Source organism: Pyrgilauda ruficollis, unplaced genomic scaffold (assembly GCF_017590135.1).
Source record: "Pyrgilauda ruficollis isolate IOZ18807 unplaced genomic scaffold, ASM1759013v1 scaffold9, whole genome shotgun sequence".
Taxonomy (NCBI): domain Eukaryota; kingdom Metazoa; phylum Chordata; class Aves; order Passeriformes; family Passeridae; genus Pyrgilauda; species Pyrgilauda ruficollis.
Genome location: NW_024531043.1, coordinates 1,153,673 through 1,424,672, shown reverse-complemented (window position 1 = coordinate 1,424,672; position 271,000 = coordinate 1,153,673). Strand labels below are relative to the sequence as shown.

At 53.2% G+C, this 271,000-nt stretch overlaps 20 protein-coding genes across 47 annotated transcripts in view; 10 read left to right on the top strand and 10 right to left on the bottom strand.

Moving 5' to 3' along the window:
- Positions 1-21,531, bottom strand: part of ASCC2 (activating signal cointegrator 1 complex subunit 2) — a 24,838-nt gene extending 3,307 nt beyond the window's left edge. Inside the window, exons 1-17 of one of the 3 annotated variants that reach the window (XM_041488951.1) lie at positions 21,103-21,531; positions 18,830-18,925; positions 17,135-17,293; positions 16,626-16,796; positions 14,589-14,718; positions 12,709-12,776; positions 12,171-12,281; positions 11,120-11,232; positions 10,006-10,080; positions 9,363-9,470; positions 8,376-8,519; positions 8,232-8,300; positions 7,545-7,619; positions 6,954-7,131; positions 6,175-6,389; positions 4,550-4,669; positions 744-965 (exon numbers count right to left, since the gene is read on the bottom strand). In XM_041488951.1, coding sequence (XP_041344885.1) covers positions 744-965; positions 4,550-4,669; positions 6,175-6,389; positions 6,954-7,131; positions 7,545-7,619; positions 8,232-8,300; positions 8,376-8,519; positions 9,363-9,470; positions 10,006-10,080; positions 11,120-11,232; positions 12,171-12,281; positions 12,709-12,776; positions 14,589-14,718; positions 16,626-16,796; positions 17,135-17,293; positions 18,830-18,910 — 2,039 coding nt within the window. In that variant the 5' untranslated portion in view covers positions 18,911-18,925; positions 21,103-21,531. The remainder of the gene's footprint in view (positions 1-743; positions 966-4,549; positions 4,670-6,174; positions 6,390-6,953; positions 7,132-7,544; positions 7,620-8,231; positions 8,301-8,375; positions 8,520-9,362; positions 9,471-10,005; positions 10,081-11,119; positions 11,233-12,170; positions 12,282-12,708; positions 12,777-14,588; positions 14,719-16,625; positions 16,797-17,134; positions 17,294-18,829; positions 18,926-21,102) is intronic. The other 2 variants (XM_041488950.1, XM_041488952.1) reach the window with 2 other exon arrangements.
- A 9,374-nt stretch (positions 21,532-30,905) lies between these two features.
- On the top strand, positions 30,906-102,955 carry MTMR3 (myotubularin related protein 3). 10 transcript variants are annotated; one of them, XM_041488939.1, is made up of 23 exons: positions 30,906-31,046; positions 31,657-31,700; positions 38,990-39,084; positions 60,559-60,636; positions 64,490-64,563; positions 64,940-65,029; positions 66,238-66,354; positions 71,887-71,969; positions 74,331-74,497; positions 77,376-77,472; positions 78,281-78,394; positions 84,157-84,362; positions 84,551-84,682; positions 86,545-86,656; positions 87,405-87,600; positions 89,135-89,320; positions 90,697-90,867; positions 93,036-93,181; positions 93,835-95,230; positions 96,863-96,973; positions 97,218-97,306; positions 98,488-98,514; positions 100,720-102,955. In XM_041488939.1, the coding sequence occupies exons 5-23, from the start codon at positions 64,561-64,563 to the stop codon at positions 100,889-100,891; spliced, it is 3,615 nt and encodes a 1,204-aa protein (XP_041344873.1). In that variant the 5' UTR covers positions 30,906-31,046; positions 31,657-31,700; positions 38,990-39,084; positions 60,559-60,636; positions 64,490-64,560; the 3' UTR covers positions 100,892-102,955. The 10 variants fall into 10 exon arrangements, with proteins under 10 accessions (XP_041344873.1, XP_041344876.1, XP_041344872.1 ...); XM_041488942.1 differs by lacking the exon at positions 38,990-39,084 and having other exon boundaries at positions 87,408-87,600; XM_041488938.1 differs by lacking the exon at positions 38,990-39,084.
- On the bottom strand, positions 102,735-122,788 carry LOC121365068 (acyl-CoA dehydrogenase family member 11-like). Of its 4 annotated transcripts, none has more exons than XM_041488966.1 (15): positions 122,402-122,788; positions 118,845-119,077; positions 118,138-118,237; positions 117,008-117,125; positions 116,485-116,618; positions 116,228-116,386; positions 115,431-115,525; positions 115,077-115,176; positions 114,012-114,152; positions 113,605-113,697; positions 113,134-113,241; positions 107,651-107,822; positions 107,285-107,351; positions 106,866-107,005; positions 102,735-103,243 (listed from the first exon to the last, which is right to left on the bottom strand). In XM_041488966.1, exons 1-14 carry the CDS (start codon positions 122,693-122,695, stop codon positions 106,894-106,896), a joined length of 1,926 nt encoding a protein of 641 aa, XP_041344900.1. In that variant the 5' UTR covers positions 122,696-122,788; the 3' UTR covers positions 102,735-103,243; positions 106,866-106,893. The 4 variants fall into 4 exon arrangements, with proteins under 4 accessions (XP_041344900.1, XP_041344899.1, XP_041344898.1 ...); XM_041488965.1 differs by lacking the exon at positions 102,735-103,243 and adding an exon at positions 103,250-104,446; XM_041488964.1 differs by lacking the exon at positions 102,735-103,243 and adding an exon at positions 105,827-106,528.
- Positions 122,789-123,615: 827 nt separating this feature from the next.
- Positions 123,616-147,756, top strand: HORMAD2 (HORMA domain containing 2). Of its 3 annotated transcripts, XM_041488993.1 has the most exons (14): positions 123,616-123,730; positions 124,364-124,449; positions 125,813-125,897; positions 126,666-126,810; positions 128,403-128,466; positions 129,445-129,481; positions 130,736-130,756; positions 131,438-131,455; positions 132,739-132,806; positions 135,757-135,908; positions 136,560-136,813; positions 136,963-137,071; positions 138,404-138,468; positions 147,336-147,756. In XM_041488993.1, exons 3-14 carry the CDS (start codon positions 125,853-125,855, stop codon positions 147,450-147,452), a joined length of 1,095 nt encoding a protein of 364 aa, XP_041344927.1. In that variant the 5' UTR covers positions 123,616-123,730; positions 124,364-124,449; positions 125,813-125,852; the 3' UTR covers positions 147,453-147,756. The 3 variants fall into 3 exon arrangements, with proteins under 3 accessions (XP_041344927.1, XP_041344928.1, XP_041344929.1); XM_041488994.1 differs by lacking the exon at positions 131,438-131,455; XM_041488995.1 differs by lacking the exons at positions 123,616-123,730; positions 124,364-124,449; positions 125,813-125,897 and adding an exon at positions 129,904-129,970 and having other exon boundaries at positions 126,733-126,810.
- Positions 147,757-166,319: 18,563 nt separating this feature from the next.
- Positions 166,320-169,871, bottom strand: LIF (LIF interleukin 6 family cytokine). Of its 2 annotated transcripts, XM_041489001.1 has the most exons (3): positions 169,835-169,871; positions 167,937-168,115; positions 166,320-167,793 (listed from the first exon to the last, which is right to left on the bottom strand). In XM_041489001.1, the coding sequence occupies exons 1-3, from the start codon at positions 169,851-169,853 to the stop codon at positions 167,356-167,358; spliced, it is 636 nt and encodes a 211-aa protein (XP_041344935.1). In that variant the 5' UTR covers positions 169,854-169,871; the 3' UTR covers positions 166,320-167,355. The 2 variants fall into 2 exon arrangements, with proteins under 2 accessions (XP_041344935.1, XP_041344934.1); XM_041489000.1 differs by lacking the exon at positions 169,835-169,871 and having other exon boundaries at positions 167,937-169,233.
- A 3,989-nt stretch (positions 169,872-173,860) lies between these two features.
- On the bottom strand, positions 173,861-178,615 carry LOC121365076. 3 transcript variants are annotated; one of them, XM_041488980.1, is made up of 3 exons: positions 175,490-178,615; positions 175,160-175,375; positions 173,861-175,051 (listed from the first exon to the last, which is right to left on the bottom strand). In XM_041488980.1, exons 1-3 carry the CDS (start codon positions 176,324-176,326, stop codon positions 174,911-174,913), a joined length of 1,194 nt encoding a protein of 397 aa, XP_041344914.1. In that variant the 5' UTR covers positions 176,327-178,615; the 3' UTR covers positions 173,861-174,910. The 3 variants fall into 3 exon arrangements, with proteins under 3 accessions (XP_041344914.1, XP_041344915.1, XP_041344913.1); XM_041488981.1 differs by having other exon boundaries at positions 173,861-175,375; positions 175,490-175,626; positions 176,290-178,615; XM_041488979.1 differs by having other exon boundaries at positions 173,861-175,375.
- An 82-nt stretch (positions 178,616-178,697) lies between these two features.
- On the bottom strand, positions 178,698-184,350 carry CASTOR1 (cytosolic arginine sensor for mTORC1 subunit 1). Of its 5 annotated transcripts, none has more exons than XM_041488992.1 (9): positions 183,990-184,270; positions 183,804-183,874; positions 181,376-181,569; positions 181,167-181,299; positions 180,482-180,605; positions 179,835-179,948; positions 179,665-179,747; positions 179,450-179,544; positions 178,698-179,372 (listed from the first exon to the last, which is right to left on the bottom strand). In XM_041488992.1, exons 1-9 carry the CDS (start codon positions 184,211-184,213, stop codon positions 179,307-179,309), a joined length of 1,104 nt encoding a protein of 367 aa, XP_041344926.1. In that variant the 5' UTR covers positions 184,214-184,270; the 3' UTR covers positions 178,698-179,306. The 5 variants fall into 5 exon arrangements, 2 of the variants coding, with proteins under 2 accessions (XP_041344926.1, XP_041344925.1); XM_041488991.1 differs by having other exon boundaries at positions 179,835-179,951; positions 183,990-184,269; XR_005956945.1 differs by lacking the exon at positions 178,698-179,372 and having other exon boundaries at positions 179,835-180,050; positions 180,482-180,633; positions 183,990-184,350.
- A 1,104-nt stretch (positions 184,351-185,454) lies between these two features.
- Positions 185,455-196,512, bottom strand: TBC1D10A (TBC1 domain family member 10A). Its single transcript, XM_041488975.1, has 9 exons — positions 196,256-196,512; positions 192,998-193,097; positions 189,755-189,862; positions 189,505-189,611; positions 188,827-188,941; positions 188,549-188,614; positions 187,382-187,571; positions 186,950-187,104; positions 185,455-186,757 (listed from the first exon to the last, which is right to left on the bottom strand). Exons 1-9 carry the CDS (start codon positions 196,453-196,455, stop codon positions 186,365-186,367), a joined length of 1,434 nt encoding a protein of 477 aa, XP_041344909.1. The 5' UTR covers positions 196,456-196,512; the 3' UTR covers positions 185,455-186,364.
- A 2,109-nt stretch (positions 196,513-198,621) lies between these two features.
- Positions 198,622-211,679, bottom strand: SF3A1 (splicing factor 3a subunit 1). The gene is made up of 16 exons (XM_041488953.1): positions 211,487-211,679; positions 209,681-209,793; positions 208,373-208,577; positions 206,898-207,155; positions 206,412-206,486; positions 205,701-205,851; positions 205,094-205,287; positions 204,374-204,491; positions 204,093-204,278; positions 203,654-203,775; positions 203,231-203,473; positions 202,410-202,620; positions 201,565-201,719; positions 200,505-200,606; positions 200,283-200,354; positions 198,622-199,279 (listed from the first exon to the last, which is right to left on the bottom strand). Exons 1-16 carry the CDS (start codon positions 211,550-211,552, stop codon positions 199,178-199,180), a joined length of 2,373 nt encoding a protein of 790 aa, XP_041344887.1. The 5' UTR covers positions 211,553-211,679; the 3' UTR covers positions 198,622-199,177.
- A 138-nt stretch (positions 211,680-211,817) lies between these two features.
- LOC121365091 (coiled-coil domain-containing protein 157-like) lies at positions 211,818-212,366 on the top strand. The gene has a single exon (XM_041489012.1). The coding sequence runs from the start codon at positions 212,115-212,117 to the stop codon at positions 212,364-212,366; it is 252 nt and encodes an 83-aa protein (XP_041344946.1). The 5' UTR covers positions 211,818-212,114.
- Positions 212,367-214,041: 1,675 nt separating this feature from the next.
- On the top strand, positions 214,042-216,569 carry LOC121365083 (coiled-coil domain-containing protein 157-like). The gene has a single exon (XM_041488997.1). The coding sequence runs from the start codon at positions 214,254-214,256 to the stop codon at positions 215,043-215,045; it is 792 nt and encodes a 263-aa protein (XP_041344931.1). The 5' UTR covers positions 214,042-214,253; the 3' UTR covers positions 215,046-216,569.
- On the top strand, positions 215,089-216,711 carry LOC121365138 (coiled-coil domain-containing protein 157-like). Its single transcript, XM_041489111.1, has 4 exons — positions 215,089-215,092; positions 215,328-215,405; positions 216,134-216,324; positions 216,427-216,711. The coding sequence occupies exons 1-4, from the start codon at positions 215,089-215,091 to the stop codon at positions 216,709-216,711; spliced, it is 558 nt and encodes a 185-aa protein (XP_041345045.1).
- Positions 216,712-217,035: 324 nt separating this feature from the next.
- Positions 217,036-218,728, top strand: LOC121365086 (coiled-coil domain-containing protein 157-like). Its single transcript, XM_041489002.1, has 4 exons — positions 217,036-217,224; positions 217,590-217,729; positions 218,003-218,064; positions 218,142-218,728. Exons 1-4 carry the CDS (start codon positions 217,050-217,052, stop codon positions 218,341-218,343), a joined length of 579 nt encoding a protein of 192 aa, XP_041344936.1. The 5' UTR covers positions 217,036-217,049; the 3' UTR covers positions 218,344-218,728.
- Positions 218,729-218,846: 118 nt separating this feature from the next.
- RNF215 (ring finger protein 215) lies at positions 218,847-225,756 on the bottom strand. The gene is made up of 12 exons (XM_041489110.1): positions 225,714-225,756; positions 224,505-224,654; positions 222,620-222,843; positions 221,840-221,971; positions 221,463-221,534; positions 221,304-221,389; positions 220,592-220,646; positions 220,257-220,361; positions 220,062-220,178; positions 219,845-219,982; positions 219,613-219,715; positions 218,847-219,500 (listed from the first exon to the last, which is right to left on the bottom strand). The coding sequence occupies exons 1-12, from the start codon at positions 225,754-225,756 to the stop codon at positions 219,478-219,480; spliced, it is 1,248 nt and encodes a 415-aa protein (XP_041345044.1). The 3' UTR covers positions 218,847-219,477.
- A 459-nt stretch (positions 225,757-226,215) lies between these two features.
- SEC14L2 (SEC14 like lipid binding 2) lies at positions 226,216-231,491 on the top strand. Of its 4 annotated transcripts, XM_041488985.1 has the most exons (12): positions 226,216-226,279; positions 228,311-228,386; positions 228,467-228,510; positions 228,669-228,728; positions 228,828-229,016; positions 229,752-229,847; positions 230,011-230,071; positions 230,146-230,229; positions 230,353-230,459; positions 230,535-230,674; positions 230,758-230,927; positions 231,011-231,491. In XM_041488985.1, the coding sequence occupies exons 1-12, from the start codon at positions 226,226-226,228 to the stop codon at positions 231,139-231,141; spliced, it is 1,212 nt and encodes a 403-aa protein (XP_041344919.1). In that variant the 5' UTR covers positions 226,216-226,225; the 3' UTR covers positions 231,142-231,491. The 4 variants fall into 4 exon arrangements, with proteins under 4 accessions (XP_041344919.1, XP_041344918.1, XP_041344917.1 ...); XM_041488984.1 differs by having other exon boundaries at positions 230,758-231,491; XM_041488983.1 differs by having other exon boundaries at positions 230,353-230,674.
- A 279-nt stretch (positions 231,492-231,770) lies between these two features.
- On the top strand, positions 231,771-234,064 carry MTFP1 (mitochondrial fission process 1). Its single transcript, XM_041489010.1, has 4 exons — positions 231,771-231,896; positions 233,076-233,203; positions 233,275-233,498; positions 233,858-234,064. The coding sequence occupies exons 1-4, from the start codon at positions 231,845-231,847 to the stop codon at positions 233,931-233,933; spliced, it is 480 nt and encodes a 159-aa protein (XP_041344944.1). The 5' UTR covers positions 231,771-231,844; the 3' UTR covers positions 233,934-234,064.
- Positions 234,065-238,558: 4,494 nt separating this feature from the next.
- Positions 238,559-244,907, bottom strand: GAL3ST1 (galactose-3-O-sulfotransferase 1). Its single transcript, XM_041488996.1, has 3 exons — positions 244,728-244,907; positions 241,921-242,054; positions 238,559-240,745 (listed from the first exon to the last, which is right to left on the bottom strand). Exons 2-3 carry the CDS (start codon positions 242,043-242,045, stop codon positions 239,596-239,598), a joined length of 1,275 nt encoding a protein of 424 aa, XP_041344930.1. The 5' UTR covers positions 242,046-242,054; positions 244,728-244,907; the 3' UTR covers positions 238,559-239,595.
- Positions 244,908-247,632: 2,725 nt separating this feature from the next.
- On the bottom strand, positions 247,633-254,541 carry PES1 (pescadillo ribosomal biogenesis factor 1). The gene is made up of 15 exons (XM_041488973.1): positions 254,282-254,541; positions 253,830-253,909; positions 253,180-253,333; positions 252,994-253,103; positions 252,257-252,428; positions 252,007-252,096; positions 250,662-250,778; positions 250,449-250,526; positions 250,005-250,094; positions 249,732-249,862; positions 249,462-249,587; positions 249,183-249,367; positions 248,934-249,097; positions 248,393-248,560; positions 247,633-248,105 (listed from the first exon to the last, which is right to left on the bottom strand). Exons 1-15 carry the CDS (start codon positions 254,303-254,305, stop codon positions 248,019-248,021), a joined length of 1,776 nt encoding a protein of 591 aa, XP_041344907.1. The 5' UTR covers positions 254,306-254,541; the 3' UTR covers positions 247,633-248,018.
- An 815-nt stretch (positions 254,542-255,356) lies between these two features.
- Positions 255,357-258,307, top strand: TCN2 (transcobalamin 2). Of its 2 annotated transcripts, XM_041488977.1 has the most exons (10): positions 255,357-255,596; positions 256,111-256,297; positions 256,371-256,412; positions 256,493-256,626; positions 256,723-256,881; positions 256,958-257,133; positions 257,366-257,540; positions 257,630-257,822; positions 257,986-258,107; positions 258,201-258,307. In XM_041488977.1, exons 1-10 carry the CDS (start codon positions 255,536-255,538, stop codon positions 258,260-258,262), a joined length of 1,311 nt encoding a protein of 436 aa, XP_041344911.1. In that variant the 5' UTR covers positions 255,357-255,535; the 3' UTR covers positions 258,263-258,307. The 2 variants fall into 2 exon arrangements, with proteins under 2 accessions (XP_041344911.1, XP_041344912.1); XM_041488978.1 differs by lacking the exon at positions 256,371-256,412.
- Positions 258,308-258,455: 148 nt separating this feature from the next.
- On the top strand, positions 258,456-263,058 carry SLC35E4 (solute carrier family 35 member E4). Its single transcript, XM_041488974.1, has 2 exons — positions 258,456-259,782; positions 261,066-263,058. Exons 1-2 carry the CDS (start codon positions 258,747-258,749, stop codon positions 261,491-261,493), a joined length of 1,464 nt encoding a protein of 487 aa, XP_041344908.1. The 5' UTR covers positions 258,456-258,746; the 3' UTR covers positions 261,494-263,058.
- The last annotated feature ends 7,942 nt before the right edge of the window (positions 263,059-271,000 follow it).

Below are 271,000 nucleotides of genomic sequence, written 5' to 3'. Positions count from 1 at the left end.
TTAAAGCAGCTTTTAAACCACATGTTTTCTAAAATAAATATTCTCCAGCCTTGATCCCCATTAACCCTTTGCTTCCCAAAAGCTAATTGTGTGCAGCTGTCAGTCATGGTGCAGAGTGCTGTGCAGCCCATCAGGGACTCAATTCCAGCTGTCAGTATTCAGAGGGGACTGGCAGGGAAAAGTCTGTTGTAAAATTCCCCAAATTTTGAAGCTTTCCTTTGCTAACCAGCCATTTTAGGTTGCCCAGCTCCACTGATTTTCCAAGACGTTTTTCCCTGCTGCAGGGTAGTTTCTCCAAGGAGAGGCACTGCTGAGTACAAGTTTCCACACATGGCAAATTCCCCTCTTGGATTTGCTGACTAGTTGAGGCAATGGCCAAGTGGAAGCTGGAGAACATCCTGGGCACACTCTGTGTTCATTTGCAACACATTCCTGAAGTTTAGGAATGATCTGGCTGGAATTTAGTTTGTATTTATGTACAGCCACTTCTCATTGAGGTTCTTTGCCTCAAGAGTGCCATCACTTTCTGTTCAAGGAATAGCCTGCCATGGAAACACTCCCTTATCCACAGAAGAAGGCAGACCCAAACCTTCCTCCTCGCACATCACAGTGAAAACAGAGCAAGGGCTGGTTTGAAGCCCTCGTGGAGGAACAGAGCCCAGAGCAGCGTTTCCCAGGTTTGCAGGAGCCAGAGAATTCCGTGGTGATTCTCCCGTGGCTCCCTCCCTCCCCTCAGCACTCACCTCCTGGAGATGAGCTCGTCATCCGAGTCAGCGTCGTTAGCGCCCACTTGGTTCCCATCGTAGGTGTCGTCGTACTCGTCCTCGTAGTCCTCGTAGGGCTGGGCGGCTGCCGGCGGCAGGGGCAGCTCCTCCAGCACCACGCTGTACTGGCTGTAGCGCTGCCGCTGCTCCGCCACCAGCCGCTTGTCATTCACCAAGCTCCGCGTCGTGTCCTTCTCCCTCCTGCGCGGGGACGGGAGGAAGGGACAAGGGTTAAAACCTGCTCTTGGAGCTGCTTTTCCCCCTGTTAGTCAGTGGAATGTGAGGCAGTGCCAGTCTCATCCCCAATGCCACAGGCTCTCCTTACCCCACCTATTGGCCTGATGGTTTACGGAAACATGGGATGGTTTGGGCAGGAAAGGATCTTAAAGCTCATCTTATTCCACCCTCACACCTTCCACTGTCCCAGGCTGCTCCAAGCCCCAATGTCCAGCCTGGCCTTGGGCACTGCCAGGGATCCAGGGGCAGCCACAGCTGCTCTGGGCACCCTGTGCCAGGGCCTGCCCACCCTCCCAGAGAACAATTCCTTCCCAATATTCCCTCTGTCCCTGCCCTTTGGCAGTGGGAAGCCATCCCCCCTTTTCCTGTCACTCCAAGTCCTTGTAAACAGTCTCTCTTCCATCTTTCTTGTCAGCCCCTTGAGGTCCTGGAAGGCCACAATTAGGTCATCTCAGAGCTTTCTCTTCAGGCTGAACAATCCTAATTCTCCCAGCCTTCCCACACAGCAGAGCCGCTCCATCCCTCTGATCATCCTGGTGCCTCCTCTGGTCTCACTCCAGCAGCTCCAGGTCCTTCCTGTGCTGGCCCCAGGGCTGGATGGAGTGATCCAGGGTGGGTGATTTGTACCAGGGCTGTTTGGCCACTAAAAAAGAGCAGGAATTGGAGACCACCACTAGCACTTCAGACAGAGAGGAAGCTTTCACAGGAGGCCAAATGCAATCCTATTCCAGGTGAAACTTGGCCAAGGTGCATGGAGCACATATGTGAGGGGAAAAGGACAAATATAGACAGGGAGATTCAAAAAATAACTAGGTGAGAATGAGAATAAACACAACTCCCAAGGCAAATAACAAAACAGTAGAGAGTGACTGTGATTCAACCTCTCGGAGCTTGTTTTTTAAATTTAGAAGGCAAGTAAATGATAGTCATTTTATAGAAGGGAAGACCAAGAAACAGAGGGATCAAAAAGCAGCTGCTGAGTGTCTCAAGCTGCACAAGCATAAGCTCTGAAGTCCCATTTTTCAGACCAGCCAAGTACATATTTACAGCAAAGCAACAGGGGATTCCACTGGCCAGCATTCCCAGGACAACCTGCAGTCCCCAGAGCCCAGGAGGACCCAGCATCAGTGGATTTTATCAGAGAAAGGACCTGTCCAAGGCAGTGGCAGTGACTCAGGAAGGGTCAGACTGAGGGGATGTGATCCAGCAGCCTGGATTTCATCTGGAATCTCAAAACAAAGGAAGTTTGCAGCTGGAGGTGGCTCCCTCTCTGCCATGACTCACTGCCTGCACTGGTGGCACAATGCTCTCCCAAGCACGTGGTGAGCTCACCCACCCCGGGATCCCTGGGATAACACCTCCTGTGGGAATTCAGCTGAGCCTGAACCCAGCACCTGGTAATTGCTTCCTGTCGAGCTGGTCTGATGACTGCAGAGGAGCTGCATGAAACGGTCTGGGCACCAATCCCAGGAAAAACAGTGGGATAGCTCCTCTAGTCCTGTGGAGCTCAGGGCATGCTCTGGCTCCAGGAGACAGACTCAGCTGACAACCAGGGCTGCACAGGCACAGACAAGTGCCATCACTTTTCAGGATCAGCAGAGTCTATGCTGGCACATTCATTTCCTTGTGTTTGATTGCCTCCTCATCCTGGCTGGATTTCTCCTTCTCAAGGACAGTCCCTGCCCCAAACTGCTGATGCTGAGAGTGGCCAGGACAACCTGCTATGGCTCTTTAGTGCTATGGTGACACCAGGCTTAGCAAGAGCACCCCGAACACAAGAGAATTTGGTGGGCAAAAGGTATTTAGAAGGAGAAAAAAAATTTAAACATTTGATACAATTCAAATCCAAAGCAGATCTCAGACTAAGCTTGGAGAGCCCTGTTACCCCAAAACTGGGGTGAACCATCAGTGCTGAATATTAAATCCTGGAGACCAGGCACTGCAGCTTTTCCTTGGATTCAGCTGGATATGGTCATCTTTGGGCATTGCTGATCTCCAGCTTTTAAACTACCCAAACTACAATTAATATGTCTGGAGTCCTGCAGACTTTTCCCAAATGTTTTGAAATGAAGGGAGGCAAATGACAAGAGGAAGTGCAGCAGCAAGAGGATAATGCCAGGAGGTCACATAACTACAGCAGGAGAGAGGAGAACTTCTCCAAGAGCGCTGGTACCCCTGGGGGGCAGTGCCATGGCAGCAGATCCCAGAGCCCAGCTCAGCGATGATTTACAGCTTCCAAAGCTCCCAAGTGATCTGCAGAGGGAGCTCCGAGCAGGATATTCCAGCCACTGGATGCTCTGTGCTGAACTCAGTGCTCTCTGGCCTTGGCCAGCTGCTGCTGCAAGGCTTTGGGAATCAGGGATAATCAGCAAGGCTCTGGGAATCAGGGATAATTCAGCACCTGTACAATGCACCTGTCTCACAGAGCAAGGCACCACCATGAGGAGAAAGGTTCTGTCTCTGAATTCTCACTATGGACACAACAAAAGTCATGGCCTTGGCCAGAGAGAAAAGAAATTCCTTTCTTGCTCAGCCAAGACAGGATCAGCACTGTGGCACTGCTCTGAGAAGCTGAGCCACTGGACTTGAGAACAAAAGTGGTTTTCTCCTAGAGTTTGATGCAACTTTGCAACCAAAACCTTAACTGGGTGCTCTCAGGTCACATGGCTCCAACTCCAGCCAGACTTTTAGTTATCTGCTGTCTAAATACATCCCAACATTAAGATCACCCTTGGCTGGTTAAAGGAGGTGTTTGAAGTCCAGTGGAAGGTGTCCCTGCCCATGGCACGGGGTGGAACAAGATGAGCTTTGATGTTCCTTCCAACCCAAACCATTCCATGATTCTGTGATATGTTTTAAAAGAATCTGGAACAAGGGAACCAGATATAGAGTTGACATCAGTGGGAGCCAGCACCACACACCCAGTCAGACAGAAAGCAAAGTGAAAACTGGTGGGGTTTTGTGGAAATCTCTGCTCATGGCAGGGGGATCCCTGCTCATTGCAGGCAGATTGACTAAATGACCTTTAAAGGTCCCTCCCAACCCAAACTACTCCACGAGTCCAAGTGCCCTTCTGCAGGAAGCTTTACAGCAGCAGGGACAACACAAGTAGTCTAAGGCACTGAATGTTATCAGATGTTGAAGTAGATGGATATTGAATCTTCCCTTGGCTCCAGATCAAATCATTAGTTATTCTCAGCTCTGAGTCACAATCCCAGGCTCAGGGATGGTGCTTTTCAAGGTTTGTTGTTCAGTGCAAGTTTAACATTAAGCCCAAGGAGGAAGAGCCTGACATTACAAATGAGCTCGGCAGAGCAATCTCCAGCAGCAGACACAGGAAAGCCAATTAGGAAAAACACTAAGTGAAACCAACCCCCTCATAATATTTCATTTTACTTTCCCAGACAAACAGGTGGGAAACATTTTTGATAAGCCTTCCCCCCTGCCATAACATTCCTGCAGGAGGTTTTTAGGAGAGATAAATGTGCAGGTTCCCAGGTGTTTGTTCCTCCTGACAGGCAGAGTTAATGACTGGTGCCAACACTCACCTCTTGCCTTTCTGGATCCGAGACACATCCACTGCATCCCTACTGAAAACATCAAACTCATCATTCTGGAAAACGTTACAGCGAGAGCTGACTAGAGGGGTAGGGTCTGGCTTCAGCTGTCTGTTAAAAAACAAGGAGAGAGAATGAAAACAAAAGGGAAGTGAGGAAGAGAAATGCTCTCCCTTCCCTAAGCCCTTGCCTTATCTTTCATCAGTTCCAAAACTATCCCAAGCACACCAAGAGGTGCTGCCTGAGTCACAGGGCACAACCCCTTCCCTTCCCAGCCACACTCTGGCACAAGCATGGCACTTCCCAAAGCTTGGATTTGAGGGGAAACTAAAGCAACTCACAGAAAGCCAAGAGAAAATTCTTCTGTTCATTTCAGAGTCTATCAAACCATGCAGGACAACAGAATATTCAACAGACTGCCTGGTCTCAACACAGTGACTCAGTGAAGACAAACACTAAGTGTGATGAATTACAGGCTAGAAAAAATTCCAATAATTTGTTGCTGCTGATTTCAAGATATTTATCTCCCTTGTTAAATCTTTCTCAGGGTTCCAGGTTTATGTTTGTTCAACTTGAAAGTCAAAAGACTGTACTTTTGACATTCATTTTGGTGGTGCAGACTGCTCAGCTGGGCAGTTGCAATGCTGCTATGCTCCCCTATAAATCAGCAGGGGTCAGAATTTGACATTTCCTATTGAACCAGCAGCTTTGTTTCAAGATGCAAAAGGCAGGAAGAAAAAAAATGCAGCTCTATCTTGTGGAACTGCTGGCTTTGCAGAAAAACCAATCCTTCCTAAAGCCCATCCTGCACCAGTTGTGCCAAAGTCAGCAGATCTGATTGTGGGAACACAAAGATTGTTGCAAAACTAAGATTTTTTTACATCATTTTTCCGATAAAGATGCTTTCCTTTAATGCAACAGTGAGACAGTCTGCCCATAACTCCATGAAATGTGAGCAAACAGCACATTCACATCCTGATGCTCTGTCAGGAACTGCTGGTGCAGCACAAACACACACTCACAGCTGCAGACAAACTCCAACAGCTCAATCCTGCCAGGAGCTATAAACCCTCCACATCCCCAGTCCAATCCAGGAAAGTAGGACAAGCCTGGCAAGTTTGTCAGAGGGAACATAAAAATGGATCAGAATTGTCCTATCTTCACTCAAAAAGCAGAAGCCTGTTAAATAACCATATTTGACCCTGTGGGTTGAGTTCCAGCTGAATTGGCTCCTCTGAAGATGCCCTTTCCTGCAGGACAGCTGGGATTCTCACAGCTGTAACAAACGCTGCAGCAAAATAACTTTTGAAGGCAACGTATTCTATTGCCCAGCATTCTATTCTGTTATATTCTAGTCTAGTCTAGCATTTCATGTACAGGTGGTTTTGTCCCCTGTCACAAAACACAGCCCAGTACCTGCTCTACTCTAACACTGAGCAGCAAAGGTTTCACTCCTCTGCAGGGACACGAGGGCAGAAATCTGGTGACAAGTGACAATGAGAAGTCTTCACTGCAGTTCTCTACCCCAGATATGCAAATTCTCAGAGCTCTGCAAGTGTTAAGCCTCCACTGAGAACAACTAAGTGAGACAGAAACAACCAGAGGTTGTCCCACACCTTTGCATCCTTCGGTCCAGCTTATCCAGGTACGGCACCAACTTCTCTTCCAGGATGTTGTTGATCACCTGCTCTGTGTCATATCCATACTCCTCCAGGCAGGCCAGGATGAATCCCTCTCCAAGATCTGGCAGCAGATCCTTCACTTGGGAGATCAGGGAGTCCAGCTCCACGCCGGACACGCATGCGACGGGCGCGGCCGCAGCGCCGGCACACTGCAGACACCAAACACACCTGGTGGGCACTGGGCAGGGCAGAGCTGAGGGCAGGCAGTGTGCACAGAAATACAGGGAAAGCAGCACTCTGGGCTGTCAGGATTTGAGCACACAAGTCCAAGACTGGAGCCAAAAGAGAAATCAGCTGTTTAAACTACACGAGGTTTCCCACACAGATTTGGGCACACAGCTACTTTTGCCAGTCCCTGAATCAGCAAGGACACCCTGGAGAATCCCTTCCTCAAATAACAGCTCTGCATTTCAAAAATATGCACATGAACTGCAGAGATGAAACAGAGTATTTGAATAATCTCCAGCAAGGGAAAATCCAAGCCATGAGAGCTGGAAGCAATTTGCTCAGAGATAACTCAGGATTCAGGTGTAGCTTCATGTCTCATTTCCCAAGGCAGCATGGAGATCCAGAAAAGGTCAGAAATTGCACCAAATCTCATGCTGTCCCCAAAGCTGAGCAAACCAAGCCTGTCCTCACTGATAGAGGAAGGCCAGGAAGAGCGGAGCCCCCAGGAAGAGCAGAGCCCTGTCCCACCACAGAGCTGTACCCACCTCATCCTCCAGAGCACACGCAGCCCCTGGATCCTCCCTGTCCTCAGGGGTGCTCTCCACTATGGCTGAAGCTCTGTTGGATGCTGCTGGATCTTTAACAGCTTGTCCTTTTTTCCTGTTTACTCCTTCCCAGGCACTTTCCACTGCTTGGAGGATGTAGGCTGTCCTGGTCTCATCTCTAAGAGCACAGCATTAAGGACATTTCTGGATGCACATGTTCAGGGATCACCCTGAAGTAACTACGGGATTGTCAATGATGTCCAAATTTGTGCCTGCATCAACAGTCACAAAACCACGGAATGGTTTGGGTGGGAAGGGACCTTAAAGCTCATCTTGTGCCACCCCCTGCCATGGGCAAGGACAACTTCCATTAGACCAGGCTGCTCCAAGCCCCATCCAGCCTGGCCTTGGACACTTCCAGGGATGGGGCAGCCTCAGCTTCTCTGGGCAACAACTCCCCCCTATCCTTTTTTTTCTGTTAAGGGAAAACTTTCCAGTACTCCTTGCCAGTCATGCAGCTTAACCAGAGGCAGAAATGTCGCTGGTGTGAAGGAATCCAAGAGCAGCCAGGAGTGCAAAGCCCAAGGATACAGTGCAGAGGATGCCTGCTGCAGCAGACTCACGTCATCCTCAACAGGGAACAGCTCATCGTAGTCACGGAGAAATCTGAAAACACAGGAGCAAGTTTAATCAGTGGAGCTCAATTAATTACCACTACTGTGCCTCTCTGACTGCCTCAGTGCTCAGGTAGGAGCAGAGAACCTCTCACCCAATGCTGGATTCCAGCCATGCCTGATTTTGGTCCCACTACACCACAGCAACACTCCTGAGGTGTGAGGGCTGGAACCCAGTGCTGCATTACAGGGAAAATCTGCTTTACCACGTGAACGTGCTTAGAATGCCAGCATGGGCAGGAGGACAAGATGGAATTCCCAGTTCTGCCACTTCCTTTGCATCTCCAGCATTCATGTTTAATATTTTTCTGGTCAGCCCAGCTGGAAAGCACAGACCAGTAATAACAGCCAAACTTGTCAAGGCAGCTAATGGCTAAATTGCTCTTCTCTTCTTTGAGAGGCTGGATTAAAGGGAGTGAAGAATAGCATTTCTCAGCGCCAGGGCTGTGCTGCAGGCTGAAATCCTCTCACTGCACTTCTCTCAACTACTTACAACGATTTCTGACTCCCAAATGCCTCGTAATGCTGCCTCAGGCAATTCTGCTGTAAAGAATGGCAGAGGAAGGAGCTGAGCCCCCTCGGGCCTCTTGCCAGTCAGACTCACCTCCTTTCCTGAAGCACCGAGGTGAAGATCTGCAGAAATTCCTCAATATATGGCTGAATATTCTCACAGCTGCAGGAGACACAGCACAGTGAACACTCAGAGACACATCTGCCAACGTTTGGTCCCACCAGCCAAACCACTCACATTGACACAGCAAGGGAGAGCCCCATTTGAAGAGAGATTTCAGGCCACATTTGGCTTTCACAGGAGCAAAGAGTCAAATGGAAGCAAGTGGTTTTTAAGGCTTCAGCAAACATTTCAGCACTTCGATCTAAAGCTGTATCACACCTAGAATTACAAGTTTTCAGACAGACTTTATAAATAGTTTGATGCCTCAGACTTGCAGTGAGCAGAAAATGCTGTGCAGAGCTTTTGTAATTGTGCCTTTATGATGCCTTGGGATTACACCAGTGAACTTTCCAGAAAGTTTGTGCTCACCTGTGCAAGAACACCTGCCAAGCAAACTCCCATTGCAGCCTCAGTGCCCAACTCCCTGGGTACTGCTGAGGCTCCAAGCCTTGTTCCAAGGCACCTCTGAATGGGAAGGGACCTGAAAGCCCATCCAGTTCCACCCCCTGCCATGGGCAGGGATACCTTCTACTAGCCCAGGTCGCTCCAAGCCCCATCCAACCTGGCCTTGAACACTGCCAGGGATGCCCAGCTGCTCTGGGCACCCTGTGCCAGGGCCTGCCCACCCTCCCAGGGAACAATTCCTTCCCAATATCCCATCTATCCCTGCCCTCTGGCAGTGGGAAGCCATTCCCTGTGTCCTGTCACTCCAAGCCCCTGTAAAACAGTCTCTCTCCATCTGTGTTGTTGGACCTCCAGGTCCTGGAAGGTCACAATCAGGTCTCAAGGTGTTACACATGATCACACTTTGCAGAAGCCACACACTGAGGTCAGAAAGCTCATTGGACCCAGCTCACCACAGAGGTTCTGGGCCAATCAGCTCCATCTGAACATTCCTGATACACAGACAACAGAATTTGACCTTAGCCAAGTCTTTGGCTACAATCCCAACACAAATAGCAGTTTCTGTTCATTTTCTCCAGTAAATTTGTAAATGAGAAACAATTTCTCCCACACAGCAATCAAGTAATTGGCGAGTAGCACAGAGCCAAGTGCCAATACCTGCTCTCTAGGATGGGCTGCAGACAGACTTGGTTTACCAGGATGTGAAAAACCTCTATCATCTTCTTTCTGGAGTGCGAAATCCTCCTCCACAAATCAGCAAAAACACTTCAGAGAGAGCAAAAGACACTGTTGGTGTCAGCACAAGAACCTGTAACACACCTTTATGCCAGAGTTAATCCTCTAGCAGAAGAATTTCATTAGGATGATCATCTCCTTGCTGCAAAGACCAGATATTAGACACATTTCATGGTCATTAAGGAAAATCCATGCTCCAAATAAAGCTGGTTTCAATCCCAATTGTTCTGGCAGCTCCCCACACGAGACCCCCACTGTACCAGCACAGCCTGTGCCTTACAGTGAGACTGAGCTACACAGAGATATCAGTCATGTTCTCACACTTTGTTACAATTTGAATGCACCTCCCATCAAATTCCTTCTTACACAGCACTAAAAATGATTCGTCACCCCACTGCCCAGGAAAATTTGCTATTACAGAAGTCATCTCTTCAGAGCCCTTTGAAGCAGCATAAAAAAAAGCCAGGCTCCTCAGGGATGGGTAAAGCAGCATGAAGTGAATTTTTAACTAAGCCCTGGGAAGTCTCACTGAAGATCCAAAGGAAGCCTTTGCAGGAATTCTCACCTGTTATCTTCATAATGCCTCTTCTTGATTGCAGATTCCAGCTCAGGAATTGCCAGCTCATAAAATGAAGCTAATCTGTACAAAGGGGAACAAACCTGTACCTGTCAGCTGAGGTTCCAAAAGTCATTTGCTAAAAGGCAGAACAAATGGCTGATTTCATTAAACCCTCCTCACCAGCAGTACCCATGAGCATCACCTCATTTTGGTATTTTTGCCCCAGAACACAAGCAAACACACCACAGAAAAAGAGCAGCACTCTAAAGAAATCACAAATAGGTCTTTGAAGAGGTAGAAAAGCGTTTGAGAAGCATCCTGGTGCTGATCAGAACCATCTGCTCAACCCAGAAAAACCCCCAACACAGATCTGCAGCCTGCAATGACCCAACACTCTCAGAATCACAGAAACCTTCATGTTGGAAAAGCCCCCCGAGAGCATCGAGTCCAACCATTCCCCAGCACTGCCAAGGCCACTACAGACCATGTCCCTAAGTGCCACATCCAGCTGGCTGTTAAATCCCTCCAGGGATGGGGACTCCACTGCCCTGGGCAGCTGTGCCAGGGCTGGACAGCCCTTTCCAGGCAGAAATGTTCCCCAACACCCAGCCTGAACCTCCCCTGGCACAGCTTGACGCCGTTCCCTCTCATACCTTGTCACCCTCTCCCAGCCACTCAGCTTTTGCTAAACCTCATTGAGCTTTCTAGCATTCTCTAGCATAAAACTTGGGCATAACAGCAAAGGCATTTGTTTTTAGACCTTGAAGAACTATTTCTCTGAAATACTTTCTGCTTCCCTTGCTTTGGGTCCTACAGCAGGAAGTTCCTTTTGTCCATAACTGGTCCCTCTCCACCCTTCCCAGAGCACACCCAGTACTGTTCAGCTGACTGGAAATTCTCATGGATGCCTGGCTCTAGGATCATTCCTAGACAACAACAGACATAGAACAGAAAATCCACACATCCCTTTATCCATGTATTTATTATGCTGCATTCCTGTCACAGAGAACCCAGCAGCCTCTGCATCAAATCTGTCTCCTCATCTAACAATGGGACAGGACACAGTGGCACATTCAGTATTTTTACATGGCCAGGACAAACTCTGCACTGCAAGACGTACCTGTAACAAAACTCATGTTTTTGGAAAGTCTGGCAAGCCAAGGGAAAGACATCAAGAAAGGCCCAGAGAGTTGTGCAGGTGTCACATAAATACAGCACAATGTCTTTCAGCTCCTGAGAGGGAAAGAGCAGTTACCCAGGGAAGAGCCAGGCAAGTTTTCCCAGCAGGGACACAAAATATTGGGGCCAGGCCTCTTCCTGACTGCACAGTGTGTATCAACCATAAACCTGTTACAGGGTCTGGGGGCAGAAACAACATTTCTCCCAGAACTCCTAATGTTTGTTTAAAGATCTATAATGCAATCCCAACTGTCTGCTTTCATTAAAGATCCTGGGAGATTTCACCAGATCCTGCTCTGGACAGTGGCTTTGCCCTCAAAACATCCTCCACACATTGAATTCTTCCCCATGCAGCACTTTTCATGAAGCACTGCACAGCAGAAACATGGGAATCAAAGGGAACACAGGAAACATGGGAATCAAAGGGAACACGGGAAACATGGGAATCAAAGGGATGTTTTCAGCAGTTTGGTCCAGGGCAAGCTGCATTTCCAAGGCAGCTGAAACAAACTGAATGACACATAAACGACAGTTTCAAACTATCACTTATCCATAAATCATAGTAAAACTGATAGTTTGGTCCCACAAAAACTGAAAAATTAAGGTTTTGCAGAGGACCCTTTCACTGTCTTTGTACAGCCCCCAGCACATAAACTCCTCTTAATTAACTGCAGTTAAATTACACTGTTGTTAAAACACACATTTCTGAAGGAAAAAAATCAGCTCTTACGACCTCCAGTGTTAGGTGGAGACTTCTGTCAGATATTCTGTTACATTATTTATAAGCTGGTAAAGCAAAAAAGGTTTAAAACTATCCATGTTCCAAAGGATATGGTTGAAATGAATCAGCTCATGGTGGAAAGGTTTTATCATCATGTGCCAGGACAAAGAGTGCAACAATGGCACAGAACCACGAGCTGTAGGAGCTTTGGGAACAGAATGATCCTCTGTGGTCTGTTCAGCATGCAGGAGTACAGAGAGTTCACTCCTACCTGGAGGGGCATGTTCCCTGCAGTCACACTGACTTTCTCTTCCAGTTTCTGGGGCTCAGCAGAGGCCCCTTCACACTGCAAACCACACTTGTGCAAAATATTGTTGAACACCTAAATCAGGAGAACAGGGCAGCGTTAACAGACAAGAGCCAGCAGTGGGACACAGCAGAGAAGGCCAGAACATGAAGGAGGGTGGGAGGGAAGAGTAATCAAGTAATTTTAGATAAAGGTTCAAAACCTCCCTGACACACATTAACAAACCAGGGAAAGGGAGAAACAGTGAAGTCAGGGGAGGTTTAGGCTGGATATTAGGGAAAGTTCTTCCCCCAGAGGGTGGTCAGAGCTCAAGGAGTGTTTGGATAATGAGTGGGATTGTTGGGGGGCCTGTGCAGGGCCAGGGGTTTGGCTTGACGATTCTTGTGGGTCCCTTCCAATTGAGGATATTCCATGATTGCATTAAACACATTCTGCCCACCTACAATGTTCCCTTTCCAAGCTATGCCACAATTCCAATGAAATCCCAGCAGGAAAGCAGTACCTGGAGGACAGTGGGCAGAGTTTCTTCAAGATCACTGAAGTAACTGGGCTGCTGAGTGAAGATATTCCCTGAAAAGCGAAAAGAGAGCCTTTCCATCAGTTCAGACATTGATGCTAACGAGCAAATTTGCTGCAGAAAATGGTACTTGTGTTATTGCTGACACCCCCAGACACTTACTGACCATGTGGGACACAGCCCACCCTCACTCCTGAGCTCATGCACAGCCCTGCTCCCAAAAAGCTGATCCACCAGCTCTTCAACGCCACTGGAGATCCAGCAATGGGAATATGCTCATCAGAGCAGAACAGATGAGATGTCAGATGATTCATGCTCCAGGGGCTGAATCAATGAATAATGCAAATACTATCACTGAACAACCCCAGTTCCTTTATTTGACAACTGGAGTTGACTTTTAATTACTGATAACAGTTCAGCACATACCAGGAGATGTGCTGCCGAATATTTCTTAAAGGTAATGAGGCTTTAGTAACACCTGCTATTATATTACTAGGACTCCATTATCTGTACAAAATACTCCACTGAGTAATGCCATACCATAAATCCTCACCAAGCAAGCACCGAGGCTCCTATTTTCCTGGGAATTACAGTTCAGATTATGAAAATTAAGAGTTCTCCAGCAAGGACAGAGCTATGAGACAAGTTTCAGATAAATTTGCACCCTGAGAAGAACCTCAAGTTTCTGAAGTTATGAATTACACACCAGAACTGCTCACGCCATTACTGTCATGACATAGTGAAATAATCAGGTGAGCAAATCTTTGGTGACCTGCATGCAGCATGATTGTGTGGCACTCCAGAGCATAATTCAAAGGAGGTTTCATTACTTAGGTCTCTTTTGGAATATTTTAAGACCCAGATAATCTAAACTTCGCATCTGAAAGTGAAGCATCTATCTTGCCACGCCTGCTTTCCATCTCTGAGGCTCAACAGAGGAATTTAGAGCAGAAGCTACTGAAAAAGGATAAAAAGATTAAAAATGCAAAGGTTTATCTAAGATTTTCTGGCTGGAAATCTGTCTGCACCACATGATCTCTAACACTTCTCATGTGAGTGAACTTGGAAATGAGACAAAAAAATACTACCAAAGAAATGGAAAACCTTCGTCCCATGAGCTGCAGACAAAGTGGGTTAGAATTCAGGAAGAGCTCACTTAATCCAAGGGTAGATATTCGTCCACTCAGGTGATGTTAAAGATCACAGGACTGGGAAGGGAGCACAGGATAAACAGAGAAGCTAAATCAATATGCTCCATCTCCACCCCGTAGCATCCATGTTCCTCCCTGTGTACTCACCACTAAGGCCGTGTGTACAGACACAGAAATCCAGGGATAAGCACAGCTTGAGCAAGGCTCTGAAGTGTTTGTGGTTTGGAAGCTCTGGATACATCAATGCCTGCACTGAAGTTTCAGGTTCTCCCACTTCCCATAGCAGTGATTACCTCACACTGAATGTTTCACTTGGCTCCCAGCTCTTGGAACAACAGCACTCACAGCTGGACTGTGCCCGTCTCCCAACCCTCCTCACCCTTTCCCATCTCTACCAGGGTTTTACAGAGCCCCACATTCCTCTTACAGGGGCTGTGCACACATTCAATTGGTCCAGGAAACAACTGAGCCTAGGTTTACATCTAACAACATGAGCCTAGCTCAGGGCAGCAAAGCAGGACATGAAGCTTTCCTTGGAACAAGCAAAGTGTCCATGGAAAAAAGAAAATCACAATCTGGTCTAGAAATGACAGATCTTAGGTGCTACTGAACAATTAATTTTCAGAGCAGTTCCACTGGTATAAAACCTAGTAAGTCACTTGTCATATAAGCAAAAGCCTAAATATAGCAAGTTGTTCCTTGTCTTTTACTGACCAATCATCTTCTGGAGCAGGAGTCCATTTCCTTTCCCAAAAAGGACACAGAGATCCAGAATCTTGGGGATATCGAACAGGAAGTTATTGTAAATAATTTTTCCAAAGACAGAGGGAGTGATAAAATGATCCTACAAAGACAGAAAAAAAAAAAAAAAAAAGGAATTGAAAGGATAATCCATATCTTACTCTGCAGTAACTCCACATTATAATGGCACCTGTAAAAAACATCTCTCAGAGGTGTATTAAGGAATTTATTTCACAGAAGGCAGCAACTCTGCTTGAAACAGCTTCTGTGAAGCCATCTATTCCCACAATCCCGGGGGATTGTCCCTGCCACACCAGGCACCCCACTGATCCCTTCACCAGCAGGTGAATTAATCTACCTAAAAGTTTTACAAAAAATCTCCCTACAGGTCGCCAGTTCCCAGCCTGATGCCAAAACAGCTCAGGAGCAGGAATGAGTAACCAGGCACAGGGACAGCCTGAGGTTCTTGCACCCTGGGAGAGCAGAACCCAGCACCAGAGACCACAGAATCAGGGACAGGCAGGGAGAAACCCCAGAGCTGCAGCTCTACATGCTGACTGCTGAACACTGCCAAAAACTCATCACACTGAAGGCATTTCTTACAAAATTCTGGATGAGAAAAATTCCATTGTCTGACAATGAGAAACAGGCAGTTGAAATGTGATTTTGGATTTTCAGAAGCCCGGTTTGCCGGTGACAGCAAATGTTTTCAATCCCAGTGAAAGGCAGGGCACATTCTCCCTACTGAAGCAGAGGGATGGGGCTCAGTGCTGGCCAGGTTCCCTTTCCAGAACTCCTGCTGACTCCTGCATGACAATGGACTATTCATTCCCTGCAGATCACTCAACTAGAAAATGGTTTCAAATGCTGGCCTGCCTCTCCGAGTGGTGAGGTTTAATCAGATCCTGCAATGAAAGACACCACAGAGGTGTCGGGTACTTCTGCTGAAGTGGTGCCAGCAGCAGGCTCCAGCATTCCTTCATCCTGCTGTCCCAGTCCTCCACTCCCAGGCCTTTCCCTCAAAACATCCTGAACGTCACCACTGTGATAAGCAAGAGAATTGACACAGTCCTAACACATGATGAACCAATGAGGAGATCCAGTGATTGCTGAAACACAAGGTGCCTTACTCATCCTGCCCAAAGGCCGAGTGAAAATCCCATAGCTCCAGATAGGAGTTGCACTAGTTGCACTCACACAATTAATGATGAGGATGTCTTTTAATTATAGAATCTCAGAATGGTTTGGGTGGGAAGGGGCCTTAAAGCCCATCCAGTACCACTCCCTGCCATGGGCAGGGACACCTTCCACTAGCCTAGGTTGCTCCAAGCCCCCTCCAACCTGGCCTTCAATACTTCCAGGGATCCAGGGGCAGCCACAGCTACTCTGTGCCACCCTCATAGGGAACAATTCCTCCCCAATATCCCATCTGACCCTCTTCTCTGGCAAGGTAAAGCCATTCCCCCTTGTCTCGTCCCACGTCCCTCTCCAGATCTCCTGGAGCCCCTTTAGGCCCTGGAAGGGGCTGTAAGATCTCCCTGGAGCCTTCTCTTCTCCAGGCTGAATGCTTGATGATGCCAAGATAACAGTAATTTAGAGAGAACTGTATGTCCAAAACTTGAGGCAAGTCTATGGAGACACAAATATTAGCAGGAATTTTGTGGCACCACGTGGCCCTGAGGGAGTGAACACTCGGGAACTGGTGGCCTGAAGAGCCTGGTCCATGTGGCCACACAAAGGCCAACGTGCTCTCTCTCCTCTTACCATGACATATCCAACCACTACACATTGATAACCTGCTATTACTCAGGAAGGAGATGGAAGCAATCAACCAAGGAATCACTGCATAGTTTGGATACTTCGGCTCTGAGTGTTATCATCTCCACTCTGAGAACCCAGCCGATAAAATCATCCCAGAGAGGAATGTCGTGCCAGAAGGAAAATCATTAATTTCTCCTTTTTTCCTAAATCACACAGCCTGGAGCACCTGCAAGGCATGGGAATATTTACCTTGGACTCCTTGTGGGTGGACATCCTGAGAAAGGTGAGGAAGACACTGCGATGGAGGCATTTCTGCAGCTCATGCACCTCCGGGTGGCAATCCCACAGCACATCGAACTTGCGAGGGGCGGAGCGCAGGTAGGAATCCAAACACTTCTGCAGGCTCTCATCAAATATCACCTGGCACAAGGAAAGGCAGGAAAACGGGAAGGAGGGAATGTCACACCTTCAAAGGCTGTGCTCCTGAGCAGCCCAGTTAAATTTAAAGCAATCTAAAACACTCAGGCCCATGAAAAGGACTCCCATATCCATCAAATACAAGCCAACTCTTAAAATTCCCAATGGAAAATCCTTAGGGAAATACTTTCTTTGCATTCTAAGGTGCAGTAATGGAAATTAAATGTTTGCTGCATGACATAATAAGCATAAACAAATCTTTATGAAAATGATGTAAGGCTCATGGCTTTTACATCACCTAGATGTTTACACTGTATCTTCAGAAAAAAGGCAATGATTACCTGGCACCAGAATTTGTCATGGGGCAAAGCCAGAAGCCAGTTCAGGTCATCTGCAATGAATTTTGCTCGCTCCAGGAATTCCTCCACCAGAGCAGGGTCCCTGATGGCAGGAGGGGGTTTGTACAGCACGAACGACCGATCTGCTTTAATTTCTGGGTGCTGCAGAAAGTCAAAAAAACACTGTTTTAGAACTCCAGACCAAGTGACAGGAATGCCCAGTTACCACCTGCTTAGGATTGAGCAGATTCCAGGAAAATTCCAGGAAACACAAAGCTACCTTTTAATACAACTTGACATTATAGAATCACAGAATGGTTTGTGTGGGAAGGGACCCTAAAGCTCATCCAGTTCCACTCCTGTCACGCGCAGGGACACCTTCCACTGTCCCCAAGCTCCATCCAGCCTGGCCTTGGGCACTGCCAGGGATCCAGGGGCAGCCACAGCTGCTCTGGGCACCCTGTGCCAGGACCTCCCCACCTTCACAGGGAACAATTCCTTCCCAATATCTAACCTAAATTTCAGTTTGAACCAATTACTCCTTGTCTTGTCACTGTAGTTCTAATAGCTGGAACATTCTGTTCCCTGGTAACTTCCCATTTTCTAGCCTTTCAAGGCAGTGGGTTTGTATCTTTCTTTATGAGCAACATTTTCAGACCTTGATAATTTGGCAGTTGTTGCTCCTTACTTTCTCTTAACCAAAGCCTGACAAAGCAATCCTCCCACACCATCAAAACAAAGAGCACGAGCTTCCTGGCATGCCTTTGAACTCTCTCTTTTTCCTCTGAACTGGTTCTTGCACAATACTCCATGAACTCAAACTGACACAACCATCAAAGACACAAACACTTTGCTACCTTTCCCAAAGGTAACTGAACAGGCTTTGCCCAAATACACCCACCCTAAAGGAGAATTCAATGAGCAGCAGGTTTGGGCTCTGCCTTATCCCACACGTGTGCTCAGGGTAAAGCTCCTCAGGAGTGAGCAGCACTGACAGTCCCACTCCTGCAACACACCCAAAAGGCTCTCTTCAGGCCTTATTTATGGGAGAAATGGGTTTCTGTGGGTTACATTTCTGGTTTCATCAAGCTGAAGGCACAAGGGATGAATCCCAGTGCCACAGCTCAGAGCTAAACTTGAGGCAGAGCTTGCAAAAACTCCCTGAGCATCCCTCCACTGCAGCAGAGGTTACAGACTCAAGAGAGGGAGTTGTGCTGGGAAAACACAGTTTACTCCAGATGTTGAACACAGTAAGTTTGGTTCTCACGTTTTGGGTTTTTCTTATGGTGGGTAAATGAAAACTCAACTATGTGAACATGTTAAAAAATCCTTTAACAAGCAGGCTGAACAAATTTCACAGGCTCACCGAATATCCTGAGCTGGAAGGCACCCACAGGATCATCCAGCCCAGCTCCTGTCCCTGCCCAGACCCCCAACAACCCCACCCTGTCCATCCCTGGCAGTGCTGTCCAAAGGCTCCTGGAGCTCTGGCAGCCTCGGGCCGTGCCCATTCCCTGGGGAGCCTGGGCAGTGCCAGCACCCTCTGGGGGAAGAGCCTTTCCCTGAGCTCCATCTAAACCACCCAACATAGCTCCAGCCATTCCTGTCACAGACAGGAATCTAATCCCAGACCAAGCCTCAATATAAGACAATGATTTATTGAAGGCTGTTTGGCTTTCAGAAAAAAACAGAGCTCACCAGTGCTGGTAGAGTTCTCAGCTTCCCTGTCTTGGGATCCCTTTCTGTCAGCTGGAGCTCGTCCAGAGGCAACGCTGGCATCCTGGTGGCTTGTTCCTGTCCTCAGCAAACAAAAGCAGCACAGGATGCACTTTACAAGGTCAGTCAGGCAACAGCAGAACAAAAGAGACTGCAGCCCTGCTGTAACACACACACACTGGCTGGGAATACATTTATGCCCAACAATTTATACCCCACCAAAATGCCAAATTCTGAGGGATCCTGGACACATATCAGAGGAAATCTGGAATGTGGTGCTAAACTTTCATCCCTGTTCCTCACTGAAAGGCCACAGATATCTTCCAGGACAACAAAACACATTTGGGGACTACGTTTAATACGGAAATTAGATATTTAAATGGGGTTGCTGAAGAGCTGTGCTGCACTCTGGCCTTTGCAGCCTCTTTCAACACTTGCAGTGTCTCTCCGGAGACCACAGACTGCAGGGACCTTGCCTATGCTTTACAAGAGTATTTTTGGTGCCTGTGTGTAGAATCCCACATCACTCAGCCAGACAAGGGACACAGGCTGAGCCTACAAAAGCCTTCCCCACTCCTGCCAATTCCCATGTGCTCACAAAACCAGAGCTTCATCTTCAACAGCGTTTGTGGGCTCAGAAATGTTTCAATTAACTTTCTGAAATTAACTATAAGTTAACTATAAATATTAGAGAACTCAATAGAAAGAATGTTATGGGCCCTCTTAAAAAGTTCAGACTTACAAAAAATGAAAGTTGGCGGTTAAAAGTGCTTTTGAATTCTTTAGGGGGTTATGAGCTCTGCAAAATGGTACTAAAAAGTTCAGCTCTTATTAAGAAAGTCACACATCTCCTCAGATCCATGTTTAATTGCAGTCACATCACCTGGGCTGAATAACAATTAAAGCAAGAGCAGTGTCTCTAAAGCTGAACAACTCTGATTCAGGAGTGGGGTCATGGTTTAGACAGCAAGTGAAAAAATAACATTTTTCATTCCATAAATCTGGCACCTACGGATTTAGGCAAAAATTCTGTAATCTAACATTTTAGAGCTCAATTAAAATAATACAGCAGAGCAACAGCAAGACCCACATCTTAGAAAACTAAAATTAATTCTGTCTTTCCGAGGATTTTAAAAATTAGAATGTTGACAGGAGCAACTATTACTTTATGAGGAACAATTTCTTTGGGAAAAAAAAACCCCAAAACCCAAAGCTTTTTAGCAGAATAAGCCAAGCTGGCTTTCAGTTCAGTTTCATCATATATTTAATTTGGTTCTTAAAATTTTTAGTCATTCTGAAAGCTACACATAGAAATGTGTGTTTGCAACACAGTGTCTCATTTCAAGCCTGGAAGGCACCAAAATCTCCAGTCCAAGTCAAAAACATCCTGAAAGAGACAGAAGCCCTGCCCAAAAGCTTGTTCAGCCAGAGAAGAGAACAAACCTGAGTATGGGATAACTTCAACAGAGAATTATTCCTGATCACTCTCAGAAGGTTTTCTCCCCATAAAGAACTTTGGTCTAAACCACAAGCCCACGATTAATCTGTCGTGCCTGGTGATTTCAGGTACAGTGGAAGAGCAAGACAAAGAACACGACGAACCAGGGAAACTTGTTTTCCCACGGAAATTTATTTTCTCAGCGCCAGAAATGATCCCTGCCTTGCAATTCCCACTGTTGTGCACATCCACGGAGACATCCAGGGTGAGGTGATGCTGCTGAGGATGAGGCAGCCACCCCAGCACAGCTGGCACAGGGAATGCTGCAGCATGGATTCATGGAATGGTTTAGGTTGAAAGGGATCTTAAAGCTCATCCCATTCCACCGCTCACCATGGGCAGAGACTATCCCAGGCTGCTCCAAGCCCTGTCCAGCCTGGCCTTGGGCACTGCCAGGGATCCAGGGGCAGCCACAGCTGCTCTGGGCACCCTGTGCCAGGGCCTGCCCACCCTCCCAGGGAGCAATCCCTTCCCAATATCCCATCCATCCCTGCCCTGTGGCAGTGGGAAGCCATTCCCTGTGCCCTCGTCCCAAGTGCCTCTCCAGCTCTCCTGGAGCCTCTTCAGGCCCTGCAAGGGGCTCTGAGCTCTCCCTGGAGCCTTCTCCTCTCCAGGTGAACATGCCCAGCTCTGTCTGGCTCTGTCAGCCCTACCCCATGGCCAGACACCCCCAGTTAACCCAACACCTCCGGTTAACCCGGGCCCCGCCGCTCCCGCCGCCCCCTCGGCCACGTCCCCTGCCCGGTCCCTGTCGCACCGGGCCCTGCCCAGCCGCTGCCGCTCAGCGCCCCCAACCCCGCCGCAGCTGCCCGAGCCCGGTACCGGCACTCGCGTCCCACCAGCCCCGCGACGCTTCCGTGGCCAGGCGCTGCTTCCGGCCCCGAGCGGAACTACCGGGCTGGGCGGGGCCCGGGCCGGCTCCGCCCCGGCGGCGGGACCGGCCCGGCTCCCGGTCTGGCTGTGGGTCGGAGGGGCGGCACCGGGGTCCGGTCCGGTCCGGTTCGGGTGGGGACTGGGGGGCGGGCGCTGGGCTCGGGCCGTGCTGCAGGGACCAAACGGGCGGGTGTAGCCCCAAAGCCCCGCCCGCCCTCCGGACCGGCCGCAACCGCGGGGCCGGGGCAGTTACAGTCCGTGCGTTGTCTTGGGAGAGGAAGGAGCCTGCAGCTGTTTTTCCTTTGAAGGAAAACCAGCTGGTTCAATAAATCACCTTTTATGAAGGAGACCTTTTTAACTTAACTGCGCTGCCCCATCCAGTGTTACAGGCCGGGCAGGGAAGGGGTTCTGCGGGGACAGGGACCTGTCACAGCCGGCGACCCTCACAGCCCCACACTGCTTCCCTTGGCTGGGGCTTCTCCTTGCTCCCCGGGGACGTGTGTGTGCATTACAGTCGGACAGCGCACGAAAAGGGCAATTCCTGTCAATTCGTACGAGCACCGATAGTGAGAACAGATTACATCAGTCACATTTACACCGCACCGAAAGCCCTTTGCTCCGGGAACCGGGCGCTTCCCAGCCTGCAGGGTGACACGGGCACATCCAGCCGTCACCAATCTCTGCTCCGAAGGGTCTCGGTTCTCCTCCTTGACCACAGGGAACTCCTCCTGAGCTTAGCGCAGAGTCCGGCTTTAGATGGCAAAGTGGCCTAAAATAGAAAGCACGCCATGCGCTGTGTCGTGTGGCTCCTTCGGGACGGGCTGGACCGAGTCCCGCTCGCGGTGCCCTCCATGCCCGCGCCCCCCGGACAGCCGGGGTTCTCGCTGCCGTCTGTCCGGGTGTGCTGGCACCGGGGTGCCCGTGACCCCGCGGGGGGAGTGAGCAGAGGGCCGCACACCCCCGGGCCAGCAGCACAGCCGGGCTCTGTTCCCGTCACACAGAGCTGGGTGCTAGGGATTCACACTGCAAATGTCACGACGGGCTGTCTGGAACCTGCCATCTCCCCCATTCTGTTGAATTAGTAATTTTTAAATGAAATATTCATTGTTTCTATTTCTCAAACATCACTGCACCTGTCAGAGCTTGGCACTGGAGCCCCAGCACCAACACGCTCTGCAGAACAACCTACCAGAACCAAACCCCAGTGATGATGTTGGTCCAAGGTTTGCTCCAATTCTTTTTCCTGGAGGAGAACACTTGGCAACTGAAATATGATTCCCTCGCAAAGGCATCTGTTTATGTCCCCTCCTGTGCCAACCCTCCTCAGAGCAGTGCTGGTGAGATGCCAGGTGACTCAGTGGGCTTTGAATGTGTCATCGAGCTCTTTTGAGTCACTATTCCTCTTTTTGGGGTGTTTTTTGTAACCTTACCAACTGTGTATACCCTATTTGATTTCCTAAAGCACTGTGAGCTGTTGGAGCCTCTGCCCAAAATTGGGGACATTAACTCCCATGTATAACCTAGTTAAATAATTATATGCAGACACACTATTTGTCTAGATTTATCTGGCAAAAAGAACCCTGCATCACCTGTGACAATGTGCCAGAGACCTTCAAGACTTCACAACGGTAAAAGTTAAATCTGAAATCTTAATGGAAATCACAGCTTTCTGATCGCAGTGTGTAGGGAAACTGCCAACGTGTCTTGCACAGATAAGGCAAAGCATTAAAGTCAGCTGGCTGCTGGTTCTGCTGAAAATCCATTTTTCAAGGTTCAGTCCAGAGCCACCTGAAGGTACAGGGCAAGCAGGCTTCAGATCAGGTGTGGAAGAGGAGAATTTCTCCACAAAAAAAAGCTTTGGAAAATGAGCTTTTATTGAAAGGCTCTTTCCCTGGTGTGATCCATGGCCGGGAGGAAGTTGCTCAGCACTGAATGTAAGGGTGAGGATGATCAGATGTCACAAGGCAAGGCCTGGGACGAGTGCCCTGTTCCGGCAGCGCTGTCCCGGTGCTGTGACAGCTCCGCAGGGATCACCTCCTGACTCTGGCTGTGTGGGGAGGCTGCTCCCTGCTCGGAAGAAGACAAGACACAAAAGCAGCTTTTTCATGTTGAGCCACACAAAAAGCACCAGGAGAAGAACAGGAAGGCTGGAGCAACCCCAGGGATGTGCTGCTGGAGGTCAGTGTGTTTTCCTTGCCAGGCTGTCATGGACGCTGCAGTCGAGCTTCCCGAACAGCACCAAGGCTTCCACAGCTTCTGGCTTTGCTCAAATCCCACCTCAAAGTCCCAAATGACAGCCTGGGGCTGGGGAGAGGATCTGCTTTGCTGTTCTCCTACTCACACAGGAGTCTCAGCCCACACCCAAACCAGGTGAGGACCCTGTTGCCCCCCCTGCTTCTCCAAGGGACATCAAAGAGGGTTTAATGCCACTCACACACAGGTCAGAGGGGCCAGGGAAACCTGAAGGACCAGCACTCTTAAACATACTTAAAAAATAGAATAAAATGAAAGAGTAATAAAATGGCTGAGGAAAATGTCAGCGTAATCAAAAAAAAAGGAGAGCTGCAGTACTAAATTGCAAAGTTGTAGAAATTGGCCATTAAATGTTCAAAGTAGCTGAAATGCAATTACAGTAATAGGCATGAATCAGGATAACCCTGGGCTTTGCAATATTTCAATCCAGCTCTACTTTTCCCTTTTTTTTTTTTTTTCATTTTATCTTAATGATATATACATTATCTGAATGATATATACATAATGATATATTCCATTATCAAGGACTAATGGAAGTTACAAACCTTGGAATCACAGAATCACAGAATCATGTAGATTGGAAAAGCCCTCCAAGTCTGACCAGTTATCACTTTGGCAACTAGACCAGCCACTAAGTGCACACCCATGCATTTTCTGAACACTTCCAGAGATGGAAACCCCACCACTGCCCTGGGCAGCCTGGTCCAGGGCTTTACAACCCTTTAATAAAGAAATTTTCTCAATATCCAACCTGAGCCTCCCCTGGCCCAGCCTGAGGCCGTTCCCTCTCCTCCTGTCCCTGTTCCCTGGAGCACAGCCCGACCCCCCCGGCTGTCCCCTCCTGTCAGGAGCTGTGCAGAGCCACAAGGTCCCCCCTGAGGCTCCTTTTCTCCAGGCTGAGCCCCTTTCCAGCTTCCTCAGCCTCTCCTGGGGCTCCAGCCCCCCTCAATGACAATGACACTTTCCACAGCATGTCCTTGAAAGCCAGAGCCAAAGGTGTTGGTGTTAAACTGTTGACCTGATAGATCCCACAGTAATTTATTATTTATGTCTTCAATTTTCCATCAGGCTCCAATTAACCTCCTCTAAGTTTATTGTTAGCCTAAAGTCTTATTGTAGGATAATTTTTATTTTGGTCACTAATGAAAGTCACCAGAGGTGATCCAAGATGCTTCTTAACTGACCCTCTGGTGGCACTGCAGCGGTGCAGGGGCAGGAATGCCAGTTCCCATTGCTCCAGGAGGCTGCAGCTACAGTGTCCACCTGGCCAGAGGAACCAAGAACTGCTCAGCTTTGGAGTTGCAATGGTGCAAGTTCCTGTGGGTGGGAATACCCAGCAGGCACAGCCCTGAGCAGGTTACCAGGCTGTGTCTACAGGAAGGAATTATCACTGAAGATATTCAGCTAAAATATAATTTTCTAATGATACTTCAAACAGCTCCTCCGATCCAACAGCTTCTTGCCCTCTCTTTGCCTGCTGTTTCTCTAATTATCCAACCTCAGAAGGAAGGTGATTAAGTGCTTATTAAGGAAAATAGATATGGTTTATTATGAAAAGCATGTTTTTTCAGGCAGCTTTGTTGTAGCAACACAGCACATGACACAGGTTAGACTTGTGCCAGTTTGCTTTTCCAGAGAAAAGACAGGTTCAGCAGAAAATGCTTTCAAACTTTTACTTTTTAGCTCATGAAGCAAACAATGTCATGGGATGGTTTGAGTGGGAAGGGATCTTAAAGTTCATCCCATTCCCACCCCCTGCCATGGGCAGGGATACCTTCCACTGTCCCAGGCTGCTCCAAGCCCTGTCCAGCCTGGCCTTGGGCACTGCCAGGGATCCAGGGGCAGCCACAGCTGCTCTGGAGCTGAACAGACCCAGCTCTCCCAGCATGGATCCATAGGAGAAAATTGTGAGTCTAACATGAAGCTGTATTAATCTAATAATAATCTCATATGAATTATTTGTCTATTAAAGAAAATAATATAAGCATCCATAAGCCAAGATTTCTGGACATTCTGCCCACACTGAGCTTCTGGCACATCCTCAATACCAATGGCTTCAGCTTTGACTTCCAGGTGGCATCCTTGCAGAGCCAGGCTCAGACAGCTGCGCTCCTACCTGGAAACATGGTCCCCAAAGCCACTGCCAGTGTCTGCTCAAAAACATTGTCTCTGTTCCATGAATTTGAAGTTCTGAGTCCCCCAAGTGTTCCTATTTGAGTAGTCCTGTGATAATCTTCTTGATGGGCAGCCAAGGCGTGCTGCTTCCCTGCAGCGAAGCGTCACTAATGGCACATCTTGTTGTAAAATGGGGTTATTACAAGACAAAAAAGTCCTAAAATGAGGCTCTTGCAAAATATTCTGACCAAAATGATATGTATGTAATAAAAATCTCATTATTTTCAAATTATTCATCTACTTTGCAAGGGAATGAGTCAGAGCATCTGTTTTGGGGCCCCATCAGGATGACTGGCAGTGCCTCTGTCCTGGCACATTTGAATCAGGGGTGGCCCTCACGCTGTGCTGACCCCAATGTCACCTGCTGCCACTTGGATTGAATGAACAATGAAATAGCACTTGTCGGGTGGGAGCAGGAAGAATGGAAACACCTACACATGGAGGAACACAGTGTAAATACTGTGGTCAGGGTCAGCATTCTTTTCAGGCATTCATCAAAAACCCAGGAAAGTAAAATGAGTAAAACATTTAAATAGGGTAAAAGATGGAAACAAAATAGGAGAGATGGGACGAGGAGAGCTGGTTTTGGGTAAAAAACTGAGCAAGGGAGCCAGTTTGGAGCCCTGAGAAAGCAAAGTGCCCTGTGTTCCATGGTCTGACTGTTCTTACTGAAGCAGGACTTGGTGTGCTGTTTTTTTAAGACATATCTAACCCTGCCATCAGTTTTTCATCATAACAGAAACAGCCTGTAAATGCCGAGGTGGCTGTTGGGGCCACAGGAGGGAAGTGTATTACAGGGCCCTGGGTGGTACCAGGGGCAGGAAAGGACCTGGCACATCTTTGGTTTTGCTGTTTCTCCCTGTTCCAGGTGGGGATGACTCCAGGACTGCAGCTCCTGTACACCATGGGCACGAGAGCAGCCCCTGCAAAGGTGATCTGAGGGACCAGGGTGGGGTGACCCAGGACAGGATGCTCTCACCTCACCACCACCATGTGCAGATTTTAACACAGCCAATCACTCAAGTGGGCAACTGCAGCCCAAGGAATACCTTCTCACACCAGGCACCTCTTTTCTTTCCATAAGAAGCCAGTTGGTAACTCCGTGGCTGTGCCTCAAATGGTAAGAACAGTTTGGAAAGGACTCACTGGGCTTTTAGGGTCAGCTGCTGATGGCAATGGCATCAGGGGACAGCAGCTCTGGGAAGGATGACCCAGAGCCTCGGGACTTGAGCTGCTGGAAGCTCTGGTGTGTTCTCATGTTTCAGCCCAGACTTCTCATGGCCATCGGATACTTGTTTTCTCGTACAGGAACATCACCCTTGCTCTTAAGGGAGATGTGTTTACTGCTGTGTTTACTCCCTAAGTTTCACAAAGAACTGTATCTTTTCTCAGCACTCAGGTTTTCTGGCTAAACAAATTATCTCAAGATCCTTGTATAAGAAAAAAATCAGGATTAGCCTATAATTACTTTCCAGTCACATTTTAAGTTTGTGTCCCCTGATTAAAAGTGACCAGAGCTGCATGCATAATTCCAGAGAAGGTTGCAGCAGAGGCTTCTATAATGGCATTAACATTCCCCTTCTCCTGGAAATACCTCTGTGTGTGTGCTTTTTGTCAGATCTGCTTCAGATTGGGAGTTTGTCGTCATCTCGAGATCAACAAATACACCCAGATTTTTCCCTTCTTCTGTCATTTCCAACTGATGAGCTCCCAGCTTGCGGCAGAGATTCTTGTTAGCAATTCCCAAGGGCATGACCTTGTACTTTCCACTATTAAATTTCATCCCATTTCCAGTGTGCCAGCACTCCATGTTATCCAGCTCTTCCAGCAATACAGCTATTCCTGCTGCACAGCCAGTGCCTCCCAGCTTTGTGCCATCAGCAAATGCCATCAGCTCCCTCCTACCTTTTGTTCCAAGGCCTGTCTGAAAAATATTGTGCAAGAGCAAAAGCACACACGGGCCAGGCTGTGGTCCTGGGATCCAGGGAGGTGAGGCTACCTGAGGGGAACATGGCAATCCAGGCACTTTCTGCCCACTCTTCCCTTTGTAATCCCACAAATTCCCTTGGTGCAACCACAGCTGGTGCGTGTTTGAGGTGACTTCCCTACCTTTTCCACCTAGCTATCTTTTTTATGGACCTGCTTTCCACTAATTTACTGAATAAATTAATGCATCTATTATATATCCATGTCTAGGAAACAACTATCAAGGGTATAATCTTAGTTAATCTTAGTTTAAAGCAATCAGTCTTTATGTATGTATATGTGTAAAGTCACATCACATTCTTATTTTACAGTTTTAAACTTACTTGCCTGTCCCCAACTTTTTCCTTTTTATTTTATATTTTAAGCTTTGAGTGCTCTTAAGGTCACACTAACAGGTGTCTAAATGGTTGGATTGCTTTACTTCCTCCTGCTTAAAACCAGCCAGTGCTTCAGGAGGTCCTCCATAATTCATTACCACCCTCCACCTCCCAAATTAAAACCCCTCTACTGGATGAGTGAGGATACACTCCAGTTCCTTCAGGACTCTGGGTTTGGGAACACCTCATTCCCTGAGCTGTATGTCAGGTTCTCAGAGGCCTTGCTCTCCCTTTGGGTCCAGTAATTTCCATTTCCATAAAATAATTCTTATCCTTTGCCCTGATCATCATGGAAAATAGAAGCAAAAGTCATTTAACACTGGGCCATGAATTAAAAAATAGACTGGAACACAAGATACAGAGAGGTTTGGGACACAAGATATGGAATGTCTCCATGCACTGTGTGTGACTAGATTGGTAAAGATAAAATGTACAAATATAACAGGCAGCTGGAAGTGCCAGCATTTCCTGTCACAGGGATGGCACTGCAGGATTCCCCCTCTTTAAGGACCAGAAGGAGCACCCAGCAGGTTCTGCTGTACAGGAGCCCCAGGTCTCCAGGATCCAGCTTCCCAAAGTAGGTCACATTTGATCTCCCTCCAGGCACACTGCAAAAGGCAACATTTAACAGGGACTTCTCAAAATTCATATTTTGCTTGCTGATGCTGTCAACACACATCCTTTTCAGCTACAGCTCTACTGGCTCTACATATTTTCATTCCTTTTGGGTGTAAACAGGCCAGGAATCCTGTTTTTCCCTTCAGTTACCTGTATTTCTTCCAAAGTTCCTCTGAAAGTACATATTGACATTCAGATCACATTTGCATTCAGATGATGGCTTGTTGTTGGAAAAAATCCTTTCAGAGGGGCTGATTAACTCCCTTTCAAATGTTTGCTGTCCCTGACCAAGGGAGCCAAACCAGAACACAGCTCACTGCGTGGCTCATATCTGAGTGAGAAGACACAGGCTTCTGTATTTTGCATTGCTCCCTCTGAACACTTATGCTCCTTCCAGCACAGACATGACCTAATGACAGACTGAAGTCCATCTGTTACAATGACTAGCCTTGGACTCAGAGGGAGAGTCCTGGGGATAATTTAGGAGTGCATTTTATAGCTACTTGCAAGCATTTCATTTCAGATCAAGGCAAACATGAGGAGCAGGTGGAAATCTCCTGCAAAAGTACAACCTGACCTACATATGGTATTGTAAATTAAAGCTATGTATAAAAATAAAACATTAACAATCCATCACAGTTGCAGCAAAATCCAGATATAAATCTTGCTTCTGGAAAGGAGCTCCATAGCACAAGGCTCAGCTAGAGCTTCATTTTGGAACCAGCAATGTTCCTGCCACCTCCAACACTGCTGCCACTCTCCAGCTTTCCTGTGTTTTCTGTAGCTTAACGCTCACAGGCCTTTTGCTTTATCACTTGTCTCTCAGTTTCCATGTGGTTTTTGGCAGTCCTGACTCGTGCTGGCTCCCAGCTCCCCATTACCTCATGCCTTAGGAGCCGCGGGCTGCGCAGGGTGGCTTGGACAGCGCGTGGCCTGGTGGCGTGGGGCCACACATGTTCCTACAGCTGAGCTGAATGTCACCAAAGCAACGCAGGAAACAGCGGCCAGAAGACCTTGCACACCAGAACAGCTTCTGTAGATCACAGAATATTCTGAGTCCAAAGGGACCCATGAGGATCATCAAGTCCAAACCTTAAATGAATGGCCCTTACGGGGATTGAACCCACAGCCTTTGTGTTAGCGGCACCGCCCTGACCAACTGAACTAATCTCAGGTTATAGTGGAACAGGATGTTTCTCCAGGGATTTTTGAGGATCCTGAGATGGATGGATGGCAGTGAGGTATGGGAACACACACCCAGCTCACCTCAGCACACACTTCCACTGTTACCTGACTCACAGATTGGCCGAGATGGCTGCCAAACCTCTGCTGAGACCCTGCTTGTTCCACAGCCTTGCTCAGCCAGTGCCAGGATCATGAACCTCACAGGGGGATAATAGGCAAGGTGGCTTCACAGAATTCCAGAACCACAGAATAGCTAGGAGTGGGAGGCACCTCTGGAGATCACCCAGTCCAGCCCCCTGGAGATGGTTACCTTGAGCAGGTGACACAGGGTTTGGATTATTCCAGAGAGGGAGTCTCCATGCCCTCCCTGGGCAGCTGGTCCAATGCTCTGCTCAATGGATTCTACCTCATGTTGAGGAAGAATTTCTTTTGTTTTAGTTTATGGCCATTGCTCCTTGTTTTGTCTCTAGGCACCACTGAAAACAATCTGGTACTATCCTCTGACACCCCCTGGAGATATTTGCACGGATTGATGAGATCCCCTCTCAGTTTTCTCTTCTCCAGACTAGCCAGGCCCGGCTCCTGCAGTGTCTCCTCCTCAGGGAGATGCTCAGTCCCTTACTCATCCCTGCCGGCCCTGCCTTCCACGCTCTGAGGGGCCGAGGGATGGCAGCCGCCTCCTGAGGGCACGGCAAGCGCGGGAGCGAGCGGGGCCGCGACGCTACAGATTAGAAAAAACTTTTCACCGTCCAGGCGGTCAGACCTCGGAAGGGGCTGCCCAGGGAGCTGGTGGAGTCCCCTCTCTGGGGCCTTCAAGAGGCGTCTGCATCTGTCGCCGGGTGATGTGGGGTGGTTTAGGGGTTACGGTGACGGTGCTGGGCTGACGGTTGGAAGAGACGATCTTAAACCAGTAGATGATCTCAAACCAGCAGATGATCTTCCAACCTTGATGGCGCCGCGATTCTGTGATTCCCTGATTCCGTGACCCCACGGTCCCTCAGCGCGGGCCGGGGGCCGCCCCCTCCCCCCTTCCTCCCCTCCCCTCAGGGCGGAGGGCGGGAGCGGCTCGCGCCCGGCTCCGCCCCGCGGGGGGAGGAGGGAGGAGGCCGCGCGGCCGCCATGTTGTTGTGTCCGTGAGGCGGCGACGGCGGCCCCGAGCCCGCAGCGACCCCGGCCTCGGCAGGACGCCGCGCCCCGGCACGGGCGGGGGCTCCGCGCCATGCCCTGCCCAGCGGTAAGGACCCGCCGGGGTGCCCCTTGTCCTGCAGCGGGGAGGGCCGGCCCGCCGCGCCGGGGCCTGGCGGAGCGCGGCCGCGCTGTCACTGAGGGCCGCACACGCCCCCTCGGCTGCGGGTGAGGGGCGGCGGCGGGGCCGGCACGGCGCCCTCCGCTCGGCTCCGCTCGGCACGGGCGGCAGGAGGAGGAGGAGGAGGCGGCCCGGCTCCGCGGCCGCGGTGCGGCGGCCTCTCATCCCCGGGCGAGCGGCGATGCCGGGCGGGCCGGGGCCGGGCCCTGCGCTGCCGGGTTCGGGCGGCCGGGGCAGGGTGGGCTCCCCGGGGCAGAGGAGCTCCTACTGCCCGTGGGCCTCGCCCGACGCTGCCGCCCCCTGCCCGGCCCGTGGGGATGGCCGGTCCTCGGCGAGCCCGGCCGGGGATCGTCCCATGCCGCTGGCAGCCCCTGCTCGGCTGCTCCGGCCGCTGGGGCTGTGGTGTCAGCAGTGTTCAGCTGCCCTTGTGCGTGCGGCCGAAATTCCTGTTCCTTTTCTAAGTGGGACTTTTTAAGACTTTTTATTTATATGGTTTTGGGGCTTTAATTACGCCTCTTTCCCTTGTTCCTTTTAACAGTCCTGTTCTTTTGCTGGGATATGAGCAGATGTTGCCCTTCCCTGGTAAGTGCCTTGCCCCCCAACGTGGAGTTTAAGTTTGTGCATTGAAGTTGTTCCTGCACTTGCTCTTTTAGAGGCTGTTTTCTTGATCAGCAGATGAGACCTGGTGTTTCTTCACAACTTTATACAGGAAACTGATTTCTTTCCTTTCTGTGCACACTTCCCTTACTGTGGGAAGGTTGGGTGTGAGCTTGTAACTCTTGCAGACTTCAGGTCTTGTAGGCACTTTTCTGTGTGCTTCACCTGTTTGTTTTCTTGTGTGATGTAGCCATGTGCAATAAGGCTTTCTTTTAGAAGAAAAGAACTTGGCTAGTGAATCATGTCAGGTAGTGCTGAGTGGAAGCACAGCTTGGCTTTCTGATGAATATAAAAGCATATTTATATTATTTATATTATAAAGGTGAGTCTACTGGGAAGGGGTGGCAGCATGACGGAAGGAGCTATGACAGGTTTGTTGTAGTACCTGTCATGCTCTGAGCTTCAGATAAAGAACTGAGATGCCTTTTGTCTGCTACTAAAGCATGTGGTATTTGGAAATGAACTCTTTTGGTGGAGATGAAGGAGGTTTTATGAAGGAGTGCTTGTAAACTGGAGGGGAGGAGGTTGACATCTGATACCTGCTTTGCTTCAGCTGTTACTGATTACAGTGGGCTTGGGAGATAGAAGTGTGCTTTCTTTCCTTGCACAGGAAATACTGGGCTGCAAGTGTTGAAACTTTGTGCAGATAAGTGAAGGCGGGGCATGAGGTTCTAAAGTGCTTCAGTGACAAGTGGTTCTGTGCCTGCTCTGGAGCTTGGAGAAGGGCAAAGGTGCACCAACAGTGATACATCTCTGCACTGAAAGCTGCTCCTGTCCCACTTCAGGTTGTAGGAATGATAAATGGAGAGCCAAGCTGAATCCTCTCACTGGCAGTGCTATAGGTGCCTGTCTGGGGTACTGTTAGCGTCTATTGCATGAACTGTCTGCACTAGCAATTATTAAAATATCATTGTTAACCTGCTCAAGGAACAAGCCATGCAACCCACAAATGATACCACAAAAGTGGAATAGGTCAGCTTGATAAGCTCTCATTTCATTTTATTTATTTATTGTCCATAAAAATGGCCATCTGCAGCTGGAGGAGACAGAAATGGAGCCTGCCCAGGCTTCTGAAATAGAGGATACAATATTTTATCTCAGATCTCATTCCACCTACATGCAAGCCAAGATGATGGAGAGAAGTATGTTGTCAGCTTGCAGGAGTAGGAGGAACATGGCTGTGCAGTACTTTGCTGGCAAGTAACCTGGAAAAAAAGGAGTAACTTAGGAGAAGGGGATCTTTGGGCTGCTGGAGTAACAGGCAGGAGCCTGGCAGGTCTGATGGGACAGGGAAGAGGAATTGTCTCTGTGGAGGAAGTGGCTTGGCATCCAGCATGGAGTTTGAGATAATTTCACCAGCACAGCTCAAAGGGCTGTGAAGGCTGTTCCTGCTCTGGTGGTTTCCTACTGGGAATTGTAACTGGATACAAGAGGATAGGACTCTTCCAGTTGGTGTGGATGGTGTCTTCAGAGCTCGTGACTCCAAACAGCCAAATTAGTGCTTGTCAGATCCTGTGAACCGGAATGAAACATCCAGATACTTAAACATGCATATGTTTCATAGTAGCTTTCACTGGCTGAATCAAAGTAATGTCATGTTTCTCTCAAAATAACCTGTTAGATACTGAATTGCCCCAGAAATAAAGTGCAACTGTTCTGCATTTGTCTGCAGCCTGAGTAGCTGGTGGTGTAAAGATCTGCCTGTGAGGTCCAATGTGGGTTTTAAACTCTGGGAAATGAGCTTCATGTCTTGTAACTTCAGCCCTCTTCTAGATATTGGTGCCGTAACTTCCCAGTGCTGTCAGGAAAACTCTAGGGATTTGCTTAGGGCTTAGTTTGTGCTGTAATTCTTGTGAAAACTGGATTGTTAAAAGGCAAGTACTTCTTTCTTCGTGACGCTTCAAAATTTCAGGGTGACTGAGTGGTTTGCATGAAAAACCTCAAAGGGAAGTTAGTGACAAAGGGAAGACCTCAAAGTGAAGTCAGTGGCAATTCAGGAATTGGAAATGCTGACATTTTACTGCTACTGTTTACTATGCCCAGCAAAGAGCTGGAGCCCTCAGCTCCTGCTGCTTTTCAGCTTCTACCTTGGATGCCTTAGCCCCGAATGGGTGCAGGATTGCTGTGTGCATTGCAAACGTGTCAGCTGCTTGTAGGATGGGCAGAGGTCACAAACCACAGCCTCCTTTGGTGTCAGCTGGCCTTATTTGGAGGGCAGCTTTAGCAAAACAACCCCAACTTTGTCCCTTTGCTTTGAGCAGTTGAGAAGCACTGACGGAATGGACTTGATACCACAGAAGGGTAAACTGGAGCGTGAGTTGCCCCAACCTGTTCTTCCCCTCACCTGCTTAATAGTTGCTGGTAGTGGTGTCTTGAAAGTGACCCCCAGGTGGCTGTAAGTTTTCAGGGGCAACGCGTCATCCCTCAAGGAAGGCCTCGAGTCCATTCCTGCTGCTCAGAGCTACAGGGAGGAACCAGCCTGTAGCAGCAGGGAAGAAATGCAGCGTGATCTTGTTGCAAGCAGTGGTATCTCTGACGTTCAGTCTGTTATGAGGTGTCAGGTTGTGCTGCTCTGAGCCACAGGTGCCCTGTTCTCCTTCAGGAAGTACCAGTGTGTACCTGGAAGTGAGGCTTGGGCCTGCAGAGTGAGCTGGGGAGGAAGGGAGGGAGGGCAAACAGGCAGCTTTCTGGAATGTTGGTTGAAATGGAAAAGCTGTTTCTGGAGTCATGGATGTCCAGCATGAAGCACTGTTTGTAAAGGCTTCACTTAAAACACAGTTGCTGATGCCTGGCTTTGGTTTGTCTTCTGAAACTCTGGAATCTTGGAATCTTCAGGTGAAGTCTTGAAAGCAGCAGTTGTTTTGACACGTGAGTGTGGCTGCAGGTTAAGTTGGTAACTGGACGTGCTCTGTAGGGCTTCCTGGGGGCAGCTGAATACTTCAGAGGCCCTGATCCTCCTCAGGGGTATTAATGCTGAAAATAGTTGCAACAAGGTAACCATGGTAAGATCCATCTGGACATTTTTTTGGAATTTTTGTGTGTACATGCATGAGTGATGCAGCTGATGGTATTGTAATAGCTATCACGGTGGTGGTGGAACTCTTCCAAACTCTGATAAGGAAGGGGGGAAAAACCCAGGCTCTCCAAGAGACTTCCTAAATACGGTGTTCTTGGCCTTCCTTGGGGGAGCTGCGTGTCAGAAGACTTGAGCTGGTTGTTCCTTGTTTAGTGATATTGTAACTAAACTTATCCAAGCTGCTGTATTGAATTATTGCCATTTCTGAAAAATTATTACCTTGAACAAGACTCCAGTGGAAGTTGATTTTGAGGTAGTAAATCCATTATTTTTCCTCTTGATTAGGAATGCAGTGAAGAGCTGTAAAGCAGCATTGGTGGGCTGGCTTGGGGGCAGGCAGTTGTACATAACCACTCATGCCAGTAATGAAATGTGTCCTCAGTAACACAAACAGATCCTAAGCAGTATCAACCCCCTTTTAAAAGAGAAATTGAACCAAAATACTGAATTGTAAATACTTCAAAATGCAACTTTGCAGTTGGGTGTTTGTTGAAGGAGGGCAGAACATCAAATAAACTGAGGCTTGGAGGAGCCCTGGGAGGTGACAAGCAAAGCAATTTGTCCTTTGCCTTGCTCAGCACATCTGGCTGTTGTTCGTTGCGATGGGCTGACAAACCACACAAACCACAATGGAAGTGGGGCTTCTTGCTCAGCACATCTGGCTGTTGTTTGCAGCGTTCGTTGCGATGGGCTGACAAACCACAATGGAAGTGGGGCTGGGCTTGCTGTAGAGAGCTTCATCCGAGGTGCTGATGGAGCTGATGCAGTCCCTGACTTCTGTGGCATTGGTTGTTCACCACCTGATTCTGCAGCGTGCAGGGGGTCAGCTTCAGAGTTTATTCTCTATCTGGTGAAGCCTTAGAACTAGTGCTAGATGAGCTTAGCTTGGACAATTACCCTGTCACCTGTGGAATCAGCTTGAAGCTAATGAAATGAGAACCTTGGTGTTAGTCCCTGGCTACTTAGGAAGAGCTGGGCTTCCTGAAGGGCAGCCAGAACAGACCATCCCCCTGACTGGGGTGTGTTCTTCAGAGGGAGAGCCATAACAGGGAATGTTCAAATCTTTGGACTTCTGGGACTGGACAGCAGGGAAGGCTGCCATGAGGCTCAGAGCTTTCAGAACATGGTCTAGAAGGCAGTGAATATCATTGTGGGAAAGACTTGTATTCTGTTACTGTGGTATTTAACTGTCTTCTTCCATCCTGTGTGTTGCTCTCAAGCTGTGTTTTCTGTGCTCACCTCCTTTCGATTTTATTCCAAAAGCTCCTGCATCATCTGCAGAGTGACGTCGTCTTGGGTTAATTTCAGAACTGAAGTTATTCTTTACTGGGCCTGTCTCTAGCAGATATACCAGATTTAACCTCTCAGGTCCTGCTTGGTTTAGCCCTTACTGAGATAAGAATTGAAAAAGACTTTTTCCACTGTAATTTATGCTGCCTACATTTCAAATGGACATCATTGTCTTAGTAACTTTACTTCCTGGATGTGTTTCTGCCTTGCTGTGAGCACACCAGGCCCATGGCTAAGACTTCTACCTAAGGCTCTTGTACCCTATTTTAAGAAAGATTTTCATCAGGGAAAACCAGTGAAAATGGTATAAATCTTTCTTTAACTGAGATTTCTGAAAACAAAGTAGCATGAAATAAATCTCTAGGGTGCCTGTCTGTATGATGAAGTCTTTTGTATATACAAGTCTAATAGTCTCTAAGTATTTTGGATTGTTCTGGTACTCTGAGGTTTAGTTTCTGGAACATGTAATCAGTATGGGGGGAAGTAATACACTTCAGGTTGAATTTGTGGAGGAAGGCTGCTGCATTGCCATAATTAAGTCTTTGTAGTTTTTCTTTCAAATACCAGAGATTTGTGCACTGGTATAGACATTATTTATAGAAACACTGGTAGAACAGTTTTGTGTTGCCCTTTTGTGGGCCTCATTTGCTTCTCCAAGTTTGGGACTGCAAACGAGGGCTGTAATCAAAGCATTAATTTTGTGGTGTTACCTGAAAGGACAGAGAAATAAAAACAGTTTATTTTTCCCTGTACCTTTAAAGGAGGGTTTTGACTTCTCTATCAGTCAGGAAAGGGCAGACTCCTGACAAAATGAGACTTGTTTTCTTCAATGCTGCTTTTTCTGCTTGTGGAAGTGCCTGAGGGGAGCTGCTGCTGGGCACCTGAGGGAGGAGAGGGCAGAAATCCTGTCTGTGTAGGTTGACATGGAGTCTGTGAAGACAAGATGCACTTGGTTGGTTTCCTGAGTGTCCTTGGAGAGCAGAGCAAAGGCAGGACTCGCTGCAGGGCATCTCCCCAGCTCACCCTGAGAGCAGCCTTTCACATAGGGCTCATGTGCATCATAAGGCTCCCAGGCCCTGTGAGTCTGACTCCTCAGTTCCTCTGAGGTTTGACTGTTCTTGGCAAGTAGGATTCTTATTTTTGGGGGTTTCTGTACAGCTGGTGGCAGAATTTCAAAAAACAGACGGAAAATCAGATCTTCCCTAGAGTATCTTCCCTGTCATGTAGAGTTTAGCACTGTCTGGGTCAGGGGTAGACTACCAGAATACTGATTTCTGGTTTTTCAGTTGCTAGGAATAGTAGTTGAAAATATTGAAGAGTTGAGTGAGACTGAAGGGTGGATTAAAGAAGCTATAACAAAAAGAGTGAGAACATAGAGATTAAGAACAATTTATTTGAACTGTACTGGTGGAACTATGGCTGTGGAGTCTTAATGCCTTCCACATCCTACACAGGATGCTATCTGAGTAAAGTAACTTCAGGTACTTTTGAAGTGAGGCCTCAGTTTTGTACAGGAGATGTCAGAAGGATCCAGTCCAGCAGCTGACCCACCACTGAGCTCTGTCCTGTCACTCTCATGATATCACTGTGTCCATTCAAAATGAGTGTAAGTCCAAAGCTACTCATGGAAGTGGCTGCCATTAGGTCTGGAATTGGTGGAAAGTTTCCTTGGTATTTCTAGGATTGGAATTGGTGGAAAGCATTTCCCTGGAATATGCTATACAGTATTTAGGAGGGACCCAGCAGCCTGGCTGTCCCTGTTCTCCTTGGGGAGGACAGGAGGAAGCCAGTGGCTGTGGCTGTCTGATTTCATCTCTCAGAGCCATAATTGACCTAAATGTGTACCTGGGAAAGCTTTGCTTGTTCCATTGCTAGCTGCAAGCATGTTTCCATGCTATCATGGAAACTTAAACCAGAGAGAGATGAGCTGCTGGGAAGTTGTGCTGGTTGATGCATCCTGGTGGGGCTGGAGACCTTTGCTTGGAGACCTTTCCAGACCTAGTGCTGGATGTGCTGCAGCTGGAATCTGTCTGGAGTTTTACCTGCATCCAGCCTGTGGTGTCTTCTCCAACTAAAATTACTGTTGTCAAAGCTGACTTCTGCTGTTCTCTGGGTCTCTAAGTTCAGGCTTTTTAAATACTTGTCTGTCTCCTGGCAAAGAACAGATGAGCCAAAATTAGAGGCAGTGAGAAGAAAACTCACCTGCCATATCACAGAGCGGCTTGGCTTAAAATTTAATGTGAGGACATTTCTCTGAACTCTCTGCAGCCAGGTTGCTGTGGTCTGAAGAAACACCTTTCTTTTAAGTGTTTTGACCTGATAGCTGTGATTTTTTTTTATTGTTATATTTGAGTTTTCTTTGTTTCCTTTTTATTCGCTTCTGAGAACAAATACTTAGTGTAGTGTAGGCATGGTTGAACTTTTGATCCAAGAAACCTGACTAAAATGTCTAAGCAGATTGCATTTCTAGATTATTTTGATTATTTTCCTTTAATAAATGGAAGCTTAAAAGCAAATGAAGTGTACTTAATGTAAACTTGCAAATTTACTGCCATTGCCTGCAGAACTTTTCTTTCCATCTAAACACTGTGCATGGTTTTTTAAGAGTGGATAAGCTTCCCATCAAATTAATGACTAATCCTTATCAAACAAGTGTTCTTCTTTACAATTAGAGAACAGGAATGCTTAATTGTCTGCTGATTGGTGAACATACTAGTCATGAGTACATTTGAGAATTCAGATTCTTAATTTTCTCTCACTGCTGGTAGCAGGAATTTGCTGTGAACAGGGCATTATATTCTGGTTGGATACCCATTATAATTAAATTATCATCTTTGTCTATGTTCAGTGAACCTTTCTTTGAGTAACTTCCAAAAGAATGCACCTTTTTGCACTTTGGGAAAATCTGAACTCTCTGAGGAAAAAGGAGGAAGATGGAACAAGGTAAATATTTTGAGGTCTGCTCAGCTTTCCTTGTAGGTTTGGCTGATGGATTATGGTCAAGGCACAGTTGTGTTCTAATGCAGAATACAATGGCTTGCTTGTTTTCTTTTACTTTGGGCTGGAATCTCTTAATCCCTTCAGACTCAAGCATGAGTATCACATGATTTGGAGGTGTTTGGTTAGTGTACTTCACTGCTGCAGAGCATCCCTGGACATAACAGATGAGTAAATTGGGACTGCACAGAGAAGCCCCATGGAAATTTTCAGTTTTGGAGATCCATGGCCAAGTGTTTAGTATTTTGGGCTGGGTTGTGTTCTGGCAGAGCCATCTGGTCAGTTAGACTTGTCTGCAAGGAAGGAGATCAGATACCTGCTCTGAATTTCCAAATTCATTATAAAAAGGATTCCAGCTTCAATGTACTGACACTGTACCTGAGTGTTCAGTATCCTACAATGTTCAAATCATTGCAAGGGAATGTGGGGCAAAACCTCCTTGCGGGAAAACTGGTGGTACAGCTAATTGTAGGTGCTTCTTTTAGTGTCTTGACCACATGGGGCATCAGTGGATATAGAGCTGTGTAAGTAACACACATAAACCCTTGTTAAAGTAAACGAATAATAAATATTCATTAACAGTGAATTTCAAAAAGCAGTAGCTCCCTGTATAGCTGTCTAATGGTACCAATGTGCCTGGTCACTGTCATGTTGCTCTCCCCCCCTTCAGTTCTGCAGGCTTTAGAAGCTGGAACCAAAATGCCTTGCACTTGTCAAACTGGAATTTTGGCTTTTAAATAACAGGCTGAATGCTGACACTTGATGAAGGTGACTGCTAAACACTGACCTGGGGAGAGGACTGGGCAAGGGGTTTTCTAAAATAGCACAGGATTCCCTAAAGTGCTGAAATATGGTAATGAATTGAGAATGGCAGAAAGATTGCAGTGAGTTAGAAAATGGCGGTCTTGACTCTTGGTGCTGCTTTTGCAGAATTCGGTCTGTTAAGCACAAGATCAGGGCAGTGGCCTCACTCCCTGGTTCTGCCTGCAGCTGGAGATGGCTGCCTCCCAAGGTGTTCCACTCGCATCAGAAGAATTGCAGAGATAATTGGGCCCCTGGAATCGTGGTGACTCTATACTTAGCTCATTACTCCAGGCAAATTATCCTTTCCTTCTCCAGTGTTGACTGGCAGGCTGGAGAGCTGTCTCGCTTTTCATTGCTGGGGCATTCCAACTCCTCTGCAGTGTTCTCATTGTACAGGCACTTCTTCCCGTGAACTCTTGAAGGGCTGGCGAAAACTGAGCAGCACAAGGGTCTGAGGGTGAGAGTTCTAGGATAATTCACTGAGGAGTCAGCAGTGCCAAACCTGCTGTTGTAATCAGCAGGCAGTAGGAAGCAGTCTGGAAACCTGCTTGGTGCTCTGCTTACCTGTGTAGGGTGGTTGGATTCATCACTACCACTGCTGATGCCTGAGCTGGGTGGGTCTGGTGGAGTCAGCCTGGGGAGTTGTGGACAAAGAGTTTTGCTTCATTTGACAAGTGTAAGACTGGTATAGCAAAGACAATAAGAGCTATTCTTGCTTTCTCTGTGGAGCGTGGATTTTTACTAAGCTGTTTGTGTACGGTCCCAGTGGTGCTCCCCTCCTTGCAGGGTCACACCCAGAGAGCAGCCCCATTAAAACTAATGGTGCTGTTGCATCATGTCCCAGCCCGCCGTGGTCCCATTCAGCACTCAGGTATGAAGACTTTTCCTCTTGCATAAGGCACCTTGATTTGCTTGGGTTGGGGAGGAAGCACTTGGCAGCTCCCTAAAGAGTAAGTTATAAGCTGCTGTGTCCTGTAGCTTATTTTTCTAAACATTAGTATTTCAAGTTATTGTCCAGCTTTCTAAACTGTACCAGTGCCCAAAGCTGGACCACTGCTCACAGAGGCAGGGATTACCTGAGCAGCCCTTGCGATGCAGATCCTTTCCTGCTTCTAGCATGCTTCTCTCTCACAGACCCAAATTATTTGGTATTCAAAGCAGAGACCTAGTAGGGCTAAGCCTCACGTGTTTTAACATATTTCAAGATCCCCAGGACTGCAATATGGCTTAATCTACTTTGTCTCCTTTCAATTTCTAAGTATTTCTAACTACTGTTAGGGTTTTTTTCTGGTTCTTCCAACAAAATTCAGCTTTTAGTCTCATTTTCAACCCTTACTGCCATATGTCAATCCCAGCAGACCAACTTGTGTAGTAGTTAAGAAATTATTTTTCTATAAATATGCTATAGATCTAGTAATGTACATTGAGATAAAGTGACTTCATGAAGGCAAGGAGTGGTCAGTTAAAACATCCCTTGTCCAAAGAAATTGGTCTGAACTGACTCGGATCCTGAAAAGGACAAGAAAAGACTGAATGTTTCTGTGCAAGAAGTGAGCAGGGGGGCTGGGGAGAATTTAGTTTAACTTAAAGAAAGGCCTAATGCCAAAACCTGATTTATGTGCTTCAATTCCACAATTTTTATGCTGCCTCTTGCCAAGACAATTAAAGAATTCCTCTTTAATTCTGAGCTGATCTGAATTTCCAGGCTGGGTTTGGAAGGTGATAACCACTTCTGCAGGTGCAGAGAACACTCCAGTCTCTTCAGGTAGGCTGATGAGTCTTGGTGGTTTCATTGCTGACATTTGATTTTCAGGAGTCTGGAGATGGGGCTGTGGAGCACGTTTGTGGTGCACTTGCAGGTGTAGCCAGCTTGTGTTTTGCCGCTTGTGAAAGGTCAGTTTTTAAGCTTCCATGGATTGATTAACAGTAAACTTTAAACTGGTGTTGCAGCACCTGTTTTCTAGAGCTTCAAAACTCCTGTTTGACTCCGGAAAACTGAGGAGGAAGAACTTAGGTCTGTGTGTGGGGTTGCTGTTCTTAAGATGTGCTTAATTATTTGTAAATAATTAAAATGTGGAAGGTGTGGAAAACTTAGGAGGAAGAACTTAGGTCCGTGTGTGGGTTGCTGTTCTTAAGATGTGCTTAATTATTTGTAAATAATTAAAATGTGGAAGGTGAAGGAATACCCTGGGGTCAATTCAGAGGGGGCTTGTGCAGCTGTGTGAAGATAATTTTGGTAGGAGAACTCCATGCATCCATCATGCCTGCAAAAGAAAACACAGCCAGCACCTTGACTGAATAGCAGTTAGTCAGGTTGTGCCATTGTATTCTCCCCTGGGTCACCCTTTGGTGAGTTGTTGAAAGACTTGGCTTAGCAGAGTTGGTACGTGTTGAAACAAATTTGATGGCTTGGAACTTGTCTGAAGAATCTGTTGCTTGTTAGGTGACTCCCGAAGGGCCATGACCCCTAAAAATCATGACTTGGTTACTTTGATTTTTCTTTTTAATAACATTTTAACCAGAACTCAGAAATGAAACAACAAACTCAGAGTTTATTGCTTATAAGAATGTGAAGGAGAAAGTGTGAACCTTCCTGTGGAGCTGGGAATCCATAGATCATGCTGGGTGAGTGACAGCTCAGCCTCTACACGGAATTCAGAGCATCTTTGCCATGTTATAAAAAGCTTGTTGCCTGGTGCTGATATGTTCCTCCAACACTGAGCTTTTTGTAACCTTTAAACTCCAAGTATAGGATAAGAATTTATCCTGTTAAAACCTGCATTTGTTTGAAGAGTTAACTCCTGCTTGTTCACCTCTGTCCTACATCTCTAGATCTCAGTTATTTAAATACCAAGGCGTGTGTCACTCAAACCCTACCTAGCCAGTGAGTTCTTCTTTACCAGAAAAGTAAATGAGACCTGGAGTGAACAGGCAGCTGTGCCTGTCTTGCTGCACCTTTCTCATTCTTCAGTTTTGCTTATGGAACTGCTAAATCAGGATTTAGGAGTTGGTCTGCTGGTGAGTTTTTGTGAAATCCTGGAAATTTCTTGAAATACTTGAGATGAGTGTCTATCACTTATCTTGAAGTGATATATTTTACATCGTATCTGATGACAATTCTACAGGTGTGCTTTTTGGAGAGGAATGGAGAAAAGTCCTTACTAATATCTCATCTACACAAAATAGGCTGGGTGAATGCTCTACCATATGCTGGAATATCTTAAAAATGGTAGGTTGGATGGAAGGGTCCGAAGGCTTCAACTCTGAAGTAAGGAATGAATCTTTTAGTTTGTCTAGTTAGGTGTGTCCTGCTTTGAAGCCTCAGTGAATTTTCAAGTGGAGAAGTAGCAGATTAGTTTGGTGTTACACAGTAGGCTTGAATTATATCCTTTTTTAGTACTTTGAGGTGGCTTGGTGCAAACCTTTCACAGAGCTGGTGCTCTTACTGAGCTGCTGGAGGGGCATTAAGTTCATCACAATTCCAGTGTTGTTCTTTCTCTTCCTTCCAGTGCTTTAACTCCTTGTCACAAGTGACAGAGTGACAGTGCTCCTTGCAGACCCATTTGAGGTAGAAATCTTCAGCTCCACCTGTGTTGTGTCAGCCTGTTGCCTGCTCTGAGTTTATCAAGCAGTCTTAGTGCTGTGCTCAGCATGGCTACACTGATACTCTGAAGGGGTTTTAACCTTTAACCAGGCTGGCTGCAAGTGAAGCATTTAACAAGTATTTTTGCAGTGCTTTGCTGTATTTCTGTGCTAAAAGGGTACCTGTGCTGATGGTGCTGGCTTAGAGCAGCCTTCACTTGACACAGAGCTGTGAAGGATTTCAAATTGTCCTTCAAAAATGCAGCTCCTGAAACTGTTTTGTGTCTGAGGTACTGTTTTGTATCTCAAGATGTACTTGAGATTTATGTAGGAAGTGGAATCAGATGCATTCCTTTTCCTCAGAGCTTTTATTAATTGTTAACTGAAGCAGTTGAATTGCTGGGTTTTGTTTAGCATTTAAGGTAAGATTTGGTATGTTGCTTGATAAACGTTCATGTGTTTTTGCACAGATTGTGCTTACTCCTTGTGGTTTTTGGAGTAGTGGGCTGTTGGATTTGTGGATTTAAGATGCTTATGTATTTAATTCAGCAGTGAGAACTAACGCACTGAAACTTCATCCTGGAGAGTTACTTAGTAACAGTGTTTGTCCCTGAGCTACAAAAAATAATGCTAAGGAAATCAGCAAGGTTAAATGGAAATTGTACAAAACACAAATGTATCTATTTCAGAGCCTCTGCTAGAGATAATAAAGCCTTCAGTGGTTACTGTGCTCAGGCACAGACTCCTCTTCCCCTATAGAATCAGGACTTGCAGTTCTTATCTCTTGAGTTACATTTGAGCTTGGCTGTAAGCAGAGTGATTCCTCTGAGCTCCCCATCAAGCTCCGAGGTGTGATTCCCTCCAGAGCTATCCCAGGGAGGGCAGAGCATGGCTGGGTGTGCTGGCTGTGAGTTACTGCAGAGCACTGGCAGCCCTCTGCCGTAGGATTACATATCCGGCTGGGAGGTAAGGCCACTCTGCCAGCACACTTAATCTAGTTTTGATTTGTCAGGATCTCAAAGACAGAAACAAAAAGCACTTTGTCCTGGCTGCTCTGGAAGACTGACACTTGAATGGCTCTTTGCATTGTCTATTCAGTGGTGTTGGAGCACTGCTCTGCAGTGAGCACATTGTTGTGTGGCAGTCACTCCTCTGGGCAGTTCACAGCTTTCCTGAGCATCTCAGAGCAGCAGCTTCACATGAGCCACTTGTTTGACCAGCTCCAAGGTCAGCCTCGGCAGCGGAACTCGGGACACTTCCATGGCAACTGGTGGCCCTTCAGCACAGTCAGTCTGTGCCAGGGCTCACTGCTGCCTTCATCACCCCTGGCTGCTGGAGCTCCTGCCCCTCACTCCAGTGAGAGCACACTGTCACTGGAGGTTCTTTTTCATCAGTGCTGAAGAAGCTCCAGAGGATCTCTGGAGGTGTGGTGGTCTCTCCAGAGAATCATTTATGCTTATTTATGCTTTGTTGCTGGGATAATACAACAGAATATTTTGGAAATATTGCAATCTATGGTGTAGTACTTTTTAAAAAAGATTATAATAAACCTTTCTTCAGAGCTTATTCCAAGTGTCAAGATACAGGAAAAAAGCCTGTGTCTTTACCTCACTGTATAGTTTTCCTGTGGCCATTTTCTGAAGCTGTGATTGTCAGGTCTTTTAATTTTTCATAAGTATGAGAGCTCTGTGGGAATTTCCCTAATACTTGCAGGTGATCATGAAGTATTTGGTTTATCTGTACGTAGTTGAGCTTGGTTTCCGACTATTTATTCTATGCTGTTTAGGTTTCTGTTTGCATTTACCTCAGTTAAACAATAATAATTAACTCAAAGCATCGAACTGATGCAGTTATCGTATTGGGAGAACAAACCAGTAACCATAATGCAATAAGCATTATTGCAACTTCCTGGTAATGAAAATTCCAGTAGCAGAGTGCTTGATTTAATTTTTAAGCTTTGAGAAAATAGTTGTGATAAAATCACTTTATAACTGACTTTCACTTAGCTGCTTAATGCTAGGAAAAAGCTTGGGGTGTGAGGAAGAGCTGTGGTGGCTTTGTTAACAGAGGGAATGTCTGAGCTCTTGTTCACATTTGAACCCCTGCAGTGTGCAGCTATATTTTTAAATGACTGATGCTTCCCCAGACAGTCTGCATGACACTGTTTACTCCCTTCTACTGAGTCCTAAGTGTTTTTAAGCTGGAAACTGTGGAGTTAAAGGTGCTTGGATATTGCTGCCCTATTCTCCCACCAGACCACACCGCTGAATTGAGTGTGTGTCTGTCTTCTGAAGTGTGGTGAAAGTAGGTAAGAGCTGCTCACTGAGGGATAGACTGTGGGACTGCTGAAAGGAGACAATATCTGACACAAAATCTGGCTGTTGCTGAGGAGAATCTGCCTTAAGGTCCCAGGGGCAGTTTTTGTATGCAGTTGCTGTGGACATGGCACTGAGGATGCTTCCAGGAGAGACCAGTCTCTCTTGGCTGTGCATGGCTTTGGCAGTTTCTTTGGCAGGAGAGCCTGGTTAACCAGCACAGCTGTAGAAGGAGCACAGCTGCAGTCTCTGAAGGGCCTGCTGAGCAGCCCTGAGGAACTTGGATGTGTTGTGTAAGGACAGCTCTGACTCAGTGGGGAATTCAAGCACGTGGTTCAGCTTCAGCAGTATCAGTGTACCAGCCAGAATGAGAGCTCCCAGCCTCAGCAGTGAGGGCAGCAGTTCAATCCCATTGCCCTCTTAGGTGGCATCACATCTTGGAAACGTGGTTCCCACCTCATTCTGTGTTGTGCACTGATTGCTGGGTATTGAGGCAGCTGTGTGCTCTGCTGAGCAGCTGAGGGGGCACTGCCTGCGGGGTGAGCACCTTGGGCTGACTCAGAGGCTCAGCCGTTCCTGCACACAGATGCTCCTCACAGGGCAGTGCTGCTCCATACCAGCTCAGGAGCTTCTCACGTGACAGAAAGTTGCTCCAAAGTCAGCTTTTTGTAGTTTGTTGCTGAATTTTCTGTCAGTTTTACAGATACTGCCATGAGATTTGTATCTTAAGTATTGGTATTTTGAGCAGTTATTGAAGAATTGAAGTTGAATGCTTGTGGAACAATAGTGGGTTTGCAGGCTGGGATATATTAACAGTATCATGGAATTGAACTATAGTATTAACAGAGCCATTCTAAATACACTGCAGCACTGCACTCCTGACAGTGATTGTGATGCCAGGCCTGGACTATGAATACATCCTCCACGTGCACACTCATGTGAGAATGACAGGACAGCACGTGCTAGGTTTGAAGATGGTGTTTCTTTCCATTTGATAAGGAGTGTGGCAGGATTGTCCTTTGCTTCTGAGTGTTACACAGACTCAGTGCTCTGGGGCTGTCAGGAGTGAGTGCAAGCAGCAGGGGGAAATCTTTCCCTTGAATGAGAATTTCTGCAGTCCATGCAGAGAAATCTGCTTCTGTTGGGCCTTTCATTGGCTATGTCATGTTAGGGAGATAGTTCTGGTTTTCTGTCTGCATGAGAAGTCCATTATCTACCTTTGGTCTCTCAGGCTTTCCAGTTTTTCTTCTTGCTTAGTTTTTTAGCTTGCTTGTACTGTAGTTTATTCTTCATTGGGCAGGTTGTTAGAGGGGAACACCTGGTAAATAATACTTGTAGGCTCTGTAATGGATTGGTGTGAGCTGTTCAAATGTTTGCTGCTTTCTTACTCCTGACTGCTCCTCCTAATGTGAAGGAAGTATGGGGCTGTTCTGGACAGGAAGAAATGTGTGTCCTGAGAGCCAAACTGTCCAAAGGGCACTGCCAAGGCATGGCTGTCCTGAGCAGTGAGGATGGACTTCACAGTGAGGAAATAATAAAGTACCAGCTCTGAACACCTTCCGAAGCTGCCTGGTCTTTTAAACATGCAAACTCTTCAGGCAATCTAGAGCTGGTTTGCCTGCGTAATTTGCAGGCAAATTATGACCTGAAGGACACTTTGGTCTTTCTTTGGAATTGTTCTCCTCACTACCTGCAGGAGATACATGTTTTTCACAGAGCAGCGAGTGTTTACTTGAAGCCACAATACATCAAGTTCTATAGTGAAAAGCGTTAGTTTTGCTAAAGTGGGAGTGAGACAGCTTGGAATGCCAAAAGATGGGACATTGCCAATGACTGATGAAGGATCTATACCTTGCTTCAGACTTCCCTTTCAGTAGGTGTCCTGGGGTTCTGATGGAGTTTAATAGACAGGTTGACTTAGTAGCAGAGACAAATGGTGACTTGCAGTGGGGTTGACACTGTAAAAGAGGAAAATGTGAAGACCTGACTTGCTCTTACTGCCCTGATTCCCATACCTGTGCAAGGCCTGCACATTAAATGTGGGCTGCTAGAAACCTCTCCCTTCTGTGGGAGCAGAGTGACAGATTCCAGTTCCTCACTCCTGCTGCTTGAATTCCTGATTTCTCCTGGAGCAGCTTTGCTCTGCTGTCAGAGCAGCCTGCAGCCTTGCTCTGGGAACAGCACTGCTGTAGCAGTTGAGTGAGCAGTGGAAGCCTGAGTAAGTACCACTGGCTGTTTCTCAAGTCTGACATCACATCCAAGAATTAGATGGCTCTCTCTCACCATGGGGATAATGAAATAATTCCTACTGTGTTATTCATTAACTCACATTTCATTCAATGGCTCCTAAGAGGATAACGAGTACGTTAGAGGTGAACTTGCATAAGACTTCTGACATCCTTTTGATAAGTTAAGTAAAAGTTAAAGCTGTGGCAGACAAAGCGTGGCACTGGGGCCTCACTGAGGCAGGTGGCTTGTGCTGTGTTACACAGACTGACTTGTGAGCTAATTTAGTGGCTTTTTTTTGTCAATGGTTTCAAGAAAATAGCCTGCTTTAAAGTTGCTGCAGGAATAGCTGGTGCCCAGAGCCAGATGAGCTGGGCTTCCTGGTGCCAATGGCCGTGGCTGATGAAGCTCCTGTGCCAGCTGGGAGTGCTGGTCTGTTCTGAAGGCTTGCCAGGGGTTTGTCTGTGCTGTGCAATTGAGCCAATAAACTAATATAAATAAAGATTAGGCTGTTTGTGGGAGGAATGATGATTGGATGTTCAGGTGTCTAACTATCTGTCTGATCTTTTGAGTATTGCTGTGAGTGTGCTGACATCAGTAGTTCATCCCCACAGGTAATAACTGAGGCAATTCTAAACAGAGGCTGTAGAAGGATGGGACACCTGAAGAAATCCAGAATTTCCAGGTGGCCCAATAAGATTTTAAATTACCTGGTATTTGTAGAAGCACTGGGTGAGGTGGCTTTATCTGGGAAGAAGTTGTAGGTGATGGTCTGGTGAGTCAGGCTGGTGCCATCCTGGAGAGGCAGGTGTGTCCCTGCCTGGTTGTGGGTTGTGGTCCTGGCTAGGAAGTTGCTGGGAACCTTTCCAGGTGGGTGTAGAGTTATGGTTTGGGTGCTGAGTACACAACTCCAGGCCTGAGTGCTCGACTGCTGCTCAGACCCCTGGTAATGGAGTTGTATTTCCCAAATACAGAGCAGGAATACTAAAAAAATCGTGAGTATTCAAAAAACTGAACTCTGGACATCTGTTCTGGGCACAGAAGATCCTTCTGATGGCTTGAACTTGTACTATAATTTGTTTTCCAGCCTTTAAAAAGTCCATTAACATACAGAACAGTGTGGGAGCTCTGGTGAGTGCTGTGGATCCTTAGCAGAAGAGGTGCCATAAAAGGAGCAGTGCAAGAAGGACTGACCTGCTTCAGGATTCCACACTGACTGCAGGATTTAAGGAAAAGGACTGTGTGAAAAGTTCTGAGTTCAGGGAGTTTTGTCCTCCCCAGATCACTGGGTGAGGGTTTATGGGAAGAAGAGGACTGAGAAGGGAATTAAGGGTCATATATATTCCAAGAGAGGCTGAACAGAAGCTTCACAGGTGATCACAGTGCTTGCATTTCCTAATGTGTAACCCTTCACTCCATGGTTTTTACGTAGGGCTGCTTTAGGCTGCAATTGCAAGTTGATTTCCATGGCATGTATGAGCAGTGAAAATACCTGCTGGGTCATTAATGCAGGGCTTGGGCTGTCAGCTTTGCCTCCCTTGTTTATTCACTGTGCAATTCCATGTAACATCTTAGGCCAAAAATGCAGCACTGTCAGCCTGTCAAGGATCTCTTCCCTTACAGCAGCACTCCCACAGCAGTGCTCTGACTTCCTGAAATTTGTGAAATAGTAAAATACCAGAGCAGGCCACTTTGTCCTACCTGTTCTTGCAGGATCTGTTTTTCAGCACCCAACTCAGTAGCAACTGGAAAAGAGAAATCTTTAGTTCAAGCCTCAAGTTGTTTAGGCAGAATATGGAAGTTTGGCTGTAAGTGCTGGTTCATGGTGGCATTTTTATTTTGGAGGCCTCTCCCATCAGGGAATTCCTGTGGAACAGTTCTGTCAGCTGGACCTGGAGCTGATGCAGAGATGTCACATCTCCAGGCTAATGACGCAGAAGTGGTACTTCTCATAAACGTACATACCACGGATCCTTGTTCTTCCTTGACAGACTCATCTAAGCTTCCAGCTAAGCTTTCCTGCATAAAGATGTAATCTTCCATCCAGGAGAGGAGTTGGACTATTTTTTGGCATTTAAATCTAAATGAGCAAAATTGTGCAGGCTCTGAAATACAAGACCTGAATGCTGAGGTTGTTCCTGCAGCGAGCTGTTATTTATCTAAATTACAGATACTTTTTCATCTCAGCTCTGAGCATTTGCTTCTAGATTTGTCTTCACATGTAGATTTGTGTTACATCAGCTGCATAACCTTCTGAAATAAAGGCTTACACTAAAAGCAAGGCACTCTTAAGTATTCTGAGCATTGTTCTTACCCTTGTTTGTTTTGCTCAGAGCTTGAAGGTTTCCTTTGCCTTCGAGTATTTCTCTGAAGTTGGGCTCAGATTCCAGCCTTAATATTGGAATTGATTGTCAAGGGAGGATATGCCTGGTGATCCTCGAACCTCAGCTGGATGAGTCCAAAGAACAAGTGGATGTAATGGAACTGTGCCACTGGGGGCTTGCACTCCCTGGTGTGCTGTTCTCCACACATTCCAATTGTTCTGGATTTTTTTTTTTCCATATTGATCTTGGTTCTTTGTATGTTCCCATTTGCGCTCAAAGGGGCAGAAGTAACTTCTGTTTGTTTTCTAACTGGATATTCAACCTTGTTTCTGTGACATAAATCTGGTGGGGAATTGGTGTCTCTGAAGGAAAGCTTTCTGGGAAGTCCATCCCCCTGGATCTGATGGCAAGTGTTACTGCAGGCAGCCTGGAGAGTTACGGGAAGGGGAGAAATTCCTGCCCTCTCTTGGTTTGGATTTTGACCAGAGATTGCACCTCATAAGATGTTTAAGGAGGAACTTGAGTACCTGAGCAAACGGAGATTCAGAATTGTGTTTGCTCATTTTCAGCAGCTCCATCCTGTGTGTGCAGCACGACCCAGGGTGTCAGCTGAGGTCAGGGGCTTTTGCCATTTAATTTCATCAGAGGAAAGGCAGTAAGGCAGGACCCAAACTCCAGTGTTTATTGCTCTGTATTTATGTTGTAACTACTTTTTTAAACCAAAATTTGCCAGATGTACTTTTTCACTCCTAGCAAATGCACCTTGAATATTTTATTCTCATGGGTTTAATGCAGATTTCTCAGAGTTCATGTTTAGTAAGTACAGACTTGGTTTTGATACTCAGATGGTTATTAGAGGGTGCTTCAAATGGAATGATAGAGACCAAAAATAGATTGATTTAGTTGATCTTAATTTTATTGTGGAGTGCCACTTCTGTGTATTTAATTGAAGCTTGAGATCTGCAAGTCACAGGTAAGAACTGCAGTGTTACAAATGTGACTTGTGCTACTTTCACATCTTTAGGAAAGCTTGTGGATTAATGCACATGTGCTCTTGTATGTTTTTCTAACGTGCAATTTAAAGGGGACATGTAAGGATGGTTATAAATGTTTATATTCCTTAAAGAAAGTTAAGTCCTGCTGGTTGATAATGATTTAAATGCAAAAAATTGTAGTGGATAACTGCAGTCTTGCATATATGACATACATATTTTTTTAGAATCTGGAATTAAATGAAAATTACCTTCCCTGATGCATCAATAACAGAGTGAGCTGTGAACTGCTCTGACTTCTGCAATGCCTGTGGGAGAGATGCGGATGTGTTGCGTTTGGTAATGTGATGGAGAGCCCAAACCTTTGTTTCTTTAAAATGATGATTTATCTCTTAATTGCAACCAAGTCTTTCTTAGTAAATTAGTTTGTTTTGAGCGAAGGAGTGAATGTTCTCTAAAGGATAAAACACTTAAATGAGTACTTACATTCTTTGTACTATTATTCTTCCTTCTCAGAGTTTGTTGTATCTACCAAAAGGAATTAATTTCTTTAGGGAAAATAAGTGAGAGAGGTTTTAAATAAGTGTCTGTATATACTAATTTGTTGTGCTTTTGAAAAGGTCTTTTAGTGTAAAATAGGATACTGGAGGAATAGCTCTTTTAGTTAAAACTCATCGGCTATAGAGAACTTGGTGTGGTCTGATTTAAATGAGCAGGTAGGAAGGGAAATCTTCCTGTTCTGCAGAGAAACTCATTTCTGTTGGAATCACTGTGTGGATGGCAGGATTGACCAATGGAGATACAGGTACCCTATAGAATGAATTCCCTTTTCCAATATCTACCGGTACCTTTCTATGGAAGCTTGGACTTCAATGGATTTTACCTTTAAATAAGAGAAGGGCGAGTCTGTGGCTGTTAACGGGAGCTCTATCAAACCTTGTTTCACTAGCAGAGCTGCAGTCTTTTGCAGAACTCAATTTCAATTCCAGCTGAAACTCTGTGTTTTGATACACATCCTTGCCTCAAGCAACCACAAACCCTTCTTTGGTGTCTCTGAAATGCCTAAATATATTTAACTTTGACTTTGTGCTGTTTAGTTTTTTACAATAAGCATATTCTGTTAATCCAAGTAAATTCCTTCCTGGCACTGAAAGGCTGTGCAACTTCAGTGTAAGGGAACAAGCCTGTGTACTTTCAATATTATGGAAGTTGTCGTGGAGGAAGTATTTTGGGGACTTGTCCTGACTGAACTCAGCCTCCCTGGGCAGCCTGGAGATATGACTTTAGAAATTGTAGTCATTCTTGCCTTTGACATTGTTTAAGATTTGAACATTGCAGAGCATCTAACTTGATTTAGTTGATGGAGGACTATTGGGCTTAAAGATACATAAAAGTAGAAAAATGTGTGTTAGTCAACTGGTTCTGAAGCAGCACTGTTGTGTCTCTGGAGGAATGCATAGTGCAGTGTGACAAAATTAACTGCTCTATTAAAGAGCTCAGTACTTCACACCAGATACTGCTAATGTGTGTAATTGATCTTCCAAACCAGCTACGGGAATTGAAGCCCATTAAAACATTTCTTGAGGCGATCACAAGAGCTGCAAGACTCCTCCGTGGGCTCCTGCCTCCCACATCAAAGGGCTGTGCTGCCTCAGTCCCTGGTGGCTGCCCTGCTGAGGCTCTTGGTGAGATGCAGTTTCACTAAAGCTGGATCCTCAGACAGCTCCATGTCCCTTTCCCGTGTGCCTTCATGCACAGGGCCCTCTCTGAGATTCTTTTTCTTTGCCTGCTGTTTGTTTGAGTTGAGGTCCATCTCCAGCTCTTATTTAAGTGCAGCTTGTGAATGGAAACTAGTATTTTGCTGTTACATTTCCTGCTTCTGAAATTAACTGTGACTTTCCACAAGTGGAAAAAGATAGGAATAAACAACTGTCTTAATACTTGGAAGATACTGAGGCAGTTTAACTACAGGAGGGAAAGTATTTGCTTTTCCTCCTTTTTCTTTTCACTTTAGTGAACTGATGAGTTCTAAGCCAGGTTGGACACTGGGGCTTGGAGCACCCTGGGATAGTGAAAGGTGTCCCTGCCCATAGCAGGGGGTGGAACTGGATGAGCTTTACGGGTCTTTCCAACCCAAACCATTCCATGGTTCAGTGGATCAGCTGAGCAGGGAAAGGCCAGGAAGCAGCAGGTTTGCTGGAGGCATTGTGCTGTACATTATCCAAACCAGTTTGTCCCTTGTGATCTAAATGCAGGAATTAACAGGAGAAGGTGTCCGAGTCCTGAGTGTGTCTTAATTCCTGTAGGGAGCCAGAGCTCTTCCCTGCTGTGCCTGGCTGAGGCAATGCCACTGGGAATCTTCTCCCTCTGTAGGTAACTTGACTGGAAACTGCTGAAAGTTTGGAGAAGCTGGAACTGGCAGTGGGCTGATGGAAATGCCTGGTTGTTTTCTCCCTGGAAGTTGTTGCTGCTCAAGTGCAGGGAGGGCAGGACTCTGTTCTGGTAAATCCTGGGTGTGCCTGGAACTTGCTGGGTAAATAGGACCCCACAGAAAGCTCTGTGCAGTCCCTTGAGGTGCTGGGGTTTCCTGACACAGCTCTTACTGGTTCCCTTATCATGGACAAGCACACTTGGCTTTATCTCATCCAAATTTGACTTCTGCAGTATTTGCACACACGGAGCTTCTGGTGAATGGTGAGTGCTCTTGGTGGCTTGGCAGCCTCGTGGGTGATGGCCAAACAAGTGTGTGGACTGCTCTCTAGGAAACAGCTTTTTGTGAGCTTAGAAAAGCTACTCTGATCCTTGATTAGTTCCTGAAATGTGTAATTTAGGGAGTCAGTTCATCAAAAGGGGTTGCTTGTAGCTAAATAAAGCTGTCTCTCAACTTAGGTCAGCTCTTTCAGTATGGCTATTTTATTCTGCTCAGGATTGTTTTGCATGGGCTAATAAGGGAATACCTGAACTCAAGGCTTTTCTTGGTTTGAATTAATTACTATTTTATACTGTAAAAAATGCTGGGATCAAACATACTTGTCCCCTGCCATGGTGATTGAAGAGACTTTGAAGGGAAGGGCTCTTCATCCTCAGGTTCACAGATTCTGGCAGAAATACATGAATTACTCCTAAAAGCCCCTTCAATTCCCTTCAGTACAGAATGCAGTCGTGTGCTTGACAGCTCTGAAGTGGATCAGGGCTTTGGGAGGGTGCTTGGTGTCTGAACTGTAAACTCTGCCATTCAAACTGAAACTACTTGAATAGGCAAAGAAGTGAGCAGGCTAAGAGATGAACAGGCTAATTGATTAGTTCTGTAAATAAATGTCATTTCTGCAGGAGCTGAAGTGATTCTTAAGCTGCCTCCAATTCTAGAAATCTGAAATGTCTTGCAGTTTTTCAGGCTGTGCTGCTCTGGAAGCAAACAATGTCTACAGCACTGTGGAGTGGTGGTTCCAAGATCTGCTCTCTGGATTGGTTTTATCTTGTGTTGAGGAGTTGGAATGTGCCATCATGGGTCTGAAATGCCAGAGTTGTGTAAAATAAGGAAGGAGGGGTGTTTTGTTTGGGAGGAGTATGGGAGCAGTACCCTTTCTGCTGGCTCACCATGCTTCAAGGAATAGCAGCATAGTCTGTTTTAAAGGAAAACCACCTTAATACCACATCCAAAAAGGCATTTTTGGAGTGTGCCACAATTTTACCAAGTGCTGGGTTAGTTTGCAGTATTCGCTTTCCAGTCGTGTAAGGTGATCCAGTGCGAGTCCTGGAACAGAGCTTCCGATGCTTCCGTTCCTCGAGGGAGGCAGTGAGGGTGGGTGTGTGGATCTCCCATGGCCTCCTTGACAGGACAGGTCTTTTCAATGTGATGGAAGAATTAATGGATTAAAGCTTTACCCATAATTACGTTGTGCAAGGTGTGCAAGCAGAGAAAGGGATGTCTCACTCTAGGTCTTAATAACAGCAAACAGACCTTAGAGTCCTGCTTGTCCCCCACTCTTGCTGCTGTGCAACACAGTGATGCTGGAGAGGGGGTTTTGTCATGATATGGAGGGACAGGACACAAGGAATGTCTTCCCACTGCCAGAGGGCAGGGACGGATGGGAAATTGGGCAGGAATTGCTCCCTGTGAGGGTGGGCACGCCCTGGCACAGGGTGCCCAGAGCAGCTGTGGTGGCTCTGCACAACTCCTGACAGGAGGGGACAGCCGGAGGGGGGGTCAGGCTCTGCTCCCAGGGAACAAGGACAGGAGGAGAGGGAACGGCCTCAGGCTGGGCCAGGGGAGGCTCAGGTTGGATATTAGGGAAGATTTCCTGATGGAAATGGTTGTCCAGCTCTGGCATAGCTGCCCAGGGCAGTGCTGGTGTCCCCATCCCTGGAGAGATTTAACAGCACTGTGAATGTGGCCCTTGGGGACTTGGGGCAGTGGTGAACACAGTGATGCCAAATCAGTGGCCTCAGACGTCTTTTTCAACCTTAAGAGTTCTGTGACACGTGGCACTACAAACCAGAAAATGCCTCCCTGAGGATCAGCATTCCTTCTTCTCCATGTGGACGTTTTCAAACTTTCTATTAAGGAGCAGCCTTGCCCCATCCAGCCTGGGGAGCTGCTGCATTCCCAGTACTCTCATGGGTCTGTGGTTTCCAGCTCGGCCACCAGCTGACCACATCCCCCAGCTGGTGGGCAGCTGATAGCAGCACTGTGTTCCTGCTCCTGAGCTTGCTAAGAGTTGTGTAAAAATAGCGGGGAAAGGAAGCCCAAATCCACCAGGAAGAACAGGAAAAGGAGAGAGGAGGAGAAGAACAACCTCTGAGCTGAAGTGAGCAGGGAGCAGCCAAACCCAGAGGTGATGAAAGAAATGGAGTGTGTGGTAATCCCGTGCAAGAGAAGGTTCCCCTCATGGCAGAGCTGGGGTGAGTGGGAACAGCAATTTTGGGAAGTTCAAAATGTAAACAGGAATGCAGAACTTCTCATCAAAAACCACACTTGCATCATGTTAGGTTGGGACATGGTGTGGCACAACCGGTGTGGCAATGCCATATTTTGGCAAAGGGAGGGGAAAATACATCTTCAAAATAGTCAGTTAGAAGGAAAAAAGCTTCATTTGGTTGTGTTTGTTTACATCTTTATGAGGATAACTGGCACCTAGAGAAAATCTGGATTTGTTTTTCTCCGCCATTATTTTTCCCTTGTGCCATTCCCATGCTTATCAAATCATGGCTCTCCTGCTTTGGCTGATAGAGCCTTTCAGCAAAGAAACCATAGAGACAACTTTCCAGTCACCTAATTAAACAAACATGTTGATTGAAACTTCTCCAGAGTGCTTTTCCTAGCAATTTGCCAATGTTTTATTAAAATAAATGTCAAGAAAAACACTGTCACAGGCTCAAATAATTTAGATTTTGGAGGTCCTGTAGTCTGTCACTGCTCAGAGTAGGACCGGCTTTGATGCTGGATTGGGTAGCTCTTGGAATCCCAGGGGTTGGGGTATGGCCAGGGATGAAAGTTTTACAGTTTGGAAACAATTATTTGGAATTTCCCCCTCCAGCTGTACTATTACTTGTGTTTCACTGTGTGATTGATACACAATCTACTTCTCCATAACGTCTTCCAAGAAAAAAAACTGGAGGCGAGACCTTTGTGCTGAGTGTTCACCCGATGCCCAGGTTCCCAAAATAGGCACCAGAGCAGGATCTTAGAGGATGACTTGAAGGAGAAGTGTTCTTCTTCCTATCCCTTTCAGTCCTGGAGCAGAGTCACTTGTGACATGTTTGAATTGGGCAGTGACAGGATGTCCTTGGGCACCTGTGCTGGAATCAGGGGAGGGGACTGTGCCCTGCCCAGGTGAGAGCCCACCTGCAGAGCTGCCCCAGCCCTGGGGCCCAGCACAGGAGGGACCTGGAGCTGCTGGAGAGAGTCCAGAGGAGGCCACAGAGATGCTCCAAGGGCTGGAGCCCCTCTGCTCTGGAGCCAGGCTGGGAGAGCTGGGGGTGCTCACCTGGAGAGGAGAAGGCTCCAGGGAGAGCTGAGAGCCCCTTGCAGGGCCTGAAGGGGCTCCAGGAGAGCTGGAGAGGGACTGGGGACAAGGGATGGAGGGACAGGACACAGGGAATGGCTTCCCACTGCCAGAGGGCAGGGATGGATGGGATATTGGGCAGGAATTGTTCCCTGGGAGGGTGGGCAGGCCCTGGCACAGGGTGCCCAGAGCAGCTGTGGCTGCCCCTGGATCCCTGGCAGTGCCCAAGGCCAGGCTGGACAGGGCTTGGAGCAGCCTGGGACAGTGGGAGGGGTCCCTGCCATGGCAGGGGTGGAGTGGAAGGACTTTAAGGCCTCCTCCAACCCCCAAACCATTCTCTGCTAAACCAAACCAGCTCTGAGAGTGTGACAGCCCAATAAAGGTGCTGCAAAGCCCATCCTTAAAAGACACACTTGAGTCAGGATTTAATGAAGGGATCCAGTCCCTTTTCCATCTCCTCGCCTTGTCGTTGCTGATGGTGCTGGATCCCTTCTGTGCTTCACACAGCTGAGGTGTTGCAGAGGAAGTGGTGGGAGCACCTGGAGGGGGTGGCTGCATCCCTGTCCTGCAGGGCAGCTCCCTGGGATGTGCAGGGATGTGTTAATGAAACAGCTCCTCCTGACCTGGGAGTGCTCCCATCATGAGCTGGTGTTCTGGAGAGGGCCAGCAGCCCTCATAGCAAAGTTTATTCTAACAGGCAGCTTTTTCCCCTTATTTTGGCAGAAGTTGTTGACTTAGGAAGTGATAACACTGGAGGTTCTTATCAGAGCCCAGCAGCCTTGCAGCAGGAATGCTGATGAGCGTGTCGGGGGGGTTTGCTGAGCTCTGGCAGCAAGAAAGCAGAATTGTTAATGCTTATATTGGAACATTTTTGTCCTGTTTTTAAACTTCTTGACAAAACTCTGGAGATTTGGTGGCTTCTTCCAAGCCTCATTAAAATCAATAAAAAGCTTGTTGCAGATTTTGTGAAGTTTTTTTTTTTTTTCCTCGTTTGGACTGAAACCACACAAAATCAGTCCAGCTCCTGCACCCGAAATGTGTATCTTGCCTTTTGAAAAGCAAATACGTGGCCAGAACACTGTCTCTGAGGAGTCATTCTAGAGTTGTATAGTCTGCCTTCAGAGCTTTTTTGCGTGTGTTTAATAAACTTGCTCCATATTCCCCTCAAAGGTGACTTTGTATCAACAGGCAGCTGTGAAGTTGAACTTGTTGCATGCTCAAGCTGGTACCTCACAGTCAAACTGTGCCCATTCCCATCTGGTGCTGGGATTCATTATCAACCCATAAAATTATTGGGATTGGTGTTTGACTTGTTGGCTGAGAGAGATTTTTTTGAAATAAAAACAAAGTTGACCTCTGTTGCAGGTAATGAAATGTTGCTTTTAGAAACTGTTTTATGAAATGGTAAATCAAAGTTTAGCTGAGGTTTTGGACAGCTGGCATCGACACAGGGGCTTTCTGTAAGAGCACATCCTCATCTCTCTGTACAAATACTGAGATTCCATGAGATTCCCTAAAGTGTCCATCATGTGAGATGGTAGAATTCCTTCTGGTGCATATCAATTTGTATTAGAATCTTAGAATCATGAACACTCTTCACGGAAAGGGACCCACAAGGATCATTGATCCAGACCCCCCAACAACCCCACCCTGTCCATCCCTGGCAGCGCTGTCCAAAGGCTCCTGGAGCTCTGGCAGCCTCGGGGCCGTGCCCATTCCCTGGGGAGCCTGGGCAGTGCCAGCACCCTCTGGGGGAAGAGCCTTTCTCTGAGCTCAGCCTGAGCTGCCCTGACCCTGCAGCCATTCCCTGGCTCCTGTCCCTGTCCCAGAGCAGAGATCAGAGCTGCAGCCCCTGAGGAGTCTCCCCTCAGTGTCCTCTGCTCCAGCTGAACATTCCAAGTGCCCTCAGCCCCTTCCCCATCCTCGTGCCCCTCCTTTGGTCCATCTCCAACAGCTTTAGATCCATGTGACATTGTGGTGCACTCGAAGAGAGGCCAGCCCAGAGCAGAGCTGGACAATGCCCTCCCTCACCCAGCTGGTGATGCTGGGCCTGGGGCACAACTCCTTGAAATGTGTAATTCTTGATGCACAACTTCTTAAACTCTTTCTTTCTACTCCTAAAATTAAGTCCTAAAATTACATCTCCTTTTTCTGTGTATTACTTATTTTCCTTGTCATAAGCCATAATCTAAAGGGCACAATGAACGCAAAATACAAAAGTATTTTATTTCATTTAGCAGAATGCAAAAATTATCAGTAGTTGTGGCACATCAAAGTACAGGCAAACTATTTTCAGCAGCAGGATTATATGGTGGAGAAGCTGGACTTTCCAGGCATATCCAGCTGCAGTGTGCTGCTGGGAAGTATCCAAGTTCCTGTGAAGAGCAAACCTTTGGATACAAGGGAGTGGTGTCCCGTCACTTTGGCTGCTTGTGTGCTTTAGGAGCAATGGGGTTAGTCTGGAACTTTCAGTTTTAGTGTTTGGGTATTTTAGCATTAAACTTTATGTCCTTCTGATGCCACAGGAGATATATGTTGGTCCTGTTGGAGTGACTGTAGGAATGAAGCAGATCAGATACTTTCTCCATCTAATTTTTGACAAATGTATATTTCTAGCACGCTACCTCATTTTTAATCCAATAAGTGTTTTGTACAGCATTTGAAAATCCAAAGGAAAGGGTTTGGCAGGAGTGGCCTCGTGAGCATTGCTGATCCCTGGGATTTTTGTACCGCTGGACCAAAGCACATGGGCAGCAGCCACTGTTTGAGGGTCTTCATTGACTTTCTTGGGACCAGAAGTGCCAATTGCAAAATTAAACCCACTTTGAAGATCAGTGTAAGATCAATATAAATCCAGTTGGATCTTCTATAAAACTCTCTCTTGTAGCTCATATTGTGAAGTAATTTAGGCTTTGTTTACTCATTTATGAAAATTCTGAATTGCTTTGTGGCCACAATTTCAGACCTGCTCCTTGCCAGAAGAGAGGCCTGGAATTCCCTCTCTGGGCATGTTAAGCTCTTGTTACAACTCCAAGGCACTCAGACTTTCTCTTTTTCCCCTTGAATTAATCCAAACTCCCCCTACAGTGGAGTGTCCTGTCTAGGATGCAGGTTCACAAGTGGTTTTTTCAAGGGAAGTTCATGTTTTAAAGTGTTGTCTTTGTGTTTGCAGCTGCCAGTGTGAAGTATCAGAAGAGAGCAGTTGGAACCTTCTGGGACAAGAGAGGACTGCTTATTCTCTCATTCTTTGGTAAGATTAGCTGCTTGTTTGTGGATTCTGTGCTCATCATTGATTATTCTCTTAATTAAATCAAATGTTTTCCAAGATGTTAGATAAAAATTAGTATTTCACTGAGTTGGAGTTTGCAGCCTTTAATTATTGACAAAGAAGGTTCCTGACTCTTAGTTGTGTCCAAGCTTCCAAGATGATTCTTTGTCCTGCTCCTATTCCTGAACAATGTGCAAATATCCATGTTGTCAGCTGCTCTCCCAGTAAATCCTGGTGAGAGTCACTCAGTCCCTGCAGCCTGCAGTGTCAGGAAAGAGGAGAAACCTCCCTGTCAGGGACTGAGACCAGGGAAACTGAGTGTTCATCCTTATCTCAGAAATTTCCTTCCACCTGCCAAAGGAGGAGAAATGTTTTCAGCTTGCAGCAGAAGCATCTTTTGCTCAAGGTACAGCACATTCCTGAATGTTCAATTCTCAAATTTTCTAATGTTCCTTTGCCAAAAAATTTGAATTCCAAACTCAGAGGGCAGCTGTGCCGCTGTATGTAAACAGCTCAGGGGTCAGCTCAGTCTGATTTTGATATTAAAATACATGGAATTCAGTCTGGATGGAGAAGGTAAGGGAGCAAAATTAAATGCTTGGATTCTTCCTTTTTCCTTTTTTCCCTCCGTTTTTTTCTTTTCTATGCTGAAAGTCCAACTGCATCTAAATATACGTGAATCTGAACAATCCTTTATTTAGCTAATCTTTTTTGTTTAGATTCACTGGCAAACAGATGGTTATTGCTACTCTTAATTATGTACATAATTTAAACCAGAAGGTACATCTGAAACAAAAGGTAATTAAGATGTTCCCATAGAAGCTGAGCAGAGTCTGAGGTTACAACCTTTGCTCATCATTTATCCTTTCAAGCAGAACGTAAGGATGGAGAATTAACAAGACCATTCTATTTTTTGACATAATTTAACACACATGGAGTTGCAGGTAAAAGGGCAGACAGTAAATTGATAACATCACCTTTTTTTGGCCTCAGTCCTGACCAAACTCAATATTTGTACCAGTAAAACCAAGTTTTATTTCACTGCTCTGTGTATAAGCTGGCTGCTATTTTTATGTGATCCTATTGATAAGGAGGAGCCTGAATTTAAGGCTGCTTTCCTGGCCAGGTTTTTAACTGAGCTGTGTTTGTACCTTTCCATTTCATTTCTGGAAAATGGTTTTTACTGTTAGGGCAGAACTGCAGATGAAGAAAATGAGAATTCTCCTTCCATTCTGCAGTCCTAAAAGTGGTGTGGATCAGCCTGAGATTGGGTTTGCTGCTGGAGTGGCTTTGTCCCCAGCTGTCCCTCGGAGCAGCACGGTGGGGAGCGATGGTGGGGAGGGTTCAGGGGTGCTTGGTGGAGTTGATGGTATGAGGAATATTCTTACTTCCAAGGCTTCTAAACCAAGAATTGCCCTTATGAGGTGGCAGCAGTCACTGGGAACCTCCTTCTGTTCCCATGGGAAGAGTTTGGTGAACTAGGAATGGGTTAGAAAGCTTTGGGATAGAAAGAAGTGTGGATTCACATGTGGTTTGGGCTGTCCTGAGCAGTGTGTGGTGCATCCCTGCTCCCAGAGCTGTTCCCTTTTCCTTTTGCTCAGCCCAGTGGCCTTGAGCTCAGCTCGTGCATGTGGTGGGAAAGGAATGATTTCTCTCCAAGTATTCACTGTCCAGCAGCTCAGAGAGCCTCACTGTAACAATTCAGCCTTTTTGCTATTTTTGTCAGCAATTTTCAGCATTCCTTTGGTGGCAGGGAAGTTGCTGAAGCGTTTCACTGATGCCCAGCAGCAGCCAGAGCAAAGTGTTTGCTTTAGAACCAGTCCTATAACTTCTTGTACCATTTATCTTGGCAGCATCACCCTTTGCATCTGATAGTCGTGATCCAAACTGAAACAGGCAGATTTTTTTTTTCCACACAGCTTTCCCGAAATTCACCTTAAAAAGGAAGATTCTCACATGGAAAAAACCACACTGTCACGGTAGAAACTGTTCTGCACTGATTGCAGGAGTTATACAGAAACTTGGTATTTTGGGTAGTCTCTGCTGGAGGTTTATGCTGGATTTTAGGAGCACAGCTGTAAGATATTTAAAAAGACTCAATTTTCTATGCTAATACTGGTTTTATTAATATGTAGGTGGTTATATAATAAACTTATAAATTACATATATCTAATCAAACTGAAGTGTGAAAGAATTTTTTCCAGCAAAGTGCCTACTAAATTAAAGCTTTTCCTCAGAGATACTAAGCATGCTTCAAATTTATAATAAAGCAAATTTTTTAAATTCAGTTGGTGTTTCTTTGATAATTGTGTATGAAGCTGAAGGAGTTCCTTGAAATAACAAGGTATTTTTTATATCATACTATCCTGGAATGGTTTGGGTGGAAAGGGACCTTAAAATTCATCCCATGTCCCCCGTGCCATGGGCAGGGACATTTTCCACTGTCCCATGCTGCTCCAAGCCCCATCCAACCTGCCAGGGATCCAGGGGCAGCCACAGCTGCTCTGGGCACCCTGTGCCAGGGCCTGCCCACCCTGCCAGGGAACAATTCCTTCCCAGTGTCCCACCCATCCCTGCCCTCTGGCAGTGGGAAACCATTCCCCCTTGTCCTGTTGCTTGAGGCCCTCATCCTGAGGCCCTCTCCAGCTCTCCCAGGATTTTAAATCTACTTTTTGCATTAATTTTTGGTGAATCCATGGCAGTTGGAGCTCGATTCTGCTCATCATTTCCCCCTCTTATGTAAATACATTGGCAGACACACCTATGTGAGGATACTTGATGAGCAGCTGCTGCTCCTTTGCCCTCTGTCAGTATTCCATACCAAGCATAGGATGTGTCCAGGGCTCCCTGCAGTGCTGGGAGCTGATGGTGTGAAGTGGTTTTCTCTGTCAGCCTCAGTACTGATAATTTGAAATACATTTATAAGTTAAAAGAGATATGAGCTTTGGATGTGAGCTGAGAACTGACTGCACTCATGTGTTCTATTTTCATTTGTAAGTTTTGTGTGCTGCAGTCTGCAAACCCCAGAAATACCTGAGTGAATCTTGGTTGAGTAGAACAGGGAAGAACTTACCTGGATTAAAAAAGCTGAGTGTAAAATCAATCTCAAACCCAAATTGTAACTCCTGTATTACTTCAGTCATTAAGTTCTTAACTGGGTGATTTGTGTAAACCTCAGGACTGTGTTAATATTCCCAGAAAATTTGCAAGTGATCAAAGCTTGGGGGTTGTTGGGTAGTGGAGAGAGCAAGTCCCCAGTGTAGTGATCTGGAACTCTTGGAAATGTCAGTGCAGGAAAATGGATCTTTTGGTGCATCCATGGATATCCAAAATCAGCCAGAAGTGTAAAATAAGGATTTTTATCCCAATAAGAACTCCAGTTCCTGTGCCATAGTTGAAACAAGCTTGTTCCAGGAGGACCCAAACCCTGTGTTCCACACCAGATCAGCCCCAATGATCCCTTTGGATTTGTGTCCCACGGATTTCTGATTCACCATCTGCAGGCAGCTTGGGAGAAAATTCCAGGGTATCCAGAAAAATGAACATGTTTTAATTTAAATTATATAAACACTGGTCTAATTGCTGCCTTCAGACAGGTGTTCTCCCAGCAGCACATCCAAAGGTAATTTTTCAGGATGAACAGAAGGAACCAGACACATTTTGAAACAATTTTGGCTCTCAGGAGGGGGAGCTTCCCTAGATTTCATCTTTTCATAATTACTGTTTGCTCTCAGTTTTCTAACAGCTACATTCACAGTCTTTAAAAGTTAATTTGTATTTATTTGCTAAAAGAAAATGAATCTTATTTCATCATTATGCTTTCCTGATTTTCTAGATTTTAGTAAGTGAAGAGCTCAAAGTATTACAAGTAAAGACGAGGATTCCTCCTCCTGCCCAGGGCCTGTCATGGTAAGCAAAAGGGCTTTGTATGATCTGTGACAGAGCAGAAGAGTTTAAAATGGGAAAGACATTAGGGAATTAATGTTTACATGTGGGATTGTTGAGTTTTAGGCATAGTGCTAATGCTTTTTTCCTAATGCTGCTATAAATCTCGCAGCTTTTAATGACTTTATTAATCAGGCTGTAGGAAGGAAACTGGTTGTAATACCAAATTTGTTTTCTGAGGGCCCATGTTGGAGAGTTTAGAAACTAAATGTAGTGAGTTGCTGCTCCTGGAATTCTCTGAACTCTTCCTCCTGTGGGAGCTTTTCCTTGGCTGTGGGTGGTTGGGGAAGGTGGCAGTAGGTGCCAGTGCTGCCGGTGACTGTCACACTTTGTTCCTCAGGATGAAGAGACTCAGCACAGCCTTGAATGCATCCAGGCCAATCAGATTTTTCCCAGGAAGCAGCTGATCCGAGAGGATGAGAACCTTCAGGTAATCACCACACTGCTCCTGTTCAAATCCCGTTGCCTCCAGTTGGTTGTGGATTCTTTGGCCTCTCCTCTAGAATTTTAATTCACAGTTAGCACAGAAAATCATTTTCTCTGGTGGTGGGACAGAGAACTTCGGCATTTTATTACAAGAAATTCCTTCAAGTGTCTGAAAAATAGCACTGCTCCCTGTTTACTGATTCCAAGGGTAGGGTTTTATTCCATAGTTTAGAGCTCTGTTTTGAAAAAGCACCAGTAAGCTGATTAAACACTGCCTTGGCCCCTGGTTGTTACAAAGCCAGAAGTCTTCTGTTGCACAAAAAGATACTCTTACTTTTCTTTGTTTTCCAAAGCTCGTTTTGAAATCAGTTTAGTTCAAATGATTTACTGCACAATAATGGAATAGTTTAGGTTAAAAAGGACTTTAAAACCCATCCAGTCCAGGTGAGCACTCCCAGCCTGACTGTCCATGTAGACACTCTTGCATCAACTGAAGAGTTTCATTGTAATACAAAGTATTTTTATTTGATTCAAGCTACTTTGGTGTAAAACCAGATCACTTTCAAGGTGGGCATTTTCACTTTCCACTCAGCTCAGTTAAACTGGGCTTAAGTCACATTTTAATTAACCAGTGGCAGTTTGCATGTGTGGTGTAATGAACTGCAGGTTTCTGACTTTATAAAGCAGCAGCTTCTCGTGCATTTTCATATTTACTGTGAGAAATAGGGAGCAAAAAGTTGGTTTGTCCAAGCTCAGCTTTGTAGCATTTAGGGATCCAGCCTAGGCTGGTTACCTGAGCTTGCTGGGTGAATGGTGGGGAAATAGCAGGGAACATTATTCATCCTGGATGTTTTGCCTACTTTAGGATGAATTTAATAACATTATGGAAATGCCACTCTCCATTAAGTAAGGAGTGAGAGCATAAATCAAAGGCGTTGTCAGCCTGCTTGCCAAAATGTGAGGATATTTTTCATAAAAATTCATTGCTTTCCCTGACCAGGCACTTACCACTCAGGAAAAGTAACATAAAATAAGAGATCATTTAAGAAAAAGGCTGCAATTAACCTCAGAGCCAACCTTACCTGATATTCCTCCTTAGCAGCAATAACAGGGCTGAATTCTGGGCAGGCTTTGTTTGATTTCTTGTGCTGCAGGAGGGGCAGATTTTTGGGAAATGGTGTCTGGAATGAGATTTTTGCTGCCTTTCTGCAGGTGCCGTTCATTGAGCTCCATGGGGAGAGCACAGAGTACGTGGGCCGAGCAGAGGATGCCATCATTGCCCTTTCCAACTACAGGCTCCACATCAAATTCAAGGAATCTGTTGTGAATGTGAGTGTTCTGATCTCAATGGAAATAGCAGAATTTGGGATAAGAGTACAGTGATCCCCCCCTTTTAAGAATGAAAAATCTTTTTCAGATGTTCAAATTGATTTTTCAGTGACAATAAATACGTATTTGGGCACCAAAGGGTGACTCAGCAGCTCTGAAAATCAGATGTCATATGGAAATGTCACATCCCTCAACCTTCACACCTGGCTGTATCAGCCACCTGTTGTCCCCAAGCTCAGTGGGGAGAAATAGTCTTCCAAGGGGCTTTTGGAGCACCTAAACCTGATTTGTGCCTTGCTTGGAGCTTCAGAAGGTGGGAGTGGGTCCAGCTGCTGAAGTTCTGTGCCAGATATTGAGTGGTTTGAGTGCAGTCTTTGATGTAACAGGTCAGGAGTGGGACCTCACCTTCAATGCATTTCTTGAGGGAGTTTTATTCCAAATGTCTATTCCTTGAAATGGTTCCATGCCCACCTCCTCTGGTGCCAGACACAGTTAAATGGGTGTTGGACAGTCCTGGGCAGTGCTTGATGCTCACACAGACCAGTCTCACCAGCTGGGGACACTTCCAGTGTGGAAATCAAGAGTGTCCTGAGGAATGCCAGGCAATAATGGAGTTGCTTTATTAGAGCATGAACTGCACTTCCTGTCCTTAGGACAGTTAGGGATATTGCTTTATAGGGATTTTCAATTCAATATTTTTGAGCATAGCAAGAATTGATGTTTTTTCAAATCACGTTCCTTGATTGTGTTCAGGGAAGAGTCCACAGAAGCTTGTGAATATTCCCATGTTAATTTTTCTTCCCTGACTTTCACATGCAGTGTTCTGTCCTCTCATTCTGTGTGATATCTCATTATCATCAGCATCATTAACCAGGAATAATCAGAGTATGAGGTAGAGCAGAATATAAATAATTCTTTGTAACCATATATGACTGTCACTAATAACTTCCTAAGCACTCCACTGAAATCCAGGGCAGGGAGGGCTTGGGATGTCTTTAAGGATAAAACATTCTTCAGTTATTAAGAACCATATTTAAATAATTAATTTTGGTAGTAGTAATCCTTTTGGTTATTGTTGACCAAAATTCTTGTTCAGATGGTGATTTTCTAACTCAAATCTTCACTGAGTAGTTTTTGATTGAGTTCATCTTGATTCTTTCCTGCTGTTTTTATGTCACCACAGCTGTTCAGCAAATACCTGTAAGAGATTCTTCATTCCTGGGCTGTGGCTTTTCCCTCTTGTTTGGTTACAATTCCCTGGCTGTGAAAATGGTCTTGTGACACCTCAATGAGCAGCACAGAGCTCCAGATCACCTGGGCTGGGAAAGAAATCCATTCAAACTTGTTAATGTTCCCACTGCAACAGTGCAGAAAGGGGCTGTGTGTGGAGATCTTCCCCATGGATAATTTCCTAGATCTCACTGCTAATAGGAACACGGTGTTTCAAATGCAAAAACAAAAGGTTCCACAGACCATGCATAAATTGGGGGATTAGGACATTCAGGGGTGTTGACTTACATTTATCCACGGGATAAAAGTGCAGACTCAACAGGGATCTCTTGGTGCATGAGGGAGGTTTGGTTCCCAGGCCCAAATCTATTGATTCCTTAAGAAAATGTCAGACTTTGCAGCTGCTGAGTGTTTCTGTCTAATCACTTTCCTCCCTGTAAGCTAATTACATTGATGGGAGAATTAACATTTAGTGGAGTTTGTGGAAGCATGGATTGCATGTAATCTCTTTCCAATGGTGGATTTTGGACCCAGTACCTAAGGAGTGTCATGATGGGGGGGAATTTGTTGAGGAGCTGAGTTTTAGTGTGAGCTTCCCCTTGCTTGGAAAAATGGTTGGATTGGGGTATTCCTCATGTCCATGGCTGCTGTGGTTCATCCCTGCTGGAGAGTGGCATAATCCTTGTCTTGTCCTCGGGCCCTGCTGCCCAAATTCTTCACACTCAGAGCACAACAATTGTGAGACAAGAGGGGACTCAAGAGGTGGCCTTCAAGACAAATCCAAGGTGTCATCAGCTGTAATTAAAAGCAAAATTTGCTTCAGACACTCCTTGTGGGTTCCATGAAGCCAGGGGGGGATTCAGCTCCCTCCAGGCTGGAGCCCTTGGGAGCTGTCCTTGCACCCTCAGTGCCTCCCTGTGCCACCTCATCCCACGCTCCAGGACGCCCAGCCTTGGCCTTGTGCTTGTTAAGGCCACCAGCTAGCACCATAACCCTGACATTATTCCAGCTCTGAGCTGGGAAAATGAGGAGGAAATCCCAGTTCCTGCTCCCATGGCCTGGGTGCCACAAGAGGTCCTGGAGAGGTTTGGGCCAAATGGGCACAGGGAGGGTCTGTAGCAGGGTCACTGGTGCTTGCAGCAGCCTGGCTGTGACCCACTGCATCCCACTGGGAATTGTGGGCATGGATTGGGCTGTGGGGGGGTTGTTACAGCACTGAAAATGTAACTTGTGCTTTTTCTAACTACAGAGCTGTAATTCTCTAAATATATCTTGTACTGCTCTTAGATAACAGACAGCTCCAGTCATCAAAATAATTTTTAAAACCCCTCAAAAAAAAGTTAGAGTTATAGAATGTTGCTGTTATTTAAAATGAGATAATTTTAAATAAGAGACAGTGGGGAGATACTGCAAGAGCAGGACGCTCCTGTACTCCCTATAATGGGATGTAATTTGCCTCAGATAACAATGCATGTTTATTCTTATAAAAGCAAAAATGATTGCTTTCCCTGCCTGGTTTCCATGCCATTATTAGAGGGAAGTGCCTGCAGATAGAATTGATGGCTCTTCCAGGAACGGGCTCTGGGTGTCGGACTGGCACAGCCTGAAGGATGTGCAGTGGGAAGGGAAGGTTATCAGGGAGGGAGGGAATGACAGGAGATAATTCCACAGAGCTATGCTGGGGGAAGAATAATGGCCAGGAAGGAGATTGAAAACACAAGAGGACCACAGGAGAGATTTTTATGACTGGGAAGGAAAATTAAAAAGATTAATGAGAAGGTTGTCCTGAAGAAAAAGCTGCAGATTGTGAGGGAATCACAGGTGGGCTGGTGGAGAGGAATGGATGGCTGGGGAGCAGAGGGCACAGGGAAAGGGCAGGGAACAAGGAGTGACTTTGGAAGAAGGAAATTAAAAATAATGCAGGAGGAGAAGAATTAGTTTGTCATTAGAGTGCAGACAGAAAGAAGAGGAGCCACAAGCAGAATGCCAGGAGGAGGGAGAAGGTGGAGAACTGCTTAAATGAAGATGAACATGAGAAAAAACAGAATAAAACAGGGCTTGGGAAATAAAAAGATAGCAGACAAAGCAGCACTGGACTTAAAAAGCAAGTCTGGAATTTGGATTCAGCTGGGAAAGATGCCTTACTTTCCATTTTGGTGCCATTTAACTCAGTGGTAGATTTAAATAAGTTATTTTAGAACCATTTAAGTTGGAAAAGCCCTCCCAAGCTGTCGAGTCCATCCTGTGCCCAATCCCCACCTTGTCCCCAGCCCAGAGCACTGAGTGCCACATCCAGTCCTTCCTTGGGCTACCTCCAGGGATGGGGACTCCAGACCTCCCTGGGCAGCCCCTGCCAAGACCCTTTCCATGGAGAAATTCCTCCTGGGAGTTATTAGTAGGTCTGTGTGGGGCTGTCCAGTCATGCAGGCAGACTGGAAAATTCTCCAGTCTGAGCTCCATTCCTGTCCATTGATCAGACAAAACTCTGACAATTTACATGCCTGGCAGACTGGGGTCAAGCAGGAGGAGGCTTGGAAGGAATGAGCAGGTGAAATGCAGGGATCAGCTGTGGAACAGAGCACTTGCTGTGGTCTGTGCTGCACTTCAGTCCTGCTGCTGTCCTGGAGTCAGCCACAGTCAGGCTGAGCTTAGGGAGGGCACAGAGGGGCTCTCACAGGAGGGATTCCTCATTTCCTGCCCCCTTCATGTCACTGATTCTGTCACAGATCTCAGCCAGTGACAGTGCTGAAAACACAGACAGAAATTCAAGTTCCAACTTTATTTAAAATCCACAATTGACAACACAAACTACTGGGCTGTGGAGTCAGACACCCTCTTGCCAAGTCCTGTCCATGGGTTTTCTGTCATTTCATGTCCAGTTACAACAGGAGCAGAGTACCTGCCCTGTCCCAGCCTTGCTGGGCACAGCAGGGGAGAGTGGGTGGCTGCAGAGCTGCCTCTGGCTCTGGTCTGACGTGGGCAAGGGAAAGGCTGAGCATCAAAAAATCCCTGCCTGTTGTACCTGGGGGCTGTGAGCTCTGGGCAGTGATTTGAGAACGCTCTGGGCTCTGTCTGGGGTGCTGTCCTGAGCTGTGCCTGCCTTCCCAGAGCCAGCAGAGCTCTCATCCCTCTCCTGGGCTCAGCATCTGCCCTGAGCTCGCTCCAGGCATCTCCCTGCTCAGAGGAAGTTTTCCCTTGGTTTGTATTTTTGAGATACCTCTTTTTCTTGCCTGCTGGTTTTAGTTAATTTATTTTTTTTAATTCCACCTCAATGAGGTACTTTTTGAGCTTTGTGGTGCCTGAGAAGAAGCTGTCTTGATTCCTTATCCTGAAGCTTTGGTTGGAGGTGACCTTCAAGGGCTTGGCCAAGCATGTGGAGAAGCCTGGCTCTTCCAGCCACATCTTGTAGGCCCCAAGCCAGACCTTAAACTGCTGGATCTTAGTCCTGTGATGGCAAAAATCAGAGTCTTGAAATGTTACTAAAGGATAGCGGAGGTTTATTGCCTTGTGCAATGGCCATATAATCTACTAAACAATTCAAACAGCTTTGTGCTTCATGTTAATTACAGGTATTATCTAAATTCAGACAGTTATTTATGACTTCTGTTCATTGAAGGCAATAATGTACATTTGCCCATCTCAGGTAAAGTTCCAAAAGTAATACTGAAAATTAGTATTTTCATCTTGTGGGTTTTCTCACCTTTAAAGGTACTTGCATGTGCTCTCGTGTGTTGCCTGACCAACCTGCTGCTGGTTACACACACCAGGAAACAGAAGTGTCTATAACTGCACTTTAACTGGGAAAGATTCAGCATTATCACTCTAAATTCGGCTGCTTCCATTACATGTGTTGCTCTAAACAGGCCAAAGGGTTTTTCCCTGAGGAGGAAATATTGGATATTGCCATAGAAAAACATCCAGACTGCAGCAATCTGTTAAGGGGATCTTGCTTAGCTGTTCTTTTTGAACACCATCAGCTAAAAATACATTAAGATTCCTAAATTTAGACCTATAAGAGAGAAAACTGCTTCCATGAGAGAGGAGCTGGAGCTTCTGCTGCCTTTCCTGCAGCCTTCTCAGGTGCTCCCATGGGATCCCTTCAGGCTTTTGGACCCCACAGGACTGGAGCTGGAATGCGAACACCTGGTACCAAACCTCAGAGCTGCTGAAGTAATTCCTTGTGGATTCATTTGCTTTCCTCTCTTCAGACTTCATGTAGCCTGCAATAAATCCGTGTGAGATATGCAAAGAAACTGTTGTTAGTGCTGCAGAAATGAAATAATCTGGTGTGTTTAATTGCAGGTTCCATTGCAGCTCATTGAGAGTGTGGAGTGCCGGGATATATTCCAGCTTCATTTAACTTGCAAGGACTGCAAGGTTATCAGGTAGGAGAGGCTCAGTGTTAAAGTGGGGGGGAAATTTACTTTCCACGTGCCATGGGCAGCTGGGAATGGTTCAAGGAAATGGGGTTTCTTGATTTCCCTCAGAAGCTTTTTATTTTGTCTGATTTTTATACAAGGAGGGCTGTGTGTCTCATTGTTGTGATTCAGGACAGCAGCAAACCTTGCTGTGAGCCCACATGGCTGATCTTGGTTTTGTTCTGAAATTAATTTCAGTCTCAGTGTGTTGTCCCTGCTTTGCAATCAGTTAGAATACATCGCTTCAATACACTATAGTTATATCAATATTTCCATATCAATAGGTACAGAAGTAGATAGAGCAACTGATACACACATTGCAAATGAGTTTTATCAAGATTTGGGGTTTGGAGGCTTCACCCACCCTGCATTCTCAACACCTTTGAGAGTACAGTCACTATCCTTGAGGCATGGTAACCTCCTGGGAAAGAAAATGAGGGCATAAGGGAAGAGAAAGTGAAGGCAGGTGGTAAATCCAGGTGTGCAGGCAGCAGTAACTCCTGGCTGTCCTTCCCCACGCTCCAGGGCTCTCTGAGCTGTCCACCCTGAGCTGCTCCTCACTGGGGTTTTTTTTAAAACTTTTCCGTTGAAGAAATTAATTTTGATCTATGAACTTTAATTAAGAAGAAAGGAACATTTCTTTTTGATTAAATGTTTGCTGGCTGTACCTTTTGTGTAATGAAAGGAGCCCCAGCCATCTCCGAGCACTCAGAATGTTTAACAGGTCAGCTGCTTCCTGAAAGGCTGTTTTTTCACCAGGACTGATTTTACTTTAGAGGTAATATTTAGTTTAATTTGAATTCAGTGTTTAACTTCCTCTTCACTTGTAGCTCTTGACATTTAAGAAAGTCACCCTTCTTCCCACATTAATTTGTTTTTTCCCTTCAATTGTAGAATGAATACAAATTATTTGTATTTTTGCCATCCATATCAATTTTCTCTCAAAATTGCATCTCCAAGACTGAGGACTTGGTGATGGTTCTGAGATGGTGAAGTTTGGGACTGAGACAGCAGGGTTAGAATATATTCTTGTTCTTTTTCATGAGCAAGCTTTGTATTTTGAGAATAGAATTCAAGTGGAGATAATACTTGTTATTTACACCACTAACTTCAAAAGAATTTAGGAGGAATTTAGGGTGAGATGTATCTTGTCTGAGTGTGGATGTTTAATAGAGAATTATCCTGTCTCAGTGAGTAGTCTGGGCTTGCTTTACAGTCAGTGATGGGAAATAAATAAACACCTCAGGCTGCAGTTCCTCACAGCTCTAGGGAGATGTTGGACATGGCTTTTCCCTTCCACGTTGTGGCTCGGAGCTATTTGCAGGTAGGGGAGATAAATCTGCCCCGAGGGAATGCAGATGCCATCATTAACCAGGACTGAGCCGAATGGAAGTACTTGGGCAATATTTAATAACTATAAAATCTTAAAGAAAAACATCAGAGCAAAATAAATCACTGGTTTATTTCCACTCTTTTACTCTAAAGAGTCCAGGAATCCTCTTTGAAAAGAAAAGCTAAAGTAATTTTAATGCACTGCTTTGAAGATTGGTTTCTCCTGTGCAGGGAATATTCTTTCTGCTTGTTGTTAGTAACATTGGGCAAAGCTCAGTCAGTGCTTCCCAACAAAGCCAACAAAGAAAGAGAAAGGTTTCAAAAGGACCTTAAAACCCATCTCATTCCACCGTGGGCACCATGTCCTGCCATGGGCAGGGACACCTTCCGCCAGCCCACATTGTTCCAAGCCCTGTCCAGCCTGGCCTTGGGCACTGCCAGGGATCCAGGGGCATACTATATTAGTATAATGTGGTATATATATTAGTATAGTTATATATATTATATATATATAGTATATAGTAGATATTATATATATAGTATATAATAATATATACTATTATATATACTACAGATATAATAGTATCATTCTATTATGTAGATTACAATGTGTGGGATAGTTTTCTAAGTTTCCCCCGATCCAGCAGTCAGAAGGGGCTATAACACATTCCTGTCTTTGACCTGCATGATCTTTTCTTGGTTTTATATGTAACACTTGGAGAAATGTCCCCCTTATTGCTGGCAGGGCACACCCTGGTTATTCCCAGTCACAGAATGTTGCTGCTCAGTCAGTCCTGACTCCTTAAGTGTTTCTTTACTCATTCCACAGGTTTCATTTTATTTCCCGTTAGAGTGCACATGGAAGCAGAACTAAGTTGTCAATAAGGTGTTTATCCTCACTTTGTACTCTCGCAGAGCTTTTCATGCTCAGCCTGTCACCTTCTAGAGTGGCTTCTCCTACTGAAAGTCACCATGGGATGTTTGTCTCTGGGCCAGGTGTCAGTTTTCCACCTTCGAGCAGTGTCAGGACTGGCTGAAGAGGCTGAACAATGCCATCCGCCCCCCGTCCAAGATAGAGGACCTGTTCTCCTTCGCCTACCACGCCTGGTGCATGGAGGTTTACGCCAGTGAGAAGGAGCAGCACGGGGACTTGTGTCGGCCAGGTACGTGGGGACAGCCTTGGGATCACCAGAGCAGCACCTGGATATGCCCAGGGAATTACTGGGGTGGGTTTGAGTCAGTCAGTCAGGTGTGGAACCAGCAGCATTTTGTTCACCACTGCAGCAGATTTCAGTCTAAGCCATTCTGGGTTGATTGTCACATTTTTGTCTGGAACACTGATCTCCAAGATGGATGTTGGGGAAGAGAAGGGAGCCCCTGAGCTATTCCTGGGTTCATTCACAGCCACAGGCAGTGATCTTTTTCAGTGGAATACCATTCTTGCTGCAGGGCTGTTAAAGCCCATAAGTAAATAAAAGCTCAAGCTTGGCATGCTGGTGGTTGTAGCACTTGGTTGAGTATAAGAAATCAGATTTCAGGCACTCTGTGATCTCCTGTCAGTCACAATTCACTGCCTTAGGGAAGTGTCCCAGTTACCAGGCTGAGAGATGTTCCTGGGATTCTGTCCTTGCTGCTGAAGCTGCTCTGGAGCCTGGCACAGGCTCTCGTGTCTGTGGTGTCTGGGGAGGAGCAGGGATCACACAGTGGCAGGAGGAGTTCCCTGGCCCTGTTCCTGTTCACACACTTCATTAGCAACTTCTGGAAAATGCCAAAAATCTCCTCAGAGCAGAGTTTCACACCCAGGGCTTTTCCATCTTTACTAAATTTGGGAAATGGGAGCTGGCAGATGTATGGAAATCTTGCTGAGTCTCCTCTTCCTTGCTGAAACAGAGAGACTTCAGCCTGATGCTGGATTAGGATAATCATGGAATGGTTTGGGTTGGAAGGGACCTTAAAGCACATCCTATTCCACCCTTTGCCATGGGCGGGGACATCTTCCACTAGACCAGGTTGTTCCAAGTCCAGCCTGGCCTTGGACTCTTCCAGGGACAAGAGGCAACATTTACCAATTTATTAATTCTTATCAATCAAATTTTTTTTCTTGCAGCTTTGTCTATCAAATAATTTTCTTTAATGTAACTTTATCTCCCTGTAACTGCCTGTGGCTGGGGGTAGATATTCTCCTTCAAAGAGCTGAATTATAGCTGAAATAAATCAGTGTGAATGTCGTTGAAGAAGTCAATCCCAAGACATTGTCATTTCTCTTCTACTTCCAAGGAGCCCATTATTTGGTATATACAGACAAAAGTACTAAAGTGCTTCAAAATCCATCCAAGTGTCAACAGAACACATTTTCTGGGAAAAATATGTTAGCAGTGTCTATAGTGGAGATCCAGGCTGTGGCTCACAGGGTCAGCTTTAATAGGAAGCACAAGCCCACAAAATACCCAGCTTGCTTTCCCTGGGATTTTGAGAGTGGGTTGGGATACTTCTAAACATTACCAGTGTTGGCTCAAAGTGCCTCTTAAAATACCAGCAACTCAGGAGAAATGGACAAAATATTAAGGTTGGGGTTTTGTTTCCAAGAGGCAAACCTGTGGCTGCACAGTAGCTAAAAACTGAGAGAGAAAAATCAAACAGAATCTATGATTTTCATGTAGCTTTATGTGTTTCTCTTAAAACCCACCAGGCTGAGCAGCACTGATTTGGGATAGTTCATTTGCTATCCAGAAAAATCCTTAAGGATGTAGCACAAGTTTTAAGGAGCAGCTGATAGGGAAGCCCATTCTTGTGGTGCTCCAGTAAAAGAATTTGTGGGATTTTTAAATTTAGAAAGTCACTGCTAAGGACAAATCTGGCAGAGATTGTTGCCTGCCTGGAATGTGTTGTCCAATTCCACCTCTGCTCTTGACAACGGATCTTTTATAACACTGTAGTTTATTAAGTCCTGTAATTAGGCTACTGTCTGTATTCTTAATTTACCTCTTTATATTTATTTCTAATTGTCCTGTAAAATGGCATTAAAAATAATTTCAGACATGTGCGTTTACATCTTGGATTTAAACATGTATCTGTAGATATCTGGGGGATTGAAAGGCTTTAAGGGTTTTCTAAAATATTTAATGGAGAGATGTAATACTTAAAGCATTAATTTTTCAGCAGATTTTTCCCCCCTTGGGTGCTGCTCTGCCTCACGATTTAATGCTGCAGTAATTTAAAGAGACAAGCAATGGATGAACTTTCAGATTCACTTATCTAGTGCTGCTCACATGCTCATTAAATTTAGCACTTTTCTTAGCCCTGGAAACCTGGAAATTTTGTCTCATTTTCTAGACTTTGTGTCTTCTTATTCTTTATTGCCATTGTATATTTTTCAATTGTATTTTGAGACTTTAAAACAAAAGTGTCTAGGAAATAAATGGGGCTCATTCCACTTCCTTTAATGTATTAATCCAGGAGATTGTGAGGCTCTTGTGACTGATATTTGTGTCAAACAATCATTTATGCATTCTACCTCTCTATCTCCACATGACTCACAGAAGAATAATGTCCAATTTATGATGGAAAACTGAGATGCAGGACAAATGACAGCACTTGCCTCCAGCCATACAGGAAACCTGGGGCTGGAAATGCATATTCAAAGGATTGCCCACGTTCCAGGGCACATTCCAGGTCTTGACCTTTTTCACCAGAGCCTCACATTCTTCTCATTGATAGAAAATTGTTCTGAACTTCCAGACATCCCACTTGGATTGCTGATGGATCTCAGTTCCTTTGCTGATGTCCTTGGTTCTGGTCTGCAGCATTGCTTTTTAATACGAATTTCCAGAAGTTGGTAATTTCAGGGTAAAACTCCTTGTTGGACTCTGGCATTTTTGGAGAGCTGGCCAGGGAGAGATGTCAGTGCAAATGTCAGAATGAGGCTGTGAAATGCACCTGGTGGCTTTGGACTGAAGGATGTGCTGCTTTTCTCTGTTCTGCAAAGTAGGAATCCTAATTCCTCACTTCCCATTCATTTTCCCCTGTGTTCTTGGTCCCCAGGAGAACATGTAACTTCCAGGTTTAAGAACGAAGTGGAGCGGATGGGGTTTGATATGAACAATGCCTGGAGGATTTCCAACATCAATGAGAAGTACAAGTGAGTGCTGGGGCTGCTGCTCTGCAGCCAAACTGCATCTCAAAACACTCAGTTACTGGAACTTCTTTCAACTTCTACAGTTCCCAAGAAGGGACAATCAGAATTAAGATTTTTTGTTGGTTTATAGAAAAAATGTGCTTTAAATTATTTAATGTTTTATTAGCTGCTACGGTTTTTTAGGCTTGGAAATACCAGGTTTTGATGTGGCTAATTAGAGAATAAGCATTCTAAGGGAGGTTTTAAGTGAGCAAAGAGGGGAGTTTGACTTTTTAAGACTTTTTTTTATTGTTTCTTATTATCTAAGTACAAAGACATGTATTTAAAAAAAAAAAAAAAAAGCAGAGATGTTTGGAAGAGTTAAATTTGTACATGAATAAGTAAGAGAAAACGCTTTCTGAGATACTCAGAGAGCAGACAAAAGCCCTCTTCAGGCTCTGGAGCAGAGGAGGGTGCTCTGTGATTCCCAGCTGGGGGGACAGGGTGTTCTGGCTGATCCCTGCTCCAGCTCAGAGCAAACCCAGCTGGAACACTTTGTGATGGAGCAATTGAGTGCTCTGCCTGTGCAGGATAATGACTCCCAGCTGGGGGTTGGTGTCCCTGCAGGAGCAATCTCTGCTTTGGCCTCTGCAAGTCAGAGGAAAGGAGAAAAAGGCATCCCTCCATATTTAATGCTGGAGAAAGGGAGTTTATTAACATCCAGGGAAGCAGGAATTGTCAAAAAGTCTGTCAGGTTCCTCCAGTGCTGCCTTGTGCACTCTGGGAAGCCTGGAGCTGCTCCATAGCCCTGACTTTGCTCCCTTTCCCCCAGGCTGTGTGGCAGTTACCCCCAGGAGATCATCGTGCCCGCCTGGATCACGGACAAGGAGCTGGAGAGCGTGGCCAGCTTCCGCTCCTGGAAGCGCATCCCTGCCGTGGTGTACAGGTGAGGAGCAGCTGCAGCAACCTTCCCTGGAAGGCTGGAAATGGGAAGTCCTGGCAAGGAAAAGCTGGAGTAACTCGTAACTGGGAGTTCTGGGAGGTGCTCAGGCTGCTCTGGGTGAGGCAGACTCTCCGCGTGTGCTCTGAGTGGGAATAATGGGTTGCATTCAGAATTCCAAGCACACACTGGAGGAGCGCTCAGCATTTGCATCTCCTGCAAATCATTCCTGGGGCAGTCACCCCAGTTAAGATTGATTTTTAACTTTTCTTAATATGAAAATGAAAAAATGGGAAATGAAGACATCAGAGGAGAACTGATAAATGGCCTCCCTGGCTGGGTACTCCTTTGGCTTTTCCCTGACTCATCTGGCTGATTCTCAGACTGCAGTATAAACAAGGACAAATACCAAAATTACTTGAGGGAGATCTAAAACTGAGATTAAAAATTAATGTACAGTTTAGCTCTATCTCCATATTTTAGATAGTTTTAATTACACAGACCCTTCCTTAGACTGAGTCCAGCAATTCTTCATAATAAAACTGCATATCTGAGAGACTGGGCTTTGGCAGCTTCTTTAGTAAGAAATACATTGCAGCATCTGTTTTTCCAAATATTTTTAATTTTGTGGATATTTGGTGGCTGCCCCATCCCTGGAAGTGTCCAAGGTCAGGTTGGACAAGCTGATCTAGTTGCCTTGGAGCATCGTGATCTTGTGAAAGGTGTCCCTGTCCATGGCAGGGGATGGAGTGGAATGAGCTTTAAGGTCTCTTCCCACCCAAACCATTCCATGGTCCAATAAACCTGTCACTTAATACCATGGCCCCTTCCCTGGGGTGGTTATCCTCCCATAAATCTTTAAAATCTCTTTAAAACATCAGATGACAAAGGGATTAAAAAGATAATGAATACTGATATTCCCTAAGCCTGGACACCCATTCCTGCTGAACATGGGGAGCAGGAAAGCTGGCAGGTCCTTGAAGCTTGTGTCAGAGGAGCCAAGGGCAGGAGAGCTGTAGACCACAAAACTCTATTTACTGAGCTTAAGGGTTCTTGTTCAGTGAAGGCAGAACAAATTGGCTCATGGCAGCAAACCATTACCTTTAAATCCTGCTGTCTTTTTTCCTTTTCCTCCCAAACAACAAAGGGATTTAGTGTGGTCTCTTTTGGAATGGTGAGGGGGTTGTTCTCTCCTTTGCTCAGCTCTGGGAAGGGGAAAATGCTTTCCAGCATATGCTGACTTTTAAAAACCTGGGTATTTTATTATTACAGTACTAAATGTGTGTGTATATATATTATATATATGTCTAAAGGAGAATAATATGATTTATATGTGGGTTTGGGTTTAGCTTTTGGGCCTTTTCTGCAGTTGTCATGTAATTAGGGGATACCCAAATCACCTGCAAACCCACTTCCTCAGGGCAGCATTTCCCCTGCTGCTGTCATCACTGCACAGAAGGAAAGCACTTTGTTCTCATTCCTGGAAACACCTTGCATGCCAGGGGTTTATGGAAGAGCAATTGAAAAGTCAAAAGACCACAGAGACTGAAATTGTTCTGTCCCCATGTTCAATTTTCATCAGTTCTGCTGAGGCTCTGGGTGGTAAACTACACACAGGGATTCATTGCTGAGCTTAAATCAGTGAGAGAAAAGTGTTTCTCTTTTTTGATTTATATTTTTTTCCTTATCTTGACATTTAGTAATAGATTTTTCAAGACATCCAGTTCATCACTCTGGGCTCTAATAGAGCTCACAGCAGTGAGAGGAGGAGGATTTCTGGGTTTGACTGGGCTTGGAGCATGCTGGGCTAGGGGAAGGTGTCCCTGCCCATGGCAGGGAGTAGAACAGGATGAGTTTTAGGGTCCTTTCCCACCCAAGTCATTCCATGATCTTATGACTGGAATTCTTTTTTTCACTAAGGGGCAAGAGCTTACTCAACATTTTTTATCCACTGAAATTATTTTGGGACTTAACAATTTTAGTTTCAGTATTGATCACATTACTAAACTTCTTTTTGCTTTACTTCATGGGAAAAAGAAGTAATCTGGATTTTTTTTAATAAGTCCAATCATTTGTCTCAGATACAGATCACTGGGACAGGGACCAGAGACAGACATTGGCAACAGGAAATTCATTGTCCCTGTGAAGCAGTCCAGGCTGAAAAGCCCAGCAGGCTGATTTGGAGACAAGCTCCAGGAATGCTCCATGGGGATTGGACCATCAGGAGCGTTGCTTCCATTCTGTGATCAGATTTCTAAAGAAATCTCACACCAGACCCTGCAGTTTTTCTTTCTATTTCCAAACTTTAAGCCTATTCACACATTTTGTAGAGTCACAGAAACAGACTGGGTTGGAAGGGAGCTTAAAGCTCATCTGATTCCAGCCTCTGCTATAGGCAGGGACACCTTCCACTATTCCAGGTTGCTCCAAGCCCTGTCCAGCCTGGCCTTGGACACTTCCAGGGATCCAGGGGCAGCCTCAGCCTCAACCTCTCTGGGAACAAAAATTTACGTAGATAAATCTGGCCCCAAAGAATCAGTGTTATGGAGAATGCTCTTAGGAATTTTTGAGAAGACAGTAGCAAGGGCTTCCCCCTGTCTTGTAGAAACAGCATCATGAGAGCCTCCCTGAAGGCTCTCTGTGTGGAAGTGTCCTTTAGCCTTGCACTGCTGAGGGTGAGCCTGCACACAGGCCCAGGGATCCTCTGGTACGTGGAAATTCTGTTTCTGCTGTGAATTACATCCCTGAACTGCAACAAAGGAACTTCCATTATGGTGCTGATGGTTCAGAAATGCAGCACAGGGAGCAGTTCACCCTTCCTTGCTCCTCACTGCTCTGTGGTTACAGGACTTGGGGGATTTATTGTTGTACTCCAACGTGGTTTGGACATGGGGAGGATGAAGGCTGTGCAGAGGTGTACATGTGTTCTGCGGCTGTACAACAGCTTGTAAAGGGCTTTAGAGTTACCTAATGCTGATTTACTCTTGGTCTGTGCAGGGGCCTGCAGGTTTTTTGTCTCTAGGGAGTTTTCCATGGAGGTTTTGCTTCAAGTTTTTTGAATTGTTTTGTTTTGTTCCTGAGCTCTGAGTGATGCCCTTTTATCCCAGCTCTATCCCTGGGGATCTCAGCATCACACTGGCTGTTCTTCATCCCTGCAGCCAGTCCAGCAGGAATGAGTGGAATTCTTCAGCCCTCCAGCATGCCCCTAACTAGAATTGTGTGCTGATTTTCTGGTACCTCTGAGCATGGCAGCTTTGTGCAGGGCACTGGTGGGGCTGCATAGCCACCAGCGAGCTCATCTCCCAGCCTAATGATTCTTCATTATTTGTATAATGCGAGGCAAGGACCTGGAGATGAAAATATAACTCTTTATGAACCTATAAAAATTATTCTGCAGCAGGTAGTAATGAAATCTGTGAGAACATATGGAAAAATAAATGAGCTGCTCTGTTCAAAATAGATTTCTTACACATATAATGATGTTTTATTTTCTTTTATTTGTGCAAGCGTAGCAGGGAACTAGGTGGCCTTTTGGTGATTGGCACGTATTTTTTCCTGAACTAATTTGCTATGGGTAGAGCTGTTTGTGGAAGGCCATTAATTCCAGCAGAAATCCATTTCCCTGTGCCTGCAGTGGGCTGGCACCTGGTGTAAGAGCTGTGGCTTCGCATTGCTTTTCCTTTGCCTCACTTAACGCAGCGTGTCAGTGCTTCCTCTCACGGAAGGGATTTTATATGAAACAATTATAAAAGACCTATGAAAAGTACTTCAAAGCCGTATCCCAGCCTGTTTGATCACTTGGAGGCTGTGCACCACGGAGCCTGTCCCTGTGTTGCTGTTGGATGAGGAGCAGGAGGCGGCGGCGCCCACGCGGTGCCCGTGGGGACACTGCGGAGGAGGTGCCGCGCGGCACCCGGGGGTGACAGCTCTGACAGCACAGCACAAACCCGCCTGTCACACCTCCAGAAACATCCATCAGAGTGCTCAGAGCCAAAAAGTCAACACTGGTTGCTTTGGGTGGGCTGGCTTCCTGTTCAGGGCTGTTAAAATTTGCTTAAAGGTTAAGCTGACCCTCAGCACTCTGAGTTCCCTGGTTAGAGGGGAGTGAACAACTCCTGGTTGCCCTGAAGTTGAGCTGGGCAGTTTGTTTGCAGGAAGGCTCTAAAATCTTTTCCTGCCTCATAACATACAGGAATTGTAATTGGCAGGAACACACTTTGGAAATCCAGGGTTCTGGGGGGACTCCTGGGTGACGAAAGCATTGTCCAGAGGCACCTCTCCTTGAAAAGCTGTCATTTCCAGAAATGCACCCCTGCCCTGGGCTGATCCAACAGTGTGGGCAGTAGGGGAAGGGGGAACTCTGCCCTCCTGCCCTGCTCAGGTGAGACCCCACCTGCAGAGCTGCCTTTAGCTGTGGGTCCAGCACAGGAAGGACCTGGGGCTGCTGAAGCCAGTCCAGAGGAGGCCATAGAGATGCTGCAAGGGCTGGAGCCCCTCTGCTCTGGAGCCAGGCTGGGAGAGCTGGGGGTGCTTGCCTGGAGAGGAGAAGGCTCCAGGGAGAGCTCAGAGCCCCTTGAGGGCCTGAAGGGGCTCCAGGAGAGCTGGAGAGGGACTGGGGACAAGGGATGGAGGGACAGGACACAGGGAATGGCTTCTCACTGCCAGAGGGCAGGGATGGATGGGAGATTGGGCAGGAATTGTTGCCTGGCAGGGTGGGCAGGCAACAGGGTGCTCAGAGCAGCTGTGGCTGCCCCTGGATCCCTGGCAGTGCCCAAGGCCAGGCTGGACAGGGCTTGGAGCAGCCTGGGACAGTGGAAGGTGTCCCTGCCCATGGCAGGGGGTGGCACTGGGAGAGCATTAGGACTCTTCACAACCCAAACTGTTCTGTGAATCCTTTGGCTTAAACAGAGAGGAGCCATGTGGGTGAGGGCTTAGATATTCCAGCTGGGACATGAGGCAGGGATCAAACATTTTGAGGTGCCCCAGAAGTTGTGTGTGCTGCTCTGGCCCCTCCACCTGCAGCTCTCTGCACCCACAGCTGGGCCTCCTTTCCCCAGGGCTGAGCTCCCTGAATTCAGGGTGCTGCTGGGCAAGGTCAGGGAGAAGTTTGTTCCTTCCAGCTGCAAGCACTTCAGTGACTGGTGAGTCCCAGAGCTGGTGGCAGCAGGGGGATGTGCCAGCACAAGAGGCAGTGAATGGAATTACTGTGATAATACATTTCAGTCCACTTTTTGTAACAGATTATAGGGGAGAGTCTTCATATCTTTTTCAGAGCATGTTTGCAATGGTTCAGTAAGTTTTAATTATTCCAGATCTGTTCTTTTTACGTAGTACAAGAAGCCAGGTCAGATTTAAGGAAATAACTACTAACTCTTCAGACATGTGAAACAAATTTTTTTTTTGAATGTCACCTCCCAGGAGATGAGAGCCGTGTCCAGGTTAGGGTGTTCTCAGTTATCCTTCATCCATGTTGAATTCCTCTCTCATGCCTCACCTGCTGTTCCACAACACTCCCCAGCTTTCACTGGCCAGCAGGCCAAAATGAGCAAGAAGATGCTTTGTTTTCTCTTCCTGACCTTGCTCCGACTTTCACCTGTCAGTGATTGTGGTCACAGCCATCATTCTGTAGGGAAGCTGAATCCCAGGTTGGGGATAACTGCTGAATGATGGTCCCCAGTGGAAATGAAGCTACTGGAGCACTCCACTGAATTTGTTGTGCCCTCTGTGCTCTTCATCCTGACTGTTGACTGTGTATTCCCTGTTTTCAGGCACCAGAGCAATGGGGCAGTGATCTCCCGCTGCGGCCAGCCCGAGGTGAGCTGGTGGGGCTGGAGGAACGCCGACGATGAGCACCTGGTCCAGTCCGTAGCCAAAGCCTGTGCCTCAGACTCCAGATCCAACAGTAACAAGTTAATGAATGGGAATTGTTCCAGAGATTTGTCCAACGGAGGGGACCTCTCTGATGTGGAATTTGGTAAGGCTGACACTGTTGCTTTTCTGTCAAGGGCAGAGCTTTATGTAAAAGTTTAATCCCCGGTGCTGTAACAGAGGGTACCTGTTGTATTTAGTTCCCATTCTCCAGTGCATGTGCATTGTGGGAATCGTGCTGTAACCAATGTCAGAAGGATCCTCTGAGCTCATCACCCGTTTCCTCCTCCCCAGACTCCTCCATCTCCAATGCCTCGGGAGCAGAGAGTTTGGCAATCCAGCCTCAGAAGCTTTTGATCCTGGACGCGCGATCTTACGCAGCAGCGGTGGCCAACAGAGCCAAGGGGGGTGGCTGTGAGTGCCCAGGTGAGCAGCATTCCTCCTCAGCTTTCCAGGCAGTCAGTCAAAGGGATTTGCTCCAGTGTGATTACCCCAACACCCTTCAGCACTCATCTGTCTGAATGTTCTGGATCATGGCAGCCCCCACCCAGCCCTTCAGAGGGCAGGTTGAGCTGTTAATTAGTCTGTTCTCAGGCCATTAACCCAGCTGGCAACAGTGCTCAGTGAATGCTGAACCCTGTGGAATCTGCTGAAGAGCTTTCCCTTGCTGAGTCAGATGTATAAACTAGAGAGAGACAAAGGTGTCCAGTGTGCTCATGTCTAAAACCCCTGAACTTGTAAAACCCACTGGCTGCAGAGGAGAAGAATATTCTAGAACACTTGTGCAAAATGCAACTTCTCAGCAATTTCCCTAAAGCTGAAGCATTTTTCAGTATTTGTATCATAGCAACTGCAATCCTGCCTCACCTTGCATGTGTAATACAGTTGCAACACCACATTCTGTGTTCTTTGGCACTTGTGAATTGGTGGTTTTATAAACAAGATATTATTTATGGTCACTCTTGGGTATTAATGCAGCCTGTTAAAATTCCATGGGTGGAGAGGTTGGAAAAAAGTCCCAGACAGAAAAACTGGAGATAAGATAACGAAAGCTCTTTTGACCTTTTATTTTGGTCTTTGCTGCAATAGCTGCATTTTGATTTGTGGCCACCAGTTTAAAAAAAAGATAGGTTTCCATTTAACTTCTCAAAACCACTAAATAATTCTTCATCAGAGAGTAAAATTTCAAAACAGAAAAGCACAGTATACAGGAAGTTTGATTTTCTTCCTGTATATTGTTTTTTTAGTTCTGTGGAGAAGGTTTTCAAACACCCTGTCACCTTCAATAAAACCTGTTTTGTTTTTGCTGCTAGATTTTCTGCAGGTATTGCCAGGTCTGCTTTATTCTCTGTATAAAAATAGCTCATCTATGCTGTACTTTAGATATAATTCAGTAAAAATACAAAAAAACCTCTGAAGTTGTCTGATAGTGTCTGAGGCTGCTCCTGGAGTTGCAGTCCCTCATTGTGTTTGGCCCAGCATTTGTTGGGCTGATAAAGAGTTGGGAAATCAAGTGATACAAAACATCACAGACTCCTGAATTTTCTTGTGCAAGCACTCAGTATCCCAGATTCTGAATCCTGATTGTTTTTCTCCTGTAGAAATGGTCATTTTAGTTACTGTGTGATCATTCTTGTGCAGACTGAAGCATCACAGCAGAGGGAAGACTAAATCTTGGGAAAACTACTGAACTGGTATTTTCTGGCTCTCTTGAGGTGCCCCCTGAGCACTGGCCCAGTCTGTTCAGGCCTTCAGTGTTGCTTGAGCACATCCAAAGTAATCCATGTATCTTGTTTTCCTGAGCTCCCAGTATTTCTCACACGTGTGATGGTTCCTCATACAATTCCCCTCAGAAGAAAGCAGTGGATGAAGTAGCTTTTCAGCCTTTTTGAGTGCTTAGGAAAAGGAATCTGAAATCTAACTTAAATCCATAAATTACCAATTAAATATTATTTATGTTTCATATCTTTTGATGTTTCTCAGTCTTTTTACAAACATTCTGGAACCTGGAGCGCAGGAATTCCCAGAGGTTTGCACTCTGCTTTTTGTAACCTGAAATGAAACATTTGAAATAAATACAGCAGGACTTTGCTAAATGCTTCCTGTTTTGCTGGGCTGTCATGTTCTGGAATACCCAGCGAGCTCCAAGGACTTACAGAATCTTTGTAAACAGATTATTTCATCTGTCCACAGCAACGGGGGTTTGTTTTCATGAAAAAAAAAAAAAAAATCCTCTTTTAGAATTGTAATTATTATTTTCTTCCCTCTGTCTTGTTCTTTCCCTGCAGAATATTACCCCAACTGTGAAGTGGTGTTCATGGGGATGGCAAACATCCACTCCATCCGCAAGAGTTTCCAGTCGCTGCGCCTGCTCTGCACACAAATGCCAGATCCAGGAAAGTAAGTGGAAGTTTGGGGGTTTGGGCCCTTGGTTCCATGTTTCTGCAGCCACATTCTTCTGCTGATGATTTTTAAGTTGAAATTCAGTGGATTTTCCCTTGGTAATAGCGCTAAGCTGTGTTTTTCCATTTTCATGGAAGTCACTGGTTTATTCTGATTGAAGTGAACATAGCAAATTAGTTCTGAAATTAGAGTGTAGCCTTGAATATTGATACCAGAATGTTATTTCTTCTGGTGGGCTTCTGAGCACTCACACTCAGACTGATCTGCTATTCCTAGCTCTTTAATCCTCACTGTTGGCTCACATTTGGAAAACTGTGGTGGTGTTCCATGTACTTCACTCATTTATAATGTAATTTCAGGAGAATATTTCATAACCTTCCAGTGCTGTGGGGTAACTACCCTGTAAAGGCCCCTCACCTTGGGAGCTCCTGAGCTTGGGTCCTCACTGTAGTTAGCCCAATCCTGTTTTCCCTCTCACTCCCCTGTTTGGAATTTGCTGCTAAAGCCTTCCATGGTTTCAAAGTAGATGCAAACCTTCAGTTCATCCCAGATTCTGGCAGTTCCTTGGGCTTGGTGGCTTTGCTGCTTCCATCTCTGGGAAAGTGTTAACAAGACACAAGTGAAAAATGCTACAGACTGACACTCACAGCTTATTAAAACAGGAGCTTTGCCGTGATAAACTCAGACATCCAAACCTGAAAGCATTTTAAAAGAGCAAAAACTGTCTTGCCTGCTTTCCCTCTAGTTGGCTGTCAGCTCTGGAGAGCACCAAGTGGCTGCAGCACCTGTCAGTGCTCCTGAAATCCGCGCTGCTCGTGGTGCACGCCGTGGACCGGGACCAGCGGCCCGTGCTGGTTCACTGCTCCGACGGCTGGGACCGCACGCCCCAGATCGTGGCCCTGGCCAAGCTCCTGCTGGACCCCTACTACAGGACCACAGAGGTGGGCAAAGCAGCTGGGAGTCATTGGTGTCTCTGGAGGGAGTCTGGCTGTGAGTTATTTCAGGTTTCTCCCCTGGCAAAGGCACTGAAGCTGGCAGTAGTTTGTCACCTGTCGTCTGCAGTTACCTCCAAGTGTAGGTGCTTGTGTTACTCAGGAGTAGCTCACATTCCCTCTGCTGTGACTGCACAGTCATGGTCTGTGCTTCCCCATGTTTAGTTTAGGGATATGGAGTACGAAGTGCTGCAAGTGCAGCTTCTGCTGCATCCCTGCAGGTTCTCAGCCAAGCACTGATACAGAGCTTTCTTCTTTGCTGCATTTCCCAGCTGCATGGTTTTCCAGTTTCACATTTCCATTGTCCTCTGTCAGTTCTGCTTCTCCTGATTTTCCCCTGTTCCATCACTTTTCAGCACTGTGGGACGTGTGCTGGCTGGCTTCCATCTGCCATCCCATGGGCAAGATGCCTTTGTTGTCCAGAACAGAACTCTGTGTCTGAACACTGCTGTGAGCTGCTGCTTGAAGCCTCACACACACTAGGACCAGGAGCTGGAACTGCCTTTTGGATGGAAGTGTGAAAACTTCTTGGATCCTTTTCCACATGGATTCTAGAAGCTGGCATCCATCAGGCAAAACGTGCTGCTCTGGCCTGGGCACAGGATCTTCTCCTGGTCCTCCAAAGGGTGCTGTCCTTCCTGCTTGGGGAGCAGAGTTGTGCTGTGCGCAGTCTGGGCCTTTCCTGTCTCCCATAAACTGTAGCTGTCTGTACCAGGATCAGAAACATTGAGGAAAATGAGTTTTCAGTGCTGTCAGATTTAAAGCTTTTCAGCTGCCAGCCATTATTTTGGCTCTAATCACAGCCATTATTTTGGCTCTAATCACAGCCTTTGACTCAATAAACATTCTCTACAATTTTTCTTTCCACTAAGAACCAAAACCTTCCTGCCCTGTGATGGATATCAGGTCCTGTGAGACAAGGTGTGACATTCAGCTGCTCACCCAGGCACTGTTTGGGAATGTTCTTTGCCCTTTTCATGAAAAATCACTCAAGTGAACCTTTAATCAACCTTGTGACTGCTGTACGCACAGACAAGCACCTGCTCTCCCTGAGCTTGGATGTCCTGTTGTGGATGGATGGTTTTATTTCCTGACAAGTGGATCTGACCATCATTTTCAAGAAAAGTTTTTATGTAACTTGTCCAAATACTGGATACCATGATCCAGAAGCTTTGGCAACATGAAGTTCCTACTTTTCACTGCCTGGATGAGATAGGGCTCATATCAGGATCGTCCCTGCCAGTCACTGAGGGCTTAACCTGCCTTATTCCCTTTCCTGTTAGTGTAGTTTGGGAATCCTTATCTGTCCCAATTCCATTTCAGATCACAGAGGCATTAGGGAAAGCAGGAAAGAGAAGTAATGAGCCCAGTGCTGATGGGAAATAGAAGAGAGGACACAGCGATTCCCACAAGTCTCAGACCCTCTCAGAAAACTGAACCAAAGAAAAATAGGAATTCTTCATCTCTCCTCTCATCCCTGCAGGGTTTCCAGGTGCTAGTGGAGACTGAGTGGCTGGATTTTGGCCATAAGTTTGCAGATCGCTGTGGCCACGGGGAGAATTCGGATGACCTCAACGAGCGCTGCCCGGTGTTTCTGCAGTGGCTGGACTGTGTCCATCAGCTCCAGAGGCAGTTCCCCTGCTCCTTCGAGTTTAACGAAGCATTCCTTGTGAGTTGGGAGACTGCTGGGCAATACACTGCTGCTAAACACTGCTGGAGAGCCTGGGGGCGGATTTTCCCACTGTTCTGTGTCCAAGGCCTGGTTGGACAGGGCTCGGAGCAACCTGGGATAGTGGAAGGTGACCCTGCCCATGGCAGGGGGTGGAACTGGGTGGGCTTTAAGGACCCTTCTCCCCCAAACCATTCAATTATTTTATATATATATGAGTATATTCTATATATGCTCTCACCTGATAAAGAGAACAGAAAAGCTGCCCAGATACGGGGGACAAAAGCACTTGTGTAACCCACTGAGTCTGTTCACCCTTAAAAACAGGAGCCTCAAGGACTTCTTTTAGAGTTTAAAGAAATAAATTATATTCATTGAATAGCCTCACCTAAGAGGTGTAAAACATCCACACAGCCTGAAAAAAACCCTTCTTACTGATGATGCAAACTCCCCCCTGCTTGGATCTTGTTTCGACTTGAATACTCCTCCTCTAAAAACAACCTGCTCCATTCATTTTTTTCAGTTTCTTCACTGAAAATGTGTAGGATATAGGAGCTGTGCTTATCTTCTTTGGAAGCAGACAGCATTCCTATTAGGAATTCACCCAGGATGGTCCAAGTCAGTTCTCAGATCCCTGGGGAAGTGGCAGTCATGGGCTGTAGGACCAGTAGTCTGAAGAGTAGAAGTTTTTATGAAGTGTCTGATCCACTAAGAGATTTAAGGCACATTCCTCTGATTGTGGCTGACTGGAATTATCACTTGCCTGCTCAGCCATGTAACTGAGCCCATGTACAGTCCCCGAGTAGCTCAGTTGTGAAATGAGATACAGGTGGTAGTAACTGGCTTCACAGCACACTGCTAATCTCCACGGGCTGAGAGAGAACATACCCGTGGTGTGCTGGCCTTTGTAGAGTGAACCCCTAATTTATTACAGTATTGAACCACTTGTCTTCATTTAAACATCTGAATAATCCCAAGGAAGTCATTGATATGCCTGAAGTTAAGCTGGCATTTGTTAGGCTGGGCCCAGCGTGGAGTGATTAATGATCAGCATTTCTGTGCTGCATGAATGTTTTGTAGCAGAGGAATCGTGATTCTGCTTTGCCTGGTCTGCAGGGCAATGAGTTTGTATCAACATACTTGATTAGGAGCAAATATTTTGTCTTTCTATGTTATGTTTTTTCCTGAATTTATTCAGTTATGATTTTAAACGATTCCACTCCTGTTGCATTCCTTTCCAATTGGTTTGTAGGGAAGTATGTGAGAAATGCTGGGGGTTGGTGTGGCAGCCCTGGGGCAGGGTTTGCTCCGGGAAGGGAAGGGAGCCGAGGCCAGCCCCTTGTGCCAGCTGACGCTGTGTGTGTGGCTCTGTGCAGGTGAAGTTGGTGCAGCACACCTACTCCTGCCTCTTTGGAACATTCCTGTGCAACAATGCGAAAGAGAGAGGAGAGAAACACACTCAGGAACGGACCTGCTCCGTCTGGTCTTTGCTGCGGGCAGCAAACAAAGCCTTCAAAAACCTGCTCTACTCCTCCCAGTCGGAATCTGTATGTACCCCAATCCCCTCCGTGGGAGAGCCCTGGGGGCTGCCCCAAACAGCATCCTGCAAATGGGGGTCCCCTGAGAAACAGCCCAGTGGTGGGTGACCTGGATACCTGGGCACCACAGCTGAGCTGGTGGCTGCCCCTGGATCCCTGGAGGTGTCCAAGGCCAGGTTGGATGGGGCTGGGAGCACCCTGGGGTAGTGGAAGGTGCCCATGCCAGGGGTGGCACTGGGTGAGCTTTAAGGTCCCTTCCAGCCTAAACCCTTGTGTGGTTCTCCGAGCTGTCACCACGGACAGAGGTGATTCCAGACCAGCTCAGCTCCCCCAGACATTCACCTTGGAACACCCAGCTCAGGCTGATGTTTGAAGTCTTGGGTTAGTTTTGCTGATATTTGGGGAATGTCAAATGCCACCTCAGAAATTTCTCTGTACTGGAAAGGTGCTTTCTGTGACTAAATATTTTATTGTTTGTAATGGAAAACATTTCAGTGTTTGATAAATAGACCTCTCTGGAGAACTGAGCTGTGTCAGAGGAGTGACACAAAATTGCCTGCAAACCTAGACACTGTGTCTAAATTCATTTTAAATCGGAACAGAAAAAGTGGCTCAGATTATTTAGTGTATCTTTGTTTTTCTTGATACCTTCAGGATTTTAGTTTGGCTCCTCCGCGTAGGAGCTCACTGAAGGTTCTGGGAGGAGGCTCAGTTGTGTGTTTGGTACAAGGTCATGTGAGGGATTCAGGGGTGCAGAGCATGGGCAAGACAGCAAACACCAAATGACATCATGGTTAGCACTGCAAGGACTTGCATAAATATTTAAACCTTTTTTATTTCTCAAAGTATCAGATGTCATAAACTGAACTATAAGGACTGTGCAGTGGCTTTGTATATGAGGATGTGGCTTTCAGTTGTTTCTTAGAGCAAAACAAAACCCTGGCTAAGCAGGAAGGAGTTTTATGCCCACAGTGGTTGTAAAAAGATGAATTTTCTACTCCCCTGAGCCCTCCTTGGCTGATTGTGCCCTGACTCTGGGCTGTCACTGCAATGAGCCCTTGGAGCCTTCCCACCTGACATTCCTGGGGAGAGTTCCTGAGGCAGAGCAGACACAGCCTGGGGGGATCTTAAAGCTGTGGATGCCTCTAGATTTCCATGAAAATGCCAGGAGGAGCATAGAGAGGGCTCTCGAAGTGACTGTGTGGACAGATGTGTCCTTGGGCTGCCCTTCTGTGCTCTACCCCACTTGGCCCCTGTTCTCAGGAAATACTCACAAGGACACTCCTGCACGTGGGAGTTTGGCTAATTTCCTGGTTTGGGTTCATTTTCTTGTGGTTTTGCTTCAGGCTTTAAAAGGTGCCTATGGTGCAACTGCATCTCTTACAGAGCCAGAGTTGTTTAACAGCAGCAGCCACCCCACAGCCCTTCCCCTGCTCAGTGCCAGAGAAGCAGAGTGTTCAGAGAATCACAGAATATCCTCATTTGGGAAGGGACCCACCAGGATCATCCAGTCCAACCCCTGGCCCTGCACAGGGCATCCCAAAATCCCACCTTGTCCCTGAGAGCGCTGTCCAAATGCTCCTGGAGCTCTGGCAACCCATTCCCTGGGGAGCCTGGGCAGTGCCTGTCTGGTGGAGCCAGCTGTTCCTCTGCCATTGCCTGCTTTTCCATGGGAAAGTTGCTTGGAAAAGAGTGGAATTGCTAAAATGAGTCCCAGGTGTTTTTAAAGTGAAGCAGAAAGCATATTCCGCAATCAAGGAATCCCTTTTAAGAGCAAGCTGCCCCTTCAAAGAACTTCTGCATGTAGTGAATATGTACCCATGAGTGCCTCCCCTGGAGCCAGGCTGGGCTGTGGTGGATTGGGGTCCATGGAGTGAGTTCAGCTCCCCCTGGCATGGTGCAACACAGCACACAAGGGAACCTCAGCACTCGTAAGGAGCCACTGAATTCCGTGAGTTGTGGAGGTGTAGATTCACAGAGAGCTCATTGCAGTTCATTCAGGAGGAGCTGAAGGCTGGCAGTTTTCTGCCTCTGACAGAAAAAGTCATTCCAGCCCCAAGTGTGGCTGATGAAAAGCTGTCACCCAGCTGTGACCTGCCCAGTGAACTGCCCCCCTCAGAGCTGAACTTCTCCTGCTGGGAGGCAGCAGCTGACCCTTCCCTTGTACTCCCTGGCAGGTGCTGTATCCCGTGTGCCATGTGCGGAACTTGATGCTCTGGAGCGCTGTTTACCTGCCCTGCTCCTCCCCCTCCACGCCCGCCGACGACACCTGTGCCCCGTACCCTGTGCCAGGCTCTAGCCCCGAAGAGCAACCTCTGGGCAGGTGAGCCTAGAGCCCAGAAATCCCATCCTGTAAAGTAAGATCAACAGAGAATATTGGGGATATGAAAGGAGAATGTTCGGGTGGGAGGGCAGGATTTCTTGCGGGTGTGTTGGCAGAACTGTGGGACTGAGCTGCCCAAGCACAGCCTGTCCGTGGGGTGGGTTTGGAAGCTGTCACATTTCAGGGCTGACAGCATGGCAGAGAGAAGCTGGGCAAATAGAGTTAAACCCTGGGTGTCACATAGCCACAGAGAATTCCTTCTGTCCTCATGGGATATAACCTTTCATTGGTTATCTTGAATTTGAATTCTTTTTCAGTGTTGCATAACCATTTCTTCGCTTGTTGTACCGTGGCTCTGAGCACATGTTACTTAGGAGGTGTGACCAGGCTGTAATAATTGGGGTTTGTTGGTAAAAGGATTAATCTGGGAATGTTTGAAGTCTGGTTTAGCATATTTTCCTCATGGCAAACGAAGTACTGAAACAGCTCTGCACTACAGATGGTTGGAATGTGCTCCTGGATAATACTTCCCACAAGTCCATTAGCTGGCAGATTGTTTCTGTCCTAGCTGGGGGGCTGGTTTTGAACCACAGTAGCTCAATGTTATAAAAACATCCTCTGACTTGGGAGTGGGATTGTTTGTCCCTTTGCAGGCTACCAAAGACAAGATCCTTCGACAATCTGACGACAGCCTGTGACAGCAGCGTGCCTACAACCAACCGCCGGAGCAGCGACCCCAGCCTCAACGAGAAGTGGCAGGAGCACCGCCGCTCCCTGGAGCTCAGCAGCCTGGGCCCCCCTGGGGACGACCCCTTTGAGGGGGACGGGCTGAGCAGGCAGGGCAGGGCCCCCGTGGGGGCAGAGCTCTCTGTGGCAGCTGGGGTGGCAGAGGGACAAATGGAGAACATTCTGCAGGAGGCCACTAAAGATGATGTTGGGCTGGAGGAGCACTTGAGGGGTGGCCTGGAGGCAGCAGGGAAAGGGGATGAGGTTGGCCTGGATAAGGAGAAGAGAGCTGACAATCTGTGTGGGGAAAAGGCCGAGGCGGATACAGGTACCATAACGAACAATCCCACAGCCAACCCACACCCAGCCTCACATGGTGCTGCGGAGCTCAAAGGGCAGCAGGACGAGCACGGCGACACCAGCTGCATTCTGCAGAAGGCACCTCAGGGCAGAGGACTGCAGGCTGTTCCTTCCGAGGGCTCCGGAAACAGAGATGCTCCAAACAACACAGAGGAGGAAAGTCTTGGGAAAGGTGAAGGAGGAGCGGAGAGCCTGTGCGGCACGGCCCAGGCCAGCCTTGCCTTCCCTCTGACAGCCCTGCTGGAGGAAAGGACATCCAACATCGAAAGCTCCACGGAAACCTTAACAGAGACCGAAGCAAAGCCTGAGCTCATGCCCAGGGCTCCGTGCCACAGACGCCACCCCTTCGACAACAGCACTGACGAGCTGTCCCGAACTCTGGAGAACAGGCCGGAGGGGGAGTGCATGATAGAGCTCCAAAAACTGGGATCAAGAGTGCATAGGACTTCTGGTAGCAGCACCACACACCTCCCAATGCCTTCCCCTTGTGCCTTGCCTCTAGCAGACCACAAAGATGAGCTGGTGTATAACGGGGAGCTGGAGCTGGAGAACAAACTGGTGGAGAAACCCGCGGGATTCACGGCCCCGAAATTCCCCGCCACCAACGGACACTGCGTCAACGGCGAGGACGGGCGGATCAAGGCCTCACTGAGCCGGCAGGTGTCCACGGCCAGCTGCAGCTCTGCTCAGCTCCACCTGAGGAACTTGCACCAGAAATGGATGTTCAGCCAGCTCGGGAAGCAGCCGGCCAGCAGCCCGGACCAGCCGGCGCGCAGCCACCTGGACGATGACGGGATGCCCGTCTACAGCGATGTCATCCAGCAGCGCCTGCGCCAGATCGAGACGGGCCATCAGCAGGAGGTGGAGACCCTCAAGAAGCAGGTGCAGGAGCTGAAGAGCCGCCTGGAGAGCCAGCTCCTCAACAGCTCCCTGCGGCTCAACGGTGACTACGGCGACGACGTGGTGAGTGAGCGTCGCTAGGCTGAGCACGGAGCTCACCGAGCCCTCGTCTCCTGGCTCACAGCTCAGGGCCTGACTTTTGGGCTCTTAGACCTCTCCAGGTCATCCTGAAGAGGGCAAACACTGCCCGAGTACCTGATAGTGGCAGATGCTGGTGACTGATACTGTCACCAAACTTCAGATTGACCAGAAAGGTTTATTTCGAGATGGATGTTGCACAGCAGCTCATACACCCCTGGCCATATCTAAACACCTTCCCTGGCCTCGGTAAAACCAACCAAATTCTTGGTTTACCAAACTTCAATAAAACCAACCAAACCCCTGGTTTACTACTGTCTTCAAGCAGAGCAGTTATTTTCCTCTGCCATTTTTGGCACAGGAGCATTGGATGATTCCTTGGTTCTCTGCAGGTCCCAGCTGCACTGGCAAGCTCTGTGAGCTCAAATCCATCAGGGTCATACCATCCCTTTCAGGTGCTCCAGGCTCAATGACTGGAATAAATTTCTAGAATTCTTAATTAACTGGAATAAATTACCTGAGCTTTTGTGGCAGCTGTATTTCATCTAGGGTTTTTCTCTCAACGAATTAAGGATTTTAAGGGAGCTTTTAAACCATTTGCACTTTTATTTGGAAATGTTTAAAGTTGTAAAAGTAGAGACTTCTGTAGAGAATTGTGCTTTCCTGTGGGTTTGAGCACTTGCCTGTAATTCCTGAGGCTGTTGCAACACCCATCAGAAATTTCCTTTTCCTACATGGTTATATGCCTGCAAAATTTAAAAAAAAAAAAAATTGTAAGAGGTTCCCAACTTCTGTTTGTTGAATTCACTGTTTAGAAGTGGCAGAGGTGCTGGATAGTCCCAGGTACGTTTGTTGTGAAAAATCCTTGGAGCCTTCTTGGCTCTTCCCATTGGAGATGCAGCACAAGGTGCTCACTGGGCTCAGTGTCACTGCTAAAAGCTTGAATTCCTTAGATAAATTGGGTGCTTTGCCTTAATGGATTCTGCTCCCATTTGTAAGGGCCTTCAGAAGCTGCAGTGGAAGGCTGGCAGTGCCTCCAGAAAATTCCCCATTCTTAAGGACCTGATCTCTACCTTCTGTTTGTGCCTCAGCTTGGGAGTTGCAGGTTTTCCTCTGGAACTCCAGAATTGCCCATTATTCAGGCATAAAAATATATTAACTCACGATTTCTTGCTGTTTTGATATATTTTAAGGGCTGGCTGAGTTTTAAGCAAGTTAAAATCCACCTCTACCTGGATGGACTATATTTAGGAAGCCTTATTCCCAAAACCTATACATAGAATATACATGGCTCAAATTCTGAGTTTCCCATATGCAATTTGGCTTGTATTTTCCAGAATCTTTGCCAGCAAAAGGATATCTGTATTACTGATTATAGTTTTGAAAGTGAAACACCCTTGGAAAGTAATCAAGACCCTGGAATTGGAGCCACAGGGAGCAGGTTTTGGTTGATTACCCAAAGCCTTCCCAGAACTCTGCAGGAGAAACTGGATTCTAAATTCACTCTGCCTCACATCATCCCATCACCAGAGGGATGCCCTGTTGGGGTTTCTGGGTTTTATTTGTGTGGAACAGGGATCTGGGGGGTTCCGTTCAGCTGTGTTTGTTTGCCAACAGACATCTATTCCCGACTCGGAAAGCAATCTGGATCAGAACTGCTTGTCTCGCTGCAGCACAGAGATTTTCTCTGAAGCCAGCTGGGAACAGGTGGATAAACAGGATACAGAGGTACAGACTAAATCCCTGTAAATTGCTCACTCTGGGATAATCCTAATTCAAATTATCCTCTAGCCTTTGGTCGTGTGCCACTTCTTGGGAACTCTTTTCCTTGTGTTCCGCTGGTCTCACACCTGACATACCAGTACCTGTGCCTATGAGCCCTCTGCTGCACAACCTCTGGGAGCTGGGGAGGGGGCTCGGCTCAGGAGCGTGGCCACTGCCCTGTCTCTGACGCGGGTGGCCGTCCCCACAGGTGACGCGGTGGCTCCCGGATCACCTGGCCGCGCACTGCTACGGCTGCGACAGCGCCTTCTGGCTCGCCAGTCGGAAACACCACTGCAGGTAACGGGGAGAGGAGGCTGGGCACTGCTCTGCTCCCTGACACCCCCAGGACACTGCCCCTGCCCAGGGGCGCCTGTTGGGCAGGGATGGCTGCTGGGGGAACACAACAGCTCCTGCTGCTCAGTTCAGTCTGTGCAGGGAGATATTTAAAAGCCACATTTGGTGTCTGCTTCACTCCAGCCAAAACAGATCCCACCTTTCTTTACTCAGACTGGATTTGGAGGCAGTTTAGATTTATGCAAAATAGAGCTTTGTCCTCTTAGCATTCAGAAATTCAGTATATGATTTACATGAAATACAGGAATAGCATCTTCTTTCCATTGCTGGTTGGAAAGCTGCTCCTTTCCTTCTCTAACCTTTCTCCCCTTTTCGTTAACTTGCTCCTACAGAATGTGAACGGAACACCTGTGTGAGGTCAAGGTTTTCTGGATTATTCTTGGCCAGACCTGTTGCCACAGAGGCTGCAGCAGCTCAGGCAGTAGCAGGGACTTGATGAAGAGCAGGAGGCAGAGATCACTTGGCTCAATATGCTGAAGTTAAAGGCAGAGAATCTCTAGTTTCCAGTTCTGTTTCAAATAAATTCCTATTCCTGGTTTCTGAACATGCAAAAACTATTACAGGAACCATCATTTAAATAAATCTCAGTTACCACATTTTGAAGCTCTCCTGCTTTTTGAAGTTGCAAAGAGTTACGAAAGTAGTTTTGAGTTTGTGTCTGGTTTATATTTTGCTCCATTTAGTCTTGTAAAGTTAACCAAACCCAGGGAAGAAGGAGAAGAATCTGAATTTTTTTTTTTTACCATGCCCACTGTGTTTATGCAAATTTGTATCCCCAGGGCTCAGTTCCCTAAACCTAAGCTTGGGACAACTCCTAGAGCCTGGATACACACAGGTCACACACAGCCCCAAGAGGAGTTAAAATGGACTCAGGGTTTCAGGTCTGCCTCAAATCTCCCTGTAGGGTCTTTGCTCCTTCGGCTTCCACATGTGCAGTGACCTGGCTGTTGGTGAGACCAACACCACGAGTATCTCTGTAGTAAACATTTACACCCCTCCCTGGGAGTGGAAATGAGTTGAACCCCACAGTGTAAGGCCTTGAGCAGAGTAAAACCTTCCAGCTTCCTTGGTTGCCAGTGTTTGCTCCCTCTGCCTGTAGCCTGAGCTCTCTCTCCTCCCTGCAGGGACACTGACCGAGTTGATCAGCTCTGGTGAGCATTTCCAGCAGCCTCTGTCCGTTGTCCGTCAGCCTTTCCTGGGTGACTTCTCCCAACTAACTCAGCTCTTCTCCCTCTTTGTTTCTCACTTGCCTGGAGATCACTAGAACTAAGCTGGGAGTGGCCAGCACGAGCTGCTGGGGGTTGGATCTGTGTGAACAGCCCTCTGTCCTCACAGAAAGGCTTTTAGGACTTGGCTTTTGAGAGCTTAACTGGGATGTGGCTCAGACTAACACTCACTGTCAGTCCGTGTGTGTACTGCTCACTGACAGGAGATTGTCCTGCAAGTTTTATGCATTTATTTTTGATCATTTCCCTTTTTTCCCCATATTTTTGGGAGAGGGCCACGTGTTACCAAACAATTCCAGTATTGCTGTGCAGGGTGTTGGCAAAAGCCTGCCACTTGTTTTAGAAGGACTGAAAATCCCATGGCTGGAACAGGTGCCACAGAGCTGGTGGAGGGTCAGGATAACCAAAACCCAATAAATATCTGAGATTTGGGATGAGGAGAGGAGTGGGGAGTGTGGCTTTCAGTCCCCCTTCCTCAAACGAGCAACATCCCTTTTCCAGCCTGTTTTTTAATGTCTCTTTTTAATCTCTGAAGCAATGCAGGGACCACCAGGATAGAAGGATGAGCTGTCCAGAGCTTTCCAAAGCAGTGTCAGAGCACCATTGTCTAGGATAAAACAACAAAAACCCCAGCATATGTTAGGAATGGTGAGCTCCAACAAAGAGATCCTTGTTTTAATCCCTCTGGTTGGTTTTCCCCTCATCCATCAGTGAGCTACTCTGGGATAATCATTCCTTGAGCAGCGAGATGGGGCTGTGGGAGCTGTGTGGCACCTCCCAGGGCTGTTCCCACTCCTGCAGGTGCTTCTGACAGGGATTTCCAGCAGGTCCCTCCAGTCTCCAGAACCTCTGCAGAGAGGCTGGTCCCTGTCAGCCTTCCCGTGCCGGGGTTCCGGCTCCAAGGCCGCTGTGTGGAGCTGAGGAAATGAGCCCACTGAAGTGGGAAATGGGATTTCTCTGCTGTTTCTCTCCCCATCACTGACCAGCAGCTGGAAATCTCCTTTCTTGGCAAGGAAGGATTAATCAGAGCTGCTGGGTGTCAGCAGAATTCCCTGGCAGTCTCTTGGCAGCAGCAAATCTCCAGTGCAGAACAGCAACAGCACCAAATCCTGATGCCAAAGAGTTAATGGAGAGGGCAAAACCCAGTCCCTGGGTTTTGTAGGAATTGAGGAGGACAGGGCACACAGGGCTCCCAGGTTTTGAGGGGGGCTGCAGAAGGTAATTAATGACTCTGAGCAGTAATGAGGTGCATGTGCTGGTGCGGCTCCGCCAGTGCCGGGAATGCTGCGCCTGCCCACCTGTGCATGGAACACCTGCCTGCCCACCCCGGGCTTTGCATGTTCCTCCTTGGCTCAGTTTCCTGGATGCAGGAGTGTGGGACTTCTGGAGTGCCTGTGGGGGCAGTGGGAGGATGGCAGCGACCGAGGGCTTTGACGTTTCCGTGTTTAAACCTTTCCAGCTCTGAGCAGGGTCCAGCCTGCTCCCAGTACTGCCACATCCCTCCTGTGAGCCAGGGCTGGATCAGCTGCGTGGATCAGAGCCCCCAGTTCCCAGTGTTCCCCACATTCCCCATGGCCTGGCTCAGAAGGGCCCATGGTGGCTTTGCTTCAGCCGCTCAGCCCTGAGCTCCCCAGCGTGGCATTGGCATCATGTTGGAGCTCCTTTGCAGCACATCCAGCCTGGAAGTGTCCAAGGCCAGGTTGGACAGGGCTTGGAGCAGCATGTGACAGCAGAAGCTGTCCCTGTTCATGGCGGGGTGGCACTGGATGGGCTTTAAGATCCCTTCCCAGCTAAACCATTCCATGGTGAATGGCAGAGAGCTCTCTGTGTGACAAGAGGGCACAGCCTGTCCAGCCTGGCTCAGGGCAGTGCTGAACAGAGGCATTTAATGACCTGCAACTCCACACTGGCCCTGGCTCCATGCTCCTTCCTGTGCCCATTCCTGGGTCTCTACTCCAGCCATAGAAGGGAGGAGCACAGATGCTGGAGCTGTCCCTGTCCATGCCCTGACCTGTAGGGAGGTATCTCCCCCATCCTAGCACTGGGAATATCTTATTTTACAGCTCAGGTAACTTTGTCAAACTCCTTCTGATCTTCTCTTTTCCATTTCTCTTCTGTTCCTGATGCAAGGAATTGTGGCAACGTGTTCTGCTCCAGTTGCTGTAACCAGAAGGTGCCCGTTCCCAGCCAGCAGCTCTTCGAGCCCAGCAGAGTCTGCAAGTCCTGCTACAGCAGCCTCCACCCCGGCAGCTCCAGCCTGGACCTCGAACTGGACAAGCCCATCACTGCCACGTCCAACTGAATTCCTGGCCTGGGAGCGGCGGGGGAGCGGCCGAGCTGAGCCTTCCCCACGGACACGCGGATCCCGGGGGCCGAGGCTGGGAGGCTGCGCGTGGAGCTGGGGCCGTGGGCGCTGCTCGGCGGGACAGACCCCGAGGATGTGCCGCTGGACTGTGGGATTCTCCTTGTCCGGCTCTTCCCCTTTCCTGCCTGTCCTGTCTGTGTGTCCGTGTCCCCGCGCGTGCGTGTGTATATATAATAATCTATCTGTTTGTTTGCGGGAGGGTCCTGGAGGTGGGGAGGGAGCTGGTGAGAGCCAGGATCCCTGTGGGTATTTATCTGTCCCGTGTGGAACTGCTGCAGACCGAGGATTTTGGGGAGCGGGGAGCAGAGGGAGCCGGGCCAGCCGGAGTGCAGAGCCTGAATAGCTGCAGCCTCCAGTGCTTTCAATCACTCCTTATTCCAAACCCAAAACTGCTGTTTGGGAACCTGTTGCTGCTAGAAGAGGTGGGAATCTCCTTCCCCAGAGACCTTTTCCCTCTCTGTTCTCACAGTGGCTGCCCGAGGGGGTCTCAGTCAGGTTCCTGCCCTGGCAGCTCTGTACCTGCACACACAATCCGCGAGGTCTGAGCCCTCGCAGCGGGAACACCTGGAATGCTGGCTCAGGAATGCACGTGCTGTTGGTGAGAGCTGAGTCAGGCATCACACCGGGCCTTGCCAGGCATCTGACCACGCAATTCCTGCTTCAATCCAACTAGGACAGGAGCAGAACTTTGCCTTGTCCTTGCCCCATCCGTGTGAGTCCCTCTGGGAGCAGAGCATTGCCACGGTCAGGTCCTGGCTGGTCACTCGCACTTTACTGGACGATCCAAACTGACGGAAGGCGGCCGGGACCCGCCGGAGTTGTGGGGCTCGGCCTGTGTGGATTGCACTGGTGCTGGGCACCCTCCTGGGATGCTCCTCCTTTCCCAGGCTGTGTTCAGTGTACTCCAGATAGGAAAAAGCTGCCTGAGGAGCTTAAAACAATCCAAAATACATTATGGATTCCCCTTCCTCCTTCTGTCCCAATCAGACTCGCCTCACTGAAGGGTGAAACTCCCAAATACCCGTTTGTAACCAACTGGTAGGTGCTCATCCCTTTCCCTTCCCACAGATCCTGCTTAGTGCAATCCAGCAAGGAGGAAGAGTAGATCCGCTCACAATGCATTCCCTAGGCAAAATCCCAAATTATGGTATTCCCAACAATCCTGCTGGAGTATTTGAGAGTTCTAGATACAACAGCTCAAAATCCAAGAAACCTTGGAAAAGGAGCATTTCCCTTCCCTGGAATGTCACAATCACATCATCCAAAGGGAGGGTCACATGGAGAAACCAGATGGCAGAGCTCACTGGGTCTCGGGGGAGACGCTGAGGGGGTTGGACTGTGCCCTTCCCACCCTGCCAGGATCCGTGCGCTGGCGTGGATGTCCAGGAAGGAGGAGGCTGCGTCCTTGCGGGAAAGGGGTCTGGGAATGGACGGAGCATCTTGGGATCTCCCTGGCACAGGGCTAGAGAAAGAGACACTGAAAGTGAAGTGAAGGATGGGGTTTCCTGCCAAGGCAGGTTTAGGATCTGTTCCTAACCCAGCGGTGGGGGCTGGAAGAGAGGCACCGGCATCGCTGTTCCGTGCAGAGCGGGATGAGGGAGCGTCCAGCTCCTCCCAGGGTGGTGAGGGGCAGGTGGCAGGGCCGGGTGGGGGGACACCCCAACCTTGTGTGTGGCTTTGGGGTGCAGAATCAGCCGGAGCCTCCGCACGTGCCAAGAGGGTCCGCTCCGGGCCGGGGCTGGGATGTACAGTGTGAATAAAAGCTTGCAGCTCTTTAGGCTTTTTTGGATCGATGAAGCACTTTTTTTATTAATATTATTTTTTCTTTGTATGTAAAGGAGGAAGCCGTCTCTCTGTAGCTGTGTACAGAAATAACCCTTCTCTCCACAAGAGAGTAAAGTGCTCCTATATTTTTCATTTTTGTCAAAAGCGAGAAGTAAATACTTTAGAATTGTTAAATATATAAATAAAAGTGAATAAAGTTTAGACTTTTGCATGGGAGCATTTGCTAACACACTTTCTAATTTTTTATTTTTCTTCCCTGTCCCTCGGAGGGGATGTATTGGAGGCTCAGTAGGAACACCAAGGCCTTGGAGAAGGAGGCTGCAGCTGCTGCCCTTGGCTTTCTGTTCTATGCTGTGTCTTTCTGAGGACAAACTGTCACTCCTAAACTTAAGACAAAAAATTAAAACTTAGGCTTGGTTTTCCTGGTGCAGGAGTCCCAGGAAGGAGGAAGCACACAACGCACACATCCTGCCAGGTTCTGTTGGCACAATCAGCATGGTTTTCCTAGAACAGAGAAAGGTGCCAGAGTTTCAGCTCCCTCCATGCCATGTTTTTCTTTTTCCCCTTGACCAACCATGGTATCTCAGTCTGGTGATGTTACCCAAATGCAGGAGCAGCCTGGATCTCCAGGAATTCCCCCTGCTTGTGGCAGGGTTTGGCAGTGGAACCTCCATTCCCACTTGCACCTGCCTTATCCCAACGCTGGATGGTGGAGCTGTGGCTCTTTGGGAACAAACCAAACTCATTCAGGTTTAAGATCTCTTTGTCCCAGAAAGTGGAGAACTCAACTGATGTTGGTCCTGCACAAGGGTTATTCCCATTTTCCAAGCACTGCCTGCTCATTCCAGCTGTGCACAGTCCTGTCCCCTCAGGCCTCCACCATCATTTATTTCTTCTCATACATATTTGAGGATTTGCCCTGAGTTCTTGGGGGTCAGATGTTTCATCACAAGACCTTGAGCACAATCCGTCTGTGATTCGATGGTGTTCATTAAATCAAAATAAACCAGGTTGGGGTAGAGCCACTGATGGGATCTGGAGCAGACAAGAAGCAGGAATGGCGTTTGGTGGTGTAAGGAACGCGCAAAGCGTTTCAGTTACACCTCACAGTGGGATTTCCTGGAGCTCCTCTCGTACTCGAGTTTCTCCTGAGGGCTTTCTCAGGGGCTCATTGTCCTGCAGATATTGCGAGCCCCGGGCACAGCCCTGCCGGGAAGCGTTTCTGATCTGGGAAATGCCGAGTGTGGGTCTGCCCCGGCCGAGGGATCAGAGAAGTTCTGAGCTTCCCCAAGGTGCAGAAGAGCTCCTGCCAGGGGCGGCAGCTCTGCCAGCGGAGGACACGGCTGAAGGTGTCAGAGCTCATTTCCCCGTGATCAATTCTTCCTAAGGAGTTTCCTTCCCTCTCTCCTTTGTCCCAACTCCCGGACAGCCCACGAGCCTGTCGGGACACCGGCGCTGCTGTCGCGATAGGCGGCTTCAGTGCTGCCCCCGGGCTGTGGAACAACCTCCTGTGCCGGTCCTCAAACGGCGTCAGGAATCGCTGGGAACTGAGCGCCCCTCTCGTCCCAGGTGCCCCTCCCGGACAGGGCAGAGCGAGGTGGCACTGGAGTCACTGGGCAGGAGGGATGTCACCCGGGCAGGGTCAGTGCTCAGAGCTGGGCACAGCTGAGGGTGGTGGTGGCAGGTGCAGGGTGGAAACCAACGGCTCTGCCGGGGAAGGAAGGGAAGGAGGTGTTCGGGAACTGCTCACCACCTGCCAAAGGCTGCAGGAGCGGGAGGGAGCCTGCCCTGGGAGAGCTTCCGAGGTGCTGTGAGGCTGCAAAGGGCAAAAACCTGGAGCAGGTTCAGGGCCCGTTGAACAGAGGGGGTCCTGGAATGACCCAGGACAAGGTTTGGAGTCAGCACTGAGCAAAGGGCAGCTCTGCAGGAATGGCCCAGGTGCTCCCCAGTCCATCTCTTCCTGCAGTGCAGTGCCACAGCTCCCATTGTTGCATTTTGGATTTCAGCTCACCGTTCTCTGGACTTGGACATTTTATAAATGCTGCTAAAGTTTGACTTTATTATTTAACAAATCTGGGTTTTAAACCGATTTCCCACAGCTCTGTCACAAAATTATTTTCAGGCCTTGCAGTGGCAGCAGGTGATGGGTTTGATTGTCCTCTTTTTGGGTGGGATTTATATTAAAATAACATCTGAAGTCTTAATTACTTACTTGAAGCACATTAAAGATTTGAAGCCATGCCCAGCTCTGAGGAGAGAGCTGTTCAGCAGCACTGGAAGTGTCAGACCCTCATGTGTGTAACAGCCTTTATTCTGCTGTAGCCTCAGAGTGAATATTTAGATCTTAATAAATTCATTTTCCTACACAGTGATGAATTCAGAGTCCCCTGTTATCTGAGCTGGTGCATCTGCAGAGCTCCCCGTTTGAGGGAGGCAAATTACAGCTCACGTATGAGGAAAAATTAATCCTGGTGTTCAGAAACATAAAATAGGCTGGGAAAAGGGGAAGCCTGGATTGGCAGCAGTTGGAGATGATCCCTCAGGGAGAGCAGGGGATCCCAGGTGTTGACCAGCTCTGCAAACACTTCCAGCACGAGGCCTTTCCCTCCTGGGTCACATCCAGCTCCTGCTGCTGGAGCCACGGGCACACGTGGGGTGGATGTTGTGCCGTGGTCACTCAGAGCCCCGCGCTGCTCCCTCGCTTTCCTGCTCCCTGAGCTTCACAGGGCACAGCAGCTCCTGTGCACTGACCCCTCTGAGACCTCTGACACCAAACTGCAGGGACAGAGTCCTGCTGCCAGGACACAGGGAATGGCTTCCCACTGCCAGAGGGCAGGGTCACATGGGATATTGGGAATTAGGAATTGTTCCCTGGCAGGGTGGGCAGGTCCTGGCACAGGGTGCCCAGAGCAGCTGTGGCTGCCCCTGGATCCCTGGCAGTGCCCAAGGCCAGGTTGGACACTGGGGCTGGAGCAGCCTGGGACAGTGGAATGTGTCCTAGCCCATGGCAGGGGTGGCACTGGATGGGCTTTAAGTCCCTTCCAGCCCAGCCCATTCCATGATTCCATGATTCTATGATGTAGGAGATTTTCCAAACCCAAATGTTCTTTATTCCCTGCAATGCACAGACAACAGAAGCCCTTTGCTGCTGGTTCATGGCATCTGGGTGATTCCAGGGAAGCTCTGCTTGGCTCAGCCTGTGATCCCTGTGCCAGGACACACGGAGCCCATGGAGCCTCCCTTGCTGTGTCCTGTTGGGATTGCTCCGCTCTGCTCCTCCCAGAGCCACCTTTGTGTCCTCCTGGCTCTGCCATCTTTGAAACTCTGGGACACCTCCAATCTCAGCACACAGCTCCTTTCCCCTCTTCCCACTCAGTGTCTGGCTGCTGTAGCATTTTCCAGCTATAAATTCCAGCTGTCTTCAGTCTATTAGTGCCTTTCTTCTTCTATTAGCAACTTCTTAATTAAAAACTTGTAGCCAGCAGGGCAATACCAAGCAGGTCGACTGATGGGCTGAGGGGAAGGAGAAGCCCACAGCCAGTGCTTAGGTGGAGAATTACTGTATTTCAGTCCAAAACTTATGTAGAATTTCTGTCAGGATGGATTGCAGCATCATTAGGGCACGTGCATAGGGAATTAATCAACATTCTGGAGGCCAGAAATAATAAAAATCCCTTTTTTCTTCAGAAAGCAGCAGTTCCTGAGGAGGTCAATGTTCACAGTCACAGTGGGTGGAAAGGGCTGACCCTGAAGCAAACCCCACCCAGGGGTGGAAGTCTGTGGTCAGCACTGGAAAGCAGGAAGGTGAACAGGGAAGAATGGTGGGTTTCTGGATTTAATCAGCTTCAGTTTGATTTTGGTTGGTTTTCTTAAAAAAAGAAGAGTGTTGGCACTTGAAGAGCTGCTGCTTCCAGCTCTTGTCTGGATTTTATCACTTGGACTTTGCCTAAAGCACTGTGAGAACATTCCAGCACCTTGAAGTGAACCTCAAAGCCGTGGATTTCAGCCCGGGGCAGGAGGGGGTCACACCTAAAGGATTTGGTCTGGCTCCTTGTGGACCGGGACATTCCACCACACCTGGAATCTGCAGGTACCTGAGGATTTGGGGGATTGGATTGCAACCTACCCCGTGTCCGTGCGGTGGCGGCGGGCGCTCAGAGCCGGCTGTTCCCGAGCACCAGGGCGCTGTCCTGGAGCGCTGCCCCCTCCTCGTAGCTGCCCCTCCCTGACTCCACGGCCACCGGACACAGCTCCTGGTTGCACCACCTGGATGGAGAGAGGGCTGGGCAGTGCCAGTCCCGCCACACGCACGGGGCTGGTGCCAACCCGAGCCGTGCCCAGCTGGGATCCCGCCCGTCAGTGCGGGAATGGAGATCGCCCGAGCAGGGAAGAGCCCCGGGGCTGAGAGCAGCCGCTGCTTGTTCCCAGCTGGGTTCGTGGGTCTGGCCACGGCCAGGGCTTGGATCGCTCCGCAGGCAGAGCAAAGCCTCTGCCACTGCCCGTGGAAGCATCCAGAACACCCTGGGCGGACAGGGCCGTGCCTACCTCAGGGCAGCGCAGACGTCTGTGCGGGAAGCGTCAGGCCGAGCCGCGTGTTCCATTAACAGAGCTCCTGCGGGGAGTAGGAGGTGTCAGCATTCCCAGGCTCCTGCCAGAACAGCCCAGGGCTCGGGAAAAAAGGGTGATGGTTACTCCTCAGCAGTGCCCGAAGGCTGAGCTGCTTCAGCATGAAAGGTGGGGACTGAGCTTCAGAGCTCCACCCTTGACCCAGGTGTGAATCAGGCGTCTATGGCTGATTCCCAGCCCTTTCCTGGTCTGAAATCCATCAGCACAGGAGGGACCTGGAGCTGCTGGAGAGAGTCCAGAGGAGCCACAGAGATGCTCCATCTGTGATTCCTGTGGTTGCCCTGCCTGTGTAGATCCGTGCCAGGCTGTAGGAGAAGTCCCTGGCTGCCAGCTCCATGGTCAGTGCCCGCTCTGAGCCCGCGGCTGCCAGGAACTGGCGGAGGCTCCCAATGGCTTCCCGTGCCCGCTGCACGGCCGGGGACAGTTCCTCAGTGCCTGAAGCCAGCTCCAGCTTTTTCTGCAGAGAGAACCACCACAGAAAAAATTCCAATGTATTTGCCTTGTGCCAGGGAAGAGGCTGCTGGGACCCTGGGCACACCCAGCTGCTGACAACAAACCCAGATCCAGGTGGCTGCCACTGGCACAGGGGGAGCAGCCAGGGAAGGGGATGTGCCCAAAAGAAAGCTCCCAGCCTTGCCTTGGGGAGGGAGAATTCCCTGTGACCAGAGCCAGCACATTGCTGTTTCCATTCTGGCTTCCCAGCTGCATGTGGGAACCAGCTCTCATCCCCAATTCTCTCTAACTCTATACCTGTATGAGGGCCTAATTCTCCCAGGGTTATATAATAACTTGCACAAATATGCTCAATCTGTGTCCAGGCAGGAAAATTCACATTTAAAGGAGCTTTCCTCTGCACATTGTGTCAGTCGGAAAGGTCCCAGGACAAGAGGAAATGGCTTCAAGCACTACTGGGAGAGGTTCAAGTTGGATGTTAGAGAAAATTTCTTCACTGAAAGGTTGGTCAGACACTGGCACAGCTGCCCAGGGCAGTGGTGGAATCCCCATCCCTGGAGGGATGTAAAGGCCATATGGATGTGGCACCTGGGGACATGGGTAAGTGGTGGCCTTGGCAGTGCTGGGGAGTGACTGGACTTGATCCCAGAGAGCTTTTCCAACCTAAAGGATTCTGTGATTCTGATGAAGATTGGGAATTTAACTGTGCCAGCAGCACTGCCTGAAATCTCCCCTGGTTGAGCTGAGCTTCTGTTCTGCCACATCCCAAATCCCTTGTAAAAGCACCAGGGCTACTCTGCTGAGAGAGTCTGGAATTGTTGTTCTTTGGGCATGGCATTCCCACACTGTTCATCTGTGTCTCCTGTGTTGTTCCCTGTTAGGAGGGATGGGACACTGCCTGTGTTTGGGGCTGGCCCTGCCTCGTGTGCTGTGCTCCCATCTTTCCTCACTCCAACCCCTCTCTCTGCAGCAGGACTGAGGGATCAGCTTGGAGAGCATCCCCAAAGGCTGGATGTGAACAGCACAGCGTGGTGGGAGGTGCTGTTCATTAATTAGCTCCATCAATAACCTGCAGACGAGACTGAAGCCTGTGAGCAGCAGCTACACAGAAGGAATTTTTTATGTTTCTCAGGCTTTCAGTGCTGAGGTGATCCCGCAGCTCCTCTTACTGGACCAGGAAATCCATCTGGGCTGGGCTGAACCCAGGTTTGCTCCATGTTCTCTGACTGCTCAGACCCCGGACTTCCACACTTCCCTGTACTGCTCTTCTGGGCTCCAGGGGCAGAAACACCCCCAGCATGTGCTGGTCAAATACAAGAACAACTCCAGTGCCAGCATAAAGCCCATAAAGCTCCAAGCCATGGAATACTGATGAGGTGTTCTGAAGTAGCTTGGAGGTTGCTGCTAATGAGAATCACAGATCCCAGAGGCATCAATTCCCACACTTTGGGTGGGAGCCAGCATGGCACTGGCCGAGCACGGGGACACCACCTGCTGCTTGTGGCTGGGACACGGACATACTGCCACAGCTGGAGGATTTGAACACCTGGAAATATGGATCAGGAATGTAAAAGCATCATTTGTCCTTAAGGGATAAAAAAGACCTTGTATTTTCTTTGCTCACCAATAATTTACTTTGTTGTTGTTGTTGTTGTTCCAATTGCACTTGTTCCTTTCCTGACCAAAAGCCCTGGATCTCCTGGAAGGTTTTTCCATGCTCTCTCTGCACTTGAGATGGAGAGGCTGGGAGCTGCTTCAGGGCAATGCTCAAGGCAGGAGCAGTTCTTTCCTAGTTGCTCTGCTCCAGCTCTGGGAGGAGGCACACACAGCATCACTGCCCCACCACCCCTTACTGCCTGAAAGGATCAGCAAAGGAGCTCCAGAGCTCCAATTGTTCTGATTCCCTCTGTTTCCGTGGAGGAATTTTAAGATGCTGCTTCTTTGTTTGCTCTCACTGCTCCCAAACCATGTGGTCAGAGTGGTTTTTACTTACAAGATTAATCATGAGTATCTAAAAATACAGTGACAGGAGGAACATCCCGAGCAGGGCTAAAAGCACAATTTTGTGTCAATGCTTGGAGCGAACACACGGCCCCACATCAATAACCTCGATTTGTTTCCCGCTGCCTGAAAATTGGGGTTTTGGTCTGAAAAGGACCTGAAAACACTGTCATATGTCTGAGACTGCAAGGCTGATTTACAGCCTGAATTACAGCCCTACACAGAAATTCTTGAGGCAAGAGTTGATTCTGAACCTTGCATGACATGTGCGGGGCTGGTGCTGAGACCCTGTCCTGGGATGTGCCCAAATTTCACCTGAAGTAACTCAAATGCAACAATCAACAAACTGCCCTGAGCTATTTTAGAGGCACTTTTCAGACTGTAATTGAATTTGAAAGTACACCCAGGGCTCTGGCTCAAAATTCCAGCTAATAAAATTTTAGTACAACACGAACTGACTGGCCCTGCGCAGTATCCACCTGAAATTCTCACCACAGCAGAGCTGGAAGTCAGGATGTGTCCTGGACTGATCCCAAACCATGGACAGCAGGGGAGGGGGGATTCTGCCCTCCTGCCCCACTCAGGTGAGAGCCCACCTGCAGAGCTGCCCCAGCCCTGGGGCCCAGCACAGGAAGGACCTGGGGCTGCTGGAGAGAGCCCAGAGGAGCCACAGAGATGCCCCAAGGGCTGGAGCTCCTCTGCTCTGGAGCCAGGCTGGGAGAGCTGGGGGTGCTCACCCGGAGAGGAGAAGGCTCCAGGGAGAGCTCAGAGCCCCTTGAGGGCCTGAAGGGGCTCCAGGAGAGCTGGAGAGGGACTGGGGACAAGGGATGGAGGGACAGGACACAGGGAATGGCTTCCTACTGCCAGAGGGCAGGGATGGATGGGATATTGGGAATTAGGAATTGTTCCCTGACAGGGTGGGCAGGCTCTGGCACAGGGTGCACAGAGCAGCTGTGGCTGCCCCTGCATCCCTGGCAGTGCCCAAGGCCAGGCTGGACAGGGCTTGGAGCAGCCTGGGGCTAGTGGAAAGTGGCAGGGGTGGGATGAGAGGTGTTTTTAGGTCCCTTCCCACCCAAATCATTCCATGAGTCCATCCCTGTCTCTCACACTCACTCTTCTCCCCAGGATTTCCAGACTCATAACCTCTACACAAGGTGGTTTGTCACAAACTCACCTGTGTATTAAAAACCCTACAAATTCAACTTCTCATAGTCACATTGTGCAAGGATGGGGAAGTTCTCTGTATTTCCCTTTTCCTAAGGATAATTACAACCCTTGGTTCCTGCTCCTGATCACAGCCCCACCAGCACTGGCCATCTCACCATCAGTAGAGACAACTGATCGAGGACAGAAGCAAAACCTGGCGTTACCCTTGAAATGACCTTCAGAGAACCAAGAGCTGTACAGGTACTAATGTTGCTTTCTGCAAAGCCTCTGACAACGGGCACAAGTCCTGCACACTGAGAACCTTGATGGACAAACATAAAATAAATTGTACTCGGTTCGTGTGCATCAATAAAAAGGAAATGGATTGGTGCAGTAAAACCCCCTTTATGATGGGTTAAATTATTTCCTCAGTAGACAGGATTGGGAGGGATGTTTCAAAATTAACCAGACTCACAGACTGAAAGAATTTGGACACCTGGAGCTCAGAAAGATGTTGTTTATCACTTGTGAGTGAAAACCTGATTCTGGTATAGAAACTCAAGCACATTCCTGCAGAACTCTGCAGACAGAAATCTCTCCCAGGCTGCCTTTCCAGCACCTGGCTGCCCGAGGCATAAAGGAAAAGCTTAAACTGGCCAGGTCTGATTCTATCCAGAACTGGAGCACCCACACCGCTGAGCCCGACCCAACCCCTCTCCCTGGACATGCAGCAGCCTCAGTGACATGGACAGTAAAGGCAGTGGCATTACTGGAATTTGGAGACCTTGAAGCCAGCACTCACCCTCCCCCTCCAGCCTCACCCACAGCGTGATTGATGGGAGCACTGAGGAGCTCGTTAATTAATGAATCTCAGTACTCGTGTAACTGCTCTGCAGGTCCCTGCTCTGCATCACGGCGCTGTGCTCCCTAATGCTCCCCTGATTATCCAGTTGTTGAGCAGCTGGAGGGGCCCTCCCAGCTGCACCAGGGAGCTGCACCTTTGTGGGGTGTTTGTCTAAATTAGTGTTCAGTGTAAGACTGTGGAGGCTGCTTCTTTCCAAATTATTTTAGAGCCTACCCACAGCTCCTTTACCATCCATCCATTACCTGCAGTGTCAGCCTAAGAGCTGTTTGCCAACAGCTGGATTTGCCCCCAGCAGATGTACTCAGTCCTGCTCCTGAGTAGATCTGGCTTCTTGTTTGGTGCCCAAATCGTTTGAGGTATTTCTCCAAGTTTTCTGAGAGGATGGCAAGGGGACCCTCACCCCTGGAGGTCAGAGAGGTGCTGTGTACAGAGCACAGCTGAACTGGGGGGTGAGATGGGACCCAAGTTGCCAACTGCAACCACTGTGAGAACTACTCAGGCTCTGGAAAGCTCTGTCCAGTCCCCAGTGCTGGAGGAGAGCATTGTCCCAGACCCTTCCCTTCTCATGGGGTCTGCGTGGGAAGGTGAAGGCTGCACACCACCAAATCCAGCACTCCAGATGCCCAGGATTCCCTTGCTGTGTCTGGGCTAACGAGATCTGGATTGCTGTGTCTGGATTAATAATGTCACCTCTGAGACAACACCCTCTGATTCTGCCTCCTGTCTCCCTTTTTGGGATGCACCAAGCCAGGAGATGCTCCTTCACCTTCACGAATCTCTGAGCTGTTTTGAACTCCTGTCACCTGAGCAGCTTTAAAAGTAGAGCCAGAGAACAGCAAATCCAAAGAGGCAGAAATGGAATTCCTTTGGCTTTTTCCATCTTTTCAGGGAATAAAAATAGAAAGTCATAATGCAGTAGATAGCCCTAGTGAGGTTCAATATTCAGTAGTCCTGTGGTGATTTTCCAGTTAAGAAACAAAACCACAAAATTATTTTGGATTCAGGAAGGTGAGTCACATTAAAAATACACTTATTTTGGTACCTGTCTTGAGGAACTCTGACAGTGCCAAGCTCCCCACTGCTGAGCTGAAAGCACACAAGGATCCTGGGATTAGCACTGCCTGCATCCTGTTTTTGGAAGAGCTATTTAAGGAGCAGAATTGTAAGACACAATTCCAATTGTTGGAATACTTGTCTAAAGCTTTCAGTTTGGGCCTATTCCCTGCCAGCCTCAGCCAGGAGCACAAACCCCACAGAAGGCTCTGCCAGGGTGGGTGGATCAGGGCTGCAGCTGTGGGCTCACCTGCACTGTGGACAGGAACACAGCCATCGCCTGCCCTTGGCTCTTGGCGAGGGATCGCAGCACATCCAGGGACAGGATATTTGTTGTTCCCTCCCATATGGACAGCACCTGTGTGGAAGAGCATCAGGGAGTCTTTGCAGTGACTGCAGCAAAGGGGAGTGTGAGGGAGCAGAGACACGGCCGAAGTAAGGGATACCAAGGATATCTCCAGAGATGTCTTGTCTCACAACAAGTGGAAGGGAGCAGTGGAGCTCCATTGCTGCTCTAGGGAACAGCCTCAGCACCAGGAACACATCCTGTCCTCCCCCGGGGATGGCTGGGCTCAGCAGGAAGGCAGTGAGGCAGGAGCTGACACACCTGGAGTGAGCCTGGGAGGGCTGTGTTCTCCCTTGAGTGTGTCTTTAGCAGGGAACCAGAGTGCTGTGCAGGGGACTTGGTGACACACAGGACCTTCTCCTGCCACCCTCTTACCAGAGCATCCCGGAGTATGACTGGCAAGCCTGTGTCCTCCATGTAACCTTGGCCCCCAAAACTCTCCATCGCCTCAACAGCCACGGCAGAAGCCTGCAAAATGCAGAGAGCTGGCATGATCCACAGTGCCTGAGGGGAAAATCCAACCTCTCACACCACACAGCAGCTCCTGCTGGGATGGGCTGACTGGGTCCTGCTCATCTCCTGAGGCAGGTTGGTCATTGCCTGCAGGAGGAGCAGATGGGAGTGAAGCTGAGAGAGGACCTGCAGAAGCAGCTGCCTCCAGAGCAGGAACTGCTGAAGGTCCTGCAGGTATCCCCTGCTCTCACTGCTGTGTCACTCACTCCTCTTCCCAGCTCTGTGGTTGCCAACATTCCACACTCTGGGCTAATCAATCTGTTCCATACCTGTTTCCCCGTGTACAGTTTGGCCACTGGGATGAGCAGCCTCAGCAGCAGCTGCTCCTGCTCACTCGCCAGGTTGGTTTCAGCCAGGCCCAGCAGGCGAACGATCTCCATGAGCAGCAGAAACGCCCCTCTCACCTGCACCTGTGAGCAGAGGGCAGGGATCACTGGCAGGGGTCTTGGACTCTGCTGACTCCAGGACCCCAGGCATGAGATTGCCCCCAGGGTAAAAAGCCACCCCTGCCTGCTCAGACCCACAGCTTCAGAGACTCTGAGCAGCCAAGGCACAAAGCATGGAATATTAAAGGTTCTCTGCCACTCTTGGACACTGTAAGTGAAGGGGCAATGCATTACATCAGGCCTCCTTGAGCCTTAACAAGACTCCTAAAAGGCATCCAGGCCCCAAATACACATATTTTCAAAAGGTAATGGATGTGAGATGATGGTCAACCTCTGAGCACCTGGAGCTGCAAAGTCTGTGACAGATTTCTTCTGGAGCAGCTTACTTCCCTGGCAAGTTTTGATTTGGGAAGCATCAGGGGTTGTGGGACAATCTGCCCTTCCTTTTAGAGGGGGAGTTCTGTCCACAGGCAATGAGAGGCTGGAGCCTGAAGTCATGTTTGACAGATGTTGACCACCTTCCCCCACCTTGCAAGAGAATTTTAAAATACTGTTTACAGCCCATCTCCTGGTGCAGGAGCTCCCAGGGAAGTTGGATGAGTCCATGCCAATCTTGGACGAGAGTCAGGTGACTGTGGTGTCAGGCCTGGATTCTGAGGCAAACACCCAACTTCAGAGGTCATGGCTATCATAGTAAGGGCACTTCTTTCTCTCAGGGAAACTCCCAGGTAATTGTTTAGGATAACCTGAAGTCCAGCAGAGGAGTTAGGTCTGTTATCAGATCAAATCCCACTAGAGTACAACAATGCCCTTGCTGCATCCACCTTGCTGTAGCAGGAATGGCCTCCTAAATCGGAGTGCAGGCAGGCTGGCTGTGCTTACTAACAGCACAGGATCTCTGCCCTCTTTCCTTCCCAACAGGTCCAGCTTGGCTCCCAAAAGCCTCACCTCCATCCGGGCTATTGTCTGCATGTGCAGGGGATGGTCCTTGAGGAGCTTCCCAAAGGCCATGCGCTTGCAGGCATAGTCCCTGCTCAGACTGATCATCCTGGAGGATGGGAACACACACAGGGAACAGTTACACCAGCAGCTTTCCACTTCCGAGCATTCCCTTGCAGTCTCCTCTACCATAAGAACCCTGCTTAGCTATAACCTGTAAAGGTTACCCACCAACAGGTCAACCTCCTCCAGCACTGCTGGCTCCAGCCTGTCCCACAAAGGGGACACTTGGCTCCATGCTAAGCATTGCAAAGTCCCCTTGTCCTGCTCCTTCAGCCCTGGGGGGATCCATGCTGCCTTCACCTTCTCATGGAAGCCACTGCACCAATGACGTTGTGGATCCGAGTGATGTTCAGCATGTTGGAGATGGCAGCCACTCCACGGCCCTCTGCAGAGATCTGCAAGGAACAAGGGCTGAGATGAGCCTTTCACATGCCTTGGATACGGATGGACATGGGAATGAAAATGGTGTCAACAGACACATGGACATGGGCTGTCCACTCTGTCCCTGTCTGCCCTCAGGCACTCAGAGACCAGCTTGCTTTAAAATATATTTGTGTCATTTTAGCCAAGTCTGTGGTGTGATGTGGCTGCTCCATCCCTGGAAGTGTCCCAGGCCAGGCTGGATGGGACTTGGACCAACCTGGTCTGGTGGAAGGTGCCCCTGACCATGGCAAGGGTTGGAATGAGATGAGCCTTAAGGTTCCTTCCAACCCAACCTATCCTGGAATTCTGTTTCTATAACCTCAGAAGTGGCTTTTGGAGACCATGTCAGCATGATCAGTTCTGGTCCCTGCTGCTTGCTCCTACCTGCACACTACACAAACTGTCCCTCTGCTGGCTCAGGAACCAGGATTACAGAAATGACCAGCCTAAAATAACTTTGTTGTTGTTTGTTGTCTTCTCTCACATCTTTTCCTGAATTCTTGTCAGCTCTGCCTCACACAGAGCCCCACCAGTGAATTGTTCTGTGATGTCAGGAGCCAAGCCACAGAGGTGGAAGAGAGGAAGTTTTTCAGTTGGGATCTCTGCCAAAAGCCCCAGGAGCAAGTGCCATGGCAGGGCAGCCCAGTCCCCAGGGCAGAGGAACTCTTACACACCAGCTCTGCTCTGGCTCCTTGCAGCCACAGCTCTGCTGTTGCCATTTGCCTCGTGCCCAGCTTGTCCTTCAGCCTTTGCACCTCGATGTTGTTCAGCTTCCCCTCCTCATCCCGAACCCTCAGGAAGAACAGGGACAGGCCTCTGGAGCCCTGGGTACACTGCAACGTACAGAGGGGATTTTATTACCACGCAACAAGGAAGAAAAAGAATGCCCCTGCTCCTTCCCATGGTTCCCCACCCAACAGAACTGGTTTACCTGTCCTTCAGCATCTGCTATCCTGGCCAGGGTTAATGCCATATCAGAATCAGCTGCTGATGTGAACCACTTAAATCCATACAGACGATAGGTGCCATCTGGCTGCTTCCTGGCCATGGTCTCGGTGCCGTTTGCTGAAACAGAGGTGAAAATTTCCTGGTCTTATGGGAACTTCTGTGCCAATCACTGTTGATTTTACAGAGTAAGCAGCAGCTCCTTTAAGGCACTTCTTGCTATGAAGATGGAGCATTGGTTAGCTGTTAATCTCTTTCATTGACCCTCGATAAGAAATGCAGTGTGTATAATCCAGTTCTTTAGGAGTTACCTCAGCCAAGAACACAAAGGGCTCTGTGTGCACAAGAGGACAGAGATTGGGTCTTTTGTTGGTTAAAAAGCAGAGCTGTGCAGAGGATTTGAATGATTTCTGCTGAAGTCCTAAACCAGCTCCCTGGCTTTTTAGGTTCCCCACATCCTTTGTGTTCAGTTCTCACTGCCACATCTGTTCCCACCCCACAGCACATACCAACATCTGAGCCACCCCTTCTCTCGGTCATCCACTGGCCAGAGGTCCAGAACTTCTCAGGGTCGCGGGATGTCAGACGGTCAAAAGCGTTTTTCAGAGATCCAGGAATACCCAGTGACTGTTTGAGGGGAGAGAAAATAAACTGAGATGATCATAACACAATAGTTGACATTACACAGTTGCCTTAACTGGTGTTTTCAGGGCTCACACAGGCCAGTCTGGAAGCCAGGTGGGTGTCCTGCACTGCAGAGGATCTGCAGGTGCTGCTGAGAGCTTATGAGCCAGCACAGCTCCCACCAGCTGCTGCAGCACTGTGCAGACAGAAGGTGCAGACCTGTGTTACAACACGGAGGGCTGAGCATCCCTATCCCCTTGGATTTCTGGGGAGAGAGGTCTCAAACAACCCATGTGCCAGGTTCATGTATGCTGGGTGTCTGCAGTGAAGAGGGAACTACCTTTTGCTGCTTTAAGTTTTTGTGTATTTAAATGGCCAGGGTTGGCTACCTAAGGGATATTTTCCTCTGAATCCTACATAGCCACTGAGGCAATGCAAAGGGGGTCACTAAGATGCAGAGCCAAACATTCCAGTTGGTAGAATCTTGGTGGTTTGGTGAATTTACATCAGGTATGGATCTAGCCTACTATATCTAACTGCCATTACACACAAATATGGGAAAACAAATTGTCTTGTAGTAAAAATATATTCATAGGATCATAGAAATACAGAATGCTTTGGGTTGCAAGGGGCCTTAAAGCTCATCCAGTGCCACCCCCTGTCATGGGCAGAGACACCTTCTACTATCCCAGGTTGCTCCAAGCCCTGTCCAACCTGGCCTTGGACACTACCACTTGGGACACCTTTCCAGCTACCTGCAGTGCCACAGGTGCCACGGGCAGCAAAGGCCTTATTGAACACAGTGCTGTCAGTGAATATAAAAGTTGGCGTGAGCACAAAGGCTTTGTACCTCACAGAGAAAGGCAGTGGGAGACAGAGCTGAGTCACAGAGCAAGGAAGGGTTGTGCCCAGAACCAGATGGATCAGTGCTTCTCCATCCTTGGCTGGTGCTCCTGTCTCTAACCTGCAGTGCCAGGATGTGGGCTGTGCCCTCAGGGACCAGCCAAGCTCATACCTCAATGACTTTGGCTGCGCCATCAGTCATGGCCAGTGGACAGCTGAAACCTCCAGAGGAGCTTGAGAACAAGTACAGTTTGACAGCCTGGTACAGGCGGCTGGGAGAGGGAGAGACAGAGGGAAAACAGATGGGTTACACAGCAATGCAACAGCACGAGGATAAAACCTCGACTGGGAAGAGAGGAAAAATTACAGCCAGAATGCATGAGGATCAGACCATTTATTTCTGAGAGGGTAAAAACTGTTCCAGCCAGGAAGAGGGAAGAGGAGCAGTAGAGTTTCTCAGTCCCAGTGGGACAGCCAGCACCAGGCCAGCTTGTACAGTTTTTAAACAATAAGAAATGTGGGTCTCTCTCCATGGTCTGGAATACAAAACACCTGCAAGTGAAATACCACATCTTTAGCTGCATTACAACTAACACACACAAAGCTGGAGTGGTGCAGGGAACTGCCAGGCCCCACAATCAGGAAGGTGACATCAAAGAATATTATGATCAAGTGTGGGCCATTAGTTATGGCTTATCATTGGTGAGGTGGAACATTGCAGTGGACAGAGAGAGCTGCTGAGGACAGCAGGAGGTGTGCTGGTGTCCGTGCAGCATCTGCTACTGGTTACACAACCAGCTCAGTCCTGCAAAACGCTGAATAAACCTTGCTAAGAATAATCAGGAAGGCTCTGAGTCATTCCCAATTTGCCCCAGTTACCTCCAGTTGGAGTATCTTTTCTCATAGGCCTCAGCAATCAGCCCTTCCTCTGCTGAAATCTCCTTCATCCTCCTCCATGCTGAGCAGGTGTGGATGTGATCCACGCGCTGCCCCCAGGCATTGTACTGCTGGAACACAGGGGGGTTCAGCTCACATTCCCAACTCAGAGGTTGGATCTTGGTCAGCAGGCGGTTTCCAAACCTCTCCAGGTCCTGATGCACCTCCTCTAGGACCTGTGGAGCATCAAGGAGAGCCCTTCAGCACATCCCAGCCTCAGTCCCAGCTGGAAGGGCAGAGGACTGACCATGTTGTCCTGCAATGCCAGTGGTCTCCTGCCATTTGGCCCTTCCATGCATTCTATAACACAGCAGGACAGCTCCCTCAGCCTCTGCTGGCACAGCTGTGCTCTGCTGTCACTTTTTTCCCCTCAAAATCACTTTTTCAAGTTACTTTTGGCAGCATGTCTGGATTTCACAAAAGACAGAAACACTTTAGTGTCAAGGCTGAGAATGACACAGATGCACACGAGCAGGGGGGTTGGATGAGACGGTCTCCAGAGGTCCCTCGGCTGCTCCTGATTTACTGCTGGAGAAGAATGCCAAAGGAAAGGCTGCCAAAACCAGAATACCTTCATCTGTACAGGAAAACTTCCACTGGGCTCAGCAGCTACCTGCCTGTCAGATTAGAAAAGGAGGGATGGAGCAGCCTTTTCAGCTTCAGCATGGCACACAACATGTCTAGATTCAAATTCCCACCCTGCACCCAGGGATCCTTCCTGAAGGATTAATGTGCCCTCATTTCTGCTGGGCTTGGCTGACCTGGATGGAATAATATGTCTGTGGTTAATGGAGGGAAACCAGCACTCACAGAGGAGTGATTGATTCCAACCCCCTCAGATCCCTATTTCAGGGTGACAGGAATTGCCTTTTGCAAGTTCTCTTCCATGTTTATGAGCAAAGCCAAGTGAAGTTACCCAGATTTAAATAACATGAATACAGATTACTAAAACCAGGCAAGGAGAACCCAGCCTCCAGCCCTGTTGGACCTCATTGGCCTAAACACATCCAAGACTGTGTTGGGGATCAAAGAGGTACCTGATTTGCTTCCATGAGAGGAATCTTTTTGCTGTTCTCTGCCTCTTGAGAGATGCTTGTTCCCTCCTCAATAAAATAATGAAGGAGGCAAATGCAATAATTGCTGCACCCAAAACTGTGCAATTACAAACCCTGTTAATTTCCTGTTGATGACATACAAACATGGCTTTTTCCTTTCCCTGCCTGCCCCTGTATTGACCTTCCATTAATCTACATCCTGTGTGATTGATTCCTTCCTCCCTCTGCCATTCCATGTGTGTGATGAGGTTCAAACACACATTCTCCAGGTGCTACTCTGGAAGTCTCCATCCTCAGACCAGCCAGTTTTCCTTCAGCAGAACAGTGAAACAGTGTTAAAAATCACAGAACAAGCCAGAACCATGCACCAGAGCCGGTCAGCTGCTCCAGCTCATGCCACACCCATATGGCCGTGGGCATGCGCCTCTAATCTTTGAGCAACAATTTGACAACAATTGAAGGTTGACAACAATTTGAAGGTTGTTTCTGAGGCATAACCCAGGAATCCAAAGTTCATGGGCTTTGCTGAAGCACAGGACTATTTGAACTGTTGACCTGGTGGGATTTGTAGGCAGAAGAACATGAGTTCTTCTCAAGCAGATCTCTTGGTCTGGGTTCATACAAGGAATTCGTACAACAATCCCTTCGCCATCATCCATATTTCCTAAAAGCCCCCAGCTGCTTCACTGGGAGCTCATGCCCTGACCACACGCAGCCTGCCAAACCACCAAATTACCCAAAAAAAAGGTGTTTATTTCCAAGGTGAAGGAACAAAATCAACACTCCTACACTTGTGACTGCTGAATGTCACACACAGCAGCCTTGGTGCTCCAAAGAAAGGACACTGGGATGTGGAGAGGACAAATCATTTGGGTTGGGGCTGAGGCTGCTGGGTGGTCTCATTCACCCTAATCTGTCCTGTGATGTCACAAGCATGAAGATATGGGAAATGGGCAAATTAATGCACATTAGGAGTGCCAATAGACATCCTTTATATTAAAGGATGTATTTTCAGGGCAGCAAAGCCTGCTAGATCCCTCTTCAAAACAACACCCAGAAAAAGCAGATGCTCAATTCAGCCTTCTCCTTAAATCACCTTCAAACAGAGAAAGAATTTTTTTGTGCCATTTCAAGAAAATTTCTGTATTTGACATGGAATAGCACAACAGGAATCATCCTCCAGCTTCGGTGGGGCACCCAAAGCTTCAGGGGGTGTCACTGCCCTGCAGAGGAAGGTGTTCCCACGGAGAGCAGGCTCTCAGTGCTGCAGGCAGCAGCCCGGACTCTCCTTTCCAGCAGTGAGGCAACACTGCCCCGCTGGGACCGAGTGCAGAAACGAAAGGAAAATGCTGCTCCCGGTTCTCTGGGAGATTTTGGAGCTGCTCTTCTCAGTTTGGGGAAGGAGTGGAAGCAGCCTTGTTGTACTGATCCTTTTATTCTCTGGGAGACCTGAATCATGCTTCTTCCGAAGGTGCAGATTAGGAGCAGGACCTTCATGGTTACCCAAAAGTGTCCTTCTTTCTTGTCTTCTCTTCTGCCAATAAGGCCACGGTGGTGCTTAGGGAGGCCTCATTCTTCTCTTTTGGGATGGCTGTGACACGCTCCCAGCACTGCCAGCACACTCTTCCCACACTGTCTGCCAGGCCTCACAGACCTGGAGAGCAAGCAGGGGAAGTGGGAGCCTCACTGAAAGCCAGGTCCCCTCCCCTATGATCTGGTGGCTTTAGAAGTCATGGCATTGCTTCTGCTGGAATAAATCATGGAAAGAGGTCACACTCTGCTCCATGAAAACTGCTCCCTGAAAAGTGGGAAGCACTTGTGGCCCTTGGGGTGATGTCACAGGCCAGCCAGAGAGGTGAGCCTCCTCCCAGGGGTTCCTGTAGGACTGGAGCTCACAGACAGACATCCAGAGCTTGGGGCCTCACCCCCTCATCTGCACCCCTGAAATCCACAGAGCCTTTCCTGGCTGAAGAAACAAAATGCCACGGATGTGTGCTGGCAGCAAGCAAGCCCAAGGGGCCTTTCCACCCTCTTGAGTACTCGGCTGAGAACAGCCCCAGTCCTTAGGAATTTTCCTTAAAATCCATCTTTCACCAGGAAGAGAGGTGGAAGAACAAAGCAGAGTTTGCAAGCATCGTAGTCTGATTCCTCTCTCAGAAATTCCTTTCTCTACATGACCAGACAACAAATGCCCACACTGACAATCCCAAAACAGCCCTGCAACACCCAGCCCAGTCCCAGGAGCCCACTGGACCACTTGCTGTGTGGGTCCTGGCAGCGTCTGTCATCTCTGCCCTCAAACAAGACAGGTTTTAAGGAATGCTGATAAATTCCCTCCAGTTAAACACTCAAAGGCACAAAAAGGCTCAGACAAATGTTCAATTCAGAGTCAGAGGCAGCGACTCGGCAGAGTTGTGGTGGGTACACACAGAAACGCAAACTGACCTTGGGAGGAAGGTGTGTTTTCAAGTAACTCCGAAGCAAAGTGTCTTCCAAGTACTGGTTCCCAGTCTCAGGCTGCTCTTGGAAGAGGACCTCTGCATCTCTCCTTGGGAGGCGCATTTCCAAATCTTCTGACACTTGTTTTTCCTTCATGCTGGCCTGTTGCTCCTGCCCCACGGTGGTGTTGATTCCTTTAATACTCAGCATTTGGCACCGGCCCCAAGGCAGAAAGTGACCCGATTGCCACAACTTGCACGTGACACTGGATCTCCGCCAGGGTAAGCGACAGGCAAACATGATCCAGCACAGCCCTGGGGGTCTCGCCTACAGCTCTCACTTGCACACAGCCTTCCTCGCCCGACAGCAGCACCAGTCCTGGTTTGTTTGTGTGTTGTGAAATTATTCTTGTAAAATCAATTAAGTCTTCTCTCCTCCCTCAGGGAGGAGCTTTCCAGCAGCTGTTTTTTAACTGAACTAGGGAAAAGGTCTTAGGAAAGAGGTCTGGAAAAACACAAGTGTGTTTGCTGTCCTATCAGCTGGGCAAACCATCATAACTGGACAGACTGACATTTCCAGAGCTGGGGGAACTGGGAAGGGAGGGGTGTGCTCTCATGAGCATCCCCCTGAACTGCTTGGAGTAGAGATAAAAAGGAAAAAATATGTTTCCTTATCTGAAGGACAACAAATTGCCTGGAGATGGGAAGAATTGGTTAGGCAGATTATTCTGTAAATAACATACCAGTGAAATAGAGAACCCATCCTCCTTGCCTAGGTTATGACACTGTCTCTAAAATACTCTGCTCCTTGCGAAGTCCCTGATGCCTTTGCATTGGGATGATACCAAGTCTCCCTTTCCCTAGAAAAGTATGAGTATTCTAAGAACATGTATTTGAGTAACTTAAAACTGCACCTCCTTTGGGGTTATATGCTGCCAATAAACCCAGTATTTTACTATAAAGTGATTTTAAACAAGTATGATACCACACTACCGCCCCTACCATGGCTGTGCTTTGCAGGACCTTGTCCTGCCCGAATTCCTAGGACAGGGCAGTAGGGGTCGAGACAGGAGCAGATACAGCAGCAAGGACAGAGACATGGGCAGGGGCAGGGACGGAGACAGGGACAGACACAGGGGCAGAGCAAGGGCAGGCATAGCCGCGCGAACAGGCAGAGGTGACAAGCCCGGAACAGGAGCAGGTGCAGGGCAGGGCCAAGCCTTCGCCTCAAGGGCTGGACCGCTCCCGCCTCCTCCCGCCCTCAGCACCGCCCACGCCCGGGCGTCCGGCGGCGCCGTGGCCAAAGGAGCCCGCGGAGCCGGGCTGGGCGGTACAGGTAGGGGAACCGCCCAGGCGCACTGGGGCGGGCCGGTGCCGTGCTCTACGGGTGCCCTCAGCCCCCTAGGGTCTCCCGTGCCGCAGGAGGGCTCCCTCACTGTCCTTCAGGGGCTCCTCAGGGAGCTCCTTATGGGGCTCCTCGGTGCCTCAGGGCGCCCGGAGCTCAGGGACCCCTCAGTGCCTCATGAGGTCCGCCCGTGCCTCACAGCGCTTCCCAGCGCCTCCGGGGAGCTCCGCGCACCTCAGGGACCCCAAGTACCTCAGGGAGCCGCTCCCCAGGGGAGCCCCTCTGGGGCTTCCCCCGCGCCTCGGGGCTCCCTCAGGGCTCCCTCAGCGCCTCAGCCCCGCCGCCCCCCTCGGGTCTCGGGGCTTCCTCACGGTGCTGCTGTGTGAGGGGCAGGACGCGGCCCTGTGTGCACCCCGGCCGGGCCTGGGCTTCCGCTCGTAAAACTTCCCAAGAACCTCTCCAAAAAATGGGTAAAACGCATCTTTGGATTCATGGGTGTTTTTTAAAGGCTGTGGTGCCTCACTTTTCCAACATTAGGCACAAGGGGCAGAGTGAGGAGTGCAGGGCTGAGGGTGTCGGGAAGTAGCGGGTTCCTGAGGATGCGATTTGTCTTTTCCCTTTCAGTACTAACTTGCTGATATTCAATGATATGGTGGCTGCAGAGTGGGGGAGCGTTGGAGTTCCAGGCAACTTCTGTCCTTCCAGCCCTGGTGAGACACTGATGCCAAAGTCTTGTGCCTTGTACCTGAATAGCTGGGTTGTAATGGGTCAGCTTGGTCTGGGTGATGTTTCCTCCTCAGAAAATCAATATAAATGTTGTATGATTTATAAAACATGTTTTCTTGCATCTTTGCCTCACCTAAATCAGCTTCATTTAGTTAATAATCTCACATTATAATTACAACACCTTTGTCTGCTTTGATTGCATTCCAGTCCTGTTCAGGGTAAAAAAAAAAAAAAAAGCTACTTTGCTAAAATATTTAACACGTTAAAAATTTTGCAGGTGTGTATTTGTTTAAATATACTTTTATAGCTGTAATCTGTCCTCATTACTAAATGAAGCACTAAATTTAGCATAAAAGCTGTCACCATGTTCGATCAACATGTCTTAATGACTGCCAGCAAATGGAAATGAGGCTTCCACAGGAAAAAAAAAATAAGCACAAAAGGTGCAAATGCAGAACAAGGTTTGATCAGCTGAGTTAATAAAAGGCTGCATTAGGTCAGGAGTTAAATCACCCCACTGTGTTTGTGCTATTACTTTATTTGTTACTGGGGAAGTCGAGTGGCTGTGGACACGGCAGCATCCCTCTGGGACCCGTTTGTGGTGTTTCCTTTCATTAACATCCCCCATTTACAACGAGATGTGGAGATCTCCCAGCGAGTCATTTTTCAAACCAGTTAACACAGGCCTTGTTAATTCCAGCTAATGGAAGTTTTTAATCAGGATTGTCAGATGGTGCTAAATCAAGCACCTCACTCAAGTGAGAAACATGGAATATCCAGTGTTACTGCCTGTATCAATCAACTCTCCATTCTGGTAAAATGAGTATTTTCCTTTTCAATCCAGGCTTGTCTAACTGAAACAATTGGGACTCTCCTTTTTTTTTTTTTTTTTTTTTTTTTGGTACCCATCAAGGTGTCCCAGAAGAATCATTCCCTTATCCTGGCCAAGACCAATGTTAGCACGTTTCCTGCTTACCCTTGCTAAGATATTAACTGCTATTGGCAGACCTCCAGTTCTTTCACATTCCCCCTTCACACTTTCTGATGGTTGTGGGAATTAACATTTGTGGTTTGGAATAATGAGAAATGCGTTCTGAAGTGGCACCGACTGACACCAGGTGCAGTTGTGGCCCTGAATTTCAAGCACTATTGATTGTTTACCAGTGAGCAGGAGTTTTCATGCTCTGCAGGCTCAGTGCCATGGGGTACCCTTGGTTTGCTTTGCTTTACCTGTCCTTCCTGGCAATTAGCTTTCAAACTCTGAGGAATTTCATTCTTACTTTAATATAGATGAGAAATAGCAGTAACTGTGTTTTCTACGTGTCTCATGCCTTCTTTATTTTTCAGGGTTTAGTTACAAGTGGAAGGCAGGTCTTTGAAACACAGGATGGCTGCTCAGCAGCTACTCAAGCAAAAGAAAAAGCCCTCTAAGGTAAAAAATTAAAATATGGTGGTGCAGACAATCTTAGCTCTCGGTTTGGGACCTGGCACCCTGTGCCTGTGGAGGGGGAAACCTTTCTGTTGTCTGCACTGTTCTTAGTTGGATTAATACTAGTTCAGTGAGAGGCAGTGTGGGGCTCTGGCATGATTTGACTCAATAAATGTAGGCTCATTAGGTGTGCACAGAGCTTTATTAGCAGGAAGAACAGCAGTAAAGTAATAGAAGAACTAAATTTAGTGCAGTGTCCACTGCATTGCGTGTGGCATCACTCAGTGTGTATTTACTGTAGCTCCAGGTGCTGTTTTACAGCTTGGAGTTAAAATCACTCTGTTGGCAACTCAGGCTGCTGGCAGAGCTCAAAACAGCAACCTTTGGTACAGCAGTGGTTGCCACACCAGGCTTGGGCTTGTGTGACTCCACAATTAAAACTTCATACCTTTTTTGAGGGGAGGCTGTCTGTAAAGTGCCAGCATTGGTGCAGTGGAGGGGGAGGGAATGTGATAAAGGGGAAGGCACAGCCTACCAGTGCACTCTGCATCTGGGTAATGATGGCAGATCTATTGATCTCTGCCCTTAAATAATTTAATCCACCCACCTCACACTTGAGTCTTCCCTGCCTAGCTTAAACACCAGAGAAACCTTAAAATTTCATTTTATATTTCTAAGTTACCCTCTTCCCACCTGCTGAGACTTGTTTCTAAATATAATCTGTGTTACACTTAAGAAGGTGCTATTTCTGTCCTTGCCGTGCTTTTCCAGGAAGCAGTGCTGTTCCCTGAGAGCATCACCACAGAGCAGCAGTCCCTGGTGCTGGTGAAAAGGCTCCTGGCCATCTCTGTGTCCTGCATAACCTACATGAGGGGGCTGTTCCCAGAGAGCTCCTATGGCACTCGCTATCTGGATGGTAACACCTGCAGTTTGTGCTGAGGGCTTCTTTCTGCTCACTGCATTTTACCTGTGATCTGCATTCTACACAGAATCTGCCTTACGAGTTATCTTCTGGCTGCACATGTGTGTGACTTCACTTTGGGTGGGGGTTGGCTACAAATTCTCAAATCTTCTCAAGTCTGGGTGCAGACAGAATTTCTGATAGAGAGCATGGAAGACAACCTTGAGCTCCTGGCTTCTCTGTTGTTGTTCGTCTTGGTTTAGAGTCATTCCTTGGCATTGCCAGCCCCATTAATCGGGTCTCAGAGCCAGGAGAGTGACTTAAAACACAGAAAGTTTTAAAAATTTACTCTTATTGGAATGTTTTATTTTCTTTTGGATCTTTGAATGCATGAGGTTCACATTTTTAGTTTTCATTGGGAGGCTGAAATTAGATTTGTCCATTTTCATAGAATTGTGGAATGGTTTGGGCTGGATGGGACCTTTTAAAGACCATCAAGTCCAACCCTCTGCCATGGGCAGGGACACCTTCCAGTAGAACAGGTTGCTCCAAGCCCCATCCAACCTGACCTTGAATATTTCCAGGAATGGAGCATCCACCTTCTCTGTGGGCAACCTGTGCCAGTGTTTTACCACCCTCATTATAAAAACCTGAGTTACATCTAATCTAAATCATTCCTCCTTCAGTGTAAAACAGTTTCATTGTTGGGATTTGGGGTTTATTTCCATGAAAACTGTCTCATATGTGCTTTGGGAATCAGAACTTTTTAAGGAAAAAAAAGAGCTTTCAGAATCAAACCCATGTCACACAATCCCAAGAATTAGTGATGCTTTGATTCATGAACATCTTTATGATCATTCAAAGTGTGAAATGTCCCCGTGCAATGTTCCAGTCCATTTCTGTGTTGTCCCTTATGGCATTAGTTACCCTGAAACATTTTCACAAGTACTTTGTAAATTTGGTTGAAGGCACAGAAATCCCAAATTGGTTCTTGATCCCCTAACCCTGAAAAGCCACTGGTCAAATGTCAGGTTTGTCTAGTGCCTCTTTGATGAGGGGTGTTAACATCTGGCCTGCTCACGTCTTCAAGGGCCCCTTGGTTGAATCCTAAGGTGTTATTAATGCCCCTTTTCACCTGTAGGACACCTGCCATTCTGAGTGCCTGGGAGCACAGGCAGAAGGAGCTGTGTGGAAAAGCTTCACAGAAAGTGTATTGTGAGCACAGTCGTTGGGACATCACTTCACATGGATGTTGGTTTGGACATTGAAGTCTGAATGCAGAAGGGAAGATGTTAGGGAATGGTTGAGGAGGGAGTGGAGAAAAGGAGAGAGGAGAGGATGAAGCTGCTGGTGTTCTGCAAGAAAGCTGTAACACCGTCCCTTCTGAGAGAGCTCAGGGCTTCTGAGGAAAGCTCTGACATTTGCAAACCCAGCAATAAGCTTGTATCAGCCCACCTGGGCCTTGGTGGAAACCCAACATTTCCGCTCAGGAAGGACCTTCAGATAAAGCTTTTATCCAAAAAAGGGAGGATGGACTGGCTTAGTTTCAGTGTTTGCCCAAGAGCTGTGATAAGGATTGTAACTATGTGCTAAATCTGGTTTTGCAGACCTCTGTCTAAAAATTCTCCGAGAAGATAAAAGCTGTCTGGGATCATTGCAGATAGTCAAGTGGTAAGTGAGTAACAGCGAAACCAAGACAAAATTGTGCTGAGTAGGAGACATCTGCCCCTGCATTCTTCTTCTTCCTGAACTGGAAAACATCATGCCCTGGTGCCAGGGGAGCTCCCACTGCAGCTGGGGGTGCTTGGCCCTGTGTAAGCAGGACAGAATTAGTGACCGAGATCATGTGAGTTCAAGGTCTGTGGAAGTGTTGGCTGCAGTGAGGTCATGGTCAGGCCCCAGAGCACATGTGGCAGCAGAGGGGCAGAGAGAGGGTAAAGACTGTCATGAGATCCTTTATGTTGTGTTTAGTTTTTTCTAGTTTCACTTTGATAGGAATCCTTGCACTTGTTTTTCAGTATGTACAATATTTTATCTCCCTCTCTAAGAACCCCACAGTTTTCTTCAGGATGTATTTCACAGTTGGCATGTTCCCAACAAGCAGAAAAACTGTCCCTGATGTGCTAGGGAGATACCTTGCTGCACATCCTTTGACTCCAAAAGTAAATATCTGGCCATTGATGCTGCAAATAATATTTACTACTTTGAGAAAATCCATTGCTGCAAACTCTGCATCAGATAACAAAGATTTACAAGACCAGACATGTTCAGATTGAGCCGAGCTCTGTACAAGGCTGATGGGAAAGGAGCCATCAAAGCTCTGGCTGGGGAGCTGGAACAGAGCACTGAGCAGGGACACTCTCAGAGCCAGCCTTTGGCCTCCAATCCTTGTCTTTGTCGGGATTCAAGCAGGCTCTGGGCTGACAGGATAATGTCCCAGAAGTATAACAGTGCACAGATGTGCTGAAAGTAGAGTGCTACCTTTGGGACTGACCTGAAAAGGACTTCACAAGTCCCAAATGTTCTTGGTTGTGTTGACCTAATGCCAGAAAAAATGCCCTTTAACCCACATCTAACGAGTATGTTTACAGATCAGGAGATAAATATTGCTGGTTAGTATTAACATGTTTTGGTTTTTTTCCCTGGCAGGATTCAAGGTTGTTTTGATGCTTTGGAGAAGCAGTATGTAAGTGGTTTTTTTTCACTTTTTATTAGTGTCCTATTTCTTCATAAAGTAAGAACAAAACTGTCCTTCCATTCCTGCTGTGTTTCTGTTGGGATCTTTGATGCCCACAACAACCTTTACAGCTAGGGGAAGGACCCTGCCCTGAGTGTGAGATTTGGGATTTTATGCCTTGAGCTCAAATCCTGTCCAGTTTCTCTGGGCTCTCCTGTCCATGGTGCGGGAACTAATTTGCAGCCTGCAATGGATTTTTCTTAATTCTATGCTCTGCATTTGTGTTCTCTTACATCTGATAGAGATCCTGCCAGGCAGAGAGCTGAGATCTGGATCTCCTGCCTGTTTTTGTTTTCTTGGGAGAGGTTCTGTGCTTCTGCTTCCTTCATCTCCTTTTCCCTAATCTTTCCCCTTCATCTCATGTTCTCTAGCCCTCCTGGCTTTTCTCTCAGGCTCAGAATTTATCCCCTTTTTTTCTCCCTTAATTCACCACACAAGGTATGTAACTGCTTCCAGGACAAAACCAGCTAGCAAGTGCTCATATTCCTTGCTGATTCTCACATAAAAACTGCCCTGCACAGGAAAAAGCCCCAGTTGCTGTGCTCTGTGTCAGCACTGTTCACCAGCCCAGCTCCTCCAGACCAGGTGGAGCACTGGTGGTTCTGGCACTGACGATCTGAGTGTTCCTCAGACATTAGTACAACTGTCAGTGTGCACAATTAACAGTGTTGTGAACACAGTTTAGTGCTTGCTGACAGCTCTAGGAGGTATTTAGCCCTTTTTTATTTATGAGAGACATAAATTAATTGTTTGACAAGGATTAAGGAAAAACTGAGGGATTTAATGCATGTTATAAAATTGTTTTTAAGGGCAGTCCCATGTGCAATTCCTTGATAGAGCATAAATTAAATACCTTTGGGGAATTTCCTAGCAGAAAGAAAATATTAACCTTCAGTAGGGATGGGTGGTCTTGTGAAGAGTTTTAAACCAGTATTTGGGGATTTGTTTGAAAGGAGTCCCAAGGGGGATTACTGAGCATGGAGTTGTTTTTTGGGAAACTGTGTCAAGCCAGGCAAACTGGCCACTAGGTGTTGCTGATGCTGTGCTGGGAAGAATATGCAAAAAGGGTTTTAACTCCTGGTTTGTTGAGTGTATCTATTCCTTCTCCCTGTGTAGGCAGTCGGGGTTTGATAGGACTTGCTTTTCCTTGCCCACAAAGGTTAGATGTTGATTTTGTGTTTTGTTTTGGTTTTCTCTCCTTAGCTACACGTGGCTGTCCTTGCAGTAAGTAAATGAATACAAAGTGTTTTTTCTTCCCTCCCCTGCTTGAAAGAGATACAGAGTCAAGGTTGTGTCAACCCATTTGTGCCTTTTTTAAGGAGAAGCCAAAATGTGTGTGATTTTTAATAGAGCTGTGACCTTTCTTAGATACAGTAAATGTAGAGTTCAAGGCTGCATGGGAATGTTTTTCTCAGGATGTCAGACTTCTGACTGAGGACCTTATTTGTCTCCTTAAACTCTGAGAGTGATTCCTATCATGGAAGCTGCCGTGTCCTCTCCATTTCCCCGTGCAGAAGGGTCCTCCTCATTAATCTGATCCTGGAGAAACCACACACTGGTGGGTCCATAGGCTGTTGACCCCAGCCCCCTGCAAAGCACCAGGAGCTTTGTTCACCGTCTACTCTGTGCATCATCTGAGCAGTTAAATCCCAGTCATCAATAGCTGCCTGTGAGGACTGGAATGGGAATTAACCTCATTCCTCCGGTATTGCACACATGAGTGTCTTCTACCTGTCTTTGAAGTGGTAAGTATTGACTGCAGATAGAGGACGGCTCTTTCCCAGCCATTCATTTCTCCGATCCCACACTAAAGATAGCACAGTCTCTGCTGTAAACTGAAAAATCCTTGTTAGTCACTGGTTCAAGTTGTCCCAAGAATGTCCTCACTGTGCTTTCTTGTAACAGATTTACACCAATCCCGAGGTAAGAAAGAGTCTTAATTAATCTTTGAGGCAGCTGAAGGCATGGGTGAGTACATTTGTATTCAGAGTGGAGTGGAGGCTTAAGTCCTACCCTGCCGTAGCTCCTTGGTGACCCATTTCTGTTCCTGTGCCTTCACTCCACAGTGCCAGCTCAGTGAGCTGCATTGTGATCAAACACCCGGCTGAGGGCCCACCAGGGCCTCAGGCAGGGATGTTAGCAGACAACTAATGGGCATGTTCATAGTCTTGTTTTCTTTTCCCAAAGAGAAAAAATGGGGAATTCAACATTACTCATTTGCAAACCACCTTTTTAACAGCCCTGATGAAAAGAGCTGGTTTGTCATGCAGAGAGGTGTAGGACAGAAGTCAGGAATCCCTTCAGACCTGGATGGGTGTGTTGGGTAGTGCCTGTCCTCGCCCTCTCGGTGTCCTCTGTTGTGTTTCTGTTTGGTTTCACCTGGGGGGTGTGATCCTGGAGTGAGGGTCTGCATCCAGGCTGGGGATCAGAGAACAGCTTCAGACCCTTTGCATGTGAACGTAGTTCCAGTTCTGCTGCATGGCACCTCAGAGTCTGGGGACAGAGCAGGAGCTGAGCCATGCCAAGGCTGGGATTTGCAGGGAAAGCTCAGAGTTAAGAGCTCAGCTGAGCTCCTACTAATCGACCTCATTGTCTCCGGAAAAAGTGAATTATAGGCATGGAATTGGTGTACAATAGACCCTTTCTCTTGGGGGGGAAGCTGTCTGTTCTTCCTAATTGTTTTATTCTCTAATTCTTTTAAATGGAAAATCATCCACTATTTTTGTCTACCTCATAAAGAGTCCAGACCAGTGAAGTTGAGCTATTTCCCATGCAATATTGTCTGGATTTCCCTGTGGGAAGAGTCCTCCAGGCCCTTGTCCCCATACGGAACACGGGGCAAGGCTTTTTTGTGGCACTGGTCACCTGTGCAGCTTCCCAGTTTTCCTTTAGCAAGGGACACTGGGAGGATTGGCCAGCCCTGGAGCTTTGCTAGAGACTGAAGGTGGAGAGCCAGGCCCACAGAGGAAGTGGAAGGAGGAGGCAGGAAGTTTGTAATTTTGTTATGATTCTTTCAGCGCTAGGTAAGATGCGGCTGCTAAGAGAATTTGCCAGAGCTTGTGCAAGCAATAATAGAGTTAAAATTGTCAGCATGTCAGATTAATTCTGTGCTCTGGCAGAGAGTGTGAAAGGACTCTCCAAGCTCAGGACACATCTTGTTCCTCAAAGTGATCCATTTCTGCTTCTCTCTCTTGTTACATCTCTAGACAGTCACTGAAATGTATCAATTCAAATTCAAGTACAAAAACAAGGTGCCCCAGATGGACATCACCAGGTAAGGATTTGGGTTGATTTCTCAGGGTTACACTAAAAACTGCGCTCTTGAAGCATTGAGAAGTTGCACTTTATGATTGCCCAGAGAGATTGTGGATTCCCCATCCCTGAAAGTGTCCAAAGCAAGGCTGGATGGAGGAACCTGGTTTAGTGGAAGGTGTCTGTGCAGATGGCAGGGTGGGGAGCAGCATGAGCTTTAAGGTCATTCCAACCCAAACCATCCTGTGGTTCTGTGGTTTGAGCAGGTCCAAGCCATTAATAAGCTGTAAATACCATCAAAGTTGAGGATATTCACCTTACAGGGTATGAACTGCTGGGAGGATGAGCTGAAATGCTCTTTCAGAGCACCACGAGGCCCTCAGAGTACACCTGAGCCAAGGACAGTTGACAGAAGTGGTGCCTCCTCAGGGAGGCCATGCAGAAACCAGCCCAGCTGTTGAGCTTGCTGCTGTCTCAGCTAACAACAAGTGTTCTTGCACTTCCACCAGGCAGCCTTGTGCTTTCAGATGAGTCTTGCTCAGGTTTGAGCCCTTCACCATGATCTTGTGCCCAGGATTTTTTTCCCTTGAGGATTTGCATACGTGCGTTCTGCTTGAGCAGCCCTGCGTGGGTGACCTGAGAGAACTTTCACTTAGGGTGCCTGAGCTGATGGTGCAAAACATGTGGCAGGAAGTAGCAGGTTTTTGCCTCTTTTTGATACTCTCTGTTAGATATTTAAAGCTGTGTTTAGTAGGCCATAATCCTGTGGAGCTTCAAATAAATGCTTTCAAAGGCCATTTGCTATAACCAAAGCAAAGAAAAATAATTAACCTGTTTTTACTTTGTTCTGCAGTTGGTATTGGTGAAAGATGGATCTTGGAACCTGCCTGGACAGCAAGAGAGCTCTGCTGTCTTGTGTGTTCCTTAGGAAGCTCCTCCCCAGCACTCCTGGAGTGTGCCCTTAGCTGCTCTTTCTCTAAATACATCCAAATAATTTTTAACCATAAGGCAAAATTATTTTCTTTTGGGAATATCTGAATTATCTCTGGAATGACCTTTTGGCTGTGCCCTCCATTTCCGCTTCAAAGTTGCTGTCCATTGTCCTCACACTGAGGGGAAGAGGAGATCTGGGATTTGAAGGATAATAGGTAGTCCTTGAGTACTTTGGGGTTTTAATCAGCCTTACTCATTAATTCCTAGAAATAAGGACAGTCCCCACATGGAGCTTGGGTGTCCTTTGTGTCATCCAGGGAGAGGCCAAGCCATCTTCCTGTCATGTTTGAATGTGCTCTGAGGCTCCAGAGCCCGTGGCACTGGATTCCTGGGCCCTGTTTCTGTGGGGATTGGCAGTGCTGTGGCAGGCTCATGCGTGCCCCTGCAGTCTTTAATAATCCAGAGTTCTGGCACAGATCAGGGAGTTGTGTCACCTTTCCTATCAGCTCCTTCAGCTGATAACACTGCCTTTTACACCTGCAGCAGCTGTCCTGTGCAGACTCGAGTTAATCACTCAGGGAGAGAGGTTTTGTGGGGCTGCAGCATCACATCCAAGGGGTAAGGGGAGACTTTCTCCTAAGTGGTCCTTGCCTTATTTTAGATGGATTTTGTGGGAATTCCTTGCCACAGATCCCACTCCTTCTAAGGTTCAGTTCCTTATCTTCTGCTTTTTGACTCCCTCCTGCATTAAATTCTCAGTGTTATTCCCATAGTGAAGCAGTGCTTGATCTGTTAATTCCTATGGACATCTAATTTCTTTTTTTCTTATGACCTTTTCATTTTGCCATTTCTGATCTGCTAATCCTGCAGTTTGTAATGGTAATGGATATTCCACCTTAGGCACTGCCAGCATTTTCCTCTCACTGTACATTTCTGAACATGCAGGATTTAATCAAGGACCACAGTGCGCATCTAATTCCGCAGAATTTGGATTTCATGATCTTAGAGGTCTTTTCCAACATAAATAATGCTGTGATTCCTTACCTTGGAAAGTCAAGCTGTTCCACAGCCACCCCATTTGCATGACCCAAAGAAGTTCAGCTGGAAGGGGGAATTGCTCTTAATTTGTTCCTTTCTTAGGGTCAGTCAGTCAGCTTTACTCTGGGATATTCTTGGGTTACTTTTTTACTGCTTTTGATGCAATTTGGGATGATTGTGTTGGGCACCCTGCAGCCCACGCATAGTGTCAGGGGTCTTCCAAAGACGTAATGAAGGAGCTACACATCTTTATGACCCCTTCTCATTGAAAGTTAGGGAAGTTCAGGTCCCTTAGTCACACAGTGATTCATCTGCTCTGTCTGCTGTTGGCTGCTGCTCTGAGTTGCTCATCTCATCTACCTCAGTTTTAATCAAAGAGAAACAAGCTCCTCTAGAGTGCCATTCATCCCACTCATGTCACCCATGGGTCTCTGTCTGGACTGCTGGCTTGGAGCAGCCAGCTGATATTTGGATGGGTGAAGGAGGTGAGGGGAATGCCCCTTTGTCACTGCTGAAAAATGTGCCTCTGAGCTGCTTTTTCTTACATGGAATTGAGTGAGAACATGCAATTCACTTCTCTTCAAAAACTGCAGAATGGACTTGAAAATAGCTCCTGTGATGAATCGGCTTTAGATGGATCCTCAACTCATTCCTCTCATTCCTGAAATTGCTTAGGTGAAAGGCACTTGTTTTATGGTCCTTTGATCCAATTTAATCATGTTCAAACAAGTGAGTCATGACATTTGTATAATGGTTGCCCCAGCTCCAAAGTCTGTTCAAATGTAAATGCCAGGCCTCTGAGTTTGCAGCGGGTGTTCTGCGGATGCCGCCCCATCCCTGGAGCCTGTTTCACTTCCCTGTTTATCTGGAAATTACATAAAGACATTGTAGCTTTGTCACTGGTGGTTTCAGACAAGTCAGTGGGTGCTCTGTGTGTGTAATTGGATCGTGAATATTCATGACTGAGGATAACAAATCCATTATTCCTCTTCCTATTGCAGCAACCACGGGGAGTTTGTGGCTGGGCTGTGCAGCAAGGATGTCAAACAGGCCAGCAGGCTCCTGCTCAGGACCCTGTACCTGCTCATGCAGGACCTGGGGCCACTGCCCAATGACATCACCCTGAGCATGAAACTCCTCTACTACAACCATGGTAGGTGAAGAGCAGTGTGTGCCTTGGGGAAGAATTCCTTCAGTCTCTGTAATGAGTGTGAGCCCTGTGAATGAAATAAAGCATAGAAAAGCTGAGGTGGGAGAAGCTGTTGGCTGATTGCACTGAGAAATGGTGTAACACAATAAATCTTTCTGATGCACAGGGATGGCAGGTGTTTTTAGGAAAGGTTTGAAATCCATGTAAGAAGAACAGCTACATGGTGTGAAAGGGGAAAATCCTTCTTCCCTGGGTTTTTGAGGTTTTTTTTTTTAGTTTGTTTCCTTAAGGAACAAGCAATGTCAGGTTTTGCTCCAGCACTTTAATGGTATCTCAGCATCGTAAAGTATTTCTTTCTTTCAGCTCCCTGATAACATTTGCTCAGCTTATTTTACCCTTTGCATTCTGTCCCTTCCTCCTAAAAAACAAAAACAAAACAAAAAAAAAAACAAAAAAAAAAAAAAAACCAAAACAATTAAAAAAAACCAAACCAACCCCAAAAAACAAACAAACAAAAAAACCTGAAAAAATCCTGGAATATTTTTAGTAGCTGATGGTACTCGAAACTGGTTCATAACTGCTCTTTCTAAATCAGACTGAGGAGAGATGGAGTTTGGTTTCCCTGACCTCATGGGGTTCCCTCTCTCTGTGCAGTCACTCCCAAGGATTACCAGCCCCCTGGCTTCAAGGAAGATGGCTGCCCTGGTGACCTCTTGTTTGCTGGGGATCCCATCAACCTGAAAGTGGGCTCAGTCTCCACTGATTTCCACCTCATGAAAGTCAGAGTGACAACTGAGAAGAAGAGGGTTAAGAAGGCTGACAGCAACCTGATCCAGAAGAATGGCCCTACTGAGATCTCCTACCAAGGGCTGGACTGTGAGGAAGATGAGGAGGAGGAGTGCACAAAGGTATATAAATAGCTCTATTTGATTCTCACCAGAAGAATAGAATTTATCTAGCAAAAACCTCCTTAAAAGAAACATTTTCCTTATGGATTTACCACCTCGGTGTATTTTTTAGGTTATGTTATTAAGACAAAACATCATTTGCTTTATAGAATCACCCTTGCCCTGTCAGAGCAGATTCAAATGAGCATGAAGGGGACAAAAGTGACACCCATCCACATAGGAAAACAGAAGCATCTTCTTTTTGCCTTGAAGATAAAGGTAAATGCCCAGTTTCAAAACTGAAGGAGCTTCTGCTCCTGATTGTATCCCTGCATCATGTATTCCACACAATGTCTTGGGTAAGGTCTTTCAGTGCTGTTAATAACAGTTGGTTGTTTGGGATATTAGAGAAAAAAATTTTTCCCTGGGAGGGTGGGCAGGTCCTCGCACAGGGTGCCCAGAGCAGCTGTGGCTGCCCCTGGATCCCTGGCAGTGCCCAAGGCCAGGTTGGACATTGGGGCTTGGAGCAGCCTGGGACAGTGGAAGGTGTCCCTGCCCATGGCAGGGGTGGCACTGGATTGGTTTTAAGATCTCTTCCCACACAACCCATTCCATGATTCTGTGATTCTATGATTCTCTAATATTTAGGTTTTGGATGAGCAGAGTTTGTCAGGCTGTTTGAATTTTGTGTCAGGTCAGACTGAACTGTAACAAAGGGCTGGTTGATTATGCTTGGTTTGTTAACAGAAACATTTGATTTTGTATCAGTATCTTTGCAACTCTTTATCTCAGCAGGTTTTTTTTAGATGTGGAGGAAATGCCCAGATAATCAAAACTGAGTTACATTATCTCCATGTTCAACAAAGCTCTTTTCCTTTAGCTGTTACAGTTTGACTTTTGCTAATAACTTCCATGTGGGAAAACACACATGAAAATACATGAGAAAAACAGCTTTTAATCAACCCAGCCTGTGCTATACCATGCTGTTTGACCTTCGAGGCTCTGGGATATAGCCTGTGGAACAATACCATCTAGTGACAAAATGGTAAATAGCATTCCTGGAATTGCCAGGCAGTAGGATAAAGCAGCTTCCCTGCCTGTGAAATCACCTTTGCAGGTCTTTCTCCTGCAGGTTCCCCGATGACTAATAAGGAATTAACTCATCCTGCCATTTTTGTTGCTCTGGGGATTTTTACAGGATCCTCCTACTCTAAATAGTTGCCTCATCTCATGACACTGAGGCACTTTGGACACCCCCTCAAATTTTATTGAAACTGTCTGAAAGGTTAATAAATATTAACCAGGGGAGATCTCCCCTCCTTTCCCCCACACCTCACATTTTGGGCATGTCTAGACATAAGTTTTGTTTTCTTAGATCCAGGTTAAAAGGGAGATTATAATTGATAGAGCTGCTGCAAGCAGATGTTCAGATGACACTTCATGCTGAAATCTCTCCTTCTAGGAATAAACTGCCACTGCTGGCAGTGTCTGAGAGCAAAGCTTACACAATTTCATGGGATTCCTGTCTCAGTGCTTTAGTCAGGCTTCCAGATTATTTTTTTTTTAATTAAGCACTTTACAGCTAATTTTGCTTTGCTGTTTGAGTTGCAGGTAGCAAAAAGAAGAGAGGAATCAAGGAGACAGACAGGATGCCTTGCTCAAGGGTGTGTCAGGAGGTAAGGAAGCTTTAGTGGTTCTGAGATACTCCAGGCACGGAGGAATTCACTGCCATGGATCATTCAATCATCAAAGATGACACAAAATTCACTAACATTAGCGGATTTACTGTGCAGGATCACAATGCATAGAGGCTACAGAGTAGCAGAGGGATGTAAACATGAACTGGAAGCATTTAGGAAGAAGCTTTCCACAATCAGTTTATTTCCTCTGCCCACTACCAGAATTTGATTCTGTTCTCTGGAGCTGGTACCTCTGAGTAACACACACAGAGCCTATCTCTGTCCCAGCCAGGCTTGTTTACCTGTGGGTGGTTTTGGATTAAGGGTCTGAAATCACTACTCTATTTTAGGTTTGAAGGGTGTATTTTTTGCCTAATATGGTCTTCACCTCTCCCCTCTTGCTTCCAGACTTTCTTTACATGTGAGTCACAGGTACCTAATGAATCCTATCCCTTTTTGGTTCCCCCTCTGGGGTAGGAAGAATTATCCCCTGGAGGTACTGATCTTTTTTTTGATGGTTGTTGGGGCAACACAAAGAATTAGGATAGACCAGGTAGGTTGTTTTAGATAAGTAAAAAATTAATCCCACCCTGAAGGCTGGCCAGCCAAACCCTGAGTCACCATCAGAGCCCAAACTCATGGGCACGTACAGAGGTTTGTTCAGTGATATGGCAAATCTCTGAATATTGCCACTTGATTCTCCTCACATTCAAATTAGCTGAGAGTCATGTGAGCTTGAATGGTCAGGATAAGTTAATGAGAGTAGGAAATTGCCACTAAAATTTTCCCCGCCTCTGTTGAAAGGAATCCCGGGATGTCTAAACCAGACAGCAACTGCAGACTGCAACTCACCCTGTCATTCTAAAGGCATCTCTGAGATATTTGCCTTGACTCTGGATCTTAGGAGTGAACTTGTGTGCCTAGGCTGGTATTTTTCAAAGTTTAACCACATTTTTTTTTTGTGTCACATCCTCCGCTTTCCTTCTGATCATTGTTTATTCTGTCTATGAAAACAGGAGCCTTTTTTGTTTGCGACTCATGGTTGCCCCACTGATTCATGCTCTGACCTTCTTTTGGGGCTGTCACCATGGCCAGCACAGCACCAGACACCTCTCTCAGCATGTGCATTTCATTAGAATTCGGTAGCGGGAGTGAGAGTGTCTGAAGGTGGTGGAAACAGCATTAGTTGCTAAAAAATGGAATAATCACTTTATCCATCATGTGCTTCCAAAGACTTAAAAAAAAATCCCAAGCCCTGGGAGATTCTTTTCTTAATGTATTCTTTGATGCTATTTTTAAAACCTCATAGCTTAGAAACTGGCTAGTATTTCACCCCGTTTGGGGAAAAACAAAGTCAAGCCAGTAGTTAGAATCATCACTGTAAAGCCTGCACTAATAAAAATTTGACACTTTTTTCCATATGAGAGGGACTTTCCCTTCTTTTCTGAAGGAAGTGGTTAAAACAAATGACCATTGTGTATTCCATGTGAATCAAGAAGCCAAGCTGGTGAGTGAAGTTTGTCCTAAAAAATGAGGAGAAGCTGGGGTGGAAGTCTGACTTAGGTGTTGTCTGACAGGGTCAGGTGTAGGTGAGATGGGGAGGAGCAGACCTGCTGAGGTGTGAATGTGAACACCTTGTTGCCATGCAGACACTATTAATAGTGTTTTCCAGCCCTTGGGTTGGGGTGGGAATGCCAAAATCTTCCAAACTAACCAGAACAATTTGGAGTGTCACAGAAAATTGCTGTCTGCACAAGGATTTGGTATGCAAGAAGTTCTGAGTTCGAAACAGTTACCCACAGTCACAAGCTGCTTTTGGAAATGTGGGTGAGCACATTTTCTGCTCTTCAGCTGGAGTGAATCGTTCTGATTGCTTGGTTACCAAAAATAAAAACTGGAATTGAGGTTATTGGTTATTATCTTGCTGACCTAGAGCTCTTCAGGAAAACCAGGAATGAGAGTATTAAAGGCTTATTTTTGTCTAATGGACATGGGAGAGGCGAAAGGATGTGGATCTGCCAAAAGAGAAGCAGCTCTTCCTGCCCAGTGAGAACTGGAGCTGGCCTTTAGGAGTGGTCACAGAGAGTCTCTGCCAGAGGGCTTTGCAGGTTGGGGGAAAATATTCATGTACTCCACTGGCTTCTTATCTGCCATCTCATGATTGATGATCCTTGTGATCAAATGAGAGATTGCCCTTTCCCAGCAGAGCATCTCTGCACTTAATCATCCAGAGTTAGGCACCAGCATGTAAATTAGCTCACCTGTCCTGGCTTCAGGAGCCTTCTGATTGCATCAGCCAAGGGTTTGTCCTCCTGTGCTATCTTTGTGCATCTTCCTTCTTTCCAGTGGCATTTTAGGAACTGTGAAGAGTTGGGGGAAATAGAAAATTGCTACCCATTAGTATAACTTCTAGAAATCTGTTGATGAAAATGAGGTCCTGCACTGAACTTGGGGTAACTTCTGAGTTATTCAGCAAACTCTTCTATCCTCTTGCAAACATCCTTCAACATCCTTGTCCTGAAAATTGATTTTGGTCAGATTTGTCTTCATGTAAGCAAACATGTTGCAGTGGAATGAGTTTGGAATGAAACAGAACTAGAAGATGAGTAAAATCTGACCATGTGAACGCCTCTGCAGGCATTTATCTCCCATCAGGAAGCTGTGGGCTGAAGTTCTGGGGTGGTCCTTGGAGCACAGTCTCAGTGCACAGTGAGGCAGCCGTGCAGGGAGCCCTGGCTCGCCCTGAGCTGGGAATGGTGTGGCTGGATCAGCACAGCACCAGGCAGCTCTGCCTCCCAAGTTTCTGGCTTCATCAGCTGCTGCCAGACACTGCTCCTGCTGCTGGGCTGGCCGTGCTTGCAGACTGCTGTGGGACATGAGGGAGCGTGTTGACACTTGGCATTGTGTGGGCATCCCAGTGGGAACAGTGATGGCTCAGGGGTTCTGCTCTGGGATTCACTGGCTGCTGTAGGCAGACTCCTGCCATGTGGATCAGCTCTCCTGATGGGAGCTGTCTGCAACTGAGATGTCTGGGGAGAGGTTCATACCTAAGTGTTGTGAATCAGGGATGCTTTAGGCCTCAGAGGACAGTCTGTCTGGCCTCCAGCTGCTGCTCCTTGTGCAGAAGACTTGGCTACCTGGCCATGTGCTGTTTCTCCAAGGGACTGTGTGGACACACCATCATGGATGATGCAGTAATACCTGCCTAGTGTGCCAGGGATCAGTGTCAGTTACCCTGGCAGAGACCTCAGAGCCCCTTCCAGTGCCAATTGGGACTCCAAGAGCTGGAGAGGCACTTGGAGTAAGGGCCTGGAGGGACAGGACAAGGGGCAATGGCTTCCCACTGCCAGAGGATTAGATGGGATACTGGGGAGAAATTCCTCCCCGTGAGGCTGGGGAGGCCCTGGCACAGGGTGCCCAGAGAAGCTGTGGCTGCCCCTGGATCCCTGGAAATGTCCAAGACCAGGTTGGTTGGGGCTTGGAGCAGCCTGGGACAGTGGAAATTGTTCCTGCCCATGGCAGGGGGTGGAGTGAGATGAGCTTTAAGATCCCTTCCAGCCCAAACCATTCCACAGCTCCTGTGTGCTGCTGAGCTGCAGTGCTGTGCACAACTTCTTTCTGGCAGTGAAGGTCAGCACAAGTGTGTTCAACTGGAGAACAACAGCTTGGAGATCAAGACCTTTGTTGTCTGATTTTTCCCAGGCAAACCACATTCAGAAGTGCCATGACAGAAGGCAGTTGAAGGATGAAACCTGCCATGTGCAGAGCAATAGGAAAACATTTTTCTGTGGCAATGTCATTATCTTGAACTTTCACAGAGGAGAAAAAAGCAGCAAGGTTTATCTCTGTCTGTCTATCAAGAGAGTGTATCTGATGAGAAGTTCCCAGAACATTTTCTCCTCCAAACCAGCTGAAGCTACACAGACCCAAGCAATGAAGAGAGAAAGATTCAGAGATGAGCTTGCCTCTCCTTCCTGTGAGCTCAGGCCATGCTGGGAGGAGTGAGACAGGGAGGTCAGGAAATTCCTGGCTTCTCTCAGTTCACATCAGATCCTTAGCTGTATCTTGGGGCCCTTCATCCTTTCCATGAGTTATCCATGTCTAGTGTGCAGGAAACAGTTTCCTAGTGTTCTCTGCATGCAGAGGTGAGGCCTGTCACCCCACAGATCCAGGGAGATTTAACCCTTGCAACCTCAGATTCCCTGGCAGCTCCCACAGGGTCATCTGCAGGAAGACGTGGCGCTTCTGTGCTGCCTGCTATTCCATGTGTTCATGCCATGCATTCTAGCAGTCAGACCCTCTGGAGAAATCCACATACATTAAGGTTGGACACATCTAATATCCCTGCTGCTGGGTAGCAGCCTCATAGGCAGAAACAGTGGCCATTGTCTTTCTCCCCTCAGTTACAGAGCTGGAATCAGGATTCTGGGATGTGATTGTGATCCAGCAATGAGAATGTCCATCACAGAAGTGGACAGTGTGATTGAGGGCCCTGGAGGAGATTAGCAGGAGAGGTATTGGTAATTTTGTCTTCTAACAGAAATTTTGAAGCATTATTTTTTGTAATCTGGAAAGATCTGTTCATTAATCCTTTAAAAGCTACAAGATACACAAGGTGCAGAACGGGGTGTGAGATGAAAGAGTGACTGAATGACAAAGGTTTTATCAAGAGCTGAGGAAAAGGAAGAGGACTGCTGGTAGTCAGTGATGTGTTGGTGTGGTTTCCTGGGCACAAAAACGTGGCAGCTTTCCACAGCAGCACCACACTGAGGGTCTCTCATTGTTCCACCTGCGTAAGCTGGCTTTCACAGTAACCAGCATGATCCTCCTGCACAGATGGAAATCAGGAGAGATTCCACTGATGTCAGTGTGACCATGGCACTGGAAACTGATGGGAGCCAGTGCTGGAGTTTAGCCACCCCTGCACAGTCAGCAGGGTCAGCTGGGGATCAGCAGGGCCAACAAACCTGCTCAGAACACAGGGAAAGGGAGAGCGTTCCTCAGGACCTTGTCCTGTCAGGTGGTGAATATCTGCAAGGAAGGAGGCTCTACAACCTCCCTGGCTGACTTTCACCACTACTTGGTTGCCCTCACAGTAAAAAAAATAAAAAGTTTGTTCTTATGTTTAAATGGATTTCTTGTATTTCCCTGGAAGTGCTCAAGGCCCGGTTAGATGGGGCATGGAGCAACCTGGGCTAGTAGAAAGTGTCCCTGCTCATGACAGGGGAGTGGAATGAGATGAGCTCTAAGATCCCTTCCAACACAAACCGTTCTGGGAATCTGTGATTCTGTGCTTTCAGTTCGTGTCCATCTCCCCTCATCCTTCCACCGACACCATGTGTCCTGTGACCCTGGGGTTTTGCTGTGCTTCAGAGCACGGAGAGCCAGCTGTCAGTGAGCAGGCAGGAATTAGGTCTTAGGGGACCAATCTGAAGAGTCACCAGGTTGATTTTTCGAAGTGACAAGAGTTTGCTGTGCTGTTGAGTCAGTGGTAGCTGCAGCTGAAATCACAGGATGCCTCGGGTCACTCTGATTAACATCCCTGATGATGAGAGTCCTCTGCACAAACTGTGTTGTCCTGACACCTGAGGGTTGCTCTGCTTTATTTCAGCAGCTCAGTCTTGTATCTCAGCTCTTATTCTTCCAGCTTGCTCGATGGAACTGCACTTCTTTTGACATTCATGTGCTTGTGAACTAGTGGGGATAGTTACAAGGTACCAAACAAAACCCTCCGTGTCCTGGACAAAGGGAACTCTTCTGAGGACATAAAATCTGCCAAGTGCCAAACCCCAGCATGGGGCAGGCCAGGGACAAAGAGGGACACAGCCGAATGCTCTTGTGCAATTTTAGCTGTTCTGCATAGGATGCCTTGGGAAGCAAAGCACATGTCAGGAGAGCTGTAAATTTTCTTAAATTTATGCTGGGAATTTTTGGCCAGAATATGTGGGGGCACTGGGGATTGCAAACTGCAGAGCACAAAACTGGGTCCTGATTGTGTCTATCTAAGAATAGCAGTGTGGCTGTGGTCTGCTCACTCTGTTTCGTCCACCAGTCTTGGGAAGGCTTTAATCTAAGTCTAATCTATTTTTAGCCTGATATCTTCTCCAGACAACTCGCAGCTGTCCTGTGAGTTTTATGCCAGAAATTAGTAACACTTGTATGATTCACAAGTTAGCTGCAGTTCTATTGGAAAACTCCTGAGGCAAAATACTGCTTTTTTACATGTAGTAAAACAGGAGATTCACACTCACTGTGTGTTCATTATATGACCCAGACCCTGAACTCTGCCTTGGACTCAGAGTCAGGAGGTCTTGGAGCTGCTGCTGCCTTTGCTGCTTGCTCTGGGCTTGTCCCACCTGTCAGCATGGTCCCTTTTTGGGGTGCGGGTGCAAGGGGCTGCACCTTGTCCTACCTGCTTTTACAGCTCCTGTCTCATTTGTGGGGCTGAGGTTGTGTATGAGGAAATGCAACATTCTCACAGCCCAAGCTCTGACATCAGTTATTCAAGTGAAGCATCCCAGTACATGGGAAAAATTAGAATTAATTAACTTCTGGAGGCTTTGATTGTATGTTTAATCAATGGGAGGGATTTCCTGCTTCTCACCACACCATTGAAGAGGTTTACTTTCTGCTTCAAGTCAAATAAGCACATGTCGGATCTGACTTAATCCCCTTTAGAGCAGCTTTTCTGGGGAAGAAGCTGGAGTGTTTGGTTAAGGATAGGAGCTGAAGTTGGTCTTGGGGTCTGTTCCTGGCTCCGAGTTCCTCCATGAGCTTGGGCAGGGACAGGCCAGGACACGTTGGCTGCAGTGAAATACCTCTCACTGTTGACATCTGATTCACTGAATGAGTGAATAGTGCTTCTCTAGAGCCCTCCATGGCTTCCTTGGATGTTTTCACTCCTCATCTCAGGTTCCTGTGAGGTGCTCGTGCTGCCTGTGGTAAAGGGCAAGAGAACTGGGGGAGCTGGAGTGCAAGCAGCTGCTCATCGTGGCTATTTCTCCACCTTACAAGTATCCCATCCATGCAGGAAATTCTGGAGGAATAGCAAAGGGGTAAAACCTTCACTGAGTAGCTTTCTGGGCTGTGGAAGATCCATTCCTCAGTAGAGGAAATTAAAGCACCAGCTCTAGCTAGGTTTAGGCTAAAACAGAAGGAGAGCTGCCTCATCCAGGTGATGGGGCTGGGAGACTGGGAATTGTGTCCCTGCTTTGTTGTGTGGCCGGCAGGACAGGGTACAAACCACTGCAGAGGTTTGGATGCAGGGTTTCCTCCTCTGGGCCCTTCATTTCAAAATAAAAGGAAGCAGACGGGTTAAAATGATGTGAGGGAGAGAAGGTAAATAGCTGCCAAAAATGCCAGTTGGAGCAGCTGAATATCAGGTGAGGAGCTGTAACACATGGCTCTGTCCTCAAGCAAACACACCTTGGGCAGCCTTGGAAAGCTCTGTCAGCCTGACTGTGCAGGGTGAGGGAGAACCGGCCCAGCCCATTTTGGCATGTTCTTGTTTTCTCTGTTTTTAGGGAAAGGAAATTGTACTTTTGCATTAGGCAACATTGTATGGCTCATAATGAAGAGGAGGGAAGAAAAACAAATTGAAACACGATAGAGAGGCGAAGGGAGGCTGTTTCAAAGTATTTTGCTGTTAATCCCTAATCAGAGCTATTTCACACATTAGAAAGCCCATTGCTATGCAGAGATTGCCGAAGCCTCATTCCAAGGTCAGATGGAAAGCCAGCCTTGGTGACGTGAGCGGGGAATTCTATAATGACCACATCTTGTAATCTGGAGACCTTGTGCTCATCCCCGGGATGTGTGCTGGAACAGCATTTCATTAACTCCTTGTGCTTCCCCTGCTGCAGTTCCGGGGTTCCTCATGCCTTGCAGTGACACTAGAGGGAGGTACTCCTGTTTGGGAGCATCTCTTAGCACTCCTTTCCCTCTCTGTTCACCTCGCTGTCATCCAAGTGAACTTTGTTTTGGAGAAGCTCTGTGCTGTGGTCTGTCCCCTCAGCTCAGCTCCAGTGAGAGAGGCCACATTGCCAGACTATGCTTTGTCCCTTCTGGGTGGGCGACAGCACACATTGCTCTCAGCATCTCTGGATTATTATTGTAGAAATGCAAATATGTGACATGATAAGGAGGATAAGTGAGTTTGTCCCCTGGCACAGCCAACACTTCAGCTGTCGTCCTAGCTGTCCATCTCCCTGTGGTCTGTCTGAAGTGTCTGTTCCGTTGACTCACTTATATTCTCACATATATTTATCTGTGTTTTTTAACCTCTTGGGTCGCAGGCTCGGAGTATTTCTGGGAGAGGTTTGTGTCTTTCTAGAGGCAAGCTAAGCCTTTTGGAAAAATGTTTGCTTGGCTTAGTTATTTTTCACAGACTCACAGGTAGTTTTGAAGCCTGAGATTGACCAGCTCACACTGAATTCCCTGATGTACAAACAGAGGGACTGTGTGTCTTCTCCTGTCACAAATTTCACCTAAGTGGCCCCTTCTTTTCCGTATGTTACGATTATCTGAGATTGGTGGAGAAACAAATGTCCTATCTGCTATTATATTTCTCAAGGATCTCCTTGCTCCTGCTATTTTCTGACAGTAATGGGGAGATGGGTCCTGTCCCCTTGCCACCAAATCCACTCCCTGTCCCTGAAGCTGAACCTGTTGCTTGCACAACATTCCCAGCTCCATCCAGTAGTTTTGATTCCTTGCCTAATTGCTTTTCTGGAGAACAGGATCACACTGAGCAAAGCCAAGAGGATCCAGGCACACACATGACACTTTTGGAAGCTATACTTTTTAACTCATGTTGCAGGAGCATACCCTGTGAGAATGATCCCTGTTTCTGATGGTTCTTACAGATAAACCTCCTGAACCTTGCTTTCAGCCAGGAAGAGGTAATAGGACCTGAGAAGAAAAGGAAGGTCAGTGAACCAGAGAAGCTGCCTCTGAACAACAGGGAATTATGTTCGTTCTGACACACAAAACATTTGGAAGGTGTGAGTTTGCACTGTCATCTGACTGGTACAGACCAATGTTTAACTTTTCCCCATCCCACATGTATTTCTGCATGTTTAGTTGTCTCATGAAAACTCTGGATTGCCAAGAGACAGCAAGCACCAGAACTGCTGTGGCATTGCCAACCAGCTGCACTTGTTTGATGTTCTTAAGCTGAGAATTTATCATTCCAGATGAACAGTGTCTGTGTGCTTCTTTCTGCCTCTCTCCCTTACGTCCCCTGCCCCTCACTGAATAAATCCCCTCCTCTGGGGCTGGACTGTCCTTTGCCACTCTGTCACCCTGATTTAATGGCATTATTTCCAGATGAACTCTGAGGTATCAATGCCAGCAAGCAGCATGTCTCATGATCCACCACACTGTGCTTAACTTCATACTTTCTGCTGTTTCCTGGAGCTTAAGATTTTTTTTTCAAAGAAGGGGTCTTATCTCTATTGAGTGCAGTGATAAACTAATCTGTACACATTTTCTGCTGGTGCTGGATATTTAGGTCTTTCTTCTGACTCTGCGAGTAGTGTTGCCATGACTGTGTTATCAGCTTATTTCTAAGTCAGCACCCCACCATGTGCCGAGGGGCTCAGCAGTTGTGTGATATAAATTGTGTTGCAATACACCCAGTTTAGAACCAGCTGTAAGAAAGTTACCTGGTGGCTGCAAATACAGGTAATGAGAGCAACACATGACAGGTGTCTGATCCATAGAGTCTGGAGCTGTCATCTGCTGTGGCAGTGTCCAAGATTGGTTGCAGACATCAGGGCCCTTCCTTCCTCCTGGAACAGTGATCTTTCCTTGCCTGAAGCTGCCAGGAGATGGGATTGATGCATCTCCCCTCTGCTTTGACTCTGCTTGGCCAGCAAGTTGAAAAGCCTGAGTTGAAAGCCAGGCTGGACCTGCCTGACTGAGTAGAGGTAATGCCAAGACTGAGCCCCCTTCTGCCACCCTCCTTCTCCAGGCAGTGGAGTGTTGGATTGCAGTCCTAAAGCCGATCCTGCAGCTGTCCCCCCTTGGCCCACAGCAAACAGACCCTGCCTGTCCCTGAGCCCCCCGCAGTATCTGGCAGGTTCCATGGCCTGATACCTATTTCACAAAACCTGCAAAGCACCAGAATTCTCCATTTTATCCTCACTTTCACTCCATGTTCTCTGTTTTGTACCTGTGGCCTAATAAGCCAGTTTGTTCACATGCCAGAGCCAGCCAGAAACTTTCCTTCTGCCGGGGTTTTGTAACAGTGTTTGCTCTCAGGGCTGCACATCCACAAGTGAGCCAGGCTCTGCACATGGATCTGCTGTCACCTCACAGCTCTGCCCTGGCACTGCTGGGCTCTGAGGGCCACATTCCTGTAGCCCTGACTGCACCCAAAGCTGTGTCGTGCTGTTGGGTCACGCACAGAGAATGAAGCATGGCTGTGATTATGGCTGCTCTAGCAAGGTGATCTCACTGCTCTCCATGTGATTCCCAGGGGTTAGGGGCACATCAGCCTGCCTGGTGCAGACTGGGGGATGCCAAGTGTCCTGTCCCCCAGTGAAAGTACACACACAGCCACCACCAGGTCAACACACGCCTTTGCTGGCCCCATGATGCCCTGGTCTTGTAGCCGGGGCCAGAACTCACTGTCTCAGTTCACATGGGGTTCAAATCAGCTATTTAACGGTAATGACTTTTACTCATTTTCATTTCAGGCTTCGTTAGAAATAAAGCAAGTGGTGATGAAGTGCCGCAGTAAGCGTCTGATTTTTTTTCCCCACTAAGTTGTGGTTACCACCAGATTCTAAGAAAAGTCTTTCCACTGCAGATTGGAATCATCTAAACCACTTACACATATCCTTTTATTGGTAATTCTGCTTGGCTAGTTAAAGGTGAAAAACCCTTTTTCTTGTGTTTCGGTCGCATTTCTTGTTAATACTCATTAACTGACTTAATGTATGTTACACATCGTCAACCTGATTCACTACTGACATAAAACAGAAGCGATTCGTTAGTAACGGTCCCTTGCCAATTAGTGAACTAAATTACGTTTGAACAATTTTCTTCAAAGATTCTCCTCCTCCCCTCATGCATCATTTGGCAAGTCCCCTGCATGCTTACAGTAATTGTGTGCGTGCAGTGAAAGGAGACTGTTACCTCCTCAACCAAAATAAATGAATATGTGATCCCGGTGCTAATGCAGCAGTGAGTAATACAAAAAATCACAGCCATCCTCCCTTTGATCACCCAAAGATCCCAACAGCAATTAAGATTAAAAGCTGCTTAAAAAAACCAGAATATTAGGAATATTCTGTAAGGGGAAAGTGAATGCTCCCCAGGGTTTTTCAGAAAGCCAGCAAAGAACGGGAACCTGTTCTCGTTTATCGCGACCGCAGGCTCTTCAGTCACTGTGGTGTGGATATCTTCAACCTGCCGAGCCACAGCCAGGTGAGCGGGGCTTCTGGAAATCCTTCCTGCTTTCTGGGACAGCGTTTAATAAGAAGAGCAGTCTGTTGGTTTCAAACTGAAAGTAAAACTGAAGTCAAACAGAAAACCCATCGTCTCAACCACATCCTTAAATACCCGGTCCTTGGCAGGAACAGCCTCTGGGGCTGTGCGGGAAACAGGTGGACAGGTATCAACATTTGGTTTTCACCTGAAACCAGAGGATTCTTTTGGGATTTCCACGGCTGTGTGTGACCTAGGAAGTCATCTGATCTGATCACTGCTGCTGCTGCTTCAGTTTTGGAGAGATGGCAGAGACGAGAAACGAAACATGACCCAGGAGGAGGAGAAACGAATATGAGTTCATGCTAAAAACAGGAGAGTTCTGCCATTGATATTAATGAGGCATGGAGGGGCTTCTATCCATGGTGGTGAAACAAAAATCACTGTCCCAGTGAGCTGAGTGCTCATGTTTTCCCTCCAGTGGATTTAGGAAGTGACCCCAGTGGAATGTCTTGGCTATAACTTGTTCTGAAGGTGTTTAGAAATCAACCAGTGTTTTCCTGAGTGTAATTCTAATCATCAATCTTTCACCCCAGGGGCTGTTCTGTGAGATTACCATCTCGGGATTTTGGCTGGAAGTTTAATTTTTGTAGGTTCTGCATTCTTCCCCTTGAGTCAGCAGGTAAAGTATGTGGCTGTGGCCTGCATTTGTCATGCCACAGGGCTGCCATTCTTGGGGGCCAAGGCCCTCGTGCCAAAAGCAATGTCACCCTGCTGGAATCCCACCCATGTGTGTCACCGGGCAAGGTCTTTTCTGTTAATGGATGAGTAAAATTTCACCAGGCTTTTGTTGTCATCACGAGGTAAGTAATAGGGATTTGCATCTGAGCTGGCACATTTTCCAGAATCAGTTTCCAAGGCTAATTTAAGTCTGGTTGGCATGTAGATCTTTCCTTTAAGCGGAGGCTGAGATTCCGAAGGCTCACAGTTTTCCATAGGAAACACCACCCTGGGTGTCCATGTGCCAGACAGGCCTGTTTGGCATTTCCAGAGCATCAATGACCCACTGTTCTAAGGCAGAATCAATTGGCTGATGGTGTGAATACCTGGCTGGGGAGCTGGCTGTACATGGGGAAAACAGGAATGCAAATACCCTGGCTGTGATCAGTGGATTCAGCACTCACATCCTTTAAGTGTCCAAGGCCAGGTTGGGCAGGGCTTGGAGCACCCTGGGATAGTGGAAGGTGTCCCCATGGCAGGGGGTGGGATGAGATGGGCTTTAAGGTCCCTTCTCATCCAAACCATTCCACAGTTCTATGATTTAATGTCCTTCAGGGAGGTTCGTGGCTGTTTATAAGAAAAGCACCCAGCCCTGCCCTGGAGGGCTTTGGGCAAATACCGGAGGGAGAAGGGGGATGTGGGAGGCAAATACAAGGTACTGGTTTCTTTTCCAAGCATGTCATGCTATATTCTCTTCATGGTACTCGTGTTTCTCCACAGGACGTGCAGTGAGGGGATGTTTACTCTCATGAAAGTCTGGGCTTGATAACAGGAAACGAAGTCCTTTGTGCAGTAGATTGACCTTGAATTACACACAGACCTTTTTTTCAGTAACAGAGAGTAAGACTGTGTAAAATACAAGAAAATGGTGTCTCCAGAAAACAAAACTGGCATTTGGAGTTGGCTAGAATGTGCCCAAGGCTCTGCCAGCCTCAGCTCCGTGAATGTCAGCCTGAGCAGGTGGTCGAGGCACAGCCACGGGTCAGGGCCTTGTAGGAGAATCAGGGGGACAGTTGCTTTTTGTCCCTCAATACTTTTCCTTAAAAGTTCACTCTAGACAGAAAAACGAAGCTGCATGTGCCTGTGGGTGAGGAGCAGTGCTGGGATGCAGGAGACCCTGCAGTGTGGGGACATTCAGAGGTTTAGGGAAGGACTCCCTCCCTCCCACTCTTTCCCCACAGAGGGAGTGCTGGCCTTTGGGGCAGGAACCATCTTAGGAGCCCTTGCAGGAGTTTTGTTACATGGATTTGATCTGTTGGATGTATCCAAGTGCTTCCTCAGTGTTATTAAAACAGCACTGCAGGATGCAGCTCCATTAATAACCAATAATTCCAGAGTGAAAGAGCTCTGCTTACATGCAAAAACCTACATGCAAAAACATGCTGAACTCTGCTCACACATCTCCAGCTGTTCTCTGCTGCAGCTCTCCAGGTACAAAATCACAGAATGGTTTTCATAGAAAGGGACCTTAAAGCTTACCTCACTCCTCCCCTGCCATGGGCAGTGACACTTGCCACAATCCCGGGTTATTCCACCCGACCTTGAACATTTCCAGGGATCCAGGGGCAGCCACAGCTGCTCTGGGCACCCTGTGCCAGGGCCTGCCCACCCTCCCAGGAACAATTCCTAATTCCCAATATCCCACCCATCCCTGCCCTCTGGCACTGGGAAGCCATTCCCTGTGTCCTGTCCCTCCATCCCTTGTCCCCAGTCTCTCTCCAGCTCTCCTGGAGCCCCTTCAGGCCCTGCAAGGAGCTCTGAGCTCTCCCTGGAGCCTTCTCCAGGTGAGCACCCCCAGCTCTCCCAGCCTGGCTCCAGAGCAGAGGGGCTCCAGCCCTTGGAGCATTTCCATGGTTTCCTCTGGACTGGCTCCAGCAGCTCCATGTTCTCCTTGTGCTGGGACTCCTGAGCTGGAGGCAGCTGTGCAGGTGGGGTCTCACCATGGAAGTTAATCTCCATCTTCCAGTCCCAGTATCTTCCCTGCCATTAGCTGAAGACTGGATCTTATCCATTGAAGGCAGTCACTTGCTGTTCATTCCTCCTGGAGCACATAGTCCCACATCAGCAGGGCTCTGGTGACTCCCAGCTGTGTCCCATAAGCAATGGGCTGGGAAGGGACAGCACAGGTAGTTACAACCTGTGTGTTCTCCTGAAAGCTTGGATCAACTTCCCATGGGTTCGGTCAGTTTTTATCCAGATCCTTTCCCCGACCTGGCTCCCCTCATTGCCAACAGCTGATAAGGGTGGAAGGGGAATTATCCATGGGGCAGGGACCCCAAGACCTCTTGTTTTGGCCCAAACCTCCACATTAACCGAGCTCAAGAGGAGCCAGAGCCTCTAGCACAGCACAAAAACTCCCCAAAAAAATTTGGTGTTATTCCATGGCAAATCAGTGCATGCTTCAGCACCTGGGAGATGCTGGCAAGCAGGACATCCAGGCACAGCTGAGTTGCCTGTACAATCAAATATTTCCCATTCCTGATAGTTGTTACCTGGTTTCCCTGCTGAAGTACTGGAATGACACTGAAATAAAAAAGAATTCAGGCCAGTTGCCTGACACTGTGTTCTTTATATTTTCAAAGAGCTGCACAGAGAGTTTAACTGGAAGCCTTGGAGCAGGAGTAGCCAAAAAAAACTCCAATCCCAGTATTTCAGTACATTTTAGCTAAGGCCAGATGGGCTCATCCAAGTGTACTTTGCTGCATGTGTTAATTTTGGGGAAGCTTTTTGTGCTTTAAAGCTTTTGGTGACTTGGAAATCCGACCCACAATCAACTCACAGTGCTTCTGTAAAGGAGATCTAAGGATTTGACATGGATGTGTCAATTTTCTGCTTTAAACAAAGACGTCAGCCTGCAAGTAAGCTTGCCATGGCAGTGGTGTGTTGGAGGGCCATTACCTACTTATATCCAAAAATTATTTAGCCGACTGGCTGGCCGCCTTTCCTTTTTCCCAGGCTCTTGGAGAGAATGTAAGAGCTGAGCTACTTGGCTACAAGAGATTTTCTCCTCTGGAATTGGCAGCTGCTCATTCCGGAAGAGCAGCAGCATATTTGGCTACTGATTGCAAAAGCAAAGGGAAAACCATTATTTTTTCATTTCGCTTTTTTAACTCTCCAGTGGGAGACATTGACTGTGTTTGGGTGACCCTCGTTGCTACAGCATTGCTAAGGCTTCCCTATTCCTTAAAAGTAAAAAATTAGGATATTCAGTTCTTAAAAATGCATATATTCCCCTTGGCCGGGCTCGGAGCAAGCGGGTGCCAAGTGTCTCATTGTGTCAGGCCTTACACAGCAGCACATTCGACGTCACGGCTTCATGAGTCAGGGTTTTCTGTCTGAAAAGGATCACGTCAAGAAAACCAGGACAAAAATTCCCTATAGCCCAGCAACAGAGCGTGCTGTGTAAGAAGCTCTGTTGGGAAGGAGAGTGAGCTGTGAGAGTCAGATCTGTCGGCCTGGGCATCCTTCCACGCCGGACAAAGGCAGTGACGGTCAGCACGGCTCCGTGATTCAAGTGCTTTGATAATCGCTCCAGGAGGAGCTGGGTCTGGCAGACCTGTGGCCGTGCTGTGGCTTTGCTGATGTCAGGGCACCTTTGAAGAGGCTCCACGAGCGCCTCATCGCTGAGGTGCCGGGGTAAGGAGGCCGTGCGGGACTGCGTGCGCCGTGGCTCCTGTTGAGACCTGCCGGGATCATCGCACAGAGCTGCCGGGAGCTCCGGGGCGTTGGAGGTGTTACATCACAGGGGCTCTGCTGCTGTCACCACCAGCCCCCTGCGCATCACTGCGGCAGGAAACGCTGCCCGTGGGCAGCCTTGGGGTTTTCAGCTGCTATTTCCTCTGCTTTCCATTAGTAATTCCATTAATCCATCAGCACTATTGCATCCGCAGGTCACAAGTTCTCTGTAAAGGAGGTTGAACATCTCATGTAAGAAGGGACAGGACACAGGGAATGGTTTCCCACTGCCAGAGGGCAGGGATGGATGGGATATTGGGAAGGAATTGTTCCCTGGCAGGATGGGCAGGCCCTGGCCCTGGATCCCTGGAAGTGCCCAAGATCAGGTTGGGAGGGGTTTGGAGCACCCTGGGCTAGTGGAAAGTGTCCCTACCCATGGCAGGGGGTGAGTTTTCAGGTCAGGATGAGTTTTCAGGTCCCTTCCAACACAAATTATTCTACAATTCTATGAGCTTTATGCCCACTATAAAGACAGAGAAGCTGAAATTCAAAGTGGAAGTGACTCTCCTGAGGGCACAACTCTGCCAGCCAGGAGTGATTTGACAGAGCCCAACAAATGGTTTGACAGGTGCTCTCAACAAATGCTTCTCTGCCATGTCTGATGTTGTGTAGATTTCTGTGAGGAGTTTCTTTTGTTAGTCCAGAATATTTCTGGAAAACCTTGTGAAGCAGGGCTTTGGGAAATTAATTTTCCCTAAATTCAGCAGTCTGCTGGGGGCCATCTCACTTTCTCCTGTGATCTGCACCTTAGTGGTGACATTTGGTATTTGAGGGAGGCATCAAAGAGAGGTGCATATGGAGGGATGTTGCTGAAGCTGAAACCCTTTCTGTTGGTGCACCCACTCCAATTTGAGATATTTGAGAGCTCTGACTGAAGGCCAACGGCCTTAAATTCCGTATTTGGTCAATGAAGAGAGATCAGCTCTTTCCCAGGGTGATTCAGAGTGGAGACAGGCTCTCCTTTTGAATCACTGAAGGAAGCCTTTCATCCCTCTCTCCGTTATCTGCAGAGAGACATCTCGCCCCCAACACTGGTCTTTGAATGAGCTGCTGTGGATCCCACCTGCACCCCACTGGTCTTGGCCAGCGAAACCTCTGGACTTGCTCCTGTGCCCTTGTGGGGGATGATCAGAAGTCCTGCTCAGGCACATTATTTTATGTCTGTGCAACTGAGGAGGCTTTGCACTTTCCTCTGGAGCATCTGTTGGGAGTTACGTCTGGAGGCAGAGATGGGCTGGATGGGCTTTAGGTCTGATCTGGCCATTCCTGTCTTCCTTTGATCTAGAATAATGTTTAGCCATTGCTTGCTGGTGAAGGAAGGACGAGGATTTTGCTGATTTCGGTATTTCTGCAGATTTTTTGAGAAACAAAGAGTCACTTTCTTTGGGTTTAGTGAGTCTGGAGATTAACACTGATCCCCATGAATCCTGTGGTGTGAGCAGCATTCCTGGGAGCTGTGTAGGGACTCCTTGGGTGAGCACAGCCTGCCCTGGGCTGGCTCACAGGGTGGACATGAGGGAAGATGGCTTGGTGTATGATAGTGGAGCAAAGATGGAATGAGATGGGAATCACTGGGGGCTGAGTTAGGGGTCATGTTCAGGTGGTTTTGCTGTCTATTTCCAGTTCCTCTGAAACTTGGTTTTCTGCTGAAAAACTGTCTCAGGAGGATTTATGTAAGGACACAGGAGCCACACTGAATTGGGGGACTGGTTTTTGAGCCTTATCTGTGGTGTTTTCTGAAGAAGACAACAGGTGAAAGAGGGTGATAAAATTCCCCTGGCTCCAGCCTCTGCTTCCAGGACATGGCGAAGGCAATGCTGGCCTCCTCAAGCCAAGACAGGAGGGAAAAACTCTTCATTCCTGGGAGTCCACCTGCTCTCCTGCTGCTGCTCCCACAGCCAAGGAACATTCCTTTGCTCAGGAAAGCAGGAACTCTGTGCCAGACACTTCCCCCCACTGCGTGGGCCGGGAGGAAGAGGAGGCCAGGCACGGCAGCTGCCCCTCGCCAGGCAGGAGCTTACGGAGAAAGCTGGATCCCTTCTGAGTAACCGTCAATTCCTAAGCCAAGCGAGGGTGCAGATTCCCTTTGCTGGGAGCAAGACAAGTCTGTTCTTGGTGGGAAGTTCCTTCGTGGAGGCTCACCTGGGGAAGAAGGAGGGGGATATGGGAACAGCCAGGCTGTGTGGGACTGTGGGGCCACAGCCTGCTCTGTGATGGGCCAGGGAGCAGTGGAGTGATTTCCCTGGCATGTCGGGATGTCTCACCCACAGACATGAATGAACAAAGGTGGGGGAGAACCTTGGGTTTCCCCTTGCCCAAGGTGCTCTCATTCCTGGTGCTTTCCCACTGAGACTCAAAGAGAAGCTGCCTTGCCCCTCTCCTTCCTCTTCCCAGCGTGGCACACGGCCAGGAAGGATCCTCATGGATCCAGGGACTCAGCTGTGTCCTGCATCAAAGGTGGGCAGCATCCAACAGTCTCCTCTGCTCTTCTCACAGAATCACAGAATAGTTTGGGTTGAAAGAGACATTTCAAGGTCATCCCATTCCACCCCCTGCCATGGGCAGGGACACCTTCCACTATCCCAGGTTGCTCCAAGCCCCATCCAGCCTGGCCATGGACGCTTCCATGGATCCAGGGGCAGCCACAGCTTCTCTGGGCACCCTGTGCCCAGACCTCCCCATCCTCACAGGGAGGAATTTCTCCCCAGTATCCCACCTAACCCTGCTCTCTGGCAGTAGGAAGCCATTCCCCCTTGTCCTATCACCCTTGTAAATGTCTTTCTTGTAGGTTACATTTAGGAACTGCAAGGCCACAATTAGGTCACCCCAAAACTTTCTCTTTTCCAGGATGAACAATCCCAGTTCTCTCATCCTTTCCTCGCAGCAGAGGGGCTCCAGCTTTTGGAGCATCTCTGTGGCCTCCTCTGGACTGGCTCCAGCAGTTCCAGGTCCCTCCTGTGCTGGGCCCCAGGGCTGGGGCAGCTCTGCAGGTGGGGTCTCACCCGAGTGGGGCAAGAGGGGCAGAAACTCCACCTCACTGCCCACGCTGGGAGATCAGCCCAGGGCATGGGGGGTGTCTGGGTCCAGTGCTCACGGCCAGGGCATGGCCAGCCCTCATCCAGCAGCACCCCAAAGTCCTTCTCAGAGCTGCTCTTGATCCCTTCATCCCCAGTCTGAACTGACCCCAGGGGTTGCTCCAGCCCAGGTGTAGCAGCACTAGTCCTGTTAAACCACATGAGATTCCCATGGACCCACTGCTTGAGCTTGCCCAGGTCCCTCTGGATGGCCTTGTCCTTTGGGTGTGTCACTGTTCAGCTCGGTGTCATCTGCAAACCTGCTGACCTCCATCCCTTCTTCTGTGTAACTAATGCAGATCCTAAATTCCACTGCTCCCAGCAGGGACCCCTACAGCAGCTGCAGCTGGGATTGAGATGCTCAAGCTCCAGCGAACTGCAGGATTCCACACAGTGCCTCCCTCCTGCCCTGCTCCTCGGGGCTGTCCCATACTTGGGCCAAATTCCTGGGCTCCAGACCAGGCTGAGCACCTGAAGGCTGCCTGTGCCAGCACCAGCCAGTTCTGGCTCTCTCCCAGCACACGGCGTCGGGAGCTGCGGGCTGACCCCGCGGGGCTGCGCCTGCCTCTGGCACCCAACACACCCCGGCGGGAATGGCAGGTGGCCACCAGCCAGGATTTCGGGCTGGGATGGAGCGCCCTGGCCCGTCCCTCCCTGCCAGCTGCCTGCAGTGCCCCGAGGCAGCGGCTTCGCAATTCCGAGCAGCGGAAGTGGCAGCCACACGTCGAGCCACTCCTGGCAGCGCCACGGGTCACTGCCAGCCCCGCCGGCCGCGCTTCCTTCCCCTCCGGCTCCCGGGAAGGGAAGCTGCCCCAGCAAAGTGCCCATCAGCAAAAAGGCTGCGGGTGCCGCAGGGACGCCCAGCTGCCTTTTGGATCAGCGCCCGAGGAACTTGGCAGGAATTGCGCCAGAAGAGTGGAATAGCAGAGCTGGGAGAGCCGGGGGATTTGGGAGATACAAACGGGATGAATCCAGCCACGGGGCTGGGGACAGTTGCTACCTCAGGTTATTTTTTGGAGGTGTTTGGATATTTCTAGGGAACTGCCCTGCCTGTGTTTTCTGCCCAGCTGGCTCTCTCCTCCCCTGTGGTTATGGAAAGATGTTTTTCAGCCAGAAGTGCCTTGGTTCCGCAGCGTTCCCCGCGAGCCGTGTGACACTGCCTCCAGCGCTGGGACCGGCGCTCAGTGCTTTCCCACAATAGGCCGGACACCGCTGTGAGGACGCCAAAAAACCTTCTGGCTCCAGAAGGGATTTAGCCCAGCAAAGCCTTTCTGCTGCCTGAATTCAACCCCTCATCCTGCCGTGTCCGAGCCAGTCTTGCTTCCATCTTCTCTCAACTGAGCTGCTTGCACATCCCAGCTGGGAAGCTGAGCTTGGGAGAAAGTCTGTGGCATTGGGGAGTGAAGCCTGGATATGCTGCGGTGAGCAGCTCCTGCGTGGGAGCGAGCTACATGCTCTGGATCCCTGTCCTGTCTCTTCCTGGGGCTCTTCCACAGGCAGCAATCCTGGAAAATCAGGAAGATCACTCCTGAATGTCTCTTGCTGTGGTCAAGGCCTCGGATTGTCTTGTTCCACCCTCCAGTGGCAGGCAGCAGACCGCTCTGCCCTGCTCCGCCACATCCCCTGCACCTCCCACTCCGCCTTCTCAGGCTCAGCAGGCGCTGGGCTTTTCCTGCCCCTCTGCCAGGCTGTTTCCCATGCTGGGTCAGGGCTTTCTCAGTGATCACCTCATCCCGTGAGCTGGCAGCCGGTGGAAGAGTGGTTCCCATGCTCTGCCAGACACTGCCAAAGTCGCTGCCAGATCCTGCTCTGAAGCCTGCCTGCACCAGCTCGGATTCCCAGTACTCTCCCATCCCATCCTTGGGCACCATTTTGGTGGTCCCCATCCAGCTCAGCCCCTAAACTGGTGCTGACACCTTTGCAGGCAAATAGATCTGTACCCAGCAGTCCCCTCTGGTGCCACCAGCCTTGTGCCCACTGGGAGAGGGCGGCATCTCTCCTCCCACCTCTCTCCAGGCGTTTGCTGCAGAGCTCGCGTGCAGGCAGCTGGAGGGAGTCAGAGGAGCCGCTTAGAGAAAATCTGGGCAAAGACAAGGGAAAAAAACTCCTGGGACCTGGCAAGAACCTACACAAGTTTCCATGAGAAATCCAACGTGGCCATCCAGCCCGTCTGTGCTGGAGCATTCCCAGGCCTCTCCCGGGGTCAGCAGCGTTGCCAATGCCCACCCAACTTTCGGCAGAGCCCTGACCAAGCCTGGTCTCCTGCCCATGGCTCCAGCAGCTCCTGATCCCATTCTGCCTCCCTGCTGCCAGTTCCCAGCCGCCCAGGGAGCTGTCTGCCTCCCGTTGCTCCCGTGACATATTTATTGCTATCAGTTTAGTCTTTAATTTCCTTTGTTTCAGAATATCTGACGGCGCAATTAAGAAGGCCCGAAGGGAAGCGTGTGTGTGCTCGGTCATCAGACCTGCGGTTGCCGTCTGTCTGGAAGCGGTGCTGGAGCGGGGCTCGGCAACAGCTGCCAGGCTTCCAGGCTTGTTTTCATTTTCTAAGAGGTTAACTGAGAGCCCGACGCGAAGAGACACCCGTACACACCCAGAAACCCCGCCACACACACGGAGCCACACGCACCCGTACGGAAACACACACATAAACACAGATGTGGGCCGGCACGGGGACATGTAAACACAGCCCTGCGCGGAACCAGCCCCGAGAACGCGGGATGGGACCTGTCTTATCCCGGCTTTCCCCAGGCCGTGGTGTGGCAGGTCGGGGCTGCCGCACGGGGAGCGAGGAGCCCTCACACCCTGCACCTCCAATCCATGGAGTGCAGCTTGTTCTGCCCCAGCTCCGGCATGGTGGGGCAGGTCCCTCCCGCTGCTAGACCGAGACCTTCTGGGGGAAGAGCCTGGTCACAGTAGCTGCGAAGAGGCACAGCTGGAGCTTGTTTCCTCCCAGGCTTGGCTGCAAGGCGAGCATGCGAGGATGTGGATGCGTCCAGGGTCGGGACTGCGGAGCTCTCTCCGCCGGCACCGGGAGCCAGGCTGGGCCCCTCTGTCCCGGTGTGCTGGAGGGAGCAAGGGAAGCTTTAACATTAATTACAGCAGGGTTAGGAAAGGAGAAAGCCTTTCACTTTGTCCCTAGGGATTGGTAAATCCTAAGGAGTTGCAGGTCCTGGTGCCCTGGAGACTGGTGGTGCTGGGTCAATGGGGACTTGTGGTACTGGGGTGGTGAGGACTGGTCCTGTTGGGGTGCTGGGAACTGAAGGTACTGGGGTGGTAGGGACTGGTGCTAGTGGTTGCTGGGATGATGTGGACCAGTGTGTCAGGGTGATGGGTGACAGTGGTGTCAGGATAATGGTGACCAGTGGTGCTGGGGTGATGGGACCAAAGGTGTTGGGGTCACCTGTGAGCCCAGGGTGATGAGCACCTCAGAGAACCAATGCTGCCCCACAGCAGGCTGACACACAGCAGCACCAAGGTGAGGTGTTTGCCAGCACAATTTGGCAACACCAAAGTGGGGTGACCACAGCTTCCGCATGGAAATCCCCATCCCAGAGCCTGGCAGGCACCCCAACAGCTCTGCCAGGAAGAGACAGACTTTACCCACCCATGGCCGTCCTTCCTGATCCAACAGCAGAGCCCATGTGGGAAATGCCAGGCTGGGAATAAAGCAAGGAGAAATCTTTCTAGGAGCAGGTTTGTGCCTCACAATGCCCAGCTGCAGAGGACAATCTCCAGTGGCTTTTAAGGGCTGGGTTCATGCTGCTGCCGTGGGGCCTCATTTGGAGCTTGCTCCTCTCCCGCTCCTGCCTTCACAAGACGTGTAGGAACTTCCTATCTCTGGAGCCTCGGGCCCTTAGTCAAATTTGGTTGGCAGCCACAGGCGCGCACACGCTCGCCCGGCAGGATTGCACGCACACCTTGTTTTCTTAGGAAACAAGAGGGGAGCGTGACCCAGGCCAGGTAGCACTCCATTCTGCTGTAATAAATGAACATGTCAACTCTTCTGGCCCTAAAACCTGTCCCAGATGCACTGAAGGCCAGGGGGGAAGTTTGGCATCCTCATGGTGAGCTCAGCCAGGTGAGGGAGGTGCAGCCAAGTTTGGTGGGACACCCAAGGTGCCCATCAAGGCTCAATCCCTGCCTTGCTGCAGGCATGGGCTGGGGGTCCTCAGCAGAGGGGTCCTGCTGCTGTTTGGTTTATTTCCCTGCTGCTGAGCAGGGAAATAAAGGATGGGACATCCCCAGTTTTAACTGGGAGTGTCCCCCTGTTCCCCTGTGGTGCCACTGGGCTGGAAGTGCTGCTGTGCCCTGGGGTTGGAGAGTGTGAGGAGAGTAAAGAGTGGGGACAGACCCCTCAGTCTCAGCCAGGGCTGGTGTCCCTCTCCCCTTCATATTGAGAGGAACCTCTTCTTTCCTTTCCTCTGTTTCTCCAGGAATCTCCACTCCTTTTGCTGACTCCCTGAATTAGTTTTAGTGGGCAAAGGGACAGCAGGGGTTCATCTTCCCCCAGAGCTGCACTGATGTGCAGCCAAACGTGGCACAACCCTGTGTGTCCTACAGGGCTGGAGGCCATGAGCTGGGACAGGGGGCTTCAGTGGCATGTACCCTCTCTGCAGCCCTGGCTCCAAGGAGCCTGGGGACCTGCCACAGCTCCTGCTTAGTCCCAGGGCTGGTCCTTCGCCACCATCCCTGCCATCCTAATGGGTCTCTCCCAGTGTTGCCTGCTCCTCTGGAAGCCTGCTTGGGATTTGCTTCCAAACACTTTTCTTCCCATCTCTTCACTCTTGCCAGCCCTCTACCTCATCACAAATTGTTCTCCCTTTCCTTAGGTGAGATCTTTCCCTGGAGCCCTGATTTCCCCCTAGGGCCAGGAATTATGTAGGCTCAGGCCATCTGAAATGCCTTGTTAAGCAGATGTGTCTCAAACAGCTTCAACCTCACAGGTCCTGCTGAATTTTGGGTTTTGGGCTCAGTCTTCAAGGCAGATTCCACATCCCATGAGACCCTAGTGGAGCAGGAGTTCCACAGAACTAGTGGAACTAGTGGAGCAGATGTTCACTCCCGTTTGGGCACTGATGACCGGGTGCTCTGCATGCTGAGGGTCTGGCCAGGGCACTGAGCACTTTATCGAGGCTCCTCCATAGGTGCCAAGCGCACCCGGGGCTGTGGAAGTGCCCCGGTCTCTGTTGGAGGGCGATAGCTGCGCAGAGATAACAGCGCTATCAGATCCCCGGGGCTGGCCCCGCCCGTCTCTCCAAGGCAGCCCGAAGCATCCCCTCCCTGAGGGAGAAGGGTCCCTAAGCCCCATGCGGGGGGGTCTCCAGCCAGCCCCAAGCTGGGGTGCAGCAAGGAGAGGCCGCTCCAGCAGCTCCACAGGGCTGGAGTTGACCCCTCTCCAAATGAGACTAAACACTTGCTGAGCAAAGCTACCGACAAGGGTCTCGGGGGACCACTGGGGATGTGTCATCCTGCTCCCGAGCCAGCCCCGAGCTCCAGCGGTGTCACACAGAGAGCGGCTCTGCCGGGGGGTCCGGATCCTGGCCGCTGCCCTCCCCCCGGCTCTTGCGGGCCTGTGCCAGGTCCCCTGCTGGGCACGGGGGCGGCTCTCGGAGCCGGGTCCTGCGACAGAGGTTGCGTTCGTCTCGCCTCCAGCCCATTGTCTTGTTTATTTGTCACGGTTGGTCCCCAATTAGGAGTTCGAGCCGTTTGGGACAAGAACTGTTTCTTCCCATGTGAGCGCGCGGTTCCCTCTCCGCCGGGCTGTGATGTGGCCGGCGACCCGCAGGAGCATCTGCTATTGCAGCAACAGTGCCCGAATGCGTTTCAGATGGGCTCGGCTCTGCTTTGCGTGCTCGGGCCGGCGGCCAGCCCTGGATGGAGCCTCCAGCCGGCCCTCGGGATGCGATGTTCCCGTCCTCGGGGACCCGGCTTGAGGACCTGCTGGGAGGATGGTCACCAGCCAAACGCGTCTGGCCGAGCCTTGGGGGCACCCCTGGGTGGGGAAGGGGCTCTGCCGTGGGCACCAATGGGTCCGACCCCAGCCTGAGGGCACACGGGGGAAGGCGGGATGCTCCACCTGGGATCTCTCAGGGAGCGACCCGACCGCCACCCCCGGCTCTGCCGGCGAGGTCAGCCCCGCTCGGGATGCTCCCGCCGGCTCGGTGCCGGGGATGCAGCGCGGGTCACGCCGCGCAGGGGACGCGCAGCCGGCGGTGCCCCAGCCCCGCACCTGCCCCGCGGACGGCAAGTCCCGTCTGGCCGGTGGCCCCGGGGCAGCGCAGGGCCCGTCCGGCCGGGTTCGCGCGGCGTCAGGCAGCACATGATCCGCGCCGCGGGGCCAAGGGCTGAGGTCAGTCAGTCACACCCAGGCAGCGGCACTGACTTCACCGCGGGCAGGAGCAGCTCCTCACGTATCCCGCTCCCCGAAGGCTGGCTGACCCGCCGCTCGGGGCCCGTGGTCAGGCCGCTCCGTTATCGGGGCGCGGGCATCGCTCCCATCGCAACGGATGGCTCCCCGGAGCCCCTCCTGGCCCTCGTCCCAGCCTACAGAGTTTCTCTGGTCCTGGGGCCGAAGGGGAGTCACTGACAGGGTCCTGCCGGTGCCGCTGGGGAAGCCGCAGCGCCGGGTCCTTCGCGGCGCTCCCGGTCCGGCTCGCGGGGCTGGCCCGCTTCCCCGGGGCGCCGGCTGGGTGGGATCAGCCGCTGGCTGAGGTAATTGAAAGCCCTTTCCATCTCTCCCGAGTCTGGGATGAGCAGAGCAGCGCGTCCTGCCTCGCTGGGGCGATGGCACGAGCCGGGGGTCACCGCCGGCCCCGAATCCCAAACCTCACGGGAGGATAGAGGAAGGGATTTGGGGAATTTTAGGGGCTTGTCCACGCATTTCCAGGGAAGGAAGAGTTAATACCGCGCCTGCTGCTAATGAGCCTTAACTGGGAATGACCCGACACAGGGGAGAAGTGAACCCATTGTCCTCGCCTGTGTTTGACTGTCTTCCAGGGAGACTCATGAAACGCAGAGCCGGGGCGTGAGTTCCCGATTTATGTCAGGAGGCTGTGATTTATTCTATTTATTTATTTTTGCCATCTGGTTGAGGAGGGTTGTTGAACGCAAGCGTGAGAAATCCAGATGTGCACGGCTCCTCGCTCACATCGTCCCCAGCCCAGCTCCCGGCCCCGCCGGGCCCGACCCTGTCCCCGGGCCCTGACAGCCCTGGAGCTGCCCGGGGCGGGTTTGTGGCACCCCACGGCACCTTCCATGTCCCTGGCGGGGATGAACTGTGGGTGTTGACACAAGGAAAGGCTACGTTTGGATGTCCAGCCCTGAACTTCCCAGCATGGGAATTGTTGGCCACATAATGCCGTGGTAACCATAGCCATGGGGACACCTGTATGTCCCCAGCTGCAGGGTCAGGTCAGCTGGCAGCCATCAGGGTACCATGGTGACAGGTGCTGCAGGACTGGTCCTGGGGCATAATGCCCATCCTAAAGTGATGATGCCCTGCCCCATGCCTCTGTTTTTTGGGGGGGGGGGGGGGTGTATTGCTTTGAGTGCATTGTATCCCACAGTGCAGGTAGGAAACGAGCCCCACAAATGGGCTGCAATTCCAAAATGGGCATCCTATAGGGAAGGGACACAGGGGACACCCAGGGCCCCTTCCCCGGTGGCAGGCTGGATGATGGAAGAAAGCCACATCAGGCATGGGGAGACACCATGGCATCCAGGGATGTCCCTGGGTGTCTCGGCTGTGGGATGGAGGAGCCCGTTCTCTTTTGGCATTTGCCCCTTCCATGAAGGGACAGCAGGGCCAGGCTGGAAATGGGCACCGCTGGCCCTGCTGTCACCACAAGGCTGCCACTGGCACAAGGCAGTGCCAGTCTGGGGTCAAACCCATGCCACAAAACCTCCCATAGGAGCTGAGGGGCACAACTGGGCAACACGGCCCTGCAGGGCAGAGGAACAGGGGCTTAGGGGGCAACTTCTGGATTTCTGTGGTGATCTTTAGGTTGGGGCTCCTCTGAGACATGAGAGATGATCACACAGGATCTTAGCTCATCCGCTTGCTGTCTCATGCCTGGGAGGTTTGGCCAGTGGCCCAAGGGCTCTGGAGGAGGAGGAAAATTTCATCATCCTGCTCCAACGTCTCCTGTATAATCAGGCTCTTGTTAACCGATACAGCCCCATGCGAGGCGCTCGCTGAGCACTGGGCTGCTGGTGCAGCCTTAGGTGGTCTTGGCCCCGGCAAAGCTCTGCTGAGCCTCTCCCAGCACAGCCTGGGAAGCGGCTTTGATTTTATCTGGTGTGTCCCCTCCACCTCGCACATGCTCACTCAGCTCCCTCAGCCTCCTCCCAGCCTTTCTCCGTTTCCACAGGAACTTCCAGGGTTGGCAGAGTGGGGCTCCCCACACCACGGTGCTCCACACCCTGGGATGGTCCCCTCACTGTGGTGGTGCCCATGCCATGATGCTCCCCACGCTGCCGTGGTACCCACACCACGATGCTCCCCGTGCCAGGACAGTCCCTGCACCACAATGGTCCCTGCACCACGATGGTTCCACATCATCCCAGCACTTCTGAGCAGCTGGTGAGTCAATTTAAACATTCCTCCCACCTGGAAAAATATATTTCAAATCAGCCATCCTATAGCAGGCGGGAAGGCAGGAAGGAACAAGGTGACAGGGGACTGTGATCCCCAGCCATGCCTTGAAGGTTTTTTTTCCCTGAGGGTGCTTTAGGGGAGCAGAGGTGTCTGAGGGTGAGCACAAACGGCACCCAAGGAAGAGCAGCCAAATACAGTCTGTTTCTATTGGTTTATTTTAAAAAAGTAGAGCAAGAAATATAAAAAAATAAATATTTAAATAGAATTCCAGGAATATATTACCACAAATCTTATTATTAATTATTAGCAATTATTGGCAATAAAATAGTTAAAAGTCAGTTCTCAGTGCACTCTGGGCTTTCCACGAAGGCAATAAATAACCCTCACAGCCCGCTCTGGTGTCAGGAACGCGCCAGCGCCACCTGCCACCGACCTGGGGCCCGTCCCTCTGTCCCCACGTCCCCATATCCCACATCCCTATGTCCTTGTGTCCCCGTATCCCATGTACCCATGTCCCATGTCCCCGTGTCCCCTTGTCCCATGTCCCCACCAGGGCTGCATTCAGCCGTGTAAAGCCCAGCTCTTGGTCATTAGTACATTCAGAGCTCTTCCGAAGGGAAAAGCACTTTTCCAAAGGAGAGGACCGTGCCCCGCCGTGCCCGCGCGGGGGGATGATGCTCCACAGTGGGGTGACTGTCCCACACAGGTGGCCTTGTCCCAGACAGTGGGACCCAGCCCTAGCTAGCACAGCCACCAGTTTGCGGCTCAGTACCTTCAGTTTGACTCCTTGCAGGGGAACCCAGCCTTAAAATGTGCAGGGGGAGCGTGTCCCCATGTCCCCACTTGTCCAAGTCCCTGCATCCCAGTGGCCTTCCTCACAATCTTTTCTCCAGGGAAGCGACAGCTTTCAGGCGGTGCTCAAGGGCATCTGTCCGGGTGCTCTCCATAATGACACCGTCTGTGGGGGACAGAGTCCGGCCCTGCCGCCACCCCCACAGCCCACGGGAGCCCGGGGATGGCTGAGGCACATCCTGGGACCAGCCCGTGCTCCTCGGAGATGCGCTGCCTCGTCCTGCTGGATGCCGGCTCTGCTCTGCCCGGGACACTCCGGGCTGCAACGTTCACCCCCTCAAGGGGTAATAAATTACCGGAGGGCGGATGGGGCCGACGAAGGGTCTGGGTAATAAATAGGGAGGCGGGAATGCGGGAGGCAGCGGTGGGGGCCGCCCAGCAGCAGAGAGGCAGCGTAGCCGGGGCGGGCGCTCATGAGGGGCTGAGATGAGGTAGGAGGACACGTGCTGCCTGGCCGATGACCTGCACGTACTTCCTGAGCACCTGGCAGCCCTGCTGCTTCTTCTTGAAGGCGCTCTTGCCCTTGGAGCTGTCCCCGTACCTGACGTCCACCTGGAAGATGTTGTAGTTCTTACAGAGGAGGCAGGTGAGGTTGGAGATGAGGCCTCGGGTGGTCTTGGTGGTGTTGTGGAGCCGCTCAAGGAGCTCTTTGGCCATGGGGTTCAGCTCCTCCTGGTCGCGCGTGATGTTGCCCAGCGAGGCGTTGAGGAAGGCGAAGAGCTTGTACATGGCCACCATCACCTCCTTCCTCTCGCTCGTCCGGTTCACGCGGAAAGCGGGGAAGAAGATTCCGGCGGGGTTGCAGAGCTTGTCGCTCTCGCTGCTGAACGGCTCTCCCTGGCACTTCAGCTGGGAGGAGAGGCGAGCGTCACCCCACGTCACCCCATGTCCCCCCTGCCACCGTCCCCGCGGTGTCCCCAGCCCTTCCCCTTCATGCCCCTGGGGCTCAGTCCCCCCGCCGTGATCCCCGGCCGTCCCCGAGCGCCACTTACGTAGAGGCTGAAGAGTTCCTGGGCGGTGGCGTTGAGCACGGCCACCTGCCTGCGGGTCTGCTCCTGCACGTTGGAGCGGCACAAGCCGTGGCTGGGGCAGCCGGAGCCGGTGACCAGCAGCGCCCGGCCGGCCACGGGCCGCCGCTGCAGCAGGAGCAGGGCCACGAAGGGCACGACGCCTGTGTGGGGAGAGAGGCCGCTGTCACGGTGGGGACCGGGACGAGGCGATGCTGGCCCATCACGTTGTCGCTGATGCATCCACCCAGGATGATCCCAGTTCCAGGCACCCAGAGGGAGGGTGTCCAGCTGGAGCAGGGACTCACCCGCCGGGGTGTGCGCCCAGATCAGCTGGAATCCCCAGACCCCCCGCTCTGCCGTCCCGGCCGTGCCGCAGCTCCCATCCCGCTGCCGTCCCCCTCACCTGCCCCCCGGCAGGCGCTCCCCCGCCTCCCTTCCCGGCGAGGGGCCCCGCAGCATTCCCACATTTCGCAACCGGCCCGGTGGCGACCTGTCGTGTTTAATCAAACGTGCAAGACGCTTTTTCCTCCGTTATCCTGGTCCGGGCGCTACGGGAGCAAGGCCCCACCCCGGCCCGGCTGACTCAGCGGGGCTCCCGCAAGGAAACCTGCTCTCGGCATGCCCTCCCTCCTTCCTCCCGTTCCCGGCCCCACGGCCTGCCTCAGTTTCCCCGTCTGAGAAGTGGGCGCAGTGCCGAGGAGCCCTGGGGAGAGACGACGCAGCTGCCGGAGACTCCAGCCAGGAAGTCCCTGGACGCGGAACAAGGGGACCCTTGAGCCGCCGGCAGCTGGGTCGCCCCGCGTTCCGTGCTGAGAGCGGGGCGCTGCAAGCCTCAGTCCGCTGGGATCCCCCCAAACCGGGATCCACCCGTGCTCGGAGAGGCCAAACCGCCTCTGGAGCCCGCCACTGCCCTGGGCGACCTCGGGCAGGGTGGCCAGGGTGTCCCCGCCGCTGGGTGACCTGGATGCCACCAGCAGGGCCCCGTCAGGGTGGGGGTCCCGTGCCCCGCCGCGGTGGGACTGCCGGGCGAAGTCCCCGGGCAGTGACGAGCGCCGAAGTCGCCAGCACTTGTCAGCGCCTCGGACGTGCCGCCGGTGCCGGGTAATCCGAGCCTCGATTTATTTACCCTGCCCAGGTGGGAGAGGATTTACCTGGGCGTGTTCCAGTCCCTGACCCCCCGCTCCCCTCCTGCACGGGACGGGGGGACCCTGCCACCCGCTCCCCCGGGGCCCCGGCTGTTCCTAGGGGATGCAGATTCCCGGAGCCTCAGGAGCCCCTCTCGCTGTGCCCCCCCGGCCGCTGTTCCGCCCATTCACAGCTGGGCAGGGAGAGGCTCTGCCCCACGTGTGCCGGGATCTGGGTGGGTGGGGAGTCCCCAGTGGGTGCTGCCCCGTGGGACCCCCAGAACGGCTTCTGGGCTGGGGGCTGCTCCCTCCGATCCCCCTCCTGCACTTGGCAGCCTCCCCATCCTTCCATCGCTCCCGGCACGGCAGCGGCTTGAGGCATCGGGAGACCCAGAAGGAGGAAAAGCGGCAGCGGGGGAGAAAGTATTTAAAAGTAAAAAAAATTAAAAAAAAAAATTCCCCCCTCCTAGAGATTTTTTTTTTTTTCCTTGGAAGCATTTCCAGTTATATAAGTGTCCAGATGTTGGCTGGACCGCGCCAGCGCCGCGCTCCGCTCCCGCTGCCAATTCCCAGAGATGCTCATCCCGGGGGGGACGCAGCGCGGCGGGAGCCCTCGCTCCGGCTCCAGCGGCGGCATCCAACCGGGACCCGCCTGCGCCAGAGCATCACCGGCAAAAGGAGAGGAGGGGGAGGAAAAAAGGGGGAGGGGGAGAAGGGGAAATAGTATCCCCGAAGTCGATTTTTTTTTTTTTTTACCTGCCGGCACGAACTTCATTGTGAGCCGCGTCCCGGGAGCGACTTAATAGGGATTGGTGTTGGCAGAGGAAGTTTTCAGAAATTCATGTTCATACTGGGGGACTTCTCGGGGTTTATATACCGGTCCGGCAGCCAGCCTGCGGAGTCAGAGGGAGGAGAAGAGCGGGGGGGGGGAGAGAATCATCGGATCGGCTATAGTTACTTCCATTGAATTTGGGAATCAGGAAGTCGGAGGGCTTAAACATGATTATTCGAAATAAACTTCTGAGAACAAGCACTGTGTCCTCTTTTGTTTTACGCGCGGGCTCGGGGAAGTGGGTGGGCTGGAAGGGATGAATTGAAGCCCCCCCAAGGGAGGTGCACATGGGGTTCGGGGGTGTCGAGGAGCGGCGGAGAAGGAGCGGTGCTGGGACTCGGGAGCCGCAAGCACTGTCACCCCCGGGGCCCCCTCCCCGGGCCGAGGCTTCCCCGCTGGCTGCCGGAGCAAGCAGTAAAACGAAGGCGGTAAAAAGCTCTGGTTTGGGGTTTGTTTGGAGTTTTGGAGGGATGGAAGGCGCGGGGAAGTGGTGGTGGGGTGCCGCACTCCGCGGTCACGGTGGGATGGCCGCGGTGGCAGCGGTGTCCCCCAGCCCGCCGCTGGCTCATCCCTTTGGGCAAAAGTATTATCAGTAAAGGGTGGGTTTCTGCAGGAAAAAGGACAAACCCAGCCAGGGGAGAGGCCGGACCGGCCCCCCCCGGGTTAACCCTTCCCTAGGCGGGGCTGTCCCCTGCCTGGAGCGGGCAGAGGGTGCTGGAGAGGACAGGAGGGCGCTGGGTCACCGTCTCGTGGGGACTCCGTGGGATCAGGACACTGCGGGGCTGTTCGCTGCCCGATGTGGGTGAAAAACAGGTTAAATTGATTTTTTTTGGTCCTTCTCTGTATTTTTTCTCGCCGGGGCCGACCTGAAGCTTTAATCAGGTTTAGCAAGTTTGTGCCCCGGCAGGTGAACCGGCGGTGACAGTCCAGGAACGATGACGCAAGAGCCGCCACGACCCCGGGCGTCCTCCCTTTAAGGGGGGACACGAGGGGGGACAAGAAGATGCCTCTGTACCAGCGGGGCAGGGCCATAGCTGCTGCGTGCCTCAGTTTCCCGGTGCAAGAACCAGCCTGGTCTGCCGGTGGCATTGATGCCCCAGCCCAGTTTAGCCCAATCTGTTCCTAGCGGGACATCAGGGATGAGCTGGGGACTGTGGAGGGTGGGGACGATGAGATCCATCTCCCTCCCTGCAGCCTCATCCCAGTCTTTTTGGGATATGGGGAGCAGCACATCTCGTATTGATGGACATCTGACGGCCTGACACACTTAATTAGCTGAAGAATTAATAGCACTTAATTATTAGCATAGGCAACATCCTGGGGGGGTTGTGTGCAGGGGTTGACACGGATTTGCCCTTTTCTTGGATTTCCCAGGGGCAACTGAGTCTAGGCTGGAGCTGAGCTGGGCTTTGAGGTCCCCCGAGGGCTGTGGGACCCCTGGTCATGGTGGGATCATCAAGGTGGCACCGGTGTCCCCACCTGCAGCTCAGCCCTTGGGGCAAAAGCATTAGGATTAAAGGATGGGTTTTCTCCAGGAAAAAAGACAAACCCGAGGGGAGACGCTGGACCTGTGCAGGGGGGATGCTCAGGTGGGAAATACAGAATTCCTGGTCCAGACAGGCTGGACAGAGAGATGGCAGAATGGGAGATGCCAGGGTGGGAGGTACCAGGAGGGGAGATGATGCCCAGGAATATCCCCTTCCCCAATCCCTTTGGCAGCAGGAATATCCCCGCACAGACCCTGTGCCGATGTCCGGTGGGGATGGGCAGCAGGAGTGGGGCTGCAGGAGCCTGAGGAGACCGTGACAGGGGCGGGGGTCCCGGCGTGTCCCCAGGAGGGAGCGGGAAGCGGGGCCGGGGGGAGCCCTCCCTGTCAGGAGAGACTGAGGGTCGGGGACCTGTGGGGTTTGGGGGGCCCCAGGAGGAGCTGGGGCAGTTCGGTGAGGGGGCAGTTGTCCCCAGTGTCCCCAATGTCCCCACTGCCCCCTCCATCCCCACCGCTGGCCTGCCCAGGGACAAGAGGACAAGCCCAGGGTGTTCCAAGGCCACGCTGCCGTGCTGCTGCTCCTCTGGGCCCCTCCGAGCGCTCCCCTCCGAGCATCCCTGCCCGCCGCTGTCCTCAGCTCCATCGCAGACACCCCACCCCGTCCCTGTCCCCTTCCTGTCCCCATGACGCCTCTCTGCCGCATCCCTGTCCCCCTGCTGTTCCCTCTTCCCTGTCCCTACGCTGTCCCCCTCCTCATCCCTCTTCCATGTCCGCTCATCCCTGTCCCATCCCTGTCCCGTCCCTGTCCCATCCGTGTCCCCATTCCTGTCCCATCCCTGTCCCCGTACTGCCCCCTGCTGCTCCAGCTCAGAACTGGCCTCTCCCCATCCCATAATTGCCCCCACCACCCCATCCCAACCCAGAACTGACCCATCTCATCCCTGCTCTGCAGCTGCCCCCCGCTCCTTCCCCACCCCAGACCTCTCCTCTCCCCAGCCAGCAGCTGTCCCCTCCTGCCCTTCCCCATCCCGTCACTGTCCCCCCTGCCCCAGCCCCTCTCAGAACTGCCCCAGCTCCCCCCATTTCTGGCCCACCCCATAATTGCCCCCCACATCCCATCCTTGTCCCCCTGTTGCTCCCTTCCAGGTCCCCATCCTGCAGTGTCCCCGTGCAGGGGGACACCGGATTCCAGGGTCACCCAGATTCCGGGGTCACCAAAAGCCCCGGGTGTCCCCCAGGAGCGGGGACAAGGCTGTGGGGTGTCCGGGGGTGCCCAGGGACCTCTCCCGGGGGGCTGAGCGGGGCAGGGGCTCCTGGCCTGGGGAAGTCCAGAGCTCAGTAACGGAGGGCACCGAATTCCCCTTGGACTCACGATGGGTCCCTGCCGGGGCTGCCTCCCCCTGTCCCTGTGCCCACCAATGTCACCCCACTGGTGCCACCCCAGCAGTGTCATCCCACAGGTGTCATCCACAGGCTTTCCCCATGAGTGGACACTGGGGTTCCCTTGGGTGTCCCGCTGGGGACACCAGAGAAGCCACCACCCCTTCAGTGACACTCAGCTGGTGTCACCCAGTGTTTGGGGTCCCCCAGCCCTCCCGAGGGTCACGTACCTGCACCCTCCCCTCTGCAGCCCTCTCCAGAGCCAGGTGGGCGGCCCGGTGGTGGCACAGTCACGGTCACTTCCACGGTCACCCACAGCACGCTGAGCTGGCCCGGGCTGCTTCATGGTGACATTGTCCCACACGAGTGTCCCCAGCTGCCGTGGTGGCCGTCCCGGTGGCGCTGCCGGGACTGAGTCAGGCAGCAGTGCCGGCGGCAGAGCCGGGCGCTCCGGCCGCACACGGCACCCACGGGAACGAGTGACTCCACGGGGACACATGACCAGGTCTTAGGATTTTTGACTCAGAGGGACCGGTGGCAGTGGGTGGCTCGGTCCCCATGGTGGCCGTGGCCAGGCTGCAGGACACTGCACTCAGCGTGGCTGAGGTGATGGCCCAGACGGGGCTGTGACACGTGGCACAAGGTGTCGTGTGGCCTGTGCCATTCCCTGGCATGGCACATCCCTGGCAGTGCCAGGCGCTGTGGTGGCACACCACAGCCTGTCATGTCACATGCCCTGTGTCACGCTGTGTTGTGTGCCACGTCCTGTGCCACATCCCATCGTGTGCCACATTGTGTCCCGTGCCATGGGCCCCACTATGAAGTGCCACATCCTGGGCCATGCCACGGGCCACATCCCAGCTTGTGCCATGCCATGTGTCACACCATGTTGTCCCACATGCCCCACACCACCCCATGTCACATCCCATGTACCCTGGCAAGGACACCAGGCACAGCCTGGCCACCAGAACAGAGCCTCTCCCTGCCCACCGCCATCAGGACAGACACAGGGACAGAGGGACACAGGGACACAACGTCTCAGTGGCCCATGGGCCAAGGTCAGCACTTTATTTCCTTCTGCCATTGTACAAAAATAAAGAAGTGCCACGTGGGCGGGGGCACTGCCCATCTATGTGTACCAAAAATATCAATATACATAAATAAATCCTTGCGATGTTCATAGTTTAACACCGTACAAAAAAATAATAAAAATATATATTTATATATTAGAAATGTCCTTCTTAAATACTTCTGCAAGCTGTAGGAGTTAAATTAACCCTAACAATCAATAAATACAATAAACAGGCAAATATTAATGTATAAATAAAGGGGAGGCAGTGGGAGCTGTCACCCACTGTCACAGTGCAGTGGCCAGAGCCGAGCCCCTGCTGGGCACAGTCAGGGCTGTGCTGGCACGGCCTGGGAGGCTCGGGGGAGACACGGAGGGGACAGGGATGCTGGGAGTATGGCAACACCCAGAGTGCAGGAGTGAGCCTGGGGACACTGAGAGCACAGGGGACACTGAGCGTACCGGGATGTGCAAAGGGACACTGAGCTCGGGGACACCAAGCACAGAGGGACACAGACCGTGCAGGGACACGGGATTCCACTCCCAGCTTCTCCCTGGGAGCAGAGCTGGCGGCGGGCGGGCAGGGGGTGACAACACCGGTGACAGCCGCCGGTGGCAGCGGCGCTCTCCGTGGGCCCGTGGCGGGTGCTGGGCGAGCAGCTCTGAGTCAGGCTGTGTCAGCCGACCCATTGAATCACTGGAAAATCCGGCAGGGCTCGGGGACAGGGAACAGCTGGGCACCCGGGGGACACCCGGCTCCACTGGGGCCACCTGGATCCTCGGGAAAGCGGGGCAGGAGGTGGGAGAGCCAGCCAGGGCTGTCCTGCAGCCCAGTAGTGGCTCGGGGACAGCAGGGTCCCCACGAGCAGCCGAAGCGGCGGGAGATGCCGTCAGTGCATCCGAGCCCTTGCCCGGGTGAGGTGAGAGGGGCTCCGTGGGGCATCCCGGCCATCGGATGCCTCTCCATCCTGGGAATGCGGTTGAGATCGCCTCACGTGGGACGGAGATGGAGATGATGGAGACGAGGGAGCTGCAGACGGGAGCTCCGGTGCCGGCGGGGCTGCCCTAGGGCCGTGCGGGCAGCCGTGAGCCCCGGGGCGATCTCCCCTGCTCCCGGCGCGTCCGGCGGCTCCCGGCGCCCAGCTCGGCCCTGCGCTCGGCCATGAAGCGGGCGTAGCTCCAGAGGATCTGGCAGCCCTGCAGCTTCTGTCGGAAGATGCCGAGGGATGCCGCGGGGCTGGGGAGGGGCCGGCGGCCGGGGCGGGGGCCGGGGACCGAGAAGAGCCCCGCCAGGTTGCTGAGGAGCGCTCGCACCTTCAGGCGGGTCCTGTTCAGGCGGCGAAGGATTTCGGCCTCGGGGTGGTGGAGGTCGCGCTGGTGGCGGATGATGTCCTGCAGCGCCTGCTCCATGTGGATCATGGGCCTCCGCAGCCTCCGCAGCCCCCAGGGCCCCCTTGTCGGCCTCTGCAGCCACTCGGGCGTGTTGTTGGTGCGGCAGATATTGTGGATGGCCAGGTGCTGCTCCTTCTCCTGCCCAGAGATTGGAGAGGAAGATCAGGGATGTGGAAGCAGCACGGGGACCGCCCCCCGGCTGCCCTGTGGAGGGGACAGGCGTGACCCCTCGCGCTGGGGAAGGGGACTCACGTAGAAGGTGAAGAGCTCCTGCGCGTCCTCGGCCATGAGCCTCACCAGCGCCTGGGTCTGCTGCACGGTGGGGGCCAGCGGGGACCTGCCCCCCTGGCCCGGCACTGCCCAGAGGATGAGGAGCCCTTTGGCGACAGCTGGGGATGAAGAGGAGGGAGTCAGGGGCCGTTGGGACATCGCTGGGTGCAGGGACAGCCCTCTCACAGGGTCACCACCCCTGTGCCAGGAGTGCTGCCTGCACCACAGACCCTGCGCCAAAAACCTGCTGGGCACCCGCCGGGAGGAGGAGGAGGGTGCTGGAGGTGCTGTGGAGCGGCTGGGATGCGCAGACCAACCACAGCAGCTGCTCCAGCAGCTCCCCCTGCCAGCACGGCCACCGCAAAGGAGGGGACAGCAGTGACACTCCTGGATCCAGTCCCGCTGTCCAGCTCTGCCAGTCACTGTCCCAGTCCCTCTGTCACCCACGGCACGTTGGATATGGCACTGGGCTGACACGCAGCCTCTGTCCCTCTGGGCAAGCTGACCCCTGACCTTCCGCCATTGGTCCCCAAACTGTCCCCTCCTGCCTGCCGCTCCCAGCATCCCCTCTCTCCCTGGCTGCCCACTCCCAGCGCTCCCCATGTGCCTCAGCGGGGAATGTCCCCGTCCCCGCCAGCGCCCGAGGGAGGCGACACTGCCGTGGCACAGCCTCGGTGCCATCGCTGACTCCACGGGGGCCTCGCGGCCGCGCTCCCTCCGCTGCTGCCGGCCGGGGCGAGCGACAGGGGACGCGGGGTCACGGCACACGGGCACACACGTACCTGCCAGCACTGCCCAGGGCCGCCCGTCGCACCGCATGGCCGGGGCAGGGTGTCCGCCCGGGGCTGCCGGGCGCGCAAAGCCACTTCCTTAAGCGCTCGGCGATGGGGAAGCGCGGCTTTTAAAGCGCACCCGAGTCACCCCTCCGAAGGAGGCACCAGGACAGCGGAAGGCAGCGAGAAATGAAGCCGTGTCCCGGGGGCCAATGAGCAGGGTGAGAGCAGCGCGGGAGGAAGCGGGGCCGGACGGTGCTGGGGATGTTCTTCGAGTCAGTTCCTCGAGGGAGTCCGGGTGGGTCCAGCCGGGGAGGCTGCGGTCCCACCGCTCAGCCCGGACCCGGCAGGACCCCCGGGTCCTGGGAAATCCTGGGCTTCTTGGGAAAGAGACCTTTTGTTTCCCGCTGGTGTCACCGCTCAGCGCCCGACAGGTTGAACTGAAACCAGCGCCGGCTGCCCCGAAACCCCAATGCAAAAGAGGGCAGTGGCGGCTGGCAGCGGGGACAGGGATGTCACCCGTGTGCCACCACGGGGGGTTTCGCATCCCAAATCCAGCTGTGGGAGGCAAAAATCTACACTGACAAGGAGGGAGATGGAGGTGTGGGAAGTGCACAGCATCCCAGCACTGCCTGATGCTCCAGGGGATGCTCCGTCCACCTGCTCACACCCACCCACACCTCTGGGTGACAAATTGGGGAGCTGAACCAAGTGGGGGACACCAGCCTTAGCCTCTGTGCCCGGCAGCACCCACGGAACACCGAGGGCGCCGGGTGCTGCCCAAGGCAGCGCTGCCCCTTGTGCAACGCTGCCCTGGGAGAGCCCTGGGGCTGCCACGGCCTCGGCACAGCCAGAGGCACCCAGGACAGTCCCCTCTGTCCCCTTCCTGGCAGGCAGAGCCCGGCACCGACAAGGGTTTTCCCGTTCCTTAGAGGTGAATGTCTCCACTCAGCGTGCCGAGGCGTGTCGCAATCCCGTTGATTTTGGTGACCCTCGCCGAATTTACGCATTTGGAGAGTTCGGTGATGGCGCAGGGGCAGAAATTAGCAGCTCCTTCCAGGAAGAAGGATGCAGCGGTCACTCACTTTTAGAAGTTCTTTCTTTTCCCAGAACTTCCCTGCCCCGGCCGCGCCACGACCTGCACGGTCTGCTTCCTCCACCCGCTGCCTCTGATGACTCCTCCTCTTCCTCCTCCCCGGGGCCTCCCCGGCAGAGGTGGCGGCTGCGGTGGGTCCCGTGGGGCCGGGGTGGGCAGGGCTGTGCCCAGGGCAGTCCTGGAAAGGTGGAGGAACCAGGAGAAGATCTTGCTCGCTCCACAGCAGTTTGTCCATCCCTCAGGCTGCCTCGACAGGCTGTTCACCAGCTGTCCATCCATCCATCCATCCATCCATCCATCCATCCATCCATCCATCCATCCATCCACTTGTCCATCCATCCATCATCTGTGCACCCATCCAAGAATTCCTCCACCTGTTCAGCTATACATTAACCTGTCTATCCATATGATCATCCATCCATCCATCCATCCATCCATCCATCCATCCATCCCCTGCCTTGAGGGTGATCAGGGCTCCCACCCTCAGCTCTCCCCTGGCCACAGCTGGCCCTGGCCCCTCCATATGGCACTGTCACCCCCTGGGCTGGGCCAGCAGGACACCGTGGTGGTGGCCACCCCACTGATGGCAAGTGTGTGGCCAGGACTTGCAATACCCAGGAGGACAAAAATAGCAATGGTGACCGCACGGCCAGCGGCAATTTCTTCATCGCCGGGAGCGCGTCACCGGTGTCCCATGACCCGGAGAAGGGACCGAGACAGGAAAGAGAGCACCCGGAGAGCTGGCAGGAAGCTGGTGGCTGCAAGAGTGCGTGGCTGACGTGGGCAAGACGTGCCAGGATGGGAGCACGGTGGTGCTCAGAACGTGGGAGAGCAGGGGATGGATTCTGGGGGCAGGATGGGAGCAGAGGTCCCCACCAGGCTCGTGCTGGGTCTGGCTGAGGTCCAGGCCCTCCTGGGGGCACCCACTGGCAGCAGCACCCCCAGGAGGGCACAGCCCCCACCCCATGTACCCCACTTTACCAGAGGATGCCGTGCTGCCAGCAAGGGAAGAGGACATGGGGACACGGTGGCAGTGTGACAGGGACATCCCGAGGCCTGGGGTCAAGCTCCTGCCTCAGTTTCCCCCCAGTCTGGCTCAGTGTGGGGCAGGGGGAGGGCATAAATGTGGGCCTGGGTTTCTCTGGGGCTGTGATTTGCTGGGGGCTGCAGCTTTAACCCATTTTTTCACCCAAAATACAGAGTAGAGAAAGTGGCCGTGTCCCAGTCACCTCACAGCCAGACTCCGTCCCCTTGTCCCATCCCAGCCCCTGCCACCAACACAGAGACCAGCTCTGGGCAACCTCCCTGGGCTACACAGAAATAAAAACAATAAGAATTTTATTGACTTATCAAAAACTATGTGAAAATACAACTTGTGAGGCGCTGGGTGTCACTGTCACTCCTCCATGACAGGTGACAGCCAGGGCTGGCATTGAACCAAAGCCCCTCCACTGCCCCCTTGGAGATTTTTGGGGTGCCAGGGGAACCCCAGCTCCAGGAATGCTCTCCCCTCCACGGGGCTAGTCCAGGGGTGTTCCTGAGCATCGTGGCCACTGCTCCCTTCCCAAGGGGACACATCCCATCAGCCCCAGGCTGTCCCCTATAGCACCATGGTGGCACATCACTGCTCTTTGGCATGTCCCCACCATGTCCCCTCCACCTGGACACAGCCACTCTCCCTGGGCCACCCACCCCACAGAGGCCAGGCTAGAGGGAGAGGATGGCACCCAGGGACTGACCCCTCTCCTGGGGGCCAGTGCTCACTGCCACAGGGCCACCACGTCCCCAAAGCCACCACATCCCCAGCAGAGAGGGAGCGATGCTGTGCCCGCTCTGTCCTGTGCCGGGGGATCATTAAAACGAACAATTACTGAACAGGGGTGGGGAGCAGGGGGACACCGCGCTGGGACAGTCATTCCGGGGACAGCCGCTATCTGCCGCCCTCCTGCCGCTGCTGCAGCATCTGGATCACCTCAGCAATGCCCTCCTCGGGGACCTGCCGGGGGACAGGGGGTGTCAGCCTCAGGGGACACCCCGGGGCTGGCAGGGTCCCCGGGGAGGGGCAGGGCTCACCAAGGCGTGATCGAAGTTGAAGGTGCTGATGTAATAGGCTGAGATGTCGGCGGCCGCCAGCGGCTCCGCGATCTGCGCCACGATGCCACACTCGTCTGGGGGCAAAGGGGTCCTCAGGTCACTGCTACGGGGACGTGCGGGGACAGCAGTGCCCCACAGCACCTCCTGGGTGGCAGTGGCACGAGAGGGGACACGGCCAGCACGGCCTCACTCACCGAAGCCGAGGGGCTGCCCCCCGATGCGCACCATCCGCCACAGCTCCCCCGTCGAGCTGGTCAGCAGGAGGTCACTGGGGAAGCTGAGGGGGATGAAGCCAAGTGTCACCCCCTCCCTGAGCCCCCAGACCCAGGGACAGAGGGACAGACAGCCCCGGGATGGCACCTACCGCTTCTGGGTCTCGGCATCCATCACGATGGAGATGTAGCCCTCGATGAGGGAGAAGGAGAAGAAGGTGATGGAGTCGAGGTCCTGGCTGCCGGTGGCTGCATCCCAGGGGGGGCTGCTGAGGGGCAGGGGGACACACGGAGGGGTCACGACCCCCAAAATGGGGAGGAGAAGGGCTTGGTGGTGGCACTGGGTGTCTGAGCATCATGCTGGGGTGCTGCAGGGTGGGGAAGAGGGGACAGGAGCAGGTGGTCCCCACAGGGTCTGCAGCTCACAGGTGACACCAGGTTTTGGGGCATTCTCAGAAGGCCATGGTCACTCTGGAGCGGGAGCATGCCACCAGAAGGGACCCCATCCCAGGGGGCATGGGAGAACCCCACCAGGATTCCCTCCCCCCAGCACCATTCCCACTGCCTTTCCCAAACCCATCCCCTCCTGCTTTAGTCTTCTCTCTGGGATTTGGTACAATGGTGGCTTTGTCCCTTGTGTCACCTCAGGGTTCCCATCCTTCACAGTGCAGCTCCCGGGAAGACAAAACCAGTTTGGAAAACACACCCAGAGTCTGAAAACCCGCTGGGACCAATGTCACCGCAGTTCAGGTGGCACCAGGCAAGAGGTCACTCCCATGTCCCCATCCCCGGGACTCACCTGTGGGAGTAGAAGAGGACGTCGATGAGCATGGTGGCGATGGCGGGCAGCGTGTCGGGGGCCACCGTCAGGACACAGAAGCGCGTCTGGGGGCTCTGCACCGGGTGCAGCGTGGGGCTGGCAGCTGCCAGGGGAACGGCCGCGCGTCAGGCCTGGGGACAGCTCGGGGACAGTCCCGCAGTGCCACCCCGTGGCCACCGCGCCCACAGCCGAAGTCTCTCAGGGAGCAGAGGGGTGGCCCGAGGGTCCCAAAGGATGTGGGTACCACCGGTGGGAGCTGCAGCATCTCGGTAGGGACTGGGTGGCCCCAGATGGGCATCTCCAGTGGGAACTGGAGCATCTTGGTGGGGTCCCTCAGGTATGTAGGTACCACTGGTGGGAGAGGAGCACCTTGGCAAGGACTGGGGACAGTCCTTGTGTGGTCCTGGGGACAGGGTGACCATCGGGGTCCCCCAGGATGTGGGACCCACCCGTGGGAGCAGCATCTTGGCAGGGACTGGATGGCTCTGGGACAGTGTGGTCTGGGGACAGGGTGGCCTTGGGGGAGCCAAAGATGGGGGTTGCACTGGTGGGAACTGGATCACCTCGCTGAGGACAGGGTAGCCCTGGAGGTCCCTCAAGCTGTACTGGAGCATCTGGGTGGGACTGGGTGGCCCCAGGGGACACAGAGCCCAGTGTCACTCACGTGGCTTGGGCTTGAGGAAGCCGTTGCTCACGTCATCGCAGGTGATGGGGACACACTCGCCACTCTCCTCCCTGTAGATGTCGAACTCCCCGGCCAGCGTGTGGATCACCACGGGCAGGTCCCGCTCCCGCACCTGCCCCGGGGAGCAGGATCAGGGCACAGAGGGACCCTTGGACAGCCAGCCACGTGCCCCCGTGCCCGTCACTCACCAGGATGAAGTCGGTCTGGTACGTGGAGAGCATCAGCACCGAGACGTGGTGCTCGGCCAGCGGCGCAATGACCGAGCGCGCGATCTTGGTGACACCGGTGGCCTGGCAGCCGGGGGGCTCCCGCCCGTTGGAGACGACGCTGAGCACCAGCCACGTGGAATCTGCCACCTGCATGAACTCGGAGGGTGGCAGCTCTGCAAGGGACAAGGGACACTGGGGCAGGTGGCTCTGCAAGGCTCGGCACAGCCGGACACAGAGCCAGGGCCTGCTCAGGGACTGTGTGCCACACTGTCCCCTGGGTGATCCCCAAGGCAGGATCAGCCCCAGGGGGGGACGCTGGTTTGGGGTGCAGATGAGCCACATCCACAGGTGGAATGAGCCAGACAGGGCTCAGCTGCTCCACACTGGGATCTGGCCATAGGAATGAGGGGGGCCAAGGCTACAGCCCCCCCAACCCCCAAGATGTGTCTCTCCTCCCTGTGCCAGGGCCCCAGGCTGGGTGCAGGGGGGTGTTGGCATTGCACCCCAAAACCAGCACCACCAGAGCCATGGGGCTGCCCGGCTCATCCTCTGCCCCCAGGAACCCCCAGCCCAGCGCCCACCACCAGGGATGTTCAGGGATGCACACTGAGCATTGGAGGGGACAAGGGAGGGCCATCCCGCAGTCCTGGGGGTCCCAGCACCTGGTCCCAGCCTGGTGGAGAGAGCCCAGGCTGGCAGAGGGCCACAGCTAATTCCCAAAAATCTGCTCATGTTGGCAGGATGGGCATAGGCCTGCTGTTCCTGCCTCCCACCTCCCTTGCTCCCACCCTGCTGCCCAGGAGAGGGGCTGGCACTGCTGGGGCACCCCAGGACTCAGCCAGGCTGCCCCCTCCTCTCTGGGCTCCCCTTCCCAGCACGGGACAGGCCCGGGCACCCAGGGGGTCTCCAATCCACTCCTCCCATGGAGACAAGGTGGGAGCAGCTCCCATGGGAGATCACACAAGCCCCCAGCCCCAAGGCCATCTGAGACCCCAAACTCATCACACCAGCGGTGGAGGGGAGGTCGCACAGGGGGAGGGTCCAGCACCCACTGAGAGGGACCCCCTCAGGGGACAGGCTCTGTACCCCCCTCCCAAACTCGGCCCAGGGCAGGGCGGGAGCAGGGCCGGATCCAGGGCCTCGGCGGGTGTTCCCAGCGCCTGTTCCTGTGCAGGAAGCGCCAGAACAGCCTCGGCTCCGGCCCAGGACCCAGTGCTGGGAACAGGGGGGCGGGACAGGGACTCGGGGACATGGGGACCTGTCCCAGAGCTCAGCGTTTAATTGCTTTTCAACACCACCCTGGGCGAGGCTGAATGCAAGGGGACCTCGCTGTCCCTGTGTCACCCACCCCAGGGCTGAATCCTGATCCCAAGGGAAGAGGGGGTGCAGCTCTCCTCTGCTGGGGGTCCCCTTCCAGCCCGGCAGCGGGGGGACACTGGCAGCCCCCAGCCAAGGGGGGTTCACAGGGCACTGCGGGCCGCAGGCTTGCAGGACCATTGTTCAGCACTTCCCGCCCTCCCCTCGGGATTGAGGAATATTTGTCTGCAAGCCCCAAAATAAAACAATACATGGGGAACAGCTCTGGCTCTGGGAGTGGGGAGAGCCCGGGACACGGTCTCGTTCCACAGCACAAGGAGGTGAGCCTGGGACCTGGCCATGAGTGTCCGTGGCCGGAGCGCTGACCCTTGTTCCTTGGGTCACGGCCAAGGATCCGCTGCGCCCAGCTCCTGCGGCCGCGGCAGGAAGGTTTGGGCGTGGGAAGGCGGGCCGGGATCCGGACCCTCTGGCTCAGCCCGTTGGGCCGGTACCCCGGCAGGGCTGGCGGTGAGGGTGATGCACGGCACGCGCCAGGTCACCCGCGGTGGGGACGTCACCAAATGGCACCTCCCTTGGGAGAGGGACTGGCTTGGAAGGGATCAAACCACTCCAGGACACCTGAAAAGCTGGACCCTGCTGCCGGACAGGGCTCACCCCTGCCAGCCTGGCTGGGCCTGTGCTTTGCCCTCCTCTGCCAGGCTCCAGTTGGCCCTCGGCGGGAGGAGGGACGGGATGAAACCGGACGCGGGAATGATGACAGGAGCGCTGCCAGAGCCTGGAGCGCTGCCCGCGGGCATCCCGGGAGGTGCCTGAGCCCTGCCGGGAGCAGCCGCGCACGGCGCCACGAGCCGGGGGGCAGCTCCGCCCGGGAGGGGCTGTCGGAGCGAGGGCAGCCACGCCGGGAGAGCCTCGGCCGGGCAAGCCGGTACACCCCCGGCGCAGGCGCCGAGGGGACGGGACGGGCATGTTCCGAGGGAGCCAAGCACAAGCCGGGACTCGCTCCCCGCGGCCCAGGCGTGGAGCCGGGCTGGGGACGCGCAGCCCGTGCCTGCGGTGCCAGCCCGCCTGCCAGCGGGCCACCGCTCGGTACCTTTGAAGCCCTCCTCGTCCAGCATGACCGTGTAGTCCTCGGGGGTCTCCGTCAGGCTGAAGAACTTGCATCTGAAGCAGAAGAAATCGGTGCTGCTGACCTCAAAACCGCCGCCGTCTCCCGGGGCCAGGAGTCGGGGGAAGAAGAGGAGAAGGAGGAGGCCGGTGGGGGGAGAAAAGCCGGTACCGGCAGCGCTGGGGCAGGAAGAGCAGCTTGAGCAGCGAGTGGGTGTAGAGCCAGAGCCCACGGCGGGCCAGGCTCAGCACCCGCACCCGGTGCTCCAGGATGTGCAGGTCCATGGCGGCCGCGCCGCCCCGGGAACCGCCGCCGCCGCCGCTATAAGGGCGGACACGAGACCGCCCCGGAACCGCCCCGCATCGCCCCGGGACCGGCCCAGGACCGCCCCGCATTGCCCCGGGACCGCCTCACATCGCCCCGGAACCACCCTGGGACCGCCCCGCCTCGGTTCGTCAACGCCCTGTGACCGCCCTTATCGCCCAGGGACCGATCCGGGAACGCTCCGTACCTCGCTGGGACCGCCCTGTGACCGCCTGCCTGGGCCGGGACCGCCCCGCATTGCTTCGGGACCCGACCCGGCATCGCCCCGGGACAAGCCCGGCACGGCCCCGCACCGCGAGAGAGGCAACGAGCCGGGCCCGGCGCTCCGGGAGCAGCCCCAGTCCAGAGCTCCCGGGATGGAGACCCGGGATAGCCGCCGGAGCCTCGGAAACAGCCCCAGTGCAGGACTCCATGGTGCCCAAACCAGCCCAAATTCCCAGTCTGGTTTGGGCAATTCCCAATACCCCGGGTGCCTGGAGCAGCTCCAACTCAGAGTCCCGGGGATCCCCAAACTGCAGCCCTGGGGGTGCCCAAACCAGCCTCAGTTCAACAGACCGGGGTGCGCAACCAAGGGAGACCCTCTGGGAGCCACTGCCAACCACACTCTACCCCCACCCCCTGCAACCAGCCGGGTCCCACATACTCAACACCGGGCCTGGAGAGGGGATTCACCAAACCAGGTCCACCGCCTGAAAAAGGGGTTTGTGAAGGAAGGAATGGAGATTTGGGCAAAATTCCTGCCTGCCAGAAGGAGAGAGATGGTGTGGGCACCATTTTGGGATGGGAAGTTGAGCTCTGGGGTGTCATGGGATTAATTAGGGGTCCCCTGGCTGTATTCAGCCACAGGAGCTGTGACAGTGGGAGAAGGGGAAAGGCCTGGGTGCTGGGATGGGAGTGCTCCAGAGCCTGGCAATCACCACTATCACAAGTTGGGGCAGGTCTCGTCTCTTCCCATTCCACTTCAAACGGTCAGCCCAAGGCTGGGTGAGACAGCAGGGCTGTGCCACCCTCTGCGGTGACAGAGCAGTGACAAAGCAGTGACAGCAGCGTGGCCCTTCCCAGGACACTGCCCAGCATCTGCCCCACAGGACAAGGGCAGCTAGGGGAGATGGGACCCAGGGAGGGGTGCATGCCAGAGTCAGTGTCCAGTGCAAATGGGATGCAGGGGAGGGTGCTCCCCAGAGACAGAGAACCATGGGTAGGGTCCAGGTCAGGGTGCCCCCCGAAGCTGGTACTGCTGCAGCAAGTGGGAGGTGACACCCTTGCCTCCTGCCACCCTCCATCCCAGGCCAAGAGAGGTGAGAGCCAGGGCTGCGCCTTTACACACTCGCTTTATTGACCCCTTTGTACAAAACTGCTTTTCCCACTTTATTTTACAAACCCACCACCCGCCCTCGGGGAGGGCAGGGGGGGCAGAGGGGACCCCACAACCAGGGAGCACCTGGCTGCTGCTCACCCACCCCGTCTCACCTGCGCTGGGCCTGGGGGGGCGGCAGTGGTGGGGTGAGCCCTGGCAGGGTAAACACTCCCCCTGAGCTGTGGGGAACTTGGGGATGGGAGGGGATGGGATGGGGGGGGCTTTAGCCCCAAAACGCAAATCCCGCTGCCTCTAGCGCATCCTGCCTCGGTCCCTGTCCTGCCTCGGAGGAATAATAAATAGGCTCAGTGAGTAGGTAAGTTGGGTACTACATATAGGGCTACAGCTTGATATATCCTCACTAGATAAGAGGGGGGCGAGGGGTCCCAGGGCTCCTCGTGTACCCCCAGTGCCCTGTGTCAGGCCTAAGTGCTCGGGAACCGGGGCTGGGGCTGCCCGGCTGGCACAGAGTGGGGGCTACAGGAGGGACCCGGGGGGTGATGGGTCGAGGGGCTCTGGGACGGGGAGAAGGGCCCAAGGGGCAGCCCAGCCCCCCAGTGTGGGGAGGGAGCTCGGGTGGCTCAGCCACCCCCTGCCCGGGCTCCCACCGCTCGTGGTGCCAGCACCCTGCGGGGTGGGCACCCAGCGCAGACCCACGGTGTCCCCTTTGGTCACCACACCTGGCCAAGCTCCACGGATGCCCTGAGAGGGCCACGCTGTTCTCACGGAGCCGCACAGCCGCCCTGTCCCATCCCTCCAGCTCAGAGCCCCCAGCGCCGGGTGCCAGGGGTCCCCCTCGGTGTCCTCGCGCCCGGGTCCGTGCGCAGCCCCGCTGAGCCCGGCTGCCCGGGGTGCGGGCCGGGCCCTACAAGTACGTGTCCTCGCTCTCCCGGGAGCTCAGGCTCTCCTTGGACTGGTGGTGGGGGGAGACCTGGGGGTGCAGCAGCTCCCGGGTCGTGCCGGGCGCCCCGTTGCCCTCGGCCCCGGGGCCGTTGGCAGGACTGGCCGGGCCCTTTTCCCGGCTCTTCTCCTTGCTCTTGCGGGCTTTGGGCACGGGGGCGGGCCCGGGGGAAACGATGATGGAGGGGACGGGCTCCAGCGCCTTTCGCGGCGCGGGCTCCGCCTCGCTGATGGCCTTGGCCCCGTGCAGGCGCGGGGGGGACTTGCACTGCAGCTCTCCGTGCGTCTCCCGCCACTTCTTCAGCTGGATCAGGTGCTCCCGCTCGATCTGACGCTCCGTCACCGGCAGCTCGATGACCTGTGGGGACACTTGTGCCATCAGCGACAGTGCCAGCGGGGCTGGGTGTGGGATCCCCCTCAGGGCACAGGCAATGCTAACCAAGCTTTTTGGGAGCTGCTGCCCATGCTCCGCCCACCCAGGGACAGCCCAGTCTGGCAGCACTGGCCAGCTGGGTGGCACTGGGACCCCAGACCGTCCCCAGCAGCTCACCTCCTGCACCAGGAAGGCCTCCTGCATGATTTTGGGGCTGAGGGCCCTCAGCCTCTCCATGGTCTCATACTGGCCCTGGCAGGATTTGAGTTTGTCCGAGGAGCCCAGGGTGTGTTTGAGTAGCACCAGGCCCACCCGGAAGATGATCTTCACTCCTGCAAGAGGAGACGTGAGGCAGTGAGTACCAGGCAGGACAGAGTGACACTGCCACCATGTCTCTCAAATGCTGTGGGGCAGCAGATCCCAGCCTCACTAACAGTCACGACATGCAAGAGGGTGAATTTGGGATGTACACGCTTCCTAATCCCCAGGAAAACAGTCCACCTCCACCCCAGGCATGTGGCTGCCCCAAACCTGCCCTGCTACAAGTCCCATGGCTGTGGGGAGTGCAGTCAGCCCAGGAGGAGGATGAGGATGGTGGGGAGCTCCCACCTTCACAGAAGAACATGTCCCAGACGCGCAGGACGGAGCTCCAGGGCAGCGTGCGGGAGAAGGCGCACATGAACCACTCTGTCATGTACAGGATGGGGTCAATCTTCTGCTTGCTCAGGTGTTTGTAGGCCACAGGTGAGACCTTGTGCAGCAGTGAGAAGAGGATCTGTCCATCCAGCTGGATGGCTTCCTGCAGGGACAGGGAGCAGCATCCCAGTGAATACCCCAGCCCTGGGATCAGCTCCCAGTGCCTGGCCCCAGCAAAGGCAGCCAACCCTCCACACCTGATATGAACAGAGCTGTGTCCCATGGATGTTGCACTGACACCCTCATCTCTGAATATGAAATGCTTCTGGGAGCCAGAGCACAACAGGGAGACTCAGAATACCCAGCCCCTCCCGAGACCCCTTCCTTCCCTAGGGTAAGGAGCTGGACAAGTTTTTGCCTGGAGATGCAGAATCATGGAATGGTTTGGGTTGGAAGGGACCTTAAAACTCATCTCATTCCACGCAATTGCCATGTGGTACCTTCCACTATCCCAGGTTGCTCCAAGCCCTGTCTAACCTGGCCTGGAACACTGCCAGGGATAGGGTGGCCAAAACTGCTCTGGGCACCCTGTGCCAGGGCCTGCCCATCCTCCCAGGGAACAATTCATTCCCAATATCCCATCTATCCCTGCCCTCTGGCACTGGGAAGACATTCCCTGTGTCCTGTCACTCCATCCTTTGTCCCAAGTCCCTCCTTTGCTCTCCTGGAGCCCTCTCTTGTCCAGGTGAGCACCCCCAGCTCTCCCAGCCTGGCTCCAAAGCAGAGGGGCTCAAGCCCTCAGAGCAGCTCCATGGATTCCTCTGGACTGGCTCCAGCAGCTCCAGGTCCTTCCTGAGCTGGGCCCCAGGGCTGGGGCAGCTGTGCAGGTGGGGTCTCACCAGCGCAGGGCAGAGGGACAGGATCCTCTCTCCCCTGCTGCGCACACTGGGGACTCAGCCCAGGACACATGGCCAGGGTGTGGCCAACCCTCACCAACCAGCACCTCCATGTCCTTCTCCCCAGGGCTGCTCTTGATCCCTTCATCCCCAGCCCGGACTGATCCTGGGGGTTGCCCCAACCCAGATGCAGAACCCTGCAGGTCCCTGCCACTGCTGAAAGCACCATGAGCACTTTACTCACCAGTTTCTCGCTGTAGTAGCCAGGGAGGTACTTCTCACAGATCTGCACCAAGCACCAGAACGCTTGCTGCAAGCCAAGATACAGCAGGTGAGCACCCAGAGGGCATTCCTGTGGCCCACTCCCTGTTCCTAGGGACCACGGGAGAGGGTGGGAAGCAGCAGAGCACCCCTGGGGCACTCTGTGTTGCTCTGAGCCGGGCACCCCACTCATCAACACCCCCCAAGGGGCCCCACACCCTCCCAGAGGTGCCAGCTGTCCCCTGAGCCGTGTGCCCGTACCTCGGCCGGCATGTGCATGAGCAGGACGGCGGCGATGGGCGCCTGGGCCTGGCAGTAGCCCTCCTCGGGGCGGTACAGCGTGTACGCCTTCAGCACCCGGAACAGGTCCTGCTGCCTGCAGAGACACCCGGGCACGCACAGCTGGGCACACGGCACGCATGTGGCCCAGCAGCCTTCCCCCTGCATGCCAGGCACGAGCCTGGGTCAGTCCCCGGCTGGGATCCCTTTTCCACACAAACCCGGGGCTGCAGGACACAACAGCTCTCAGAAGCTCGGCCCATAGAGGGCAGATCCTGCCTGGATCTGGGAGTCGAGGCATGGAGACAACCACCCTGCCCAGAGTGAGCCACGGACAGGCAGGAGCCCAGCTGCAAGCACACGGGCACAGGCACTCCCCAACACATTGGGAGCAGCATTTTTCTGGTGAAATGGAGGCCACAGGCTGCCACCTCCTCTCTCTGCCCTCCTGTCATAGCAATTCCCACCCCACTGGGTGTCAGAGCTGGTCTGAGCCATCCTGTTTTCAGCTAGTGGATGTTCTGCGACTGTGGGAGTATAGGGAATGTTGGAGGAATGGGGAGGACGCTGGGGACACGAGTGTGGCTCCATGAGCTGGGACAGACAGTGCCCACCCCATCCATGGCTGCTGAGGGCTGGACACACAGGAGCTCCACATACCCATGGCCTCCACGTGAGACGAACATCTCATGGAAGGGGAACTGCCGATGGAGATCCCGCTCGATCACATCCAGCCACTTCGGATCTCCTGTGAGGAGGTCCAGTTCCTGGGGTGGGCAAGACTGGGGTGAGCAACACCCTTGACACCCCTAAGATGTCTGAGATCCCAACATACACCCAAGCCTGACCAGGAGCCACCCCAGCACTGCCCCCTCCCTGGTGGTGCAGGAGGGTCCCCAGCAGGACTCACATCGAACTTGCCCATGTTCTGCTCCAGCTTGACCTTGCTCCCAGAGAGGTACTGCCAGGCACGGCCCCGCAGCGAGGGCGGGATCCCCTTCTGGCACCGCAGCCGGATCTGCGGGAGAGACACAGCCGTCACGGGAAAATCACAGAGCGCTGGGAAACAAAGAGACTCCTGGGGCAAGGTGGGAGCCAGGCCAGCACCACGGCCACAGGCTGGTCTCCTGCTGCTTCCCAAACAAGGAGAAGTGTCCCTGAGCCCCTGGGATGCCAGCTGGAATGGCAGTCAAGCACCAGCAGCACGGGGGAGCTGCCAGAGGCCCAACAGAGGCTTTGTGGCTTGCAAACAGCTCCAAACAAGCCTGGCACTGCCTCAAAGCCAGATCCTGCTGGGAGCTGGAAAAGCAAACAGTGGAGTCAAGGTGGGGAGCAAGTGGCTCTGTCCCACATGGGAAGCACTGAGAACACAGGGGAAGCTCCCCAGCCCCCAGTCCAGTCCCCCACCCCACTGTGGAAAGCAGGGATGTGCACCCTGACAAGTGTCTCAGTCTTTCCACCTGCTCATCCTGGGCAGAAGGGCAGGTCTGGTCCTATCTCTATACATGGCCAGATCCTGAGGCCCCTGGAGCCAGCTCCATGCCCAGAGTTTCCTGTGCCCCTGGTTTCCTTGGCAGTGGGCACCAGCCAGGACCAAAGTCCAGGCGAGGCAGTCGGTGCCTACCCTGCGTGGGGAGCTGAGCCAGCTTAGCTCTGGTGCTGCCTACACCAGCAGGGACCAAAACAGAGCCCCCAACAACCCACTCCAACTCCTCATCACAGCAGCAGCTCCAAATCACACAATGGAATGGTTTGGATTGGCAGGGACATTAGAGACCATCTCATTCCATGGGCAGGGCCCACTCCCACTATCCCAGGGTGCTCCAAGCCCTGTCCAGTCTGGCCTTGGACACTTGCAGGGGCAGCCATAGCTTCTCTGGGCACCCTGTGCCAGGGCCTCCCAACCCCCCCAGGGAACAATTCCTAATTCCCAATATCCCATATAACCCTGCCCTCTGGCAGGGGGAAGCCATTCCCTGTGTCCTGTCCCTCCATCCCTTGTCCCCAGTCCCTCTCCAGCTCTCCTGGAGCCCCTTCAGGCCCTGCAAGGGGCTCTGAGCTCTCCCTGGAGCCTTCTCCTCTCCAGGTGAGCACCCCCAGCTCTCCCAGCCTGGCTCCAGAGCAGAGGAGCTCCAGCCCTCATAGCATCTCCATGGCCTCCTCTGGACTCTCTCCAGCAGCTCCACATCCTTATGTGTTCTTTTCCTCGCAGTCCTCAGCCAGGGTATGCAGCAAGGTGAGCCCCACAAGCCTGGTGCTTTCAGCACAGTCACTCCCCACAACACCCTGCAAAACCATAGCACAGCCTCCCCTCCTCATGTCCCTGCTTGGGTGGCACATGCCAACTGTGCCAGAGCTCTGAGAGCAGCAGCCAACAGCTCCCAAATCCTCCCCAGGCCTCCCCTGCCTGCCCATAGCTGTGTTTCCCTGTTTGCTGGAGCAACCAAGGAGCAGGTGGCTGTTTCCAAGCACAGTACCATCACCTCCCCAGGGGGTTTGCTGCTCCCTCACTGTTGTTTGCACGGGCAGGTCCCTTTGTGCTGGCAGGAAACACAGCGGACGATGCCCAGGGCTGCTGTGGGCAGCTCCATGGCTGACAGCTCCCATTTCCAGCCAGCTCCCCTTCCTGCTGGCTGAGCTGCCAGGAAGGAAACCGCCTCGCTGGGTTTTGGTTCAGCAGCCCCTCCAGCCGGCCGGGCCAGCGCCACCAGGGCCAAGCAGCTCATCCCCTTGGACCCACGTGGGTCCTGCCATCACCCCCACGATCCCACCGTGATCTGGGAGTGTGTCTGGGCTGAGGGATGCTGAAAGCAAGGTGAAGTCAGAGTGCTGCCCGTGCCAGGAGAACAGTGGGAGCTGCCCACCCACACGTCTGCCCTCCTTCCAGCACGCGGTGCTGGCACAGTGCAGCACCATGAAGGATGTGGGGTCAGGCTCTGCTGGGATCAGGGCCAGGCAGGGAGCGTTTTGGGATGTTGGAGCAGTGCAGGTGTGAGCAAGCCTGGCAGGAGCTGGCCCAGGGATCGATGGGCTGCCTGCCAACCCTGGTGAGACAGCCAGAAAAGTACTGGGGTTTTTCAGAGACTCAGGGAGCTCCCCCAGAGCAGCAGGGACCTGCACCATGCAGGCTCCTGCCAGACCAAGGTAGCTGACAGCATCCAAGGCCAGGCCTGGCAGCCTTCCCTGAGCAGCCCCAGGGATACAGGCACAGAGCAGCATTCCAGAGCAGCCTCTCCAAAGCTCCAGGCATAGATTTTTGCTGCAAGACAGACTATACAGCACATCAGCCTCATGGAGACTCCCAGAGGCTCAGCCCAAGCACAAGGGAGTTGCTGTGCCAGGCGCAGGGCTGCTGGAGCACTCACCCCATCCCAGAGGACACCCTGTGGCACACGGCCGGAGAGTGGCGGAAATTGCCCATGGAACAAAGCACCCGCCTGCCATGGCCCAGAAAACTCTCCCAAATCCTTTAAGAGCAGCCAAGAAACAGATGAGGGATTCCGGTGTCATTCACCAGGCACTGAGTAGGGACAGCACTCTGAGCACACTGAGGAGACTCTGCCAGCATGGGGAGGAGGAGAAGGAGAAGGCCCTTTGGCCACTCTCTGCCACTGCTGTCCCATACCAGCAGCTTCACTGCCCCCCGCAGACACACAGCAACAACCCTGGACTTGCTGCATTCCAATTCCCGCCTCATCTGCAGGCTCAGGGGATCAGGGAGCACCAGCAAACCAAGCCATGGAGCCAGCCAGGAGTCTCCCAGGGACCCCTGTTCGCAGACCAGTGTCACGCGCATGAGGCTCAAACATTTCCTACACCGAGCTTTTTTTGGTCTGCAAGATGCTCAGAACAGAAGTTTCCATGAGCAAACAATTCCCATGGCTGCCTGCAGGCAGCCAAAAAAGCTCTAGGAAAGCTCCAGCCCGGCAGGGAAGAGTTGGAGGCAGAAGTGGGCTGGCTTGGGACCACTCAGCCCCCCCAGGCTCCAGTTTCCAACGGGAGTGAACAGCTCATTCAAGCCAACAGCATCATCCAAAGGCATACAGACGCCTGCCTGCAGGGAGCCAGTGCCACCAGGCTGCACCAAAGGGACACTGCTGTGCCTGGCTGTCCCTCACTGCCACCTCCCAGAGGCGACACAGCTGTCACTTACCTTCTTGTGTTTCTTGGCCATCCACTTGTCCCAGTTGTTGAGCATATCCAGCCACTTGGATTCCCGCTGCCGGAGCACCTCCAAGGGCACCTCTTCCAGCCTGTGGGACCGGGAGGAAGAGGCCGGTCAGTGGGCGCCGGCCCTCCGTAGGGTGCTGAGCCCCCTGGCCTCCTGAGCACCCTGGGTATCCCCCATGCCAGGTGCCTGCACCCCTCAAGGTGCAGGGCTCAGGACACGCTCGGCAGCGCCGGTGCTTCGGCTGCTGCCGGAAGCGCTCGCCACCCGTGAGTGAAGTCACTGCACCAGCAGAGCTGCTCAAACCTCTCAGGAGCTGCCTGCACTGCACACAGCACGTGCTGCAGCATCCCCAGGGACACACCAGGAAGGTGAGGGATGAGCAAGACCTGAACCCTGTGGCAGAGGCCAGCTGCACTTGGAGAGAGTCAGGGCCATAAGCATCGTGTCATTCACACAGCTCCAGCCACACTGCGCTCCCAATGCCTGGCGCTGCTCCAGGCCCGGCGCTGAGCCCGGACCAGGGTCCCTTAGGAGGGAGGGGAGTGTTTTCCAGAAACGGCTCAGTCTAGCCAGGGAATCCGATTTAACCCTGCTGAGGCAGGGGGGATGCTCTGCGATGCTGAAGCTGGCACCGCGGCCTCCAACCCCCTGTGGCACTGCATCTGTGCAGAGATGGGTGACAGGCAGCTCGGGCAGGCCCAGGCAGGGACATCCAAGGAGAGCAGACGCTCCTCCAAGCCATCAGTGAAGACTCAATGCCTTCCCAGGCTCTGCTCCACACTGTTCTGTGGCCACACCAATCTCAGGAAGAATCAGATCCTTCCTGAGGACTCGAGGCCAGTGGCCTGGTGCTGAGCATCCTCCAGCACCCAGCCCCACTACAGGACATGCAGGCCCTGCCTCCTCCCTCCACATGCCGAGCCGGAAAGCGAGCGGCAGGGTGAGCCCAGGGCCGCATCCAGCTGGCAGCGCTGCCCCGCGCCCTGCCCAGCCCTTCCCCGCCGAGTCCCACCCACCGCAGCGGGTCGGACGGGGCGAGCACGATTGTTCCAAGAGCAAACCCGCTCCCAAAGGATCTGCTTTGCTTGGCTCCCCACCCTCCCCAGCACGGCCAGGCATGGCCGGCAGCTCCCCAGCCCGGCACGGAGATGGAGGCAGGCTGGCCTCCAGCCGGGGCTCCGCGAGGCGTGGGAAGCTCGGGAGCGCGGGACGCTGGATACAGGAGCTGGCTGTGCGCCTGCTGGAGCCCCGCCAGCACAGACTGGAAGCTGTTCCCAGCTGATGGCTGCTTGGCAGAGGGCAGGGAGCGAGGACCGGCTGCATTTCATATGGCCCAGGCGGGAGGGTGGGGGCACTCCAGGCGGGGAAGTGACGGGATGCCCTACGCCAGGAATGTGCTCCTCTGCATCCACACTGGATGACATCCCCACAGCTCGGCCCTTCGTGGTGCCCTCAGACCCTCTGTGGATGCTCGGATACCCTGCCTGCCCTTCCTGTGCTTCCCCTCCCAGCAGGGCAAACCCAACTCTGGGAGCCACAGCAGGAGGTCATGTATTCCCCTTCATCCCTCCTGGGCAGACAGTGAGCCAATAAAGCTCTGGAGCAGGGCAGGATTGGGCCCCAGCACATCTGTGGGTGCTGCAGAGGCTCGGTCCCCAGTGACTGCAGCCACCATACTGTCAGCACCCTTGGGAGCAGCTAAGCAACCTTCATCCAGAGCTGCTGCTGCCTGCTGCAGGGACAGGGACACCCACTCAGGGACAGGGATAGCCACAGAAATGGCAGCCAGGACAAGTGTCCCCTAAATGTGGTGTGTGGCCAGGACAGGGTGCAGCACCACGAGAAGGAGAGGCCACACCACTCCCACAGTGCCGAGGGACAAGGTTTATCACCCGGAGTGATGCACCTTGCCCAGTGCCAACATTCCAACCTCCAGCACCTTTTCATCCCCAGACCCACCCAGTAGGACCCACAGGCTATGGGGGGTGAACACTCTGCTCCTCATAGAGAGGGAAACAGAGGCACAGCTGGCACCAGAGCACTCAGGTGGGCAAAACCCAGGGAGCACGCTCCAGGCGATGTCCCAGCAGGAGAGGAGCTGGCTGCCACACGCTGTTCCCACTGCCATCCCGACTTTCTCTGGGCGTTGCTGTGAAAGCACGGCCAGGAAGGCAAACGCCAAACACGCTGCTGAACCAGCTCGACAGCAACAGCACATTCCTGGGTGTCAGCACCGCCCTGGGGCCCAGCGCCTCGGGTTAGCCTCACTTCCTCCGAGGGTTTCCTCCGCAGAGCGGGCTGGCCATGGTGCCTTTGCCAGCACTGCCAACAAGGGGTCCTTGGAAGGACACCACGGCCTGGCCTCCTTGGATTGACAGAGGCCAAAGGTCCACTGGAATCAGTGTCTGGAGCTGACCAGACACTGACCCCGTGTGCTGGCAACTCCCCGATCCCAAATGGGGTGGACACCACTTCCCAGCCATTCACTCTCTTCAGAGGGAGATGGGACGGCTGGAACAGCTTTTGGGGCTCTTCACAGAGCCATCACAACATCATGGAATGGTTTGGAGTGGGAAGGGACCTTAAAGCTCATCCAATGCCACCCCCTGCCATGGGCAGGGACACTTTCCACTATCCCAGGGTGCTCCAAGCCCCAGTGTCCAGCCTGGCCTTGGACATTTCCAGGGATCCAGGGGCAGCCACAGCTTCTATGGGCACCCTGTGCCAGGGCCTCAGCACCCTCACAGGGAACGATTTCTCCCCGATGTCCCACCTAACCCTGCCCTCTGACAGAAGAAAACCATTCCTCCTTATCCTGTCACTCCAGGTCCTTGCCCAAGGCAGGAGTCCAGCTTCCCTTGCAGCCCTTTTAGGCACTAAAACGCGCTCTTAAGCTCTGCTCGAAACCTTCTCTTCTCCAGGCTGAACACCCGCAGGTCTCCTAGTCTGGTTCCCTTGTTCACATCCCGGCTGCTGCGGCCTCCGCCATGGGCACCAACGATGCCTGACAGCGGTCCCGGGCGGCCCCGGGGGCGGCGGGGACAAACCCCCCCGGGGCGGGGAGAGCCGCGGCCGGCCCGGCCCAGCCCCAGGCCCGGCCCTGCGGGGGCCGAGCGGCCGGAGCGGACTGGGCCGGGCCTGGGGCGGCTCCTCTGCGCCTCGGTGCCACAGTGTCCCCCCGGCCCCTTACGGCCACGGCCCCGGCCCCCCCTCACGGTCCCCCCTCACGGCCCCACTCACGTCCCCTCGGCGCCGCGGCTGCCCACGATGAAGCCGAACTTATCGACGCGCCGCTCCTCGGGGCCGCCGCCGTTGATCTCGGAGTCGGAGCCGAGCGAACTAAGCTCATCGCCGCCAGGGTCGGCGAGGCTCTCGCGGGTGCCCGCCAGGCTGCGCCCGCCGGGCGAGCTGGGCCCGCCGCCCCCGCGGCTCTTGGCCATGGCGGCGCCTCAGCGGCGGCGCGGCCGCTCCGCCATGCCGGGACACGGCGGCGGCCACGCCCCGGCCCGGCCACGCCCCCTCCCTGCACAGCCATTGGGCGGGAGCAGGAACTCGGCCAATCAGCCGCCAGAATTGCGGAAATGAGAGCCCGCCCCCGGAGCTGATTGGTCGAGAGGACGAGGCGAGCTGTCCGTCAAGTGCCGGCGGGTGTCGCTGAGGGGCGGGGCTCCGTGCGCCGGCAGGGGGGCAGCGCTGCGGCGGGAGGGACTGGGACCAGTACGAGACAGAACGGGAGGGACTGGGACCAGTACGAGACATAAAGGGGCTGTACTAGGTTCTGCATGATATATAACGAGCTCTCTTGGGGCCAGTATGAGCCAAAACGAGCTGTACTGGGACCAGTAAGGGCCACAGCAGAGCTGTACCGTGTAAGGGGGCTGTGGCGGGACCAGCCAGCCACGGTGGGGCTGTGCTGGGGCGGTACTGGCATTCCAGGAAGGCTGGAGAGCGGGACTGCAGGAGGGTGGTGCGGGGAAGCACTGGGGCATCCACCGGCGTGGGGCAGTGGTGGGATCTCTTTCCCTCTCCAGAGCTGACCCTGCCCTGCAGATCCCACAGCCAGACCACTGCTGTGTGACCTCAGAGTCCCCATCCAGAGCACCCCAGACAGGTAAAACCAGCCAGGTCTCCCAAAAATAACACACCTAAGAACCTGTAGGAGACTGGGATGTGCTGGGACCTGTCCCAAGTAAAGCCTGCCAGGGACAGGTCCATCCCACCTCCAGAGCCCAGCGCTCCATTTCCTCCCTCTTACAGCACAGAACAGGGGGTATTGGAAGGATCCCTCTCAAGGTGGTACTGTGCCAAAAGGAAGAGGGAATGAGGCTCCTTAAAATCAGCAACTCAACCTACTTCCAGATTTTTCTGGCAGCCAGGCCCCACCAGTCCTTGCCACTGAACTGGAAGGCTTGGATGGCGCTTGTTTTGTACCAGACCTCCACACACACAGTCTGTTGCAGCATTCATCCCTCGGATTTAGATGGAAGCAGGCTGGCAAGGCTCCACAAAAGTGATTTCCAGGGGGAAGTCTTCTTGCTGGAGTGCCTGTAAAGGGGCTTGGCTGAAACTGTTACCAGGGACACAGAGGGAACAGCTCCCACCAGGAGCTCAGTGGTGCCCAGCACAGCAGGAGGAGGAACACAGGGTGACCTTCAGCACAGCCGCCCGGCCCCGGATACAAACACAACTTCTCCATTTCAGAGCTCTCTTGGCAGTTTTTTTCTATCCGCTCTGGAAAACCCCGCTCACTGCCTGTTTTCTCCAGGATTGTACCTATTGTCTGGTTTTGAAGAGAGAAGGGAAGTGATTATCCTGCCTTCCTGCAGGGCAGGAGCACCCTGCACCCACCATCCAGCCACACGCTCCGGATTCCTGCAGCAGGGAGGGCAGCAGGCTGTGACAGGGACAGTGGGGACCTGGCAGAGACAACAGCTGGACACTTTGGCCAGGGAACACTGGCCACCTGGGCTGGGCCAGTGCCAGCCACCTTCCCCACAGCCACAGGGCTTCCTCCTGAACCCAGGGGAGCACAGCAGAGGCAGGAGGATGCAGGCTCTTCCCTCCTGCTTCATCCCTTTCTCCCCTCCTAAGCACAGAATAAGGTAAACAGGATGTTCCTACACTGCCTGACCATGACTAAAATATATATATAATAATAAATGTATGGCTTTGGGTTACCCAAAAAAAACCAGACGTGCCCAAATTCCAGACACCTGCCTCTTCCTGGGTACCTAATTCTACAGATTAACTTTGCTGTGTTGTATTTCTATCAAACACTGACTGAAGGCCCAGGAATCATCTGTTTTCCAGATCCAGATGCTCTCCAGGACCAAGAGATTCCAGCTGCACGATATAATTGTTAAATCACATTTTCCAATAAAATTCTTGCTGAGTTCAGAGTATTTTTCCCCACTTCACACACAGACATAAGCATTCCTTCAGGAATGACTGAGGAACACCAGGGCAACTTCAACAAGCCCCTTTTCTTGTAGCTTTTCCCAGAAATTAAGAGGATTTCCTATTGTAAACTGCTTAATTACAAATCCTGATGTATTTCCATATCCGGGTGCTCCAAAACCAGGCACATCTCCATTAAAAACCCCAAATCCAAGGAAGGAGAGCTGCATGTTTATTGAAACAAATCACAGGCTGTCCAGAGCAGACCCAGACCTCCTTTATCACAGGAACAGCAACACAAGTTCATGCCAAGGGAGGAAAAACTTCCAAGTCAGGGTCCGTACAAGATCCAACACAGGGAAAGAACAAGAACAAGGGGGTTAATAAGTGTGTGGAGAAGTTTTCAATTAGCAGGAGGTTAAATGAAGCAGTGAGTGCTGAGGGCAGACAGATGATGCTCCTGGCCACCATAAATCCCTCAAAGATGGATCTAAACTAAGCTGGGCATGACCTTGATGATGTCTTTTCCCAAGGGGATTCAAGGGAGAGCCTGCACTCAAGCAAAGCGTTGATCACTACAGACTACTCACTACACTGACACATTTTGGGATTCCATCAGCTTCTCATCAGTGGGGATCAAAGTCTCTCTGTTCAAACTGTTGCTGGGGGGCAGTGGATGCAGTCCCCAAAAGGCCAGAATGGAAACAGGAATGGGAGGGTTGGGGTTACAACAGGGACACGTTACGTCTCAGGGCTCCACACCTCCTATTTCTTCCTGCCTCCTCTCTCTTTGAGTGCCAGGTGAATCAGAGAGCCACTCGTCATGTTGTAATAAGCCAGGGAGTTGGAATCCTTGATAAAGATGCCCTGAGGGGAGGAGAAAGATCAGTCAGAGCACAAACCTCAGTGCTGCCTTCCCACAGAATCCCACCTAGATCCCAACCCCACTGGCTGTACACTCAGAGCAGGGGGATGACAGAACACTGCAGGCTTCAAAGACCCCAGAGAGATTCCAGAGTCCCAGGTGGACACTGGAGGTGGGTACAGAATCCTAGAATGGTTTGGGACCCTAAAGATCCCACCATCCACCCCCCTTGCCATGGGCTGGGACACTTTCCACTAGACCAGCCAATACAGACTGGCTCCTGCAACACACAGATAAAGAGTCACCACAAGAGGAGTTACTCAGGCTCCACTCTCACCCCACCTTTTTTTTTTTCCCCTTAAAAATAATCAGCTCAGCTCCCCTTCTTGTTAAGGGTTAACAGAGTATCTGCCCACAGATGAACTCTGAGGAGGTAAGTGCACAAAGTTCACTGCTTAGGCAGCAGGTTGTGCCTGCCTGGGCACATGCATGACTGGAAATAAGTCATTAAAAAGGCACGGGGCTTTTCTCACAGCTCTGGCTCCCAGAGGAAGAGAGTGTGAGTTCTTCTCTTCCCTGGAAAAAGCCTTCCCTGAGCTGCCAGGGTTCCAAAGCACACTCGCCCACCTCCTGGAGCACACAGCAGAGCTGTGGGAGCAGGCTGCTGCAGTTAAATGTCAAAAAAAAAAAAAAAACCAAAAAAAAAAAACCCAAAACAAACTCTAATTGCTCCAGAGGCTGATTTCAGAGAAAGCCACACCAAGTTTGGAGGACTCATCTGCAGCAGCAACAATGTGAAAATCTACTGATTTAATCACCTATTAAAAGCCTGTCCTGCTGTAACAGAGGGCAGATCTGTCACAGCTGTGCTGTGCAGGCAGGAAAAACATTCCCTTTGCTCTTCCAGTATGTCATAGTGCATTAAATTATAATTTTTCTTTGTAAAAAAGTCATGTGAGAGAACGCACTGAAGAAACAACCAGCATTTGAAGGCCTTATACACACCTCATATTGCAGCTTCTGCTTCCCAGCTGGCATCCCTGTGGCCTCGTGGATCTTAACCTTTATAACAGACACCTGGGGAGGAACAAAGGGCTCCTTCAGTGCTTTTGTCCCAGTCCTGCTCCCCTGCCCCGTGGAGCAGTGTGGGGAGCAGGCTGAGCACCCAGCTGCTGCTCTGACAGGCAGCACACGGAGCAGGACAGGGCAGGAGGATGAGCTACGTGCCTGGTCTGAGAGGGGCAGGGTGAACACCAGCACTTGGCCATTCAGCTTCCATTCCGTCTTGTCCTGCATGTTGGGAACCTGGACTTTGACCGTGACCGGGCCCTATGGGAAAACACAGATAAAGTCTCTCAGGACTGTGATAACACAGCAGCAGACTAAGTGTTCATTTCCATATCTTGGCTCCTCAGTAAACATACTGAAATGTGTTTACAAGTTACTCCACTGCTCCCACAATAAAACATTTGGTTGGATTTCTCTTCCTTTTGTGTGCCATCTATCGAGCACAACATGCGCTGGCAGTGTCACAGGGTGAGGGTATGAAGCACTGAGCAGGAGACAGCTTCTCTGTGCACATGAAACCACAGAATCACATTGGTTTGGGCAGGAAAGGACCTTAAAGTCCACCCAGTCCCATCCCCTGCCATGGCCAGAGGACACCTTCCACTATCCCAGGGTGCTCCAAGCCCCATCCAACCAAGGACACTTCCAAGGACGGGGCAGCCACAGCTTCTCTGAGCACCCTGTGCCAGGGACTCAGCACCCTCACAGGGAACAATTCCTTCCCAGTATGCCATCTAAATCTCCTCTTTTACTTTAAATATTCCCAGAAATATAGCCCTTCCTAAGGATTTAAAACTCCTCCTGTGACACTGGCACTCCTCAGAAAGGAACAGAGGCTCACATTTAGCTCACCTTGGTACGGAATACACCACATTACCCTACTATCATGCTGGCATTGATACTCTAATCTCTTTGCATCTCCAGCTTAGCCCTCCTCTCTTTAAAAGCTCATTAGCAACTTTAGTTCTTCTCTGCATTACAACCTACCTCTCACTGCCCTTAATTACACAGAAGAGCATTATCCCATCCTATGTAGCTCTTCCCAATAAGAGACAAAAGAGTTTGGGTTGCTCCAAATGATCCGGAATGATAAAGAAAGGAGAAACCTCAGGAAGTCCATTTCTTGCCAGGTATTTCTGCCCCTCTGTGCAGGGAATTGGCTTTACAGCCCCTCTGGAGCTAGTGTGGAGGAGCCCAGGACTCTGACCCACACATGTACCTTGTTCCTGCGCAGAAATTCCTCCTCTGGAATCAGGCTGTCCTCACTCTTCAGCTTCTTGGAGACTGGCTCATCCTCCATGGGTGGCGGGGGGTGGACAGGAGGCATCGGAGCTGGGGACGGGACCGGAGCCACGGGAGGAGCAGGGACAAAGGCTGGAATGGATGGGGGACACACAGCACAATCTACAGTCACCCCCTGAGTGCACAGCAAACACCCCCTCACAACAAAAACGCTTTGAGCAGAGCAGCACAGGCTGAAAATAAATGCCACAATACATAGAGGAAGTTACAACCAACAGCAACATGCAAACTTCAAACATTCGGAGAGCTCTTATATTGGGAAGCATTCCAGGAAGAGATAACAAGGCATGCGAGCTTCCTGCAGATCTTGCAAAAAAAAGAACACGCTCTCAGTTTGGCAGGCAGCAGTGCCAGCTCCTCCAGTTAGGGAAGAAAAGAAGACGAAAAAAAGGAAGAATTGCTTCTTACATCATGCTTTTTAACTTCAAAGCACCTAATGAGGAGAAGGGCCAGCAAACAGCTTTTCCTCCAGCAGCAGCAGCTTCTGTAAGGAGCTGTAACACCCACTGAGGTGCTGGCAGCTTCTCTTTACCCTGCATTCTTAATTTTCACCCGGGCAGGCTCCTGGGGCCACAGGACTCCGGGCATTTCATGGTGCAGGAAGAGCCTTGAGCCCACAAGCAGCACTCTTAACAACACAACTTAGTGCCTGCTGTCCCAGTTACACACCAGAAGCAAGGCACAGGAGGAAAAAGGCTCCAAACCAAAGCCCACTCTAAAGGAATTACCAGACAATTCCCCAGGAAAATTGAAGCCACTGACCTGTGGGGACAATCATGGGCGGCGGGCGGGGGCTCATGATGGGGGGAGCAGAGGGGGGCATGGGCACCACGTTGATGCGTGGGGTGTGGATGATGGGAGGCATGGGGGTGGCTATGACGGATCCCGGGGGCAGCCGCACCACGGACGTCATGGGGGGACGAGGCATGACCGGCACTGCAGAGACCACGGCGGCGCGGACGGGAGGAGGCATCTGGGGAGAGAAGGTGAAGCTCCTCAGCAGGAATGCCCAGGCTGGCACAGCCCCAGTTAAAATAACAGGGAAACACAGAACCACGGGTTCTGCTGCCCAAAGACTTGCAGGGAGCCTTAGTGGCCCCACCATATGGGCAACCCAAGCTGCTCTGAACAGGCACAGAAGCCTCATTAACAGATTAAAGGGGTTCCCCTCCTTCCCTCCCTGCCTTGGGATCAGACCTCCAGGCACTTAATTCCTTTGCTAAATTGCTGTTTGGGACTCACAGCAGATCCCTTCTTACCTTGGGCTGCTTTTGTCCAACATCACTCTACACCTACAAAGTTCCCCAAACATCCTTTTCTTAGCCATATTCTCTGCCTCCAAAATCCCACTACCCAGCTGATCCCAGTCTTTTTGACACCTCTAAGGTAAAAACCTCCACCTAAGTATTATATTCCATTTTTAACAGGAAGTTCAATATGGTTCCTCTAATATTTCCAAACTACTCTTAAACCACAAACTTCCCACAAAATCTTCTTCCATGCCAGCACCCTTGCCCTCCATCAGGACCCCTCCTAATCAACTACAGCCCCAGTAATTGGCTTCTGAGAGCTCAAACACTCACGGTGGGTGGACGAGGTACAGATGTGATGGGCTGGGCACTGGCAGGGGGGTTGGAGGCTGAGGAAGGAGGGGGTGGCTGGGGTATCTCATTGGGTTTGCTGGGCCCAATCTTCTCCTTGCTGTCATCCTCTGGCACCAGTCCCTTGGCCTTGTGAATGGCTTCAATTTGCTCTTGCAGAGTGATATTGGCCTGAGCAGCCTGCTGTGTGCGGGCCATGCTGCCTGAGTGGCCATCCCAGGTCACCTGAGAGAGTAAAATAAATAAAATTAACCCAACCTGGCCAGACTGCAAAGAAATCCAGAGAGCTTGATAGAAAGAAAAAAATTCAAGACTCTTGTGTCTCTCAGCATTCACAATGCTACAGGGACCTATTATAAAAAGAACTCCAACCAATCAAACACAAATTCCCAATTTCCACTCTACCTTTTCCTCTGGTTTCTGGATCTCTTCTTCACCAATCTTTTTACCAATGGCAGTCTCCTCTACACCAAAGATATCAGTACGACGCTCTGCCAGCTGCTTCAGGCTGCTCTCAATATCCAAACCTGAAGGAAAAACAGCAATTCTTATCCCAAGGAATACAACCAAGCTTCTCACCGATCTTTCTATTATTTGACACCTAGTGGCCAAGTGATGCTCTTTTCACACAGAATATTGAGTCAGAAGGGACCACAAGGACCTTTAAAGTCCAGCTCCTGTCCCCTTTCTTTTTTTTTTTTTTTGAAAGATACTGCCCAGCAACAAACAGCTGACAAACACTCCCATCTCATTATCACAGAAAGGGCATCACACAGAGCTACATTTCAGATGGTCCTGCTCAGTGGGGGCAGTGAGGGGCTGTGCAATCAATGCTCAAGCTGACCTGGAGCATAGACCTCGTCATCACTCTGCTTCTCCCGGATGGATCGATCCCGCTGCTCCAGCCACCGGGGATCCAGGAGCCCAATCCTCATGTGCTCCTGCATTTTACTGGCAGGAATCTTTTCTCCAGTGATGGGAGACACCAGGTACTCATCCGGAGCCGGCGCGGGTGGCAACGGTTTTGAGGCTAGGAGAACAAAACCACAGCATTAGTTCAGTCTAGAAACAAATGGTTTGGAATTCTTCAGGAAGAAGTAAAGGTGGGCTTTTAGTTTGATTTACCTTTGGGATCGTAATCTTTCCGCACAATGACCTGATCCGGTGTGGGAGGGAGTGGGGGTGGCATCGGGGTTTCTGGAGGAGGAGGAACCTTCTGACCTTCATCTTCATCATCTGACCCCTTATTGAAAAGGATACAAAAATCACAACCAAGTTCCAGTGGTCAAATTCCTTTGAAAGAGACATAAAATCCTACACAGTGCTGGAAGAACAGATTACACAGCTTGGAAGCAACGGAGCTGTACTGGACACCTATGGCATACTGGTTCCTCTGGACCATGATTCAGAAATTCAGCAGCCCCAGAAGAGGAAGCAAATATTCCTCAGCTTCTACACTACAGCAGCCCTGCGCACAGGGGCTTACAGTTAACCACACTCTTGTTCCCTGTTACCAGAAAAACAGCTTACAGTGGGCAGAGGCTAAGATGAGTCATCTTTCAGTGCTCCAGACTCTGGGCACAAAAATGCCTGAAAGACTTAAAACCACAGAAATATAAAATCTACACCACTGAGTGCCAAGATTACTGCATTTCTCTCTTATAACTTGTATTGTCATGGAAAACATTAAAAAAACAACCTTATTCCAGCAGTAACAGGTTGTTTGGAGATGTCATCAGAGGGAAATTTCATTTCCTCAAGAAACTGAAGAACTACTTACAGTGAAAGTGGGGACCATCATAAACCACATAAACTTTAGGGGACAAAATCCTATTGTCCAGTTACCTCATCCATATCCTGCACTTGTGTGTCCTGATCCAGCTGGGCTGGAGGCTCATCTGTTTTCTCTTGCTTTTCATCTTCCTCATCTGATTCCACCTCCATCTCCACCTCCTCACTTTCCCCAAACTTCTCGTAACGCTCCTGGATCAGGATTCGAGCTCCCAGCTCTTCTGGAGTGGTGGGAGGAGGGAAATTCCCTACAATGCAGAAAACAGAGCTTCTGTTTTTCTATTCCATTTCATTACTCAACACACACTGACAGAAATACCAGTTCCTCAACAGCAAGCAGTGGCAACAAAATCCTTGGCAGCCAGAGGATATGGAAGGGAATGGATGGAGTCTACACAAACACCAGCATGACACATGAAGATAAAGTGACTTATAAATGGAAGCACTACTAGAAAGTGGGACGAGCTCTGCTATCCTGGTGGAAGTGGAGAAGTGGACATTACTGCAGTCCTGGACTTCCTTCAAGGAGAACGTCAGTGACTCCAGAGAAAAACAACAGCCCTGCAAAACGTCAGCGTAAGGCTGTAAAGACTGTAAACCCAATGTCTGCCTAAAAATGGCACTTCAGGACACATTTCCTGACAACATTTAACATCAGTACCTTGCTCGCTGGGCTGGAAGTCAACTGTTTCCACAACCACAAAGTCGTGCCAGTCAATCTGGGCATAAGCAACACGCTCTTTCTCCTTCTCCTCCTCTTCCTTCTTTCTCTCTCGCTCCTGGAACTTGGCCCACTCCACTCTGTAATAGACCTGCAGGAGCAGCCAGAGCACAGTGTCAGACAAGGAACAGCACAGCCATCTCACTGCAGGTTTGCAAATGAAAGGAAGAACAGGTGGAGCAGTGTCAGGCTGAGCTCAGGGAAAGGCTCTTCCCCCAGAGGGTGCTGGCACTGCCCAGGCTCCCCAGGGAATGGGCACAGCCCCGAGGCTGCCAGAGCTCCAGGAGCCTTTGGACAGCACTGCCAGGGATGGACAGGGTGGGGTTGTTGGGGGAGCCTTTCGTAAGGTTGTTGGGCAGGGCTAGAGTGGGACTGGATGATGGGATCCTTCCCACTCAGGATATTCCAGGATTCCACTCTGTAAGCACATGGAAATGGGGTTGTGCAGTATCTCTGTGCTGCCACAAACTACTCCCAATAAGAACAACAGCTGCAGCTTAAAGCAACTTTGAAGCCCCTGTATTCGAATGACAGCAAGTGACACATCCATTTTCTTCTCTATTTGCTGCCAACAAGCCAAACACATGCAAAGAGAAAAAATCAAAACATAACCAAATGCTTCAGCATTTTTGCAAATCTTTTCTAGAATACCTGATCCAGGACTTCCTTGGGATTTTCAGCCTCCTTCTTGAGCTTGAGAAGTAAGCCCTTCGGTGGAATCAAGATCTGAAACACATTTTGCATGACAGTTGGTGACAGTTCTTTGTGCCAAAGCCTCTTTCAGAGCAATTGTTCCCATTCTACGCTGCTAAAAATACCAGCAGACCCTCAGGTCCTATTTATTCTACTGCAGCTCTCTCACTACTTACTGCTCCTTCAAAATATTCACTTGTGATCTTCCAATTATCCTCCAGATTAAAAAAAAAAAAAAAACCCAAACAAAAAAACCCCAAAACTTTACTGAGATTACAACAGTGTGTGGTACATTTAGCCCAATGTATTCAGCACAATATCCACTCTGAAGAGTAGGATTTAAAGGATGGATTCCTGGATATTTCCAACCTGGCTGGTTTGTAGACCTTCATCAGCCCTCAGAACTCATTCCTGCTGTGGAAGGAATCACCCTGCTTGGAGTACCTTTGTGTACTGCTCCACCAGCTTGGTGAAGTAGTTGAAGAGGCTGTGCTGGGGACGAAGGAAATCAAACTGGTAATTCCTCTGCTCCTTCTGCATGAGCTGGGTGAGGAACTGCCTCCCGTTGCGGGCCACGAACTGCGCCGTGAGCTTCACCACGTCCAGGTCGAAGGCCGAGATGGACGGAGGGTCCGCGATGAACTCGAACTCGGGCGGGGGCTCCTTGGGCACCACGGTCTCCTGGATCACCTGGGCCTGCACCTGCAGGGAGAACACACAGCCCAGTGACCTCCTGTGATGCCTTGGGAAGGCTGACCTAGAACAGAGGCTAGGCAGAGCTGAAGGATAAAGTAGGGAGTTGTCAAGAGGCCTCAAATAAATTCACCTTGGGCAGCACAACCCAAAATGGCCACCTAATGGATCGCAGGTCACAGGGTCTCTCACTTTTACAAGTTTTGGTCCATTTGCATACTGGCGTTAATTGCACAATTACAGCTTTAGCCATGAAGTCCCATCCTTCTTGTTGTCTCTCTTTGGTGCACTGCTGTTTGTGCTCTTGGGCCTGAGATTTGGATCATTTGTCCTTGGTCCCCAGCTAGAGAACGAATTGTTTTGTCTCCCTGCTCTGTGAAGAGAGTTTGTCTCCCTTCTCTGTGAAGAGACCTCGCCATCCCCTAATATGAAGCCCAGATTTATACACTAAAGCAGAATAGAATCTGAAAAATACAAAAGCTAAAACCTGAGGCATCACCTGCAAGGAACGGTCACCAAACACTCAGGACAATCTTTTTTTCCCTCCAGCTGCTGCAGGAAAGCAATGCCAGTTGCCATCCTGGCAGGTGCAAGGATGAGAAATCATCAGGTATAATTTAATACTATTAAAAATGTTGTTCCAACAGCAAACAAATCTGGAATGTATCAGGACTTTGCTATAGGCCTCCCAGGGCCAGCAGTGTGGCTGCTGGCCATGCCAAGCATGGAAAAGCCTTGATTTCACTTCATGCCCTTTTCCCACCCAGAATTTAAAGGCACAGCTGAACATTTTGTACCCCAAGTTTTAAGGGGAGGTCAACCCTTCTGGCAGGAAAAGTTTCTACAAAATAGTGCATGCAACCAGGCCAAACAGAACTCCAAGGGATTCCCAAGGCTTGCTTCTGCCACATCCAGTCCAAGTGATCCCCAGTGTAAGTACTTTGTAAGCCAATACAGAGCTAAATTTAATTAACATGGACCAATTAAACTATAAAATATTGGCAATTTCAAGCAACTTTGAGTTATTGGCACCTGGGAGATGCACATCTGCATGAAAACAAAGCCCCAGCCACTCAACTCCAAGCCTGTCACTGCAGGCATTTTGACAACTGTACAACCAACTGCTCCTTCTTGACTTTCAAGCTTCCTTCCTTCTCAACCCCTGGGTGTGACATGACCCCAAAGTGGCCAAATTCTTCCCCAAAGGGATGAAAAGGAACACTCACCTTCTGTGGGAGCTGCTGCTGGGCACTCTGCTGCTGCTGCATGACCTTGGGGATGGCAGCTGAGGGCTCCTGGGCTTTGCCCTCCTTGAACTCGCTGACCTTGTGCCGGTAGTAGGCATGGTAAGGGTCGTTGGGGTTCAGGAAGTTGAACTTGGGGTTATTTATTTCATTCTGACGAATTCGGGCTTCAAATTCTGGACCATTTCTGGGGAGCAAGAAAAAAAATTGTTTAGATCATCATCAACTCAAGGATAAATGTCTCTTTCAGACCAGGACATGTTGAGGCACCAGCCCCTTGGAAGATCATTTTCTCTCTCACATGTGAGGAGTTTCTCTCTCAGTAGCTCCCACCCAGCTGGGCACACACAAGTTAGATGCATTTGTGCCCTAATTTTGTCTTTAATGTGAATATTAAAAATTCACACTCACAAGTGTTCCACAGTCACATCTGTCTGCACTCAAACATCATTTCCACCACTGGCTGAAGTTTACAGTTACGAAGCATGAAGTTTACAAGTTACCTACTACATCAATTTTATCTGCTCTGTGAACAAGTTCTCAAGACTAATTTCAGTTCCAGAATGATCACATAAGGGGAAAAAAAAAAAAAAGCAGGTAAACATCAGCCTGTGCAGGGACTGACCAGCCCAGAGTGCTGCATTTAGGAGCCCCAGTCCAGGTAACTTCCCAACCTCCCTAAAGCATGAGCCAATTATTTCAGAGCAGTTTGAGAGAATTCCCAGCTGCCACAGGGTGTTCCTCTTTGTATTCTCTGGATATCTCCCAGCCTCATTTAAAACATTCCACCTCCTCCAAAAGAGGAGGTCTCTGCAATCCCAAAGGATAAACACAGTCCCTTATGCTCAGAAGCAGCCAACACTCCTTGGCAGCACTTTAGAGATGAGTTACACAATAAGGGTTTGACTGGAGCAGCATTCAGTAATTCTCTGAAACCAAACCCCACCACATTTGAGCAATAAAACACAGCCATGACTCCGGTACCAAGGCTCCCTTTGCACCTGGAATTTGGTTTCCCCTTCAGATCATTCAGAACAGGCCCTGCTACCCAGTTATTGCAGCACCCACTGCACATTTGAACATGGATTTTATTTATTTACTACCAGTTTCTCCAGCAAAGGCTGTCTTACACCCTCTTCAGTACAATATTGTTCTTTCTTTTCCAGTCTCAATCCTTAAAATCCTTCATGCAAAACCACAAAGCTGGGATCTGCTTCAGCTTCTAGAGCTGCACTGAACAGCAGAAGCATGAAAACCCCAGGAGAAAGAGACACCAGCAGTGCCACTTACCTGGCTACAAAGCTGGCAGTCTTGTCCACGATATTCCTGACCTCTGGAGGAGGGTAAATAATTCCCACCACAGGCTTGGCTGGTGCTGCTTCCTCTTTAGGCTCCTCCTCTGGCTGTAATAAAGACAGCTTCATTGCAAAAGGTGAAGGGGAGTCAGGATCAGGCATCCCAAACACACTCCCAAAGGCACACAGGAACCTTTATCCATCCTCCTCCTCAGACCCTCAGTCACTGAAGAATCTGGATCATCCATCCCACCAATTCCTTGGCTTCTCAGGGGCACCTGCTGCAGGGGCAGGGACAGCAGGACAAGGAGAGTGCCCCCATGGGAACCACAATTTTCACTGTACCAGCCTCGACCCCAAGGCTGTTTAAAAAACACTGAGCCAGGAGTTACCAGTAACACTTCCAGGAATAACTCATCATTCCTCACCAGCTGTGGAAGTTCTGAACCTTCCTAGGGGCCTGTGGGACTGGAATTATCAACTCCACATTAAAAAGTCACAGCTTTTAACGCCACTGTAGTTGCAACAGAAGCTGTTTTGAAGAGAAAATTTCCAACAGTGTTTTTTTCTCACTGATGTTACAGGAGGAGCCAAACTAAACTCCCAGAACCCTCCCTGTGGATAGCTCTGTGTTCCAGTAGCAGGAGCTGCTTTTGCAGGATACTAAAGATGCTGCTAGGCAGCTTCCAAGAAAAGGTGTTATAAACCAGGACAGATCTGCTGGAAATGTTTATAATCCTAACAGGGATGGTCAGGGATAACTTAAAATCCAGGTAGAGCTCCCAGCTCTGCCAAATCCATGGAAAATCCAAGCCAGAAAATGTTCTCAGGTCAAACTGGTCCCTGGCAGTGCCCAAGGCCAGGCTGGACAGGGCTTGGAGCAGCCTGGGACAGTGGAAGGTGTCCCTGTCCTGGCAGGGGGTGGGATGGGATGGGCTTTAAGGTTCCTCCCACTGCAAACCATTCCACAAAACACAACCCTAACAAAGTGTGTTAAGAGAAAGGCACCAGGAACATTTCTAGTTTTTATTCCCACTCCCTCAGAACACCATCTTGAGGAGCTGAAGGATGGGGCAACACCACACTTGAAATATTTTATTTAACATTGATGCTGAGTTGCCTTGGTAACATCTCTGCATAAAAGTCACTGGGTTTTTGGGGGGGAATCACAATTTTCAAAGTTTCTCAGTGAGAGCAGCTCCCTGTCAGCTCCAAGGTTGCTGATGCTGCTGTGTGAGAGTCAGGACAGCAGCTCCAGCTCTTTGGGAGCTGTATTCCCACCCCAGGAATACATGAGGAATGAATATTCCTATCTCTGGCTGCAAAGAACATGAATATGGCCAAGAGAGAAAGGATTTGAGAGGGTGCAGGGACACCCAGCCCTGCCACGCTTCTTCAGACTTTTAATCCTTCCACACACCATTCCTGGAGCCAGGGCAGCTCCCCCAGCTCCTGGCATCCCACACTCACTGCAACCACAGCCCTGGGACACTGCCAGAGAAGGGCTCAGCTCCTGCCCAGCCCCAGCAGGATCCTGCTGTCTCCAAGGAATCCTGGAATGGTTTGGGCGGGAGGGCAACCTAGAGCTCATCTCATCCCACCCCTGCCATGGGCAGGGACACCTTCCACTATCCCAGGTTCCGGGCCTTGGGCACTCAGGGGTCAATGCAGCGCTCCGGACGACACCGCAGCGCCCCCAAGCCCAGCCCGGTCCGTGAGGGCCCCACTCCCACACCCCCGCGGTTCGCGCCATTCCCCGCTCCCCTCCCCTCCCTCACCGCCGCCCCTCCCCGGCCCGCACCGGTTTGCTCTCGGCGGGGGGCGCGGGCTGCGCCGGAGGCACAGCTTGCACGGGTCCGGCGGGCATGGCGCTGCCGGGGCCGGGGGCTCCGCGCCGGGCGGGGCCGATCGAGGGGCGGGCGAGGCTCGGTCCGGAGCAGCCGCGGCGCCGGCACCGACTGGGGCGAAATGGCGGCGGCGGGCACGGTGCCGCGCGTGCGCGCCGGAAGTGACGCAACGCCGGCTGGGGGCGCCGACCCAGATTGGCGGGAAGTGGGTGGGCACAGGGCGCGCGCGCCCGCTGTGGGATGTACCATTGGAGTCCCGTGGGGGGGGGGGCGCCAAAGCAGGAATGCACCACTGCGGCGCGGGAGGGGCGTGGTTGCCATGGCGACAGGGCTGGGACGCCGAGGCCTAGCACAGATCCCGGGCCCCGCGCTTCTTCTCCGCGGTTGCTGCTGATTCCTCCGATCCCCCCGGTTCCCTCCGGTTCCCCAGCACTCCTGGAGACCGCCGGGCCCGGGGACTACCGTGCCGGTCCGTCTCCAGCAGCCTGTCCCGGTAGGGCGTTCCCTCCCTCCCAGGCTTGGTGACCCATCGCCCCCTGGCCTGGTGGCCCCGTTGTTCCCGGGCCGTGTCCCCCCCGCACCATGGCGCACCTCCTGGGCCACCGCGGCTGCATGGAGAGCCTGCAGGCCGACCTGCGGGACCTGCAGGCCGCCATCGCCGACGTGTGCTCCCGGGCCGGCGCCGTGCGCTTTCCCTCCTGGAAGTTCCCCGACAAGCTGTCCTGCGAACTGGACATTGCGGTGCTGCTGCAGCGCTACAGGCACAGCGACAGCGAGCCCGAGTTCAGCCAGCACGCACACGTGGTGCTGCTGGAGCTGCTCATAGACAGGTGAGAGGCACCAGGAGCCCGGAGCGGCTCCTGCCCCGCGGGGAAGGGCAGCTGTGCATCTGAGCTTATCCACATCCCGGCGAAGGTTTCAGGCACCTCAGATCAGAGAGAACTCAAAGTTGTTAGAGAGCATCCAGATGAGGGCTGAGAGGGTGGCAGGGTTGAGGGTGAGAGCACCTGGTCTGTTCAGCTGGAACAGAGAAGACTGAGTCCGATCTCAGCGGGGCTGCAGCTCCTCCCAGGGGACAGCTCTGATCTCTGTGACCAGGGATGGGATTCAAAGAACGGCTGGAGCTGTGCCAGGGAGGTTTGGGCTGGATATCAGGAAAAGGTTCTTCCCCCAGAGGGTGCTCAGGCACTGAACAAGTTCCCCAGGGAATGATCACAGAATCAGCTGGGTTGGAAAAAACCTTGGAGATAATCAAGTGCAACTTCTGACATAACACCACCGTATCAATAAAACCATGGCACCAAGTGCCACATCACGGCCCCGAGGCTGCCAGAGCTCCAGGAGCCTTTGGCCAATGCTCTCAGGCACAGGGTGGGTTTGTTGGGGTGTCTGTGAAGGGCCAGGAGTTGGACTGGATGATCGGTGGGTCCCTTCCAGCTCAGGATATCCCCTGATTTTATGAAGTCTTTTGGATGTTCCCCATGTATTTCCATGATGAGCAGTGACAGCAACATGGCCTTATGCCCTGCTGAGCTTTAAAACCCAACTCCTTTCCCTTCTTAGAGCTCCCAGCACAAACTGGCCACAAAGAAGCTGAGCCAGAGGTGGAGCAGATGGGACAGGCTTGTTAAACTGCCTCCCAAAACCTTGGAAACACTCGGACACAGCTGCATCGACAGCCCTGGCAGGCCAAAGCCCCTTTTGCAGTCTGGGTGAAATAAATACAGCTCTGGTTTAAAAGATAAGCCATTCCCACTGAGCTGTTGGCCCTAAAAGTCAGGATTTGCAGGAGCACGGGTGCCCCAAATCTTTGGGGGGGGCTTAATGACAGCCTCTCGGAGTGGCTGCTCCATGAAGTGATCCACGCCGGGCGGTCCCGGGAGCAGCAATCCCACCCTCCTGCATCCCACCGCTTTGTCCGGGTGATGGGAGCGGGCCGCCCTCCCTGCCCCGGCCGGCATCCCCAGCTCCAGGCCGTGTTTTCCCGTCGGGACAGGCTGCTGCTGCTGCTGCAGAGCTTCACCGGCTACGCGGACGCGGTGCTGAGCGGGCGGGCGGTGCCGACGGCGCGGGGCCCGGGGCCCTGCATGTCCGCGGGGCTCACGGCCAGGACCTTCTGGAGCGCCATGCTGAAACTCGGGGCCTTCTGCCAGCAGCTCCGCGACCAGGTGGGACATTTGGGGACGTCCCATGAGCTGAGTCACTCCCCTCTCCCCTTCCGGATTTGGATTGTGGTCCTTCTCAACACCCTGTGGCCACGCCAGATGTGCGTGCACCCTCTGGGTGGTGGCCCCTGTGTCACACATCTGTCCCCTCCCAGCCTGAGTCCCTTCCCTCCACCCCTCCCAGCTCTGCCACTGCATCCATCCTGCTCCAGGATCTCGGGATGAGTGAGCTGGGCTGCATCTAGGGCTTGGAAAACATTATCCTACTGCCAAAATGCTGCAGCTCTGCTGATCCCACTGTGGATCTGAGCTGACTCAAGACAGTGAAATAATTGGTGGTAAAAACAACCTCTCCTGCATTTTATTTTCCCCAAAATGATCTTTCTCATGGAAGAGTCTCACAACAATCCATGTGGCAAAACCAGTAGGCAGTGCAGGGGGTGGGACAGAAGGGATGGTGGGGAGTTGGGGAGTAGGTTTTGCTGCTGAGGCTTCCCCATGGTCACTGTCCCTTGGCTGCATTGCTGTCCTATCACCACACCTGATTTAGGCTTTTATGGGTCATTTCCACTTTGATCTGGGCTCTGGTTTTGTTCTGTGTTCTCTCCTTCGGGACAAGGGTTGCAGGTGGGAGATCCCCACACAGCAATCCACTCCACCCTCTGCTCCCCAGGCTGGGAAATATCAGAAGGAGCACCTGAAATGCTTGCCAGAAGTTTTGGAGCCAGGAGCTCCCCCAGAGGCTGCCCAGCCCACTTCTGTGTGCCCAAATCCGAGTGTGCAGCCCAGGGCTGGCCCCAGCCTGGCTCCGAGCACCCGCAGTGTCCCCACGCAGACCCCGGGGTCACCGCTGGGCTCCTGTGACACCTGCTGCAGCACCCAGGCCAGCCTCCGCGAGGTGGGCAGAGCCATCACCAGCATCTGCCAGAGCCAGAACATCCCTTCAGCTCTCAGCAAATTCCAGGAGGTGCTGGAGGACAGTGCTGGGAGAAGGAACCTCTCTGCAACAGACATGAGCTACTGGGCCTCGGAGCAGAGCAAGGACCTCTCCCGGATCAGCAAACACCTCCAGGAGCTGCTGCAGCAGGTGAACCCCGTGAAGGCTGAGCTGGAAGAGATGGGCAAACAGAAGGAGAAGCTGCAGAAACAGGTTGAGGACTTTTCCAGGAAGCTGCAGGTAGAGAAGGACACCCAAGCAGAGCAGCAGAAGAAGGCTCAGCAGAGCCTGAAAGCCAAGGAAAAGGAGTATTCCAAGGCTGTGGCCAGGCTGGAGCAGGACAAGGACGACCTCAGGAGAGGTAGAGAGCTGTTCCCAGCTGTTCCCAGCATCCCCTCTGTCCTGGGTTGACACCCTCCCAGGCCCAGGGGCATTTGCAGGAAGAACAGAGTCCATGGGCAAATTTTGGCCCCACCACAACCAGCAGGGCCTTTTGTAGGTGCTGGGGGATTTTCCCTGATGTGAGGCCAATCCTGGGTAGTGGAAGCTGGTTGTGTGTGTCCTATCATGCTCTCCTCCCTAGTTACAGAGCACAATCACTGCATGAAAACACTTTGGTGTGGCTGTTTGCTGCCCCTTGGTTTAGTTGTTTCTGAAGAACTGATTAATGAGAGGAGTTTTGTGCTGGTTTAGGAGCTGCTCTGCTGGAGGAGCGACTCTCGGCCCTGAAGGAGGAGCTGGCAGCAAAGGAGGTGGCTGTGCAGGAGCTGGGTAAGGGGCTCACCCAGGGGCTCAGCCAGCTCACACATCCCCCTCACCCTGGCCTCATGAGTGTTTCACACCCTTGCAGCCCCCAGCACCCCCCAGACTGAGCTGTAGAGCTGTGGGGATGGGCAGAGGATGGGCTTCCTTCACAGCAGCACCCCAGCGTCACCCAGTGCCAGAGTGGGCTGATGCTGGTGGAGGTTTGGGGGGTCACAGGCCTCCTGTCAGACCTGCCTCCCTTTGCCAGGGCTTGTGGAGGGCATGGGGTGCCCCTGAACCAGAGAATCATGGACTGGTTTGCATGGGCAGAGACATTAAAGCCCATCCCATTTCACCCCCTGCCATGGCAGGGACACCTTCCACTGTCCCAGGCTGCTCCAAACCCCATCCAGCCTGGCCTTGGGCACTGCCAGGGATCCAGGGGCAGCCACAGCTTCTCTGGGCACCCTGTGCCAGGGCCTGTCCACCCTCCCAGGAAATAATCTCTTCCCCCTGTCCCATCTAACCCTGCCCTCTGGCAGTGGCCATTGCCCCTTGTTCTGTCACTACAGGCCCTTGTCCAAAGTTCCTCTCCAGCTCTTTTGGAGCCCCTTTAGGCACTGGAAAGAGTTCTTAAGTTCTCTCTGGAGCCTTCTCTTCTCCAGGCTGAGCACCCCCATCCCTCTCATCACCTCCATGGTCCTCCAGCCTCTCTCCCCTGCCCAGCCTGGGCCATGGTGGCTGTGTCTTCCCAGAGCTCTCCAAGACCACCTTGCTGGAGGAGATGAGGACCACAATGGTGGCCCGGAGCCAGGTGCTGGAGTTGGAGGAGAAGGTGCAGGTGCTCACAGGCCAGAGGGACAGCCTGGAGCAGGAGCTGAGTGCCAGCAGCATGCAGCTGGAGAAGGAGAAGGTCCGTGTGGAGAGCATGTTCCGGCACGAGGAGGTACGGCCGGCTCCGGAGCCGTGGGACGGCTGAGCTGCTGCTGCTGTCAGGGCTGTGAGGAATGGGTGCCACAGCCCCACACAGGCTCACCCACCACCACAGTCCCTGCAGGCCAAGCAGAGGACCCTGCTGCAGCAGCTGGACAGCCTGGACCAGGAGCGTGAGGAGCTGCAGGCCAGCCTGGGAGAGGCTGAGGAGGACAAGGCCCGGCTGGTGGAGCAGCTGGAGCAGAGCCAGGAGCAGAGTGGGAAACAGCTCCAGGCACAGCAGGTGAGTGCTGGTACCCAGGTGTGGGACACAGCCTGTGCCACAGGGCTGTCAGGAGCCACACGCTGCCCTGCCCACACCCACAGCCAGTTTTCCCAGGAGGGATACTCTGGGACCTAGGGTGACATTGCCACATGGCCACAACCTCATGGGATTCCCTGGGGAAGAGGCCTCCCCCTCCACCCTCTGCCATATGAGTCTCTGGTTGAGTCAGGTCAGAGGAGAGCAGCAGGAAAGGACATCTTGAGGTGCTATCACATCTCCAGTGTTCTGTTTTTCGACACCTGGACACGCTGCACACTTTCTGGTTGGTGTTCCAGGGATCTCACAGTTAAAACCCTGCACATTGTCCACTTCCAACTGCCATAGTACATCCTTATCATCAGGGAAGGGTGGGAGCTTTTCCATGAGAGGCCAAGTCCTCATTCTTGCAAACTTCATCTCCTCCCCGCTGTGCCATGCAGGAGCTGCTGGACACGCTGCAGCAGGAGAAGCTGGCACTGGAGCAATCCATCCTGGAGCTGCAGGCAAACACATCCCGGCTGCAGGAACAGGCACAGGAGCTGAGGGAGCGGGAAAGGCTCCTGGTGTTCTTCCCCGATCTCCACATCCCCACTGAGACGCAGTTTGAGAGTAAGGGAGAAGATGGAAGCACAGTGGGTTTGTGCCTTGGGGTCTCCAGAGCTCCCAGGGGATCCTGCTGGCCCCAGACACTCCGTTTGTCCCACTGATACCCAGGAAGGGCTCAGACCCCATGCAAAGCTGTGACCATCCCAACATGCTTCCCTGCAGGGGTGCTGTGCATCCCACACAGGGCCAGCACATAGAGCAGGACCAGGACATGGCAGAGCTTCCTTTGCCCACAGGGCTTGGGGTCCCAGCTGTCACCTCCCAGGCTGTGCTGCTGCTCCCTGCCCGGGGCAGGCAGGAGGGGTGCCCACGCCTCTGAGCAGACAGGCAGCAGCAGCAGGCTGGGCTCTGTTGGATTTTGTTTGCAGGCAGTGGGAACTTTACAGAGGACATGAAGAGTCAGCTCCAGGCCAACAAGATCCGGATCGAGGTGCTGGAGCGGGAGAACACGCAGCTCGAGGCTCTGCTCGCCAAGGTGAAGGCAGCAGCCGAGCAGGGCGTGCTCAAGGTGAGCTGGCTGCCACATGGGTGGGTGCTGTGTACCCCAAAACTACCCCATGGCCCCCAGACATCCTATGGGGACCCCAGGAGGGCCAAGCCCAAGCTCCTCATGCTGCTGGGAGGTTGCTCTGGTTTAACTGGCGTTGCCTGAGGTGCCCAGGGCTGGTTCCAGCTCCTTTCCATCGTTGTGGCCATAGTGCCACCAGTTGTGATGGCCAAGGGGTGTGATTGGAGCTGAAGCTGGTGGGGGGGAAATTTCACCTCCTTTTCCTTTCCCCAGCTCGTCCCACAGGCCCAGCTGGGGTCCCAGCTGCACAGGGAGGCCAGCAGCCAGGACACTGGGTGAGTAGGAACCCAGAGGAAGGAGCTGGGGGCGGGTTCCCTGCTCTTCCTCCCCTTTGACTGCTCCCACCCTGCAGGCGGCTCAGCAGCGGGAGCAGCAGGGACAGCACAGGAATGTCAGGAAGCATTGACAAGGTCTGGCACAGAGCTCCCAGCAGCCAGCACTCCAAGAAACTCCGGGCAGAGCCCACACCCCAGGCCAAACCGTGCCTCACGCTCCCAGTGCGACGCCTGGGGCTTGGCCTCCCCTCACTCCACACCGGGGCTCACCGCAAATAAACACGGATCAGTCTGAATTTCCTGACAGAGAAATTGTTCCACCAGCAGCCACCTGCCCTGCCCAGGGGACCTCGTTACCTGTTCTTTGTGCGTCAGGAAGGGAAACCTGGGCTCTGCCTGGTTCCTTGGGGAGCTGCTTTAGGGACATTCCTGGGCACTGGGATCAGTCACTCATGGCTACGCTGCTGCTGGAGTCCTCAGAAGAGCCCTGGGGCTGATGCAAGGGCACAGCATGTGCTAGCTCCTGCCAGGAACCATTCCCAAGAGGGGACTGGGATGTGGCCACACTTGGAAGAGGAAAGCTGAGCTGGCCTGGGATGAGAGGAGTCCGAACCACCCTCAGCCCACCAGCACAGGCATAACCTGGGAAAATTATTCCCCCCTCCATGAGCACCGAGGGGCTGGGAACCACCGAGTCACTGGCACAGGCTGGCCCTGACCTCTGAGCTGCATCCCCAGCACTATGAGCCCCGTGCAAGCCCCACACAAACCACACAGCCAGCCCTTGCTCCATGTTTAATAGGGATGGACATGTGCCATGTTGCAGCCTGTGGGGCAGGGCCCACAGTGTGTCCCCAGTGACTGTGCTGGTGAGCCGAGCCCTGTGCTGGCTCTGCAGCTGACTTGTGCCATCCTTTCTAATAAGTTATTATAAATAAAGCATCCAACCCCTGCCCTCCCACAGTGAGGCCGTGAGTCACCCCACAGCCCTGCCAGTCCCAGCCCTGGGTCTGTCACCCACCTCCCAGAGGGGCTGGCACTGCAGCCAGGCTCTGCATACCCTGCCACAGCCACCAGCAAATAGACAAAAAACCCAAGACTTAGAAAAATTGCTGTGAGCAGGGCAAGAGCACAGCAGGACCAGGGCTCTCCCTGCCCCAGCCCCCACCCCGTTACACACATAGGTGCCCCAAATCTTCCCTCCCCAACACTGTCCATCTGGACCCCCCACCCCTCTACTCACACCCAGCAGGAGAGGCCAAAGTCCTTCCCTCTCCAAAGTCTGGGCACTGTGATGGGCACAGCCACACCAATCCTGCTCCGGCAGCAAGCGCCACTCACTGGGCACCCCCTGCCCCCTCCCTGTCCCTGGAGCAGCCGTGGGTCTGTCCCTGGAGTGTGTCCTCAGGCCAGCTAGCTGTCTGTGCAGCAGTTCCCTGCAAGGGAAGACAAACAGCTTGGCACAGGGAGTCTGGCAGGCTCCAGGTCCTCCCCAGGCTGTGCCCCAGGGCCAGCAGGGCCTCAGCTGGGTGCCAGGGCAGTTCTCACCCAGGATGTTGCGCTTGCAGAGAGGGCAGGTCTGCTGCAGCAGGAGCCAGGGATCCACACAGTCCCGGTGGAACTCATGGGAGCAGGGCAGCACCCGCAGCCACTGCCAGCAGGGAAGTGAGGGCACATGTGAGCACAGCTGGGTGGCAGGGACACAGCCCACACCCTGGCAGGGACACCCCGGCCCCGGCCAGTGACCAGAGGCTCGGCCCAGGGTGGGCTCCAGTCCCACCTGGCTCTTGTGAAACTGGTCCAGACACACAGCACAGCTGTCAATCTCACAGGCCCGGCTCCGGGGCGGCTTCCCAGGATGGTACCGCCGGGTTTTCAGTGCCAGCAGCCGCCGCCGGATGTGCTGCTTCAGGTCCAGCTGTGGGGCAGAGCCGAGGGTCAGAGCCCACCCCAAACCCCCGGCACGGCGCACAGCAGAGACATTCCCCCATTCCCACCTCGGCATCCCGCTCCGACAGGTCCTGCCGTGACTGGCGCTGCGCCTGCACCATGACGCCGGTGCAGAGCAGCAGGGCGATCAGCAGGATGGTGTTCCACAGCTGCTGCAGGTACTTCTGTGGGGACAGCGCCGTGGGCACGGGAGCCAGAGACCCGGCCCCGCTCCCGGCCCCGCTGGCAGCCCAGTGCCGTACCTGGACCTGCGAGCTGCTCTCGCCGGGGCAGATGACCCCCTGCCACTCCCCGTAGAGGCCCCCTCGGGACAGGCCGCAGGTGGACCACAGCGTGAGGGTCACTCCCTGCAAGGCAGGACACGGCATTGCTGACGGCCACAGCAGCATCCAGCGACGCGAGCACACGTGTCCCGGGAGGAGGAACACTGGTGCTGCCAGCTGCCCTGTTCCCATGGGTTCCCTTCCCTTCCCTGCTCCCTGCAGCTGCTTCCCATGGATTGGAGAAGTTTGGCTAGGCAAGTCATGCCCTGCTCTCCCACTGGCAGAACGAGGAAGAGGAGGACAGACAAACATACCAGGTTCTCCAGCAGCACTGCCTGATACGTGATCTTCGCCGTAGCCCGAAGCCCACTGTGAGCAAGGAGAAAAGTGTCAATTCCATGGACACAGCAGGATTCGGGCACAGCTCCCCCGTGCCAGGGAGCACCCCCTCCCCACAGGGACAGGCAGTGACTTAGGGGGACTAGAGGAAGTGCAGGGGAGGTGGCAGCAAGACACTTCCTCCCCAGCTGTGCCCAGCCCTCAGTGACCCTGCACAGGGCTCTTCCTTCCAACCTTGTGCCTCAGTTTCCCCATGTGTGACACCCTGGCAGCAATCCCAATGTCCCACATGTCAGGAGGATAGACAGGGGCCCACTGCTGATAGTGGTGAGAACCAACACCCAGAGGTTGTGGGATGGCGGTGCCATGACAAGAACCAACTGGTCTGGAAAATTTCTACTAAGAGTCCTAAAGCTCTTGGCTGAGGCCACCTGCCACTACATGGGGACCCATGGAAGGGCTCCAGCCCTGGGGAAGGGCTGGATCTGACCCAGATCTCCCCTAGAAACACATCTCAGCCCCAGCTGGCCTTGGCATGGCCCAACACCACCCCAGCAAACATGACGGGCTGAGTGAGAGACCCCCAGGGTGGTCCCTGGGTGTTGCAGCCTGCTGGGGGACAAGGACAAGGCAGTGACAAGGCAGGGCCCAGGCAGGCTCCAGCCCCTCCCCCAGCCCAGGCTGTACCGCAGCAGCGCTCCCAGCAGCCTGGTGACATTGTCCGAGGACTGGATGACGATGACGGGCTTGGCGAGCAGCTGGGACACGTCCAGCTGCAGCGGGAGGGAAGCGGAGCGGTCAGCGGGGCACGGCTCCCGCCCGGCCCCGCTGCCGGCACTGCCCTACCTCACGGATGGCGTTCTGGTTCAGCGCCAGGATGAGCAGGGCAGAGGCCCCCAGCACCAGGGCTCGCTTCATCTGCAGGGACAGTGGGGACACGATCAGGGGACAGCAGGGCTGTGTCCCTGACAAGCTCCTGTCCTGCTGCAGGAAGCACCCAGCACCTCTCTGCCACGGTGAAGGGTCAGAAGGGACCCAAGAGGGGTCAGAAGCTGTCAAGAGATCCCTTGGCCACTAAGCACAGCCCAGGAACCCTCAGCTCTGGCCAGGAAACACTGAAGGTAACACCCCTGTGGGTTTGTGACCTGCAAACACCACAGCAGCCCTCAGGCCAGGCAGGTGACAGGGCCAGGCAGAGGAGACAGGGTCACACAGAGGGTCACCTTGGTGACAACAGCGGTGGTGAAGGACTCCTCCTTGGCACCCCGGGGGCCCTCAGCCGGCTCCTCGGTGCCCACGGGCACCACCCCGATCCAGCTGTCAGCAGCGCTCAGCTCCGGCTCCACATCACCCACCTGGAGACATGGCAAGGACAGGGAGAGCTGGGATGGACCCCAAGGTTCAGGGCACCCCCAAGGCACCTCCATGGCCCAGGGATCCTGAGGAGTCGGGCACAGTGTGGGGACAGGGACAGCAGCTGGGGTAACACAGGGAAAACGGCCTGGCCCGTACTGCCTCCGTGCCCCTGCCTGCACCTCCTCTGTGCTGCTGGCCACACCCGAGCAGTGGCTGCCTGCCCTGGTCAGTCCCCCAGTGTCTGTGGCCTCCCCACCAATCCTCCAGTGCCTCCCAGTGCCCTTCAGCTCCCACTCCTCCCCTGCCTCATTCCTTTCCCAGTGCCCGAGGACTCACCCCAGCACCCACTGGCCCACAGTGCCCCCCTCCCTCCCACTGACCACTGCCCTGCCAATGTCCCCATGTCTCTTAATGTCTCCCAGTTGCCACTGCTTCCCCCTCATCATTGCCACCCAGCATCCACGTCCCCAGCCCGCACCCCTCAGTGTCACCCAGTGTCCCCCAGTCCCCACTGTCCCCCTCCCTCCCTTACTGCCCCCTGCCCCGCCAGTATCTCCCAGTGCCCTCCAGTTCCCAGTTCTCCCTCCCAATCCCTCGCCAGTGCCAACAGCACCCCCCAGCCCCGCTCGCCGTTTCCCCGCGCTCACCAGCACCAGGCGGCCTCGGATCTCCATCTCCTCCCGCTCCCCCCGCGGGCCCCCCCGGCCCGGCCCGGCCCGGCCGCCCCCCGCTCCCAGCACGGCCCCGCGCAGCGTGTACGAGCCGCCGGGCACCGCGGCCGCGCTGCCGGCCCCCCGAGCGCCAGCAGCGGGGCGAGCAGCGCCGCCCGCACCGCCGCCATGGCTGCGCGCCCCGCGCCCCGCAGCGCCCCCTGCCGCCGGGGAGGACCCGCCGCGCCACCCACCGCCCGCAGGGGGAGCCCGAGAGCCCGGCCCGGGACAGGGACAGGGGCAGGGATCGGGATCAGGATGGGGACTGGGACAGGGACAGGGACTGGGATCGGGATGGGGACTGGGACAGGGATCGGGACAGGGACAGGGACAGGGATCGGGATGGGGACCGCGACAGGGATCGGGACAAGGACAGGGACAGGGATCGGGATGGGGACTGGGACAGGGATCGGGACAAGGACAGGGACAGGGATCGGGATGGGGACAGGGATCGGGACAAGGACAGGGACAGGGATCGGGATGGGGACAGGGACAGGGATCGGGACAAGGACAGGGATCGGGATGGGGACTGGGACAGGGACAGGGATCGGGACAAGGGTCGGGATAACAATAGGGAGAGGGGATGGGGATGGGGGCGTCCCCAAGAGTTGGGATAAGGACAGGGACAGGAACGAGTGCTGGGACAGGGACAGGTATAGCGGCCAGGGAGATGGAGATGGGGATGCAGACCAGGATGAGGACAGAAAGTAGGAGAGGTACAGTGACAGGGAGCAGGGACCAAGACTGAGACAGGGACAAGGACCATGACCAAGCTGGACACTTGGACAGAGCAGGGACAAAGAAGGTGATGGGGACAGGGACCAGGATGGGGACCAGGAAGAGAACAGACACCAGGAGAGGAATAGGGACGGGGAATGGGGACCAGGATGGAGATCTAAACACAGACAAGGGCTGACACTGGGCTGGGAACCAGCACTGGGACAGGGATGGGGCAGGGACAAGGACAAGGATGATACAGGAATGGGAACAGAAGCAGGAACCAGGTGGAAAACAGGAATAAGGAGAGGCACTGGAAGAACAACAGGAAGTGGGAGCAGCATGGGGACAAAGCCAGGACCAGGACGGGGACAGGGAGAGGGACCAGGAGGAGGAGGGAATCAGGAAAGAAAGAGGGGCAGGGACTGGGAGTGGGAGCAGGACAGAGACAAGCACTGGGACTGGAATGGGAACCGGCAGGAACAGCAGGACTCAGGGACCAGAAAACCAACTGTCACCAGGAGAGTGACAGGGACAGGAACAGGCATGGGGACACAGATATCCACATCCCCGTGTGTGGATACAGGGACACATGGGGACACAGGGACACGTGTGCTCTGGGGGAACAGGGACATGGGCACCCACAGCCATGGCACAGGCAGGGACATGGGCACACCCCCACCCCAAGGTGACATGGGCACCCCTGGGTGACACGGACACACATCAACACCAGAGTACCCAAAACACAGCTGCCCCTTGCACCAGAAATCCCTCAAACCCCAGCCTGGGGGTGCCCAGCAGTGTCCAGTGCCACATCCTGACCCCCAGGTGCCCCATTCCGACCTCTGGGTGCCACATCCTGGCCCTGCTCCGGCCACGTGTGCCCAGCACATGTGCCTCCAGGGGATTTGCCGGCTGGATTAGCTGTGGCATGGGCCCAGGCTGAGCTGCTTTTGGCAGGGACCACGCCAGGAACGGGACTCGGGGCTGTGGGACCCGATTCCCGTGGCTGCAGGGTGCCATGGGATGGGTCTGGTTGTGTCCCGGTGTCCCTCATGTCCCCATCCATGTTTTAAGCGCGGGGGTGTAATCACAGGGAGGGCACATCCCTCCTCCCACGGCCGCAGCCGGAGCCGGTTTAACCACACGGCGAAACGTCCCGATTGCAACGGGTCTGGCTGTGCCATAAACAACAGCCGGGAGCACGGCTGGCTCAGGAACCTGCCTGGGATGGCGAGCACGGACGTGGGGGACTCTGTGGGTTCAGGGGAACACCAAAATGGGGCCTGGGGGGGCTGCTGCCAGAGCTGCCCCACGGAGGGGACACATAAGGGGTGTGAACGGCGCTGTGGAGCATCCACAGGTTTATGGGATTTGGGTGGCTTCGTGGACATCTGCAGCTCCAGGGGACACTTATGGGTCCACAGAACATGGACGGCTCCATGGGACATCTACAGGTCCCAGTCCCAAGGGACACACACAATTCCAGGGCACATAAATGGCTCCTTGGGACATGCACAGACAGGACACAGATGGCTCTGTGGGACATCCACAGCCCCCAGGGACATGTATGGTTTCATGGGATGTTTCCATGGGTTATCCATGGACATGTATAACTTCACAGGACACCCATGGGACACCCACATGGACATCTTCATGGGACAAATAGGGTTCCATAGGACATGCAGAGCTCTCTGGGACAACCATGTATCCATGGGGGACACAGGGCTCTGTGGGATGTCCATGGCTCCGTGGGACATCCATGGCTCCATGGGACACACACAGCCCTATGGGCATTCTGCTCCTTTATCCCCATCTTCCAGTCACTGCACCTGAGCCCTCAATCTGTCCCTGCCCCCATCTCCCATCCCTGTCCCTTCTACCTGGCACCCTGCCCCAGTCCCTGCCCCCTCCACTCTCACCTTGTCCCTGCTCCACTTTCAATCCCTGTCCCCACCTCCCATCCCTGTCACTGCCCTCATCGCTGTCCCCTCTCCCTGACAGCTGGTCCATATCACCATCTCCCACCCCATGGCCACATCTCCCTCCATACCCCAATGTCCTCCCACACTCCCTCTACCCCACTGTGTCCCCCAAACTCTCATAGGACCCCCCCCCTTTTGTACACTTCATAACACCCAGAGCCCCTTACACATCTCTCCCTTGCCCCCCCAAATCCCTGTTCCCCATGCCCCCCAAGGCCTCCTATGCCCCCATTCCCCTTGTTCCCCATATTCACCATGCACTCCTACTTCACATGTCCCCTATAATCCCCAAGTCCCTCATGCCCCCAAGGCCCTCCATGCCTCCATACCTCCAGTAGACCCATAATCCCCATACCCCCTCAGCCTCCTCATGCCCCCATATTCCCCAAACCCTCCCAAATCCTCCATACCCTCCCATAACACTTGTAGCCCCCACAGTCCCCTACAGTCCCCAAGCCGCCCTGTCCCTCCTCATGCCCTCATACCCTATAGCCCCCATACCCCTGCAGCCCTCCATTTCCCACCTGCTCCCCATGTCCCCATACCCCTCCATGCCCCCCATAACTCCCCAAGTTTCCCATATGCCCCACATCACTTACAGCCCCCACACCCCCCTACAGTCCCCAAGCCCGTCTGTGCCCCCATATCCCCCATCACCCCCCGCTCGCCCATCCCCGACCCCGGGGCGGCCGCGGGCGCTGACCGGGCGGGCAGGGGTCGGGCAGGGTCCAAGGCCGCGGGGGCGGGCGGGGGGCCGGGCCGGGCGGGCCGGGGGCGGTCCCGGGGAGGCGCTCGGAGCCTCCCCGGCCGCCGGGCCGGGCAGAGCCGCCCGCAGCGCACCATGAGCGGCCGCGTCGGGGACCTGAGCCCGCAGCAGGCGGAGGTGCTGGCCCAGGTGAGCAGGGACGGAGCGACCGGGGAGATGCGGGGGGACCGGGACCGGGGCCAGGGCCGGGCTGTCCTCCCCGATGTACGCCCGCGTCCGCCGCGGGACCGGCATCACCCCCACCCCGCACCCCAAACCCACCGGCAGCACTTCTGCTTCCGGCCCCGGGGGCTCCGCAGCCACCCACAGCTCCCCAAACCCACCGGCATCACCCTCGCCCCCGGCCCCGGGGGGCTCCCACCGCCTCCTCCAGCCCCACATCCCCCACTCCAAACCCACGGCATCACCCCCGCTCCGGCCTCCGGAAGGCTCCGCACCCCAAACCTACCGGCTTCACCCCGATTCTTGGCCCCAGGGACGTCCCATCGCCTTCAGACTCCACCCCGCCCCCCAAATCCGGCCCCGGGAGGCTCCCGCTGCCTCCATCCCTCATCCCGGACCCCAAACACACGGGCCGAGCCCCACTGTGGCGCTGTCCACCACGGCCGGACCGTCCTGGGGGTCCCGCTGGCTGGACCATCTCGCCGGTGGGCCCCCATCCCTCTCCCATCCTCCCCGGGACGCGGCAACCTCCTGCCTCACTGCAGGGCCCTTGGGACGGTGGTCTTCTGCCACCTCCATCCCACCCTGGACCCCAGTCCCACGGGCTGTGCCCCCGTGGTGCTGCCCACCAGGGAAGGACCATCCCGGCTGTCCCACCAGCCCGGGCTCCGCCGAGCCCCCTTTTCTTCTTCCACCCTTCCCATGGGACCGGAAAACTTCCTGCCCTCACCGCCGGGATTGCAGGCCCGGGGACACCCAGAACCGGTGATTGTCACCCACCACGGCCACCTCTGCCAGCCGCTCGTGTTTGGGTGCCAGCCGTTATCGGGGTTCAGTGCACCGCGAGGGCACCCCCGTGCCTTTATCTTATCGCTGCCTTTCAGACCCAGCCAAATTCCACGGGCGGGCGATGACCCCGCCGGTGCCAGCACGGGGGGCAGGGGCAGGCGTGGGGCACGGAGCCCAAACCGTGCCCGGTGCCAGCCGTGCCCTGGGCGGGTGAGGGAGGCAAGTGGCCGAACCCGTTCGTCCACCACCACCGGCTTTGTCCCAGGGTGAAGGAGCTAATCCCGGGTTTAATTACCCCTAAATTCAGCGGGAGATAAGCTAATCAGGCTCATTAAGGGAAGGGCCTCGGCTGGTACGGAGATTTGAGCCGTAGCCTAGTTGGGGTGAGTGAGACCACATGGAGAGGGGACCCTGGGTCCCCCAAACCTCCCAATGCTGCACCCCAACACCCTCCTGCCTGTGTTGGGAGGCTGTGACCCCCCTGGGGGACACAAACAGCGGGGGACACGGTGACCAGCTCCATCCCAAAGGATGCCACTGGTGGGGACTGGTCTGCTTGGTCCCCCCCAAATCCCCTAGTCCTGCACCCCAACGCTGTCCTGCTTGTGTCACAGGGCTGTGACCCACTGGAGTGTCACTGAAATGGGGACATGTGGTGATCTGCTGGTGACTGGTGTCATCCCAGGGATGCCAATGGCGGGGCCTGGTCTGCCTGGTGCCTGCAGGACCCTCTCTGAGGGGCCCCAGCTTTCCCAAGCCCCAGTCCTGCACCCTGGCACCCTCCTGCCTGTGCCAGGAGGGCTGTGGCCCACTGGGGGTCAGTGGAGCAGGGGTACACACAGTGGCAGCCTCCATCCATCCCAAAGGACACCCGTGGAGGGGACTGCTTCACCCAGTCCCTGTGGGACACCCCAGGAGGAGTGGGGTGGTGACAGCCCACACTCACACCTTATGCAAGGGCTTGGGGACAGCTTGTGCTGGGGGACACACAGTATGGCAGCCGGCCTGGGGACAGTCCCCTGCCAGGTGACCACTGATCCTGGCTGCACATGGGGCAGGGAGGGGGCACAGGGTGACCCTTCTCCCCTGGCAATGTCCCAGTCCTGGCTGGAGTGGTTTTGGGGGCACAAGGAAGGGACAAACCTCCAGGCTTGAGGATTTTGGGAGGATCAGGGACCCCTTCACCAACTGTCCCTCTTGTCTCCGCAGTTCCGGGAGAAGCTGCAGGACGTGCTGCCCTCCCTACCCTCCCAGGACGACTACTTCCTCCTGAAATGGCTCCGAGGTAACCCAAAGTGGGGACAGCGCTGGCGGGGGGAGCCCCCCTGGGGCTGGCAGGGGGCTGAGCTCTCTGCTCTCTTGCAGCACGCTCCTTCGACCTGCCCAAGGCAGAAGCGATGCTCCGCAAGGTGAGAGCGGCACCCAGCTTTTGGGGGCACCCTGCTGTGCTGGGACATACCTGGTGTGGGACCCCATGCCCTGGGCCACCAGCCCCAGCAAGGGGGACCCACCCACGGGGTTCACCCTGGCCCAAATCTCACCCTGGCTCACTCTGCTCCTGCTGCAGCACGTCGAGGTCCGCAAGCACATGGATGCCGACAACATCATCTCCTGGGAGCCACCTGAGGTGAGTGTCCCTGGCCTCCCGGGGTGGCCCTGGAGGGGACTGTCCCCCTGAGTCCCCTGGGGTGTGTGTGAGGTGCCCTGAAGCCCCGTGCTCCCACAGGTGATTCGGAAGTACATGTCCGGCGGGCTGTGCGGCTATGACCGGGAGGGCAACCCGGTGCGGTACGAGATCATCGGGCCGCTGGACGCCAAGGGGCTGCTCTTCTCCGCCTCCAAGCAGGACCTGATCAAGAACAAGTTCCGGGACTGTGAACTGCTCCGGCAAGCGTGTGACCAGCAGAGTGAAAAGGTGGGAACCTGCCCACACTCTGCTGGCCACAACCAGCCTGTGGGACCATGTCCCTGCCAGCTCCATGTGTCCATATCTGGTCTGCCCCTACCAGTCATCATCTTCCCCAGCCCTATAAGTCCCTGTCCTGTCCATTTCCCTCTGTCCGTGTCCCTGTCAGCCCCGTAAGTCCATGTCCATTCCCATAACTTAAAGTCCTCCCCAGCCCCCTATGTCTATCTCTGGTCCATCCCTACCAGATAATGTCTTTGACAGCCCTATATATCTTATAGGCCCATGTACTGTCCGTCCCCCTCAGCCTGTGTCCCTGCCAGCCCATGTCCTGTCCATCCCCACCACCCAATGTCCTCCCCAGCCCCATATGTCCATCTCTGGTCCATCTCTCCCAGCCAATGTCCTCACTCACCAGCCCTACAGGTCCACGTCCAGTTCATCTCCCTCAGCCCCACAAGTCCATGTCCTGTCCACCCCACCATGGACCATGTGCCTGCCAACCCCGTATGTCCATCTCTGGTTTATCCTCTCACCCCACAACTCCACATCCTGCCCATCCCCACCAGTCTATGTTCCCACTGTCCCTCAGCCCGTGTCCCTGTCCCAGCTTCCATGGTGCCCCTTCTCCCCACACCATCACTTAGGAGGAGGCTCTGGCTGGCATGACCAGCCTGTTGGGGCCACCCCATCCCTGGACCTCCCCATGGGTCCTTCCTTATCCCCCCCATCCTCCCGTCCCAGCTGGGCAAGAAGATTGAGATGGTGATGATGGTGTACGACTGTGAGGGCCTGGGCCTGAAGCACCTCTGGAAGCCAGCTGTGGACACATATGGGGAGGTGAGGGCTCCTGCCCACCCCCCTTCCCACTGGACCGCAGGGGTCTGGGCTGGTCCCTGGGATGATGCAGGAGCAGGTCCCTGCAGTGCCCTGCACTCCCCAGTGTTCTGGGTGGGTCCTGCTGGGTGCATGGCTTGGGTGACCTGAGCTCCCCCATCTGCAGATCCTGTCCATGTTCGAGGAGAATTACCCTGAGTCCCTCAAGCGCCTCTTTATTGTAAAGGGTGAGTTTGGCCCTGGGGTCCTGCTCCCCTTATCCAGGTGCTGATGCCCCCCTAACACCCCCCTCTGCCCCCAGCCCCCAAGCTCTTCCCCGTGGCCTACAACCTGGTCAAGCACTTCCTGAGCGAGGACACGCGCAAGAAGGTCGTGGTGCTGGGATGTGAGTCCTGACCCTCCCCAGGGTGTCCTAAAAGGGGGTGACATGTCCCCACTCTGCTGTCACCCTGCCCAGGGGGGATACTCCACCTTGCAGCCCCCCCAAACCCGCTGTCCTCCCCCCCAGCCAACTGGAAGGAGGTCCTGCAGAAGTACATCGACCCCGCGCAGATCCCGGTGGAGTACGGGGGGACGCTGGTGGACCCTGACGGGGACCCCAAGTGCTCCAGCAAGGTAGGAGGAGACCCCGTGGGGTTCTTTAGGGGTGCTGGGCAGTTCCTCCACCCCCACATCCTCCATCCCTTCCAGATAAACTACGGGGGGGATGTGCCCCACCATTACTACGTGCGGGACCAGCTGGCACAGAAGTACGAGCACTCGGTCGTGGTCAACCGGGGCTCGTCCCACCAGGTCGAGTACGAGATCCTCTTCCCTGGCTGCGTCCTCAGGTGAGGGCGGCTGCGGGCCGCGGGGAGCGGGTGACAGCCGCCGTGTCCCCAGCCCGCCGCAGCACCGCCCCTGTGCCCTGCAGGTGGCAGTTCCGCTCCGAGGGCGCTGACATCGGCTTCGGGGTGTACCTCAAGACCAAGGTCGGGGAGCGGCAGCGGGCGGGCGACATGACCGAGGTGCTCCCCAACCAGCGCTACAACGCACACATGGTGCCCGAGGACGGCTCCCTCACCTGCTCCACGCCCGGCATTTGTGAGTGCCGAGCCCTCCCCGGGGGCTGCGGGACCCCCGTGTCCCTGACCCACCGTGTCCCTGACCCCCCTGTCCCCCCGCAGATGTCCTGCGCTTCGACAACACCTACAGCTTCCTCCACTCCAAGAAGGTGAGCTACAGCGTGGAGGTGCTGCTGCCCGACACCGCCTCGGCCCAGCAGATCCAGGGAGAGTCCCCCAACCACAGCCCCTGAGCCCCCCGGGCTGCACCGCGCCCCCAGGACGGCCCCGCGGGAAGATGGAGCCGGGGCTGAGCCCCGGGGCTGCCGGACTGAGGCGGGGCCGGACGGGGCCGAGCGCCCGCAGCCCCCCGAACTCTGTGCCTTACGTGGGTGCCGCACCCACCGCTGCTGCTGCCTGGGCTGGGGAGTAAAGGGATGGACTGAGTGGGGTCTGCTCCGGTTCGTGGCTGTCCCTGCTGCCCGCCTCAACCCTGCAGCCAGCCCAGCTGCCCCCAGCCCCCGAACTGCCCCCAGCCCCGCAACTGCCCCTCAGACTCACAACTGCTCCCCCCAGACCCACAATTACCCACCCAGCCCCAGAACCGACCCTAGTACCACAACAGCCCCAGCTGCCCCCAGCCACATAACTGCCCCCAGTCCCACAATTTCTCCCCAGCCCCACAACTGCCCCCCAGCCCAACTGCCCCTCCGGACCCCTAGCTGCCCCCCAGCCCCGTAACTGCCCCCCAGCCCCACAACTGCCCCCCCAGACCCAACCCCGCCCCCGTGACCGCCGCTGACGCAAGGCCGCGGGGTCACGTGCGTGGCCAGGCCACGCCCCGGCCGCCATCCCGCGTCCCCGAGGGGCGGGGTCATGCAAATCAGGTTCGAGTGGGCGTGGTTTAGTGGCGTAGCGCCGGGGGCGGGGCATGCGGCGGGAGCGGTGGCGCGCGCCATGGGGCCGGAGGAGCCCGACCTGTACCGGGACACGTGGGTCCGATACCTGGGTGAGCACCGGGAGCCGGGCACCGGGCACCGCACTGAGCGCTGGCACCGGGAACCGGGCGCTGACACCGAGCACTGACACCGGGAAGCGGGTACCGGCAGCGGGCACTGACATTGAGCGCTGACACCGGGAAGCGGGCACTGACATTGAGTGCAGAGCACTGACACAGGGTACCGGCGCCGGGAGCTATGGGAGCGCCGGGAACCGGGCACTGACACCGGGTACCGGGTACTGACACGGGAAACCGGGTACCAGCATCGGGCACTGAGACGGGGACCTGGGCATTGACATTGGGTATCGGCTGCGCAAACGGGGCAGTGCTACCGGGCACCGGCCCCTGTCACAGGGTACCAACACCGGGGACTGGGCATTGACTCACCAGACACTGGCACCGGGTACCAACATCAGGCACGACACCATTAACCAGGCACTGACACCCGGCCCTGCTTTAGGAAAGTGGCACCAGACACTGCGTCAGGTACCGGGCACCACACACTGCACTGGCCTGGGTACTGGGCACCACACCTGGTACCGGGCACTGACACCCAGCACTGGTACCACAGAGTGCGCTGGGTCCATGGTACCGGGCACTGACACCCAGCACTGGTACCACAGAGTGCGCTGGGTCCATGGTACCGGGCACTGACACCCAGCACCAAGTACTGCACACTGCACCAGGCACTGATACAGGTTCTGGTACCAGATATCAGCACCACACAGCAGGCCCTGGCACCATGCACTGGCATGGCACAGCACACAGGGTGACAGCACTGCACGGCAGCACCAGGTACCTGTCACTGTCACCAGCACTGGCTAGTGGCATCATCCACCAGTGCTGTGCACGGACACTGGGCACCAGGACCAGTTACTGGCTCCTGCCAGGCACTGGGCACAGACACAGAGCCCAGAGGTGGGCACTGTCACTAGCACTGGGCACAGACACAGAGCCCAGAGGTGGGCACTGTCACTAGCACTGGGCAGTCACAGACAGCAGCCCTGGCAGCGGTCACTGCCAGCCCAGCTGCGCTGGTGGCAGTGGGTCCAAGAAGACACAGACACTCCAAACACCCCCTGTGTGACATCCATCCAGTGACACTGGGACACCCTGCAGGGGTGACACTGGGACACCCTGCAGGGGTGACACGGGGACAGTCGGTCCCTGACCCTACCATCCCCTCAGGTTACGCCAACGAGGTGGGCGAGTCCTTCCGCCCGCTGGTGCCAGTGCCGGTGGTGTGGGCCAGCTATGGCGTGGCCACCGCCTACGTGACCGCCGACGCCATCGACAAGGGTCGGAAAGCCGCCGCCGTGAGTGCCACCCCCCTCACCCCGCAGCCTCTCCATCCCTGCCCTTCCACTGACCCCTGTGTCCCCCCCAGGCCCATTCACAGGACCCCACACGTGTGGGGGTGGCTGTGGTGGACACCTTTGTGTGGCAGAGCCTGGCCTCAGTGGCCATCCCCGGCTTCACCATCAACCGGCTCTGCGCCGCCTCGCTGGCCCTACTGGGGGCCCTGACCCGCTGGCCCCTGCCCGTGCGCCGCTGGACCACCACTGCGCTGGGGCTGGCTGCCATCCCTCTCATCATCACCCCCATCGACAGGTAACGGGGACACCCCTGGGGTGGGGGACAGGCAGCTGCCACCACCCCATCCCCACAGCCCAGAGCGATGGAGCACATTTGTCTCCTTGGAGACTGGTCCCAGTATGGGCTTGGAGCTGGGAGCAGAGGGTGGTGACAGGATGTCTCCACTCCAAAGGAGCTTTGCTTTTAAGGACATGTCCCTGCCAGGACAGGGATTATCCGGAGCTGAGCCGGGATTAGCACAGTGAGGCTGTGCTAAACCTGGTTTTGGTGGCGCTGGTGTCTCAGGGGATATTAAGGACAGCCCCACCTATCCCACATCACATCCACTGCCCCAGAGCCCCCCGGGGCCCCGCTGACGCCCTCTCCTGCCGCAGGACTGTGGATTTCCTGATGGATTCCAGCCTCCGCAAGCTTTACAGGACACCAGGAGAGCCCCCGACGTCCCACTGAGCACCACCCTCTGCACTCTGGGGAAACTGAGGCATGCTGCTGTGACCCACCTACTGTGACCCCTCACTCTGGTGACTCCCAGAGTGGCCACCCTGCCCCACACTGGTCCTAATAAACCATTTCAAACATGACCCCCGATGGGTGATGCTGAGGTGCCACCAGAGCCAGGCCATGTCCTCTCCTGGTGGACTCATGGGTCTGGGTGAGTCCCAATCCCTCAGGGGTCTCCACTTGGGAGAGGGGGTCTCTGCCTGCCCAGAGCAGCCCTGCTGTCCCCACCCTGGATCCTGTCCATCTCCACAGCCTCATGGGACATCCTGGGGGCTGTCCCTAAGGAACTGCCACCATGTCCATGGTTTCTAAGGACACAAAATCCACCCAGCCAGGAGGCACCATCTCCAGCACCGCAGGCTGGGACAGTGCCACACCACCTGGAAGCCACAGGAACCCGGAGGAACCTTGGAGATGTGGCTTGCCAGCGTAGGGGCACACCTCCATCCCTTGGTGGCATCCACACGCTACCAACCAGGAGAAGCTTTAGAGAAAGCAAAACCACATTTATTGGTGAGAAGGAGGCTCTGGTCCCATCTGGCCCTGTTTCTCTGTCTCCCTGAGGACCAGGGCCCCCACCACGCTCTGCAGCTCAGCCTGGAAGGGACACCTCTGCCTCGGTGGCCGCTGTCCCCACCAGGCTCTGCCCAGGCGCCAGGTGGTCAGGGCCAGCCCCAGCAGCCCCCCCAGCACGGTGACCACCAGCACAGCACTGCCCACCAGGGCCAGCAGGAACCTCCTCCCCGTCCGGCACGGTGCCGGGAATGGCAAAAACACACCTGGGGGTCAGAGGGGGATTCAGCACAAGGAGTGGGGGTTTTGGGGACATGGGGGCGGGTTGGGGTGTCCCTCACCTTCATACCACGGCAGCTTCCCCTTCTGCACCAGCACTGGTCCGACTGTCTGCCGGTGGAGTGTCCCCTCTCCTGGGAATGCTGTGGGAGGATATGTCCAGTGCAGTCCAGCCCAGGTCCAGGAGCCCTCCCAAGACCCCAAAACAACCTGGGGCCACCCTATCCCACCCCTGGTACCTGGCCTATCTCCATGGAGAGTATCAGCAGCGGGACAACCGGTGTCACAGCAGTGGTATGGGGTACTCTGGACAGGGTCCTCTGCATTGTGCCAGCTGGGAGAGGAGAGGACAGAACTGGGGAGGGTGGCTCTAGGGGTCCCCAGACTCCACCACAAGACCCACATGGTGCCACCCCAGAGGAGATGTCTCCAAGCACCTCCACAACACCTCTACAGCATGGGGGAGCTGGGACCTGTGGCGATGCCACCAGCTGCCATCGAATAAGAGGCAACATCCAGACCACAGTGGGGTGACTTGGTCTTCCTAGAGGTGGGTTCTGCCCCCAGCACACCCATGAGGTGCTCGTGTCCCCAAACACCCAGCATACCTGGCTGAAGAAGCTGTAGAAGCAGGACCTGGTGGCACGTCCTTGTCCCCATGCCATCAACAGGCAGTGCACATAGACCTGCTGAGACACCACATCCTTCCTCAGGGACCCTGCTCTCCTTCCACACCTCGTGGAGCTGAGGCCACCCTAGCAGGAGCACTGTGTCTCAGGACAGCCATGTTTTGGGACACCCAGATCATCCCCTCCCTGGGACCTTCATCCCACCACCAAGGGCTTCATCCCCACCTCACCTGCTCTTCCTCAGGCTCACCCTCCAGTGTGGGGGCCAGGATGGAGAGCTGGAGGACAGACCCCCCTCTCTGGTGCTGGACAGACACATTCCCCACCTTCTCCCCGTGCAGGCACCTGTGGCAGGAGAGTGACACAGGACATTCCAGGGCTGTCTCCAGGCTCTGGACATCCCTTTCCATCAGGAGGTCCTGCAGGACCCCAGGGTGGCTGGAGAAGGAGCCCCTACTTCCTGCCCCACCAGCACTGACCCACGGCTGTTCACCACCATGAAGATCCTCCTGGACTGTTCTGGCTGCTCCGAGACGGTCCAGTAGCACTGATCCATGTGGATCTTCATGGAGATGCTGGGACTGAAGTGGACACTGGCTTCCAGGTGGATCATAGAGCCAGGGCTGAGCACTGGCAGCTTCTCTGGAGCGGCACTGGAGTCCTCTGAGAAGTGTGAGTTCAGTGTGACACCCCCTAACCTATCCCACCAGAGATGAGGGCACCAGACCCATCCCAGACCACCACCCCTACAGCTTCCCCCTTTCAGAGCCCACCCCCAATCCTGGCTGTCGCCCAGGCCTGCTTTCCCTGCTCTACAGAGCTTCCTGGATCCCCCCATGGAGCTGAGAGGGACCATGTCACCCATCGGGGCAGAGCTGACCCCCAAACCCCGTTGTGGTATCAGGCACAGGACTGCGAACACCTCAAAGCCCTACACCCTCCACAAGGACAGGGGGGAGTTCCTGCAGGGAAGGCCACCTTTCCTGGTGGTCCAAGTCCTGGCACCAGCCAGGAGAAGGCACTGACTGCTGCTGGCTGAGCCCAAGGGTCTCGGCTGGGCCCATCCCATGGTCTCACCCCCAGCGCGTTCCTGCAGCACCCCCAGAGCACTCACCATCCAGGAGCCTCAGGGTGAAGTTCATGATGGGCTCCTCAGAGCAGGGGTGAGCAGGAACCCTCCCTGTCCCCATGCCTGAGGACATCACTGGAGCTGTCACCATGTGACCAGGGGGCTCTGAGGCAACTGGAGCCATGGTGGTCCCTGCAAGGGGAGGGCTGAGCCAGCAGTAGCATGTCCCGGACACAGCAGGGACATCCAGGTCTTCAGGTGTCCCCAGGACTTGTGGGGGACAGGTGGCAGTAGCACAAAGGCAGGGAGAGCACCCAGGAGCACATCAGGGCTCCTCTGTCCCCAGTCCCACCCCAGCAGGAGCCCACCTGCACTACAGGAATACACCAGGAGCATTCCCAGCACCGTCACCCTGCCCAGGCTGGGGACAGACCAGGAGCTGCTCATGCGGTGGGACACCACTGTCAGCAGCCACAGACCCCACCAGTGCCTCTGATCCCCCTCACCCCAGCCAGGACCCACCAGCCCTGCTGGGACCTCAGGGGAGCTCCAGGCAGCCCCTTACCCCAACCCCCAGAGCTTGGGATCATTTTAGCAAGGCTCCTCTACCCCAGGCCAGCCCCCAGGTGACCATCAGGAACCAGCACTGGGCACGCACCACCCACCTCCCCCAGGACAACCAGTGGGAGGAATGAAGGGGGATCCCAGCTGCCCTCACCTGCCACCTCCAGCACAGCCCCACACACCAGCACCACCAAGCACAGCTCCATCCCTGGTGAGCAGCATCCCCACTGCACCAGCTGGGGGTCTTTAAGGACTTGGGGCTGGGTACCAATGGGTCCCAGGTGGCACTGATGGGGTTGGGGGCTTTCTTGGTCTCTGCAGCCATTGGCAGCCCCACACCTGGGGCTGGTCCCACCCCTCACACCTTCCCAGTCCCACCACGAGAGCCTGTGCCCATCTTCCAGTCCCCATTCCATGCCACAGCCCCAGTGCCACCACTCAGACTGGTCCTGCAGGTGGTCCTGAGCATGATCCCACACCCACCTGTTAGTCCTGGTCCCATACGCACCAACCAGTCCTGTTCCCAGGTGTGATGCTGGGCCTCCCATGCCATTGTTGTGGTCCTGGTCCACAGGAAGGTGCAGATCCCACCACAAGGTCCCATCCCCACCAGTCAGTCCTGGTCCTGTGCATGGTGCTGCTCCCACCATGTCCTTTTACTCCTGCACCTGGTCCTGATCCAACCAGTTTACCTGATCCCAGTTCACCACATGGCCCGGTCCCATCACTCAGCCCTGGTCCCACCTCAAGGTTCTTAAGCCCACCCCAATTTTGACCCCACCATTGTCAGGATCCCATGGCTGATCCTGGTCACACCAGAGAGTCCCAGTCCCCAGCACCCCTCCTTGTCCCATCACAGCTCTGCTTCCAGCTCTGCTGGAGAGGAACACCACCTGGGAGCAGCAGCTTGGTCACAGCCAGGTCAGAGACCTGGTGAAGTGCTCATGTCCCTGGGTCCTGCCTGTCTCAGGTGCCCCCATCACAGCCCCAACACCCCACCACAGGCTCCTCTGAGTGGGCTGACCTGGTGGCCTAGCTGCAGAGGGAGCTTGGAGAAGACCCAATGCAAGTCCCGTGGCCACCCTGAAAGGGGGTGCTCCCCACCAGCAGCAGAGCTGGAAGATGGTGGCACGAGTGGCTTGTGTCACCAGTGATGACTGGTCCCATGGCTCTGTCATCTCTGTGAAGCCAGCAAACCTTCCTGGGGGCACCTGCACACAATGGGGATGTCCCCCAGCACGCAGCAGGGACACTGGGGACAGACCCAGGCACCCCACTCGCACTGAGGGTCTCATTCCTCAGCACTGCCTGGGGGATACGGGGCTCCCCACCCCCAGGACTGATGGGGACAGTGGTGCCAGGACCCTGGGGAGCTCCCAGAAGGAGCAGGGACTGGCTGAGCATCCTGCTGTGGCTGTAAGAACATTCTCACCTCATTCATCCCATCCTGGAGAAGGAGGAGATGGCTGGAGACCAGCTGGACCATCCTTATATCCAAAACTACCAAATATACAATTATATTACAAAAGTAAATTGTTCTTTTATTTCTGGTCTTTACAGAAGGAGCTCAACACAGGTGGGAGGACAAGGGGGTCCCTTTGCTGGGGGGGGTGGCTCAGCCACAGGTGCCACCTCTGTGCCCAGCCAGGGCTACTCTCAGTGGGACATGGCGTCACCGGTGTCATCCAGCCCAGCTGGGACGCATGAGGTTTGTCCCCAAGGCAGGGTGGGGACTGGGGACGGCCCCTGCCCTCAGCATCCCCACCGTGCCCCGCATGGCATCACGGGGACAGTCCCACTGCATCTGCTCCCATCTCCTCCCCACACCAGCTGTCACCAGACCCTGTTGGCCTTTTGGGATGTCCCCTGTGGGGACCAGGGCCACGGGCTCCTCTAACTGGGATGATGGGGGGCAGTGAGGGTGTGCCCTTTGCCACAGGACCTGTTGATAAAGTCTGGGGCTTTTGGGATGGGTTTTCCAATCTCCAAATGGCTCCAGGTGCCTCTAGGTCACAGCCTAGCTGATGGTGGGCTGAGAACATGCTGCACTCATCACAAACAAGGGCTGAGGCAGTGCAGCAGGTTCTGACAGTCCCACACTCCAAAACCAGGGCTTGGTGGGGTGATTTGAGGAGCTCCTGGAGGGTTGGGCTCCCTGTGGGCATCTCTGCCCACCCCGGGCAAGGGAGACCCTCTACCACTGCTGTCCCAACACATCCCTGCCTGCACCCAGCAACCTGGTGATGGATGTCCTGCTCCTGCTGTGACGAGGCCACATCCTTCATAAATCCCTCCTCCAGCTTTTCCTTTTTGGGGAAGGAAGAAGTGGATCCTGCAGGAAAACACCACCCCTGGAGCCCCAGTCCTTGACCCTGCTGACAGAGACAGAGTCTCCGCTCTCCTGCCCAAGCTGGGGTTCTGCAGGAAGGTGACGGAGGGTCCCCCCAAAAGTTCCTGGCCTCCAGAGCCTCCAGCCAGTTCCAAACCAAGAGAACCATGAGTAACAAAAACGAAAGCACCTGGTTCTTCCCCAGGGAAGCGGGGCACCTGCCAGCCCCTACCACTTGAGGAAGTCCCGCACGTAGCTCCATAGCTTGGTGATCCAGAGGTTGGCCCCCAGGTCAGTCAGGTACTGGATTTCGGGCGTCAGCATCTTGCGGCACAGCTTCTGGTGCTTCTTGCTGATCTTCTTCTTCAAGTTGTACCCCAGGATGGTCTTCTCCCCCAGGGGCTGCCAGGGCTGCATGGAGGACTCCTGGATGGCGCTGGCATCCACAGCATGTCCCCCGTCGATGCAGATGCTGGTCATCTTCTTGTTCTCCCTCTGCAGCTCGGCCACATCCCTGGCCATCCTCTCCCTCCCGTAGGCCTCCACCTTGCGCCAAAAGGTGGCATTGAAGTAGCGGTAGAGCTTGGCGTCGATGAGGTTCCAGGCGGTCGCCTGCTCGTACAGCTCAGGGGTCAACCGGGACACAGTGGAGCCCTTGCGGGCGTTGAGCTTGAAGTAGAGGACGTCCTCCAGCTGCCAACACAGCAGGTCCTTGAGCAGCACCAGCGACTCATCAAAGTACTCGAGCAACATGACGAGGTGGAAGCGGCGGTCGATCTCCTGGATGTGCTCCTCCACCAGCGGGCTGTTGGCATCCATGCTGCTGTCGTAGCCAAAGTCGAAGAACAGGAGGTTTTGGAGGTAGTGAGCGTTGAACCCATTGGGGTCATAGTAGTGCTGGGGATCCCGGAGGAACTCGTCCAGCTTATCCTCCCCCGTGATCTTCCAGGTGAGGGGGATGACGGGCCCAAAGTAGTGGAAGGAGGACTCGAAGAGGTATGCGGGGTCCCGCAGCACCGTCACGAAGGTGGTGTCGGGCGGCAGGAGCTTGCGCACCTCCTCGTAGTGGAAGCGCATGTGGTTGCAGATGATGTTGAAGCACACCCCGGGCCGGTAGTGCTGCACCTGGCTGCGCTCGAAGAAGGACGGGTAGTAGAAGTCGTTGCGGCCATTGGGGAAGGCGAATTTCAGGCGATGCTTCTCCCCAAAGCGGAAGAGGATGTTGAGAATGGTGCTGCTGGCGGTCTTGTGGGTCTTCATGAACATGACATTGAGCTTGGGTCGGCAGCTCCACCCCGAGGCACTGCCCGTGCCGTTGGATGGGGATGGAGCCTGGGCAGGGGACAGGTGGGAGGAGCAGGAGAAGGGGACAGGGATCCTGGGTGAGAGAAGAGGTGAAGCACCATGGTGAGTGGCACTGGCATTTTGAAGGCTTAGGAATAGTCTGTGCTGGTGGAGATGGATCTGGGGAGGGGTTCTGGACCTGGGAATAGGTGCTGGACCTTGGGAATATATGCTGAACCTGGGAATGGGTGTTGGACCTGGGGACAGGTGCTGGACCTGGGAATGGGTTCTGGAAATGGAAATAGAGCAGGGGGTCTCCATTGGCATGGCCATGGTGGTCCTGGTGGAGGTGATGCCAAAAAGTGCATTAAGGGGAGCTCTCCATGGCCACAACTCCAGGGAGAGGAGCTGATAACATTTTTATGGGGTATGAGAACCCTTAACCCTTTGTAGGATCTATGGAGGAGGCTTTGGAGCTCTCAACCCTTTGTAGGATCCATGGAGGAAGCCAGGGACCTCTCAACCCCTTACAGGAGTCATGAACTCCTCACGGAGTCATGAACTCCTCCATGGAGGAGGTCTGGGATCTCTCAACCTTTACAGGAGTCACAAACCCCTCAAGGGATCTGTGGAGGTCTGGGACCTCTCAGCACTTTGTGGGATCCAAGAAAGATCCAGCAAAGTGGGAAATAATTCCAGAGCCTGGCACCACAGATGAGTTCATGGGCCCTGGAGGAACACGTGAGGACAAGGAACGTTATCTGAGCTGCCTGAGGCAGCGAGCAGAGCCCACAGTCGAGTGACTTTGGACACCTGTAATGAACTCGCCAAACTGATCCTTGATAATCCCCACCCAACAGCACCAGGTTTGTGAGGCACGCGGACTTTGTTTACAAGCTTGGAGATTAATTTGATGACAGGTGGCATGACCGGGAGCTGAGTGCTGTGGAGCTCCTGCAGTGAAAGGACTCAAGACTTGAGTCCTCTCCTCTCCCTCTCCCTCTCCCTCTCCCTCTCCCTCTCCTTCTCCTCTCCTCTTTCCACCCAGGAGCACTGAGTGCCCCACAGTGTCCCCAGCCCTGCCAGGAGTTGGGGGCCATTGTGGGATAGGGTGCAGCCTCCAGCAGGAAGGGGACACCTTGGTGTGAAGCCACCAGGGTCTGGAAAGCCCCAGGGCCATCTCCATGTCCCCCACCTCCAGCTGGGGGTTCCTGGTGTGGAACAGGGAGGCCGAACTGCAGGGGGGACATGCAGGGACCCCAGACTCACTCAGTGACGCTGACTTGCAGCGGAGGGACGGCGTAGGAGTAGAGCAGCAACATGAAGCTGGTCAGGAGGGTCCCCAGTACCAGCCCCTTGCACATGGACCTCCAGGGCTTCCCATGCCACAGCATCCTGGTCACCTGCAGCCAGAGAGGAGAGATGTTGGTGCCAGGGACACGGGGACTGGGGTGTGTGTGGCTCCAACAAAGCACGTGGACATGTCACAGGCATGGCAATTCCCTGGCAAGCATCCCACTGGTGCCCGGCGTGATCCACGGCAGATCTGTGGCCCAGGCCCAGTGGCTCTGCCCGCCCAGCCAACCTTTGCCCGCCCTGGGAAAACTGAGTGACTCCCAGGGCGGGAGAGGCTGCAGGGCTGGGCTTGGGGGAAAGGGGAGCCAGGGACAGAGCCCAGGGGCAGAGTGGACAACTGAGGGACAGAGTGGCCATTCTCCAGTGGGACACCACCAGCACCGGCAGGAGCTCCCTGAGGGTGCTGGGATCCATTTTCCCAGGAAAATCTGCAGGCCGGAGCAGGAGCTGCAGCAGCTCGGGATGGTTTGGGTGCTGCAATACCCTCCCAGTGCGGCCTCTCTGGCCCTGCCAGCAGCACTGGGGGGCTCAGGGGGCCCCTCTGGCCGTGGCAGCTCGGGCTGGCCCAGGGTGGAGGCCAGGGACACGGAATTGGGGACAGAGGGGTGCAGGCCCCCAAACACACAAAACACATGCACACACAGCGGCACACACAGACACTGCCATCCCCTGGTGTGTTCGTGTGTGCACCATGACACACACCCCTCAATGCGTGTTCACACACACACAGGTGCACACACAAAATGTGCACACGCACCAGCTGTGTTTGCACACACACACGTGCACACACAGACACACACACACAAACACGCTCACAGAGCCCCTGTGCCCGCTGCCCCCTCCCCAGCACTCCCCCCGTGGTCCCCATCCCTGTCCCCTCCCTCCCTCCGCCCGGGACGCGGCGGTCACCCTCACTGTGACACCGCATTGCAGCAGGGCCGTCCCCTGCGGCAGGACACGGGGACACGGGGACACGGGGACACGGGGACACGGCATCCGTGACCGCAGCCCTCCACAGCAGAGCTCCGCGCCCGGGAGCCCCCCGCGCTGGGGGCTGAGCCCCCCCGGCCCCGCACCGCCATTTAGCGGCGGGATCAGCATCACCTGCCTGCCCCCGCTCCCGCGGCTCCACATCCTCCGGAACCCCTCCGCCAAGGCTGGCTGCGCTCCCACTGAGTAACACCCCCAAAAATACCCCCCCGCCTCAGAGCTCCCGCGGGTGTCCCGGCGGGATGAAATCCCGCTGCCATGAGCCGTGGATCACAGCCCGGCACATCCCACCCCCATCCCCCGGGCAGAGCCCCCCGGCTCCCCCCCAGCACCGCGGTTACCGCCGCCCGGCGATCCCGGGGTGCCGCTGCTGCCGCCGCTCCCCCGCTCCGGCCCCCCCGGGTCGGATCGCCTCGCGCTGCCGAGATTTCCAGCTCAATGAATAATGAATGGAAATGCAACCGGAGCCCCGGGCTGCGGCCGGGTGCTGGGCACAGCGCCGCGGACAGAGGGGGAGCTGCGAGAGGGGCACCTGCGGCACCCGAAAAGCTCATCCAAGTGCCCCCCACTTCCCCTGGAGCCGGGACCGCTGGATCAGGCAGGGCTGGTGCATCCAGCCTCTTCCCGAGTGGTTTCCATGTGCGAGTGGGGGTGCACAGTGTCACCACGGGGGGAGCAAGTGGCCCTGACTGTATCCCAAAACCACCGTGTGGGTGGGAATGCCAGACGGCTCCAGGAGCAGCTGGAGTTCAGCTTTACACGGTGGCTGTGATTCCATCACAGTCACCACCTGGCACCACCTGGAAAAGCCACTGGCCCTTTGAGAGGGCTGCGGAGACACCCACTTTTGTGGGTGCTGCCAAGAGGGAGCAAAGCTGGCACCAACTCCACAGGAGTGAGTGAAATGGCACCATAAACCTCTCTGATGAGTCCCAATGGATCCCAGTGAGTCCAGATGGGTCCCAATGGATCCTGATAGATCCCTATGGGACCCCACCAGGCCCCCAGGACCACACAGCACCGAATTCCAGAACTCTGGGATGCCAAGGGGATGCCTCGCTCCACCCTGCCTGCCTCCCAGGGGTGGTTCTGGCAAACACTTCCCAGCCAAATATTCTATTGACTTTGCCTTCAGTGAGCAGCTTAATTATTAATAGCTCGTTAGGAGAAAGTGGTGCACTGGGTGTTCTCCTGGGGCTCCCACGGGTGGGGTGTGCCCGTGGCGCCAGCCGGCTGAGATGCCCAGTGAGAGAACACGGCTGCACCCACCATTCCCTCAAGAGGTACCCCCGGGCCAGGCCAGGCCACCAGCTCTGCAGCCCCATCTCCGTGTACCAGCAGCTCCCCATCTCCCTGGGGACACCCCGAAGTCTATTTTTGGGTTTTTCCTACAGCATCAATTGTTTTAGGGCCAAGCTCCTGCCATACACAAGGTGCATGCACCTGCTTGCTCCTGATCCCACAAATCCATGGACACTGTTTTCCACAGGCCACATCCCACACAGCATGCTGCTTCCTACCCCCCTGTCCCCTCTGTGCCCCATGGGACACACAATTCCTCCCATCATCCTGCCCCACAGAGCTGTTTCCTGAGCATCCCACTGCCCCCCCAGCATCCCAACACCCCCCCAGCATCCCACTGCCTCCCAACTGCAACCCAACAAACATCCTGCTGCCCCCTTCCCATCGTGCCACCCTCCAAGCACCCCCGCATCCCCAGTATCCATCACCTTTTCCTCTCCCGCAGCGCTGGCGCTGGGCCGTGCCTCTGCTCTCCTGTGCTGACCGGGGTGCCGGGGGAGCGGGCGGCACGGGGCGGGGGTGCCGATGCTGCTCCGACATGGAATAAGCTCTTCCCGGGCAGCTCCCCGCAAATGTCGGCTTTTCCAAAGCCTCCCCACTGTACCGCGGCGTTTATGGCATCACCGGGATCGCGGCCCTGGGTCGCCGGCCTGGGAAGGGGGAACGGGACAGGAGTGGGAGCGGCTGGCGGGGGGACGCGGGGCTGCGGCCGGGCACTGCCCGGCTCCCCGGGGCCGGCCCTGGGTGCCTGCGGCCACCCCAAGCCACCGGCCCCCACCCACTGCCGGGGCACAGAGGAGCCATTCAGCCCGCGCCGCGAACAACGGCGACATTTGTCTCCATCTGTGACCGCGGCCTCAACGGGGACATTGTCCCCGCGGGCCCCACTGCCGGCCCCTCGGCTCCCTGCCACCAGCCCGGCGTGGCCCCACAGCCCTGGGTGGCTATGGCTGCCCCTGGGCGGCGGCACCCACCTCTCGCCAGCCACCGTCCTCCTCCTCCTCGTCCCACAGGACAGCTCATGGCCTGGCCGTCACCTCCTGCAGCCGGAGCTCACCTGGGTTTGGGGAGCTGGCTCCCGCACCCCGTCCCAGCCGCCTGCTCCCCGCGGCACCCTGGCCACGCACCACCGGCTCCCCTTCATTCTCCCGCAGCTTCCCCGCCCTCCTTCCTCCCTCCCACTGTTTCCATGGATTTATGGCCTTAATGAGAGCAATATTCTGGCATCTCCAATGTGGGACAACCACGGTGCCAGCAGCCTTTCCACCCTCCTCTTGTCACAGCAGCCGAGTGGGTGCCCAGAGGGTGCCCTGGCCACACCAGGAGGGCTCAGCCCTGTCGCCGGTCTGTCACCCTGCATGTGGCAGGGTGAGAAAGGGGCTCTTCTGCTCCTGGACGCAGCCTTGGCTCTTCCTTAGTCTCTGTCACTAAAGGGGTGATGTCAGCATTGGGGCCCAAGCAAGGGGTGACCACCTTGGCCATGCCTGGGACTCACCATCCCTGTTGGGGGTGTTTGGGGTTCAGAGCTTGTCCCTACAGGATTTGCGGACATCACCTTGCAGTGAGCTGGCAGCTCTTGCTTCATCCCTGGCAGCTTCCCCATCCTGCCTGACCTCACCAGGGTAACCTATATGACCCTCCAAGATCAGGAAAAGCCAGAACACCTCAGTTTTCATCATCATCATCATCATCATCGCAAGAGAAGGGGTGAAGACCAGTGGTCACAGTCACAGGATTTGCTGTGGAACTGGTGGCGTGGGAGCAATGAGCTGTCCCACCCTTTCTCTGCAGGGCACCTCTCCCAGTTCCAGGTTTCTCCCTCTTTTTTGGGATGGCTCACAAAGGGATACCAGGTTTCCCCCTTTTTGCAGGTGGGTTATGAAGGTTTTCCAGGTTTCCCCCTTTTTTTTTCTTTTTTTTTTGGAATGGGTCACAAAGTATTTCCAGGTTTCCCATTTTCTGGGGAATGGGTTGTAAAGGGTTTCCAGCCAGAAGAGAGCTGCAGTGGCCGGTATGTGGCAGCTCAGCCATGGAATGCTGACAGCCTGGGGACAAATGTGACCGAGCTGGGAAGCTGCAAACCCCCAATTCCCCACATTCACCACGTCCCACGGGGGTGACTGGGAGGGCTCCACCACCTCATCCCCACCCCCGTCCCTGTCCCCCATGGATTTGGGGGTACAAAGCATCACTCACTGAAAGCTGTGATGGCTGGAGCCGTGGATTCCGAGGGAGCCCTGGATCCTGAGGGATTGGGTGAGGAGGCCGAGGGTGGCAATGCTGAGGGGGTCACACTTGGCCGGACACACGCCTTTATGTGCCGGGGAGGCCCCGGGCGGCCGGACCGGTCTGTGGCCACCGGCACCGGCCTTGCCCGACCGGCCCAGGCCCGAGGCCTGGCCTGGAGAGAGGCCTGGGGCTGGCTTGGGGCAGGGGCTGGTTTGTCTGGGGCAGGGGTTTGGGGAGCTGAGGTTTTTCGGGGCACGGGCTGGTTTGTTTGGGGCAGGGGTTTGGGGAGCTGAGGTTTGTTCGGGGCTGGGAACTCCCAGGGCTTGAGGCCCTGTTCGGGGTCTTCTGCTCTGAGGGGAGCCCCGGCCCTGGGGTGCCCCAGGGGTCAGTCCTGCTCCTCCTGGGAGAGGGGACAGCAAGGAGAAAAACAAAGGGAAAAAACCTTCCAACCCTCTGAAGCTGAAAGAAAAAAAAAAAAAAAAAAAAAGGGAAATAAGAAGAAAAAAGGGAGGGAATATAAAGGGGGGAACAGGTCAAGGGGAAAAATAAAAGAATAAAAAGGAATAAAAATAAAAGACAGAAAAGAAAAAATGAAAAAAGAAAAATATGGAAAACAAAGGGGGAGAATGGAAACAGTAAAAAGAAAAAAGCACTTAAATAAAATTGAATATTAAAAAAAGTAAAGAAAAAATTTGGAAACAAATATCTAGGAAAATAAACTAAATCTGAAAGTCTGGGTGTTGCCAGCTGTTCCCTGTCTGAGCTCACTCCCTGCCAGGGGCTGTTACTCTCCAGAACCTCTCTGTGTCCCCACAGCAGTGCCAGTGGTGTCCTCCAAAAATTCCTCAGTGAAACAGTCTTCACCACATTTGGGGACAAAGGTGTGCCCATAAACCCCATGAGACACCTTGTCCCAGCTGTGGTGTCTCCAAGGTGTTTTTGGGGGAAAACCCACGACTGACAGATAACTGCTGATGCAAGAACACATCCAGCAGGATCAGCAACCCTGGCAGCAGCCATGGATCTCCACATCCATCCACATCACCCCCTGAGGGGCCTCCCCCCTGCCCAGGCAGAAGGAGCAGACAACAAATACCACCAGGAAAGCGTCACCTTCTTTAATTAAAAATAAAAATACAGAGGAATATGGTTTTCTGTGTGGATACTGGGAAGCAGCTCCGGGCTCCCGCACTCCTCTGTCCCGGGGAGCTCCTGGGAGCCAGGCTCCAGCAGCCAGGGCTGTGCAAATTCACACGGAACGATCCCAGAGCTCTCCTTGGCCTCCTCTTCCTCACGCAGAGGTGGCACCAGCATGGAGAGGACAGTCCTTGTAACACCGACTCCGCAGAGGGCAGCAGGGAAAGGCAGAGCAGCAGGTGTATTTACAGATGGGAAACATTTCAAACACAGCATTTCTGCCCCAGGAGCAAAGCCAAGGGTTTTCCACCCAAAAGCAACAGTGGAAAACCATCCAGGAGCCCCCGGCCCCGTCACGCTTGCCGTGCCTTCTTGTTCTTCTTCTTCTGCTCCTTGAGGGCTGCATCGTGGGCTTTCCTCTTCTCAGCCAGTTTGTTGGCCTGGGGAGAGACCCCCGAGACCCTCAGCCAGAGCAGGACAGGGGCTGCAAGCCCTCGGTCCCACCCAAGCTCCAGCTGCACGTGGAGGACGGACCCCACGGCACCGGGATCAGGGCTGGGGTACGGAGAGCCCTGAGGGGACACAGGGAGCTCTGCCCGCCTGGGGCAGCCTGGGGACACTGGCAGGGACCTCAACACCTTCCCCAGGGACAGGGAGGAGCAGAAGGAACGAGTGGGTTTGGGAAGAGCCCGCCCCGGGATGCAGGTGAGGGGCCCAGCCTCCGTACCTCGCGGATTTTGCGCTTCTTCCCAAACATGATCTTCTTGTAGAGGTACTTCTCCCTCTTCTTCATCATCATGATGGCCAAGCGCTTCTCCTCGCTCTGCTGCTCCTGCTCCAGGCGCTGCTTGTCCTCCACCCGCACCTTGCCTGGCGTCACCTTCACAGGAAGCACCTGTGGGGAGCCAGGGAGCTCAGGATGCTGGGAACCCACCCTCCTTCCAAGGGACAGGCATTTCCAGCCCTTTCACTGCGGGCCAGGGAGAGCCACAGCCCTCACAGCCAGGCCAACAGGGCTGGGAGCTGCAGCTCATGAGTGTGGGGCCAGGAGCACCCCTGAAGTGTTCCAGGCTGGGCTGGACAGGGCTTGGAGCAACCTGGGACAGCAGGAGGTGTCCCTGCCCATGGCAGAGGCTGGAACAAGATGAGCTTTAAGGCCCCTCCCAACCCAAACCATTCCATGACTGTGTGAGTACCCCAGTGGTCTCAGGATAGGGACACCCCTCAGCAGGGACAGGGGCACCGGAGCTGCCTCCTTGGGCTCCCACCTTGTTGCTCTGAGTCTTCTGCTCTTCCATCTTCTGCTCTTCCATCTTCTGTAATTTCATCTCCTCTTCCTTCTCAGACTCATCTTCCTCTTCCTCCTCTTCTTTGTCATTGTCACCTTCCTCTTCCTCCTCTTCTTCCTCCTCCTCCTCTTCACTCTCTTCCTCTACAAGGAGACACCACCGTTACCCTTGGGATGCTCTGGAGCAGGCACAGCCCAGCTCCCAAGCTCCTCTGAGGGCTCCCAGCACCTGGATTCTCTCCCCTCTGCAGGGCCAGCAGCTTCAGCTTCTCAGGAGGGACGTAGTCACCCTCCTTCTCCGTCACGAAGGGCGAGAGGTGCGGGGGCAGCAGGACCCCGGGGAAATAATCGGCCACAGGCAGGCACAGCTTGGCGTTGACCGAGTCAAAAACCCACTGGGGCTGCAGGTAGTACCTGGGCGGGGCAGAGGAGTCCCACCTCAGGCTCTGGAGCCCGTGGGACAGCTCAGGGATGGCTGCTCTGGGGAGGGCCCCCCTGCCGCACCCACCTGCCAACCACCTGCTTGTCCAGGCGGGGCCGGTCGATGATGTGGTGGGTGATGGACGGGTCGGTGGCGTCGTAGGTGGCACCGATGCACAGGGACTTGTCCCAGGACACCTGGCCACCAAAGCACCTGCGGGCAACGCCACCAGGGAGTCAGACAGGCAGGTGGGACCCTCAGGGTCACCCCACCCAAAGGCCATCGGGTGGGTTGGCCCCAGAAGTCCTGCCAGAGGGGGAGGCCAGGGTTGCTGAGGGTCTCCTGCCCACCACGCACCGGATGACGAAGGCCAGCGGCTCCCGGGGCACCTCCCTGTTGAGGAAGAAGCGCAGCCCCTCAAAGAGCTTCTTGTGCTTCTCCAGAGCCTCCTGCTCCTTCCTCTTGGCATCCATCAGCTCTGCTGTCTCCTGCTCAGAGCAAAGTCCTCAGCCTCCTCCCCACACACAGCCCTTGCCAAGGAGGGGTCTCAGGAGTTGTCCCCAAGCTGCCAGCCTGGGCACAGGACAGGATCCCCCAAGGCCAGGGATCAGCCCCCCACCAGGGTCTTACCCCCTCCACTGGGAATTCATCCACCTCCACCTCGTCCTCATGGGTTGGAGCCACAGCCCGGGCCAGGCTGGCGCTCAGAGCCGAGAGCCTCTGCAGGGACAGGACACGGAGTCACATCCAGGGGGTGGGAAAAGGGGCAGCCCCACGGGGGAAGGGGATTTATCAGAGCAAGAGGCTGGAAGAGACAGGGCCTGGACAGAATTCAGCCTCCTCCAGGCACTATCCCCAACACGGGACCTGGGGGGACCCTGGCCATGCAGGGGGAGGCTGGTGGTGCCCGAGGCCGAGCCCAGCTCTACTCTGCAGGAACAGGGAGTTTGGGATCAGCCCCCTCCACCCTGCAGGGATCTGGCTCTGTCCTTTGGTGCCATGCCAAGAGGGCTGTGGGCAGGACACGAAGGCCACCATGTCCCCATGGGTCACAGTGCCAGCAGTGTCCCTCACCTCCAGGTAGCTCTCTGAATCCATGGCGTACTCCTTGCCCTCTGCAGGCTTCAGCTCATCCTCAGCCTGGCTGTCGATCTGGGGAGGAAAAGGGGTGAAGAGGCAGCTCCCAAAAACAGATATCCCAAAAATCTCTCATTTTCACCCTCCATCCCACCAATCTGGTTGCCACCACCCCAGGGTGGGACACAGTGACCCCGGGGGTGGCCTCACCTTGGGGGGGTACAGCAGGTTCAGGGACTGGTAGAGGCGGAAGTTGACGAAGCCCAGCAGGGTGGTGTAGAACTCGGTGAAGGTGGCCATGACCCGGTAATCCACGTCTGTGGGGTGCTGCCAGCACACGGGATGGGACACAGGGATAAAGGACTCCCCTCCACAGGGGCCCATTCCACCCACAGGGAAAAGGATCACACAATATCCCCCGATCTGGAAGGGACCCACAGGGATCATCCAGCCCAACTCCTGTCCCTGCCCAGACCCCCCAACAACCCCATCCTGTCCATCCCTGGCAGCGCTGTCCAAAGGCTCCTGGAGCTCTGGCAGCCTCGGGGCTGTGCCCATTCCCTGGGGAGCCTGGGCAGTGCCAGCACCCTCTGGGGGAAGAACCTTTTCTTGAAAACCAATGTAAACATGCCCCAATTGCAGAGATGTCACAGCCACCACCAGACCCTGAGCAGGGAGAACTCTGCAGGCTTCCCCCAGGGTCCTGCTGCCACCCCTCCGTGCCTGGATACATGGAACACTTCATCCCATCATGGATGGGGATCTTGGGGTTTGGTCCAGGGACTCCAACTCTTCAAGGTGAAGAGTGCAGGGTACGGCAGAGCTGACAAGAGGGAATGGCTTCCCACTGCCAGAGGGTAGGGATGGATGGAATATAGGGCAGGAATTGTCCCCTGTCAAGGTGGGCAGGCCTTGGCACAGGATGCCCAGAGAAGCTGAGGCTGCCCCATCCCTGAAGTCTTCAAGGCCAGGTTGGATGGGGCTTGGAGCCACCTGGTACAGTGGAAAGTGTCCTCGCCCAGGGGTGGAATGGGATGGGCTTTAAGGTCCTTTCCAACTGAAAATGTTCCAGGGTTCTATGATTCAGAACCATAAAACCACAAAACCTGAACCCAACAGTGCTCAGCCCTGGAAATCCCGGGAGGGAATGCAGAGGGCCCTGCTGTGCCTGTGAGCTCCTGCCAAGGCTCAGGGGAAGCTGTCCCAGCACAGCGGGGACATCCCTGTGCCCCGCTGCCTGGGGGACACAGCAGAATCCCTTTGGGGAGGCTGCAGGATCTGACTCATCCCTTCCCTCTGCTCCACCAGCCTTGCTCCCACAGGTTAATCTTTAATGGCTGATAAAGGAACACGTTAATGATTGGGGACACGAGGAACTGGGGAGACTGGTACCGGCCGCCCCGGGGCACCCCCAGGTGACAGGTGGCTGTGTCCCCATGTGCCTCTGCAGTCAGGCCCTGTGGTCTGTGTCCCATGTGCCACGGGATGGTCCCTCACCCCTTGGTGATCCCCAAGGATCCTGGGGCGATCCCCCGGGCTCTCCCCAGGTACTCACGTCGTGCGCGAAGGCGTAGGGGGTGATCCAGGTGATGGGCTGCCCCAGCACCTCTGCCTGGTAGTAGATGCCCTTGATGGAGAGGAACACCTGGCAGGACAGAGCAAGGCTCAGCGGAGGCAAGGCTGCTGTGTCCCTGTCACTGTCATCCTTCCCCTGGCAGGGGGTTCCTCAGATCCCAGTGGGATCTGTGAGCTGGCATGCCAGAGCCCCAGGCAGGGTGAGCCCCCCGCCCCCCAGCAGGTCCCACCTTGCGCAGGGAGCGGGAGGCAATGACGTAGTTCTGGAACTCCACAGCCAGGCGCCGGCACAGCTGGATGGTCTGCACGTGGCACTTGCCCGTGCGGGGGAAGGTGGAGAACAGGAAGCACATGGACAAGGCATCGTCCAGGTCCCGCAGGGCGTCCACAAACGTGGGGTACCTGTGCCCAGGTGGGGGACAAGGGGGTCACAGCCAGCCCCAGAGTCCTGCAGAGGCTGCTGGGGCTGGGGGAGACCCCGGGTGAGAAAGGAATGGGAACTGTGGAGCATCCACCTGCACATCCCAGCAGGGCCACACAGAGAGCGATGGAATATCCTCATTTAGGAACGGGTATGGGGTTTCCTCCCTCCTGTGTCCCCTCCTTGCTCATGACCACCAAACCCACAGAGCCTTGGCAGCATTAACCCTTCATGAGCCCTCTGAGGAAAACACCCCACAGGGAGAGCCAGGGGAGTTCCCTGTGTCCTCCTGGAGCCACCCAGGATGGCTGGGCATTCCGTGCTCTCTCATCCTTCTTTTCCAGCCCAATACACAACATTCCTCCAGTAACTCCAGAAATTGCACACGAGGCACATTCCCAGAGATGGATGGATGTGGTGAAAGATCAGAGAATCTCAGGAATGGTTTGGGTTGGAAGGGACCTCAAAGCTCATCTGGTGCCACCCCTGCCATGGGCAGGGACACCTTCCACTATGCTGCAGGTGGCTCATCCAGGGCTGCCTCACCTCTCCTTGACGATGTGGTCGAGTTTGTAGGTGGGTTTGTTGTCCTTCAGCCTCTCTACAGTGCCCCACTCGCTCTTCCCGTAGGCCTTCCGCAGCTTCCTGACGAACACCTGGGGGGACAGGGGGCCATGGGGGCTCTGTGGCCCAGGACAGGCCCCAGGGGGACCCCTCGGGGGGGACAATCACCTTGTACTCCCGGAATTTGTTGACAATTGGCTCATGGAGCAGGAATTTGATGTCCTTGAGCAGGTAGAAGGTCCTGGGGGCAGTGGAGCCCTTGTTCACCTTCTTCTTGTGCTTGGGCTCGTGGGGGTAAATCCCCTTGAGGATGCAGAGGCGCCTGGGGACAGGGACAGTGCTGGGACGGGGGGTCACCCATCCCCTGGGACAGCCCAGGCCCCTCCCTTGGAGGGGGAAGCGCGAATTTGGCAGCCTGGAGGCCAGGACAGACCCCGAGGGAAAGGGCCGACCCTCGGGGAGGAGCTCAGGGTGTCCCAGCCCCACAGCCAGCACAGAGCTCGGGGGTCTGCTCAGCCCCTGCTCCCCCCGGGCTGAGGGGCGGTCGCTGGGGTCGGGACGGGCACAGCCCGGGGCTCTGGCTCCGCAGGAGGGCTCTGGGCTCTGGGGCGGTTGGGGGGGAGGGGGAGCGGGGGGTGCTGAGGCTGTCCCGGGGGACTTCGGGGCACCGGGGAAGGGGTTTGGGGGGTCCCGGGGCCACCCCCGCACCCAGCGCGGGCTCCACCGCCCGTCGCTGCCCGGGGGGGTCCCGGGGGAGCTCCAGGGGACCGGAGGGTTTGCAGGTACGGGGTTCGGGGTCCCGGGGGGCGCGGCCGCACCTGAAGTCGGGCAGGCTGAGCTGCAGCTTCTTCCGCGCCCGGTTCCGGGTGATGTAGTTGGTGGCGGCTCCGCGCTCGTACTGGGGAGAGACGGGGGCGTTGGCGGGAGGCCGGGGGTGCGGAGGGGACCCCGCAACCGGCCCGGGACCACCGGGAGCGGAGAGGGAGCAGAGACGGGAACCGGGGGATGGGGGGCTGGAAGGGGGCACCGGGCACGGCCAGCGCGGGGGCAGGAGCGGAACCGGGCACCGGGAGAGGGAGCGAGCACCGCTGCCAGGGAGGGCTGCAGGGGCACGCCGCGGCCGGAGGGGCGGCACCGGCACGGGGGGAGCAGCCACGGACCGACACCGGGGGGCACGGGGAGGGCAGGGAGGGGAGAGGGAGGAAGGGCACGGGGAGGCAGCGGGCGGCGTGCCCGCGGCCGAAAGGAGGGGCGGGCACGGGCCCGGTACCTTCTTCTTCTCCAGCCCGCCCATGGCCGCGCGCCGCCACGTGCGCCCGCGCAACGCAGGACCCCGCGCTGCCCGCGCCCCGCCTGCCCAGCGGCCGGGCCTGCGCACACCGGAGCGGCCACGCGAGCACCGAGAGCAGCGCGGACACCGCGATCAGCGCGGGCACCGAGAGCAGCGCGGACACCGAGCGGGCCGGGGCAGGCGGCACCGGGGGCTCAGTCAGGCGCGCCACGGGCAGCCCAGAGCTCCAGCAGGAGGGGTCCTGAGGCGCAGAGCGCACTGGGATATTGCGGTGCCTCGTGGGGTATGCCGGGATATAGCGAGGTAGGGACGGCGCGAAGCACGTCGGGATATACCGTGTCCTAGCAGCGCGGGGTGTGCCGGGATGTACCGGGACGGGGCTGCGCAGGGCGTGCCGGGACACAATGAGGCAGTGGTGTCATGGAGCACGCCGGGATATAGCGAGGCAGGACCGGCGGGCCTGCCCTGGGGTCGGTCGCACACCGGGATGGCGGCCGCGGGTCCCTGCCCGGACCTGCGGGACCCGCTGCCCTCCTGTGGTCCCTGACGCCGCAGCACCGACCGCAGGCACCGGGGCGGGTGTTTGGGAACGCCCTGGCCCGGGGGGTTTCGGTAGCAGGGGCTCCCCAGGCCCGTCCCCCGTGCTCGGGTGTCCCCGGGCTGACGGGACCTGAGCCCAGCGGCGCCCCGGGATCCCCTCCTGGGCTCGGCGGGTTCGCTTCTGTGGCTCAGGACCGCACCTACCCCCGGCAGGGGGAGTTCCACCTCCTGGGGCTCAGGACCCCCCACACCCCTGGCTTTAGGGATTTTCTGGGGGGCTCGTGCCCCCTCCCCGCCTGTCTCGCGGCTCCCGGGTGCGGCTGATCAATGTCCGTTTTCTCAATTAAATGGTACTTGGAGGCGAGCATGGCGATTCTCCTTTCCAGGGGGCGGGTTTGGACGGGTTTCAGCCCTGTCTATTTTCGGGCTGTGGCCTCCGGCGTTGCCCCGAGCAGCGGCACCTCGGGTCGGGCTGTCCCGGGCAGGCTGTCCCGGGCTGGTGGGAATTCTGCCCTGCAGCGCCCGGCTACGCCTCAGCCCAACTTCTGCCCCGTTTGTGCTGACTCGGCCCCGGCGTGCGGAAGCGGCCTCTCGCCACACCTTCCCGCGCTGTCCCCGCTCCCGGCTCGTCCCGTCGCTCCCGGCTGTCCGGCGGGGCTGTGCCATCCCCGTGTCCCCCTGTCCCGTTCCGGCATGGGGCTGCCGCTCGTCCTGCTGCTGCTGCTGCCCGCGGTCCTGCCCGCCCGCTGCTGCGGTGAGTGCGGCCCCGGCCCCCGAAGCTGCCCGGGACCCCCCGGGCCGGGAGCTCGTCCTGAGCTCGGGGGTCCCCGGGGAGCGGGGCCGGGAAGGATGAGCCCCATCTCCAGCCCCTCGGTGACAAATTCTCCGGGGCTCAGCTCCCCCCAACCCAGTCCCTGCCGCCCCTTCCCTTGCCCGGAGCCAGCCCGTGCCCACCCCCAGCACGGGTCCCTGGGGACGGAGGTGTCACCCCAGACCCCCGCCACCCCCTCGGGTCCTCTGTGCTCCTGACCCATGTCACGTCTCCTTGTTTCTTCCTCTTTTTTTTTTTTTTGGTGGGAATTCTGGAGGTTATGGGATGTGGGGGGACGCGGAGGGTGTGGGGTGCGTGGATGGGTGGGTGCCGGGGGTCCCTCCCCACCGCGGCCCCGCACAGCTTTGGGGGGGCTGTGGAGCGGCAGGGCCGTGCCTGGGGGGGTCCCGGCCCTCTCGGGCCCCCTGACCTGCGCTGCCTCTCCCGGGCCGGGCAGAGCCCCCGGAGGGCTCGGCGGGCGCCGTGCGGGCGCTGGGTGCGCGGCTGCTGGGGCTGGCGGGGGACCCCGCGCGGGACCCCGACCCCGCCGTGTACCTGGCCCTGCGCCTGGCCCGCGAGCACGACCCGCGGCTGGAGCGGCGCTACCTGGAGCGGCTGCAGGACACCTTCCGGCACTACGGCAGGTGGGTGCCCGGGGGTCCCCCACGGGCCTTTGGGGCCGCCCCTGTCCCCCACGCTGATGTCCTGTCCCCGCAGGAGCCTGCAGAGCCACTCCCGCTGGGACGCTGAGCGCAGCATGTACGTGTGGGTGTCCCGGGGTCCCCTCGGGGCAGGTGACACCTCAGGCACTGTCCTGGGAGGTAACCGGTGCCTTGCAGGAGCAGGGAGGAGCCCCCGCACACGGGGCGGCTGGCACTGTACCTGCTGGGGCTGCAGGCCACCTGCCCCCAGCTCAGTCCCCATCGCTCGCTGGTGACATGGCTCAAGTACTACCTGGAGGAGGACTGGACAGGTGAGAGTGTCCCTGTGGGGTGAGTGCCCACCTGGCACCCACATGTCTAGCTGTGAGGCACCGGCTCACCCTGATGACACCACACGTTGTCCCCAGGCTCCCGGCGGCAAGGCCACCCCGTCACCAGTTACTACCAGTACGGGCTGGGCGTGCTGGCGCTGTGTGTGCACCGCAAGCGGGTGCGGGAGGAGGTGGTCCGGCGGCTCCTCACGGCCCAGCACCACGGAAGGCTCGGGCATGGTGGCAACACCGTGGGTAAGGGCCCATGGGCACAGGCGGTGGCACCCCGGCATGTGTGTGACTCTGGGGTGACTCTGGGGTGTCCCTGCAGACACCGAGGCTGTGGTGGCACTGGCCTTCACCTGCCTGGAGCAGAGGAGGTTGGTGGGGACCGGGCTGGCGGCCAAGCTCCGGGTGGCTGCACACGAGGCCAGCAGGAACATGGCCAAGGCCCAGGGCCCCGACGGCATCATCGGCAACATCTACAGCACCCCATGGGCCCTGCAGGTGGGTGTCACCTGAGGGGACATCTGGGCTGGCACTGGGAATGGGCATGGGGGGAAGTGGGTCTGCAGATGTGGGTGCGGGTGCAGATGTGGGTGCAGGTGCAGACATGGAGTGCAGATGTTGGTGCCCAGGCAGAGGCAGCTGCCCTGGGGCAGGTGATGCTCAGCAGTGCAGTGCCCAGGTACCCAACCCTCCTCCCTCTTCCCACCACCTCCACCCCTCCCTGTCCCAGGTGTTCCTGGCCACGGGTGAGTGCCAGACGGAGCCGGCGTTCGGCCAGGCCATGGCTGCACTGCTGGAGAACCTGGAAGCCTTCGGCACCGCCGCCACCATGGCCCAGGTGCTGCCGGTGCTGCACGGCCACTCCTACCTGGACATCGCCTCCATGCCCTGCGGGGAGGAGCCAGGTAGGAGCTGGGATAACGGGATTGGGGTCAGCGCTGGTGTCACCACAGGGGTGGCTGGGTGTCACCAGTACCGTGGTGGCTTCTCGCAGACACGCTGACCCCCCTGGACATGGAACCCCTGGCTGAGGTGCCGGGGAACAAGACGGTGCAGCTGGTGGTGGAGTGTCCCCTGCCCTGGTGCTACGAGCTCCGGCTCTACGACCGCCTGGTGCCCGTGCCCGCCGGCGCCTCCCTCCTGGACGTGCTCCAGGCGGCTGCGGCGCTGGAGCCCCGTGACTTCAGGTGTGTGGGGGTCACGCTCTGGTGGCCACGTGCCCTGCACCTGTGCCCTGTGCTGGGCTCACTCCAGCTGCCAGTGCACAGCTCCCTTGGAGCAGCTCTGTACCCCCCCCGCAGTGCCGAGGCAACACCCTCGCCCCCCTGACCCCGCTGTCCCACCCCACAGGTTCCACGCCCAGGACACCCCCCAGGGACCCTTCCTGACGCAGGTGCTGGGGCTGGAGGCCCGGCAGGAGAAGCGGAACTACTGGCAGATCCTGACTGCGCCCAACACCCCCCTGCAGACGGGTGAGTGGTGGGTGGGGGTCCCTGGGGAGCTGGCAGGGGTCCCCCGCAGCCCCGTGGCTGCTGTCTCACCCCAAACTGTTCCTCTCCCCACAGGTATCGCTGACTACAGACCCCAGGATGGGGAGACCCTCATCCTGCGCCTCAGCGAGTGGTAGAGGGTGGGGGGTGATGGCAATGAAACCCCCACTGTGGGCACAGGACCTGCCGGCTCCCTGCCTCCTGCTTTCCGTGGTGCAGCACCCCAAATCTGCCAGGGGCGGGAGGAGGGGACACACACGATGCTCTGTGTCCTACAGGTGCAGTGGGATGGAAGCACTAAAACCAGCAGTTCCTCCAGTCCTGGTCCCACTCGGGAGTGGGGCAGGCGGCGGCTGGGAGCAGCCGTTTTTGGGGTCTCCAAAGCATTTTTGGGACGGCCAAAAATTTGGGGAGTCCGAGTCAGAGCTGTTCATCCTCAGCAAGCTGGATCTTCCTCCTCTGTAACCCCCTGGGGGGGGGGTACTGAGCCCCCACTGTCCAGGGCTCGGGGACCGCGGTGCCCGAGGGGCACCCCCAGGTGTGCCCAAACTGCGTGATTCCCCCGGCAGTTTAATCCAGCCCCCAAAATCCCCGGGCAGCGGCGGCTCGGGGTCGGCGGCGATGGCGCCGGGGGCCGGGCGGGCCTTGGAGGCGGCGCCGCTGTCACCACGGAGCCACCGCGGGGTGCCGAGGGCCGGGGTGCGCGGCGGGCGGGCGGCACCGCTGGCTGTGTCCCCGGTGCCCGTGCCCGCCGTGCCCCGCCCGCCCGGCAGTGACGCGCTGGCCTCGCAGGGCGGAGCCTCCGCCCTCCGCTCCCGCCATCACCAAACTTTCCGCCGGCCCCGGCCGCCGCCGCCGCCTCCCGGCACATGGCACCGCCAGCCCGGCGCTGAGCCCCGCCAGCACCCCCGGCCGGGGCAACGCCACCGCGGGCAGCGGGGACAGCGCGGCCGCCACCGCGCCAGCGCCGCTGTCGCCGGCACCCATCGCGGGGCTCTCGAGAGGACGGGGCAGAGCGGCGAGGGGCGGCCGGAGGCAGCGGAGCCGGTGCCCATGTGCCCGCGGTCGCGGCGGGGCGATGAAGCCGCGATGAGCGCGGCGGGCGCGGGCACCGTGCGGCCCTGGAAGCCCGACCCGGGGCAGGCGGACGGGGGGCGGCCGCCGCCGGGGCCGGCGCTGCCGCTGACCCTCAGCGTGCTGGCCTGGCTGGGCACCGGCACCACCATGGCCGGCCTCAACAAGTGGATCTTCGCGGCGCACGGGTTCCGCTACCCGCTGCTGCTCTCGGCGCTGCACATGCTGTCCGGCGTGGCCGTGGGGTACCCGCTGGGCTGGGCACGGGCACCGGGCCCTCGGCCCCGCGCCAGGATCTACCTGCTCAGCCTCACCTTCTGCACCAGCGTGGCCCTGGGCAACCTGGGCCTGAGCTACGTGCAGCTGGACGTGGCACAGGCCGTGGCCACCACCACGCCGCTGGTGACGCTGGTGCTGGGGCTGCTGGGGGGCCGGCGGCCGCACCCGCTGCAGTTCTGGGCCATGGGGCCGGTGTGTGCCGGGGCCGCCTGCAGCATCGCCGGCGGGCTCTGCTTCTCCCAACCCGGCTGCGGCTTCCTCCTGGCCGCCACCGTGCTCCGCGCCCTCAAGTCCATCCAGCAGAGTAAGTGCCACCTGTCCCTGTCCCTGTCCTGCATGTCTGCCTGGCCCTGGCATGGCCCCTGAGTGCAGGGGTGCTGTTGTCACGTCGGGGCCACTCCCGGTGCTGGAGGTTCTCCCTGCTCGCCTTGCCACCCTCTGTGCACCCTGGTTTCACCCCAGCCCCAATGCCACCCCACCCTATCACTGGTGTCACCCTTGTGCTTTGACACTCCCTGCCCACCTTGGCCACAGTGTCACCCCAACCGTGGTGACACTCTGGCTCCCAGTTTCACCCCAGTCCTGGTGCCACCTGCTGTCCCTTTTGGCCTTGGTGCCACCCTTGTATCACCCCAGTGCCACCCCAGAGCCACCCTTGCCCCTCTCAGGGCTGTGTCACGCTTGTAACCCTGAGATGCCATGACTTTGTCAGACACCATTAGTGTCCCTGTGGTGTCCTTGGGCCATGGCAGGTGGAAGTGCCCTAGCTTGGCTGAGGCTCACCCAGCCTGTCCCATCCCTGTGGGCTGCTGGACTCACTGCGAGTCCCCCCTTCCCGGGGACTCCAGTGGCCACGGTGCCACCCAGGCCGTGGTGTCCCTGGCAAATGGCAGTGAGGAGCCAGCTGGAATGGGTGTGTCTGGGAAGGGAGCGTTTCCCCTGGAGCCTGTGACTCGGGGCACTGTGGGAATGGGCTCTGGCGTGGGGCCCTGTGCCCACCCCAAGGTATCCATGGCTGTACTGGGGTGATGTGGCCCCTCAAGGACACCACTGGTCATCGTGCCACTGCCCTGTCACCTTTTTACCACCACTGGGACATGGACAGTGGCCCTGGGGAGGGTAGGGGCATGTCTGTGTGTGGCAGCCAGCCCTGCTGTGCCTGCTGTCCTCGCTGTCCTCACTGTCCTCAGATGACCTGGATGGGGGGACATGGGGACAAACACTCTGCAACGGGCTGGGAAAGCTGCCTTGCCCAACGCTCCCAAACACAGGCACCCTTGAAAGCGGACACCCTCGGAATCAGGGCATCCCCAGAGTGGGACACCCCCTAAACCAAGGAATCCCAGAAATGAAGGATTCCTGAACTCCTGAACAGAGACACATCCAAACCAGGGAACCCCTAAACTGGGACCCCCGCAAACCAGGGCACCCCCAGCCCATGGAAGGAACTGCCCCCCATTTCCCCCTTCCCAGTGACATTTGGGATTTCTTTCATGCGGCCGGGTGTCTCCTGTGGGTGCTGGGTGTCCCTGCGGCGGGTAGGCGTTCCCCTGGGATGTCCCACTGACCGTCCCCCTGTCCCCCCAGGTGTGCTGCTGCAGGAGGACCGTCTGGACGCGCTGTCCCTGCTCGGCCTGACGTCCCTGCCCAGCTTCGTGCTGCTCTTCGGGGCGGCTGTGGCGCTGGAGCTGGGCCCCTCGTGGCAGGGCGTCCTTCGCCCCGACGCCGCGCTCTGGGGCTGTGTTCTGCTCAGCTGCCTGGGCTCCGTCCTCTACAACCTGGCCACCTCCTGCCTCCTGTCCCTCACCTCGGCCCTCACGCTGCACCTCCTGGGCAGCCTCACCGTGGTGGGCAACCTGCTGCTGTCGTGGCTGCTGTTCGGCACGCGGCTGGGCGCGCTGGGCTATGCCGGCGTGGCGCTGACGCTGGCAGGGATGGTGCTGTACCACCAGCCCCGGCTCCTGGCCACCTGCTGGGGCCTGCATGGGCTGCGGCGGCACCCGCGCCACGAGTAGGGACCCGAGGGGGGTCGGGGCCAGGAGGGCTCTGGGGGAGAGCTGTGCACACGTGTGCCAGTGTGTGTGACTCCTCTGTGCACATGTGTGTCAGTGTGTGTGACTCTGCACACGTGTGTCAGTGTGTGTGAATGTGCAGCTGTGTGCCAGTGTGTGTCACTCCTCTGTGCACACATGTGTCAGTGTGTGTGACTGCACCTGTGTGTCAGTGTGTGTGACTCCTCTGTGCACACATGTGTCAGTGTGTGTGACTGTGCACACATGTCAGTGTGTGTGACTGCACCTGTGTGCCAGTGTGTGTGACTCCTCTGTGCATGTGTGTGCCAGGGTGTGTGACTGTGCACGTGTGTGCCACTGTGCATGGCTCTGTGTGCACACACAGCTGCTGAGGTACACACGTGTGATAGTGTGCATGGTTGTGTGCACGTGTGTTTTCTGGTGTGCCCAGAAGTGAGTGTACACGTCCTGCTTTGCACAGTGTCCAGGTGTGCTGGTGTGCACAGCACTGTGCACATGGACGTGCTGACGTGCACACGTGATGTGTGCACTGCTGTGTGCATGTGTGTGGAATTGCACACTTGGATGTGAGTGGATCTGTGCACAGCTCTGTGCTTGTGAGTGTGCACAGGCTCTGCAGGTGTGAGCATGGCCCTGTCTGGGACATGCGTGTGTTGATGTGTATGACACTGCACACATTGGTGTGCACAGCTCTGGGTGCAGGTGTGGGTGTGCACAGGCTCTGTGTGCAAGCAGATCTTGTGCTTGTGGGCATGTGTGCGTTGCCACAGGCTGTACACAGGTGTGTGCAGTGTCTGTGTGGCACACGTGTGCTGGCGTGTGCAGGCTGGGCGTGCACAGCTCCATGAGTGTGTGTGTGCAGGTGTGTGCTGCTGGCAGGTACCACTGTGCACTGGCTCTGCACGGTGAACATACGGGCTGGGCACGCCCGGGGACATGGCTCTGGACACAGCTCTGGATACACAGCTCTGTGCATCCAGCTGCTGTCCCACCTGGGAAAACAGTAGGTGTGTGTGTGTCTGTATGTCTGTCCGTGTGTGTGTCACTGCTGAGCTCTGCTGGCTGGAGTGGCCTCTGGCTCTCTGTGTACACTCGGTTCTCATGGCCGAACCGAATGCCCAGGACAGGGCAGGTGTGTCCCCTCTCCTGTCCCCATCCCCACCGTGTCGTGACAATCCCACGGGGCTGCCAGTGGTGCTGCCGATGTTGTCTTTGTCCCCACCACGCCCCTCAGCCCCCACAGCTGTCCCCGCCCCTCCCAGCTCGCTGCAGACTGGCATCCGTGGCAGAGATGGTGAGAGCCCAGCCGAGGGCACGGGAGCAGCCTGGACCAGCTGCCATCGCTCCAGGACAGTGGTGGGCTGTGACATGGGACAGTGCTGGGCTGTGACACAGCACATGCTCACCGTGGCAAAGGACAACCCGGTGTGTGCCTGGCACGCTGCCGGGGTCCGTGGTGGCCACACTTGTATCTCCACGCCGGGGCCGAAGGACCCAGCTCCGATTGCACTTGTCCCAAAATAAAGCTCTATTTTTGTTGTACTCCACCCTTGGCTCCCAGCGATCTCCTGGCCAAGAAGGAAGGAAGGGAGGAGCACCCAGTGCAGGGATAGGAAACTGAGGCACAGAAGTGCCTCGGGATGTTGCAGATCTTGGGAAGCTGTATCCACCATCTCCAGCTCCAGCAGGGACAGCTGCGGTTTGCCAGCCCCAGGTTTGGCACTGGGACACCCCACAGGACATGGGAGGGATGCAGTGACACAGAGAGCAGTCACTGACCACAAGTGTCTGGAAAAGGGCTGGGAGCTTTGCCCTGCTCTGGAGTGCCATGATACTGGAGCATCCTGTCCCCTGAGTCACGGAATTATGGAATATCCTGGGTTGGAAAGGACACACAAGGATCATCGAGTTCAGCTCCTTGCTCTGCACAGGACAGCCCCAAAAGTCACACCATGTGTTGCTTGTTCCATTCCTCTCAGCCTGGTGACTCACTTGAACACGAAAGCGCAACTCCGCTTCCCCCGGAAAATCCCCACTGGTTCCCGCCCTCTTTCCCAAACAGTGATTTTTTTCCATTATCAGGGCAGTGATTTGAGGCCGCTTCCAGCAGCGCCTGTGGAACGGCTCCTTCCCAGCACTCGGATGAGGGGCGGGCAGCTCTCCGGGGTGTGCCCAGCGTGGCACCACTGTTGCCACCTTTGCCAATGTGCTCCAGGTGCGGCTGGAGTGGTGCCCATCCCAAAAAGGACACAAAGGGCCCGCAGTTATCAGCCAGCGGCCCCTGCTGTGGCCAGGAGTGTGTTTGCTTTCTGGGCTCACATTCCAGAGGCTTTTTCACAGCGGGGAGTGTTGGAAGGAGGAGTGAGACCTGCAAACCTGCCACCTGCAGCATGGCTGGCTCAGGAGCCTTTCCCCCGGGACTCCCTGCCTATCCCAGCCTATCCTTTGCTGGCACTGGGGTCTGCCTGGATGCTGGCTCCATCCATGGCTTTGCCTGTTCCACCTTGGATCCGGTGCTGTGTGGTGCTTGCAGTGCCCTGCAGGGAGCCGGTTGTGGCTGTGTGTGTCCCTGTGCAGTGGTGACAGTAGCTGGGGGTTCAAGAGCAGCATTCCTGCTGGGACTGGGGGTTGTGTTGCCCGTGGGAAGCCCAGCAGTGGTGGGAGGGGTGGCTGTGGTGACCCTCCCTCCGGGTATTCCAGGCCATGATCTCAGCCTGGTGTTATCCCTCTGCTCCGGCCCCAGAAAGGATTGGGTTTCCCACCACACTGACAGCTGCCCATGTGCTGAGCCCGGTGCTGCTCCGGCCAAGCTGGATGAGAGAAAGGCATCCCAGCCTTGGGGTTTTGGGAAGGGAGCAGATAGGACACCTTTCTGGAGAGGTGGGGTCACAGCTCTGAGGGATGGGTGGCATCTCCACATGCTTGGAGGTGCTGGCTGACAAAGAATCATGGAATCACAAGATGCTTTGGATGGGAAGGGAATTTAAAGGTCATCTTATCCCATCCCCTGCAATGGGCAGGGACACCTTCCACTATCCCAGGCTGCTCCAAGTCCCATCCAACCTGGCCTTGGGCACTGCCAGGGATGCAGGGGCAGCCATAGCTGCTCTGGGCACCCTGTGCCAGGGCCTGCCCACCCTCCCAGGGAACAATTCCTAATTCCCAATATCCCATCTAACCCTGCCCTCTGGCAGTGGGAAGCCATTCCCTGTGTCCTGTCCCTCCACGCCCTTGCTCAAAGTCCCTCTCATTCAAGGAGCTCCAGATGAAGTGTGAAAGTCCAAGATGGGAGAAATAAATCCGAGTTCAGTGGGACAGAGTAGTTATGGCATCATGCCAGACAGTTTTCATGGATCTGCTGCTGAACCACTGCTGAACCCCTCCTTGGAAGTGGTGATGGAACGTGCTGGGATGGCACTGGAGCAGGAGCAGCGTGTGCCCACACAGGGGAGAGGAAATCCAGGCTGGATTTACTGTGTGCCTGGGAGCACAGGGTGGAAATTATCTGTTTCAGGACAGGGATTAGCTGCTGCCCTGGGGCCCGTCTGCCCTGGCACAGTGGGATTTGGGATCTGCAGCAGGGACAAACACTTGCTAAGCTGGGGAGCCTGAGCCAGGAAATGACATCCTTCTGGGATATGGTGGACTGTGCTCTCAAACCTACCACATCCCAGTCCTCAAACAGTGTCACACTGTCCTGGGTATGGAGCTGGAATTATGCAAAGCCTTTTTTAGGGTCGGTGTAAGAAGATTGCATTTTTCCTTGTAGGACAGCCTAGCCCAGAGAGCTGAGGGTGTTTGAAGCTGCCCAAATGAGAGTGGAGGGCAAGAGATGGACAGGATGACCCCTCAGGCTCCCTTCCAGCCCCACAGCCTCTGTTCCAGCACCCAAAAATCCCCTTCAGGCTTTGTCCTTAACCATTTGGTGACTTCACTGCTGGCTTCACTGCTGGCTCTGCGTCACAGGCTCCTGCCCTGCCCTGAGCAGCCTCTTGGCTGAGTAGCTGAGTTTCTAAAAGATTAAATCACAGGAGCTTAAAGACATTTTAAAAGTCTTAGAGAAAGATGGAGTGGTTAAGGTTGGATATGCTCTCTAAGATCACCAAGTCAAACTGTTCCCCCAGCACTGGCAAAGTCAGCACTAACCTATGTCCCCAGGTGCCACATACTCACTTTTTTTTCAAACATTTACAGGGATAGGGACTCCACCACAGCTCTGGGCAGCCTGTTGCAATGCCTTGCCACACCTTCTATGAAGAATTTCCCCCTAATATCCAAACTAAATCTCACTTGGTGCAACTTGAGGCTGTCTCCCTTGTCCTGTCTCTTGTTCCCTGGGAAAAGAGCCTGACCCCCACCTGGCTCCAGCCCCTCACATCTATTGGGGCTATGGGACCCCACCAAGGAATGGGGTTCTTCACAATCAAGGAACAGCTTGCTCAAATCATAAGACATGGAATAATTTGGGCTGGAAGGGACCTTAAAGTTCATCTCATTCCAGTGCCCTGCCATGGGCAGGGACAACAACCATAGATTTCCCAAGCACCTCCTGAAAAAGAGTTGTGGCAATCAAGTTGGGGAAGAGAAAGGTGACATCTTTGGGTCTCTCCCAACCAGAGATGCTGGAGCCTGTGCTCTTCCTTCCCTCTCTGGAAGGCAGCAGGTGACAGGATTGGAGTTGCTGTCTCAAAACCCAAAGCTGTATCCCAGCTAGGAAAAACAAGCGTTGGTGACATTCCAAGTCTCCTGACTCACAGCAAGTTGCTGTCCTGCCTCAGCAGCACATTTTGTGCTGGAATAAAACAACACTCCCTGAGCACGTGGTGGTCTCGGAATGCCTGTCAAGGCCCTGGTACAAATGAGATGTGAAAACTGTGCTGATTTTATTAATAGTAAAATTCACTACTTGCTGGGGTATCTCAAATCCTCTGTACTTTCAGCAGCACAGACTTCATGTTCCAGCTCCTCAGATGTGAGGTTATTTTCAGCGCTCCAGCATGGCTCTGGAAGAACTGCTGCTGGCTTTCCCTGGATTTCTTGCCAAGAGGTCACAACAGCTTGTTTGTAATCAGAGCAGCAGTGTTTCTCCTAGTCCATTTCCATAAACATGGGGCACCATCCCGGCTGGAGAGCTGAGCATCCGGATCTGCTGATGCTGGACCTGGCACTGGCCTGGCCGTGCTGCCAGGAGCTGCTCTTGGCTCTGTGCTGGGGTGGCAGGAATGGACCCTGGAGAAAGGCACCTGTGTGCTGGGCTGAGCCCCCAGCGTGGGCAGCAGGGGAGGGGGGATTCTGCTCCTCTGACCCACTCAGGTGAGACCCCACCTGCAGAGCTGCCCCAGCCCTGGGCCCAGCACAGGATGGATCTGGAAGTGCTGGAGAGTCCAGAGGAGGCACTAGAATGATCAGAGGGATGGAGCAGCTCTGCTGTGAGGAAAGGCTGAGAGAATTGGGATATCTTGGCCTGGAGAAGAAAAGGCTTTAGGGTGACCTAATTACATCCTTCCAGTACTTGAAGGAAGCCAACAAGAAAGATGGAGAGAGAAAGAAAGATGGAGAGAAACTTTGGGCAAGGGTCTGGAGAGACAGGACAAGGAAGTTTCAGACTGAAGGAGACTAGGTTTAGACTGCATATTTTGAAGAAAGTGTTCCCTGGGAGGGTGGGGAGGCCCTGGCACAGGGTGCCCAGAGCAGCTGCGGCTGCCCCATGCCTAGCAGTGTCCAAGGACAGGTTGGATGGGACTTGGAGCACCCTGGGATAGTGGAAGGTGTCCCTGCCCATGGCAGGGGGTGGAACAAGATGAGCTTTAAGGTCCCTTCCCATCCAAACCATTCCATGACTGCATGGTTCTGTGGTTCTATTCCCACAGGCACAATGTGCTGGAGGGATGCTCCATGAGGCCAAGCAGCCAGTGGGACTGACTCACCACCCCCTGTGTCCCCACGCCGTGGTCCTGGCTGTCACTGAGCCCAGCAGCTGCAGATGCAGGCAGTGGGGGTGTCCTTCAGGGGACACACGGATGCTCCATGTGGGGACAGAACCTGGTCACCACTCCAGGCAGACATCAAGGATGGTCCTGGTGCAGCGGGTGAAGGGCAGGAGAAGCTGTTGGACCACTGTGTCACCGAGGCAGAGTTTGGAGGTGACTCCTGACAGGCCACCTGCCAAGGTCACCATGACGACAACTGACCACCAAGAGTAGAGCCAAGGGTCATGGAGGAGCAGGGCCAGACACGGCCTCGTGTCACCTTCTTCGCACCACCCCAGAGCCAGCAGATCAGCAGGCCCCGGTGCAGGGCTGGGGAACTCTCACACTGTCCTGGGGCTGGGGGACCCTCACACCATCCTGGGACTGGGGAGCTCTCACATTGGGCTGGGGGCCCCTCACACTCCGAGAGCTGGTCTGTGGGCCTCTTACATGAAGCCCTTTCTCACCCAGAGCAGCCCTGCAGATTGGGACCTTGATTTGGACTACCCCCTGCCCACGTCCAGCAGCCGCACTGGTGCCCATGAGCTGCAACTCCTGGAGGAGCAGGTGAGGTCTCCTCTTCCCTGGGACAAAGCTCATGGTCCCCTGTGGCACAAGGAGGCCTTTAGGTCTTCAGCCAGCTGGATCAGGAGGGGGTGCCAAGGCTGTCTCCAATGGTTGGGAGAGGCAATTCTTGGATTTGGCCCACCTTTGACACGAGTGGTTGTGCCTCCATCCCAACCTCAGGACACAGCTGTCATATCCTATCTCCAAGTCCCCTGTGGTTTGGAATAAACTACAAGCATCATTGGCCACGGGCCTAACCTGGACTCAGACATTGTTCCAATGATACCCTGGAGGAGAATAAGTTTAGATTGGATTTTGGGAAGAGATTCTTCCCTGTGAGGGTGGAGAGGCCCTGGCACACAGTGCCCAGGGCTGTGGCTGCCTCTGGATCCCTGGGGGGGCTTGGAGCAACTTGGTCTGGTGGAAGGTGTCCCTGTGGATTAAAGCAAGATGAGCTTTAAGGTCCCTTCCAGCCCAAACCATTCCATGATTCTGTGATTTTGTGATTATGTATATTGGATCTTTTTGTTCAGAGATCACCTTGGCCATAGTGAGGGTTGTGGTGGGATCTGTCTCTTCCTGAAGACAAGCACCACTTTCGAGTTCTTTATTTCATAGTATGAGAGTGGCAATAAAGTCTTATGTTTGCTGTCACAAAGGTAAAAAAGTTTGACAAGGCCAAAAAGAAAACCCATCGTCTCTACAAACAATTACGGCAGCAGTTTTTGAAAGAACAGGAGAGAAAGATGGCATGGAGGAAGAAGACAGCCGAACAGTTTAAAAAATCCCTGGAAGTGTTCGATCGCAGGAGTGGGAAGGTGCCCGGTCCCCGCTCCCGTTTGCCTGGGGGTGTAGGGAAGCCCTTGGAACAGGCAGGAGCTGCCGACAAAGAAGCGACCAAGTGACACGTCCAGAGAGCTCCTCCTGCAGGCCGTGCCCCGGCTTCCAGCACACAGGAACTTTAGGAACTCGACGCTTCTTTTACAGCAATAAAGCAGTGCAACCTCTCTGGTGTTGCTGCCCTTTTGAATTGATGGGAATGGGGTCGTTGGAGAGCCTGGGCTGGGAGGGAGCAGTGAGGGAGCTGGGGGTGCTCAGCCTGGAGAAAAGGAGACTCAGGGGTGACCTTATCACTCTCTACAGCTCCCTGAAAGGTGGCTGTGCTCAGCTGGGGCTGGGCTCTTTCTCCAGGAACTGACAGAACCAGAGCACACAGCCTCAAGCTGCATCAAGGGAGACAGAGGTTGGATATTAGGAAAAAGTTTTTACAGAAAGGGTGATAAAGTTCTGGAATGGCTGCCCGGGGAGGTGGTGCAGTCACCATCCCTGGATGTGTTTAACAAAGCCTGGATGTGGCACTGGGTGCCAGGGTTTAGGTGAGGTGTTGGAGCGAGGTTGGACTCTATGATCTCAAAGGTCTCTTCCAACCCAGTGAATCTGTGAATTTTGTGAGGCAGCTGCAGGAGTGAAACTCCTCTTCAAGGGACTGCTGTCCTGTGAGGGAGTGGGAGTGTGATATGAAAGGGACAGAGATTTTCCTTGGCTTGTGCCTTGGGGTGGCCAGGCACTGCCCAGGCTCCCCAGGGAATGGGCACGGCCCCGAGGCTGCCAGAGCTCCAGGAGCCTTTGGACAGCACTGCCAGGGATGGACAGGGTGGGATTGTTGGGGGGTCTGGGCAGGGACAGGGGTTGGACTCAATGACACTTGTGGGTCCCTTCCAGCTCAGGAGATTCCATGACTCTGTGTCCCAGTTTTCCAGCCACCATTGTAGTGTTTGGATTTCATAACATAAACCTTTTCTGCTTGAGATGAAGCTGCTTATTTTTTATGCTTCCCAGTGACCTCGAGGGAATAACTGGACCTTGGAAGATTGCTTCCACGTCCTCAATCACGTCACGTCCTCAGTCAAGTGCTTCCTTCACTGGATTGAAAAATGACCAGTACCTTCAAACTGTGTCCCTCAGCTGGGATTTCTGAAGGGAATTCCCAAAACTGATGGGAGAGGCGTAGCTCAGACACCAGGACAGCACAGGCAAGTCACATCTCAGTGCTTAAAAATCAGGAGCCATCAGGCCTTGGCAATAAATTCTCTATTTACTGTTAAAACTGTTATTTAAAGAAGCACAAAACTTTCCCCAAACATCTCCACAGACATAATTCAGGTGCTGCAAGGCTCTAGAAACACTGCATGAAAAATCAGGGTTTGGCACCTGAATTGGCTTCAAATCAGAGATCTATCAAGTCTTGCTTTTCCAGAGTATTTAAGGTATGTTCTTGGGCTCCTCCCACCTGTGATAAATCTGCCCTGCATCCTTTTCTTATCCATGGACAGATCCTTCCTTCTTCATCTCAGTTTTTGCCTGCTGGGTTTGTCCAGGAAAATGAGGATTTGCTGTTCACCACATGAACTGGATGATCTTTAAGGTCCCTTCCAACCCAAACCATTCCATGATTCACGGTGACAGCTGCTGGACAGGAGAGACAGGGAACATCTCTGGTCATACAGGCACCAGTGCCAGGCTGGTGTCCACCTGCACCAGCTGGCTTGGTGACTGAAACCCAAGAAAAGATGTATTGAGATGAATAAAAACAAAATGTCAAAAAGCAAATAATGTCACAAGTTTTTAGAGAGGAGCCTGGAGGTTGTCACCTAGGGGTGACCCACGCTGGCCACTCCTGGGGTTTTCCTTTTGGGAAGATGCTGCGGGAAAAGGAGGGCATTAGAACCAAACAACACCCTCCCCGCACACTGAGGGAGGGGATGTCCCCAAGTGGTTCCTGGCACGCAGCAGCACCCAGGGGGAGCGGGGGATGTGTCCCTTCCTTGCCGTGGAGGCAGAGGGGCTGCAGGGCTCTAACAGAGCTCCTCTGTGCGGAGGTTCCAGAGCTCAGCCCCTCTGAGCCCCTCCCCGTCCTCCCGTGCTGGGAGGAGCCTGTCACCAGTTTCTCCGG

Excerpts from the sequence above, each read along its gene's own strand:
- MTMR3 (XM_041488940.1), top strand. Across the intron at positions 84,683-86,544 it reads GGGTGGCTGTGAGTGCCCAG|AATATTACCCCAACTGTGAA; the intron begins GTGAGCAGCATT and ends CTTTCCCTGCAG. Across the intron at positions 89,321-90,696 it reads AGTTTAACGAAGCATTCCTT|GTGAAGTTGGTGCAGCACAC; the intron begins GTGAGTTGGGAG and ends GGCTCTGTGCAG.
- LOC121365068 (XM_041488966.1), bottom strand. The coding sequence starts at position 122,695 with ATGTTTGCCTGTCGCTTACCCTGGCGGAGATCCAGTGTCACGTGCAAG. Across the intron at positions 116,387-116,484 it reads TAGCAGATGCTGAAGGACAG|TGTACCCAGGGCTCCAGAGG; the intron begins GTAAACCAGTTC and ends TGTACGTTGCAG. Across the intron at positions 107,823-113,133 it reads TGTTCCTGTCCACAGTGCAG|AAAAAGCTGGAGCTGGCTTC; the intron begins GTGAGCCCACAG and ends TTCTCTCTGCAG.
- HORMAD2 (XM_041488993.1), top strand. The coding sequence starts at position 125,853 with ATGGCTGCTCAGCAGCTACTCAAGCAAAAGAAAAAGCCCTCTAAG. Across the intron at positions 129,482-130,735 it reads ATGCTTTGGAGAAGCAGTAT|CTACACGTGGCTGTCCTTGC; the intron begins GTAAGTGGTTTT and ends TTCTCTCCTTAG. Across the intron at positions 135,909-136,559 it reads ACTCCTCTACTACAACCATG|TCACTCCCAAGGATTACCAG; the intron begins GTAGGTGAAGAG and ends CTCTCTGTGCAG.
- LIF (XM_041489000.1), bottom strand. The coding sequence starts at position 168,194 with ATGCATCAGCGACAACGTGATGGGCCAGCATCGCCTCGTCCCGGTCCC. Across the intron at positions 167,794-167,936 it reads AGGAACTCTTCAGCCTCTAC|CTGAAGTGCCAGGGAGAGCC; the intron begins GTAAGTGGCGCT and ends CTCTCCTCCCAG.
- LOC121365076 (XM_041488979.1), bottom strand. The coding sequence starts at position 176,326 with ATGCGGTGCGACGGGCGGCCCTGGGCAGTGCTGGCAGGTACGTGTGTG. Across the intron at positions 175,376-175,489 it reads AGGAGCTCTTCACCTTCTAC|GAGAAGGAGCAGCACCTGGC; the intron begins GTGAGTCCCCTT and ends ATCTCTGGGCAG.
- CASTOR1 (XM_041488991.1), bottom strand. The coding sequence starts at position 184,213 with ATGCGGGGCGGTCCTGGGCCGGTCCCGGGGCGATGCGGGGCGGTTCCG. Across the intron at positions 180,606-181,166 it reads CTTCCTCAAGCCCAAGCCAC|CTGCCAGCCCCACGCTGCAC; the intron begins GTGAGTGACACT and ends TTCCCCTGGCAG. Across the intron at positions 179,545-179,664 it reads GGGGCAGCCCCTCGGCTTCG|ACGAGTGTGGCATCGTGGCG; the intron begins GTGAGTGAGGCC and ends CTTTGCCCCCAG.
- TBC1D10A (XM_041488975.1), bottom strand. The coding sequence starts at position 196,455 with ATGGCCAAGAGCCGCGGGGGCGGCGGGCCCAGCTCGCCCGGCGGGCGC. Across the intron at positions 187,572-188,548 it reads GCTACTACAGCGAGAAACTG|GAAGCCATCCAGCTGGATGG; the intron begins GTGAGTAAAGTG and ends CTGTCCCTGCAG. Across the intron at positions 187,105-187,381 it reads GGACATGTTCTTCTGTGAAG|GAGTGAAGATCATCTTCCGG; the intron begins GTGGGAGCTCCC and ends CTCCTCTTGCAG.
- SF3A1 (XM_041488953.1), bottom strand. The coding sequence starts at position 211,552 with ATGCCCGCCGGACCCGTGCAAGCTGTGCCTCCGGCGCAGCCCGCGCCC. Across the intron at positions 208,578-209,680 it reads ACTGCCAGCTTTGTAGCCAG|AAATGGTCCAGAATTTGAAG; the intron begins GTAAGTGGCACT and ends CTTGCTCCCCAG. Across the intron at positions 201,720-202,409 it reads GCCCATGATTGTCCCCACAG|CCTTTGTCCCTGCTCCTCCC; the intron begins GTCAGTGGCTTC and ends CATCCATTCCAG.
- LOC121365091 (XM_041489012.1), top strand. The coding sequence starts at position 212,115 with ATGGCGCACCTCCTGGGCCACCGCGGCTGCATGGAGAGCCTGCAGGCC.
- LOC121365083 (XM_041488997.1), top strand. The coding sequence starts at position 214,254 with ATGGGTCATTTCCACTTTGATCTGGGCTCTGGTTTTGTTCTGTGTTCT.
- LOC121365138 (XM_041489111.1), top strand. Across the intron at positions 215,406-216,133 it reads GGTGGCTGTGCAGGAGCTGG|AGCTCTCCAAGACCACCTTG; the intron begins GTAAGGGGCTCA and ends GTGTCTTCCCAG. Across the intron at positions 216,325-216,426 it reads GCATGTTCCGGCACGAGGAG|TCCCTGCAGGCCAAGCAGAG; the intron begins GTACGGCCGGCT and ends CCACCACCACAG.
- LOC121365086 (XM_041489002.1), top strand. The coding sequence starts at position 217,050 with ATGCAGGAGCTGCTGGACACGCTGCAGCAGGAGAAGCTGGCACTGGAG. Across the intron at positions 217,225-217,589 it reads CACTGAGACGCAGTTTGAGA|GCAGTGGGAACTTTACAGAG; the intron begins GTAAGGGAGAAG and ends TTTTGTTTGCAG. Across the intron at positions 218,065-218,141 it reads GCCAGCAGCCAGGACACTGG|GCGGCTCAGCAGCGGGAGCA; the intron begins GTGAGTAGGAAC and ends CCCACCCTGCAG.
- RNF215 (XM_041489110.1), bottom strand. The coding sequence starts at position 225,756 with ATGAGGAGGCTGAGGGGGTATGGGGATTATGGGTCTACTGGAG. Across the intron at positions 222,844-224,504 it reads GCGGCCGTGGGAGGAGGGAT|GGGGCGCTGCGGGGCGCGGG; the intron begins GTGCCCTCCCTG and ends CCCCGGCGGCAG. Across the intron at positions 219,716-219,844 it reads ACCAGTTTCACAAGAGCCAG|TGGCTGCGGGTGCTGCCCTG; the intron begins GTGGGACTGGAG and ends CCCTGCTGGCAG.
- SEC14L2 (XM_041488982.1), top strand. The coding sequence starts at position 226,226 with ATGAGCGGCCGCGTCGGGGACCTGAGCCCGCAGCAGGCGGAGGTGCTG. Across the intron at positions 226,280-228,310 it reads AGGCGGAGGTGCTGGCCCAG|TTCCGGGAGAAGCTGCAGGA; the intron begins GTGAGCAGGGAC and ends TTGTCTCCGCAG. Across the intron at positions 230,230-230,352 it reads GAAGGTCGTGGTGCTGGGAT|CCAACTGGAAGGAGGTCCTG; the intron begins GTGAGTCCTGAC and ends CCTCCCCCCCAG.
- MTFP1 (XM_041489010.1), top strand. The coding sequence starts at position 231,845 with ATGGGGCCGGAGGAGCCCGACCTGTACCGGGACACGTGGGTCCGATAC. Across the intron at positions 233,204-233,274 it reads AGGGTCGGAAAGCCGCCGCC|GCCCATTCACAGGACCCCAC; the intron begins GTGAGTGCCACC and ends TGTCCCCCCCAG. Across the intron at positions 233,499-233,857 it reads ATCATCACCCCCATCGACAG|GACTGTGGATTTCCTGATGG; the intron begins GTAACGGGGACA and ends CTCCTGCCGCAG.
- GAL3ST1 (XM_041488996.1), bottom strand. The coding sequence starts at position 242,045 with ATGCTGTGGCATGGGAAGCCCTGGAGGTCCATGTGCAAGGGGCTGGTA. Across the intron at positions 240,746-241,920 it reads CTGCAAGTCAGCGTCACTGA|GATCCCTGTCCCCTTCTCCT; the intron begins GTGAGTCTGGGG and ends TCTCTCACCCAG.
- PES1 (XM_041488973.1), bottom strand. The coding sequence starts at position 254,305 with ATGGGCGGGCTGGAGAAGAAGAAG. Across the intron at positions 253,910-254,281 it reads GCGGGCTGGAGAAGAAGAAG|TACGAGCGCGGAGCCGCCAC; the intron begins GTACCGGGCCCG and ends GTCTCTCCCCAG. Across the intron at positions 252,429-252,993 it reads GACCACATCGTCAAGGAGAG|GTACCCCACGTTTGTGGACG; the intron begins GTGAGGCAGCCC and ends ACCTGGGCACAG.
- TCN2 (XM_041488977.1), top strand. The coding sequence starts at position 255,536 with ATGGGGCTGCCGCTCGTCCTGCTGCTGCTGCTGCCCGCGGTCCTGCCC. Across the intron at positions 257,134-257,365 it reads GCACCCCATGGGCCCTGCAG|GTGTTCCTGGCCACGGGTGA; the intron begins GTGGGTGTCACC and ends TCCCTGTCCCAG. Across the intron at positions 257,823-257,985 it reads CTGGAGCCCCGTGACTTCAG|GTTCCACGCCCAGGACACCC; the intron begins GTGTGTGGGGGT and ends CCCACCCCACAG.
- SLC35E4 (XM_041488974.1), top strand. The coding sequence starts at position 258,747 with ATGGCGCCGGGGGCCGGGCGGGCCTTGGAGGCGGCGCCGCTGTCACCA. Across the intron at positions 259,783-261,065 it reads CCTCAAGTCCATCCAGCAGA|GTGTGCTGCTGCAGGAGGAC; the intron begins GTAAGTGCCACC and ends CTGTCCCCCCAG.